Source organism: Nesoenas mayeri (genome assembly GCF_963082525.1).
Source record: "Nesoenas mayeri genome assembly, chromosome: 1".
Lineage (NCBI taxonomy): Eukaryota > Metazoa > Chordata > Aves > Columbiformes > Columbidae > Nesoenas > Nesoenas mayeri.
Genome location: NC_137541.1, coordinates 185,822,330 through 186,110,687, shown reverse-complemented (window position 1 = coordinate 186,110,687; position 288,358 = coordinate 185,822,330). Strand labels below are relative to the sequence as shown.

The window sequence follows — 288,358 nt, the reverse complement described above, 5'->3', positions numbered from 1 at the left end:
TTGCAAGGAATGTACACCAGAGAACACTCCATTTTAACCACCCAGGAGCATCCAGGTCAAGTGTTTTGAGGAGAGGAGGCAATCATGCTGACTATTTTTAAGCACCCAATTTAGGAGCTTAAATTGAAGGGTTGCTTTCCCTCAACAGCCAAAGGAGAGAGGTTCTTCCAGCTATCCAAAGTGGATGTCTAATTAAGGTACTATAGATCATCCTCTGAAATAATTATTTCTACCCACTTCCTATAGGAAAAACATAGGGTGATGTGTAAAATAGGCCAGATGAGTCCTAGAATTTTGTTTCTCTTCTTGACTGTCCAGGGAGCTGTGGGGAGATGAATCCAATCTAGGCTTCTGAGATAGGATCCTGTATCTATAACTCCTCTTCTTCACCTGGATATCCCTGCTCTGAGGACCTGTTTATATCCTATTGACTAGGTACAGTAATAGGATGCCAGTCATAAAGAAAGCTTGAGGAGAGCTTGGCAGCAAAGGGATTGATTGGTCACTGCTACACCTATTATTCACAGTACTCAAAATATAGGTTCCATAGAAACTCTTTTAAGATCACTCTTGGAAACAGTACCAAACAAGAAGCCCTTTTCTCTGCTCCCTACCCCAAATATTGTCACAAGAGTACATAGTGGGCTCACTTGTAGTGTAATGCTAAAGGATCCATGCATTGTCATTCTGCCTGCTCACAGCAATCCCTGTCTCAAGGAGAAGGCAGAACACTAATGCTTAATGCAAATTATGAAAACTATAAACTCTTAATATGCTTACAAATAGGAGACATTCAATTCTTTAAATATTCTTATATGTTGTTAACTATAGTTTTTCTTCTCTGTCTTTTTAGTCTATATTTGGGCACAAACAGAGATGAACAAATGGAAATGACCAGTGAATCAAATGGTAAAACACAGAGTAGGTCAAAACAGTAGCATTTATTGCCATAATTTCTCAGAGAATATATGAGACATTAAAATTCTGATACTGTACCGTATTCTAGTCACAATGATTGTAATGAGCACAAGTAATGGCATCAAATGAATCTCATCTAATGACTCTAGCAATAATAAGAACAAGAAAAGGTGCAAACACAACCTCCTTGAATATGATCCTAAAGAGGTGTTTTATAATCCATCTCAGTGAGGGCTGTGGCAATGTATTAAGGAATGCACAACATAGCCAAGTTGATTAGTCATTAGCTACTGCACAACAGCTACTGTTGATTGCTCCTACTAGGTATCTGATATATTACTGTCCTAGGCCATGCTTTTTTTTTTTCCCCACCATGGTCATGAAATTTCTGTTGACAGATAGTTAAGGCTGCCATAGATAATAAAGGGAAGCTAAGTGTAAATCTCAACTACAAATCCACAGTGACTTCAGGAGAACCGAATAAAGAATGCAGCTGATGGGGCTCATATCTATCAGCTCTTCTTTAATTATTTCATGATTTCATGTAGTATGTGGCTGCAGCTCAGAAACATGCTGGGACCAGGGGTCTCATCTGCCTGCAAGTAACAAATCAAGGATGGGATAAATGTTTTTAATTTTATAGAATCAGGAGGACCCTGGGTAGAGCAATTCCACACAGGACTGACTGGCAGAAGTCTGGAATTCCTCTTTGCAAGCTTCTTTCCCTAGAGCCTCTAGAAAACGTGACAGTGTTTAGTAAGGCAAAGGCTGGGATGTAGATTTAATTGCCTGTCTCTGGCAGAAGTGGTAATAATTGCAAAAGACCATAAAAATGTATTAAAGATTCCATCTCACTAAAACCGAACCAAGTTGCATTTTCAGCAGCAGCAACAATCAAACTGTAGTTTATTTTACTACAAAGCTTACTCTGACTTGGTTGGGCTGTTATTTGCCTTTCTGGATATATAACTGCTTGTGAAAACTATCTGAAAACAACCAAGGGTTTGCAAAACTTAATTTGCCTCTCTTAAATATCAGACCAAACTGTCACTTACAAACCCAGATGATTGAGTTTTAAATTGCAATATACAAAAGTTTAGCCCTAGCTGGAAAGATTTTAAATAGTCTCATTTGGTTTTCTGTTTGCTGTGATGGCAAGGACAACTGTGAAGTACAACTGCAGACAGACATTCCTTGGGGCAATAGGTTCTTGGAGGCAGGAAAAACCCATGGCCTTGTTGGCAACTTTGCCTACATCAGAGTGGGCTGAGTTCAGGTTTTGGGGTGGATGAGCACCTGAGCAGGTATGGCACGAGTGAGCTGCACATTGAGGGCAACATACCATGGGTTAATGTGCATCTTTTCTCTAGTCCTCCTCTTCTACTGAGTTTACATCTACACTGCATTATGTACCTACTTGAGGTGCTTTCTTCAGGCTTCAGAGCAGTACAGCTGCCACCGTGTGATGCCTCACCTGGGGAAACCTGCCCTCTACAGTACTTCACACTATGGCAGTGCTGTTGGGTTTTATTGAGTACAGCCACACAGTGTGTTCTGCTTTGGACTCCTTGTCTGCTTTAAAAACAAGTCCCCTGGCCAAACCTGGCCTGACAGAGTTTTCTTTTGTCGGGTTTTTCTAATCCACCACTGCATGATATTAGAGCCATTTTCATGCATGGTACTGACATTTTTCTATCATATTTAGCTTTATCGTGCTATGGACTTGCCTGATTTATTATATCCTCTCCACTCTGAGCTGTTTTCAGCATTATATTTTCCACTCAAAATGCCTTTATTGTATTAAACGATATATTTCCACAAGGTGAATCTCCATTTATGTTTCTAGTCATTATTGACTGCTTTGTGTGATAATGTAGCTAGGCACATCTCATTTATTTCACATTAGTACATCTGTCTCTTTTGTTCTCAGTTATTTCATGAAGACAACCTGCCACCTAGAAGCTCCTGAGTTATGAGCACCTTCTCTAGCTTGACAAGTTACTTAATATCCTTGCCTTGTACATATAGGAAATTTAAGACCATATATCAAGTGAGACTCAGCCAGTGTGGACTGAACCTGTGACCTTTGGGGTTTAATGGATGAGCTCTTATTAGTTGAGAAATTCAAGTTGGTTAGTCACAACTGAGGCAAATTTATCTTTTTTGGCCAAAGAAATACCAGAAGTGGGTGTGAATCAAGGGGAAAAGTTGTTATAATATCCTTTGAAAATTCAATGGGGAACTTATTGGGTTATTGTCTATAAATATATTTGAAAGTGCTATATGTGATAGCAGCCATTAAAAGTCAGTATTTACCTACAGTTGTGGAGTCTGAGATACCACACTACACCTCAATACTACAGGCTGACATTGATGATTTCATGGCCACCAGTAAAAAGCTAGTACTGCAGTGCTAAATGTTACCTTCAGTATTGATTCTCTTTATGTCAACCCGTGATGACAATGGTGTCATTGCTATTCCTTCTCCCTGGGAGTCAGTGAAATGCTGTTTGGTGAAGGAGCTGGGGCTGCCATAAGCACCTTCTGCTGCCAGGTGCTGCCACCTTACTGTTTCCAGGATAGACATGATGTTGCAGAGAGTGAATTGAACTGGCATTGTCCACAAACAGAGCTGCAGGCACAGGTGACATCTGTTTGTATGCTCACTTTTGGCAGGAAAAGCAATGATGACCACTATGGTTTATCACTGTATTCAGCATAAGAAGTGGTTAGTTTGCTTGTCCTATGGACTTCAGTGCTGCCCCTGGCACAGCCAAGTCCCCAGAAAAGCTGTGACTGGAAATGGGCAGAACTGTAGAAAACTGTTCTGTCTGCTGACACTGCTTGTATATTTTTTGCATGATGCCTGGCAGAACTGTAATCTCCATTTTAGCAGCAGGATAATGAATCCTGACAAAACAAAAGCTGAGTGCATTCAAGGCACCTTTGTGCATGGCTGTACTTGTGCTTGGTTCCTAACCACTGGCTGTTCTGATGTCAGTGGCAGTTCAGTGCCCAAACCACCGGTTCCCAAATGTCTCAAATAGTCTCAACCTTCTCTTTCACAAACCACCCATGAAGCCATTCATAAGTTTAAAACATTTTACTGTGTATTATCATTTCACAGCCCAGCTGATAATCCTTCAGCACAGACCACGTGTTGGGAATCTCTTGCCTAAGCTTTCTGGAGAACATGCTCTGTAGTGACATCCCAGTGTGGGAAAAAGAGCAAAATGAGAAGTTGGTGGGACAGCACTGAGCCCACACCTCTGAAGCAGTAGGCTACAGCTTTAGCTAGAGACAGGTCTTGATGCTGGACACACAAATCCTTCTCTCACTTAACCGGCATAGACTCACGGACATCAGTAAGACCACACCTGTAAGTGGGCCTTCACTCACCCTTCAGAGAAATTTTGTCAGAGCTTTCTATTACACACCAAAGACTGATCTGTGTTTAAAAAAATGCTCACGCTATGTGGTTATTCAGGCACTATCAGGATACAGATAATAATGAGAATAATAGTAACCTGCCAAAAGTAAGGTGGTGAGTTTAATGGGCACAGCCGCAATGTAGTTAATCTAATAGCATTCAAGCATTGGCCATTAAAACTCTCATTCCCTTGGGTTGCTTTATAATACACTGCAGGTGTAAAGAGAGCAGAAAGCCACTAAATCATCTTTTCTTTGGAGTAGCAAAATCTCCAGACACAAGAGATATCAGTTGTCATGAGACGAGCTTGTAGAACCTCATGATACAAGGCTGAAGAAATTATAAATGTGCCAGCTATATCAGTGTAGCAGAAGGCTCCAAGAGATCCTTCTGCCAATTTATGACAATCCTGAAAATGCTTCAGTTTAAGGTTCTCCTATAACTAGCCAGCCAGGGAATTTGAATGTCCACAAGCCCATTGTAGTTCTTCCCCCTGTCTACAACGGGACTCTATATTTTATGCCTTTGATTTAACTGCAGAAGAAGGTTTTGACTCAGGTGTATTTTGCTTTGTCTAGCCCGGGGAGTACAGATAGATTAAGGTTGGACAACATCTGATCCAAACTTCTGAGGCAATGAAAACTGTGTGTAAAAGTTTAAGACTCCATACAGCTCTGCCTTGTTCTTTCTAGTGGCTGTATTACATACATTTATTGAAATTCAATTTGTAGTTAGGGAACAAGAGGATTTTTTCAAGGCAGTTTATGGCTAAAGGTAATAGAAAAGGCATAAATCTGCTAATGCTGAAGTTTCTGGCCAGTGATACTCTAAGCAGTTGTTACTGGGCGCGTTTCTCCAACCATGGGAAATCTCAAACAAATGCCATAGAACTTCTTGTTTTGTGTGTACTCTGAGTCATGATTTTAAGAAAAAAGTTGAATCCCTATGTATTTTTTTTTTCTAATTTTGTCTTTCTCAACTCTTGGGAAAGTCACAAGAGCATATGTTAGCATAATTTAATACAAATAAATGAGGCTGGGAAGACATTTTTGAGACCTTTTACTCATGGTGGAAAATTCCTCAGCAGATATTTTCCTGCAAATACTCCAGCAGTAAGTAATAGAACTTCCCTTCTGTAAAAGCTGTCTCCAAATAGAGGATAACGGAGCAGCTGCTCTATGCAGCCGTAGTTCTTCACTGTTAGCAGACAAGAAACATAATATTGCATCCAAAGCAGCTGGCAGTGATTGTCCTTTACCCAGAGCGAGATAATGAAGGGTCAATCCTGGTAAACAGTGATGACACCTCTCACTGTTCTTTCCAGTGCATGAGATGATGGTCCCTGATGTGCATGATGCATGGTGGTGCCTGGTGGTGCAGGAGCACCACTGGTCCGAGGCTGCAGAAAGAAGAGTTCTCAGCCTTTCATGGCACTTGTGATGAGGAGCAGGCATGGTTTTCTATAAAGGAGTGAAGCGTGACCCCAATGGTGGGGAGCAACAAGTAGCAGTTTTGTACTCAAGAGGTGATACTTCAAAGGTCAATACAAGGAAAATGGACACAAATGGAGGGTTTCAGTTTTTGACCATTTGGATTAAAAGAGAGGCTGGTGTAAATGGGGAAACTGAGTCTCTCTTCCTCCTACCATGCAAAGTTGTGTAGAGAAATAGGAGTAAAAGTCTCCTACCACCTGGTGATGGGGCCACTGGACCACCTACCACAGACCAGCTGAGAGCTTGACACAGCCATGGTGACAGACTTCAGAGCCCTTCTGTCCATGATATCTGTATTTATAATGGAAGCAACAGACATGCCTGAGCAGGGAAGCAGGAGGCTGTGGCTAATAGATGACAATCCTGAACCTCCTGTGGCCTTAGACGTGTCACTGTTGCGCCTACAGGTTGTTACACTCCCTGATGGATTGGGTGCTTTAGAAATGTACTCATGTGCAAGAAGAAATGATGCAGTAACTCTGCTTAAACCATGTTTCTGCCTTTCTCCAGTTTGTGATCCCTTCAGTGTGGACTTGTTTCCTAGCAGTGGCTTCTATGCTCTTTGGTGTGCCTCCACCACACTTCTTGCATCAACTGAGAGCCCACCACCTGGCCCATCAGCTCCCTTTTCGGTCCCTCTGTACTCACTGATCATGGAGAAAGCGACTTCTGGGGGAGGCATCAGAGCCTGTGGCTTGTTTGTATACAAGTCAAAGGATAAGGTGCTTGTGAGATCCATGGTGAATCCTTCCAGCTGTGTTCCTCCTGTTCTCATCGTGGTCTCTCATCTTTTTCCCCCCTCTCCATCTTCTCATGTTCTTTGTCCACTTCTTGTATCTTGTCCCCAGTTAACTTGTCAGTTCTTTAAGATGAGAATAATCTTTCCTAAATATTGTACTTACTCAGCATGACAGAAGCTTGAGAACCTCTGGGCTCTCCTGTAATGAATGTAATATATAATAATAACAAGATGTCATTGAAAAATGAGCTTGGTACTGTGCAGAATAATTGAGAATAATGTTAGTTTTTAATAGGAACACATTTTTTTTTTTCTCAATAATATATACATTTTGTCAGAAATAGCAATTATCAAGATGTTCAGGTTTGCAATTTCCCCCTTTCATTTATTTAGTTGTTTATTTTCTCCTTAATTTAATTCTGTCTTTGTTAGATTTTTTTCCTGCTTTCTACTCTAGCCCATGAAAGGGGTAAAATTCAAATTTCAAGATAGATTTGGGGGTTTAGGCTTAATTAAAAAGAAGGAAAATACTGAAATTCCATTTTTCTAAACATTTATTTTAATATCATTTTTCGACCAAAGTACTTTAAGTGAAATATTTGCACCAGTTTTAACAAAATTTGTTAATACTTAGGGTGACTAAATAGATCTGGTTTTTTTCCTCTTTTCTAGTCCATAACCAGCAATCCATTTTCTCCCTCTCTCTTTTCCTATTTCTCTACATCTTGTTATCTCTCTTGCTTTCACCTGTACATGCAAACACTTGCTGACAGATATGTTTTGACTGGTGCCTGTGTATGCGCACAGCAGAAAGGCTAAACCTGAGCCTGGATTTTACATCTTTGTGTATTCTCCAAGCTCTTGTCCTGCGTTTGAGATTATCACAGCAACACAAAGACCTATGGGAATATAAACATTCTTTTAAATTTCTTTAGTATCTCCTCCAAAAACAACAAAATATCTTTTCTTTTTCCCTGCTTTTCCAGCAGTAACAAGGAAGCCATTGTCTTCATCTCTAGCTTGGCAAGCTTCAGAGGGAGAGAAAGATGGGGAAAATCCCTACCTACCAAAATAATAGTGTAAATTATTTTTATTATTACAACTTGTTATACTGAGTCAGTACCTAAGAGGCCTTCCTCAGGGCTGGGGGCCCCTTTGTGCTCTGGGATGGTACACAAAAGGACTCTGCTCCAAAGGGCTTCTTTCTTTCTTTTAAGGCATTTCTGGCACTGATTGGATACCGATGAAAAGCACTGGCTTGGCAGCAATAGAGAAGAAAGTCTCCCGTTCATCTGCAGAGAGTACAAGTCCTCTCTTCCCTCTGTCCCGCTGGCCTCAGATGGGGGCTGTGAGACCCCATCACACATTTCCAGGTTGTTGGGTGGCACGCATGCTTATCCATCTACTACCTTCTCAAAATATTTTTATAGGATTTTAAATGCTCTGAATACCGTGTGGTTTGTGGGTTTGTTAGTGTAACTCCAGTGAAGCCAGTGCACCCAAGCCAGTTTTCACTGGTGGAGAATTTGCTCCTTGATGTGGCTTTGAACCTCGAGATGCCAGAAGCCACCTGCCTGTGGGTGCAGAGGATGCAACAGAAGGGAGGCAGGAAAAGTCAGTGAGGGGTGGGAGAGGAGAAAACATTTCTCTATTGCCTTTGGATGTGTGGGGGCTTTGCAGGAAATCTGAAGTATTTCTTCATTCCTTTTCACCCTCCCATCTCAGGACTGACACTGGTATGTCACTGAGTGAAGCTGACTCTAACTCACTGTGGGACACAGAGCGACCAAAGCACTGTCGTTCAAAGGGACCATACCTTAACTTCAGCATCATGCCTTTAAAACTAGGGCAAAGCTTGCATTCTCAGGAAACAAATCTCTAGTAGAATTAAAATGTGAAATTGTATGAGTAATTTTTTTTTTGCATCAGACTTTATTACTGGTAATCTTTCAGTGCCCAACATTTCTTTTGTTTGCATTCCTCCTTTGCATATCCCTACCTATTTAGCTTCTGGTTATACTAAGTGGTTTTTAAGTGGAAAATTGGAGCTCAAATCCAGCAGCCATTCATTAATTTCAAAGAAATGTAATGTGGTTTTTAATATATGCTGTACTTTTAATAACTGATGCACTTTTAGGAATTGAAAGTGTTAAATAAATTAGATGTTCCAGTGAATCTTTTCCAACCCAGTGTGTTGCTGGGAATTTGGACCTGCTCCATTGCATTTCTTTGAAGCTCTTACTGCTTTTATATTTTGTTTTCTCTAGTAGGCTAGTTAATACAAAACACACTTCCTTCAGAGCCTCTAGTCAGCTCTGCATTTCACTTGGCTTCTATTTGATTTTTGGACTGTTTCTAATGGATTTTCATTAATAATGTGCAAACATAGGTTGAGTTGCTTTTTTTTTTTTGTCTGGTGCAAAAAGAAACAAGTAATATGAAACATAAGGTTTATTTGGATTCTATCCAAACAATTCACTCCTTTTAGTTTATTCCTAGTAGAGGTTCCTTCAGGGATGCGCCATCATTTCATCAGCAGTTTCTCTTCTATTTCTGTATTTCTTCAATTAAAACTCTGACTACAGAGTGAACTTTGTTGCCTTTTCATGTTAAAGAGTACCACACTTACTTTGATAACACTCCAAGGTTATATTATGAACAGAAATTATGCCACATTTTTCTTTCTGAGCACATTTTCTCCTTCCTGTAAGTCATATATGCATGTATTTATTTGTAACTTAGTTCATGCTAATTTCCAGATATTTGCATAACCACAGAATCTTAATTTTATTCTTGGTACCATATCATCCTTTTTTTCTTGACTGACTAGAGGGGGAAATTAGAAAGCAGACATGATCAAAAGTGTTGTTTCTCAGCAGAACTCAATTAGAGCAAATGATGAAACATGATGTTATAAAGAAATGATTGCAAACACGGTGTCCTGTTGCTTACTATAGATTTTAAGTTGCTGTGCACTTTCATGCTTTAAAGATTATCTTAGTAAATATTTCTGACCTAGCACCTTGAATTAGCACTTCCAACAGATAGATTTGCTGCAGTATTATTCCTGTTTTCCTCAAGGCCCACTAAAGAAGAATCAGGTTTATTTGGAGAAATACTTTTAGATAAAATCAATTTCCTTTTCCATGCATGAAAACCTATCTCTGAGTCTGGTGGTATTAGACTATGCCAGTCCCCTGGATTATTCCCATCTTAACCCCTGTATTACGTGAGACAGCTCTAGCATATGGAAGAAAAAGATATTTCCATCAGCAAACAAAATGTTTTCCTAGCTGAGTGTGGATATTTGAACATGTTCTCACTGCAGTGGTGAGACTCCCCAGTCCAGTTTCAGCAGGCAGTTCCCACACCACACCTCAGACAGGGAAAGAGACAGCAGGTCTCACTGGAAGGTGAATGTGGAAATGACTGCAGACAAATGGACAAAGCTCCTTCCCCCACTGTGTAGTGCAGAGTCAATCTCCCAGGATCAGCATCTTCTTTTAGGAGCCCTCTGGATCAGTGTCTGTGAGCACCTCCAACAACCACCCCAGCCAGCCCCTCCAGTCTCACTCTGCAGTCCCTGCTCTCCTGAAAGAGCCGTGATGCCACAGGCTCTGCTCCAGGCAAACAACACCACCACCTTCTCTGACCCCAGGGAAGGGATTTGTTGCTCGTCTGTGCTTGTGGAGGAAGATCATTTGGCAGCAGCACAGCACCACCAAAAGCTCACTTGTCAGTGTCCTCTGTGCCTTGCCTGGGAACAGCAGGAGGAGGGAGCGAAACAGATTTCACTCACGCTGGCACAGCACATCCAACCTGGCTGCTTGCTCTTCACTGACCTACTACATCAACAACAGGTGCTTGTATTCATGAAGCCTGGGCGCTATAACTCTTTGCTAGCCTAGCAGAAATGTTTGCTTACTAGTGCATGGTGGTTTTAAGCTCAGAAATAATGCGAGCATCAGGCATTCACTTTCCTGGCTATGCCCTTGGGGACCATCCTGGCTGACACATGAGACATGGACAGCAGTCACACTGTGACCCATCATTTGTTGGAGGAGATCAGTACCCATGCCAGCCACATTGAGGCTGCAACATGCCTTCTCTCAACATGCGTTGGGACACAGCCTTTCCCTCTCTCTAGCATCACCTGCTACTTGCCTTCTAGCCATCAAAAAACCTTCTGCATGGCATTTGTGTTCTCTGCTGAGGTCCTCCATTTGGCAAATATTAATACTGTGTGTCAGTGGGGGTCTTCCTGATTTTAAAGCTGGACAACAAGCTTCTCACTTCTTCCGTCGTTTATCTTCTCAAGTATTTTTGGTTTTGTTGTTTGTTTAAATGCTGCTGGTAATTTTGTTGTTTATTATGTTTTTATAGCCTTTGTGATGTATCATTTTGCCATGACCTCACAGAAAGGCTGTGTGTGTTTTCCCCCAGTGTGAGTAATTGTTTTAATAGAGGCAAGAGAAAGAAAATGTGGAATTTGTGGATAGTAGTCTGCCTTGCATAGTGTAGGGAATAATTTCACTGTGGTTCATTAACATTCACTGTAGCATAACTCAGTAATAATGTGGGAATAAAGGCATGTGTCTGTGGGTTGCATGAAGTGAAACCACAAGCCATGTCCAAACCTCTGAGTCACCTATACTGCCTCTCAATGCAGCCAAGTGAGTCTCAGGCAGGAAGCGCTGACCGAGGAAACACAGTGCTTAAAACCATCTATTCCAGATCTCTCACTGGATGCTCCTTGAGAAACTGTCCATTAGCATTTTAGAAGGGTAGATTTAATGAGTGGGCTGAGAAAGGCACATATTTCCCCACGAGCCAACACTTCTCAACACTGTGTAGACACTTGATACAGTATGGCTAGGGAGGAATTTCTTGCTAACCCCTGTTGTGTATGTGTCTAGCCCTGGCTTGTTACTGTCCTCACTAATGGAGTCATTTCCAGACAGAAACTTCACCTCTGTCTTTGTCACCTCCTGGCTTGAGGGCTGCAATAATCCATAGTTTCAGAATAGCTTTTGACTACCCTCACATCACCTTCAAGGACTGACTATATTAAATTTTACTATTCTGGTGGTGGCTATAGCCAAGACTGAGGGATGCTTGTCTGCGTGACACTCCTGAAACGCTGTGCTGTGGAGGCACTTACAAAGGCCCAAGTTCAGCTCTGGGTTACTGGTACTTACACTGACAGAATATTCATGGAAGCGTGTGGGTAGAAAAATATCTGAATGCAGAAATGATGTATGGATCAAGTAAATAATTATATCAGTCTAGAAAATGACCTGTTCATTAGTAATTTGCTGTAAAATATAATGCTGGAAAATCAATGCTCTAGGGTTCCCATCCTTCATCTGCAAAGTGTTACCTAAAAGAAACAGAACTTTTCTAGAATAAAAATTTGGCATTGCTTTGGCAAGGAAATTAAGATTTAATTTAAAATAAAAGGACAACAGAGCCACCAGATTTGACTCACAGTGTTATTGAAGAATTTATTACTGTCACCTCTATTCCTTATCTACAAAGTCTGCATGTTTGATATCTGGCCAAACTACAGAGCTTTTCAACAATTTGGACCCCAGCAACCACTTTTTTTGGCTACTTATGTCCTATCACTAGCCAAGCTGATGATCTCCATGCATGGGTACAAATTATCTCATCATTATTTCCATATGTAGCAGGTCTGATTATTTGCCATTATAAGCAAACCCATTCTTTCAATTCTGTTTAATGGACAAGTGTGAGCACCTGATAAATGAGAGGGGAAAAAGAGATTTCGTTGCATGCTACAGTACACTAGAAGAATTTTAAAACTTCAGTGTTGTTGTTGTTAAAAGTCTGCAAGGGTTCAAAACACTGGCTGAACTACTACATGGAAGCAGAAAATACTGGAGTAACTACCTACAAAGTCACTGATTGCGGTGACTTTGTCACCAAAGAAAGTTTCTCAGCCACAGTTATGCTCATGTATGCTGATGAAGTGGATCGTTCTCATTTATCCTGGGCCACTGCTGCCAGTAGCTGTGGGAGGCCAGATGTTATGCCAGGTGAACTCACTGGCTGACAAAGCAGGGTTGTTCTTATGTTGCTATGATGCATTCAGGGACCTATGAAACATCTGGTACAACTCGGGGTTCAAAATAAAAATGGAAGGAAAGGATGGACAGGGACAGCTTAGTCTGTGATAGGAAGGGAGCTCCAACATGTTGTCAGAAAGCCCAGCCCAAGGGCAGCCACTAGACACCAAAGAGATAATAGCTTCTGTTTTCGGCCCAGGTTTTATACAGCAGTGGCGCTAAGTCCAGAGGAGATCTAATTTTAGATCAGTGAAGGCAAGAGTGAATGCCTGAACATAAACTTCCTCTCACCAAACAGTATCTCTGCTGAATATTGCCATGCTGGGTATGAAATTCAGCTGCTGTACCCATACCAGATATGTTAAATTCCTAGAAATTATTCATCTGTGATAACTAATGAGGAAAATAAGATAATTAATTTCAGTATTTTCTTGCAACAGGGAAGCTGTCTGGCAAAACATGCCAGACAAAACTTCCATACGGAACCATGTCAGTAACTTATGCATTTAGTTCATTCACATTCTTAACCATGAATAAAAGAGAGAAATTAAATTACAATCTTTAATTGTCTGTGTAATTATTCTTAATGAGTACATTCTAGAGTACCATAATGATGGTGTAGTTCTTGAAATAGATCTACCCTTAATAAGAAAGAAGGAAACAAATACTGTAATATTGGTTAATTATTGGATACCCTTTCGCTGTGAATTGAAGACCTATGCAAACTCCAACTTGGGCAAGCAAAGAGATATAATACTTAAAAGTACATATTTTATCGGGAAACCGAGAGGGTTAGAGGGAAAAGGACAGGAAGTAAAGCAAAAATAAACATGGTGAAAAATAACAGTGATAATTGTGGTAGCAGTAGATCATGCAAGAATTATAAAGGTAATGGGACTGCTCACCTGCTTAAAAATAAACATGCTTTGCTGGGTCAGAGCAGAGTGGTTAGGCCTGGCAGAGTCAAACCCGTGGTCAATGGAGGTGGGAGAACCCAAGTCAGTGAGACTTCTCAACTTCATATAAAAATAAAGATGAGAATAACTGAGCTTAGAAGCTGAAAGCTATAATGTTTTGAGATCTCAACAGCAGTTTTTACTCTGGTTTGTACAGTGGGTGGGCAATTGCCTTGCCAAAGCTCTTCAGCCACTGCTTAAGTTTAGACATCAACTTCAAGCTTAACTATCAGCATCTTTGTTTTCTCACCTATGCCTGCTTCCACGAAATGAAAGGCCACGTGTTTTCGTGCTGCCTCTCATCTGATAAGGATTTCTCCCTACATATCTGCAGACTTCCCCTTATTACCTCCTTTAGACTGTGCACTGCAGTGTCTCAGACAGACTGTGAAGGTGGATGAGGACACTGCTCGTTGGATTCATCTGTGGGGTTCATTGCTTTTACACTGAGATCCAAGCTCTCAGGGAAAGGACTGCTAGAGAGCAATACCCAGAGACTGGTAGACCTCTTTGAGGCTCAAATGCAAGAAAAGCAATGGATTGAGTGCCTTGTTAAGCTTGAGCCTAGGTGACTCTATGAAGTGAATCAGTGAAGAATCATGGTCAATTTGTTCCTGGACCTGTTTAAGATGATGCTTTAAACTTAGACAAATATTTAAGTGCTTTCTTAAAAACAAATCAGGAGTCAGCAGGATAGCTGAGATGCATGGCTTCCTAGGGAAGGGAGGAGGAAGAATTTCTGCTATCCTTGTCTTAGATATATGCATACTTCTCACAGAAATATATCTTGGATATCAACCCTGAGATGCTACCTCAGTGGTCTGCACACACCCACTTTCACTTGGCTTTTAATGGCAAAACCAACAGATTAATTGTGAAGGGGCTTCAGCATAGCCATCACCCTCATGGGATCTTGGCCACCTCTGGGTGTGGCTTGTCTCTAGTCTGATCTGTGCGGCCCGATTTACATGCCAGTGTCACCAGTGCTCATTGAATTACAGTCACAGAATGACAGATCCAACCCTGTGACACCTTGTCTTGCTGGACTATTCCAACACACCTTTCACTGAAATACCTTTCACAGGTGTTGGAAAGCAGTAGGATGTTTTCATCTAAAAGGGAGGAGAATGGAGCAAGGAAATTGGATTTCACAACAACTGGAAAGAATTTTGCAAAACTTCTTTTTTCATTACCACTCCCCACTGCTTCTGTGTTTCAAAGCAGGCTGTAGGCAAAACTGTGGCCTCCCTGAAGTCCGTGGAAGATTTGCCATTGTCTTGACCAGGACCAGAACATCCCCCAGTGTATTTCCTTTGTTGCCAACATTTTGAATAAGACTGGGGAAGTAATGTGAGGAAGTAAAAAGAAAAATGAAGAAGCGTTCAAACCCTGTTCCTACAGCCTGGGAGAAATCATCACTCTACGTGGCATTTTCTATGTGTTTTTTGTGAATTTTCAATAATAAAATAATATGTGCAGCCTGACTCAAACTTTCATGCATTCAACAAATATGGATGACACGGCACCCCCACAAGAGAAAGGCATTAGGGTTGAGTGTTTTACCCATACACAATACATCTCCTCGTTTTTGCCTCTTCATCATTGCTGGATTATTACTCCTTAGGGCTGATGTTGATGTAGGAAGCAGGCTTGTGTGCTGGAGCAGCCATGTAGACAGGGGTTTGTGGGGTCCTTGGGAAGGCACCCTGAAGGTCAACGTGCTATTTAAAGATTTTATGGCAGCGCTGTGATGACTCTAAATCTCACAGCTGGCTTCAAGCTCTGGCACTGAGCCTGGTTGAAGAAACAACTTCTAATTCAGTCTCTTCTTCCAAGCAGTGCAGGGTCGTACTCTTGCTTGAGGCTTTGCTTGTCAAGCCACCCTTGAACAGATCAAGGCTACTACTGACAGGTATAATTTGTATAATTTAGAAATCTGCACCATTAGTCAGATAAAAGTTTTGGAACACTACTTTAAAAAAAAAAAAGTATTTTCTTTATTGTTGCCCTACTGGCTCAGAATTGCTTCCAGAAGGGCAGAGTGTTCTTCTGCTTGCTTAACTGAAGCAGCAATGTATTTTGTTGAGGTCTGAGCTGACTCCCTACTGTTTTGAACCATTACTGAATTAGAGCAAATAAAGCACATGCCCTCTTTTCTCGGCCTTCAAGTCATATGCTAGTGTGGCTCAGTAGGACATCCAAGTAATCCCTGATTAAATTAGATTTCTCTGAGCAGAACATTCAGGATGTAGCTGATGACACAAACCCACTCGCTGAACAGTCAAATGCTGCTTCCAAGCCAAACTGCAGGCAGTAAACAAAGGACTGTCATAGGCATTTGAGAGGTGAAAATCACTATTATAAATTTTTACCTACAAATGGTCCACCCACTCTAGTAACTAGGAGGAATGGCTATTTGAAGGAAAGTAATGCAATTTAATTAGTGTATTGCGAACACACATCCACAAGACGTGCTTTTTGACCAGCCTCCTCATGTGTCCCATATCACAACAGCACCTGGCCTGCTTGCTGAAGCTTGCTAATGCTCAAATAAAGCAGTTGCTAGTGTTTATGTTCCACATTCTTCCATTGCTCAATATCCAAATATTTCACAATGTAGCTCCAGTTTCAAAAGTTCATTTAAGAGACAATTCTTGTTCCAAGCTGAGTTTCCTGTTACAGCCTGAATCCCAGAGCAGGTCACGTGCAGCGGTTGGCTCATGACACTCTGGAGATGCTGCACCACTGATTTTATAAACAATATATAGTAGGAAATGGATAAATATGTTTCTTATTTGAATAAATTAAATCTGGCAAATGTAATTCACTCCAACAAGAATACCCGTTGCTCATGGTTTCCAGAGCATGCTGTGCAGCTCTCCCCAAGAGAACCCGGGGACAACTCTGTCTCTACATCAGCAAAACTCCCTTGCACGTCTGTAAGGGTAACACTGAACAGAGGCAGGCATTTGATCCTGGAGTCTGATTCCCCACAGACTAGAGACCGAACTCTGACCTGAATAATAGAAAGCAGCCTCTGCTTTCAGCAGCCGTGCTGCATGTGAGGAACCTCTGGTGTGGTAAAGATATAAAACTTCAGCCTTGACAAGAGCTGCTGCCTGGCTTGTCTGGTGTGCAAGAGGGAGGTCAGTATGGCCGTGCTTATGACACTTCAGGGGAAGTTCATGTCCTGGCTCCTCATGTGAAGACCAAGTTAATTCCAGCCAGGGACTCCCCCCTGGCAGCACCAGGAGGAGCACATAAGGAGTCTTAGTCAGAGTGTGGGGTTGTGTCTGTATGTACATCTCCAAACAGGCTTTGCTGGATCTGGGCCTCTGCCCAGTATTGCACTCAAATGATACTCCAGTCAATGAGGACAGTCTTAGGGCTCAGTGGGGTAAATCCTCTTGTTGGCCGAAGCAACAAGTAAAGCCTAGTTCGAAGATCTGCATTAAAAAGACCTTTTTGGGACATGAGCACATAGGTCTATAAAGACTAGGTCACACTGCCATTTCTCCATTGCCTGGTGTTGGTTGTGGCACCACACACATTCAACAGGAGTCATTTGATACCCACATTTCCGAAGAGCATGGTCACTCTCTGCTTTTGCAAGATTCTACTGTGTGCTTAAAGTGAAGCAGAATGGAGAGGTTTCGGTCATTATCTGGTCAAAAGAAAAATGTATTTATTGTCCTACATTGTAGGGCCCAGTGCTCCAGTTCTGCTCCTGCTTGGACTCCCTTTGCCCCCTCTGCTCTGATCCCAGAAGATGAGCAGCTCGCTCCCCATCAGTGTGCCTGGTTGTCTGCAGGCCTGAACGTTTTCCTCACATCAATGTGCTTCATTGCCTTCAGGTCTGAATGTTTTCCTTACCTGTGAAAGTCGGGAAATCTCCGCAGTCTGTGAACAGCCCGAGACCCAAACCTCCCACATCTGCAGTGAGTGCGCAAGCAGTGAAAATGTGGGTGGCACCACAGTGTCATGTGAATGGAGATGCCTTGGGACCTCTGCCCACTTATTTGATTTTATTTTAATTTCCTGGCTCTAGATTGCTTCACCTTCAATATGTGAGTGCATGGCATTGTGTTTAAAGAGGTATTTGACTCCTTATGTAGTCAGTGGGGGGATGTATGCTTCTCACCAGCTTCTTTATTATGGTTTATGAGTATTTTCAGGGGCACATATGGAGTGAGTCTGTGATATTTCTAAGTTTGAATTTAACATTGAAAATGGTGGCTAATATTAAAAAATGCTCATCTGAAACTTGCGCACAGGTGTCCTGTGCTTAACCCAGCCTGGCTTTGCTGGGAAGCTTGGATGAATGTCAGTGCTGGGGGAGTTTCTCCTGAGATAAACAGGTGTACAGGGTGTCAAAATGAGGGTGATATCCTACAGCAGCCTTGCGTTAAACAAAGACCTTCCTGCTGCCAACAGTCCCAGTCCTGCCTTTCTCTTGCAGCTTTCCCAAGGCTGGTTGCACACTCGTGGTTCTTCTGTGGTCACTGCAACCTTGTGATGAGCTTCCAGTGAGCTGCTGCAGCTCCCAGCACCAGGGAGGCTGAGCAGAAACCTGTAGCCAGCAGCTGGGGAGAGTGGGGGGCCACTCCTTTCAACAGCAGACTGCTTCAAAGCAGCTTAAATTTTCCATAGGATGACACAGAACTCTCAACAGCTCCTGCAACTTTCTTCTTGTCAATTTTCTGTTTTAAAATCAAGGATACAACATTTTGTGTGAGTACCTGTCGAGAGGGGGTGGTGTGTGTTTGGAGGAGGGGGCTTCTAGCTGTATTGTTTGTGAATGCACAAACATACACACACACCCCCCTGACCCTAATTATGCCTCAGGATGCATCCATTCAGCCCCGTGAGCCCAGCTTATCTCTCACTCCCGTGAATACGCATCCAAAGCAATTCCACTCATATATTGTGGCTTCAAATAAGCTGCAGAAAGTTGAACAGGGTAAAACCAGACCCAGCGGCTGTTTGTTTTTTGAAGATTGTCTGAAATAGAATAACTCTTTAATCTTTTAACAACCCAGATTTTGGCCTTTGAGCACTGCAGCCTGTGCAAATGCACCACCTCCACTGGGAAATTTAACTTGCATCACTTTTGCATTGTTTTGCAATATTATTTGTTCAGTACTTTAGTGCTATAGACTTAAGGACTGGAGAAAAAAAAAAGCATAGTATCTCAGTTAGCACAGCCTGTTGCCTTCTCAATCTAAAGAAAGCTGTTGCCTACAGAGAGTGGTGGCTTGCAGCCAGTGTTAACATGACCTTTTGACTCACAAGCCTATGGAAAGCTTCTTCTGTCTTTCCCAGGAGGTGCCACTATAAAGCATCACTTTACTGCCATACAGTTCACAGGCATCCAAGGCCTGGCTTATGGATGAAACTGGCTGCCAGCGATCTGGCATGTAATTTTTCTCCAGCTTTCTTTATGATTCTTAAAGAACCAGGGCAAGGCTGAGAGATGAAAAGCCCTGAATAGTTATTTTGCATCTTGGCTTACAGGCCTTTGTAGTTCAGCTAGGTTTCTCAGGTCCAACAGCCACTGTAAGCTACAGAAGACCTTTGATCATTTAGAGCAAGGAGAGGACTGCTCGGTGCCTGAGACAGCACCAAAATACCCACAAGCAGTGAGGCAAGCACAATTCCATTCTACACCTGCTTGACTGGAAACTTGCGATCTCTTTCTTGTTCTTCCTACTAACACATTGCACGCTGCCTCTTTGCTTCCCTATTGCCCTCGTTTCTCTTGAAACCTGGCATACCCCAAACTTTTTCTCACCACATACCAGTGAACAGCAAAACAGGGCCATGACTGTGGTTGAGATACCAACTAGTCCAAGTGGTTGCTATCAATGAAGCCTTTAGGTCTGCATCTGCAACACTTACGAGCAGCATCACTCAGAAAAAGGCATCTTCCTCCAAGCAGATCCAGGTTCCCTTTCCAGTGCTGAGCAAGGGACCTACTTTCCTGCACACAAAAGAACAAAGATTTGACTCTGCTTCTTTTTTGCTTCCTGTAAGCCTACTGCGGGAAACTTCTGTTTTATTTGAATACACCATTGTTTATTTATAATTTTGTTCTAGATGTGTGACAGATTCAGCATGTGTCACCCAGCAGGGAAACAGTAGTAGGCTGGAGAGTTAACAAATGCACTGCAGTGAAGCCAGATGGCCTGTTTTCACAAGGAGCCTCTGAAAGATGCTCTGTTGCATAGATCTTTTTTTCCTTTGAGTGCTCAAGATTCACAAAAGCATTGTGACTGCATATTAACTCACCTGCCAAAGCACCGTGGGTCTGCACTCCACTCTGTATTTCATCTAACAGCCTCTGCGATCAGAAAAACATACCAACTGACATGCTGAATCAGCCCACCATCCTTTGTCCAGAAATGAAGTCAATAAATAAAGGGCTCCCCAGCACTCTCTCAGTCTCAGTGTATGCGGGGTGCTGAGGTGAGGATCTCAGGGTGCTCGTGTCCACCGTGTGGCCCATAGTCTGGTTTGGGACCCCTTGCACAACCAGCTCCCGCTCTCCGCAGCCAGTGGTTGGGGAGCGCAGCCCTGGCTGCCCGGAGGGTCCAGACTGAGTTCCCCTGGGAGCGCCCACGCCTGTCAAAACATCCCCACACATCAAGGGGGCTCAGCTCAGGGCTTAGATCCTGGGAAGCAGCTGACTTGAAAGCAATCGCAGAGAATGTAATAATAAAGAAGATGATTGCTGGAAGAGTAATAGCTGTGCTTACGTTTTTCCCAAAGGACTGTACCCCTGAGGAGACAGAATGTTTCCTTTTTTTTTTTTTTTTTTCAGGATATCATTAAAGAGTGTTTCATCTTCTCCCTTATTTTCTCATCTCTTCCTCTTTCCAGTTCCCCACTGGGATGTTTCCCAGTTTCAGAGCTGCATGCAGTTTCCTTTGGAAGCCATTAGCACTGATTTCAAGTCCTAGCCTTGACTTGAAAGAGATGGGAAAGAGTCTCTCTTTCATGAACAATTTCAGGCTCATGAAAAATGAGACCAGATCTGAGCTGATTAGGCATTTGCAGCAGCAATACACCAGAAGGCTAGGTAATCAAAAAAGAGATGGGCAGATTGATTGCTATTATACATTATATGGCAGGGTTTATTATGATCAGCAAGGAAAATGTTTACATTGTTGAACAGGAATGATAGTAGAGATGGCTTTGTTTCTCTGCTCAGCTCTGAATTGCCTGTCTGAATGCAAAGAGTTAAATAAAAGGAGGCTATAAGTGGATTTTTAAAGAACTAAACAGCTAAGGACAAGTGATTTATTATGTAGATAAGGCAGCATTAATTGCATAGTTTTGAAGAAGCTTTTTCATTGTTTTCCCATCTCTTCATCACAGGAGAAGCTATCCACCCGCCCAGCCTCAGTCACCCTAGAAGGCATTATTCGTCCCCAGGCTAGATATAGCCAGCTAAAATTGAAATTACCCTGACAAGGGAGACTTTTGAGGTGGGTCAGGAGGGACAATCCAGGGTAGATGTTGGAGAGCCTGAAACACAGGACAGCAAGAGGTTGGAGGTGGCTTCAGTGTGATGCAGAGATACCAGAATTAACTTTAAAGGGCTTAGTGGACACTTAAGACAGGCGGTCTAGAAATGAAAATAGCTATCTGTATCAAAGATAACTAGTGTGGTGTCAGCTCAGGGCCTTGCAGGGCATCGCAGTCTGCAGAGCACAGACACTACAGGCTCTATGAGCCACTTCCACTTGTCAGAGGTGAGCCTAGAGAGGCCTGGAGCAGCGCACGTGTAAGCAAACCCCACTATTGATTTAAACTTCACTTTAAATGCTTTGAGCAAAAAATAAACAACGTGGGTTTTTTTTCACAAACAGACTGCCGCAAGTTCATGAAGGAAAAGTCATTAAAGGAAAGGACTGCGTAAATTAGTGAGTCCTTGTATTTATTTATTTGTTTGTTTATGGAGTTTGACAGCTAAACAAAAAAACAAAAAGAGAGTATGTGTTTGTATACAAAACTCAATACTGAAATACTAGGCCAAACCAATTTGGGGGGATAAATTTGAAAACTATAAATACTTATTGGAAATTGGCTTTTATTCATTTTTAACTTTCAAAAATAAAAGCAAAGGACTAAATTCAAAAGGAAGAAGAAATCCTAGCAGCATCCTGCAGCCTGCATTCCTTTTTCCTCATCTTTGTGTGGTGTTTCCTTCCCTGCATGACACGGGTGGCCTGTGTTCAAAGCCTTCTATAAACTTAAAGACAGCACCTATAGCACAACTTCAAACAGCAAATGCTTAAGCTTTGAAAAAGTAAATGTTTAGATGGGCTTTGAAGCAGATGCTTCCCTTCAAGTGCATTTGTTTGTGTTGATCTGATTCATGCAATCGTCAAAGTATTTTGGAAATATATCTTGAGGACATTTGCCAAAGTACGATCAGTTCAGGTGGAAGTAGGAGAAGATATAGTCCCTAAGTGTTTCAACAATCTCACCTCTGTTTCTGTCTCTGGCTGAGAGGTAGAGGTGCAATAAAATGTGCATAAATGAGAGAAATTAAAATAGACTTTTTTTTTCTTTTTTTTCTTTTTTTTTCCTTTTTTTTCTTTTTTCCTTTCTTTTTTCTTTTTTCTTTTTTCTTTTTTCTTTTTTCTTTTTTCTTTTTTCTTTTTTCTTTTTTCTTTCTTTTTTCTTTTTCACAGGTATGTGAGCTTGGGTACACATTCAAGGACATATGAATTTCCCATGGTGTCAGATCCAGCTGATTCTTTTCTAATCTGTCTCAAAAATAATCAGCTGCTAAATTATAATGAAGGAATTTTTTTTTTAAGATGATTTTTTCTTTTTATGTTCCGTTACATATACTTATATATTTCTGTTTATATACACGTATATACCCACATATGTATTAATGGAAGTGACCTGGAAAGTGCATTAGTACATGTAATAGCAACAGCAGTTATTTGGTTTAACACACAATTCTACAGAAACTTTATCCAGCCTCATAATCAGCAATAAGTCAAAAAGTAAATGTATGGCAGGTGTACTGATGTGGCAGATCATAAGGGTATTGTAGGAACTGCTGTAGTGTTTCAGAATAGTGTTTCAGGCATGAAATAACCTTGGCCTAATTTATCCATATGCTTCCAAGCATAACTGATTACAGCAGCTCTGAAAAACTGCATTTCTTAGAACCAAATATCTTCCTGGGAAATGTGAAATATTGTTCAGACCGCTGATCAGATTTACAGTTACGTGACTTCTATGGGTTGTTCCACAACAGCAGTCACAAAATTATCTGCAGAAAGACAGAAAGACAGAAGTCTTTGGACAATTCATATTTATCTATTTTATCTATTGATATCTGTTCCTGGGGAAAAAAAATGTTTGTGGTCACTTTTGTTCTGCATTAACTATGCTATTGCTTTGCCTCCTTGGAATACCAGGACACTGGAGTAAAACAGTGGCAGCCAGTTATAGCTGCTGTCTAGTTTCTCCTTGTTTCTTGTGTGTATTTTTTTAAAAAGCAGAAAGTCACAGTTTTACTCAACATGATGCAGTACACACAGTCAAGTGACTTTTAATGATCCACTGTATTACATACCCAGCTGGCATCTAAAGATAGAACATGGCTAAGACAGGCCACTTTAATGCATAGAGGCGATCTTATACATACCACTACTCCTGCAAATGAATTGAGAAAGAAGGACTCAAGTTGGCTTCCTTCCTTCTCATGTCTAATTATTCGAAGGAGAGATTCTGCATAGAGTTTGGCTGCATCTAGTACTACATTTGCAGTGCAAGTAAAGCCGTAGAAAGAAACCGAAGTTTGACTGATAAGTTAAAAAACACTTCTGTTATTTAAGGTGGCATATATATATATGTATATATATATATGTGTAGTAGGTGATTAAACATAGCTTCGACTGATACTAAAATGCATATCAGAGAAGATGCATCTTTTTCTCTGTCTTGAAAAACCCCTGGGAAATGAAAGGTTGAGACAGACCATGACAACCGATCTCCCTAATACCACTGCTGTATACTGGTTTCTCTGCTTCTACAGGCAGCCTGGTGTCTGTAGCCAAGCCTGGTTCTCCTTTGGTTTTTTTTTTTGCATGAACTTACTAGGCTGTGCTGTTTTTTCCTGCCTTATTGTCTGAAAAGACTGTTTTCTTAAAATAATTAGGAAAGAGGGAATTGGAGGGGAGTTGATTGCTTCCCACTTTTAGCTTGTATAGTCATTCCTGGGTCAGGTCCAAAGGAAATGTCTAATTGCTATGGGACCTTACTAGTCTCTGGTTAAGTTGCTCGTGACTGTGGACCACACTACTGCCCTTTACCCCTCCACAGGACACCAGAAGGTGTGTACATACTGTACTAACAAATAGTCTCGTTTATAATTGGTCAGAGGCTGATACCAAATTGCTGCTCACTGCAGGGAGGACAATTACCAATGTGGGAATTTCCAGCCTGGAAATTCTTTAGTCTTGAATGCCTATCTTTGCTTCATTACTCCCTACTTCCACTCTGGGCCTGGGAAGTATATTATATGTAGTAAAACTTGCATTCCAAGTCTAAATGGCATTTGGTACCATATGGATATGTAGTACTAGCATATAACAGTTTGTTTAATTTCATTTACTGCCTGTAGGTAGCACAGAATTATCATGCAGAACCAGCCTACATCTCCAGCAGGACTCAGGGTGGTATATGGTGTTTGCATGTGATGTTTCAGCAGATTGTGCAAGAAATCTTCATAGGAGATAACTGAAGAATAACATATCCAGGCAGTTCGGTCGACACATTCTTCAGTCAGTTTGTGTACTTACACAGAGATTTCAACTAAAAAGCAGAATCTCGAGGTGAAGGTGTAGCTCAATCTGAAGGCAAAGGTATCATTTAAAGAGGGAACTCTGTCATTAAGGAAGAGCTTCCTGCTGTCTCATCATTTTCCTGTTCTTATATTTAAGCCAGTCTCTTTCTACCTACCATGAAATCCATAATAAACGCTATACCAAGCCAGTACATATACTCTGTCTACTAGAATCTGGTAGCAATCCTTGTTTTCATAAACTCATCATTTTATGAGAAATGTCCTTTTTGGATGATATTTTTTCTTAAACACAGAACTTTGGGCATACCGTTTGAAATGCTATAAGGATAGGCAGAAATTACTCAGTAAAATAGTCCCTTTCCAGAAATAGCCATTCATCTCTGATGTTCATTTCATTCTCTACCTGGAGTAGTTCCACTTTCTGTAAATAACGAAATAAGTAATATTAACTAGGTTAGAAAGCAGCTGTCTCTAGATCCTGGAAGTTGGGGCACACATATGTGTTGAAGGAAATGTCCCTATGTCAGTGAATATTTAATTGGTTATGCAAAGTGAAATAAGTCCAAAACACATTAGGAGTCCCTCTGCAGGATGGGAAAAAATCCAAAACAGGAAAATATTAATGAGGTATGAAATCTGCTTTCTACAATCCTTGCAATATGGCTGTTCTCTAATGGCTTTGGAAGCTCATAGATGCTTATAAAAATAGCAGCTTTCTAAACTTAGAACCTGAAAAGATCTTATTTCAGGTATAATGGATGCTTTAGAAGCAGTAAGTTATGCACATGCAAAAAAAAAGATGTACTTCACAGCATGTTTTCTATTTCCATCTCCTAACATTGTGAGCTGAATAAAAGGTAAACATGGCCACTTGAACAGTTTGAAATACTGCATCTTGCTTCAGGCCTCTCCACTCTACCAGAGTTTTCATATTTATTATCTCCACTTGAATGCAATCACTAGATAGTGCACTGAAGCCATCTTATGTTCACCTTAAATGTATGAATTGCAATATGTAGTGCCAAGGGAGCAATGCACAATCTGAGATTGCAAGTCCAAAGCTTGCAGGAAGACTGCAGGACTGCACTGCCGAAATGCTGTCTTGAGAATGGGAGGACAAAGCTACCAATGAATTTTTCTGCCTTGCAAAAATATGTGCTATCTTGATGGCACTTGGTGATGGAGGTTTTACTCTCAATGGGAAGAAATGACACATTGTGCTTCCCAACAAAACTATGCCCTCTCAGACTATCCTACCTACAAAAAGGTAGGATAAATGATGTTGTTGAGGACTGTGACAGTCTGGAGTCATGGTATCTCTGGCTGCCAGGTTCAGTTTAGGCACATAATGTTACTATGAGATTTTTCAAACAGTTAGCCCTGTAACGCAGCATGAAGGCTACCATCAGGCTGGATTTGTTCCCACTTGTACCTAATTACCCATAGCAGAGGCTCTACAGAGAGCTCTTCGGCGTGTCTGACACACCAGTTGTGTCTGGTAGCAGGGTAAAGTCAAAGAACAAAACACAGAGCTAAACTCTGGGTGGCACTTGTGTCTTCAGTTGTCAGCCAAAGAAGTTTTCATCCGTATAGTTTGGCAAATGGCACAGTGACCTGGTTGCCATATAAATCAAGATGCCTAAGACAGAAAATATATCATGTTGGGTGCCTAGATGAGAAATTTTCTGTGTTATCGAGGGGGAGAGATGGGTTTCTCCAGAGGGCAGCATCACCTAGAGAATTTCGGTCTAGCCTTCTAGGCGTTATAGTAAGGTACTTAGAGTTAGGTGGTGTGGAAGCATTTTCCCCACTGGAAATTGAACACCGCACCCTGTAAGTATGAATATGAATATGTAAGCACTACATAAGCAGACTTATCCTGTCCCTGAAAAGTGTCTCCAAGTGGAGACACTGGGTGCCCAGCCCTCTAAAAATGCCTGTTTCTCCACACTGCATGTAGAAAACAGACAGGTCACTACCACAGATCAGATACACAACTTTTCCATGACTGAAGTGAGATTAATCCTGCTAAAAGACATCTCTGTTATGCAATTCAAATTGGATTGGTAGCCAGCTCAATATTCAGGATAAGATTATGTTCCATTCAGATCTTGAAAGGCACATTTTCCATATGGGAATTCCTATCTTCTTACAAATCACTGCTGAAGTGTGGATATCATGGATATTTATTGAGGACATCTGCTATGCCTTGGACTTAACATGATGCAAACATTAGTGCGAGAGGAGCACTGTTTCTTATGAAGATAAGTTACACAAAAGGTGTTCCTTTTTACCTGGGAAGCTGAAGACAATTTGTGTCTTTGTGGACACGCCAGGGTCCTGCAAGAAGGGAACAGGGGTAAGCTTAAGTTTAGGTGTTGGGAGAGGAATGGTAAACGTGGGAATGGAGCAAAGGCATGGGCTGCTTGGGTTTTCTTGCAAAGGTGGCCTTCATCATAGCTGCACAAACAAGAGGTGCAAGCTGTATCTCCAAAGGACTGTCTCCTGGAAAGCAGAGACTCCGAAGAAGAATTGGGGTCATAGATGGTAAACATCACCAATCTCCAAAACTAAGGGAAAACAAAATGAATGAAAAATTTCAATGCATAACTTCAGGACTGGCTAGTAAGCACAAGAAGACAATTTTATGTGTATATAGTCACCTTAAGCTATGGCTTCATATTTAACTCCATGCTCCTTCTAACCCCAAAGTTTTCCACATCACTGTGCTTAAACAAACCTTATACTCAACATTCAAGAGCTGTCATGGGGCGTGGGAGTTCCCCTCATCCATGTTATGGAGAACTGCTTGGCAAGTAATCTCTAAGTATCACTAAATTCCTGATAAGCTGCCACACTTAGCCCAAGGACAAGAAACTGTACAGACATTTGCATATCAATTTTCTACTGCTGGCTTTTAAACAGGAGCTGGGGTTGGGCAGCCATAGCATTCGTTTATAAAGCTTACAGCTGTGTTCAGTGATAAGATAAGAGAGGTTTTTTTGTAGAGACCACAGCAAAAGCTTCATCAGTGACTGAAATGACACTTCTATCTCATCATGAAAGATGCCCCTTCCAGTGGAAGTCTAGCTGGCATGATGTTATCTTTGAATTGTTTTTTTTTCATGGAAATGAAAGGGGAGAATCTTGATGATTTATGAAGTAGTCTATCCTTTTTTTATTATTATTTCTAATATTAAAAGAAAGTTAACTGCAGGAGAAAGATTTTATATCTCTCTATAAACTTGGTTATCAGCATTCCAATATTATCCAATAAATAAATAAAACAAATACCTCCAAAGCTGGAAACAGAATATTTAACATTATGGTACCACAGCGGAGATGCTCTGGTTATAGCTGAGCAAAAACTTGCATTATAAAGCTATTTATGATCATTTTGATGCTTGTAATTTTCTGAAGCAGAATTTTCCCAGTCTTTCTCTAAACTCACAGGCACTTTTTTGAGTGTTAATGTGTTAAAAGTCTATGAGCTGTTTCTCAGTTGCTTGATGCCAAAAAGAAGGACTGAGAAGTCACTCCATAACTATAAAATCATCCATTAAGGAAGGACTTTATGGTTTTGATATGCCATAGAACTTTATTCTCACCTAGTTGCAGGTTGTGCATCTAGTTTAAGTTCATCACGTAACTCTATCACTAGTGACTGATAGAAACCCTAAGAGGACAACTTTTTTCACCCATGCTAACACCTATTTTCCATCCACTTTTGAAATCTCAGTGTCAAGCTTAGATGAGCTGTTGAGTTAATAGATAGTTTGAATTAAATGAGATTAATTCCACCCAGAATTCAAAAAATGACTTTGGTTTAAACTTGTAGGGGAAAGGTCCAGGACTTCTGTCTACATAGTCTATTGAAGAGAAGGCAAACACTGATTTAATCATGGTTTATATGGGCTCTTAGGGGATGTAACTTTTGATTATGTTTGCTTCAGCCTTTCAGGCAAGCATCTAATGGCTGGAGGTGAACCCGAGGTACGGGTTTTGATTGTGAGTAACTAAGGAATTGAATGACTTATCAAGATGAGTGATCAGTTCTTTACTGCTGGCAATTTTGAGTCCTAGTTGGTTTTTTGTTTGTGTGTTTGGTTGTTTGGTTTGTGTTGCACATCTGTTTTCTTTTAAACTGAAACAAGAGTTAATTTCAAGAAGCACTTCAGTCTGTTATTTTATTCTTTGTTGTAGGTTATATGAATCCACCATACCCCACCTTTGAATTAACAGTCAGGTTTATTCTCATTCATCTTTTTAAATCTCATTTAGCAGCTTAAGGGTTGGGCAATCTATGTTATCTGTAGTCAATGGAGAGAAATAGGTCCTTCCAGATATACATTTTTAATATAAATTTTTTATATAAAGGACGACCGCTGATGCAAGTCACCAGACTGATCGGCATGGATCTCTGTGGAAAAAATAATCCGCATGCATAAGCTTTGTAACAACAGGGACCCCAAGGAAAATGTAAAAGCTTATGGCCATGGAAAGTGCTGAGAGCCACCCCCAAAGCACCTTCATGTACTGGCAGATCAGCTGCACCCCTCCTCTGTGCTGCTTTCCAAAGTCATGTTCCCTTCATATGTTTATACAATTCCATATATGATAAAAGAAACAAAACTTGCCTGTGATACTGCAAGGCAAGCAATGACAAACTTAATTAAATACTATTAGTGCAATTCAGGCAAAATTTCTGTTGAAATCCACATGAGAAATGTGGATTCTCCTGATACACAAATCATAGATTTGGAATTTCTTATCCGTTTTAATTCAAATTCCTTACATAAAGAGAACACCTGAAGCCCCTAGTCAGGTATAAAAACAGAGGTGATAAGAATTGTGCAAGTCTTATTTTCTTTTAAATTACTTAAAGGTATTATTAATCTCTAGATTATTAAACATACTTTCCCTGAGTAAAATTTAATATTCCAGGGTATGGAGCTAACTATTATATAATACAAATGACAAGTAACAGTGTGCCTCATTATTACACTCTTCCATTCAGTAACAGGATAATTTACCAGCTGTGCTCTTCTGCTGTGGTTCTCACACTGTAATTAAACTATACATTAGAGATCAGACCAGACCTCTTGCCCTTTAATTTCAAAATCTCTGACTTCTGTTCAGGTAACTAATAGCTCAGTGGGCCAACTACTGAAATTTCATACATAGGTGTATAGAACGAATAAAATCCATCATTGCAGCCTATCCAACAGCACAGGTCTGAAGGGCACAGATTTGGCCTCCTTTACTCTGGCAGTAGAGAGAATTATTCTTCTCAAAAAAGACAAGGTGAATATTATTGAGCTCTAGAGTTCACACTTCAGATAAAGACTCTTTTTCAGAAAGCCATCTATATGAAATTTCAATACTTTCTCCACTCCCTGGGTGAGTATGCTGCCTTATGTATGAAACAACTGCAGCCCAGCATAGCGTATCAGTGAGATTTTGTGTTATATTTTTATCTGTTCTCACATGGTGAAAATCGTACAGCACTTGCTGCAGCAAAATTCCCCCACATAGGTGTGCAAATTTCCCTAGGACAAGGACAATGAGAATGGCGAGCAATGGCACTGCACAGCAGACATTGAACTAGAGCTTGAACAAAAATCAGAATCCCTTTTCCGCCAGTTCTGAGAATTGTTTCCCCTTTAAATCAGGTCTAAAAGCTGAAAGAGCACAACAATCTCCGAAAACAGATCTGAAAGCTCTCTGAGGTATTTTTTTGATACATAGAAATGAAAGGTTCCGCTGCCCCAAATTGAAAGGTTTTATTTAAAATGAAGGTGACATTGAAGTGTCTCTGCCCAAAGAGCCATGGTACACATTACAATTGCAATTGCAACCACCGAGATCCTCATTCTCTCTTTGGTTGGGGCTACTTAGTAGGTTATGAGAGCCCTAGGTACTAAGAGGAGACACAGAACTCACTTAAAAAGATGATTTAGGCTGTGTTTTAACCTCAGACTGCTCACATCAAAACATTTCAGTGGATCACAATGTTTTATTTTTGAGCAAAATCAATTTTGGCAAAACCCAATGTATCTGGGAGATATAGATATAGATATAGATATAGATAGATGTAGATGTAGATAGATATAGATGATATAGATATAGATATAGATATAGATATAGATATAGATATAGATATAGATATAGATATAGATATAGATATAGATATAGATATAGATATAGATATAGATAGATATTTTATTTTTTTATTTTTTTTCCAGAAGAAAATTAGGAAGGTAGAAGCATGTAGCAAGGAAAGCCAGACTTCATCAGGAAATTATTTATTTTGCTGAAACAGAACTATCTCTAGAAAAAGAATTTTGGTGGAAAAATCACAGTATTCAGAATGAGGTAGAATTTTTTTATGCTCCCTTTCCACAAAGAGATGAGATACTAATTCATTCCGAAGAGAACTGGCAGGATTTGTTGTTTCGTTTTAAAGGAAGCATATATATTCAGTCTCATTGGAATTGAAATAACATCTCAGACCTGAATAAAGATGCATTCCAAAAGATGTCAAGAGGAAAGCTTTTGCAGAGCCAGCCTCTTCAAGAGCTTGTTACAGCCAGTGCTTTCAACCAATAACTTTAATAAGAGCGGAATTTATACACAAACATTTAGAAAGCATATAAATAAGTGGAGGGGAGAAGAGAACTTGTCAGCATTTGGTGTAATATTACGAGCACAACATTAGAGAAAAGCATGCATCTGGTTTATAGTTGGTTTATATTCTCTTGTGTGTGCATTTTATGCACATAAAAATTAACAACCTTTGACTATCCATTTGTATTTATAACATCTGCAGTACCAAAGGGTGCAGTTCTTGTTTCTCTATCCCAGGATTACTAAACATCCTAATTTGGAAAGAAAATGCCAGATAACTCTCCAGGGGAACATTCACTATGTCAACGTCTCTTGATTCCTAGACAACCTAATGTCACCAATGGGAAGTTTATAATGAAGGAAATCCCGCTGGCACTGAAGCAGATAGAAATGCCGGTCTTTGCTTTTCCTCTTTGCACCAGTCAAGATATAAATAACTGCAATCTGAGATTGGAGTGGTCTTTCTGCTTAGGGATAAAGAACATATTTTGACCATGTAAATGATAAAGATCATTGAAAGAGACAAGCTCAGAAAACTGTATTCACACTATGATTGCTCCCCGATGGTCCTAATAAGAGCTGGGTGGGCTTCCCCAGAGCCCCGTTGTTTGTGAGTACCTGGATAGTCAGGTCTCTCCATCCCAGTTTCTTCTCTGTGGACACTGGAGTTTAGCACTGCCTTACTGTAAAAAGAAACAAAAAAAACAAACACCAAAAAAAAATCCTCGAACCAAACAAACAAACATAAAAACACACTAAAATTAAAAAAATAAGGCCTCCAGAGTATTGGTACAAATTCCTGAATTCAGCTAGTGGAACCATTATTGCGATATTTTTAAGAAAGTTATAAAAAGACAATTTTCTCCTCTGCTACAATTTACTTCAGTGAAAACGTTCCAGGTGGTGTGCAGCTGCTTCAATTCAACTATTTCCACTTGCAGATAGATTCTCTAGCTGTGAGGAAGTTGCTAGCTGTTTTACTGATAAATTCAAGATTTCTTTTGAGCCTGTTGTGCTGTGGGGGAGCTGGGGAGTATCTTCAGTGGAAAAATTAAGTTTCTGATGAGCTGCATCCAGCAACACAGTGAAACTGCCTCTGCCAGGAATTTCCAGTGAGTACTTGTGATGTTAGCCCTTCTTCACCAGGTACAGACAGAAGTAAGACACTGGGTTATGATGGAAACATGTTTTTAGAGAAGCACTGGTGAGGAAAAGGCCACGTCACAAACTTCAGGTAAACACCGAGTCAGCTGTGCTAGGAAATCCTCTTCCCGATCTGTAGGGAAAGGCCCTTTATACTCCAAAAGCACATCATACAGACCAGAACATTTGATAAGGGTGTCTTTGAGACTGCTGTCGAGACCAGCTGTGCCCAAGCCTTGTGTCCGTACCCAGGCACAGGGGAGGACACCGGGGCTGTCTGTGGAGCACAGCATGTCTCAGAGCTCTCTCAGGGAAAAGCCAACCTGGAGGCAGACCTTGTGAGCAATGAGGAGATAGTCAAGATATCCATATTACAGAGAAATGTGAATTTGGGAAGAATTTCCTTCACTTTAGCCCTTCTTGTCAGCCATGAAAACCCTGCAGGTCTACTTAGTTGTTACAGAAACTCTCCTTCACAACACTGCTCCTTTGCATATTTTACATTAGAGAAATAAGAACTATATTTCAGCTTGAAAATGTGTTTTGCCAAGCAGGGGTTTCTGTTTATTTGTTTGTTTCAGCAAGATAAAGAACACTCAAAAAAAAAATCTATAAGCTTCGTATATTTATTTTGTTCATGTTCACTGCAGTGTGGGGTGAGTTTACCTTGGCTAACATGCTCGCAGGAAATGAAATAAAAACTGCAAGGAGAGGAATATCTCCAAAATGAGAAAAGCAATAGAGATTGTTCTTAGCAATCAATACTGGTTGTGTGCAACAGTGGAAAGGAAGTAGAGCTCAGTGTTACTGCATTGCTTCTTGTCTTGGTCTGACTTACTAATAAGTTACAGGAAAAAAAATGTTGAAGGAAAAAGGAAAAGAAAAAGCATTTCTCTCAGGAAAAATGGGAATGGCGTTTTCTGTAGAGGTTAAATCTCCCATATTATTTAGAAGCAAAGAGAAATGGCTGCCAAAGAGACAGACACGGCAGGTGATGTAAATTGTCAATAGCTGAAATCAGAGCCCATATTTGCTTTCCAACGGTGCTGTCACTAAAAGCTGCAGTCTCATCTCACCTGCAAAGCCCCTCATTCTCCTCCCTGCAGTTCCCTGTACCAAATTAAACTCACTTTCCTTCCTTTCCTTTTTGTGATGTTAGTTTTAAGTTGAAGCAGGTCCTTCCACCCCTCTCAGACCCAGGCTGTTCAGAGGTGGAGGAGCTGCAGGGCTGGGAGTGAGCAGCCAAGCTCCTTTGGGCTGGACCTGTCTACTCTGGCTTAAAGTGTTTGTCAAGCACAGCCTTACTTCGAAAGTCTTGCAGATTTGGACTCTGACTCTTAATTAGCTCATGTTCCCTTCAGACACTTCTGGTAGTACAGAGCTCCTTTGCAGAGTCAAAAAGTTATCAAGGGCAGTTTGTCTAATGACAGAGACATAGAAATACTTTTTTCCCCAGTATTGGAGAAATCAGGTTTTTCATTATAACAGGGTTCTTCAGATAACATCAGTGCAGAGATTGTTGTGTATAGGAACATGAGTTTCTGACTAGGCCTCAGAGAACACTAAATGTGTTACTAATCTTCAGGAAGTAGGAAACTTTTGCTAAGACAGTATTCCATATTTTATTACGAGCTTAGCACCTAGCAAAATGTGTACATTTATAAAATTATGCATTAGTTATCAAAAAGAGCAATTATCAGAAAGAATCTTCTCTGCTTCACAAAAGACATCTTTGTATGGTGCAATATAAATGAGAAATTCCACGCTCATTTTTCTTTTCAAGTAAATGACGTCAGACTGTACCTGGTATGATTTGTATTGCAGAATTCTGTAAGTCCCATTGAGAAAACTTTTCCAACTCTACTGAAGCCTTGCACACAATTACACAGCATAACAACTATGCTTTTGCACTTACTGCATTTCTGAAACTGACTGTTGTAGAAGTACAAAGCTGCATTAACTAACCAGCAAGTTTGGTCACATACATGTAGCTACTTCACTGTAATTCTCATCTGTTGTCTTCAAGATGTTTTCTTTATATTGTAAGATGTTGTATTCCAGTTGCGAGTCCATCCAGACAGCCAAAGTCTGCTTTCAGTCTGAAATTTGAAATTACTTTTTTTTTTAGCCCTTTGGTATCAGTTTTAGCTTTTTGACAACAAATTTGAAAAGACTTAAAGAAGTTGCTCCCTTTTAGAGGACTATCTAGCTTTTTAAAACTAACTTTGCATGCTAAGCCACGCTATGGGAGCTGTAGTCAGCAAAACATAGTAGCACCTGCAGGGGGATCCGCTGCTACTAAAACTTGTCTCTTTACTTGAGGGTATTTTGGAAATTACTTGCCACTCATATACAACTGAATATGAAAAACCAATAGCTCTGTACTGCTCTTTCATAACCTAATATTCTGACTTCCTTTCACTTACAAATGCTTCAGTAGACTGATATGAATATTGAAAGTGAAGAACAGAGTTCCTGGAGGCAGAATCCAGGATGTTGTTGAAAAGAGTTACCACTAAACAAGCTTCAGAAATTCATTTTTGGAAAACAAGGACTTCTCCTAGACTTTCCTATGTATAGCTCCACGGTTTTGAAAATTGATGCTGTCAGACTTTCTCACTCTGATGAAAGTTTGGTTAACTTTGCCAGGCTGGAGTTGGCAACTCCAGCAATTTTCTCCATCCAGAGAAGCCAGGAAGTGTCAAAGCTGGGGAATTGTTTCCCCGTAAAGTATGTTTTCAACAATTCACATATGTGGTGCTCAAGATACAAGCAGAAGTCTGCTTTGCTTAGCTGAATATCAGAACTGGGCCTCCTGCCACCATCCCATCCTCATAAACAGGTTTCACTCAAGTTTTAGCTCTGCTAAAATGGAGGATAACAAACCTACTTTTTATGACATGTGAATCAATCCTTGACCCTGTGTCTTCCCTGCACTGCCCTAGGCTGCAACCTGTTTTAAGTATAGAGAAAAACCTTTAAAAAAACTTTAATTCCTTGATGGTAATTCTACTATGGCATATTCTTCTTCATTTGACTGAGCACAGAAAGTCCTGTGAATGTCTTGAAAAGCAAGGTTTTGACAGTTCTACAACATGCTTCTCACATTTCCAGTGGCTGTACCATAGAAGTGTCAGAAATAATCACAAGGAATGTGAGTACCTCAGCCACCACAAGACAAGTTTTCAAGTGGGTCTACAGTAGCTTTTGGAACAGAACCATGCTCAGAGCTGTGTGCCAGCTAGCAAAAATCAGTCCACTCCTCTTGCGAACAGCAGTTTTAATTACACCACACTGTACTAGATTCAGCTGAAGTCTTTGAGAAGACATAATTGTCATGCTTTAAATATCAGAGGCTCAGCCCAGAGTTTGAAACCTTACTGGAAATGAGATCTTGATTCCATGCAATTTGGAATAAATGTTTTACATGATATTTCAAAGGTCTCCTTTGTTCAGGCAGCATGTCAGAGAAGAGAGTCTATTAAAATGAGTGTGCAGTTCTGTGCTCAATCTGCAAAGTAGAGCAACTGTAGAGGTTTTTTTGGTATACAGAAAAAGGATTTAAAACAGTCATTAAAAATGTATTGAATTCAACTCCTTGCAGTACTACATTCCAGTCCAGGGAAGGTTCTTCCAAGGAAACTATCTTTTTCCACAAGAATGAAAAATAAACAAACAGAGACTTTTTAAGCAGGAGAAAAAAAAAAACAAAATAAAACAGGGCTATCATGACAAGGTGGGATGTGGCACAGGTGGGTATCTCAGCCCTAAGGGCTGCTCTTACACTTGCCAGCAGATCCAAGCCTCTCCCATGCTTCCCCCACAACAGGCCCAAGTAAACTCATCTTTCCTGAACATGATCCCATCTGTGCCTTCAGCCCCAACACCTGAGATACGTAAGTAGTTTCCCTATCCTAAGAATAATCATAATTTTGAATTAAATTCAGGTGTGGACATGTACTACCTTTCCATCTGCCTTCCAGGCCCCACTCAACTTCGGAGCTCCTGGGGTCGTAGTTGTTTCTTTGAAACAGCCATATTGTTGTCAATTCAGCTTCAGCTTCAGCTTCATTTCTCTAGGACTTTCAGATCCCTTTGCAAGGGCAGCTGCCTGATGTTCCTTTTCTAAGATTTGCACCTTTTATTGCTTGCATGAAGCTTGTCCTTATTGCAATCCATTCATTTTATTTATTTTATCTCTTTGAACCCATTTGTCAAGATTCTTTGAATGTTAATCTTCTCTTCCAAAAAATTTGCAGCCCTTCTCAGCTCATCTACAAAATGTCACACTCCTGTTTTATAGTCCATTATGCAGGTCACCAATGAAACCTTTGAACAGATCCTGAGACGGTTCACTGCAGAGCCCTGATCATCCTTCTTGATGCAAACTATTAAAATACCATCTGCAGTTCATCGTATGGTTTTGCTCCCGACATGTAGGATGACCTTCTAGGACATATTTATCAGCTTTTTTTTTTTTTAGGGTTGATAACAGAGTTCTGCTATCCCAGTCCCATGTTTTCTCACAACCTCATGGCCATGATAAAGCCTATGTTTGTCTCACCCATTGTAGGTAATGCTGTCTCCTCATGTGCCTCGCAGTTGTGCTGCAGGGCATTGTCATCTGAATGTAAGGGGCTTTGAAGACAAGAACTTCAGCACTAAGTGCTTGAAATCAATATGGGTCCTAGTGATTCTATAGAGATCCTATACAGAACATGATTCATCTCTCATCTCCTATGAAAGCTGAACTGTTTAATTTCATTACTTCAGGGAATGCCAGCAAGAAAACAAACCTTAAAGAAATTCTTAAATCAAGGTAATATTCATCCCCTCCCTACCAGCCACAACTCGGTTCATTTGCTGAATTTGCAGAAACTCTAAATGCTTTCCTTTGCCTCAAACCACCACTTCTTTATCAATTTTATTTCTCAGGACTTTGAGAAACTCCCCCTCAGTGCACTTGCGAACACCTCACACTGGACTCCTCTGCTACCCTGTTTCTCTGATTTAGAGCATAATTTTGTGAATGACAAGCAATGACCTCTCTCTTGCTTCCTGTGTGGGCTGTTCTCAGATGGTTTGTTCAGCACAGTTCTGGTCTTTATTACATAGTGCTTCATCTTTATAGCTGTTATCAGACATTTATATCACCTTTCCTGTATGCTGGGTATTATTGGCAGAGGGTACATTGTACAATGCATCAAACATATACTGGAAAATTGCTTTTGGCAATGATTCTGGATTTTTGGGGGGGTAGGTCAGCAACCAGGCACACATGATTTGTACTTGTTGCTTTACATGGGCTTGGGACTCAAAATGCAGAAAGACGATGCTTTTCAAAACAGAAGTCTAGAATTACTCCTCAGTGCTCCAGTCTTAGACTGGTATGACTCAGAATGGGATCACATGTGTCATATAAACCTCTGATACACCCCAAAATATCTGCTGTATATCACAGTTTTCATACACATAGAGAAACATTCTTTAAGTATAGGTTCTCACCTTCTTGTAAATCAAGAATAAAAACACTGAAATTATACCCACTTCTATAGCACAGCTATCGCCCACACAGAAGAACTTGCCATCCTGTTCCTTCCTACTCCCTTTGCCCCACTGAGGAGGAAGAGGACATGTTGTACATAACATCACCCTGAATACCATGGGCACTTGAGAATACTTTCAGTACAGATTGGACTCCTTTCTCTCAAACTCAGCTCTTCAATGTGGCAGAAAACCTTACCAGAGCATTGGATGTAAGGTTGGAGGGAACCTAGTAGATGATGTAGTTAGACCTTCTGAATAAGGCATGTATTGTCTCCAGCTTCCCCAACCATATGAAGTCCCCCACATAGTCTTACTGATGCTTGCTTTAGACCAAAACACCCTTGGCGAATTCAAAGGCAGATGTTCCCATGTTATTTTGTTCCAGGAAATAATCATCTTCGCTACTGAAAATTCATGTTTTACTCCTAACTTGAATTTGATTGGTATTAACTGCCTTACATTGGTTTTAATCATGTCTTTCTCTGACAGATTAAGAAAAATAATAACTTGAATATTTTCTTGTCATATTAGAATGTAGGTTTCCTCTTGGTGTTGTATACAACAAGCAAAGGGATGTGCTTGCATCTCTCATTATAAGGCATTTCTCTATTCCTCAAAAGCTGTTGTCACTGTTGTCTGCATTGTTTCCAAGTTTTCTCAGTTTATACAGCTATTTGGTTTTGAGTAGCATTGATTGCAACTCCAGCAAGATTTCACATTCACCGTCTTCGTCTCCATCCTCATTGTTGGCAATTGAAGATAACACTAACTATTAAGGAGTATGTCATAAATTTAAGTAGTTTGGAGACTGTGCACTTTATGGATGGCCCAGAAGCATTAGGAGGGACAAGGATGTCCTTCCATAGGTATCCATCATCTTCCTATTCCAGCAGGTCAGTCACATAAGAAGAAATGAGTCAGTGACACATTGCCCCCTATTCTGCCCTTTCCTCACGAGCAAAAGCCGATTGGATCCTGCCCTACCTGGGAAGGAGATTATGTGCCATTCCTAAAGGGCAGAGAGTCATAAACCACCATCAGGAATGACCAGTACCCATCTAGATCAAGAAATCACAGACAATAATGGCTGTTTTCCAGGCACTGTGCTCTACAAAAGGCAGGTTGTATCAGCACAATTTGGCTTCATACATTACATCACAAAAAGTGAATAAAAGCAATACATTTAAAATATTCTACTATAGTGGTGTCTCAAGCTGCTCACTGTTCTTTTTCCCTGTCTTTCCCCTGCTCCCTTCCATTACTTTACATACTCTAAATTCTGGTTGTAAAGTCTTTGGGAGAGATGCTTTTTATGTCTTCGTAGAGTAGCTGGCACGGTAGATCTGTCTGATCTAAACAAGGCCTTTGAGTGATACTGCAAGGCTCATGAATAGTGATTATTGCTTCCTACCACTAGAGAACTCAGCAGCTTTTTCAGAGAAGTTGACCTACTTAAATAGTATATCCAGGTAGTGCTTGCAGCATTTTATTTAATTGCTCTAACAAACAGTCAGAGAGAGAAATGTGGAGGATACTCAGCTATCCTGCAGGTCAAGATGGGCACCAAGAAATGAGATCCTGCAATTACAGCAGAGGATTTGTACTGAGACACATTACTGAGAGCTCGAGACTATCATTATGGGAGCTGAGGGATCAAATGTGAAGTACTAACACTGGATCTTGTGCCCAAGACAGTGATTAGTTTCATGGACTAAAAGAGCTGGGAAATTAACTATTCAGAGCATGTCTATCTTGTCAAGCATTGTTAATATGACCCAGATCTAGCATAGACCCACATAGTTTGACAAGGATTTGGCTTCAACTCAGTATTTCTCTGACCCTGTGTCATTCAATCCAAGGATTTCAGACTCTCAGTTTATCTTCAAGGCCCTGAAAGGAGCTTCTGAGATTTTGGGGAAAATGATACAGTGGTCCAGATCTAGGGCTTTAAAATACTGATAGACAGTAAATCTACTTAGGTCTTTCAATCTACTTTTCCATTCCTGAATTATATCAGAAGACAAGGGAAAAAAAGGATAAATACTAACCAATAAAAACTGAGATGTGAAAGAACTTCCTTTTATTAATGAGAAAATTTTCAGAAAGCTAGAGTTAAAGAACAAATAAGAAGAAGAATAGTCAAACACTTGCTTTCCCTTGAAACACAGAATATAGATCAATCATTCTTGTGCACGTTATCTAAACTCAGTGGAAGAAAGAAATGAGTCAGATGTCATACTGAAAAATAAACCACTTATCAAAAGTGACAATACTCCTACAGAAAAATATTGTTTCTCTGCCGCAACAGACATTAGACAGTGTTCCATAAGCAAAAATAATTGTCATGATATTTAATGTCAACAATTTAACACCTCCCACAGAGATGTCAGCAAATATATACCTAATCCAAAACACTTTACATATGAAAACAAAAAGCCAAGTTAGGAAGAGAAGTATTTAACCAGATGAACAGTAATCGATAAAATAGTATGTTAGACAAGAGCTGTGGTTGAACCAAACAGCTTTATTTGTAGTTTTAGGATGAGACACGTGGGTTATATCTATGTTAGGAAACAATATAGGGCAGGAAGATGTGGTCATGGGGACAAAGAGGATGACACCCTTAGTATTCTTATGACTACAATCTCTTCCTCTCCTAAACCAGAAAGTCTTGTCCACCCCACTTGTCAGAAAAAGTCCTTGATCTGTGCTGGTTCCTGAGATACGTCTCAACACTGCCTGGGACAGTATGAGCTGATAGGGCCAAAGACAGGCCAAGGAGTGTGTTATCCATTAATAGCACAGATGTCAAATGCAAGTGTTCCTGACCTGTTAATATTGAAGCCATAATCAAGGCCAGAATTGGTCACCAATGTCTGCACTGCTACCCAGTAAAAACTGTAGGTGCAAAAGACAAAGATGGGTAAAAGGGAAGAGAAAGTCTCATATGAGAGCTGTCTTATCAGATTGCAGAGGTATAATGCAGATGTCTATCTCTGTGCTGGTCCTGCAGCATTCCCTCCAAAGAAGAACATGCGGAGGCCAGGTGGCCAGATGAATTATGGTCTTGATGGAGCTATTTCTCTCTATAGATTACACAGGGACTCCAGACAACTAGTCAGATGTGCATGTCTGTACCTGAAGGTAGGTGATATGACTCCAACCCTCAGAGATCAAAAATTTAAAAACGAGAAAGGGGTATTTCTCATAGCTTGTTCCCAAAATATGGAAAAATCAGGATTATGGAAAATTGTCTCTTCAGAGCTTAAGCCCATAGTAAGTGTTATTCTATATTTCACCAAAGCAAGAAACCACGCACAATGTTAAGCAAATTTATTTTAAAATGACCTAGCCACCCAAAGATACTGAACCTCCTGCCTGACAAAAAGAGAACCATGGCAAGCCATGAAGAGTTTGAGAGTAAATTTAACACAGGGTGATAACAATTTCCTAATCTGCATATGGAGTACAAGTTTGTGTGGGTCACACTTCTATCCATGGACCATCTGCAGATAGCTGTCCGTTTAGGGTCTGGTGGTAACTGGAACTACTGGTAAAGTCTACAGGGTCCTATGTGCTCAGATGCAAATCTGAGTGTGTGATGTGAATAAAAAAGGGTAAAAGCAGGCCTGCAGGAAATCAGGACAGATAACTGCATTAATGATTTTGGCTCCCTCACTTCTTTAGTGTCCAATGTTTGATTTTACAGGAGTGAGAATTTTAAAGAGGTTTTGCTCATTAGCAAAAACCTGAGAGACAAAACATGGAAAAATAGTTGTTTCTTTCTGAAAATCTTCAGAGCTGTAAGTGGAATGCCTTTCTTATGTATAACAGGGCTCCCATGTTTCCATGATGTGACAAAATGTCAGACCTATCTTTCCATTTACAATAATTTGGCTGTATTAAATATGTGGTGATATATTTGAGTGTTCTTTTGTCTCTTTTTTGTTACGGAAAAATGGAAAACCATAATCAACAGCAAAACATTTAAAATATTAATGTCAGCAAGAGTACAAGCTGAGCAGAAGGGGAATTTTCTACCTTCTAAATACACAGCTAATGTATTTATCACAAAGCTATGTGGCCTTTGGTCAGGATCCAAGGATGGAAGATGTATTACTTCAGTCAATAGGGAACTCTCCACCTCCCCTGGCCATGAATGCTACAGAAAGATGCTGAGGATCATTCTAAGAATATTAAAAGCAGCATGGCTATGATAGATTTAACATATAAACCTGAACATCCATAGCACACTCATCAAGTCTTTACAGTAAATGTTACAGTTTAGTTTCAAAAAGTGATTAAAGTATTTAATTATGTGTAGAGCATTCTTACAAAACAAAAAAAAATATTAACTGCCGGGAACACAGTGATTGATTTTGCACACAGACAACAGAAGATAGGGAAAATTTCCAATAACTCTATGGCTCTCATTGGAGTTTGAATTTGCTTTGATTGCAAACAGTTTCAACACTGGTGCTGGAAAGCCAGGCTCCACTCTTATTCTGATGAAATCTATCAGAATAAATGGAATTTCTTTGGATTTGCCCCAGATTCAGTTAAAGCATTATCTTGTCCATGAGGTTCAATATGGTCATTTACACAAGTTTAAAATGAAGCTCTAGGAAGATCTCTGCATTTTCTTCTATTTTATTATAAAATTATATCAGATTGAAAAAAAATGTATAGTTATGTTTTCAGATTTTAAGAGAAATGCTGTTCATTTGTGTGTTTTAGAATCCCATGTTCAACTCTAATCAATTTTAATTTAATAGTAATTGCTTTTTACATTTCATTAAGCAACAGAGTAGAACCAACAATGGTCTAAAAGCTCTCCAGACTTATCCTTCTACTCAGGTCAATATCCATTTTCCTCCAGAGACAACAAGGACAGTGGGAGAAAGCCAGACCTGTGTCTCTGCAGCCCCAGAATTTCTCAGCTTTAGCTTCTCATTAAAATCCTCCAGGTCCACTCTTAGGTCTTGTTTGAAGGAGCTGAAGGATGCAAAGCTGCTTATTGCCAGCCAATGACTTCCCTAAGCTCTTCCTTCTGTTTCTGCCCAAGGAAAGGCTTCGAGGGGCCCTGGCTTCCTTTGGAGAAGACTTTCTCCTGTTTAGAAAACCGGGCACTTACAAGATACACTCAGATTGTGCGGGATGGTGGATGGAAGAGGGGAAGACTTTCCTTCTCAGAATCAGACACTAGCCTCTCTTATTCTACTCATTTGTGATGTCTGCCACCCAAACCTGGAGGGAAGGATTGTGGATGGGTTTTGATAGATTAAGACCTGTTGCTGAATTAGTCAGGCTCAAAGGTATCTCAAGGCCACTTCGAGAACAGAGTCTGCTGTGAGAAAGAGGGGCATTCCTCAATCACCGGGGTCCTGGCGTGGCATGAATCATCAGACGTATCATCAGTGAGACTCCAGAGCACGGACAGCCCATGATACTCATTTAACGAATCCATGCTTGGAGCGTGGACGCGTGATTAGAATATAGTTACGTATATAAGGAGACTTGTTTCTGCAATAAATGGCTTAGTGTGATTCACATTGAATCGACTTGTTTTGCTTGGTCCTTATCTCGCTCTACAAAGGATCTCACCGAGCCCTTGGCCAGTTGCTTCAGCTGAGGATATTTGTTATGCATATCCTGTTAACTGTGGCATCTCTCCTAGGAACTGCCTACTGGAGCGTTACAGAAAATTTAGTCAAACATTTTAAATATATTGATCAGATTTGGCTCTAAAACTCTTTTGAAATGGATCTGGATGGCAATGTGATGTGATACCATCTGGGTTTTTCCTCCTGTTTGGACACAGAGTGGGTGGATGATTTGGCATTGACAAAATAAGAATGTTATCGGAGCAGTCCATGTTGACGCTTCCCCAGTGAAGCCAATGCCAAATCTCTCTGGGTGAAAACCTAGCCCTCCTGACATCAATAGGAATTTTGCCATCAACTTCAGGATGGCACACATTTTCCTTCTATCTTGAGTCAGCATAAGCTCAAGCCTCATATCTGGAATAATCTCACAGGACAGAACCTACAAGGAATGGATTGTAACACAGATAAGAGAGCAAGGAGCACTATTCTTTAAAAACATACAGGTGTAAACCTCTTAGTTGAAATAAACGTATTGTATAGTCTTTCTGCCAAGCAGTTCATTGTATGCACTAGCTTGAGAACAACTGGAAAGAGCCATCACTAGCTGAAATATAAATGTTTGGGTTAAAGTCTTTCACAATATCAGGACTGATAAACCACCACCACCACTACAAACAACAAACAAACAAGCAAGCAAAACAAAACAAAACAAAAACCACACAAAAAAAAACAAGCACTCACTTGGCATGACTGCTGACAGAGTAATCTTCAATATAATAAAATTCTCCAGTTACATTTTCTATTTACTTCGGCTGTAGTCTCTTAGCACTGATGAACTTGTGACAGAGAAACAGTGATGACTAATGGATTCTATGGCAGGTGGTATACATTTGAACTTCTCAGACATCAGGCAATAATCGCTCACATAAAGCTGTGGAAAATATGATAAAAAATGAAAATCTGGAAGGTGCAAAGGTCTTATATTAGGGGAAAAAAAAAAAAAAAACAAAAACACTAAACAAAACCCAAGCACACACACACACCAAAAAATGAAGATTCATGTGGCTTTCATTCTGGTAATAAAGCTGCAGATGTGAACTCTGAATACGTCAACAGCTAATTAGCTACATCATGGCAGCACAAATCATGTGCTGCAAAGTAATAAATGAGAAAGCTTTTGCTGTATCATGGGAGTTGTTAAAAGTGTATATAGTTTCAGAAGGCAATGCCAGATTTCTGTTCCTTAGTGACTCCTGTTGTCATTAAGAACACACCATTAACCCAAGCACAAAAGCAAAGAAAAAAACACTTTAAAATGTTAAGAGGAGCATATTCATGTAACATCAAACCATAGACAGATTATTTAATTGAAATCTTTACATACCACAGTTCATTTTGTACAGCACTTTCCACCTTGGAGGAGGCAAAGTGCTTTCCACATGAGAGTTATAGCTGCAACACATGCCCAACAAAAATCCTTGAAAATGTGCATATTTAATCCAAATGAAGTCCAGGAAATTGCAGGCTGGTGCAAACCAAAACCACACTAAGGATCCTGCTGACAAAGGATATAGGCAGTCACGCGTCAACCCATGGAGACATGGCCTGGCCCAGGTTTTTCTGTGTGTGCAGATGGAGGGGCTGTGACCAGCTACAGAGTTAATCTGATAAATGCAATCAATCTTTTTTAGAAATATGTGCTCCCAAGGAGCATATATCAGGGATCATTTCATCTCAGCCTAAGGTAAGGTCCTAAATTAGGGTTAAGCCCTTGAAAAGGCTAGTTCTCTCCACTTGCACAAAAGAAAGTTAGCTCAGGAGTAAACATCTATAGCTCAGAGACTTACTGTTAAGTGATGTAAATCTTACTATGAAGCACCTGAATCTGACTGTATGAATCAAGAGCTTGTGTTTTCCAGAATTGTCTCTAGTGTTGATACTGCCTCTCACTATGCATTGCTTCCTCAATTTGTTTACCTGTAGCTGTAGTTAGGAAGGATAACCTCCTTCTGCAGAGTTAAACCATAATAAAGATTAGTTAGTGCGTGTGGCTAACAATAGTTTCAAAGAGTAAAGGGGTTATTGATCAAGTCTGATATTTAAACCATGTCTCTCAATTGTGTTTTAACTATAGGAAAGCACACATCAAGGAACAAAAGGTAGGAGGGCTGCAGACATCTCATCAGCAGCTACCAGTACACATTTGCTCTACATGCCATGGCAACCGTGTTATTGTGGCTGCCTCTACCCCTAATATGTGCGCTTGTTTTAGAGGTTTACATTGTCACCAGTGTTGGATTGCCAAGCTTCAGGCTCCTGCCTCTAAGTGAAGGCATCCACTGTTTTTAACCTGACCTCCCCCATCCAAGAACCTGTTGCCTCTTTGTAATGAACCCATCCATCTTTGCTTGGTGACAACTCTAACATGTCAGTTCTTTGAATGTGAGGAAAGATGTTTAAAACATTTAGGAGTGATTTCAAAGCATTAGCTGAGCTAATAAATACCCATCTAATTTTACAAAAGAACCAGAGGAAAAGGAAATGTACATAGGCAGTCCAATTGTGTACATCTTTGGGCGGAAATGGTACTTTTAATTCTTATTTTAGTCCAATTAAGAATAATTCTAAAACATCTCTGGAAACTGGAAGTGAATAATTCTTGAGAGAAATTTATGGAATACTTATGTTCAGGGAGAGGCAGGAAAGCATCCTTGAGTGCCTCTTTCCACACTTGCCCATAAGCATGAAAAAGGTGATAACAGTTGGGAGGAGTGGCAGAGGCTTTGCATTTTTCAAGCCTTCTGAAAGGTCTGGTTGCTTGGATTTAGAGGGCGTTTGTTCATGACTATTCGCAGAATGCTGCCGCTTGTCCCATGAGGGTTTGTCTGCCTTTTCAGAAAGCAGAGAAGAAATGGTCCTGATTTAAACAGAATGAAATTTTTTGAAAGGCTTCACTGATGAAAAGCAGAAGACAGACAGATAGCTGCTGGTTCAGAAGCGATATGGGAAGAATGCTTTGCACATTAAATAATTCGTAATTTTTTAGCAGCACTGGCTAAAGAAGTTGGATAAAGAAGATTTGGTGCTTTTCTTCGAGCATGGATCACTTAGGCACAACTGTCCAGGAGATTCAGCTTGTCCAGAAAAAGGAGTCCTAACTATAGTCACCACAATATGGATACGTACTTCCATAGGTTGCTTACATTTCCAGCGAAACTTCTGTGCCAAGAATTTCCTCCTAAGAGACCCCTAATAGATTGCATTATTAAAAATAACTGTTTCGCTCTGCAGAATGAAGTGTTAATGTACAGAATCTTCAACAAAATGAAAAACACAAATCTAACTACCTCTTTTCATATAAGAGCAATCTGATGGTTCAGAAGAAAATGTGATTTTTCTGGGTCTTAAATTGTCGTAGGACTCTGTAAACCTCACTTATATTTCTGAAGCCATAAAGACTAAAGACAATATTATATTAAATAATTTGCAGGATAAAAATACCTTTTTATTATCAAGTACTTGAACAGAGGAGGAACCTTAATGGAAATATTCTTTTATCAATTCATTATTATTATTGCTGTTGTTTTTATTGCTGTTACTGCTGTATTGTTATTCCTGTGTCTATTTTAAGCCACAGTCAAGACTGAGGTTTCACTGTAATTTGTACAAGTGATCTGTAAAATCTACACAATAGATTACTGTTACTGCAATACATTAGAGTTTGCATGAAGGGAAAGGCTTTTTGCAGTAAATGTTTTCTCAAAGTATAATGGAAGAAGTCCCAGGAATGAAGTGTAAGCAAGCCTCCTACTCCCAGGATTTTGCACCTGGGACACGGCAGCCCTGGCTGTACATACAGACTGGGGGATGAGATGGTGGAAAGCAGCTCTGCAGAGAGGCATCTGGGGGTTCTGATCGATGGCAAGTTGAACATGAGCCAACAGTGTCCCTGGCAGACAACCATGTCCTGGGTGCATCCAGCACAGCATTGCCAGCCGGGCAGGGAGGTGATTGTCCCGCTCTGCTCTGCACTGGTGCGGCCTCACCTGGAGCACTGTGTGCAGGTCTGGGTGACACAGGATAAAAAGGATATAAAGCTACTGGAGAGTCCAAAAGAGGGCCACAAATTTGGTGAAGAGTTTGCAGGGGAAGCTGTATGAGGAGTGGCTAAAGTGACTGGGTTTGTTCAGCCTGGAGAAGAGGAGACTGAGGGGAGACCCCATGGCAGCTACACCTTTCTCACAAAGGGAGGAGAAAGGGTAGGTACCAAACTCTTGTCTTTAGTGACCAATGACAGAACCTGAGAGAATGACTGGAAGATGTGCCAGGTGAGGTTCAGGTTGGACATTAGGAAAAGGCTCTTCACCTAGACGGTGGTGGAGCACTGGAACAGTGTGAATTTTGGGGTTGTCCTGTGTAGAGACAGCACTTGGACTCAATGATCCTTGTGGGTCCCTTCCAACTCAGGACATTCTGTGATTCTATTAATATGATTCTACGATTCCCATTGCACAGCTCTGTGGCTGCACAGTGGCCATGTGGGACATCTTGTCAGGCTACACTTTCTTCCCAAGTATTTCAGCTCTTAAAAAGGCTGTGTTTAGTGTACTTTTGTACTAAGGTGGAAAAATAGAAACGTTCTTTGCCTGTCTGAAGACATGCCAGGACATTATTGCCTGGGATTTCAGTGAAACCAGAGTCTTCTCAAGTGTTTAACTCTTCTCTGCGCTGGCCACGAAATCCCCTTTAATCAAGATATGTCTTTTATCATGGGCTGCTGCCCCAGGCACCTGAGTCCTGCTGTCTCAGTCCAGGCTGGCATCTGCTCAGTGTGTGCTGTGGCTCTCATCTGAAGTGCATGTGTGAGTTCATTTGCTGTGGTAGTTAAAATGTGTTGGAGCAGAGAAAAGGGAGGAACTCCAATATGGGTTCAAGACACAGCTTGGACAGCTACATGGAAGGGATGGCACTCCCAGATACCACAGTGTAGGGTGCCACTTCACTGCTAGTTATTCAGCAAAACCATTGAGATAGAGAACTTCTTCCACAAATCCATTTTTCTCTAGACCAAAACAAAACTAATCACACCAAACAAAAGGAAACCACTTGACTCTTATATTGCTGCCAAAGATTTGGTGCCCTTGCATTGAGCACGTTACATTCTCCAGTGGGAGGCTAAAGAACAACCAAACTCCTTTCACTCAGTGGGAGGCCAGGGCCATGGCAGTGTTACATCCCCTCAGTCTCCACTGCAAAAAAAACAAGGAGTGGAAAAAAACAACTTGGTTCCAAAACATCATGGCTCTGATGCCGATATTTCAAATGGGAGCATATAGTAAGTGCACTTTATTTCATGTATTCTTAAGCTGTAGGTCATATAAAACCCCTTACACCTAGGTCATATAAAAGGTCCAAATCCCTGTTAATCCTCATGAACACTTCTCTGAGACAGGTGAATAATATTTCTAGGTTCTCAGTGGAAAAGCTATAGGATGAAAATTCACCTCTAACTCCACTGACTGAGTGAGGAAAGATTACAGCTGCAGGGACTTGGCCAGCCCACCTTTCTCTTGGAAGTCCAGAATCCCTGGGCTACCTACTGCCAAAAATGCAAATGTTTGCGATGTTGGTTTAGTTCCCATTGACCACCTAAGAGTGACAAATGAATCTCCACTTCCTGCATGATGTTTCTGAATGAGGTGCTATGTCCATTTTATCTCCAACCCAGCACAGAGACCTCCATGGCACTTTTTATAGTTACCTGCTTCACCCAGATTTCCCTCCCCTTTGTGTGCCTCAAAAGGCTGACGGAAAACCCTGAGATGAACAGAAAGACCATTGTTGACTTACCAAGGCTGGCGATAAACATGCTTTGGAGGTGAATCCCACCTGTGGCTGCAGAGCTGTGCACAGAGGAGGACATGACCTGCCATGGCCACGTGAACCATGTTTTGACTTCAAAACATGATGGAGAGCACATGGTCCTCTTGAGCACAAACCTGTGCATCATCACAAGATGAGCTGTTGCTGCTTTCTTGGGTGACCAGGGACAGAAAGAAAACAAAACAACAAAAAGGATAAATGAGAAGAATTCTTCATAAGAGGTTTTTAACAACATGTTCCTCACCAGCTTCAGCTAATCCATGTTGAAGACAGGGGCACGGATATGCTTCCTGACAAATGCAGAGAAAATATTTAGAGCACAGTCCAGTGTCCAGCTGGTATATTGGAACTGTTTGACAGTCGTCACTATCACAAACTTCTGGTTTAATTGTGAGGCCTTGGCAATGCTACCATTGTCTGAAATACTGCCTGTGTCCTCAAAAAAAAAAAAAAAAAAGCCCTGAAGAATAATGGTGCCTATTCAAGCCATGCCTGAAGGCATTTCATTTTTCAGTCTCTTGGACACCATGCCCAGGGCAGACTCTAAAAGCTCTCTGTTCTTAGCTACATCCCCACAGTCTTTCCAGGTGCTCAGCTCATCTCTCTGTTCCCTTCTCCTCACCAGTCCCCCTCCAGTATCTTTCCCTCTGGGATGTCCAGACAGTTTCTGACTAGGAAGAAACACCAGCAGAACCAGCCTGATGACAGAGCTCTTCTAACCTGGGAGCACTCACCTCAACCTGCGGCACAGAAAACATTCAGTAAAATACCCACTAATCCATTGCTGGCAACCTGGGTCACGCTGCAGGCATAGCATTCGCTCTTCACAAAGATGGTATGTTGGCTCTGATCCTTACAGGACCCAGAGGCAAAGAAACATGATCAACAATGATGAAACTGAGTTAATTAAACATATCAACTGAGGGTTGATCTGAAGGTCTTTTCTTCACTTGGGAGCCTGTCACCAGGAGACAGAACTCCATGAACCTGTCTCTTACTCTCCCTTTTTCTCCCATATGAAGAAAAACAAGACTATAAGATTGAGCAATAAAGTTTTGCTCTGTTTGAAACCTGACTAGACCAGACATGGGAAATAATTGCCAGTGAAACTTGAATTGCAGTGAATTCTGAGAAAAACATGATCCAAAAAAGAGCTGAGAGTGGATGGAGGGAAGGGCGAAGACTCCCAAACCTTGTATTTTCTGGCAGCTGAAGAGGCAGCAGACGTCTTCATAAAACAGCTTTCCCCCTCCTGGGTTGACACGGTGCTGTTGGATCCAAAGGGCACAAATGCCAACTGCGCTGCCTGACATGCTCCAGCAGGGAGAAACGTTGCAGCCTGTGTTTGGCAGGGTGATATGCTGTCAGAGAATTTCATAGCCTTGGGGTGCAATTACCAAAAGCTCTGGCGCCTGCCGCGTTCAATCTGTGTTTAGATACAGTTGATAGGCAGGGTACCCGAGGGGTACCCAGCGAGAGGCAGGAGGGCAGGATGGTGAGAGCACTTGGCGACCATCCCGCCTCACACAGGGGGAGCCAAATCAGTGCTGTGATATGGACATGGTGCAGGGGCTGTGGAGGAGGCAGGAGAAGTGGTGGCTCAGGTTTGGCCCAGGTGGCTGCTAAGCCCCAACAGCTGCATGCAGGGCTGCGAGAGAGGGTCTGAACAATGATCATATGCAAAAAGGCCAGCCTGAAGGTAAAAGAGGAATGGGAGAGCAGAATGGGAGCTGGTGACCTTCCAAGGGAAGGGGTTTTGATCTGCAGCTTTTGTTTTATTCAAAGGGCTTTGATCCTCTGGTGGGAAACGGTTAAGGGGATTGCAAGTTTTCCCCATGGGTGCTGTGCATGTGGAAGAGGTTGTCAGCCCATCTAGCCCAGCTGCTGGGCCTGGCAGGCTTGGTCCCTGCTGCCCACCAAAGGAGCAAAGAGCCTTTGAAGTGAGAGCTGGAGTTATGCTTGTCCTAAACTGGGATATCACTGGGTTGTAACCATGACAGGGGGCTTCTCAAAATGTCTCATTTTTTAGCTAGCAAGATATAGCTGATCTGCTAAGGTCCTGTCAGCTACCTTGACCTTTTACACGTGTAAGGAGTCCCAGGAAAACAAGAAGACAATGCAGATTATTTTGCTGTAAAGCTACAATGAGGCTTGGCGCTAAGGGCGCCTCAAGATAAAGCTAATCCCACCCCGTCCTGTGTTCAAGTTTTCAGTTCCACCGTGCACAATCCTAGCCTCACTTAAAAGAACTCACCCAATAACATATCAGAATATGTGTCAGATATTTTTTGATCTGAGAGTCTGGAAAATTTATGCAAAATCAAAATGAAAAAAAAAAAAACAAACCATAGTTCAGTTCACTTGCTTATGAAACCTCAGTAGAATATTTTTCTCTCCAGTCTATGCAGAGGAAAAAGCATGGGAACAGCTGATGATCTTTTTTTTAGACTTCCTTTACTGAAAAAAACCCTGCAATGATGAGTGATGTTACTAAATATAAAAGCAGATCTCTACAGTGGCCACATTAACAGATTGCTGAGTATTGTGAGGCAAAAGTGTCTGTGCAGAGCTGCAAAGAGCAGAAGATAATGAAAACTTCGGAATCAGATAGAGGTGACCAGCAGGACCATGAGTCAGTAGTCACAGTACATGGAGTCAGAGCCAGTACAATCTGGAGGAACCAAAACAAACACTGCAGTATTTTTGGAAGGGGAAGGCTGGCAAGCATAGCTTTACCTGGGCAAGATGAAATGCAGCAGATGGGAAGATCCTGAGGGGGAGAGAAACTCAAAGGTGGGAAATTAAGCCTTATGGTCTTTGGCAGTCAACCAGGAAGTTGAGAAAACTCAATTGAAACTGTACAACAACAGCAGCAGCAGCTTCCCCCACACATGCAGGCACAGAAGTTGTGCCCTGAGCCCGTGCAGCCACATGGGCTGCACAGAGACACAAGGGACCAGCCTTAGTGAACCAGTAGCTGCATGTTGCTCACAGATCGTGCTGGTAGCCATCCCTCTCCTCCTTGGCACTGCAAAGCTTCTTCCTGCAAGGTGTTCTGTTCACTGTGATACAATGGGGATTTCAGAGTCCAAAAATAAGAGAGTCATGGGAGCAACTTTTGTTTTTCCAAGACTTGGTCCATCCACCCAACTTGCCAGCAGTTAGGCAGAATGACTCCTTCACAGCTGCGTCTGGTTGCTTGCAGAGCAAAGCCGTTGGTTTAGAGGGGCCAGTTTTGCTTCATGGCTTCTGGAAGGGGTAGATGTAAACGGCTATTTCTGCTACTGGCCATTGTCTCAGTTGGCTTACTCAGTAAGGACAGGCTGAGATCTATCCTGAAAGATAACTTCTGTTAAGAATTAGTTGGGGAGAACTAGAGAGGTGGAGGAGTCAGGAGAGTTCAGGAATAAGCAAAACTTAAGTGATTAGAGAGGGTGTTTGAATGAGATACCCAAAACCAGGGACCTGGGAAGGGAAGATGAGCAGAGCAGCGTCGATTGCACTGGGTTGGCATCCAGAGCATCCAAGGAGGTAGTCAGCTTTGCCCAGTGTGGCTTTGCCCAGAGACATGGCAAGGGTAATGAAAGCAAAGAGTCTCCAGAGATCCAGGATGGACTCCCTGCTCTGCTGCACCCACTTTGCACCAGTTTCTTTCATTTGTTGTGAGCTGAGGGTGAAAAATTCAGTCAAAATTACTGTGAAGAGCAAATCAAGAAGAGGGTAGAACAAACTGATGGAGGGAAGGAAAGTTATTAACATGTAAATCAATGTAGATAAGTCGGGGAGCAAGGGGAATCTGAGTTTTGTTCATTTAACAGAGTGGAGATGTGAGGACGAGATCTGACAAGAATTTTAACAGAGAGATAATGCCTGTGTGAGTGTTATGTCTGTTTGTGTGCTTCAACTGGGGACAGTGAAAGAATATATAAGCCAGTAGGATACAACATTTGCTAAACTGACTTTTCTCGACACTTCTAAGTGCTCACTCCTGTATATGCATGCACTCTCCTAGCTGATCCAGCACCCCTGTTCACATCATCAGAAAATTACCCAACAGACTTTTTAGCAAGAAAGTCTATTGTAACTACTTCCAGTTAAGAGCGCTTAAGCTACAGTTATTTGCCAAATCGTGCTTACTTCCTGATTTTTAGGTGAAAAAGTTTTAATTTCAAAAGCAAGCCACATAAGTAGATTCCCCAGTCTCTCTGCAGCCGAAGCAATACAACACTCCAAATCTGCCATAGTTGAGATAGGGATATTTTTTCTGAAAACCTGTTGTTAAAATATTGGCAGCACAAAACTGCTTTAGCGTCACTGATTCCAAACAAAGGGAGACAAAGATATTAGAAGATTATAAGACTAAAGGCAGAAGCATAATTTGATTTCCCAGAGAATACGAGAGATGCAAGAGTTCTGTTTGTGGAGGACTGGCAGGACAAGGATTCACTGAACTGGGAGCAGCTGTCATAGCAACCACATCCAGGCAAAGAACTGGTGTCAAGTCAGATATCACCTGAAACGAAATTTCCCCATTCAGAGAAACACAGTTGTAGAAGGAAAACTTTGGAAGCTGTTGGCTAAGGTGCCTTCATAAAACTAGGAAGATGCAGGTGATGAAGTCCCTACCAGAAGGCAGTGATACTTCATGGGAAGAGTAATGATTTGAGAAGGAAACCTGACACACAGGCCTGGTTCTGCCAGCTTTCAGCAAGACCATATGAACGTCCAGCTCCTTTTCCTTGTTTCTCAAATGCAGAGAAGCATTTACTGCCTTTTTAAAGTTCATTGAGACTTGCCAATGGAAAAATACTGTATATGCTGATATGAGCACCAGGAATGATGTTCAAGCTTCATTTATGATTTCTGGTTTTCTAAAATATTTATGCACAGACATACATTCAGCAGGTTCCTTTGCCTCCCTTGTGGGGTGGCTTTTGCACAGTCCCATAGTGTAGTGATGCTAAGAGCTTCTCAGCAGTGACTGCAACTAGGTTGCCTTGCTGCACATCCTCTGTTCTCAGGAGCTGGGTGGCTCTGATGACACACACTGTAGTGAAGCTTTCCTCAAGGCATGAGAGGCTGGAACTGTGCTCACCAGGCATGGGACAGCACCCACAGGGCACACCTGCCTACCCTGGGAACAAAACCTGCCTGCCCCTCTAGCTCCAGCCATGCCAGATCTCACATATGTGCTCGCTGCCCTGGCTGTGCCTGCAGTGGTGTGTAGATCCTGACACCACTGTGGGTTGTATCAGCCCATGCTCACAGATTCCCTTTCAGTTCACATTCTCTGATCCTCTTGCAATGCCAAGTAAGAAATACATATCTGAATGGTGCTTTGTCCAGGATAGTTTATCTCACTTCTCAGACTGCACATGCCCAAGGCCATGAGTCACTGGCCAGAGATGTCTTGGTATTGCTCATTTAGTGGCTTTAATTTAGCATAGCTGAGTGTATAAGATATATTCTTGTGAGAAATCTGGTTGCTTCCCTTTAAGTTCAGCCATTTCACACTGAGAACAAAAATGTCATTGTGCTGAACTGTAGGATGCTAAGAATAAGTGGGTACTTTGTCACCAGCAGTAACACTGCGGAAGGCAGTCCAATTTTCATCTTGCCTCCCTCAGGTTGCTCCTCCATTGTTAAAGCTCCCCTTCATCATGTTCTGCTATTTTTAGATGCCACTTCTCCACAGGCAGTTGATCCACAAATCAAACAAAGCTATGGAGTCTCCCAGTATTATGGAGATTGTTGGAGGTTTAGCCCTGAACTGAGATCAGACAACAGTTGAGAATTCCTTGACTTTTTTTTATTAGGCATGGCTCACAAGAGGGAGTCCATGATGTGCCTGTGATCCAAACCCTCCTTAAGAAACCTCAAGTTCTGTCAGGTCCCAGAAAATAAACAGACTTGAGAAACAATGATGCAGTGGGGCCCGTCATACTAAAAACAGCTCTCATACTCTGTGTAAAAAGCATAGGTTTCTACCCAATTCTAGTTTTAATGTTGGTAAAGTCAACAGCCACATCCTTGAAATGCAATAGAACGTTTAACATGTTTGTGGCAATTTTCTGTTCCCCTTGTATTAATTTTTGATACAGCAGTGTAACTAATAGAAGCCAAGAGATACAATTAAATGCTGACAATGTGGGAAAGTCATTACAATATCCTTCAGCCACTTGAGGTGACATTGTTTTCCTACACAACATATTGCTTATCACAGACTCCATTACTCAGGAGACAGTAAACAGTTTCCACAATGCGTGGCTCTTAGGTACTAAAAGAATCTTCAGGACATTTTTCATCCTCACTTCATTATTTTGGGGAATATTTTTTACACAAATGAGTCTAACTTCATGGAATATACTGAACAACATAGATGTGTTTCTTTTTATTTTTTTTAACCCGCTAAGAAAACATGAGTGGCTGTAGATACTGGTGTGGATTCAGATATTTGAATTAGTAAGGAGATTGGCGAGGAATAAGTAGGTGCAAAGATAAGTAGACTGGAAAAAAAGCAGTGCTAATATGCAAAACTTTACCTCCTTATTTGGAGGATGTCCTCTTTTTGCTGTGTCCTGGAGATCAGTTGCTACTCGGGGCAGTTCCGGTGGCAGCCATGGTCCAAGTCTTTTGCCTTAGCAGCTTAGCTGCTGTCACTATCATAAATGCTGCCCAAGATTTGCAGAAAAGTTCCCAATCACCTCTTTTTATTTGTTCATCTCCTGCATGCCATGGCTCAATGGTCTTCAGTCATCAGATGCCAGGGACTTGGCCCCTCTTCAAGTCCACAATACAAAGAAGAAAAGGATATCTAATTCACCACTAGTCCTGAGATCTCTCTCCATCCACAGTATTGCAGCTGGTTAAAGCATCATTACAAGGTCAGCATGAGGGAGCAACACCTGTACTACCTAAAATACCAGACAGCTTAAAACCACCTGCCTCAGAAGCTGGGTTGTGAATTGCTATATCTTGAGAAATGCATTTAAGGACTGTCAGTGCCTTCACTCTGCATCGCTTTGAAAGGAAATAAATGCTCAGATTGAGTGAAATGGCTTCAAGCAGCTCAGAACATTTTATAATTGTGCTGAAGGCAGCTCTGAATGGTCCTGCTGTCTCAGTAGCAATGAAAAAGGAACAGCGTGCTTTGCTGCTAAGTGTATTTACTTCTTGACTGTTGAAATCATCTGTTCAAATGAGGCTCAGGCAGCAATGTTTCCTAATTATGAAGGCCAGTGAAGTACCCTGAACTGAGTACTGCATTCATGGGAGCTTTACTGTGGCTCCCAAAGGAAACTGCAGATGAACTAGACGGCTGAGTCTTCTGTAAAAAGCACTAGCCTATTTAAAAAATACAGCACTGAAATGGCCACATATGGAGTAAGAATATTTTCACCAGTGAATACAGTGGCTCCCACCAGGAAGAGCAATGTCTTGTAGGAGGAGAATTAAGAAAGAAGAAGAGAAGAAAGAAGAGGTGTGAGGCTTAATAAAAATTTAATTAGACCTCAATATTGCTAATAAGCTCTAGATAAAAACAACTACATTGCCTGGAATAGAAGTTAAAGAAAACCATATCCTGGGCTGTATCAAAAGAAGCATGGCCAGCAGGTAAAGGAGGTGATTCTGCCCCGCTACTCCACACTGATGAGACCCGACTTGGAGTGCTGTGTCCAGATCTGGGGCCCCTAACACCAGAAGGACATGAAATGTTTGAGGGTGCAGAGGAGGGCCATAAAAATGATCAGAAGGGTAGAACAATTCTCCTATAAAGACAGGCTGAGAGAGTTGCGGTTGTTCAATCTGAAGAAGAGAAGGCTCTGGGGAGAGCTTATTGTGGCCTTTCAGTACTTATACAGATCTTACAAGTAAGATGGGGATAGACTTTAATAGGGCCAGTTGGGATGGGACAAGGGCAAATGTTTTTAAACTAAAAGAGTGTAGATTTAGAATAGATATAAGGAGATATTTTTTACAATGAGGGTGGTAAAACACTGGCACAAGTTGCCCAGAGAGGTGGTAGATGCCCCATCCCTGGTGAGATTCAAGGCCAGGCTGGACGGGGCTCTGAGCAACCTGATCTAGTTGAAGATGTCCCTGCTCATTGCGGGTGGGTCAGACTAAATGACTTTTAAAGGTGTCTTCCAATTCAAACTATTCTATGATTCTATGAAAAAATAAGCAGCAGCCATCTTATGCTTATGAACATGAGTCTTCTGATGTAGTGTTGGGAATTTCATTACCAATTATTTTCATTCAGGTGTGTAATCAATAATGATTCAAGAAAAGTTTTCAGTTTATTTTATTCACAGACCCCTATTAGTTTTTCAGCAGTTCCTGTTTAGTCATCTGTTTGGTCTCTCTGATTACTCATTTGACAGCTTAGAGTTAAGCGTAGCTACACTGCAGGCTGCAGGTCACACAAAATCAGCTCCTGAGAAGGTATGCTTCAGTAATCTGACACTATTAGCTAAAATCTCTTCCAGATTTCCCTTGAGAGACAGACTGGCCCAGACAGTTGCCCTATAATTCACATTACTTGATGCTGACAGTATGCACAGGCATAACAACCTACAGACTGAGGAGCCGTGAAACTGCTCATCAGTACGTGACACAACCAGACTAACTCTTCAGAACAAGTTGAATAGCACTTTTACACATTGGCAACAAATGAAGACTGCTTAATATTTTGTTATAGATCTAAACATTTAATGTGCTTCCTCTTCGAAATGTCACTGCACATCTGGGCATGTCTGACTTTATTTTCTACGTGCTGCTGCCTTCTAAAAAGGTAACTTCTTCCCTCTTGCAAAAGGCAGGTCTGTCACCTGTGATGAGACTTCTCCTGGTATTGTTGCCACAGGACATAAATATATATATATATATTAGTGATGAGTACTACTACCTTAATGTCATTGAAAGGTCTGCCAGAAAGTTGGATGATACAACTTTGATAATGAAACATTTAATTTACTGTGGTGCACTGTGGCATCTTTTGCTAATGGATTATCCTCAAACAAGGTACTTTGATTAGTTAGTGAGAAACAGCTTGAAACCTCCCAGAAGTGACTGCCATGGTCTGCAGCAGCAAGTTGTCGCAAAAGGCTGGAAAGTGTGACACGGAGTGACAGCAGATAATCCCGCTCACAGCAGCTTTTGAGCAGATGCAGCGTCAGGCACTTCCCGGGGTGGCTGTAAGTGCTCAGACCTGCTGAAGACAACATCCAGGAGCAAGGTCACAGAGTTTCTGTGAACAAGGAGTTCTGATTGTAGCCAGAGAGAGAGGTAGATGTAGTAATGTACTCAGTCTTTTTAATTCCTGTGTGCGCCATAATTAGGTATTAATCCCAGAAGTGTAGAAAACAAATGATATGTTGACAGCTACTTGAAAACAAATATCTCACACTGTGATTCTTAATATGGTCACTGAGATTCAGGCCAAAAGTATTTTAAAATCTCAAATGTATTGTCCTAATAATAGCTTGCCTTTTAACTGAGATTTCCTTTCTTTATTTCCCTACCAAAAGATACTACCATTCAATAAAAGGTAAGTTCTTTACTAACCCTTACTCTTGCTGTGGAGTAGGAGTTACTTTAGCATAGGACCCAGGAGTCTTACTGATAGATTGGGAAATATCTGTCCTAGGTGCTATACAAACAGAAATCTTACTGATACTTTTGGAAGTGTAACATGCAGGAGAATAACTCAAATGCTTCATATGGAGAGGTGCTGAGCCACAGGGAGTGACAGGGGCAGAGCATCTACTGCCACCCTGCAGTGGGATCCTCATTAAACCCCCCAGTATATGGCCACATTTTTACTTTCTGTTCTTTGTCCTTTCCATTTGGCAGTAGAAAGAGTCCCTTTGGACCTACTCAGCCTGGTAATATCAGTTAGGAACCACAGCCTTACATCACATAACAGATTCTACTTTATGTCCTTTGAAACATTCATTATGTTAGTTAATCCACTTTTCATTTTCTTCCTCTGGAACAGGCAAGATAAGGACACACAGCTGGCTTGCTTCACAAAAAAGGTGCTCGATTATCCAAATCTGGCTGCTTGTTTGTCTGCAAAATCAATACAAAACATTATTTCTTTTAAAGTTTCTTGTCTTTGAAGACATAATCCCTAAATAAATACTATAAATAAATAAATAAATACTAATTGCCAGTATCACATGCCACATAGATTTTACGTTTGTGGGATCTTGTTTTACTTAATTCTCAGATGACAAGGAATATTTAGATAAGTACAAAACTAAGGAAGATATAAGGATTTTTTTGTTTATAAAATGTGCCTATGTGTATTTTTTCCACAGGAAAAAAAAAAAAAAAAGATGGACCATTTACCAGAACATAATACAAAGCCAGATATAGAATATGGCATTTTGCCTATTGAATCTGTGTCTGATTTAAGCCAGTGGACTTTTTGCCATTGGCTCCTTTAGTTTTTGGATCGGTGTCATGGAGTTTGGTCCAAGCCCATTGAAGTGACTGGAATCCTTAACAGAAAACAAAGTATTCACATAAACTACTTGTTTTCCTTTCAGCAGCTACCACATTCTCCAAAGGCCAAGGTTTGGAAAAGTGGTCACATTTGGCAGATGTTTAGAGAACAGGATAAAATTATTGGGCTGGGGGGCAGAGGAATTTTTAGAAAACCACTCACTCAGGATTCCTGTGTAGGAAGATGCTGTCTGTTACTTGATGAAACACTCAGTTCTTTGGTGACAAGCTGGAGCAAAAGTGTGTTGCGGTATGAATCTGTCTACAGACCCCAACAACATTTATTTACTAAGCGTACATAAATATTGGTTTTGTTGGTTGGTGTAAATAGTCAAAGTTACCTATGGCCCCTGGAGAATGAAAAGAGGATGAAGACACTAACAAATGCAGAGCAGGGCTGTGTGCAGTTTTTCAGGAGCACATGGAACACAGGGAGTACCTTGGCTGCTCCTGTTGTCTTTACCCTCTGGCCCTGGAGCTGGAGCTTGGCGCAGGGTCTCACACACCAGGGATGCTGCAGGAGCTGTGCACGAGCATTGCCCTCTGCTGCGGGTGGGACTGACTCTGAACGGGAGAAGCAGGATGGGAGCACTCTGTGTCTCTAATATGTTCTCTTGGGAACTCAAGCAGTGGCTCCCATACGTGTCCTATAAGAAACATGTCTGGAAAATTACCTGAGTGATTATAGACTCACAGACTCACTCTTTGGGCCATTACTTTTAATGATGCTCAGTATGGCACACAGTGCTCATTGAGGAGAAATTTGAGGGCCACAAGATATCCCTGCATGATGGAGGATGCTTAAAGCAGAGTGACATATAGTTTATCTGCTTTTAGGCAGCCAAGAAAGCAGGCAACAATGTGCTGGACCCTGATGATGTAGATATGTATAATGAAATTGTGCCGTATGTTCCTTTCAGATTACCATTTTCCTTGTGATGGCTTAATTTAGTATGCTTGGCATAACACAGAATATCTCTAACACACCGATATTCTTAATAGATACTCCTAGCAGACTAAAAGGTCATAAAATCATCTGTGAAAGGAGTCAGGCTGTCTTTGCTCAGCTAAAATATCCATGTAAATCTCAACAAACATTCTGTTGCTTGTGAGGAACATGAAAAAACACCACAATGTTTAACCTAATAACCATCCCTCCTGCCACGAAGAGAATGGAACTGTTCAAATTTTTCCTCATTTTCTCTGATCCATCATTATTTGAATAATAATAAAAACACTCAATACTTACTAGAAAGCATATATTTAAAATTCTATCTGGTTAAGGGATTACACTAAAATGTCACTTCTAAAAAAAGACATATCTAATTTCACCATTGTCTCTCTGAAAGGTTAAGTATGTAGAGTAGAATTAATGCTTGTGTTGATGTACAGATTATCTGTCTTGTCATTCAATTTGATATTTTTTGTAGACTATTTCAAGCTCTAGAATGACAGACAAATTGTAGTTGCAACTAATTTCTGAATTTTCTATCAAGAAAAGGGGTTAAACCACCTCAGAAGCTATGTAACTCTCAATTCAAAACATTTTTAAAGGGTTTTTTTTTTTTCCAAAGACTTGTATTTTGGGGAGGGAGCAAACTCTACAGCATGTAGTGAAAATTTGAGTCATCTGTTAAAATATAAGTCTTGAATGTAAGTCTTTTTTTACAGAAAGAGCATAGTGCCCTCTCAAACTCCAGACAGGGCCTTCATATGCCTCATATTTATGCAGAGAAGCTTCTCCCTGAAGCTTCTCCCTGACTTAATGCTTGAATGACAGAATTTACATTTACCCCCTCAGGAAATACTGCGTTAATGCTCAGGAGAAGAGTCTTGGTGCTGCACACCATGCTGAATGGATGAAGAAAGTCCCCAGCTCTCTTGGGTTTGGGTGGGAGAATTTCCTACTCAAAATGTGTTCTTCTGAAGTCATTCCCAAAGATCAAACTTATGTAAATAAATAATTGTACCATGTTCTTCCACCTGCACTTGCTCCTACTCAAACTTATATATAAAGTAAATTCCCAACTTCAGAGCTCAGTTTTTTTTACCCTTCATATTTCTAGATTTGTTGATGACTGTTTTTTCTCTTATTTAGCCATGCAAAACAAAAGCTGAGCACACAAAGGCAACAGGATGCCAACACTTTATTTCTGCTGGTAGCCCCATATGACCTCATTTCAGTGACTGGGAGCAGTCTGCAGGAATTTATCCAGAATGAACTGTGCCTGGCCCACCCAGTGGCCGTCCATGGTCAAAGAAGTGATTTGTGATTGAGAGAACAGTGGTTGTCATTTGCATTGACTTTAGCAAAGCTTTTGTCACAGACTTACAGTTTTTTTTGTATCCAGGCTGGGACATTATGGTCTGGATGGGTAGGCAACCAGATGGGTAGAAGTCTAGCTGGATGAAGAGGCTGAGAGGGTCATGGATCCTGGTCAGACCCTGCCTAGGTTGCTTGTAGGGAAAGCAGGTCCATCCTGGTACCTGTCCTGGTTAATGGCTTTATTAGTGATCGGGAAGAGGTGGAGGAGTGTGCTCTTATCAAGTTTATAGATGAAACCAAGTTGGGGGAACCAGTCAATATACTGAGGGGTAGGGCTGCCACTCAGAGAGAAAGAGACCAGCTGGAGGAATGGGACTGCAGGAACCTTATGAAATTCAACACAGACAAATGCCAAGTCCTACACCTGTGAAAGAAGAAGCTCCCACATTGACATAGGCCACAGGTTGCCTGGTCGGGGAGCAGCTCTACAGGAAGGACCTGGAGGCCAGGGGACAGTGAGGGACACAGAAGCCAGCAGTTTGACCTGGCAGTAATGATGGACAACAGCTTCCTGGACTGCACTGACAGGATATGGAAACAAGTGATTGTCCTCCTCTAATCAGCACTTGTTAGAACACACGTCGATACTACATCCAGTTTCAGGACCCTTGGTCCAAGAAACACATCAATAAATGGCAGCTGGTCTAGCTGAAGTCACAAAGTTGTTCAAGGGCTGGAGCACTTGTCCTTGTGAAGGGAAGCCAAGGATTGGGGCTTATTCAGCCTGGTGGAAATATGGCTTGTAAAGGGGAACAAGAATCAAATAGCAGGCACACAGTACCCATGGGGAGGTTACAGAAGGTGGAGATGAGCTCTTCTCAGTGATTCTTGGTGGGAGGATGAGAGAAAATGGTCATTATCTGAAAACTGATCAGTTGTTAGGAAAGTTGTTTCCCCATGAGGACAGTCAGGCAGTGGCAGAGGCTGCCCAGAGACATTGTGCATCTCCATCTTTGGAGGTTTTCAAGGCCAGATGAGATAAAACCCTGAGCAACCTGTTATGACCTCATGACTGACCCTGCCTTGGACAGGAGGCTGGACTGCAGACCTTCTGAGGTTCCTTCCCACCTGAATTATCCTGCGGTCCTCAAATAGCTTCTTATAATGAACAGTAGTGTGTGACTATATGATTTGTTTCTATATATTAATAGCTCTCATATTAGTTAGGAGTGATGGATGAAACTTGCTCCCAGAGTGTTTGTTGGAAGTGAACTGTGACCCCAACATCTGTGTTGACAGAGATCTCCTGAATACAACGTGATCTGGACTTAAGAAGTATCTAATCACCCAAAGAGTTTCCAATGTAGTTATAGGGGGAAAATTGCTTAATTAGTTTTAAAATAGAGGTTAATAAATTTATGAACAGGATTACGTGATATGATTGCCAGCAGTGGCAGGGACAGAATTCAGTGATCTAGGAACCTGTGCAAGTTTACGTCTTTTGTTTTGACAAATGTAAAGCCAAACTTTTCATCTTCAAGAATAAATAAATGGAAAACTAAACATAGCAAATATTGTAAATATTTCATTGACACTTCAGACTGTGAAATTGAGAGCAGTATTTTGCCCAGTTCAAAGTTAATAGAGTTTGTAGCTGTGAGGCTTGACAACCATGATAATAAATGGTATTTGTATTCTAGTGCAAAATGGATATCAGAACCAAAATGCACAAATATGGACAAACCTAATTAAGCTGTGATTGGTTTATTCATATCACAGCAGCTGAAGGCTATATGATAAACAGCTACAAAGCAGGTTCAGCATATATCATTGACTTGATCATTAAGAAATGACATTTTATTCAATTCCAAATTTTAAAAAGGAGATTGTATACAAATTCAGAGAAAGTCGGTCATGCTGTAATTGTATTGCATTGTAACAAAAAAATAATTTTCTTCATGAAGTAATTGTGCAGTTCCAGTTTGTCATGATAAATCAAGTCAGAAGTTGAGAAGAGGAAGATCTAAAAAAACTCAAAATGTTCTTCATGATGCATGGGCCAGGATATCATCTAGAGTGGGTCAAATTTAGAATAACAACAATTATCTTTGTATAGCCAAGTAACTGAAACTCTGTGCAGCAAACTGCAGTTTCAGTGGAAAAAAAGGCATGTTTCCACAGTAGCATACTATAGAAAGGCAGCCTTTTTCTACTGAGATACCTGCCAAAGATCTTACTGGATCCAGGGGAACCACAGTGTAAGTTAAGTTAATGTCTCCTTCGGTTTTAGTAAAGCAGCAATCCACAACCCTCACAGGCATATTCCTGACCATGAGGCATGCCACTGACCTCCCGCAGCAGCTTTGTGTATGGTCCTCAGCACTCACGAGAAGGGATGAGTCCTGAAACCTGGAAGCAGGAGGGAAGAGCTCCATGTACTGCTGCTGCTGGTAGCACTGGAAGAGCGTGCGATGAGGAAAATCCCCACATCACGGGTGGTGTGAGTCTGCAGAATTGCAGTTAGGTGCGATAGGGCTATTATGGGCTAATCTGGGAAGGGTAAACTACAGTTTTGTTTTCACTGCACACCACCATAAAGTGATTAAATAGTGCTTAGCCTATAATGAAATACAATAAATGTCAGTTCATTGATATCAGGACTGATCCCTCCAAATTGACATTGCTATTTCCACGCACCTCCAAAAAGCTGCCTGATGTAATGTACAAAGCAACTGCACAATTTCAGAATTGCAACATCTATATGTGTTATTAATGAGCAGAACTGCAACTAGAACATAGACAGTAACTTAGAAATACATGACAGAAATATACTGGGAAAACAAGAGCAGAAAAACAAATTTGAAAGAGAATAACATTGGTTAATGTAATGACTGAAAACTCCTTACAAGATCCCATGTTCTAAGTTCTCATTGTTTTTTTCAAAGAAAAGATTGTTTTTGAGTTTTGTGTGTCCAGTGGCAGTGCCTTGTGCAGCATATACTGCCTGGTGGGCATTTGATCATTGTCGATGCTATTAAGGAAGTAAGGGCTTATTTCTGTCACCTAAACAGGGATGTGCAGCGTTGTGTGAGATGCTGAGTCCACAGCAGCCAGACCAGAATGGGGAAGGTCTCCCTGAAGTTTTGCAGGACACCTGACAGCATCAGGCAAAAATGTGGGATATACTAGAATGCCTCAAATGGCAAGAGATGTCTGTCCTCAGACAATGTAACTGAACCCTAAATGTATGTCTTTTATAGGGAAAAAGGATACAGCACGGTTATAAAAGTCATTATTATTTCTGAGGATTTTTCCAACGGGGATCTGCGAAAGGAACTTTTTCATCCAGTGCCACAACCAGGCATTGAAAGTATTGATCAAGGAAAAATTTATTTACAGAGATTTTTCAAATACAAACATAAAATAGCACATATTATATATATTTTTTACAAAAATGAATATTGAAATAATAAACATGGTACAGCACAATACAACATCAATGAGCTAAACATAACAGCAACAGAAATCTATGTCTGGAAGAAGTTTCCTGTTAGTTGTACATAACCAACAGAGCTCTACAGTACTGTGAGTGGAATTTCCAATGGACAGAAAAATGCCCATTTACTGCACTTCATAAAAGTACTATAGGGAAAGGCTACATATGCCAAGTAATTATGTTGCATTTTTGTAATAACGCTGAAAACACAGAGGCTTAATAAAAGTTATATAGGGCTGAATAAGCAGTGGCTAAATGTTTGGGGAAGAAAAATGTGTAGAGAACATACAAAATACTGATAAAGTGGCTTATTGGTCCTTTTATTAAGTTTAATGTATAGATTAAAAAGTGTTGCAACACTGAATTTTAAACCACCAGAGAGAAGTAAAAAAAAAAAAAAAAAAAAGGAAAAGAAAGAAGAATTGCATGAAATAAGTTTCCTCTCTACTAGTTTTGTGCCATGGTCAACATCTGTGTGTGCGTGTGTGCTTTTGGGAGTGCTGCACCAAGGGGACACTGGGTGCCACCCCAGCCCCCCAGCACTGCCGTCGCCTCACCAACCTCCCAATTAGTTGGTGCATGTAAAATTCCACCACTTGCCAAAGGTGGGATTTCCTTGCTTATATTTTGTGGAGCAGACCATGGGCAGGCTTGAGTGAGAAAGCCTGTCCTTGTCCAGCCGGGCCTGGCTGCCCTCCCTGGGGCCACCCGCTGTCCCTCCCCATGTCCACTCCAGAGACGAAGCACTTGAAAATATCTTGTCCATCGTTGTTATCCAGAAGATGTCGGCAAGCCCCTGGGGTGTCTGGCAGCACCCACACCCCGGGGCCAGCTCAGTAGGGGTACTGCTTCTGCTTCTTGCCCGAGAAGCAGGCCAGCCAGGTGCACACCAGCATGGCCGCCGCCGCGCCGCCGCCCGTGCAGTAGTACGCCCAGCCGATGTGGCAGGTCCCTGCAAGGGAAACAGAGCGATAAGACACAGCGTCAGCAGGGGAAGGAAGCACTGTTGACACCCTCCTTTCTGCCCACCAAGGAAAAAGAACTTCTCTAGGTTTTTGTGCACATGTACATCCACTTCAGACAGGGAACACGAGGTGTAATTCCAGCAATTAGAGAAGTCAAGCTGTTTAAATGGCTCCCTTTAATTTTCTATAGCGATTCAGCAGACAGGCCTCCGAGCTCACTTGCTTGGCTGGTTGCTGGTTTTCAAACAGGGAAACAGCACGTGGGAGCTGAAGCAGAGGCTGCTGGCACCATGAGCAAGCCAGCCATGGGGCAGGCGACCCTCCACCTGCCCGACCCAGGGAGCACCCATGGAACACTCCACACAGCGACTGCCATCATAAAAGGGGTTTCCCCACCCTTCTCTTTCTTCTCCTCCTCCAGGCAGTGTCTGAGGACATATTGATAATTTTTGACTGAGACTTTGGGGCTCTGCACATAACATGGGCCAGGGCCTGCTCCCTTCAGAAGGAGCTGGGTGGCTCCATCTCTGCCATCTCGGTGACAAGGCTCGAAACCAGACCTGGCTGCAAGCTACTGGGTAACTATAACCCAGGACACGGCTGCAGGGAACTCGTTCGTGTTCCTCACACAGACATCAATCCTGACCAGGAGGATCCCGGTGGCAAAGAATCATGGTGTCAGGGGTTCACCTGCATGGAGGCTGATGTCATTCACAAATACAAAACCAGAGAAATTTCCTTATCCCTACTCTAAGTCACAACTGAGTGCTTAAAGCTTCACTGATGTTTTGTCTAATATAGTGTCACAATATGGCCTTGAACACATTTAATGGCCTGTGTATCTTTATACAGGCAAAGTCATCACCAGCAAATGGTGCTGGGGAATCCCATTGCAGACTCTGAAGTGATTTTCGCCTTCAAGGCACTACTGAGCCTGCAGTAGCAGAGGAGATCAGGAAAACAGCAGCTGCAGCAGGGAGAGAGCAAGGAGATGGCTGCTGTTACTACTCAGAGTTTTAGCCCATCTCAGAAGTAATCTTCACTTGGGCTGTATCATCTTGGTTATTTTGATCTTGAAAATTTGGGACTCATTACAACTGAGGTTCTCCTTGTGTCCCCATTTGGGCAGTATTGCCCTGCTTTTCACAGTGAGTTCTTCCAGTAAGGCACAAGCAGCAACACAACACTTCCTTCCCACCCTCTGGAAAATGCAGCAGAAACCATACTCCCCTCCAGAAGACAGAATGTAACAACCGTGTTGCTGTCTAGAAAGACAGAACTGAAAAAGGTGGCATGTCCATACTCTGTCCCAATGGCACCCTTGAGGGCCAGGTTGCCTGTTCAGACACCTGTCAACCCGCCTAATCCTGCTGGGACAAGACAAAAGATGTCTGTACATCTCAACATGTCCAAAGCATTAGCATACATCAAGGCAGACAGCACATCTACGGACTGTCTGCAGGATATTGTCAAGCCAGCTTTGTAAGGATACGTTAGTGGGAGGCAACACTTATGCTCTTGGCCACTCTGAGGATCTCAGGTGGACCTCACAGCAGGGAGCACAGTACTTGTTTCGTTTTGTCTTCAAAACCCTCAAAAACTTCTATTTAAAACATGCCCAGTGAAACAAAGATCCTGACTCGACCAGAGGACTTGAGGAGCTTGAGCTCATTAGCATCTCTCCTTAATGTGCTGGAGCAGACAGACAGATTTACTTGGGTTTCTAATCTGATTATGCTCTATAGATCAACATCGTTCTTGGATTCCTTACAGAGGGCCACACAGAGAGTCTCACTTCCTGAAGAGAAGACCATCAGTGGAGAGCCACCAAGTGCCTGGCAGTGTCACTGATGCTGATCCTTGACCAGTTGCACAGCAGTCCCTGGAGAGACCTGTCTCTGGACCATCTGTTGCTTTGCCTGTGTACACACACTGTCTGTAGCTTCTGCTGGGAATTTCTAAACCAGAGTTAAGCATACATGAGACATCTAAATCCATTATATTTCTTTGAAAATCGTCACATTCATATCAGGATAGGGTGTGCTGAAGTATTTTTTGTGATAAGATGGACTCCATCTAATAGGTCTTTTAAAATTGCTAAGTGTGTACACATACGTAGGCACATTGCAAGAGCAAGAGGCCACAAATGCATTTGCAAAGTGCAAGTTTTATTTTAGTTAGCTCTCTACTGGGGGATCTCTGAAGTCGCACCTAAGCTCCCAGGCAGAGGTGACACAGGCGGGGATGCAGGCGCTGGTAAGTTCAGCCCTGTTGGAAGATCACCGGGCCTGCTGAGCTCACTGTATTTCAAGGCTTCAGGCAGACGCAGCCTCCCGCTCTTTCTCACAACAAAGCAGGAATCTCAGACATAGTGATAAGGTGTCTAGAGTTGCTCACAGGTCCATGTTATCTAACACAGAGGTTCTACTCATCAAGCACACAAGTTCAGTAAAACAATTAGTGTGACGTATGTGCTTTTTCTACAGACAGGTGCAAGTCACTTAAGCATATTTACATTTAACTAGCCTCCTCGCTAATCTTGCACTACATTCCCATACACGAAGTATTCCTAAAACTACTACAGAACTGTAGCTGCAGCTTGCAAAAGTAAATATTTCTCATCATGATGTTTCCAAGTAGAGAAAATGAATGTCGAAATGCTACTCTAAAAAGGTTTTAAAGGTTCACCTGGTAGCACTTCCCAAAGCTGTGACCCAAGTGGGACAGAATTAGCTAAATTTGAACTTTTGCATGGTCTGATTTCAACTTTTGTGCCTTGGCAATGAGAAAGGGGAGAGTGTACCTGATATTTATTAAGATCTGTTAAATCAGTGTCAGAGATGTGCTTAATGGATACAACACACACATTCAGTCTTGGCTGAAGAGAATAACATTTATTTCTCCATGGCATGCTCCATTTGCCCTAAGGACCACAGGCCTACTTAATGCTCTGAGGCATGGCAGGCAGCCTCTTGATCTAACAAATGCAATGTAGTTCACAAGTGTGAGCTGGGTCAAGATGAACAAATGAAAGAATGAGAGAGTGAAGTAGAACAGATGAAAGAGCCAGGAGCCTGACCTTGGGGCAATAATAACACAGCAATAAACCTGGCCATTATTTCCAGTTTGTGTCAGGAGCAACGGGAGGTCTCGGAAAAAATAGCTTGATTTGTACTTGGATGATGCTGAAGCAGAACAGCGTTTCAAGTTATTGTGCTGAAGAAGAGCCTGCAGCAGGGAAGGTGTCTGAGGGTATAGGACTGAGCTATACTTCTCATTGTAAGTGAAGGTAAGTCTTAGGTCCATAGCTAAGTATAGCTATAAGGCCGGAGATACTCCATCTCAAAGGTACCTGATGCAATGAATGATATATGCATAGCCATGTGTCAAAATGAAGCAATGCTTGTATTGCACAAGGAAAAAAAATACTTTGGAGTTAATGTTCCTGCTCTGGAGTTCTCACTTTACTACATGTATGAACTGTTTTGATCCACTGCATCCTAAAGAAAGATTGTTGGTTGTCAGGAATTGGGTGATTTAGTTGCAGTTTAAACTGTAAGATGACTTCTACTGCATTTTGATGTTAAACACTCATTTTAAAAGGAAGATTTAGAAAAAGCATGGTTGATAAGTGATTAAATGTAGGACCAAACGAAAAGAAATATACCTATAGAAATGTCACATATTATAGAAGATAGACTTTACTTTCTAGATTAGTATTTTTGTAATACTATAATGGATACCATGGAAGGACTCTTTCTCATGTTCAAATTTTATTGCACTGACATCAGTGGGACTAATTCCGTATTCAGACGTAAGCAAAAGGTTAAGGGCTTTGTGAAACCGGGACTCGAATTCGACCATCAAATAGATCAGTTTGCCTTCATGGAGCCCATCATATTAAACGTTAGAAATGCTGCATTGAAGTTTCCCTTTTTTTTTTTTTTAACATCAAAACTCTAAAACAAAAAGTTAGACTATCTAATAACTTGATAGAATTAAAACAATTAGTGAAACCACATTTATTTTCACACACAGACACAAAAGCTGTTGATTTCCTTGAGGATTCACAGGAATGCATACATACAGGTAGAAGTATCCCAGTCCATCAGGGATGTGGAGATGTGTGCAAGAATGTGCACGTTCTTGCTCATAAGATGAGCTGGATCTGGTTTCATGCCAAAGTAAATTCCCCACCAGCTGAAGTGCTAGCTGATATGGATGACATGCATCACACCAGCTTCCTTCTCTCTGCAGAACTGGTGCTGCTTTTAACAAATCAGTCTTTTCCTGACAGGTCAGTACAGAAGGAGAAGCTGTGGCTTCATCATTTTGTTACTTTTGGATTTTATTTCTTTTTTTTGTAAAAGAGAGCATAAATAATTGGAGCTCTTGAGCTCTTGGTAGCTCAGTGAAGCAGGATTGTCCAAGTCAGCTCAGGTAAATTTGTAGCCAGCCATTAAGAACTTTGTTTTCACTTTTTTTTTTTTTCTATTGGGATTGGCAGCAATACAGTGTCAGGATCAGCTGTGAAGTCACAGAATAACAGACCTTGTAGCTATAGACCTAGATGGCCATTTTCCAAGAAAATAAAAGAAGGAAACAGTGGAAACATTACACTCCTTTATTTTGTAAAAGGATTGAAAGAAATTGCAGTCCCCGAGGATAAAGGACAAAAGCAAGGTAAGTGAGGACACTATCGAAGATTCTGCAGAAAATAGTCCCATAGAATATAATATTTGCTAAATTGAAAGAAACAAAAGAATGTGGAAGTGTAGTTTTGCAGTAATGGGCAGGCTTATTAAAACAAAACAAGAGAAAGCAAACACTTCCATGCCTTCTCCTGATTTTGAATGTGATCTTCAAGGTCATATGTGTCCCCTAGCTCCCCACATCCTTTTTGACTTATAAGGCAAATAAAGATTAAAACCAATTTGGGAATGATTGAAATTTGGCAACAGAAAATCTTCAGACACTTGATCTATCATGGAGCTGTGGCAGGATCCTGCATGGATCAACAAGGAGCTCCTGGACAAACTCAAATACAAAAAGGAAGCCTATGGAGAGTGGAAGCAAGGACAGGTAGCCTGGAAGGAATACAGAGAAATTGTCTGAGTAGACAGGGATCAGGTTAGGAAAGCTAAAGCCCTGATAGAATTAAATCTGGACAGAGATGTCCAGGGCAGCAAGAAAAACTTCTATAGGTACATTGGTGATGAAAGGAAGACTAGGGAAAATGTGGGCCCTCTCAGGAAGGAAACCAGAGACCTGGTTACCCAGAATATGGAGAAGCTTGAGGTACTCATTGACTTTTTTTGCCTCGGTCTTCACCTGCAAGTGCTCTAGCCGCACCACGCAAGTTGCAGGAGGCAAAGGCAGGGACAGGGAGAATGAAGCACTGCCCACTGTAGAAGATCAGGTTAGAGACCATCTAAAGAACCTGAAGGTACACAAGTCCATGGGACCTGATGAGATTCATCTGCGGGTCCTGAGGGAGCTGGCAGATGAAGTTGCAAAGCCACTATATTTGAGAACTCATGGCAGTCTGGTGAAGTTCCCACTGACTGGAAAAGGGGAAACATAATCCCCATTTTTTAAAGGGAAAAAAAGGAAAACCTGGGAACTACAAGCCAGTCAGTCTCACCTCTGTGTCTAGCAAGTTCATGGAGCAGATTCTCCTGGAAATTATCCTAAGACACATGGAAAATAAGAAGGTGATTGGTAACAGCAAACATGGCTTCACTAAAGGCAAATCGTGCCTGGCAAACCTGGTGACCTTCTATGACAGGTTACTACGTTTGTGGATAACAGAAGAACAACTGAGGTCGTCTACCTAGACTTGTCCAAAGCATTTGGTACTGTCCCACATGACATGGTTGTCTCTAAATTAGAGACACTGATGTGAAGGATGGAACATTCAGTGGATAAGAAATTGGCTGGATGGTTGCACTCAAAGAGTTGCAAATAACAGTTCGATGTCCAAGTGGAGACCAGTGATGAGTGTCATTCTTCAGGGGTCGATATTGCGACCAGCGCTGCTTGACATAGAATCATAGAACGTGGACAGTGGGACTGAGATCACCCTCAGCAAGTTTGCTGATGACAGTGAGCTGTGTAGTGCGATCAACACACTGAAAGGAAGGGCTGCCATCCAGAGGGACCTGGACAGGCTTGAGAAGTGGGCCCATGTGAATCTCATGAAGTTAAACAAATACAAAGTCCTGCACATGGGCGGGGGCAACTCCAAGTACAAATACAGGCTGGGTGGAGAACGGATACAGAGCAGCTCTGAGGAGGACTTCAGGGTGTTGGTTGATGACAAGCTCAACATCACCTGGCAACATGAGCTTGCAGCCCAGAAAGCAAACCATATCCTGGGCTGTATGAAAAGAATTATGACCAGCAGGTTGAGGGCAGTGATTCTCCCCCTCTAATCTACTCTGGTGAGACCCCACCTGGAGCAATGCATTCAGCTCTGGGGCCCCCAACATAAGGACATGGACCTGTTGGAGAGCACTGGAGCACCTCTCATATGAAGACAGGCTGAGAGAATTGGGGTTGTTCAGCCTGGAGAAGAGAAGGCTCCAGGAAGACCTTATAGCAGCCTTCCAGTACCTAAAGGGGACCTACAAGAAAGCTGAAGAGGGACTTTTTACAAGGGCATGTAGTGATTGGACAAGGGGTAATGGCTTTAAACCGAAAGAGGGTAGATTTAGATTTACATGTAAGGATAGAAATTCTTCATTAAGAGGGTGGTGAGGCACTAGAACAGGTTGCCCAGATCAGCTGTGGATGCCCCATCCTTGGGAGTGCTCAAGGCTACGCTGGATGAGGTTTTGAGCAACCTAGTCTGGTGGAAGGTGTCCCTGCCCATGGCAGGCAGGGTTGGATTTAGAGGTCTTTAAGGTCCCTTCAAACACAAACCATTCTATCATTCTGTGAATCTATGATCCAGTTGCTGAAACAGAATTTTACCAGGATTTTTACTCAAGATGTCTTATAAATAATTATCACACACAGTTATCAAGGTCCTGGAAATAACATATGATTTTCATCTTAAAACTCCAATAACTGACACTTATGAAAAAATATCCAGAATATGGAAGTGTCTTGGATGCAAATGTGTTAATTACAAGACTTAGTATCTTAAATATTTGCATCTTCTTTGTTGTTAATGTTAAGACTATCCTGGGCTTGCAGCCTGGAGTATTTGGCAAAATCTAATTGTTGAACCATAAATATGACCTGTTTTCCAAGATGAAGGAAAAAAGGTTTCAGTATTAGATGGGCTGAAGAATATAAATTATATACCTTCAAAAAGAAAATCTACAATTCCTACTTGCAAAAACACATGCAGGAACTCTAATTAACAGCTTCACATGAGAGTCCAGTACTACAGGGAACGTGCATTCATGTAGTCAATCAGGGTGTTGGAAAAGTAATCAGAGAAAAAAGTAAGGAGTGTGGTGTTAAGGGATATACAGGGATTTGGATATACAAAAGCCACAAATGAATGTAAAAGATAATCAGCTAATTAATAAGAAGGCACAATTATTTTGGAACAAAGCCAAGATAAATTAAATAGCTGAAGATTTTTTTCCTTGGCATAGTTACAATGAAAAACTGTCATGTGGAATCAGCTACAAAAGCAGGAAAATAAGTTAAAACTTGGAATGCATCCAGAAAGGATTAAAGTAGTTATGTTAAACAAAGAAAGAACACTATATAAGGTAAAACTGCTGCCAAATACCTTAATACAAAATAATGAAATAGGTGAAGCTGGTTTCTTTGTCTGTTGCACTGATATGGCTTTCTAAATGCATTTTTCTTTTTAAGAAACATATGATCTCCTGTGCATGCACAGATCAAGCTATTTTGGTTACTTATAACTGCTCAAAGAAATTGTATGGGCATTTTGGTCTGTAATTAAATGCATAAAATCTCAAAAATTTCAGAAGTGTAAAAAAGTGGAAAAAGAAGCTCGAAATTCTTTATTTCTGCTGTATGCAGACACTCATATGACAAAATCCTTCTTTCTTTGGAGGATCACATCATTTTGTTCCATAGGTATGCATTTATCACGGAACAATGAAGGATAAAGCAATACCTTGTGTCAATTATAATGCTGAAATTCCCAAGAGCTGATAGCTTACATCCTGCTAATGAAGAGCTTTCCCAGCCTCCTGGAAGAAGTCTGCAGAAAGCTCACCTGTTGAAGGAAGTGAAATTAATTTCACCTCTCTTTGGACATCCAGAGTGCAGAGATCCACACTGGACTAGTCTCCTCTCTGGAGACAACAAGGAGAAAAACTCACTTATAAAAGTGTGGTGCATTTCATCTTAAGATAGACACTTAAAGGACAGTAGGTGAACCCTGCTCTAGTAGCACCTAGTTTTCTTCCTTTAACTATGATGGGATTCCAAATAACCAGTTTAGATGCTCTTTTCAAGTAAGAAAGAGCGACAGGTACTTGCTCCCGGGTGGTTTAAGTCCCTTTCTGGATGCTCCTACTTATCTCCATTGACTGCAGAGGGTCCTTGCATGACCATGTTCTAATTCTGGGAACAAAAGTAAGTGCCTTATATTAGATAAAATATATGTGGACACTGATATATTCACCAGAGGCTTACCAACATTTAAGAATGGAAGTTATTCGGACAGCACTAGAGAGGAAATGTTTCTTTATGAAACACTTCCTTTACTAGCACATAGGCTGGCTCATACATTTATGTGAGAACTCAGCAGCTGCAGCTCAGGTACGCTTGTAAAAACTGTGCTCAGCTCCAGTAAAAAAAACCCAAACTGGTAAGATCTCTGAGCTGTTTGCAGGGGATCTGCGAACAAAAAAATGGTTTTGTCAGATAGATTGCTCAGCTTTGAAATCCTCGCCTTTAATAGGATTCTAATAAATTGTCCTACCCTCTAAATCCTTTTCTTGATCGTTTTGGCACTATATGTCAACACTCAGACAGATGCTGAAACGATGCCACCTAAGGCCAATTGACTAGATGACAAAGCTCTTTCTGTATTCACTGCTTTCTGTGGGGTTTTTATGTTGTTGTTTTAGTAACTGCACTGTTTGCTTTTAAAGTGCTTTAAAGATCATTTACTCTAATATTTCTACAGTAAAAGCAATTATCAAGTCAACAGTTCTCTTTAAGGTGTTTCAAGCCCTCTAAAAGCGGCAAAAGGGACCTTAATAATAATCATCTTTGGAAACAAATATCCCTCGGCAGCGAAGTTTCTGAGAGCTTTTGAGGGCCATTCAGCTTCTTGTTTAGTTCAGGATGGGAGTCTGCCTTTTAAGTTGCTCTCCAGACAGCCACTTTTGCCAGGAAAGCCCATCCACAGCAGTTCACAGATGGATGAGCCACCACAGAGGGTTAAGCAAGGGTGTGCATTTGGAGCCATCTGCTTTGGTTGCTGCTGCAGCCTGGCCCCCAGATCTAGGATGTCTCTGTGTGTGACAGTAGTGATGGAGTGTGACAGCCAGAGAACACGAAACAACTGGAGAAGATCTAGAGAGACTTGCAGAAGAAACAGCACAAGAGGCTGTTCCCAGCCTCCTAAGGATGGCATGGACTCAAACAAGCACGGAATGCATTTTGGGCAGGCTGCGGCAGCAGCTGCGAGGTGGGCAGTCGGGGCACAGTGTGCCAATGGCCACACCTGACCCATGCAAGCCCTTGCTGCCAGACCTGTGATTTTCACTGCTTTTAACAGCAAAGAAAAGCATCATGAAACTCAAAGATGAGCCCTGAAGATAGGTGCATATAGCAAAAACCAAGCCATGTTTGTAGGATGCTTCTTAGCACAAATGATCACCCAGCAGACTAAAAAAGTAGGTCCTAGGCAGGAAATGTATGACATAAAAAGTAATCTCTCACAGAAAGGGGTAGGACATTAAAACTTGTGGAACATTGATCATGCAGACTGAGCCCTGACTGCCCAAACACAGCGTATTTCCTCAAAGGAAGACACAAAATTTTTCCCAAGTATTTCAACTTAAAAATTTGAGTTTATATTAAATGTAGCGTCTTCATTCTTTCAGGTTAATCAGGTAAGTACATAACATATTTTCATATGTCTGGTGGCAGGGAAGTGGCAGCTGGAGGCCAGATGAAATATCCTCGGGCACCTACAATGGCATGAGTCATCTACATTTAGATAAATTAATTTTCCTCTAGATAAATATTTTGCTGTTTGGACTCTTAGGTATTGGTCTTGTGATGGTGTTTCACCAAATGCCAACTGAGGCTTGATTTTGTCAGAGTTGTTTGCCTCTCCTTTCCAGGACCTGCTGTGGGATTCAGCTGCCTCTGCACCCATCACAACAGAAAAGGGCATGCAATGAGTGAGAAGCCTCTGCATGCAAACCTAGGGAAAGTAATAGCCTAAAATGAAGTCCCATATTGATTTTAGACATTCAAAACCAATCCTAATGTATTCACATGTATACACTCACATTGCCCTTTAAAAAGGGTATGCAAGTTCAGAAGATTTCTTCACAAAATTTAAGTTTTACAAAATGTGGAAGTTTTTGCAAATGTCTGATGCAGTCTTCACTTTAATGCATACCCTCACTTTAATAAATTTCCTGCTAAAATGCTAATTTTTCAGCTATTATTCTTGTGTAGTACATTTAGAAATGGAAACAAAACAGTATTAGTGCCTCTAGCTCAGCACAACTGAATGTCTGCTATACAATATGCCACAAAGATGCTTGCTTTGGGGAGATTGCCTGCTAATTCCTTTTGCAGGCCACAGGATTCTGTAGGTCTGACTCACTTTAACACCCTTCAATCAGCTGCTCTGTGCTGCTGTGCCACATCAGTGCCATTCTGAGTGGTCCCACAGGCAATTCCAGAATGCAAATAAAGCAGTATAACAATAACAGCTTGCATGGTGACAAGAGATTAAGATGATTTGGGTCCATGTTCAGACATTTGGTAAAAGGGAAAGGCAGTTATTTCTGGTACCACTAGTTTAAACACCAGTCTCCACCTCAGGCATTAGCCTGTGATCAAGTTAAACTAAGGACTTTGACTCAGTCACTGAGCAAACAACTGTGCTGGTTTAAAACAGAAATGCTTCTTTTAGCTTTCTCTCATTTATTTATATTATTTATTTATTATTTATTTATATATCCTATTTCTAGGAGTCAGCACCCTAAAAACAGTGGTAGAAGACTTCTCCAGTTCATAGCCTAGTGTTTTGGTGGCAACTCTGCTCCACCCATGATCTGATACCCCAATACGGAGCAAGGTCCCCATACAGGTCCTGCTGAGTACTAGAGTGCTGAGAACCACAAATGGAGGAACACAACAGAGACCTGCCATGATCTTAATCGGCCAACAAGATTTGCCAGAGATCATTTGTCAAAGCCCTAATCTATCACTGTGTTTTTTCTCATGATGGCAAAAACAGATTGGCAGAGAAGAGCAGACAGCAGGCCCCACTACAGGTCTACCAGTCTATCTGTCAGCTTATTTATGGAGGTTACTTCTCATCCTCATTAGCAAAACAGCTAATCTATTGAATGCATTTTAATCAACAAATGGGGTTGTCCTTGGCAGGGTATCTTCAGTTGCAGAATGACTCCTCTTTGTAGAGATCGACCCGTACAAACACATTCACTTGATTGAAAAAATTAGCCCAATTAAATACATAAATGTTTAAGTAAATCCTTTGGACATAGTTCACCCTATAAAAACCAAATAAATATCCAATTTAAAAGAGAGAAGCAAGCTGTTGGGCATTTCACAATATTGGTACAGGTTTTCTAGAAAAGAATACCCAAATCCACTTATACATAAAGTCATGGTTATTTTTGCTGCAGCCTCTTAAAATAGTGCTTTGGAACGTACACAGAAACGTGTGTGTTTGACGGGGGCAGAGGGAAGGAGTGCCTCTTCACAATATGGGCTATCTCAGCACTATTTGGAGTGCCTATTAGTCCAATGCCTCTTCAGAGTGCCTGAAGACATGAAGAAGCACTTCTTATCTAGCACACCCACTAAGGAGTAGGCTTTTTTATGGGTTCTTAATGTTGCTTTTTATTTATTCCATCTAGTTACGAGCATGTTATGGAGGGTGGGGGTTTGTCTTGTTTTGGTAAAGCAAAATTTTTCATTTAATTGCTAATTCTGTAATATCTCTGGTTAACATTACATTTCACGGTGCACAATCCAGCCGCTTCTCAAGCGAGTTCTTGTAGTCCCTCCTCTGCACCTGCGTCTTCTCCTTCTCATCCTCCTACCATGCAGATTGCAGCTGCTGGCTTATCTTTTCTACCTCCAACCTCAAACGTTTTTTCACTTCATCTTTTGCAGCTCCAGAACAAATCTCCTTCAGAGCTGAACTTCCACCTTTGCTGGCTCTGTGATCAAACCTGGTGTGCTTTGACCCTCCTTTCCTAACTGCATGGACATGTTCCCTGTGGCCTAAGCTGCACCAGCTGCTCTGCCATCCTCAAAGAGAAGGCTGAACGTTGCCTGCTGATCAGCATCTCTTTAAACACCCTCTCCTTCGTCAGTAACCACACTCATTAAATTAGGCTTTCAGTGTCACCCTTGCCAGCATCTACAGCAGCAGGAGGTGCAGGACCAGAACTTCCACCACCATTTCCCCCATCAGCAAACTAGTGCAGGGTTCGTGGCAGCTCAGTTTTTCTGAGGGCAGATTTTGAATGCAGCATGTATATGTGTCATTTTTGAGATAACTCCTTTCACAGATTCAGGAATAGAAAGCATATCACCACGGCTTAATCAAATTAAATATTCAAATGAAAGCAATAATTACTTAAATTTGTCTTGAGACTTAGTGAGATTAAGTATTTGAAACATCATTTTTGGCCTGTAGGCTATAATGAGTAAGCTAGTCTCTAATGATTCAGAAAAGACTAGAGGGTTTAGATTATCAACAACCAAAAGTATTTATGAAAGATGATGAGCGGTGTAGTTATTAAACAGCCCTCGGACAATACCTTTTCTTTAAAGATTACTTTGCTAACACAGCATCAACCAGGCACTGACATTAAGTAAAAAAATCCTAGCCAAGCATTTAAATTCACTGCCAATGTATGTGGAAAAGAGATGTTTAGTGGCAGAGCTGCCTGGTGGAAATCACTACAGCAAATTTCAGCTCTCATTATAATCTGTTAATTAATGTGTTAACATATGATTGCAGCAGATCGGCAAGACCAGCACTCCCGTCAAGTCTAGGCATGCTCTGCATGCTGCAGGTCCAGAAAATACAGTAGGACTACACACCTTCACAGTTCATGTAATATATCTCATGGTCCTTTTGTGCACCTGGAAGTAAAGTTGTCAGCTGAAGTCTTTCACATGGGTTTCTTCACTGACTTTAATGGCACAGTGATTCCATTTAAGCAAATATCTGACTCATGAGACAAAACCAGAGATGGTGAAGGTGGTCTCAGAGACTCTGCTGATTGTGGGCATGACTGTGCTTAAGGTCACAGTTTGTAATTGCCTACGTGCTGTCTGCAAGGAGCTCAGATGGGCACGGTAACATGTTTTTGTGCTCTGGGGAGAGCAACAACCGAAGCCTGGGAATGAGCAGGTTGTCAGGAGACACAAGCAGGAATCATGGAGCAGAGCTGCTCACACGCTTGGTGTGAAAGAGCAGGCACAAGCATGCACCAGAGCGGGTGTCAATAGCACAAAAGGATATTAGAATTCAGGATACGAAGATAAAGCTTCTAGAGCCTGTTACACATCCCCTGAGCAACACCATTAGTGGCTGCTGATAACAACATCAGTGGCAGCGGTAGAGATGGGTGCTGATATTGGTAATATGAATTTCTGGTCCCATGCCAGATCAAACACACTCCAAAACACCACAGATGTAAGAGAGGGTGACCTAGAGCATCTCTCCCAATGCCATGTTTTTTTCTTTTCAACCTCACTTCATTTGTGTATCTTCACAAGAGATGTCTCTGAGATGGAAACAAAATTCCTTACTCCTGAAGGCTGACAGAATTATCAGTGTAAAATTAAAAGATAATGCAACAGGTTTGTGTTTAACCCTAGAAGATAATTTTAATCCATTGTTCCTTGCACTGGGATTACTGCCAGGCTACCATAAGCCCTATACACACAGCTATGGAAAGGGTTTCTAAAACTAACCATCAAGTTTAGCTTGCAGGGACTGGAAATGGGGAGCTGTGTGTGCCCATGCTTGGGAGTGGGAGCTCCCAAGCCTGTGGATGTTTGGAGTGCTCAGTCTCCTCTGCTCCTTCAGAAGGACTGCAGATCTCTCTCTTCCTCAAGTGACACAGGATCAGACAGCACTTACAAAGTAGAATAGCAGCAGCTGCATCAGTCTTTCTGGCTGAACAAGGACCTGGATATGCTCGGAAAGAGCAGATCCTGATTATCCACACTGCTTAATCCTTAGATCCCTCCTGGGCTCCTGTTTTCTATCAGCCCAAACAGCTCTCTAGAGGTGTCTCACCCCTACCATGTAGGTGTGAGTCCAGCTTGGCCATATCCCTGGCTTTGGTTCAGCACTCAGTGCAGATATCACCAGTAAGACCAATGGCTTCTTTGGGAAAAGGCTGACATAGGGGATAAGTGTTATTTACCAGCTTCCCAAGGATGTGAATAACCAAAACCATACCCTTTAGGCTTGGGTTAGGAGGCCATAAACATGCCAGACTTCAAAGATGGCTAATTGCACTCATAGTGAATTACCCTCACCTGTGCTGTGATCTGATGCCTCTGCCTACCCTGTAAAGATCTGCAGGAGTGTTGTCTCCATTTTGCAAGACTATTAAATCTGATGTCTTAAATATATACATATGTACATACATGCATTCCTTAATTTTCTTTTATAATGTTCTTCTGTAAAACATTTCCAATAAATCTGTCTGAAATCCTTTCGCTTAGAACCATATCAGAATGACTCAATATGGACACTCAACCACACACAACTGGGTTGCTTCTCCAAGCCTGTGCTCATGTCCTTGTTCGCTTTTATGGACAACACATAGCAGAGTTTAATGTGGCAGAGACACTCTAATAATGACTCACCCAACTCAAATTGGTTGGAAAGGTTACCACAGGTTTGTCTGACTTCTTCACTGTCCCAGCCAAGAGGATAGAGGGCACAACCAGAGCCAATCAACAAACCTAAGGAGAGAAAAGAAAATAGAAGTTTATACAAGCAATTGCCATTTGCTTAAAAACACGGGGTGCCACTTGGGAATCACAGTGTCAAACTGCCATTTGGGAAGCTCAGAAATAAAAAAAAAATCTCTTATTTTCCTAAAGCCAGCAGAAAATCATTCGGACTTCCACCGCTGCATTCTGCCATGCTGTTTTACAGCTGGGCTGTGGGCTAGAGGCAGCTTTGGCGGTTCAGCACCAGAAGTCACTCTCAGCTTCTGGAGCTGCTACCTGTCAGCTTTTCAACTCCTCTTCTGCTCTGCATAACTGCTGTATATATTGTTTGGAAAACTCAACACGGGGTTAAAAAGAAGCTGTGTTAATTACAGCATTTACAAGCTGATTGCTTAAAACAACAATCAACCAGGGCCTATCAAGGTTCTAGCAGGAAAGGTAAACTGACAGTTGTGCTAATCTGTTGTCATTTTCCTTTGTTTTTCACCCTTTCAAAAGCCAAGGAAGAATCTTTTCATGTCACCTGATCAATTCATACCACAGGTACACACTCCACAAAGCTTTTTCAAATCACTTCAGCTGAAACAGCAGAGCTCTTGAGCCATTTATTTATTATCCTGCTTGGCTTAGTATTCACAACATGCTTTGCTGTCTCCAGCCCTCATGCTGCCCCAAACAGACGTGTTTTGGCTAAGTTTTTCCCTTCACAAGATCTTGCTGGAGGTCACCCAATAGGCCATGATTATTTTGCAGAAGTGGCATTTTTATCATATTGCATTCTCAGCTGTCGCTGCAGCAGCTGCCAAAAAGCGGGTGTAGCTGGCAAAGCTTCTCACTCGGACAGCCTAGAAAGAACATTTCAATGTATGCTACAGCATTTAAATGTTACCTCCTTTGTGTCAGATCTTATTTACAAGACTGGAAACAAATCACTATGGAGATAAAAGGCTGGGGACGCCTGACACTTCACAGGCTGCAAAGGCAAGCAAGTCCCCCAAAAGTTTGCAGTGTGGGTTTGCGGTGGTGCCTTTTATCTGTTAGGTAGAGCACAGGACTGGGACAAGGCTTCAAGCCCTACAGTTGTCACTGGCTGACTTTGGGCAAGTCTCCTGACCTCATTCCACCTCACGTTTCCTCTCTTGACAATAAGAACAACGTGCTCTTTGGCAAAGCAATTCTGCTGTCGTGCTTCTAGTGCAGCAAAGCCCTGGGAGTGGTGACAGAGGCGCTGTGGAGGTCACAGCAGACTAACAGGAGTGCTGAGAATGATTCTGACTTGGGGCCTGGAGCTAGCTGTGCATTTCTGCTGCCTCTATCCTCAAGATACTTCAGCTTCTCATATTTGTGATGCTCTTGTAAGACATAGAAACCTTATTATGTTCCTGACTTGCTCAAAGACACACCTGAGCAAGGCACTCAAGTCCAGAAGTGATATCCCACCTTTTTCTTAGTATCTTAGCTGTTAGCAAAGTAGGGCAGCAACTACTTTGCTGCTCCTCCAAGCACATCTGCTCCTGTTTAGGGCCCAATATTAGCTCCTAAGATCTTCCTCTATTAAATTCAAATTTCTTCTTGCTACTCAAGTTTACTTCTTTTCCTTGTTGAGCCATCAATTCCTGGTCCTCTCTCCATATCTACATCACATAACAGAAAAGAAATCCCTGAGGCAGCCCCTCTCAGATGGTGCATTCACCCAGCAGCTGTAATGGGAGAAAAGCAATTAAGGACACATGAATGCTAGGTATTTTCAGAACTCTTCCTGACCTGGATATGGTTGCTTCTCATGTCCTTACTAATGGCTTTCACAGTATCATCTGATTTTTTCCCCCCAGGGCTGCAGAGATGATGGCAGCTGGTAGAATCCATGTAAATGAGGGTCGCTTCTAATTAAATTCTCAGAAAATATGTTTCTCAGACAAGAGAACTTATGCCAAAACTGGGTCTACTTTTGTCAAAAACACCTTAAGACTTTCTGAAAAAAAAAAAAAGAAAAAAGAAAAAAAAAAGACTGATTCTCACTTGAATTGTTAGAGCAAGAAGGGCACTGTGAAGCACCGACAGCATGGCTGATGTGCTAGAAATGGGCAGAACCCAAGGGGATAAGGAAGACCATCACCACTGATAATGAGAATGGCTGGGGAGAGGAAGAAGAGCACCCAGATGTCAGAGATAGCCTCACAGACTGGTGGACTGTGGCTGCCCTGGCCAGTCCTGCTGTGGTTCTGACCCCTTCCCATACCAGCCGTGATGCCACGACCTCTCTGGTGCCAGCCCAAGCACACCACAGCTCAGAAGCTGCCCTGGCCAAGAGTGAACCACCCTGGCTGGACTGGTTTCAATCAATGTGTGTCTTTGAACAGACTCTTGAGGAAACCTCACAAATGCTGAATAGGCTCCGTTCAAGGGGCAAGAGGCAAGGCAGCCCTTCCTTCCAAACAGGTCCTGGGAAAGCCTCCTGCCCAGTTCTTCCAGGAGAGCACAACAGCAGCAGTGCAGGCAAGTGCAAGGACCATTAGCATAACAATGCTGCCCCTCCAAACCCAGAACAAGCTCTTACTTGGCACTTACCAATTACTCGCCTCAGGTGGCAAGTGGCAAGTGTCTAGTGCCCATTGCATTCACAGAGGGCTGTTTGTTTTCAGCTCCCTTTAGGTTTTGTTGCAGTAACAGGTTGTTGTTTGGGTTTTTTTTCCGTGAATACTGCTCACAGCACTTTCAACTGCCACCCTTCAAACACAACTCATTGTCTTCCAAACAGCGTGTACCTGTTCACTCTTTCTGTATCCGATGGTACACCAGACACCTTCAGTGTAAGACTTCCACAAGGACTTAGAGCCTGCTACTCAGGAAGAAAAAAAATTCACAAGTTTTGCTTTATGGCCTGAGGTACATACATACGCATGAGTGTGTTTGTGAAATGGTGCTGGATCTGTCCCATTGCTTTCAGCAGGATTTTGTCTGATTTCAACAGGGCTGATACTGCCTTAGTCTCCACAGGCAGTGAAGCTGGGAACTGGTATTTCAGTTCCTCTATTTTACACACTAAAAGTGTCCAGTGTGCCTCAAAGCCCATATTAATAGAACTTGGACAAAAGCCCCTCAGCCACTTCTTTCCCTTCTAATCAATCCACCTCTGTTTGTAAGCAACTAATGTGTGTGCGTCAGACCCCACAAAAGCAAAAAGACTGCATACTATTACCTCTAATAATTCATACATACAGCCAATCTGTTTAATCACAGAGAATGTAGATCCTGTTGAACTGCTAAAACCTCCATTTAAAGATACAAATTAAATCCCAGGGGTGCAAGCCCAACAGAAATCCTTAAGCTAATTTTGGAGCTTCAGTAGAGACCAGTTACTAGTTTAGCTCAAGAGTCACATCCTGGCCTGCCCTATAGCTATTGTTTTTAGCCAGCTATGCTACCCATGACACCACACCCATCTTTACAGCTGCTTAAAATGTTTAGCATGCCTAGAACATTTCTTAAGAAAGTAAAAAAAAAAGAAAAAAAGCTGTAATTACCATCATCTGTCATCTTCCATTATCCACTACAGTCATTAAAAGATATAGAAAGAGGCATGAAATGTGTGGGTCCACAAACAGCAGCTTCACGAAAGAGGCTGCAGCTCTGAGCTGCGAGGCAGTGGGTCTGTGGGATGGGGCCAGCCGGCAGCTCAGGCACTTGTGGCACTTGGCTGCTGTCTTGGCACTGTCAGAGACCAGCTTTTCTGGAGCAGTTTGGCACTCAGGAATGAAATTAAATGGGCTCCTTGCCCTGATCTGTGAAATGCTGCTGTTGCAAGTGCCACGGCTGGCTCAATGCGCTAGAGAGGCCCACGGGAGAGAGCTGCGGGACTGAATTAATGCAGCCAGCTTCGGCAGTGCGAGGCTGGAATTTTTTGGCTTCAATGTTTAACAGGGTCCCACTTGGCCACTAGGGTCTTTGCATAGTCCATGAAGAGGGCTGGATACCTTCAAAAAGTGACCTAAAACCAGCTATGTGCTAAGCAAGGAGCTGCCCAGACCTACATACAGGTGGCAAAACTGCAAACTACTCAGAGTAATCCTTGTCCATCCCAGACTGCCTTCCCTGTCACTCGTGCTGTGGGTACAATGTGTGATCATATTCTAGTAACACTTAGCACTTGAAAGATGAACTTGTCTGTCTGGTGTGGAGCCTGTGATTAAAAATAATTTCATATAACAGGTTCTGCATATGGTGGATGCTGCTGAGCAGCGGGGCGGCAGGGAAGGGACAGTAATTACATTAGTGGCTTGGCACAGATCTAGGTTTCATCTTTGAAGTGATAAAGAAATGATTTGTGGCAGGCAGCAATCACTCCAAAAGGTAAAATATTAATCACTATTGATGTCTCCATGAAAAGCGTGGATATAGACCAGTCTCAAACAATAAATACAGAAGCATTAATAAACTGAGAGACATTACCCAGATTTTGCAACAAGCAGAACGACTGCACTCAGAAAGACCAAGACCAACAGCAAAAGTCAATGCACAAAAAAAGGAAGCTTGTAGATCCCTGTGGTGGGCAGGTCCTCAGACCACTGCTGTGGCTTTAATGGGAGCCTCCACCCAAAGATCTGATGTGCCTCAAATAACCCAGGTAGACATCACACCATAAATTAATTGTCTTTAACTGTCCTGACAGTTGTTAGTGAGCAAGTCTTGCTTTACAGACTCAGCTCTTCCTCTCACTAGCTGAGGTCACAGCGTGCCCCTGATTGCTATATGGCTCATTCTTGGTTTGTTGTCAGCCCATTTGATTATTGCATCTTCAAAAGCCTGTTAAATAAAGCCAAACCTTCTCCAGTGTCCTTCCTTCTTCCTTGAATAGGCTAAACCTAAGCACATGATTTAGATAAATCCGATGGGAAAAAACATCAGTTTGATCAATAAGGAGAGGTAGTGATGGCAGTAAATGAGGCACTTAGCCTCAGAGTCTTGCTGCTAGAAAATGCATTTTCAGATGGGAACTAAATCAGTGGTGGCTTTCCTTGATTGTGGGCTTTTAAAAAGCCTTCTACACGGGCACTGGAAATTGTGTTCCTTTTTTGTATATCCTCAGCTCCAGTCACAGTTACACCGTATGAATCCAGTGAAAGAGACTGCCTGGGCACCAGAAAGGGCCTCCTTGGCCAGCAGTTAGAGGGATCTGCACTGCTGTAGCAGGGGATTTGGGAAGCCTCTCAAGCAGGAAGGAGCTCAGTATCATTGTGAAAACCCAATTTGTATTTCCACCTAGAAAAGTAAAAGGAGTGGGTCAAGCTTGATATATGCACTGCAGACAGAAAATAAATCTAGAACTGAATGCTGCCTTTTGTACAGTCACTCTTGGTGAGAAAAATCTTCTTCAAAATACCTTCTTCCTTTCTTTCCCACCATCTTCTATTTTCCCCCCTTTCATTTTCAAACCTGACCAAAAAGGAACCTTGCCATTCTTTTTTGCTAGGCATTTCTAATTAGTGTTGCTCATCTGACAGATATTCAGGCCATCTGGAGAAGCTGACAGACAATAATTTGGAAGTCAACCCTTTCAAGACCATTTTAATGATGATTTTTCCGTTCACATTTTTTCTCTATTAGCCCATCTGAATCTTCAAGGATGATAGAAAGTTTTCACATTTCCATCTGTCACTTGAAGGTACAGTAATCTCTACAAGCAAAACAAAACCAATTTTTAGATGCAGCACAGACTTTGACTCCCCAGTTCTTGTGATTTAAAACCTCTTTTCCCTGTAATGGTTTTAAAGCATTTACCTGCTGTAAAAGTGAGCTTGCAGTGTGAAAGTAAAATTGAGCTGGCACATGAAGATTGTCTGCTGCTTTCAGACATACCTTAGCCGACGAACAATGGGGTTAAAGAAGAACTGGTTAAAAAACGTGCTGTGAAATACTTCAGCAGACACAGATTCTGAAGTCCCTGTTCAAGAAACTCTTCAGAAGCTGCAACCAAGCAGCAACTGCAGAGTGAAAGAGGTGAATCAGGGCAGGTTCAGACAAACTCCAGAGCCTGGGCTCTCAGCTCTTCACTCAGAAGCTTCCCCTCTTTGAGGTCACCTTCCTACTGCTTCTTTTGACATCATTGCTCTGTCCTTTGGTTTCTCTGTTGTTCTTCTGTTACTGTTGCCATATCGGTCCCTTCTGTTACTGTTATTACCTGTCCCTCAGGAAACACAGGCATGCACCTGACCTGGGCTTTTATTAGGCTTAAAAATGAGATCTACGCTTTGGGTAGCAGTTCTCTGTCAAGTTAGTAGTCGCTGAACATGGGGAATTTGACTGGTTCCTTACTGACCCTGCACTGAAAGTGCATTGTTTGAGAAAGGGTATGATCGCCTCCAATGTGAATGAAGGCAATAAGGGACTCCTTTGTCCGCGTGTCCAGGCAAGGGTCCCCAGGGACACACAGATAGAAACTACATTTATGCTGTGCCAAATTTCCTCCCACTACTCCTCACGAGGGTCATGGCATGGGAGACAGCGAGTCAGTTCAGGGCTCCACTCAAGGTCAAGGTGTTTCTGCCACAGACTTTCCTATAGCTGAGTGTTAAAGGGACTCTAGACACAGAACAAAATGGAACATAAGAACAACAAAACCAGAGAGAACAAAATGCTACAACCTTAAGCTTTGCAGATTCTGCCTCCACTAACACTGCTTCCATCTTAAGCAATATGGAAATAGCACTTGTGGGTTTTCAGACAAGGGCAAAGCCTCACCGCCCTTTCCCTTCTGGTTCTGAGTGATAGGTTTTAATTCCATGAATTTGGCTTTGCTTAATTCCCCTCCTTCTGACTGTGAAGCCACAGCCCACAAATAAGACTTTTTCTGGTATTTTGGTTTGCTCCAAACCATGAGCACTCACTGCTGGCAGCTGCTTGGCTCCAAACCTCCGCGAGCAGCCACAGCGAAGAGCGGCCACCCGCCTGCTGCTGCTTTCCAGAGCTCTCGGAACACAGGGACGGCGGAGGAGGGAGCCTAAAAAATGTGTTACAAATGCCTGCCAGCATCCAGCATGGCAAGGTGCTGTGTCGTGGGAGAGTCACAGCCCGCACCTTCCCCCTGACTGTGGGCATGGGGCAGGGGAGGGTGCAGTTTTCTGAGAGATGATGCATCACTTCACTTTGATGTTCATTTGATCAAAGGTGGTGTGCTCATAACTAAACACGTGCTTCAGAAGGTGCACCCTCCTCAGAGGTGCTATATTGCTACCCAAAAGCTAATGGTTTTGCCTGATCTATTTGGCCCTGGGAGTTATTTAAGGAAACATTGAAGGCTTCAGAAAATGTGGATGGTGACTGGGAGAAACCCAAAAGGAACAGTGAAGTGGGACGAGTGGAGAAACCAAACACAGAGCTGCCACTAAATGAAAGTGAGTTAATAAGAGCCATTTGATAAAAGGACAAGTGACAGGGCTGTGGCAGATGCTGCCGTGGAAGGGAAAGATACAGCATCAATTTTGAAGCCTACAAAATAGGTGCTGGTGAGGAGGATTCCAGAAGGTTGCAGGTCTCAACAGTTCCAGTCCTTGAAAATCACCCCTAGAAATACTTCTTGTAATGAGATTTTATAAAGCAGCAGTAAACAGGCTCCACAGTCTGTGCAGGTTGGCACTAGACATTAAGAAATCCAAGAGTTTAATCTTATTTTATGTATGCAGTAGGACGAGTGACACAATATTTGAAAACTAGTTGAATTACAGTGCGCAGTTGGATATTTCATTGAAAACTATTACCATTTATTATAAAGCACCATTCACATGCAGGGGGATTTAGATAGATTCAAGGAAACAGGTATGTGCCTATTTAATTTATATTGGTTAAAATTAAGTGAGGCCAAGGCTGGTGACAAAGTCAAGGTGGAGGATTTCTGGAGGACATACCAATTGATTAAAGAATAAATATTCACTGAATCAGCCTCCAGGCTGATTCCCTCGCCATCAGATCACATAGACCCTCTTAAATTTTCATTTTCTCAGCCAATTATGATACAAGTATTTGGTACCAAGTAGGACATCCTTCAGATAGAAGCTACATAGATCCCAGGGGATGAGGGACCAAGGTTCAAATCAGGGAGAAAAGAAAAAGAAAGAAAAAAAAAAAAAGAAGGCTTTCACTATGGCTGTTTCTCCCAGCCACAAGTGCTGGGTGCAGACAATGGGATCTGAAAGATTCCAGCATCACCACGTTTTCTTCTCTTGGCTTCCTGCAATATGTACTGGTTATGTGTCCATGGATGAGGTAAGTGGAGGAGTATCGAGATTGTGAATCCTCCAGTGTTTAGACACAAGGCACAGCACTGAGCATCCTGGATAAACCCAGACGTGGCTGCTTATGTTTGTCTAAATGAGTACCTGGAGCCATGAAAATAATTATCATAGTCATGATTTGTGGTTTGTCCTGCTTTAAGCAGAAGGTCGGTGTATATGACCTCTCGACATCCCTTCCAACATGAAAGACTAGGAATCTGTTTTTCCATCATTCAGGCACCTCATCTTAAGGCAGCTGGGGCTTAAGTCAGGTGTATACACATAGGACTACTTGCAGTTCAGCTGGGTGGCCCACTTGGAGACCAGATCCTGCTGCAGAACAGTATGGATCTTCCTTTCCAGACACCTCAAATAGCATAGGGCATATCAAACCTGCAGCGATGCCTCTGCAGTGGCAATTAAATTGAGACCCTTGTCAGTACAATCAACGAAGTCTAGAATGTATTTTTCTCATCTTAAAGAATACATAGACATAGGTCTATGACTAAGACACATGTAAGTTCACCTAAATCTAAGACAGCAAAGACATTCACATGGGACTCGTAGATATGACACAGCCATTAGGGAAAGCGAGACGCTCCCACACGAGCAGCTGGAGGTGGGAGAGCCAAGGGCATCTTGAACTTGTAGCTCAATGACTGATTTGTGCTCCACTGGCAGGATTGACTCAAAGTGGGATTCAGCCACCCAAATACCCCACCTTCTGTGCTGTTCACTGCCTTGCTTGGCCTCCAGCTGCCTCTCCAGAGCTGCACAAGTTACCCCTAAGTCCTCTGCCCTACCTGCCAGCCCACGGAGAGGTCTTGCAAACCCCAGGGTATCCCTAACAGCGTAAAGCATCTAGTTTTAGGCTAATGAGTTTCAGCCTAGGTATCTATTGATCTTAATGTGAGCTTAAAAACCTACCTCAAGGGAAAATATCTGTATGGTAAACACTTTAAAAAAAGTGTATGAATCTGTAATTGAATCTGGCCCAAAGTCACCTACACTTTATTTTATCCCATATTTTCTATCCTTCTGCCATCATTCTGCTCTTAAGGTGAAAATGCATCAATTCCTGTCATGAATTCTGCCTTCCTTTATGGTAAAATGACCCGAATGTTAGGGAAGAAGAGAAGATTAAAGGAAAAATTATCATGATCCTGAGAGTGAACCTGTATGCTCTACCCTAAAAGGAATTTATTTCTATTGAAAGAAGTTGCTGCTTCAAAATGGCCTTGCTCTGCCTCAATTGCTACCACAGAGTCACTCAGGGTTAGCTTTGGTGGGTGTCTCTGTCATTCCTCCTAGAGTTTGTCACACAACAAACTGATTGACACCAAAAAAGATGCAAAGGATGTGACATGGTCCAGTTAAAGGCAGAGTGAATCTGCAGAGTGGAACTGAAATGCTTGAAGAACTCCAGAAAATACTCTGGAGTTTGACTGTCAGCTCATTTTAGTTTGGCAAGCCATAAGCATTGCTTGCACATTATAAGCTTTATGGGGGAACAAAAAAAAAAAGCCTGAGCATTATCACATGCCATCAGACTTCTTCATGTGACAACCCATCTGTGTGCTTGACCCATCGTTTTGTGGCTCAGAATCAAATGCTTGACAGTTCAAAGAGTCTAGAGTGGCATATGGCATATGACAAAGTGTATTTAAATAGAAATCACTCCATTAGAAATACAAGGGTGCCTACTGTAATTAACAAAAAGTATTTTAATAACTATTTTCCCAAAATACATAATTCTCCATGTAGTCATAGTAGATAAGGCATATTCCTTTTCATTAATATGAATTTCAATAGCAACCAGACAAAACTAGCCCAAGCCTTCACAGAAGCTCCACTCTCAAAGGATTTCCCAGTACATGAGCTGATCTCTTGAAGGACCATGAGGAGGGAATGAAGGAAATACATCTTGTGTCAGTGAAGATGCCTAGGCAGACAAAGGGATTAATGGACAGGCATTGCCATATCTTTTCAATACAAACTGCACAGACTAAGGTTGTTATAAGCATTAAGGAAAACTCTGCAGCAGCCTGACTGCTGAGCAGTGATTTTGCCTCTGGATTGTCCCAGCCTTTGGAAATATTCAGATAAGGCTTACATACCAAAGAATTGCTTTTCCATGTATACTAGTTCACTGATCTGTGAAAAATAATGGTTTGTAGATACTGGATTAAGCAACAAACATGTCTAGCCACTTCCTTCACTTTGGGGGCACGTCCCCAAAATGACCAGGGAACTGGAAGTGATGCAAAGCTTGCATTCAGTGGGGAAACACTGCCTACTTAGCTTTTGCCTGTTTGGTTTTGGTTTTGTTTTGTTGTTTTTTGGGTTTGTGTTTGTTTGTTTTTTGTTTGTGTTTTTGTTGTTGTTTTATTTTTTAAAATTTATTTTAATTTTAGCTTGTTTTATTTTAGTTGAGCTGTCCAAGGATCACTGCACGTTTTAGTAAAACTTCAGCAAGACCACAAGTAGCATTTTCAGTACATGGTCTGCAGACCCTCTTCAAAACCAATAAATACTTACAAAGCAAGTTTGTGCATACTATTAGGTAATCTATACTCAGAAGAAAGATTGAATAGGTCCACATTTCTACTGGAGAGCCTGTAAGACCCCTCAAATCAAACGAGTTTGGAAACCACATCTCTAGATAGGAGATACAGTAAGAGAAATCAATATAATGTTGTAAAAGTCAGTGGTTGTCACCAAATAAAACTGAGAATCACTTTTCCCTTTCACAGGTTTCAGTCTCCTCTAACTCGGCAAAAATGTACAGACCAGCTTAATTGATACACGGGCCAGCAGCCATCAAACACGTCTCTCTGTGTTATCTCTGATGGATAGGTCATAGACAGCTAAATGCTGTGAAATAAACAGAAACCGGTAAAGGAGATGTCTGTTTAATTTATTGTTTGCTGCCATAGATGCAACATTTTTTAGCAGCTTTTTAAATAGCCCCTGACTCCACAAGGCTACTTGCAGAGCAGGCAGCTAAGCACATTAATTAATCTATGCATGAGCAAAGGTGTACTCAATGCAGCTTGTGTTTGTGCTGAACTACAGTGTAAAATCAAAAGAAATTGAGTCATATCTAAGAAATAAAAGATTCCATGTGAAACTGATCACTCACATGGCTTCGTTGATTAAACTAAAACCAGCTATTACCCCATTCTCAGCTACTTTGTTTTCAGTAAGAGAGATGGTAAGGTTCAGCACAGCTCCAATTAGAACTATGTGACACTCAAAATACTATTTCCATACCATCAGACTGTCTGTGTTTCATTTTGCAAGATTTTTACATGCTCTAAAGTTTGCTTCATGTGACGTACCCAAGATTTTTTAAAAATTATTTATTAAAAAAAAGGGCGGGGAACTTTCTGTGTTTTCTGTCTGTGTTCAAACTCCATAACTGACCCAATGTGCTGGGGGAAAAATACTCTACCAAGTCCATTTCCCTCAAATAGGTCCCACTTTTCAGTTAGCCACAAAGTGTGATAAATCATAATTTTGGATAGGAGCTGCAGTTTGTTACAAATATATCGCACATCTGCAGCTCAGAAAAATTTGGCACTGCTGCTTATCCTCTCCAGAGACAATCCATATGGACAACTTTACCAACATCTCAAACATATTTAACTCTTTCTGATAATGAAGACGAGTGCGTGAGAGGGAAGAACTGAGTAGAGGGGTGTGCTTTTCCACTGACAAGCTCATGAGCCCACCTTTGATCTCACTTTGAAGTCCTCTTCTTCCCACTCACCTGTGAGTTATTCCAACGCATTAGAGTAATGCCTCTGCTCTTTATGTTGAGAATCTTTTGCCTCCCATCTTCCTCCTGTATTATTTAATAAGTTCTTTTATGTATAGAACATACTTAAAACAAAAAAAAGTCTTGGAAACTTGGGTTGGAAGGGTTATCAACAACTCATCTAATCCATCCTTCAGCCTCAAAGTCAGGATAAGCTCTATTTGTATGTTCCAAGAGAAATATTTGTTTAATCTGTTCTTAAAAAGCGTCTCACAATGGAGATCTCATCACCATCTCAGACAATCTGTTCCTGTGGCTCTGTGTCTGTAACAGAAGCTTTTCATGTTGTCTAACCTATATGTTCCTTGTGGCAATTAAATTCACTCCTTAAACCATGGACTTTGCTGAACTCCTGCTGGAGCTCTGAGAGAGCAGTTTATTTTCTTCCCTCTTTGGCAGCACCTTTCTGTCCAATGAGAGAGAGCAGTCCCAATTTATTCAGTTTTTCGTGCTAGAATTGGCATTCCATACAGCCTCCTCTATCCAGAGGATTTCTGTGGCTGTTGGCTTCAACAATATGTTGGAATTTTTCCTTCAAAAACCAAAAAACAATGCCAGAATACTATCACAGCAGCTGAATAATGAATCAAACTTGTTGCTTTCAACTCAGAGAAACCAAAAGGAGAGTTAAATCAAGTTAAATTAAGACCTTGAAGGTGATGGCAATACTAACCAGAAAAACCCTAAAATGAACTGTGCGACTCTTGGAGCTCATTCCTGTTCTGTCCTGCTAAAAACTTTTCAGAAATGATGCTTTATGAGCAGCGGAAGACTCTTCAAGTGCATTTTTACTATAAAGGCTGTCCTTGATAAAAACCTATCAGTGCCTCGATGCCATCCCTAGCATTTACTATTTCTACTCCAGTTTACAAGATTATTGGCTTAAAGGATTAATACTTGGTGACTGGAGCATACAATTGCTAGATACAAGAATGCATTCTTTTTCAGACCTAGGAGTAGTGAGTGCTAAGGAGCAACAGCAGTATTGGCTGGACCTCCCACAAGGACTGAGAGGGAATATAAGAAAAAAGTGGAAACAAACAGAAAATGAACGAGCTATCAGAAGAATGTTAGATGCCTACAGATGCAACTAATGATGGCACTTAGACTACTTATAAAGTCTTCAAGGAGGAGAAGTCTCTCATTTTCAAATTGTCTTGTATCCTAACCATTACTTGCATTCTTTGTTCAGAGTCATCTGACTCCTGTGACACATCCAGCTTCCCCCCGGCCACTTGTTCCACTGATCCTTGCTTGAATATTCTCAACTTATACTTCAAATATGAAACAAGTGACCTGGTTTTGCTCTGATGCAAATAAAACCACCTGCAAGCGTTCCCAAGACAAAGTTGTTCTATGGAGTTTTGCATTCAGCAAATTGCCCAAGATTGGAGCAGGGGTGAGGTTTCTGGTGTGCAAGCTGCCCCGAGCTACTTACAGAGTAAGTACAATCCTTCCACTGCTCTTGGTCCCTGCACTTGGCTCCTGCTTTCTGTAGTTTTCACTCTATCCATACAAAAATGCTGTTTTACTAATGTACTCCAAAGCATAAGCTCACTTCACGTCTCAGACAGGGACTGGGACAGCTATGGCTCCAGAAGGGCTATGTGACATATTTTTGGACTTCTGGAAGTGTTACCATTTAACATACAAAAACACATGCAACCTTGCAGACCCAGTGTTGTAACCTTACCAATTCAAGGAGATTTATTCAGGACAACTGGACCTGACGATTTCAATCAGTTTTGCCGCTGATTTCAGTGAAGCCAGAACTCTGTTCTCAGTCTTCAGCTCACTATTTCTACAGGTGATTTCCACTGCTTGAAATTGTTCAAAACCAAGCATATTGTACCATGAAAGAAACTCTGTCCTTCCATGGCTTTCTGTTGTAAAACTAGAATAATACCCGGTAACTGCTTTAAGGGAAGGGATATTCCCTCCCTCCTGGATCTGACAAGACTTTTCCTTGTCTAACTCATGTACTCCAGGGGCATCTCCACTGTAGCACAAATTATTTCCAGAAACACCAGAGGAGCCCTGTAACTAAGTCAGAAATGTGGAGATCTCTTTCGTCCTGGCTTTTCTGAAATGTAAATGTTCATTTTAAAATTATACCACCACAGCTTCCAGGACCAGCTGTTCAGCCTTTTTTTTCTTTGTATTTTACTGCCACTGAATCCTTGTTCTGAATTATCGGAACAATAATTAGATTCAGGAAGGGGGGGGGCAGGCATTCATATCCCCTTGAGAAGAAGAGATAAAAGTTTCATTTCTGAAAGCTGATGTGCCAAGGGTGTATAGTGGGGAACTGGGATCACTTCTTAACTGCATGGGAGAGTTCAGTAAAGTTTATTAATAAAACAATTTAGATAAACTTCATTTACGCATTATTTGTACAAGTATCTTGGCAACTGCTTCTTTAGCATCTTGAACATATCAGGAATTTTAAAGAGGATCGAAATCTTGCCTTAAACTGTAAAAGCTTTGACAGAAGTGGGTCTGGGAAGTAATGAGGATTTTTTATTTTTCTGCTTCTCCTTCTTTTTCTTCCTCCAACTAAAAAACAATTTTCTAATATCCCTAGCATAACTACTATAATGAAGCATAATTTATTTGATCCTTACACAGCCCCCTTAGGATTACTTCTTGCAGATAGCCAATTATAAACTCTTACATACTTTATAGCCCTCATTATGTGTGACAGAGGCACACTAATAAATAATGCAAAACCCCTTTTATACCCAGTCTACCTTGTGAGAATACAGGGGTCTGGTATGGAGGGAAAAAGCACATTGTAATGCATTCTTATTTCCAAATGGACTGAAAAACTTCCTAGCTTCAGCTTGCTTCCTTGGGACTTTATCTTTTTTTTACCAGACTGGACTCCTGTGGCTTGATTCATTACTAGATAAAAATCAAGTTCAAACAGAAGTGGACCATGACACACAAACTGTCATTGCCATGTCACTTCCTCGTGACATCCCTTCAGCTGCAGACAAGAAAGGAGGTCTGGAAGCAGAACGGCCAGGTTGAATACAAATGAATTGGTATTCAATTGTGGGTTTTTCACGGTAATGAAGCAGAAAGGGCCAAGGCCCAAAGAGCACATTTCACCCTGCTCGCTCTGTCTTCCTGGTGCAACTTCCAGACACCACTAGTGCTCGGGTCAAGGCTCTGGAGGAACGCAAACAGCTCTGACTGTGCCTCAGCCAGGAGAATTCAAAGCGCAGTGTGAACAACTCAAGAAAGACAAGGGGTTGAATACACACATGTAATGTCCTGGTAGACTGCTTTTAAAAGGAATTTCATTTTTGTTTTTAATTGACATGATGCTCCTTTTGGAAGCAAAAAAGCTGCAACTACAATGACTGAGAAATGTCACCAAGATCACTACAGAGACCTGGGGAGTAACGAAGTCTACAGCCTACTCCTGTCCCCACCAGGGAATTCTGTGCAACCATTACATTACTCATATAGTCCCTTGAAGCCTTATTTTCCCTACATGACAAAGAGGTGCTAATATTTCCACCAGGCATAGGGATTTCTTGCCCCTATACAACAGCTATGTGCTGCTTGGAGACCTTGGGAGACAAAGGGTAGGAGGAGGGAAGGTGCTCATATAAAGTTTGAACTATTGCAACATGGAACAAAAAGCAGAACAACCAACAGGTTGAATAATGTAATTTTATTAGTGGACTTAGGCTGGACTCAAACTCATTTCAACTCTTTTTTTTTTTTTTCCTTCTATCATTCTGCTTAACAGGGAAGGAGAACACTTGAAATCATGAAACCAAAAAAGCCCAACTTTTCCAAGCACAGAGCCCTTGCTCCAGGAGGAGTGGGCTCAGCTGCCTTCACAGCCTGCGATATGGTCTGCAGAAGCCTGAAGGTACAACTCCTGGCACAAAAACTAAGTATTATTCACCAAATGACACATCTCTCCAGCTAGTGTCTAGATGGCCAGAGCTAATGATACAGTCTGAGATTCCAGCAAACATCTGCATCTATAGCATCTTTTAATATCTCCATGTGGCTTATGGAGATATGGAATGAGTGCATAGAAAGAAGAAGGCAGAAGGAAGAGTGGCAGTATAACACAAATACCTTAGATATGGTTAACTTAAAGTCCTATCATCGAGTCCTGCTATATTATGCAATTAAATCAGCAGCCCTTCATAGCAGACTGTGGGGATGGCAATGAACCAATGAAACAGAGACATTTGCTTTTGTGTTTAGCGACAAAGAAATTATCTGCCCCTTTAACTACAGCGTTTGACTAATATACACTGAAGCATTCACCTTCAATTAGCTATTTAACCTAGCAGATCAAGCTGTGTGATCTGAAGAGGCTGAGATATGGGTACGTGTTCCTCTTGCAGAAGCAACAGGAACTGTCCAGAGGATGTGATAAAATAGGTATAATTCAACAGGCTGACAAATCCTACATTTCCAGGAATGAACAAAATCTACAGTATCTTTTCCATTCTGTATAGTCCTTCACTTATATCTCAGGGGGTACTACCCCAACTGGGAGCAACACATCCCTGGGAAACAATGCGAAAGTGTCAGTTAAAGATATGATACTCTACCTCAGTGTTTGTGAATGCATCTTTTGTTTGCTTTCAAATAAGTGAAATACGCATAAATTAAATATAAGATACTTTTCTGCAGTTTGCAGGCAGCAACAACAAAACTTGATAGTGTAAACAGCACTATTTTTTGTTAAAATGTCCGTGGAAATCAGCTTTTACATAAAAACTGATCAAGACAAAGTTTTTGGTGTTTACAGTCTGGGTCTGAATCTGCCCCCAAAAACCATGTTAGCAGTATCAGGGAAACGTCAACACAGTCAGCAACAGGAACCAGGACAAGGCTACCTTCCTACCTGGCTGCCACGGAGGGATGGTTTGAATGGCTTCCTTCTCCCTGTCTGCAACCCTTCTGCTCACAACTCTCCCATCATCACTTCTTCCTCCACTACTCCAGCAGGACATTGCCACAAGCATTTACGTGGCTGCTTGGAAACTCATACAGTAGAAAATAAGCTTTTTTTTTTCCTCCTGAGGACAAGTGGCAACACAGAGTCAGGAATCAGAGGCTGGCAAGTGATAAATACTTGAACCAGCTTAAGCTGTCAAAAAATAAATTAAAATTAAAAAAATGTGCCACTTTACCCTGCAGCAGATCACAGTGTTCCACATCTCACAGTCTAACAGATCCAGAAGAGCTGCAGAAATTGGAGATGGATCCCGTACCGTCCCTATGAGGGGCAGTTTGTTCCCTGAGGTATTCTGTTTTACTTTGCTCCCCGAAACACATTGCTTCCATCTGAGCTGAACACCATGGTGTGTCCAGTCCAATTTCATAGAGTCATAGAATCACAGAATGTGCTGAGTTGGAAGGGACCCACAAGGATCATCGAGTCCAACTCCTGTCCCTGCACAGGGCAACCCCACAGTTCACACCATGTGTCTGAGGGCATTGTCCTGTCTCTTCTTGAACACTGTCAGGTTTGGGGCTGTGACACCTCCCTGGGGAGCCTGTTCCAGTGCTCCACAACCCTCTGGGAGAAGAACCTTTTCCTAATGTCCAACCTGAACCTCCCCTGGCACATCTTCCCGCCATTCCCTTGGGTTCTGTTGTTGGTCACTAAAGAGAAGGCCCCCAATTTCAAAGGTCCCCAAACAATGAAGATTGGCTTTCCTGGGGCAACTGTTCCACAGCCATAGGGATCACCCTGGTCTGACTTTAAGGGGGGCATTTAAATGGAGGCTTATATCTATGTCTCACCAGGAAAACATGTCTGCACTTAAGAGGTCTCCTAGAAATACTTTAAATATACATATATATATATATATATGTGTGAAGACAATGTTGCTTCTCAGTGCTGCATGACAATCTTCTGTCCCATCCCATTAACCTTTCATTCCCATTGAGATATCAAAGACCACCTTGCCCCCATCCTCACGTTCACCAAACACCAGGCTGTGAGGACCAGCAGCACAATGGCATCCCCAGGCACAGCAGCCTCCTCTGGAGCACAACACCTCACCAGTGCCTTGGGGAAATGTCCACTGTCACTTGCCAAAGTCATGTGGAGAGCTGAGCAATAGGGCTTCTCTTTCCCTTGGGTTGATTTCCAGATGTTTCAGCTCACCATGCACAGTGCATGATCAGCTGCACTGACAGGCAGAGGTGGCAATATGAGGGGTGTCCAACAGGACCGCTCCTCCCCAAAGCAGTCTGCTCTTATGCTGGTTAATGCACCACAAAATATGACTTTGGGGTGAGTTTCATGTCACAGCCAAGCAGATCTAATGATGTACCATCACTTAGAGGAACATATGGACACTCTATACATTACATTACTAGCTATGCCTTCTTGCCCGCTTCTTGCTCCTTTCCTCATGCAATTTCAGACTAACATGAATCAGTTCAGGGAGCTACACTGGCAAAAAAAATCACTGCTTTATATAGAGTTATTATTCTGCTGGCATTAGCTCTCCAAAGTGGTGTTACTGACGGGTAACCAAAGTGCCATGCCAAGGGCAAAGAGCCACGTCCTCCCAAGTAGCCAGTAAATCAGCTTGGGCTAATGATCAAACCTTGGTCCAGGTCAGTTAGTTTTGAGTCCACCATGCAACAACCTAAACAGGCCAGGAGTCCAGTCTAGATACATCAAGGGAACACAGGACATCCAAACAGTGGTCTGGCACCCAACCAAGTCCTGGAGAAGGGGGCCAGGCCAAAGAGACCTGCAGTGTTGCCCATGGCTGAGAGCAGCTGTGGAACAATGCAGTAAGTGGGTCTAAGGAAAAGGCCGTGGAGACAACTGCACAGAAATCAGACAAAAAAGGGAACCAAGCACTGCAAATGTGACCTTGAGGGATATTCAGACACACAAAACAGGAGCAGGATGAAAGCTGAAAGATGAAGGAGCACTAACTTTCAAGAAGATGGGAATAGTTTCTATATTAAAGGCAGTTAAAAGGCCAAGGAGGAAAAGGTTGTGATAGGAGCCATAAACTCAGATTACTTGCATCAACAAGGGAAAATAAACTGTTGTGCAATATGAAGAGGCCCTGCAGCCAAAAGGCAATTGGTGTTGGAAAGAGGTTTCTTAAGAGATAATCCCTTCTCTGTTCTCTGATATACAGCTTTGCTACCATACTTCTTGCATTTGTTGATTACGATGATCTCCCTAACCAGCTAACAAGCATCATTCCATCTGTCATCAGAAAAGGAGTTCATGACTGCCACAAAAAATTTGGGTGCAATTAATCAATCCAAAACCACGGCTCTAATTTATTCATTCATTTAGTTTTCAGCGGTGCAATGACTCTGGCCAACAATAGTATTACATGAGGCCAGTTTAAGTATCCAGGAGAGCTCAGGGAGCGGAAAATTCAATTCCCATTGCCATGGTGAGCGATGTATACCACCAAAGAGAGCTTAACTCCCAGGGCAAGAAGGGTGGTCTCCCTGTAATATTCCTTTTGAGCACAGGCACTGTATTCACAAAGAGCATTATCAAAACTCAGAACTCACTACTTTGACTGGGGGTGACAATCCCTCCAAATCTCATTTGGGTGGACGCTCCTCCCAGCGAGTGGCAGTACCAAAAATATGTTGCTGACTATCACCAAATAGATTTACTGTATCATGCATTTAAGAATTCCACTGCAAAGCTGTACAAGGGCATCATTTTGTAATCCCTTACGAACCATCACAAGACAGGCCTTCTGAGGACTCCCCTGTCATTACCCTGCCACTCAGCTGACACTAATTCAGCTGATTTGGGACATTTCCCAAAGGCAGAATGGTGTAGAAACATAAACAACTTACTTTATTGACTCTTCCCACCATAAAAAGGAGTTGGGTGGACAGTTTGCAAAATACCCTGTGGTAAGTACAGCTTGTCTTTCCTCTGCAGAGCCATGGTAGAAGATGTCTTTGACATCCACCTTCTGGTGCTGACCATGATGTGGTGCCTCAAAGCAGGGCTGCGGGAAGCACCACAGGATGCTGGTACTCGCTGCATGCCCAGAGTCTGTGGTGAGGTGAATTAGGGGGAAGCTGCTCTGGACCCAGGTTTACATAGCTCCTGACAGGTCTATGAGCACAAGTCAAGACAATGTTTTTCATATAATTGTAAAAATAACAGTGGCTTGCAAATGTTTACATGTTCAATTATATATAAGCCTTCCCTAGTGAGTACATCTGTCTTTTTTTGCTTTTCTCTGTCAGTCAAAATGCCTCTTGAATGTAGAAAGCGAATGCTGAAAATGAATGATGAAGATGAATGTCAGTAAAATTCTCCTGTCAGCAGGGCCGATGAAAAGTGAGGACAGAGAAACTGGGATTTGTATTCCCTTCTGAAGGGTTGTCCAGGCTGGAATTGCCTCGATTTGCAGCTTGCCCTTTTGCTTTGGTGAATGCTATGCAATGTTTGTTTTTTTTTCTCCAGCATTTTAAATCAGGGACACCCTATGACCTGTTTTCACTACCTAAAGTAAATCCCTCAGCCAGACCTCTTCCTTCAGACAGATGATGCTTTTGCAGAGCGAGCCGTAATAGTGATGCTTTTTGATGTGAGTGGAAAGAAAGGTGGCACGGTATTTTAATAAAATACCCGTTTGAATCAGAATGTAGGAGTGAGCTGCCTGCAGGAACAGTCTGCTTCATACCAATGGGAGAGACAATGATGGAAGGTCAAGGTGAGTCAAATTGTTTTGCATTTGTGGCAGGTGAAGTGCTCACTATGGGGCTACCACAGCTAAGCTGACATGGGGCAATTAAAACCTTGCATATTTAACCATCAATGTGATTCCTGTGTTCGATGGGTCTTTTCAGCGAGTCCATCCTGCAGCCTCTGGGGTCACTAGAGGGGGGCTGACAAGAGCAATTTCTATCTCCCCTTGTACCTGGCTCAGTGTTTACTCATCTGCCACAGATATTAGAGGGGAGATGAGAAATTGGATGATCTATTTAACAGCATTTTCCAGATGAAATTCCAAGGTGGAGGTGTCCACAAACAGGCTGACTCAGTCCTTGCATAGGGGGGGGTCGTATGGGGAACTGGAGGCTGCTACTCATCAGCACGAAATTAAATGCTTAAGACATTTGCTTAGCAAAGAGTCATGTAAAGCTCCAATTTTGCCAAGATTAGAAGAAAAAGAAAGTCATCAAAAGGTTTCTTGCCTTAACCTGTCATTTTTATTTTAATAAGACTAGTTTTTCCTGAGTTTCAATGCAGGAAGATCTTAGCTGACACATTTCAGGTCAGTGAGACTGATTTAATACAGATGGAAGAAGATAGGGATGAAGAGTAGAAAAAGTAAGAAAGACATTAATTTACAGTGAATCTTATTTCAGTTCCTGGGAAGAATGTTGCCTTCTCCAGGGAGTAAATCAAATGCTTATGTCAGAAAAAGAAAAAAAAAATCTAAAGGGATTATTTGTGGGTCTCCTTTCTCATCTCACCAGCAAAGAAAGCGTTAATGCTGCTGCTCGACATCAACTTTATAGTCAAGGAGATTATTGTGATCCTCTTATGGATGTGGAGCACAGCAGCACCTTTCCTAAAAGGCAGCAGTCTGCAGGCAGTGCCAAGGATGGGACAGGCACGGTGAGCTGCTCTCTGCCCTGGGAAACTGTGGGCAGCCATTTGATGGACAGAAATAAATTAGGTCAAATCATGGCATCAAAGCCAGGCAAGAAAAAACACTGTAGATGAGGAGCAATAATTGTGAGACCAATTTTAGGGGATGTTGTGACGTGTGTGGAGTTGGGTTAGATGTTTGCCTAAACTCTTGGGAGAAATGCATTATTTATTGGCATTATTTTGGAAATTATTTTAATGCAATGTTTATTACTGCATTACACAATAAGCTTGAGATCTTTGTAATGGAAGAGGAATATTTTGCGTTGGTCTCAAGCAGAACACCCAAGCACAGCCAGGTCCCACTTGTCCTCCCCCAGAAGTTCGTTAGTAAATTAATTGCTCACAATCTCTCTTTCTTCCCTGCCCTCCCCCTTTCCTGCCTTGAACTTCTAGCAGAGAATCAAGTCTTTGTTGTCAACTCAGGACATCGAGTCTTTGTTATCACTCAGGACAGTTGGCGAACTATAACCCCCTTGAGCAGCCCCCCATATCCCTGTGGACCACACTGCTGGCTGGCAGTGGGTGAAAACATCCCACATCCATCCCGCCAGCAGGATCAGAACCCAGGGCTGGCCTGTGCCTATGTCTGGATATCATTTACGGCTCTTCAGTACAGAAACTGGGGATTTGCAACCACTGAGATGGTTATCATGAGAGGATTTAAAGCATTACTAGAAGGAAGAATGGATGTTACTTCATTTCTAGGGTCTCTTTCCATCATAGGTGGCCCAGTCTAGGTGATACATTGGCAATGAAAAATGTGGGAAGAAGCAGAGGTCTTGGTTTTGTGACACTGAAGTATGTCATTAATTGAGTTTATTTTTTGCTTCTGATCTTCTTAAGGACAATAAAAATTTGCACCAGATCCTAATTTCCTTTTCTAGATGTGAAAAATGCTGTGAGGGGCACCTGCTATGAAACCCAGTTACACTACTAATGCATCTGGGAGGTCTAATTTACAGGCACATTTTCAGATACAAGTCAGAAGGATCAAAATGCAGTTTATTAAAGCTGTAGGGGGTTCATAATGTGGGCCTGTTTTTTATGCTGGAGTAGCTTAAAGGGTTCAGTAGCAATGAGCTGGACTAAAAGGATGGAAAAGCTTTTGTCAAATTTCAATGTGCTTTGGAACATGCCTGTATTAAGAAAGAGATCACAATGGTTCTCATCAATGGTTGTGAAAACCAGATGCCACTGTTTGGTTATTGAGGTTTTATTTCCAGGAAGCATGTAAATCCTCTACTTTACCAACACATCTCCTTTCTATAACATGAGTGACAGATGGACTAAGTGGAAATTGCATAATAAAGTGAGCAGAAGCTGATATCACTTTGAATTTGTTCAGACATGATGATTATCTCGTGCTTTGAATAACAGATATCTGCATGCCTCTCATTAAAACAGGAGTCTTCAAGCCACTGTGTCTCAGCCATGAGTGTTCCTAAGTTTTCCCAATAAAATAAACTGGTTTAACCACCCAAACGTCGGTGCTGTGGTATCTCAATAAAATTAAACAGCCTTGACTTTTCAGGACTCACTGGCTCCTTTGCATTAACATCAAAGTCCCACAAAGGCAAAACCCACTGTGGGATTTATAGGATGTAAACAGTCAAATTAATCTGGAGCTCAGTGAGAGATTAACACAAAGGAGCAGAAAGGTGCAAAGCACTGTTTAATTAGATCATCATATTCCACAATGACCAGCACATGGATTATGAAGATTCAGCTTTATTAAAGCCCTGGACTCTGCTTAGTTTGGTAGAGAGATGATATTCCCATGTAATATCAACTTCACTGAGTAATGATAATAATGCCCCAGACCCAGTGTGATCACCTTATGCAGGGCCGCACCCACTATTTAGATTTCCAGCACTCAAAAGCATGGAGTAGAAATAATTTAGCCAAAACAAGAACTAGTGTATTGAGACAGTGGAGAGAGAGAAACACACCTGAACACCACCAGAGTGTGATCTGGTCCGAAATCAGATCTGCTTACAGTGGATCTGGGCCCTAATTACCATTATCCATGAAGTCCAGCTGAGGCTATGATCACTGACTGATAGGCAATGTGCCTAATCTTGCTTTCTGGAGAACTAGAGCACCTGTCTATGAAGACAGGCTCACAGAGTTGGGGTTGGCAAAGAGAAGGTTCCAGGGAGACTTTAAAGCAGCCTTCCAGTACCTAAAGGTGGCCTAAGAGAAAGCTGCAGAGGGACTTTTTACAAGGGCATATAGTGATAGGACAAGGGATAATAGCTTTAAACCGAAAGAGGGTAGACTTAGATTAGATATAAGGAAGAAATTCTTCACTAAGAGGGTGCTGAGGTGCTGAAACAGGTTGCCCAGAGAAGCTGTGGATGCCCAATCCCTGGCCAGGCTGGATGGGGTTTTGAGCAACCTGGTCTGGTGGAAGGTGTCCCTGCCCATCGCAGGAGGTTGGAACTAGATGATTTTTAAGGTCAAATCCCACCCAAGCCATTCTGTGATTCTATGATGATTCTGTAATTCTCTGTCTCTTGAGGGTTGCAGGCTGCTAGAGATGATCAGTCAGGCCGGCCCACGAGATAGGTTGGCTTGCTGGACAGTTTTAAGAAGAAAGCTGTTCTTCAGAACAGCCTTAACCAAATGTATCAAAGTCAGAAAAAACAGACACAGCTTGAGAATGAATGATGGGCATAAAAGCCAAAGGGATGGCTGAAAATAGGAATGCTTGTAAAGTAGCAAAAGCAGCTTTTGTGAGCTGAATATCAGTGAGATGTGAGAAAACTAGCATGAGCTAGTGAGGACATGGAATTATGGGGAGGAGAGTTTGTATGGGAACTTGAAGTGGGTACGTGGGAACAAGAGATGAGGACAAACAAAGTGTCTATTCAGTAAATAAATGAAGAGTCAAGAAAGTAAAAAGCAGGGGTTTTTTTTGCTCAGAGGGATAAGTAAAATGCAGTTGTCTCATAGGAGTATTCACAGACTTACCTGTGATGCTGAGATGCTGGGGCACTGCCTGGTGAGTGTCTGTACCACCCACCACTCTGAAGATTTAAACCTTTCCACCTGGGCCACGTTGCTCCCCTCAGCACTAACTCTGCATGGTCCTGTTGAAAACCACCCATCCAGAAGCCTGACCAACAACTTCTCACAACTCTGCTGGTTTAGGAGTACTTCTAACTGACCATAGAGGCCATTTATGCCTAACTCACTGCTTCTTAACTCCATCAAAATGAAGGCAAATACTTCTAACACATATAAAATTCAGGTTCTGAGCTTCTTCAAAGACCCCAACAGCTTAGTTACTATCAATCACTCTGAGTCATTATGAAATCTGTAAGGCTGCTTTTTGTTTATCTAAGAACAATCAAAACCTTCATCACAGGACTCCCTTTGTGTAAGACCAGTTGGTGTATTACCAGGCAGAAAAAATACCTATCATTCACAAATGTCAGTTCTGAAAAATATTTCTAAGGCACAATAAATCATACAATAAAAATGCTCTGAAAAAGCCCCTTACTGCTTCATTCATGCCCTGGAGCTTGCTGATCATTACGTATAAAACACATGCTTATTCTAATAAAACGCATTAAGATTTTATGGCATAGTGTCTTGAAATCACTCAGAAACAACCTAGAAATGTCATTAGAGGGTGACTATGCCATGTGAATTATAGCTTTTGCCCAGTATATTATTTCATACTCTGAGAAATTTGATCTGCTCAAATCATAATTATTTTCATTTTCATCTGAACATTAACCCTGCTCTGCCTATGGGTGAGTGACTAACCCGGCTCCAAGTTCACTCCCCTCAGAGAGCAGAACACATGCCAGCACATAAGAAAACAAAGAGCCAGTCTCTGTTTCATGTTAGCCTGAAAACATCTGGTAAAATAGATCTTGTTATATTTGGTACACCCTGAATGCCTACTTCAAGATACCAGGGCAAGCACCATTATTTCAGAGGAAAAAGGGTAATGATGTGTTATTTTCTTACTTGGCAAAGAAGATGCTAAATAAATCATGTGAATTATTCAGTGCTGAGGGACACGTATTTTCCATTTCTGCTCTCCGCCGGGCCTGACATGACTTAAGTACATGCAGGGATGAGGAAAAAAAGGCCTTTCTTAATCTCTGAAATATGGCTTGCTCAATATTGATTGTAAATTGGGTTTTTCTACGTGAATGGTCAGAATCTGGGGCAGCTGAAGTGACTGTGAGGAATGAAAACACCAGGTTAAATCAACATCTCTGTCATCCTAAGGCTTTCTCTTCAGCTGGGCAGGTCTTCCCCATTTTCCTCCTTTTCCCTCCTGCATCTTTCCGAACAGCGTGCTGAGCCAACGCTTGTGTTGGCAAATCTCTCTGCATCCTTATGTCACCCCAGAAGTCCCAGGGGGGAGGATTATCACAGCTGCTGCACTTATATGCAGCCAAATCCCACTGGAGGGGGTCGGTGTGTGGTGCAAACAGCCTTCCCCTGGATATTTATGCCTCCCTGCTCAGAGCTCAGGTCTGAAAAAGTTATGATACCTGAAAGTACTCTATCAGAATAGCAATAAACATTCACTAATGCATCAGAGTGCCTGACTTTCATGAAACCTTTCTTCACAGGCACTTTAAACAGAGGATTACAGTCCCCTTGACGTAGCATAAATCCTTGGTGATATGTTGGATGCCATGAATCAAATCCACACTCCAAGAGCTGCCACCAGACAGCGGCTGGCTCCCGAAGGCATGGGGAGAGGAGCGCAGGAGGAACGCCCCTTCCCTGCCTCACCATGCTCGTTCAGCCCGAGACCTACGAGGCCATCGAGCTAATGAGCATCACGAAAACATGATTTCAATGTCTCTAACAAGTGACGGCAATCTTTGCTAATTTGTCTCCACTTTCTTCTTCAGTCTTTCACACTGTGAGAGATACTAGAGCAGCGCTCAGTGTCTCGGGTAAATCAAACCCACTGGGACGTCTGCCTTTGTCCTGGGACACGTGTTCATCACCAGCAGAATCAGCCCAGTGACTCCATTCACATCTGTCTGCAGATTCACACTTTGACCACTGGATTGCAAGGACCTTCCAGCTTTACCCTCCTCTGCATGTGACTTTTGTTGTGCCCTGACAATATGCTGGGACAAAGATGGGTATGAACATTCCCTGGCTTAACCTAGGGACACAAGAGGAAAGGGAGAGCTATGAAACCAGGACTCCACAATGCATTGGAAACATGACAGTTCTCCTCGTCCCAGAGGCTAATCTCAAAGAACAGAGGGACACTGGTGGAGGGCAAAGAAGGGAAGATGTTTATTTTCTTGCTTGCCTTTACTATTTTCTCAAAGTTACCCAACCACAGCCACAAACACATACAAGCTTGCATTTGACGGAGGAGAGACTCAATCCTCTTATCAAAGGTAAGCATTTTGTCTTACATGCAGTCTGTGCTTCAAAATAGATGCTGTTTTGAATCACAAAGTCAGACCAGATGTAAACTTGGAAAAGGGATTGCAACTTCAACTGAGAAACACATGCTTTTCTTTTCCTTTTTCACTACTCCTGATTCGGCTCGCTGAACACTGCTTCTTCAGCAATGACTGCAAAGACAGTTCTGCAAAGGGAGTTTTTGTAATAGTTGAATGGGAATAATTCTGTATTACACAAATAGAAATCAATCAAGTACAAATAGATCAAATGTAAACAGATGTAACAATTACAGCAGACTGCATTTTGAGAAAGACTGATTGTCTTTCTAAGAGGTTGGTTACAGTATCAGCTGGATTAATATTTCCTCATTTAAATTTGATTGTCAAAGAATTGAACAATGGCTCAAAATAATGGAAAGATGCAGCCAACTTATGTCATATTTCTTTCTTTAGAATAATGTAAGTAACTCCTCCCCCAAAAAATATCTATAAGGAAAAGTAGTACTTAAATATTATCATCTCAGGGTGAAAAATAAATAAGGAAAAGGTTGAAGTGATGGGGAAGGATTGAGAAGGTGCTAGAAGAACAGACTGAGTTCAGTTCAACAATATCAGAAGAATCATGTTGATCTGGAAATAAGAAATCCATCATCCAGTCCTTCTGTGGTGATGGTACTCTTGCTGCTACAATAACCTTAGAGCAACCAAGACATTGAATTCAATTATAGGTGATGGAATAAAATAGATGGAATGAAAAGGTTTTATACTGGAATGTGTCATTTGTCAAAAAAGAAACTTTTTTCTCCTTTCATTGTAAATGTTTCTTACACTGAAGATGGAATTACTGCCCTAAAGTGAGGGTGAAGGGCCTTCCTCTAGATGGTCATGCCCAATGGTAAATTTACAGGGCCTATGAACTCCAGGATCTCATAAGACAAGTTAAATTTTCTTCCTCAGGGATAAATCTCCTACCAGTCAGATGAGGGACCCTTACCTGTCTGATTCCTCTTAATTCAAAGTATGATAAATATTTTGATTTCTCAGAAATGGAAATGAGGAAACCATGTTGCAAAACAGGAAGCTTTTTTCCCTAAACTCTTCCACAAAGCAACACGTAAGAGTAAGTCCCAACAGACTGAAATCAATTTAAACATCTTTCACATTTTTATCTGATACTTATTTTTGGGCTTTCTAAATAAGATATTGCTTAATGTGCCTGTTTTTTTCCTTCCAGGCTGACACAGGGCCTAATGTGCCAAAATTTTTGTGGATTCCTCGCTATTAGGTAGAAAAGGCTCATTCTTCTCTTTATTGAATTAGCTACATGAAAGGCAGAAGATCTTTTACACTTAACAATCTACAGTCAAATGCAGTGAGGTATTTGCAGTTTTATAGAGCATCCTTCACTAAACGAAATTCTAACAAATGGAAGTTCAGCACTTAGAAATACGCATCTGTTCAAACTGTCACGTAAAATCTTTTGCCTTTAACTTCTGTTAAATCAAAGTTTCCACTTATATCTAGAGCTACAAAGTCAGATCGATTGCCAGTGTTAGAAATGGACGAGTCTTTTAAAAGCTTTCTGCTTTAATATCATTTTATGCAGTCTTCAAAGCAATAACATCAGAGATATTAACAGCGCCAGAGGCTTTATTTTAAACGCTACATAGAAAAAAGGAAATATTTTAATATTAAAAAGTCTTTTACATAACCCTCCCCAGTCAGGGAGTGGGAGAAGAACCTCTGCTAAACTTTTCAGAATATGTGACCCAGCTTTTGCTGCAGATCCTGGAGTGTCTCAGGCTGGGTGTTAAATTGTATTAGCTCCCCTTCCATTTGTCCATCCACAAGGAGGGAAGCTGAGGGTGTTACTGCTGATGGTGTAGGGACTGTTAAAACATCAGTATGGGAAGGGGGACCTTGTTAAGTGTAGCAATCAATATGCAAAATATAAATCAATTACATTTCTTTGTAGCTTTAATAGCTGTCGCCTGCCAGACTGAAGCTGTTCTGACTTGATTATTCATTCCCGACAGTGCTTGGATGATGTAGGAGGACTTGCTTTCAATAGGCATTTCCTATCTTCTGTCAAATCTTTCTTAACCTGCCTGTGAAACTATTCACACAGCTTCACTCCCAGCAGCCACGAGCCTTTGTGAGGAAGCACACTACCTTGTTACAGGCTAACATCCAGCAACAAACACTTCTATATGATGAAACAGTTATCTAGTACCCACTGTAATGTCAACAACTGAGAATAATGAAAGATTCCCAGGATGCTCCTTAGAACTCTCTCAGGACTGATGACTCACTGTTGGGTGATGCTTGCGTTTTTTTTTTAAGTTTGAGCATTGCAAACAGTCAAAGGCCTCAGATCCTGAATTCGAGCTAAGCTTTAACTCAGCCACATTTTCCTTGATGGCAGGGTGGGAGTTGTGATGAGTTGGAAGTTGCTTCAGCATTCAAGTGTTTTCAGGAAAAAGATAGTGAAGAATCAAAGCCAACAGTAATTTCCACCATTGGCCTGAGAAAATTAAAAGGTTAGGCTGATTGCCAAACCAAATCCTACTGATTTTTACTTTTTAGTACACGGACAGTTCTAAAATACCCTCAGCAAGCTTTCTGTCTAATAACAATAGATGTTATTATGTACAAGTGAGAATGAAGTATGAGATACAACAAAACGGACTTTTAACTCTTTTTCCTCCAAAAGCCATGGTAGAGTTCATCACGTTGCTAAGAAAACATCTCTCTGACGTAGTAGATCTCAACTCATGCACATTGATCTCCGTCTGTGTCCTTATCTGACACAGATATCTATCTCCAGTAAAAATGAGGACAGAGCTATGCAGAGACCCCTTCAGCACCCACATCAAAGGGCCTCCTCCCATGCTGAGCAATTACATGGAAACCAGCTCACTGCCCTAATCTCATCCAAGGTCTCACCAAGCCACAGCAATTGAACAGGATGGCATTGGTCTGCTTTACTCCATTTAATTAATGCTTCATTAATGCTCCATTACATCCATCCTGCTCTTCCTGAGTGAAGCCAGCCATGCACAGATTTATTTTTCCTGCCTTTATTTACGGTTGGTTCACTTTCATTGAAAAATGGCTGCTTCCCTTCTTTGAAAGGTGCCTAGTGTTTTCTAATATCATCTAATGGAAGTTCTTATCAACTGCTGTAATATATTGGGCATCCTCAAAAAGCAGCATACCTTGCTGGACCACAAGAGGAAATTACAAGCCTGTAAATATCCTGGTCTTTTTGTCACTCTACTCTCCGAGGACACATCTGAGAGGGAGAGAGGTAGCATGATGCCTGCCGAGGTCTGGACCTCTGCTGGTTGGTGGGACAACGAGTGCGTAAACCCCATTGTACTACCTCAGAAATCTTCTCATTGGAGCTGTCCTACAAGGAATCCCCAATGTCAAGTGCACACTCAAAGAGACACATGTGAACACTTAGTTGTGTTCCTTAAGCAAGCCATGTGTTACGTGGGTTGGCTTTGATCTGGAAGAGAAAAACAGGATGCTAGGCATCTGGGACACTCCCACTGATGTAGTAATACATCACCTGGATCTTTCCCAGATCCTTTTTATTTTAATTCTACTGCAAAATCTGAAAGAAAAGTTCTGGTGTATTTCTGACAATCCAACTGCATCAAAAGAGCTCTCCACTCTACCACCTTCAGATAATTCAAAACTAAGCTTCTTTCCTTTTGTGTCTCCTTTCAAAGGCTTTATTCATGCCAGAGAATTGTCACAAAGCACCTGCAAACCATACACGGCAAATAAATCTGTACAAATGCTCACATAAAAGTTCTTCCCTAGCAGGTTACCATGTTACTTGATGAAGAAAGAAGGAAAGCATCTCCCCCACTCCATCCCACCCACTGTTTAATAGATGTGTAGCCCATGTGCTGGGAGCAGATGCCACAAAAATGGTAGGAGCTGTGGCCAGAGTGAGTAAAACGCTTTGTCATGGAAGTTCCCGAAGGAGACGGAAAATATGGTTCACAAATAGCTGACAGGCAACCTGCAGGCCTTCCCAGCCTCTTAAACTTTGTTCCAGATGCAAATAGTACTCTAAAAAATCATACTCTAAAAAGAAGGACTTGAAATAGCAAGCTTCGATGAACAGCTTTAAACTTAGGATCTACATTTATGACACTTTAAATACAACAGATGGATCCACATAATTAGCATCTTATCTGCATATATCTGTAGATAAGAAAAAAATACTCTTAATGAGAAAGCAGGGAGCCTGTATTTTCCTAATACTCTGCAGTCTTTGGGTCACAGCTCTATCATTGCACCACATATAAAATTTCGACTGGTATCATGAGGAGCAGAGCAGGTGGAAGATGACTTATTCCTTTGAAAGTGAAGAAGGACTTAGGTGTCCTGCCCCTCCTGCCTCCTCACCTCCACAATTTTTATAATTCAAAACATGAAGGGAAGAGCAAGAACAACATTAGGAAAGAGCCAACCTTACCTCAAAGATCGTCAGACCATCTAGACTTAATTTTTTAAAACCCCCACTGGTTATATGGAGCCTGATGGAGCTCCTCCTATGAAACTGACATACTCCTTTCTATCATAGCCAGTAGTTTTCAGAAAAGACAAACCACTTTTGCTTATGTGTCATGATCAATGCTCCAGGCACAAGAAATACCAATAACAGATCATCTTATTTCTTCTTTCAGAGATCAAAATTAATCTCATCAAAAAAAGAAGTCAAGAGATTATTTGGGCTTATAAAAAATGTATAAAGGAGAACTTATCCTTGATTTTTGAACATTCAACTTTTGTGCTTTAAACTGACCAGAGTTTGGGCTCCAATATTAATAGCATCCATACACTGACAAAAATTACTCTATATTTCATGGACTTTCATTTATCCTGCCTTGAACTATTTAAGTGACTGAACCAAAACTCATACATCAATAAACAATAAGTCAGTGGAGAGGTAAGAAAATAGTTAGAACGTGTCTTACTCCTACTCAGATAGGAAGAATGTTCACCTGAATGTTTTTTTAGGTCACTTGCTGAATAACCTCCTCATAAACACTGTGAAAGGAAAAAATACGGAGGACACACTGGAGGAGACAAGAGCTCTGGACTGGCCTGCAACTTCCATGGGTGAAGGATGTCAAGGAAACAAGCCTGATAGTTGGGAAAAGATGTGGGAATAAACAAGTGGAACCAATCAAAAAATAAGACCTATCACTTTGCAAATCCTTTTGAGGTTTTTGGCTTTTTTCTGTATTGGCCCTGTATACAGAAAAAAAAAAAAAGTCTGAAAACTCTTCATATTTTGACTTGGAAACTAGATTGGTATTCTAAACTGACATTTTAGTAAAAATGGATTTATTCTTGAAATTGTGAATTCGATAGTTTCTGACAAATCTTAGAAGGAAAGTCAGATGTAAAGTTCAGATTTGAATAATGCAAGTACTGAGCACCAGGGGCAAGCAGTTACAGACATAATGTGTTGAAGATGACTGAAGTCACAAAGAAGTGGCTATGGCTTCAGCATGGCAATTCTGCCATTTTTTTTAATTTGAAGAATATTCAAGTAAGCACCATATGCCAGCAAAAGGAACCACACTAGATCTATGGCTAAAACACATTAAAAAAAAATCTTTTTTCTTCTTCCTTCCTTGCTTCCTTCTTTCCCTTCCTTTCTTCCTTTCTCTTCTTCCCTCCCTTGCTCTCTCTCTGCTTCTCTCTTTCTCTCCCTGTCTTTCTCAAAAATCCCTTTTGCTAAGAAATTGTGCAAAAGGAGCAACTGAATAAAAGGAACTACCAAGCCAAAACCATATCAATAACAAGATCAATAGTTTTTGTTATTGATTCAGCAGAATTTGAATCTATTCAAAATCTCTGAATTTCAATGTATACAAATTGTATAGGATTAAAAAATCTGAAATTTTTTATTGTTTTTATGCCAGTATTTTTCATCCCTCCCTGATTTTGTTTCAAGGAAACAAGTAAGAATTATTACCTTTTGCATACTGAATGATTTACTTTTATAGGAGGGCTAAACACATTGACAGTTCCCCCCAGAACAGAAGAAACTATGGCTAATCCACCACAAGAAATCACTACTGAGCTAACAGGGGCATGAGCTAACACATGACTGCGCAGAAAGCACTGCTTTTACTGAAATAAAACTAAGGCATTGTGCTGGTTTGACTGAAAATGAGTGAATTTTCTTCATGCAGTTAGAAACCTTTCTTTTCATAGCTAGCATGCTCAATATTTTGATTTAGTTTGAGAATAAGAGATAACACCCCAGCACAGAGCTAATGTTTTTAATTGCTCTGGTCTGAGAGCCAAGGACATTCTGAGCGCTATTCCCACAGGTGTGAGGCATCGAGGACGTGGGACATGGATGGGGCAGAGCTTGACTGACATCCATACTAATGAGTATTCCATCCCATTAGCGTCATGCTTCGTATTTAAGGAGAGTTGGTACTTTCCAGGTTTCTCTCTCTTTGGGCCGTTCTCACTCTTGCTCGCTCTGGGGTGCTTTATCTCTTGTGCTGGGGGAGTTCAGTGCAGGACGTTTAGTTTGGCTTTTCGAACAAGAACTTTGACAAAGCCATGCATGTGCAGCTCAGATCTATGCCATGCTCGGCGCAGGGCAGGCTCAGCCGGGTAATGCCAGCGGAGGAACCCACGGGCAGCTCCTACTCAGCACCAGCGACTGCACAGCTGCGTGGCCTTGCCTTATCAAACAGTGCAGCAACACGTTCTCGTGTGAACATCCTCTCTGCTTGACAGTAGAAATGAGGAATAGAGCTGTTTTCTTGTAATAAAATCCTAAAAGAGCTGGAATGGCCAAAATGGGGTAACCGCTGCAGAGCCAGGGTCTCGGCTGAGTGCAGTGCCCAGACTGGGCACCACTCTGTCCCACACAACTCAACATCCCCAGCACCTCACAGCACACAAGTTTATTTATGATGTTGCTTATTTATACTACTGGATCCAGCAAACGCACATGGAGTGCTACTTTGCAGAGCCTCAGTGTCTTTCTTACCAGGGTCATAAGAAAACAGCACATCCAGGTACAACACAGGTGCCCATGTCTATGCCACCAAACCAATGCTGTTCTCCTAATAATTTGTTTTCCATGAGGCTATAGTGGGTCAGTGTCAAAGCGTGGAGAGGAAAAAACCATTCAGTGGTCTTCTATACACATGGACACTATTGATGTTAAAAACCGTATTTCACAGTGACTTGCAGCTAGTAAAAAGATCAAATTCACCATTTCACTCTCTGCTCTAAATTCCTATCAGCTTTCCTTTTTCACAGAAAAAAAGCCCCAAAACCAAAAACAACAATAAAAAAAATATGATGGCAACTAATATAAAGAAAATAAAGAGAAAAATGTCCCTTTTCACAAAAAAAAATTGCAGAGATCAAGCTGCTCGAGAAAAATATCTGCTGCTGGGTTTCATTTTGACATTTCTCCCCACAGGAAAAGTTAAAGTCTTTCCGCCAGGACTCGGTGAGACACAAATAACGGTTAGAGGAAAGTGGAGAGCCGCTGTGTTATTTCATTTGGCAGTAAGAGTTGTGTTACCCTCCCCAGTGACAGTCAGACACCTGGAGGGAAGTTTGCAGCAGAAGAATGTCCTGGGCTGAGCCGTCCTGCAGCCACCTGCGTGGCTCTTTAGGGCTCCAGAGGGGGTGGATTTGGTGGTAATTCCTCAGGATTGGGTTACAGCCTCTGCAGCTCCACTCACCTCAAGGGATCTCAGATCAACAGAACTCCATGGTATAAGTGGAGAGAGTTACCAGCTGACCCTCCCGGCTGATTTCACTGCAGGCTTGCCAGGGTGGGTAAAAAAAACATTACAAAACCTTATAACCTGGCTCGTTCTGTTGGCGGATGTTCAAGCAGGACTCCAGAGCAGACACCTGAGCCCACAGCATGTGTTGCTGCCCCACAGTTGCCACCTCTAAGTTTTGGATCTCCTTTTTCTCCCCCAGATATCCCTACCCTCTTAGGCATGGACAAGAAATAGCTCAGAAGGTAAAATAACATCTTGTAAACTTCCCAGCTGATGGCTGGCTGCTTAAACCAGGTCTCCCTGTGACTCTGTGTAGCTCTAGGCTTTCTGGTACACTGCCATGTGAAAGTGAACTGATTATTTGGGGGCAGTTTGAGAAGAGCCCGGTCCCAGGAAGCTGCTGAACGCCGGTGAGGATATTCTGATCTTCATGAGGGCTACTAGAACCTTCAGACATTGCCGAGTCCATTAAAGAAGCAACACAATTAACCAGGCTTAAATTCACCTATAATTAGAGTTCATCTAAAACCTTCCGTTTACTTTGCTGACAACTCTCTGCACTAATAGTGACTGGCACTACAGCATTCACACAAAATCTCCGTCATTCATGAAAAATCCAGTTGAGACAAGTTTGACATTAAAACAGGAAAGAGGTTAGAATCACCTGATATTTCATCTATGACGCAGATGTTTTTAAAAATGAATTGCAGCTATGAAGGGGAGCTCAAATGAGAAACAATAAGCAGTTTCCAGAGTTTCTATTTTTCATTCCATTTTCCAGCTGGTCTAAGTCAAGTTCAAGAGGAACAAATGACTTGTCAAAAGGGATCAGACATGAGGGAAATAAGTAACCCAGGCAAGGCTGAGAACCAGTTACTGGAGAATCTGAGTATTTTACTCAGGTTAGTAAAGAACTGGCTAGTGAAATATTGATGTGTGATTCATGAAAAAGAGGAGTTGCTATGTGAAATACAAATAATAAAGATTTTCCAGGCTATAAAGAGTATTGTCCAGAATACTTAGCATGTGTAAACTCCCCCAAAAGCCAGAGATGCTGACAATGATGTTTGAATGAGTACAGAGAGAGTTTTAGCACTCTCTTGCTGACTGATGTATTTTCCTTTCAGCATTCAGTTTCAACACAGGCTGGAGAGTCATTAAACGTCAGGAGAGATCCTGTTTTGGAAATGAAGATGTCTGTGTGGGCGTAAGATTAAATGTTCCTCCATCTTTCAAATGACTCAATGTCTGAAGGACCCAAATGTAATATTTTGGTTGAAACACTGCTTAATCTAAGCCTAGCCATAACTTTAACTGTTCATAAAGATCTGCAAAAGGGCAAAGCATGCTATCTGTCATTATACTGAATTAGGAGATTTTACATCCCTTCTGTTCAGTGTTTGGTTCTCTTGGCTATGTTGTCAGGATTAAGCAAAACAGCACAGACAGCAGGATTTTATAATATCCTTGACACGGCTACTACCACCTCTAGTTATTACTGGAAAGCTATTTGTCTGAAGCTACAATCTGTTTAGCAAATGACTAAAACACAAAGTTGGGAGAGAGGAGAGCAGGAGGGAATTTGCAACAAAGAGCATAAATTGTGGTTATAGGGGCCAATGTGTATATGCAGAATTTGAAGTATTCTGTGGGATTAAATGTGGGCACAGGTCCACAAGACTCTGTATCCAGTTTGAGGGTGCCTTGTACCAGAGCAAAAGTACTGAACAGGTAAAAACTCACCACAATTATTCAAACTTCATAAAAATATTGAAAGCGTTACTTTTTCCTTCATGACTTTGTTTCAAAGGACCTAAAGTACTCTAACTTCATGTCATCTGTCACCCAACAGTCAGCACGAAACCCAGTGTGCACCTTGGCAAATTCAACAGGAATACAACCATGGCTCGGTGCCTGTCCTGGATGCCTCTGGTACAGACAGGTGATTTTGCAGTGCAAAGATCCAGAATTAATGAACACAGAATGATGGCCTGATTTCTGTCCTGATAACTAATTGGTGATGAGCCGAGCTGTTCCTCCGGAGCGCGTCCGGAAGCACGCACTGCAGTGGGCATCACTAATGACATGAGGGGGCTTAACACGCTTCAGCTCCATCTATCCCCGGCATTAACCGCTCAGCCTCTGAAATTCAGCCTGCTGTAAGTAAGAAGATCCTATCAGCAGTGAGGCAACATAATCACTGGTTACTTTTGGAATTATTGACTATGGGTCATGCCCTCCAGATTTCAGAATAAAATACCTTTCACAGAATCACAGAATCACAGAATGGAAGGGGTTGGAGATCATCTAGTCCAACCCACCTGCTAAAGCAGGTTCACCTACAGTAGATTGCACAGGAATGTGTCCAGGTGGGTCTTGAACGTCTCCGGAGAAGGAGGCTTCATAACCTCTCTGGGCAGCCTGTTCCAGTGCTCTGGCACCCTCAAAGTAAAGAAGTTTCTCCTTGTATTCAGATGGAACCTTGTGTGCTTCAGCCTGGCCCATTGCCCCTCATCCTATTGTTGGGCATCACTGAAAAGAGTGTGGTCCCATCCTCCTGACATCCACCCTTGAAGATATTTGTAAACATTGATGAGATCCCCTCTCATCCTTCTCTTCTCCAGGCTGAACAGACCCAGCTCTCTCAGTCAATTGAGAGAGCTCTCAGTCAACTTTCACCCTTGACTGTGATTTGTGGTGAGAATCCTTCACCAAAACCACTGCAGGCCATGAAGGTTAAAACAGCATGCCTCAGAAACTTAGAAATTCGCCCTCAAGTTATTTGATGGATAAAGTGTATTCTTGAAACTACAGTATGATGTTAAGTCATATCCACCAAACTCCGGCAGCTACTAATACTCAGAGTAGCAGAGAAGGAATTAGGGAGGTGGGGAGAGACTTTCCCCAGTCTGGAGGAAACCCATGAATATGACAACCCAAACCCTTGACATTCACAGCTCTGTGTGAACAGCCGCAGGAATCTGAGGCAGTGTTGGTGCCCTGAGGAGAGAGACCCAGGAGAAGGAGCTCAGTCCCACGGACTCTGAAGCTCAAAAGTTATCAGGCAGATGCATTATGGAAATAAATACAGTTTCTTTTCCCCAGGGAACAAGGCTCTCATATATTGTATTACCTTTCTTCTAGCAAACCCCATGGTATTTATTTTCTGTTACACAGTATATACATTATCTGCATGAATCATTAGTGATAAACAGCGTTACAAAATGAGAAAGCAGATGATAGTGTTGTTTAACAGCATTAAGTTATGAAATGAAGGCTGCTTGTCAAGTGAGCAAAAACACCAGAGTTGAAGCTGAAACAGTTCAGCAATGAAAAACACAGAGAAAAGTAATTATTGAGTAATCCCCTATATTATTTCTAGCAGGGTTATGTCATAATTGGCCCCTGCATCTAAAATGAAAACAACATTGTCTTGGGACAAAAAAATAATAAATCAGATAGAGCAAAAAAAAAAGTTTCATTTTTTTTTAGTATTTGTCAATGAAACAAAAATCTCAAACAGATTCATTTCTGTGTCAGTATTTTGAACAACAGCAAAGGCCATGAAAAGCTCATTTTTGGCACATTTGCAACTAGGGCAGTGCTAACAGCCCATCGGTTCACACATCCACCCAGGGCACCTCAGCAGCAGATTTTGTTCCCTCTTGGCCTCCCCTGCCCCCCATGAGGATCACTCCAGCCAAGTCTCAGGGCTTGGACATGCTCCCCTTTGCATGGAAGAAATAACTGTTCGGTGAGACAAAGAGTGAAAGAGCCTGTAGTCTGCTTGGGAAGGGGAACTCCTACTTTTCCATCCGAATGCAATGACTATTTAAGTATCTTATTTAACAAAACAGCTTCCACAAGTAGGACTGAAACCAACCCCTGGGGATCAGTTTGGCTCCGCAGGGGCAGGGGCTTGCACCCTCTCCAGCAACAAGGGCAAAACCTGGCTCAAGCTCTCAAGTCCTTTCAGAGACCTCCTGCTCCTCACCATCCCCCTTGGCGACCCTCATCCTGAAAACATCCTCAGCAATTTCAGGGCAAGCTCCCAAATACTTTCAGGATGACTAAGAGCCATGCTTTTCAACACAGCAACTACTCAGCACAGGGAAAGGGGCAGGAGGAACGCTGCCTGGTGCAGAGGCTTGCACGGACCAGACCGAGCACTTGATGAGCCTGGTTTTGTCGTCTGGTTCACTGACTGCTGGGGTTTCATTAATCAACAGGAAACACCGTCCTCGGCTAATCTGGAAAAATTAATCTGTTATGAGCTTTCACTTGCTAGAAATGATCCTGGATGAAGAGATCATCATGGCTAGAGTTTTAAAAACAGGCTTTCAGCAGTAACCTGAATTGTCAGGTATGAGGCAGTAGAGGAGTCCCCTGATAATGCATTTTAAATCCTCTCCCCACACTGCCCTCACTGTAATATCTATCTATATCACAGTTATTGTTTTCCTGATAATTCCTCTAGCTATCCAAAAACAGAATTTAAACGTCCTGCTGTTCCTCTGAGAGCTTGTCCTTTGAAGCCCATTAAATCTTACTCAGATATGTATACCTTACAGAAAATAAACTGCTATGCCATGATTAATCATCTTGGATCCAGATATATTTGCAAGGTGGAGATACACTGAGAGTGACTGAAGATGCTAAAGGCTATTAGAGCAAATTGAAAAAGAAAGAGAAAAATGAAAGCCCCATGCACTAACTAAAAGGGGAGGAGAGAGAGGAAAGAAATAGCCAAAAAACAGGATTAAGAAAAAAAAGCAGAACCATAACCCAAACAGAACCTCTTCCCACTACTTACAAAATGACATCACTGAACATCCCACTGCTTTCAGGGAGAGGTTGAAAAAGAAAAAACATGACAATGGTAGTCACATGGAGGAAGACACTTCAATACTACAGTGATGGATACTGTGTTGGGAAGGGAAAATGACCCATAAAGGAAATCAGAGTTTCTATGCAAAAAAGGAAAGAAGAAAACGATATTATAAAATTCTGGTACTTAAAATGAAGAGGGAATAATAGCTATAAAGATAAGATTTGCCTCCTTTTAAAAGAAGATCTTGGTTTAATTGTCCTTGTCTTTTAAATATCCTGGGTCCAAACCACTATCATCCTAATTGACTTTGAAATTGCATTTTCCAAGCAAAAACCACTGTTGCAACAGCTGCTTCTGGAAAATTTATGTGCCTGGAATAGCATATACCTGCTATGCTGTTCCAGAAACAGCAATCTAGCAGAAAAGCCACCATGGAGTGAGACCAGATGTAAGACAGATATAGGAAGTTTCTGGAGGTTTTTTTAATGAAGAACAACTGGGGAAAAAGCAGAGAAAACTAAGAAAAGACAAAGTACAGAGGAAAAAAAATATAAAAAGAAAAGGACTGCAAAGCCTGGTGGAGAATGAAAGGCTACGAAACCTGAAATCAATGTAAGACAACTGCTCCTGATGTGAACAATTAAAACATTGCCTAAAGATTACACGGACATCAAAGGCATACTCTGCTTCTTGCAGTTTACATGTGTTTGTAAGCACAGGTTTCTTCATTCAGTGGCTGTTCTGCTGTTTTACTCTTTAGGTGACATCCTATGGCTTTAGTACTGGATATCTGAGATGAGAAACCACTAAACCTTGCCTTTTACTTGAAAGATTCCTCTCACCCTGCTTTCCTTGTTAGACAGTTTTCACACACAAGTCTCACTCCTACAAGGGGTGCTGCTGCCAAATCACTTCAAAAGTTTCCTATACTACCAAGGCCTAAATATACTGTCTCATGCACAGTAGCAGTGCTATGGTGTTGCCCCAGGAAGAGATGAAGTCCATGTCCAACCAAAAAGCCAAGAAGGAGTTCAAAAGTCAAATACAAACTTCCTCTGAGGTACTGTGACCTTAACTTGTTAAGTCTTGTTGGTTTGCCTCCTCTTGAGGCAGAGACTGCCACAGGCTCTGGTTTTTATAGTCACTTTTTAAGCAGTGTCTAGCAGCCCCAGGGAATTCAGACTCCAACAAAACCATGCTGTCACTGTCCCCAGTGTGGATTACAGCAGCGAGGACCACTGACGGCTGCTGACCACGCAGTTTATCTGGCACATCACCAGCACCATTTGCCTTGTTTTGTTAATTCCACAAAGGGCCTGGGTACCTCTTGGCTGCAGAGTCACATCAGAAAATAAGATCAGATTAAAAGGCCCAGGGCTGGTGCCAAAGTGACATTCAAACTGTTCTGAATACCTGCAAACAGCTTAAATATTATAAACCAGCAAGCTGCATCCTAATCTCCATCCCCACTCCCACTTCATTTATTTTACATTAAGCAATAAATTCCTTAAGTTACTACTGAAATCCTTTCTCTGAGCACCATAACTAATTAATCCCTCTGCAAATGGATAGTGTTGTTCCAGAGGAACTGAAAGTATGGTGCTTGTCAGTTCATTTCGTAACGTTCGATATATATGGGAAAGCCTCCACTTCATGATCAAAGTTGCATCGACACTTATCCAAATGAAAGCCCTCTTAGAACGACAAGGGAAATATGTCCAAGGCTGTAAGAAAGCATATGAAAATTCCTCTGGTTTTATTGATTCTCCGAGCTGGCACTCGGTCCCATGTCTTTCACAGATACGCTGCCACTGCACATTACAAAGATGCCTCTCTGGTTTCACCTTCGCCTCAACAACAGCCTTCTTGGCAGTAAACAGAGGATGTAAAACATGAATCCTATCACACAGTGAATGCACATCAGGAAAAAGGCATTGTCCCCACTGGCCGTCATGTCACAACTTGCAAGAAGTCCCAGGAACAACAGCATTATGAGGCCAAGAATTGCTAAATGATTAAAACTCAACCAGATGCACTGTGCAGCAGTAGCAGCCTCTGTGGAAAATTCACGAAGGTTATCCTTTGAAAATGCTAATCAAAAGAAAAATGATTCGCTTTGGTACCAGCCACTCTTTAAAATAACAAAGAGTGTGCTCATTTGGATTGCAAGACTATTTGTGTAAAGACAGGAAGAACATCGGTTTAGCATAATGATGAGGTCGTGTTGTCAGAAGCCAGCCCAGGCAAACGCATCCTCAAGGGCCACCAGTTTAAGGCAACAGAAAGAATCACCATGCTGGACTGCAGGGAGTATTTTTTACTCTGCAAACAGCATGCTTCATTCTGCATTAATGAAAACTAAGGTACAGAGCACCTTTTTACAATTCAACAGCATGTGGGCTTTGGCACTGCAGAGTCCATACCCTTTTCGAAAGACCAATGAATAATAGATATTGATAGGCATTACAAGAAGCACATGTACACTCTTTCAACAAAGTGTGTTTAGTTTTGAGATTCAGCTGAGAACACATCCCAAAGAGAGAAGACATTATCTTTGTTTTCAAGTAGTTCACCAAGAAACTCCCAACTTTCTCCATGCTTGTCATACTTGAAGCTCCTGCCAATGACTGGAAGAGAAAGAAAACCATACTCACAGATCAGAGCATGACTAATATTTGGAAATTATTTTTAATACAGAGCTGCTATAGAGAGTATGGGTTGGTAATCCGTTAGGTTGTGCCTACACAGGCACAAGACAGCCAAAGCCTGACTTCACTGATTGTCCAAGGGGGCAAAGCAGGTTTAAGTGCAAAGTTATTAAAATATGTTACTGTACGAAGAAGTATTGCTGGGAGAGTGCAGTCCTAATAAATACATCTCTCAAGAGATGAAACATTGTCAACTCGATATGTGGGTTGCCCAGACAGACTGTGGGATCTCCATTCTTGGAAGTAATCAAAACTCGCCTGGACACAGCCTGAACAACTTGCTGGATCTGCTTTCAGCAGGGCCTTGGACTAGAGACCTCCAGAGGTCCCCTCCCATCCACATGAGCCTGTGACTCTCTTAAGCCAGCTTGGAGCACAGGCAGAACTGGCTGCAAAAACCTGTACTTGTGCAGATACATCTGATGCGCAGGGAAAAAGAAAGAGAGAAGAAGGTGCTGTTTCAAACAGGAAAACACTCAGCACTTGACCTTTCGGATTCCACTCGAGCAAGGTGGGTATTAGCTGCACTTTACAGTTGAGGGAACCGAGGCACAGAGGGCTGAACTAATGTAACAAACACACACAGTAAATCAATGGACAGTCCTGGGTCTCAGGGCATTTCAGTCAGTGACCTTGCCCTTAATCCTTTCTTCCATGCTATTTCTCAGAAGAATCGCAGATTACCAGAATACACCAGTTAAAGAGAAAACGGTTCATATTTTGACCTCATTCAAAAGAGTTCTTTGAAGTGATTAATTTGTTTGCGCATTGTAATTTCATTTACACACAGTTCAAAGGTGGAACGTTCTCCTTTTTTATGGAAGCAATTAGAGCCTGTGCTTTTTTCCCAATTAAGTGACCCCCTGTCTTCTTCCAAGGGGTTGTAAACCAGAATTAAGGTGATTCAAGGGAGAAAAAAAATCTATAATAGTAATTCATGCTAGTTGGCCCCAGATGAGGTACTGAATTCAGATGACGAAGTGAATTCCTCTATCAAAGGGTCTTATTCAACTGAGGTGTGGGAATACCCTCCTGTGATAAAAGCACATATTAGTCAAGAAATAGCTTTCAAGGATGGCTGCTGCCAACCAGCATAAATCAAGGACTGCAATTGATTAACTAATTTAAACACTAAAGACAGCTTTGGTTGCTATGGCAATAAAATAAAGGTCGAAACCCTCATGACCTTGGAGGCTCATGATCCTCTGGAGATTTCAGAAACTAAAGCCTGGAAATATATTAAAAGATATAATGCTAGCCAGATTGCCTTGTAATGGCCTGGCTGTTTTTTCAGCTGGAAGACAGACTTCGCAGCATGTTTCGCACCAGTCTCCTGTGTGCAGCTGGCTCTCACTAAATGATATCTTTTCAGCATCAAAAATCAGCTGGGACATCTGAGAGCCTCAAACATTTCCTTTGACCTCCATTGTTGGGCTGTTACTCTCAAATATCAGTTCTCTTTCTCATCGAGCACTTTATTAGCAAGTTCTTACTGCTAAGTTAGCTTCCTGGGTAGCTGCTCCTAAATTCTTTGTATTTTTCATCCTACGTACTCCTCAGAGCTTTGATTCAGAGCTTTTTGATGCATAAAAAGCCACTTCAGAAAGTGGCAGAAAAGCAGTTGCTGGACGTCCCAGGACAAACCAACCCAGCCCACGGAGCTCAGTGGAGCCCTGCCGATTTGCAGCACCTGAGGATGAAATACCTGGCCAAATGTGACACCCAACTGTGGTTTGATCTCAACTGTCTTCAGTAGAACTTCATTAGGTTCCTCCTGCTTTTACCCACCCAGCCCTGAGAGCAGCAGGGAACTTAAAAACTCCGCCTGTCTCAGGTCCGAATTCAGCTGTTGCATTTTACTAACAGGCATCTGTGAGAGGCAAGCAAAGATAAGAGGACTGTGTGATCACAATAGCCTTATTGTGTAAAGCATTTGCCAAAAACGCCTCAAATTTCAATAATTGTATAGGCCAGCCTATTAGCCTTTTTTGGAAAACACGGTCTTCATTTTGAGACATACAAAATAGTCCTATGTCTTGTGTTTGAGTACAAACACTGATTTCTTTTGTCAACATGGCAGGCAGTTGTTCTGAAAACAGGACCACTTCTGTGCAGAAGGGCTTTGCTGTTTCAAAACAAATGCTGTTTCCAAGGAAAAAGCCTCAGAACATAAAGATTATCTGTTATTCCCTATTGCATTCATAAAGATTCAGATTACGTTCCAATCTTACTTTCTAGAAAATATCTAAGCATGCTTTCCTCAGCTTTTAATTAAGATGTTTATCTATAATTGGCATTACATTAGTATTGTATTGTACGTTAACCAGGGCAGCTTCCACACTTGTTCCACCTAAAACCACAGCCACCAAAACTACCACTGCAGCTGCAAACTGGCAAAAACACTGAAATAAATGCATTCTTGAGCACTTTGTTTGTCTTTAGATTAGACTCTTAAGCTTATTGGGCTGTTCACTGGTTTTAAAATATTTTAAAAGCAGATCAATAAATTGGAGGTGTGTGCTTCTTACCCACCAGGGAATTTAACAGACATTTTTGCCTGGGCATCAGAGAGGAAAGCAGGACGAGAAGGAATCAGTTGGTTCATTGGCTTAAGGAAGGTGATAAGAGTCATGGTTGTCTGAGGACAAAGCTTGAAGCTTTGTGTTACAGTGACACTTAGGCGGTGCTCGATTCACCTCCAGCATGGCAGGTGTAGGGCACCAGAGAGCATCAGTTTAGCTGCTGTGGCCCCTTACTTTGCTGAAGAGAAAGCATCCAGTTGGCTGGCTTTACTTTTCCTGACAAGAAGGTCAGTCATTTCCACAGGACATCAGGTTAATTTGAATATTAAATATTTTAATTGCCACATGTCTTTATCCTTTCTTTTTTCTGTCCTGGACCCATGAAAGCTTTTGTGACAGCTGCATGCTGTTTATTTATGTGAGAGCAGATTATGGCCTACTTGGGAGTTTTAGTCTTGATGCACAGAGCTCCCTCTGCATTGCTCCTGCAAGAGCAGGACTCATCCTTCCACTATAAAACTAGTGGGTACTGGAGAGGGTTTTACCTGTAAACTTCACAGCTATCAGTGTATCTACAACCTTCAGCCTTACTGCATAGTACCTATAAGCTATAAACCTCCACCTCCAACCACAGAAGAGCTGCTGCCACCAAAGGAATTAAGTTTTCTCTGATTTCCACCCAGGTATCCACCTCTTTTCCCTCCTGGAGAAGATGGTTTCTGAAGAGGCACGGTAGACAGTTCCTTGATCCAACTCTGCGTGGCACAGCCACCCAAACTCAGCCTCACTTCACTGCTGAGCTGTGGCTATAACCAGGCTTTTCACCGCGAGAGCTGAAATTTTCACAAGAAGTGAAAAATTAGAAAGTTCCAGGGTGCTGAGTCCCTAAATGTCCCATCCTCTTCCAAGTTCCACACCCCGGTTCCTTTTCCTTATAACACTTCACAATCTCCAGCTTAAATAAATAAATAAATAAATAAACCAAAACAACACCACAAAATAGCCTCTGAGTCTTTTGAGAATCTTTACAAGATGTCAAAATCTTGGCTTTTGTCTCCCATTGAAATGAAGACAGAGCAGAGACAGGGCATTGGCTTTGCAGGCGGGGAGCCACTGCTGTCCTCGTCCCTGTGCCTCCCTAAGTGCTCTGCAGTTCCTGCCCGACATGGAGCTTTTCAAATGCCTTTGGTCTTTCCCAATGAAGCTTTCCTCAGGCTGCAGCGCCAGGACGTGGGGTAGTGTATCATCCTCATGAGTGACTCTATCCACAACCGGGGGGATACAATGACAGAAAGCCCGCACAAACCAGCAGTGAACTGCCTCTCCCCAACATTCCCTCTCCCCTGCTTTTCCCCTCCATCAGATTTCCTACTGTTGCCTTTGCTCTCCTCCGCTACCAGCAGCTGATGATGTCCCTGCCACCACACACTGCTATCCCATCATGGAAATAACGCCTGGGTTTCCCCTCTCCCCACTCCCGACCCACCCCCAACTACGTGGAGCTTGCCCAAGGTTTATTATGGAGGAATGTTAACAGGAAAACCTGATTGAACCAGGCAGACACTTAGCAGATTTTCCACTCTGTGCTGCTGGCAGGGCTGAATGTGGAGCCATCAGAGCGTGGGCCGTCAACTGGGGCTCATCGACTGCCGGGCAGCCTACACATGGTGTTTTATCTTCTTGCCTCAGTGCACCGTGGCAGGGAGCAAACGCTGCCGCCCGACCGCTGCCCGCAGGTGCTGCATGTGCACCCCAGGACTTCGCTACCAGCCCATTATTGTGCACTCTGCATCCCGCGGCCATGAAAAGTGCTATAACAAGTTTAAACAGCAGTGTTTTACAAAGTAAAACCTGAGCTTGCATACCTTTTTGTTGCCTTACTGATTTTCTTCAGTCTTTTTCTTAAAACACATTCAGTCATCTAACTGTTAACCTCCACATGACTGAGTTTCATAAAGAGCCTTCAGTTGTCATTTAATTCATTTCAGTTAATTTCAGATTCCAGAGGCCTTCCCTCAGCAAAAGTCTGCACCCAGTTCAATGAGCTTAAGCCCACCTGCAATCCCAGCTGGCTCAGTGTCTCTTCTGTGTTGGCCTCAGTGAAGATAGGCATTCAAACCCAACACAGGTACTTAAGGAAATGGGGAAGAAAGTCCAGCTCATGTCTCACACACCTTTCTCTGACTCATCCCTATGAAGGCCAGATGGGTTGAGAGCCATCCCACTGTGACTCTACCCTTCTCCTGAGCTTGGGCCAAACAAGATGTTTTCCACAGAGCCCAAGAGGAAACACTGGGAAACGAATGGGAGCCACTTCTTATGATGAACTGGGAGACAAGAAAAATGTTAAGGTGTTGGGGGATGAGGGAAGTTTGTATCTTTGGCCTGGGCTCTACCTTTAATGTGGCAACCAATTTTTTTCGAAACATTTTATTTTTCTTCCCCTCTGTTTCTTTTGTATCCTGTATGGAAAAGTCAAAAATACTATTTATTACCATGGATCATCTGATCACTTTTATGTGGCAAATGTTGCCTTCTCAAGAAGTCAGTCCCAGGAAGGAGTGATAGTCCACTGTTCCCAAGCATTTAAAGAGCTTCTGGTTTGATCAAAGAAATAACCACAAGCCTGCTTTTGTCTAGCACACTGCCTCAATCCCACTAGCAAAACTGGCTCATGCATATTATCCTTCAATCCATAATTCCCTGACATGATTCAGTAACCCTAAGCAAGGGCAACATGTTATAATCCATTACTAGCCCTCTTCCCATCAATGCCAAATTGTTATAATTTATCACTCACCCCAGGCAGTCCACGTTTATTTCGTTTCATATGCACACTGACATTCGCAGTCCTGGAACATGTGATGGTTTTTGTTTGATTTTCCCATTTTCACAATATGTTTGGGCTATATATTCAGCTGACAAATACTGTAATAATATTAAGACAAAAGTCATCTTATGCAGTTTGGGAACAGGCCAGTTTATACAGCAGAATCTGATGTGTCTAAACATTGATTGATGCTCACCACACAAATCACCCTAGTAATTAAACTGAAGTAATAACTCCCAGCCATGCTTAGGAGACCACCCTCATGCCCTCCCCAACTACAGACTCATCATTTAAAGTCAAATGCTTTAGTGGCTGCTCCTGCCAGGCTGGGGAGCAAAACAGCATCAACATATCTGAGAGTGGAGAGGGAAGGTGAGGAGGAGGGAAATCACACATCAATGGGTTCTCAGTTGATGTTTTGTTTTTGGAAGGATGCATTGTCCTGTCCATTTTGCTGATGTGTATTAGGGAAGTGGATGCAGGATGCAAAGGGTGAGTGGATGATGAGTAGGATGAGGGAATTCCAAGTGACAGAGACAAAGGAGCTCTGGAAATCTCTAGGCCGATGTTCAATTTGCCTGCAGCAGTCTAGCAGGCTTGATTCTCCATTATGCTAGGAATTTCATCCTACTCTGACAAACTGAAGTGAGCTTAGCTCACCAGCAATAGGCTGCATTTTCATAAATAGGAAAATCCAAGAAGAAAGAAAAATCCCAAAGGTGTTTAAAACCATGAGAAAAAAATCCTCCTGCTACCTATGTGGGACTCCTCTCCCTTCCTCCCCCTGTCCCTTGTGCTGTGCCTCCTCAAGGAGCAGGCAGAAGGAGAAGACAGAATAAAGGCTGTCATGCTTATGGTCCTCAGGATAAGGAGTGTATCAAGGGCATAATTGGAGTGTGCTGCTCTCCTGTTACTTGTTTCCCGAAGCCTGTAGAAAGATAAGCATAAATTAGAGCAGCTCTGAAGTAGCTATCTTCATATCAGGAGCTGGCAGGCCTTGCAATACACCCTAGAAAACACTGGATCCAAGAATTCCCCACTGTAGCTTATGCTATCTTTCCCTTTCCATGTCTTTCCCTAGCACAGATACAGACAAGCCCAGTGCCCTCAGCTCATCAGTGTACAGCTGTGTTTTTATGATTGGGAACAAAAATAAATAAATAAATAAATAAACAAACAAACGTGTTTTAAAAAGCACTCCTAGCACACTTTAAAGGAATAAGCACAAGATTTTGTTCCTTTCTGCACGCCAGTCTCCCAGGCTGTAGCAACAGTGGCATGCAGCTGTACGGTTAAACCAGCAAGCAGCAATGTGGATGTGGAAGAACAAGAAAATCCTCCAAAATAGTTCAAACTGGCCTTCCTACAGACGGTTCTTTGAAACAGATGCAGAGGGACAGAAACTCTTCCTGAACATTAAGACCACAATTACAGATTTACTGGGCCAGATCAAAGATCCTTCTGGTTCCCTATCTGGCCATCTGAAGAAGAACAGAAAAAGCATGTACAGACACTTCTCCAGATCATGTTTTCATGCTTGCAGACTTTGCAGCTCAAGGACTTTACCAGCCAGGGGCAATGTCCTTACACTCAATAGCCCTTGAGGAACTTTTCTGCCACATATTACTCTTACAAAAGAGGCAGTTCAGCATTTTCAGCAATTTCTATGGACGTTGCTCACCACCTGTGTGAAGAAACACTTCCTTTCATTTGTTTTGAACTCGCTGCTTGCTAATATTCTTTGAGATGCCTTTTAGTTTTTACAATGAATACGAGAGTCTGCTATTTACTTTTCCTTATAACTCACTATTTTATAAATTGTTCACATAACCTCTGCAGTAACCTCTTTTCCAGGCTGAATAGTCCTACCTACTTAGCCCTTATGTAGAAGCTATTCTTAACTTTTACTAAATGTCACTATTTTTATTAAAGTCTATTTTTTCCTCCTTCTTTTACATCTTTTTAGGGAAGGATAGGAAAGAGAACCAGTATTTCCACAACCTGTGGAAATCACAGTGAAAGTGAGGGTCTGGTACGCCCTGGAGCCTTGCTCCTAGGAAAAATCTGGACAGGGCCACTCCAGCCACTGCATTGTAACTGGTCCTAGGACCTCAACAGTTCTTAATAAAAAATATTACACTCAGCTCTTGCAGAGGTTTAATTCACCTCCCTCTTGGCTCCAAACAACTTACTGGTACCCTATTTCCCACAGGCCTTTTGTTCTTCCACTGGTTGTGGTCTCCTTCCCAGCAAAGCCCTGAACGGACCTCTGGGAAGCCTCAATACTTCTCCAGGCTCCATGTCACAGTTAAACACCTGCTGGGTTACCTCTATGGTGCAGTCAAGCTGTCGCTCCTCCAGACAGCAACCACCCAGCCCATGTCCCCTCCCTACATGTCTACCATCCAGGCACATTTGCAATGCTTAAGGGGTGAAGAGCATGAAAGAAGGAGCCATGACTTTTGACTTCCAGGTCAATTTATCAGTGAGCATGAAAAGGAAGATGAAATTCCTGATAAATATAGAATTAAAAGTAAAAAGGGAAGATCATTCCCTAAGAGCATCTCCTATCTCTTCCCATCAGAATGTAACACCACAGCTGTCCTGAGTACACCACTTCTCATAAACATCACCTGGTGAAGCTGCTGGAGCGTGGCCAGTGCAGAAGTCACCCAGAGCCTCTGAGCAGAGAAACACAGCTGGCACTGCAGAGTGTCTGTGGACTGACCTATAGGACCTGTGGCCCCTCATTTTGCAAACACTTAAAAATGTAATCACTATGTATTATATAATATACTATACTAATTGCATTTCAGGATGTTTCATAACCAAGCAACAACATGATAGCTTCTATGAAACCTTTCCTTCCTCTGCCCAAAAAATCTACTCAGCTGTAAAGAGATTCCCATTGCTGCCCACACATCATCCTTGTCTCACCTTCAATCCATACAGGTGGAAGCGCTGAGGCAACCTGCCTTAGTAATGTGCGAATGTCTGCTGAAGCTGTTCCACAGCATTATGGAGAATCAGGGATTAATGAAAGCAGCAAGTACAATGAAACAGTATAGACAGCATATGAAAATGGAATATTGATTATGGAGCTGAAGTTAAAACATTTATAAACTACGTTCTTTCTGTGCTTGGAATTGCCCATCACCTAATTTTGAACAAAGATTCTGTTGATAGCTTAGTTCAACTTCCTTTTTGCTGTTTGTGGTTATCTATTCATGCTTGTGTCTGCCTTAGTGCTGGCTTTTGACAACAGAGAAAAAATCCAGTCAGAGAATTAAGTGTTATTAGTTATCATTGTGGCTATATAAAGAGATATGTGAGCCCTGAGTTTGTTAGAGTTTTTACATTTAATTGTGTTCACCTTGAGAAGGAGACTTATGCAACCACTCCATTTCCATGCAGCTGGGGCTTCCTGTGTGCAGGAATTACCTCTTTTGAGGACTGCATTTACATAAAGGCTAATGAAAGCAAAATTATTTTATCAGAAAATTGACATTCTAATGAAAGCACATTCGGGTGTTATAAGCAACGTGGATTCCACCTTGATAAATCACCCACCTCCTTTCTCGTTGATTTAGCACTGTAATAAAAGACAATGGGCTAATTTTATTTTTTTTTTCTCCCACTGGGTTGTAATGATTTACAACTGCTTTTTTATTTCCTTTCACACAGTGCCCTGGAGCTGCCTTCAACCTTTTCCCCATAAGCACTAAGAATCCTGATCCTTTGTTCCAGGGGAATAAATGTAATATTCATCGTCAGATGCCATGCTAACTGGCGGGAGGCCAGCCAGACGCGAGGCGGCCGCTGCTTCCCCTCCTCACTTTGGAGACACGTTTCCTGGGCTGTGTCACCAGCAGTTTGCACTGTGGGAATAAAATTGTCCCTGACTCAAAGGGAATACTCTCTCCTCTTTCAGAGAGAAACCAGGAGGCACTGGGAAGTGCCGTGGGAGCACTAATAAGTTGCTGTCCTGTTATTAATTCATTTGCAGTAGCAGGGATGGGCACAGGCATCTAGGAGATATAAGCCCTCTTCTTTGCAGCAGCTGAGGAAAGGTACTTTGCTCTCCAGGTGCCTCTTTGGAGATCTGAGCCTAAAAATGACCTCCTGATGCTGTGGATTCACAGCGGCATGGCTGGTAAGGAAACATGGATCAAACCTACCAATGTCTTTGGAGCCTGACTTCTGGAGGAGCTCCAGCTGGAAGTTAGGTGCCAAGTTCTGAACCAGATGCCTAAAGATGGTAGTGAAGCTCCTCTCCCTCCTTTTCTTCGCATGCACCTGTCCATGCCCCCTTTTAAGAAGTCTCCATGGAATCTCTTTAAGCACTAAGCAAAGCAAGGCCTCCACCATGGCACCATACCAGACTGGGAAGAATAAATGATCATCTTCACTTGAGCCAATCAGTCCTTCATCCCGTCTCTCCATTCCTTCACTGAAGTCAACAAACCTATCATCATTAGAAGCCAAAGGGTTAACAACACTATGCATTTAAGTCCATATTTGACACCCAAATGAAGAGACTTGGCTTTGCAGTAGGTGCAAGAATCAGAGGGGGTTAAGCAGACTCTATAGCTCTAAATATCAAATGGTTTTGATTTGGGGTTTGAGACAATGACAGATTTTGGATTAAAGGTGCCCAAGTCCATAAAGTCTCACTGGCAAACAAAACAGATCCAATGGAAGAGAGCAAAGAGAACATGTGTCCACTTTCCTTTCTCTGTATTTAAAGCCTGATACACCATTCCAGTAGTAAATAATAACTGTAAAATCTCAACAGCATACTGCTCAAGATAGGAAAACTCTACACTTCTACAGGAGGGAAAACCATATTCAGCTCTCAAATGACTGAGTATGGAATTGTTCCGTAACATCAAATTTGCAATGTTGACAACAAGTTAATCTCACAAACAAAAGACAAGGCTACAGGAAAGCAACTCATCCCTGTGCTGTTACTAATGATAAATGTGTGTGCTCTCAGCCTTGGCAATACAATGCACTCTCCCCAGATGAGTAATAACCAGCCCTGGAGACAGAAAATGGGACAATTTATTTCATCTTTATTTAATGGTCAGTGAACAACACATTATAATTAAAGCAGGTCCCATCTTCCATGGCATGCCCAAGGATTTTAATCACATGGACTTTCCATGGATACACTGTAAAGCGGGAAGGAAATTTCTGAGAGAGTTCATTAGTAAAAATGATCTTTTACAAATGAATTAAAATGTATGCACACAGGCTGAGACTACAGCTTGAACCACACACTCTTGCAAGGGAATAAGAAACTCCTTCACTCTTTATTTCCCTCCTGTGGCTTACGTAGGGACAGAATAAAAGATATTCCCTCCCCTTACAGGGCAGCCAAGACTGGGAACAGGTGAAGCCTTCAAGCCTACTGTCCAGTAACGAGATGCTTTACTGCTAGTTCAGGGCAGCAGCAAATTGCTTCCCAGGATGTACAAGTAGAATAATTTCTCTTTCTGGGGAAAACTGCTGGAAGCCATGGATGCATGGATGGTGTCCTGACCAAGGGTAGCAGAGAGAACAGAGTGCAATGCCATGAGACCCCCTCAGCACTGTCTTTTAGGGTCTATAGCCTCCCTTGCATATTGTTCCTTTATTTCATGGCGTAGCCACTGGAAAAGTATTAATAACTTCTCTCAAGGATAATGTGAGATATTTTATCCCTTTTTCTTTTCCAACCACTAGAACAAAAAACAGGAGTGTGTTATCAGTTAACCTGTGCTGCATCAGTTCCACATTTGTTTCTTGGACTTTGCTCCCCAACACTCATTAGGAGAGATATGTGATAAGCCCTCATGTACATGGCTTCAAACTAGGTGAAAAAGGCTCAGAGAGGAGGTCTATATATGTAGTCTTTGCGTGTATACACTGACAAAAGATCTTCACACACTTAACTGAAGTTAACCGTAACTGTCTAAAGTTGAACTTTTAGAGCAATTCAGGTGGCCAAACACACATAGCTACTGCCATTTTAGACATTTTTGCAGACTAGAAATATTTGCACAGGCCTGGCAGCTACGACACCAAATTTTTACCCTTTGGAGCAAGAGACCAAGAATACCCTAATGCACACCATGGGTAGTAGGCATCTGTGTTTTGGCACCTGAATGGCTTCCTTCATTTAAGTTAGTTGCTTAGTCTATGCATGGTCAACAGATAGAGACAGGCACCTCTAGATGGTGATTTATCATCCCATGCTGCAAGACTCAGGTCTTTAACATCACTTTACAGTTTCGGCACAGGCAACATCACAGTATTCTCATCTCCTCTGTTTTCTCCCCACACTTCTCTGCTCCTCAGATGTGTCGGCCCAGCTTTTTGAGATGACATTCTGTGAACCAGCTGACAGAACTAGTCCAGATGAAAAACAAGGTGGGGTGGTGAAGGAGAAGGTCGTTCTGTGCGGTCATTTCCCCCTCCTTGGTTTAGGTTAATGCATTTCAATGCATAGCCATGTGAACACAGTATTGACCCATCAAAAGGAAAAACATGGGAGCAGGAATCAGTAGCCACAGCAGGAACTGCTTTAAAGCAGCACTGGTGATAAGAAAAATACTCAAGGAACCACAGTTTTCGAGTAGCTGTTTCACCTTCAGGGAGCTGAATTCACCTAAGACAAACCCCATCCCTCTTACCAGGGAGCTTCACTCATCCAGGCACTTTGGATCGTATCACTATTGCTTTGCCACTCACAGTGAGAACTTTCATGTTAAAGAAAAAGGCATGTACAAAGTACAGCTTTTCCTGGGGCAGCAGGGGAGCTGAGGCTTTCCAAGCCATTTGGATGATTATTCTGGAGAGCTGGGTTTCTAGTGTTATCACCTGAGCACTGACCTGCAGCACTTGGGTTATGCTGCTATTAATCAGTGAAAATATGAGCTTCCCTTCAGTGACTCCTCAGAAACCCCAGTTCCTTCAGCTCCAAAGAGGCTGATGCAGGCTGACCAGCTCACCTTGGAGTCTACCTACTTTGCTGCCTAGCAATACACATTAGTCTTCCCACCCCATAAGAGGTCACTGAAAATATCCATAAACAGGGTGTCCGGGACCTCACATTTTATCGTAAATTAATGAAATTACATCAGCGGGTCCTGACAGGCTTGGAACCCTTTTGAGAACACTTCATTAGTCTTTGATAAAATGCAAATTATTTTATTAACCTGCTATACAACAGTCCATGGTGCTGACGGGTTATTTTCCTACACAAGCTAATGATGGGAGAGGAAAATTGGATTTCTCACAATAGCATTTTTCATAGAAAGTTTATACATAGCAAAACTATAGGCACAATATTACCATCACGGATGTAGATGAAACCTCGATGCCATTCATCGAAATGGGAGCACTGCCGTTGACTTCAGCAGCAAAAAAGTGATAGGAAAATTCCACTAAACAACTCATTTCTGCAGGATTTGCTGATTCATCTTTTTAAAAATGTTTCATATAGGCGAAGCTTCAGAAAGGTCCAAGGAACTCTACACAGGTGTCTGAGACTAAGGGGTTTCTTGGTCACCAGCTCCTCCCTGTCTGCCATGGGAAAAGTCAAGAGATAAGGGCCTCTGGGCTTCCAGCATCAACAGTAAAAATACATGGAGAGTATTATTTTGTTTGTTATGGCTGGCAGAAGGCAGAAATCTTTGCCTGAAAATATCCAGGTTTTGTGAAAGCACAGAAGACCAGTATTCAAAGAAACACAATACTTATTTGATTTTATTTTTTTCTGCCAGTGGAAACCTGATACTTTCTGTGGTTGGTTGATTGTTTTTGATATCGCTATATATATTAAGACAAACTGCAACATTTCCTGTACTGGTTCAGAAAGGCTGGTCCTTCAAAATCCCACAGAAACTAAAAATGTACCCTGAGTTTATCTCCTCTGATTTCAGTTTTACTCAGATACCAGTGCTGCATAACAATGAAGACTGTCTGCACAAAATAGATATAGTGATATTTACAGCAGGAAAGAACCCAGGAGCAAAGTTCAAATCTCCTCTAAAGATGAAGCATAGGACTTTAGCACTGGGCCATGACTAATTTACATCTCAAGTAGACCACATCACACTAATGACGGTTTTCATTTAATTCTGTTACACAATACTCAACAGAGAAATAACATTTTTTAAAAAGTGTTTGATATCACAAACACATTTCTCAGCCCAGCAGACTAGATTCCTGCATTTCTGATGTCTCCATCTCTCCAAGCCAGTCAGATATAATCTGGAAGCTCTTATTAGTCTGGCATGGTGCTTGTACAGGGACACAGCAGTTTTGCAATTTCCAAGTATAGACAGAGAATCTTCGCTTGGCTTAAGGCTGTACCTACTAACCTTTCTGCACATTGGTAAGATACTTAGAAAAACTGGAAAGTGTTGCAACATATACAAATAGCAGAGAGGAATATGAGTCTGAATGGCTCCACATTGTGCAGAAACTTAAAAGCAAATATCTCACCTGGCAAGGGGGTTGCATTTTTTAGTGAAATGCTCATAGGAACAACAGACTGGACCTATTTTCCAGGAGTCTAAAGAACAGGCCAGGAGTTTTATATTTGTCTTGGTGCTTTTAAACCAGTAAAGTCTCCTTCTTGATGTTCTTCCTCAGCCACACACTGATTTTCTCATTTCCTGAAAGCAAGCTGAATTCAAGTTTTTATTACATTTGCTGGGTTGCACAGTCTGATTCCTATGAAAGAGGTCGACTTTTCCCACACTCACAAAAGGGAAGACTACACACACTTATGGGTGCTGTGGATGGTATCCACTAAGAGAGGACTCGTCTTCCCTCTGTTTGGATGTCCTCATCTCATGTGCTCACCTAGTCTTCCTTTATAGGCAGTTGAAAGCGAAGTTTCTGCACCAAATAAAGATTATCAAAATCAACTAGAAGTGCCCGCTTCTTCCTCTTGAGTATAAAGGGCATCTAGTCAACTCTTTCAGACTGTAAGCATTCAAAGCTGGAATGATGAGTCCCAACTCTAATATTTCAGCCCTATATTTTTGTAACTTATTTACACTGTTTCTATGGCCATTGGTTATCAGTTTGAATCTATCTCATAGATACACAAACATTCCACCTCTCTCTGATATTAGATACACTGAGTGTAAGAGATCAAACTTGTAAATCATTGGGCAGCAACGCATGGGTCAAATTCTAATGTCTCTGGTTTTGCGAGAAGGCAAGAAAAAAATGTGACTGAGGCTTGTACACATAGAGAAGGGAAGGGTACCTCTTCTTGGATCCCTCCTTTATTCATCACATTTGCAGCCTCTCTGAGGAGATTCTGCTTGTTAGAAATACCCTGAACATCAGAAAATCATGAAGGAGGTGCAGAGAAACCAGGCTCTAGCTCCTGTTCTCTCCTAGACGTTGATCTAGGAATACAGTTCATCCCTAAAGACAACATGAAAGGTAGATTATGTAGAAGGTAGGTTAGCTACCTTCTTACTTTCCTCATTCACAAAGTATATACAACATCTGGGCATCTGAGAATGTAGAGGAATTTATGTGACTTTTTGGTGCCATCTTAAAATAGCCATTCATGCAACTTAGAGAAATCTTCCAAAGCAATTCTTTCAAAGCTTTGAAACTTTTCCTTTTGAAAGACCTTTGAAACAATCTTTAGAAAGTGTCATCCACAGACTTTAATTTCTCAATCACAAGATATGTCTGTTTGCAACAGCATCTACCACAGTGCTTTCTTAAGTGCTATCAATAAATAATGGATGACCCACCCATTTCCTTCAATTTTTTAAAATAACGGAAGAGGCTTTGAGCATACTAAATTACCACACTACCAACTCCATCACTCCTAATGGAGTCCCCAGTTAAATTAGTTGGAGACAGGAAATCCTGAAAGTGCAATGATCAGCTGAGGTTTCCAAACATAACATTAACATCAAGAAAACAGGCCCAGGAGCGAAATTATTTTACCATATTATGAAAGGCTTTCCCTGAGCCCTCTGAGGCTACACTAGCCAACTCTTCACAACTGCTGCACTCTGGGCCTCAAGTAGCACTGATACGTAACACTCGTCTTGTTGAAATTTAGTCATTTGAAAGTTAGCTATTTAATCTAAGACTCCCTGACAATCAGTGAAGAAAAAATAGGTGCCTGGAGTGAACAAAATTACTCCAAACTATATAAAGGTTGTTTAACAAGATGTTGACTGCAGTAGCAAAAATGGCTTATAAAATTTCCATTCCTTACCACCCTCAGTCAAGTTCTCATGCTCTGCAGTCTAGTTTGCTGTTTCTCGAATGTGCTGTTACAGCTGTTTATGGGACCAGGCTTTAAAGCCTACTACTGATCTGACAACCATAAAAAGAGCCTTTGTGAGGGACAGTGCCTAATAATGAAATAACAATTGAGGTTGGAATAGACCTCTTGAGATCATTTATTTCAAATGTTCAGTTCAATCAGGATCAGCTAGAGCAGGTTGCCTGGTCAGGTTTTGAATATCTGGACACTGTCCCAGACAACCTGCTTTAAAGTATGACATAATCTAACCTCTGGCCCAGTGACTGTGTATTGCCTGATTTCATTAATCATTTTGCATCTGTGGAAATATGTAGTATGACCAAGTGGTCTGGCCTAACCTCCTCCTCACTTCACTCTCTTCACCCATCAAAAGTGATACCATTCCGGTAGGTGCAACAACAGGAAAACCAAGGAGATGACATAGCTAAAAAAAATGTTATGCTTGGTAGAGCTATTTTTCTGTTTGATGATTTCCCTGACAAGTTCATCATGCAAGCACAGGAGCATCATGCTGACATGACAGAGAGAAGATGGAAGCACATGTCTGAGCATATAAGAGAGGACTAGACCATCCTGTCAGAGAGAAGGGAACATGACCCAGACCTTCACCTTTCAGTGTTCATTAGACACTAAGTCAGCCCAGCTGCCTGTCAAACCTTATCCTTAATTTCATAAGAGTCTCCTGTCAGGTTAAAAATAAGCCAAATCTACTGAGTCTCCCTCTTCTAGCACCGTCCTAGCAACAGTTGTATCAGCATATCCAAAAGGAGGTGAATTGCAAGTTCAGGAGCTACTTAAACCAGCTTTGCCATTCAAGTTGGCATCTCAGTAAATGAAACCTCTAAACACACCTTTGTAGGATGAAATTAATTGCTCTTTGGAGGTACTTCTTTCTCTCTACAGTGACTAAAGATATAGCCTAGATAACTAACTTGGATTAGACAGCTGGTGTGTAGACAGCTGAAATTAATCCCTTTCCTGTGGTCATATCTTACTGGTAAGAAAGCTTGGCCTTCAAATACTCTTGCATTTCACACATTTCACATGGAGAGCTGAAATACCCTGTCCCTTAGCAACTACCAGAGGCCATTTATTAAAATGTGCAAAGGCTTTTGACCAAGTCCCTCACTAGAGACTGTTATGAAAAACGAGTAGTCATGGGATGAGAGGTAACATTTCGTCATGCATTGGGAAGTGGTTAAGAGACTGAGATCAAAGAACAAAAAGCAAGTCATCTTGCTTTTACTGTGACAAAAGATTAACAGCAGGATGCCCACAAATTCCACGCTAGACCTGTTCATTGCATTTATTAATGATATAGAGGGAAGAGCAACAGTTTGCATTGACAAAATTATTTATGCTTAACCTTTCAGCAGCAACCAAGCTATGGTTGCTTCCAAGCTTCCTATGGGAAGGAAAAGCATAAGTGATACCTTTTTCGAACTGATACAGTCTTGAAAGGGACCATCCCATTAGCATCAATATGGAGTATCCAGAACTATTTTCAGATGTACTGAGTATTACTAGTGAGAGGATAACAGATTAAATTCAGTAACAGCAGGAGAACATACAGCTGTTTGCTCCTGTATAATGCTGAAGTGGGCCACTAGACCAAGATAGAAGACTTTGTCATTGGGAAGATACCGAGAAACACCCTACAGGCTCTCATTCCAGTATTTATCGTCTAATGGAGTACCATTAAATTAGGTAATGTTGTGAAGTCTCATGTGAAAGCCAAACCACTTTGCCTTCTGCTGGTTTGCGATCTAATCTAGGTGACTGTCATCCAAATCTTCCACTACAGCCAGCATCTTCTTTTCCTTTTAGTGTCTCATAAGGTTTATGGGTCTCTTTAGTTTGGAGGAGACTGAGGAGTGAACTTATTAATGCTTACAAATATATAAAGGGTGAGTGTCACAAGGATGGAGCCAGGCTCTTCTCGGTGACAACCAATGGTAGGACAGGGGTAATGGGTTTAAACTGGAACACAAGAGGTTCCACTTAAATTTGAGAAGAAATTTCTTCACAGTGAGGGTGACAGAGCACTGGAACAGGCTGCCCAGGGGGGTTGTGGAGTCTCCTTCTCTGGAGACATTCAAAACCCGCCTGGACACCTTCCTGTGTAACCTCATCTGGGTGTTCCTGCTCCGGCGGGGGCATTGGACTAGATGATCTTTTGAGGTCCCTTCCAATCCCTAACATTCTGTGATTCTGTGAATCTATGATTCTGTGAAGGTTTATCTGCTCTGTGGGAAATAATTAAGTGTGGCATGTGCTGGTGTTCATTGACTGGATTAGTCTTTAAAGTTCATAATATGCATGGGACCCCAGAAATGCATTTTTTACAGATGAAATAGTCCATCGCAAGGAAAAATTCACATGTAATTCCTGAAGCTGCAAAACCATCACTACATAGTAATGGCTAGTCTATTGCTGAAAAATGGCAAAGTAATTATGTAGAGAATGTGTTCCCTCCTTAATGTGGCTGGACACCTCTAAAGCATTTCTTTCAGAGGCAAAGACAAAAGCCTCAAAGTTGCCCATGGGGTACAATTAGTCCTACATCATATTAAAGCACAGGTGTAACAAAGTTGTCCCAGAACAAAAAATTGCCAGGCTTTTTAAAATACAGTCTGCAGGTGGCTACATGAAACCTTTGCACTAAAATGATAGGGCTTTGCCATCTGAAATGCATAAGCCTATACAAAATCTAACTACCTGCTGTAAATTGAAGCACTATAAAAATAAAATTGAACAATTACCTTTTGTGGGCAGTGTAGATTGAGCTATATATCAGCTTTAACGTGACTCCAAAGCAGTAAAGTCCCACCAAATGCAGCTGAAATGGCTTCAGCCAATGCCCTATTTAAACTTCAGGCTAGGGGTACAGATGGAGTTCAGGACACAGAATTATCAGAGGGATCATGGCACTGGCAGGGGGCAGGGAAAGCCATTGTGTCATCACATCCATTCAAAAGCTTGAAATGACTGGAGGAGTTCAAAATGAAAAGGAAAAAATGACAGAGAAGCCACAAATTATGAGACCCAATTCTACTGCCAGATGCATGCGCAAGACTCCTACAGATTTCAGTGTTCTGGATGAAGGGAGATGAAGGTGCTCATGCTTATAATGGCTCTTCTTTTTTCACACCTTCCTTTGATCTCTCCTTAAGCAAAACTGTGACTGAACAGAATCATTCTTCTGGGAACAATGACGGGACTTAAGAGATAGTTCTCTATTGTTACCAGCTCTCCACTAATTGAAAAGGTACCTCAGTTTGTTCTTTATCTTGGTTTGTAAATTGTACTGATGATCCTGCTTAGGTAGAGGCAGTCGTGGTGGGGAGTGGTGGAGTTTTAGGGGGGACAGGATTTCTTCTTTTGGGCTCTGGCAGATTCTCCGCAGGATCTCACATAGCTGAGTAAGCGCATTTTGTCACTACAGGAAGGTGCATCTTCCAAGGCAATGATATTAGCTGCAGTCTTGTCCAATCTTGCAACAGAGATATTTAGTACGTATCTAACAGACAGGTAGGCATACCCCTGAGCCCCACTACTTGTGTGATGAGCTGCGCAGATGACTATCTGCTCTGACCTGCAATCCCTTACAGCCACAACTGAAATAGAGTGCTTAAGCTCAATGTTCTTGCAGGCCTTTGAGTTAATATGCTATGAAACAGGGCATGTTAAACTCAAACACTACCCGGCACTCGAGCAGCTTTACAGATACTGAAGCCACCCGAAGCAGAGTGAAGGCACAAGATCTCACCTCAGCCTGCTCTCACATGAAAATGTTCTTCCTATCCACTCAAGTTCAATGAGAGACAATTAGCCGAATAAAACCTTACTCGCAGGAGTATAGCTTGGCAGAAATAGGCCTTGTGAAGCTGAGATGGCATCATCTCTATCGTGTGCCAGTGTGGAATAATTTCCACCTCGGCCCTGACAGTTTACCTCCAGTTGGAAAGCCCTTGATCTCCAAAGGACTTTATCTAAGACAACCACCACAAAATAAATAGAAGGTACCTCCCATAGTCAGCTGCAGGCAACGTCAGCTTCTGCCCACATTCATGGAAATATTTCCATGCCAAAGCACGCAGTAGAGTTTTTTGTTTTATGTCTAGGCCAAAGAACATTAAAAGGGGAGAAAATAAAATCAATGTGTGTGTGCGTGTTACCACTTATGATCACTTACATCCCTCACGGCACCCAGAATTCCTAAACCTCCTCCCCAGGTTCTTAGCTGTTCAGTATTAGCCTGATCTATAAACATGTTTTCATATCCTCAAAAATTCCTGGGATTTCAAAAATGCTTCCTGTTCTCCTTTAGAATTACCACAATATAATTTCCTGATAAATCATCAAACGCCAACATCAAACCCCAAAACACTCTTTCCCCCCAGTAGGCAGCAGGCAGGTTGGTTAGTGCTTCTGTCTTGGTCAGAAGGTTGCAGCTGATGTCCCCAAACCAACTGATTCAGATCAACGACCTGAGTCAAAGCTTCTCAAGACTGATTCTGATAAAATGAATGTGTGTTTCCTCAGAAAGCCCCCAGCCACCTCTGCTTACTATGCCTTTCACATCACGATGGAGGCAGGCAAGTGTTTTTACATATGCTTTGTAAGTGAATCAGCCAAGATGGAAGATTCAAGACTTAATTTCTCTAGGGTCATATTGGCAGATAATGGCAAAGAGTCTTCTCAGCTAAAAAGATGCTAAAACACGACTTTGTGACCCTTTTAGAGACAATTGCTGCTGGTGAGCATTGTGTGACAGTGACCTCCAGCTGACCTGCCATCAAGTACAGTTTGACTAGGTGTCCGTGACTGCAGGAGCTCTATTGAAGGCCATTTTAGCGAGCCCAGATTTGGGAATTTATGTTCTGACATGGCCAATGAAAACTGTGGCATCATTGAAGGGCTTCACCCCGAGGCTGGGGTTAGACAACCTGTAGCAATGTCATTTAAGCCAATGGGCATCTCCTCTTCTCCACTTCCAGCAGCTTGTGTTTGCCACCCAGAGAGAAAACGCAAGGAATCCAATGATCTTCATTTTTCCTCTCCTCCCCTCTTACTTTTTTCAGCCAGAGAAGTTCCCTGGCTCAGTTCACTGTGCAGTTTCACAAACATCGGCACCAGCACAAGGCTGGGGCCACCAGGAGCTGTGGAAGGGAACCACTTGATGTCAGTGAAGAAGACTTATGTCAAACAGTTTGGGCTGGAGAGCACTTAGCACAAGAAGGGGATGGATGTTCAAGTCCGACAGGAAAAACTTTCCAGGACATATATTTTCAAATGTGTTTGAGGCACTTAGAAATAAAAGAGTGATTATTTCTGAATAGCATGGTAGACTCTACAATGCCATAGACTCTGGCATCATGTTCGGCTTTGGGAGTTAACTTGGAGTTTTTTATTAGTATAATTCCATAAAAGCCATTAAAACAATGTTGTGGTTTAGCCCCAGTCGGCAACTAAACACCATGTAGCTGCTTGCTCACTGTTGCCTGCTGGGATAGGGCAGAGATTAAGAAGAGTAAAAGTGAAAAAACTCACAGGTTCAGATAAAAGCAGTTTAATAACTAATGAAAAAGCTGTGCACACAAGCAAAGCAAAAAAGCAAAACTAGGTATTCATACTCTACTTTCCATGGGCAGGCAAGTGTTCAGCCATGTCCAGGACAGCAGGGCTCCATCATGCACAACAGTTACTTGGGAATACAAAATTCCTTAGCTCCAAATGTCCTCCACTTCCTTCTTCTTCCCCCAGCTTTATATACAGAGCATGATGTCATATGTTATGGAATATCCCTATGGTCAGTTGGGTCAGTTGTCCCAGCTGTGTCCTGTCCCAATTTCTTGTGCACCCCCAGCCCGCTCACTGGTGGGGTGGAGAGAGAAGCAGAAAAGGTCTTGACTCAGTGAAAGCGCTGCTCGTCATTAACAAAATCATCCCCGTGACATCAACACTGTTCTCAGCACAAATACAAAACAGAGCACCATACTAGCTACTAGGAAGAAAATTAACTCTATCCCAGCCAAAACCAGTACAATCTAGTAAATGGTGGTAGAGGCTATGACATGCCCCTCAAAGAATGGAGTACTTAATAAAGGTTGTTAGAGGTGCTATCTTGCTTGTTATGGGTTTAGGTAGCAATTCAGAGACCTATAATAAATACATTCCAGTGATTGCACCCTATCACAGTTTCCTTTGAAGATACTCTTACAAGAATTAGTAGGTTTCAATATTATCATGACTATTTAAGATTGTGTTTAAATGCCTCAAGGTCAGGTCTGAACTTTTTCTCCCATGTAGGAATGCAAGACCTCAATCACGCCCCAGTGAGAGAATGTACTTTTTTTCCGTACTTAAAAATCCATAATATCATTAAAAATGAATACATCGTTGTTAAATAAATGTATGAAGCTCAGATTAAAACTATTTGTATTTCCTGCCCTCTGTCAATTATTAATATTGCCCATAACAGAGAGATTAATACCTACACAGTGGAGAATAAACATCCAGAAAACAATATAAGCTTTCTCTTTGGAAAGAGAGTTATTTGCTCAAGTTTCACACCCAACAGGAAGCAATTCTGAAGCAAGGAGCCTGCTTTTGCACTGGTCGGCACATGACAGAGCAGAATGAGTTGTGGCTCAAAGTCTGGTCAGAGACAACTGGCAAGGGCATGGCCCATCAGTGCATAAAACCTATGTGTTTGCAGCCACAAAGTCAATATATGGGAGGAGAAATGTATTTCTGAGGACAAGAACTGGAGTCAGAAGCTACGCAATTAACATTGCTTTCATGCCCCTCTGTAATTAACACAGATCAAAGAGGACCTGAAACCATCGATTTCACCAGAAACAGGAGACAGCAAAGTAAGCACCAACACTAGCAACTCCACAGCAGGAACAAAAGCAGCTATCACAGGCACGGGACTGTAACACTAACACAAAGCACTCAGAAAAAAACGTTTGGAATGAAAGAACAGAATTTTAACGCACTGAGGTCCGTCAACATATGGACAGTGTAACAGAAATGCTGTTGTTTTACAAACAAAGCTAGCAAGTAGGGTTTATGCTAATACGAATCATATTTATTATTCAAGTATGTGATGAGGGAGAAAACATGAGATGATCATTGTACAGGCAAAGGCATTAAATACAAAACATAGAAATTCATAGAGAGAAGGAACAAGAAAAGGAAAACATATCAGAGTTCTTTCGATTGCATGTTTACAAGCTGATTTTCTTTATTTGCATGCCTCAGCTGCATTGGTAGCAGGATTTTGTTTCTGCAAAGTGCATGATATTTAAATTCAGGAGTGAGAAGTTGTGTGCTTGGCACCACCAGGCGAATGTGTTTTGGCTCTCCATTTGTTTGCCCATGAGAAACCAACAAACACAGGGTGATTTGCAATTAAGAAGCAAAAAATGACCTGGAAAACAAATCAGAAGGCATTGCGTAGAACACAACTAAGAAGCAAAAAAGACTAACTAAAAACCCTGACAGCAACATGCAGCAGCCATGCTTCTTCAAAGATGAGAGTAAGAAGAAAGTACTTTTCCCTTCATTCTTCCATTTCCACAATTGTGTTTGCTTGAAAAGTGATGCCTGTGTGAGACACGCTCATGGATGATGTTATGGGTAATAAAAGTGCCACAACTACAAATCAGCAAATCAATATAGTATGCATGACACAAAGAACAGGAGGGAATTATAAAGCAGGAAAAAAATCACACCAGGAGATAAAGGACAACAAAGCAGTAACTGCTTTTGCCCATATCTGGTGTTCTTCTGTTGATACTGTTTCCTGGTGTCACTGTATCTTTCTGCCCTTTTTGATCTGCAAGGTGATATTCTCATCTGCTTCATGATATTTTTCCACTAACTCCAGAGAATCACAAAACACTGGATTGGAAGGGACCAATGATACGATCCAGACCTTGTGCTGAGGCAGGATCAAACATACTTTACAACTTGTGCTAATTCCAGGAACCTTTGGATTGGCAAGTAACTTCCAAGCTGAATATTGATTTTGTCCTTTTACGTACAGAAGGTTCAATATGTTCTTTTTGTTTAAATATAAGAATCATAATGGATGTCAGTCCTTATCGGGATCATTCCATTTCAAGGATTATTATTAGGGTCTGCTATTATGGAGTTGCATCAGCTGCTGTATACTTCATGTTGGATCACGCAATGGGTTTGTAGGCTTATACTGTTTCAAGAAGATCAGCCCATTGGCTGTACACACCAGGAGACTAATAATGGGGTTTATATTCAGTAAATAATACGTTGTTTGGCACATCCATGGACTTCCGTGTCCAATAAATAAACATCATAGCAGTAAATGATAAATCAGTCAGATTAATCCTGTGCTTTCCTCAAGCATTTTGCCACAGATAATGCTAATAAACAAGATAAGAAATAAAAAGGTGTTTAAAGCCTTTTAAAAATAATTCCCATTCACTGAGCTTTACAAAGGACTGTGATCAGTTAAAAACTGAATCTTTTATATTTATACGCCAACAGCAGTTTCCTTTTGATCAGTCTGCCTACAAATTCAGACTCACTGAGAGGCTTTAGTGGTAAAGCTCCTGAAATTTCCATTAAATGCTGCTACTGAATGTTCGCATGTATCTGATCAAAAATTACCATGAAATATTTCTGATGAGTGTTTATTAAAAGCTGGAGCATGGTAAATTGCTAAGTGTACTCGCTTAAAGCAGTTTAAGCAGAATATGGCTTCTTGTCACAGTGAGATATTCAGGCAGCTATTCCAGATGAAGAGACCTGTATAATCAGAGAGCCCCAGACTCAGAGAACAACCAGTCGTGTCACATAACCTCTGTGTCCCTGTCTGCCGCCTGGGCTAAAGACAAATGCACAGCATTCAGCGTGCGCCTGCCTGTGCCAATGGCTGGCACTTCAACCATCAAGTGCTCAGCCACTATTTTTCCCATTAAACTGCATTTCTCTTTGACTCAGAACAATGCCGCCGACTTTTATGAAAAGCTTGAAAGGGGTTTCATCAAATAAAGCATAGTGAAAGTGCAGCTGGTTCATTCTTGTCTCTTGTGAAGGCTAGCAGAAGTGGCAATTTTAAGGCTGCAGTAAAGAGTCACTTTAACCTGGCTCAAATCCAAGCCACTCAGAAGAGGTCTTCCGGCACTCCTCTGGCTCTTCTTGCCAGCTGCATCAGAGTTCTAGCTCCAGTGTTCATATAGTTGCATGGTGGGGCTCATCTCAGCAAATCGGACAATATAATTATTTTTCTTTTCCTGGCCAAGTTAGCTTCCAGCTGCATCACTTACTTAGTATGTCTACCAGTGCAAGTGTATGAAAGCTTATACTGCTCAAGGGAGGTGTCAAGAATGAGCCACCTGAGGCAGAGAAGGTGGGCCGGCCACTCTTGATGGCAGCACTGGTAACTCTGGGATGAGCAAGCTTGTATAACCACAGCTTAATGTTCAAAAAGGCAAAATCCCATAATGAATGTAGCATTCTCAGTGCTGTACTTTCCTAATTTAAGGAGGCAATCGACTACCTCAAAAGAAAATATCTACTTTTTAGGTAAGGGTGCTGCATGATGTGATCATCTGCAGTAAGAGAAGATTAAACTCAGTGACACAGGCGTTTCCATTTTGCAATACTGTAATTGCCTATTAATAATACACCATGACTGACTTGAGGATCAGAGCTTCATTCTAGTAATGACTGTACAGCCATAGAAAGACCAAACACAATTGTGGTCCACGAAACAAAAGAGGGGTAAGGGCTAAGCTTAAGCTCTGGACCACTGTTTGTCCCCTTCATAACTAAAGTTAACACACCTCCCAGCTCTGTTTTTGCTAGCTCAAAACAGCTTTCTCCAAAATAAGCCTGCTCTAGGATACACAGATGCAGCCACTCAACACCATTTGAGCTAAAGGCCAGGGATTTAGCAGAGAGCCGGAAAATCCCCGCCTGAAAAAATGACGGTCTGGGCTACTTGTTACCTCAGAGCCATGCCAGTGGGTGCAGGGAGCATCTCTGAAGTCCTGGGGCCCTGTGTGGGGTTTGGACCAAAACTGGGAACTAGGAACTCAGGACAGGATGGAAAACAAAGAGCATATAACTTTCTGGGGATCAACAGGATTGTTCACAGGGAAGATTCGAAGGAAAAAGGAATTAAGAAGTACAGAAGAGAAAGAAAGAGGGGAAAGTGCCACAAAGCTAAAAATGAAGAGGAAAGAAGATAAGGTGTAAGATACAGGAATGAAAAAGAAAAGGCTTAAGGAGAATAAAAAGAAGGCTTTGGGCCAAAACGTTTGTCAAGCACTCTGAGGAGAAGCAAGACTTGACAGTAGTTTGTAAGAGCATAATGCAGCAATGTGGCAGGGTGGATCTGAGAGCAGGAATGAGATCCCAAAGAGGGTGAGCATCTGTCAGAGTCGGTCTCTGTCCAATTTCACGCTCCAGAGAGAGTGGGGAAGCTCAGGCCACCTCATTTTCCACCCAACCAAGTCAGGCTGACACCCTGCGGCATGAAACTTCCCATGCTGTAGGCATTTATTCTTTGAGCTTGTCACCCCATAATGAACAAGGACCACAGCTAGTCATCTTATTCAAGGGAGTGCTGGGATCCTGACAGCCTGTTAAGCAAGCGGCAAAGCTAGGGAGGAGTGGTGAAGGTGTGGAAAGAAATGTGAGAGATCTCACAGATAATGTGGAGCGGAGGCAGCAAAGTAATTATAACCCTAGTTTTATTTTCACTCGATGGCACAAAAAAAGGAAGGTGAGGATAAGCTTTTAAATGAAACATGACATTCCCATATTAAAGTCTGATTTAGACTTCAGCAGTCTTGCTGCTTTGTATACGTTCCAGTGCTCCCACACCACAGGTAGCTAAACAGTAGAAGTTTAATAAAATAAAATAAATTTAAATGGTAATTTCATGAACAATGAGGTCTTGTTTTCTGAGCAAACAGTCCTTTTGGTGTTGCTATCAAAGATGACAGACCCAGCCATATTGTAAATATGAGGAGGAGAGATATGGTCTCATTTATAGATTTAAAGTCCTGTTATGCATCCTTGTTTCCTGAGCAAACAAATCTCTTGTGGGGACTGCATGGAAAAATCTCATTATCCAGTAAGGTGTGGGCTGCCCTCATTGGAAACTACTGCATTGCCGCCTGTTTGTCAAAAGCATCATTGTCCAGCATGGCTCGCTGTGGCCCTGCCAAGGTCCCAGCATCCATCATTGCAGTCTGATCTAAGCTGCTTCCACTCATGTCAAAGTGGAGCACAGTCAGCAGTCCCTGCCACATATTGGGGTGACCTTAGGTGGCAAATCTGCTGCATTTCTGACCCGTAAACCTGAGAGTCTCAGGGTTTGTTTGGGTCCACAGACAACTGTAAGTACTCTCTTTCAATCATTTACAGTAATCTTATGCACTATGAAGAACAACCCAAGCAGAGTATTTGTATTAAATAGGACATATGGCAAGCTGCCTTACATTTTAGAAAACAAAACAAACAAAAAAACCACCACCAACAACAAAACAAACAAGCAAACAAACAAAACAATAAACTAGAAAATAACTGAACAACCCTCAGGAACATTATTAATAACACAGATGAGGATGTGTGGGTTTCTCTATATCATCAGCCTGCCACTGCAGCCACGGTTTGCCATAATAGGATTCGAAGCTCCTCCCGAGATCATTGTATCTGCCCTCAAGGGTAAATAAAGTCAGGGCTGGAACTTTCTGATACAACTTTGTCACCGATTTATTAATACTGGCAGTCAGTGACCAGAGAACAGGCAACACTGGCAGCATAGCAATTTTAGGGAAACATTTCCTGTAATGAAAGTAGCAGCAGCAGCGGCCAACAATTGTACAAATGCTGTTGGGAGGCTTTTCCTCATTTTTCTGCAAAGCCCACTTTTTTCAGTAATGCACAGTGGGAGAGTGCTTTGCTGTTGCTGTTGTTCAATGGAAACTGCAAAGTTGCCACATGATTTGATATTATATGCATTTAGGGCCTGATCAAAAGCCAGCTGACATCAATAGCATGACTGCTATTATAACTAGCAAGGACTATGGTTTGGGCTCTCCTGGAGAGGTGTTCCCAAGAATAAAGACTTACAGAAGATTATCAGCTAATTAACAAAAGCACTGGAAGGACGCTGTTTAGAAGGCAACATTAAGCTTTCAAAATTGCTCACTTTAAAAACCAGGGTTTGGTTCAGGTTTGCAAGTTGGCCTCTACCTAAGGAGCTATAAGCATTCTTTAATCCTTATAATCCCTTCCAACTCACACACATTTGTAAGGATGCTATTCTGGTCTCTCCTCAGGGAGATTTTTGGGCCACATCCCAAAACTGCAACGTAGTAAGCGCACTGCTTTGAAAAAACTCTCAGGGGTCATGAGTTTATGCTTAAGTATTTTTAAATGCTTTGTTATTCAGTGCTACAGTAAAAAAGGCCTGATGGTTGCCAAACTGAGAACACAGCTCAGGTTTTATAATGGTTACCTGGGGTGTGGATTAAAGAACAAGCTACTGTAGGTCCCAAGTGGCTTCTCCTGCTGTAGCTGGCTCTGCAGATTCTCTTCCTTATGGCAGTGCCCTGAGGTGCATCAGAGAACAAACCAAGGTACCTCAATGTCACAGTCAGGTACAGAAGTAAACACAAGTCTGCCAGCACAAGTCTGGGACTGGGACCAGCTCTTCTTTCTGGCTGACCAAGCATGGATATGAGAAGGCAGGAGGGTAACATTGCAAAAGCAATTCTGCAAGTGTCCCCGGCTCCTGCTCAGAAGAGTTTGATCTTGCAAAGCTAACAGCCCTTTCAGATACGCAGTTCTCTTCACAACTGCAGAACAAGACGTACACTGTGAGAGAAAATACTAATTCATCCTGATATCATCCAAAAGCTCATCAAAGCACTTTTAATTGTAGGTACCCTTTGCTTCTTAATTCAGGAAAAAGAAAGTCCCTTCATCCAGTGGGATTAGATCACAATGTCTTCCACCCACTCCACTGGAACAACAGAAAAAAAACCTTTTCAGAGCAAATGCTTTACTAATCAGGAAAGTAAAGAATTTGGTATGCTGAGATATGGCAGCTTTTGTACAAGTATGCTGATAAGAAAATGATTTAATATAGATACACAGTTGCACCCTTTGAATTCCCATATGCTCCAAAGCAATTCATGTTATGCAGCAGGCCAGCTTGAAGCCTAAAGGAACTAAAGACCTTGAATGGTTCTTACCTGATGCCTACTGGGGTCTTGGCCACCTGTTTGGAATTAAATGTTAGGTGCATGTGTGGGACTTTGAGGATACACAGGTTCTGTGCTGGCTTGAATGCTGAATTAGTCTCAGTGAGGAACTCTTCTTGAGTGCCTAAATATCAACATTTAGCATGGTTGCTTTTGAAAGAAACTAAACATCTCCTAGAAGATTTTTTTGCTAATGTGGATGCCTTCAGTGTATAATGGGGTCATTAAAAGGGTTTTATTTTGTGACCTTTGTCACAAAATCCTCTGTGCTACGCAGTTCACAAAGGGTTATACAGGCACATCAAAGGAGATTGAACCAGTCATGTAGCGCTGGTTTGCTTTGAAAAGCACATCTCAGACTCCATCAAGCTCTCTAGAAGCTCCAGCATTTCTTTTTGCCACCATACGTGCAAGATTTGGTGGCCGCAAAGTCAAAGCCCTTTCCTGGAAAACTTTGCATGACAGTTTGCCAAGATATCAACGGCAGAGCTGCAGACACGAGATTTACTGCAAACTCTGCTGCAGATTCAGGTGCCCAGCAGTCCCACAAGCTGCATCCTCCTGTGATACCTGAACAGCTGTATTCTTTACTGAAGAGACCAGGAGGTTTCTGGTTCCCCAGAGATAGAGAGGAAGGAGCTATATGCTTTGCACTGAATGACCTAATGTAATTTGGAGACAAAGCAGCTATTAATCACTTTTATTGATAAACAGTAGCTTTATTAATAGAAAAACGGCTAGCAGTGTGCATATTCTATACAAAGAATGGAAAACAGACTTTCCCCTTCTAACAGCACTGTAACTGATAGAATAACTTCAGAAAGGACGCAGGTTTTAATAGTGTTAAAATATTGTTTTACATCAATCTCATTCCCTAATTCATCTCTGCCAGGCAGCAAGGCAGGCTCATCTGAATGCTGTGATTAACTAGCTTACTGATTATCTGTGAATTAACATCAGATCTGTGATAGTTTCCTATTGCTATGCTACATACAGAAGCAAAGAAAAAAATGAGTTGATTACAGGTTAGTAAGGGCAAAATTCAGTAAGGGATTACATATCTGATGGCAACAGCAAGCTCTTTCCTCACAGCCCCCTTGCACATAAATTGCAGCAGTTGGTGTGATTCAGCAGTTTAAACCTTTTTCTTGCAGCAGCTGTGAGAAGTCAGCATGCTCCAGGGCTCTGCCCCGGACTCCTTCACTACCTGGAGTGGGCTGAAGCACCGGGTGCATCGGAGTCAGCAGTCGTCCTGCCCCAGCAAGCCCTCTGCACCTGGGTCCTTCTCCCTCCTGTGCCATGCTAAGGAACCAATATTGCCAATGAATGCTACAGGGATGTTAAGAGAACAGTTCTCCTGGTGCCAGTGTCACCACACTGTGCGGCTGCTTGTGATACTGGAGAGCTGGATGTGATGATCCAGGTCCCCTTCTGTTTTCATATAATAGAGGAATGTCATTTAGGTATGGAAGAGGTTCAAGAGCAAAGCACTCTCCTCGAATGTTGAGTGCTGTCACTGACTGAGAAGCCCATCTCACCTGGTTAAAGCCTTGGTTTCAAAATACATAAATAAATCTAAGAAGTTCCACAATGCAGAGGTTCCTGAGGAACTAATTACAAGCTCTTCTTTGTTCACCGTAGGTATTTTTCCATTAAAGTCACACCAGGTTTTCTCTGTGTTAACTTACATGCCCCAAAAGCTCAAATTCTGTGGAGGCTTAATTACAGTTTCACGCTGCCAAACCCCTTTGGTGCATCTTCTTGTAAGTCGCACTTAACATATGTTATCAGCAAACTTAAGGCCCTGCAGCAACGACAACAACAACAACATGGACCCAGAACAGCTATTCTGTACATCTAGAAGCCTCCAGGAAAAGAATACAAAGTCTTTCCAGCCAGCTTTCATACCATTCAAGTGATGTAATTTATTTACAAGACACCTTGCATTCCGCTTTGCCTGCCAGAGACATTGGGCTGCAGGAAGGAGGTATCAGCCTAACAATTCATGCAAGGACTCCACCTCACTAGCACGAGGCTATGCATCCCTTGGCTATACATCTGCCATTTTATGAGCCACGTGACTCGTCAATGTCTCTCACCCATGGATAAAACAAAGCACAAAGCTACAGCATGTTGAGACAGAGTTTTTCTCCAGGTGACCCTGACTTCTCAGCACAGAGAGCAGCTCAGGTGCACTTTCACAGACGGCAGCATCCATAGTGCCCCTACGCTGACTGGGACCAGAGATCTCACCAAAGCTGACACATTAGGTCCTTGTTGTGTTCTTGGCAAAGTCATCTGACCTCCTGAAAGCTTAGTACACCACGCCATAAAATGAGTTGAAAGTCCTTTATAAAAAAAAAAAAAGACATGATTTCTAATTTAATCCAAACAAGCTTTCCTGCATAACTTAACAATTATTTTGACAGGAGGCACAGAAAAACATAGCTGGGTGGAAAAATACCTACACTAAACAGAGAACATCTTTTTGAGCTTCAGAAGAGACATGAAGGATCAAAATGGTGCTAGACCACCCTTCATTTCTGTTATCAAGTTGAAGAGGAAAAAAATTTGATGGTTACACAGATAATCAATTGAAAAGTTCTTTTGTAGCAGCTGAAGGTGGATCCTGACCAGCTGGAGCACTAGTCTCATCACATATGACCATACTGACATCCTCATTTGATTTTTTACTAATGTTGTTAACATGAATACCTGTCTTAAGTTTTACACAGCATCCATCACAGGGATATCAAAGCAGTATAGCTCAAGGGAAGTGAGTAATTCTGAAACCTCAACATGCAGTTAGAGGTAAGTTTCCTCCTCAGAAAGTTAATTTCAGAAATCCTACAGTGAGGTTAACAGGATTAGTTCTCCAGTTGCCACTGACTTTGCAAGAATAATACCAGATGAAGACTGGAGGGAGAGAAGGAGGGGGTAAAGGGAACTGTGACTCTTCAAAATGCTGGTTAATTGCTAAGAATCTGCTACTGCTTAAGATGTGACTTGCTGACAGGGAGAAAAATATATCAAAGCACAGAGGAGATACATCAAAATGTAAAAATTCAGCTGAATAAATCTCAAGGGATGACAGAGGATCCATTGCTTAGAACTCATCTAGAAGGATTTCTCATCCTGTTTGCATTAAGCAGTCTTTTTTTTGGCACAGTCAAGTCCTATTGCAACAAAGTGTGAACCGGTTTTTTCAAGACCCATCAGAAACTATTCCATACAGGACAGGAGCTGGGTCTTGAAGGTAACAGTTGGTACAGATAAAATGTCCATGAAAATAAGGTTAGTGAGCTGCATATCCAGTAGGGATGGGAGGTGGCTGATTGCCTGCTCTTGGAAGTGCACTACATTATCCATGGTAGATAATACTCCAAAGGCAGATGAACTTCAGCAGTCCAAAAGTAGCTGCTTTTAAAGTATGAATATGTCATGGTGTTTCATTTGCTGATGTGAGGGCTGATCCCTTCCCATGAATTCCCCACCCTAGGCTAGGGTGAGGCATCAGTCTCATGAAAACCTGCTTTGGAGACCAAGGAAAAGAGAGTTAGAAGTTTTCCTTGGAGAACTGCCTTTGCCAAAGAAGCACACAGCTAAATGCTAGCTAAGAAATTTTCACCAGCCCAAGTGGCACTTTCAATAGCCTGAATCAGCTCAGTTTCTCCATGCAGAGTTACAGTTCAACCTACTCATCAGCAATCAGCAGAAATCAATACTCTGCGTCGGCAACTGACATAATCTATCTGAAGGACAAACTGTCACCACTGTGGTGGCTCAGTGGCATCTGAGGTGACAGCGATGAAAAACATGATGGCATAAAGGAAAACTTGTTCATCTACAATTGCCACAAAAAAAGTGTCTTCTTAAATAAAGGCAGTAGAGTGCTAGGCTTGGGCTTGCTGTAGAAGGGCACCTGCTGTATGTCCCCACTTCACTTACCCCCATGCCCAGGTAAGAATCTGCACGAAAGCCATCTTGCTCTCAGGAGGAAGCAACAGAGAAAAATCCAGCAGAAAAAAGAAATTTCTGGCACTGTGGTTTATCAGACTGGCTGGCTTATACCCCAACAGCCTCATTTACTTCCTGGAGGACAGCAAACCCTGTGTCCCCTAGAGCCGCCATCTGTAAATCACTCTGAGGGCTTCCACATATTCTGTATCTGTGTGGTCCTTCTCCCTCTAAATTCCTCTGACGGAGAACAACTGGGAATGATAGTTTGCCACTGTCACCGTAGGCTTCCAGCAGTCAGAATTCAGGTGACAATTCAGAGACACAGCAGCACATTCACATACACACTCAAAGACCCAGAGTGACCCATCTGGTGCGATTAATAAAAAATGATGGAACAAGCATAGGCCATTTGGTTCATCAAAGTTCACTTAGCTTTTCTATTTAACGCTCTATTTCCTCCAAGGAGGCAGTTTATGATTTACTGAATAACACCAGTGTCTTTCGACCTCAATGGCTTTTGCTTGGAAAGCTGACTGAAAATATGTATCGCTCTGTTTGCACAAACATAAATACTTAGTTTTGTGGTGAAAATACCCAGTATGTACCATCTCTTCTTCCATTCTTTACCTGTTTCTGTCCCTATTGGGGACTATCACCAATTTAGGTGATAAAGATTCTTACTTTTACCACCCTTGCCACGCTCTGGCCCAACACTACAACCCAACCCAGAAATCCTTTGGCATCGGACTAAATGAGGTGAACATGCAGGTGCATTCCCTGCTCAGCCTCCTCAGTACTGCCGAAACTTGGCATGCAGTATCCCACCCACTTGGAAGAAGTGTCCTGAGGTTACTCTTGAATTTAAACACCATGGTCAGGAAATAAGAAGAAAGTTCACAATTTTCCATTTAAAACTAATTTCCCTGGTTTTCCATTCCTACTTTTCTCTGTCAAATCTCAAGGAGTCTCCTGATCTGCACTGCCTACTCATATCAGAGTGTGCAGGCAGCATCCCTGACTCTCCCACAGTGTACCAGGGAAATCTACTGCTTGAGATCTGCCCTGGTTCCTCCTCCCGGTCCCCTGGAGTAGCCAACAGCTTTGAACAAGGAGCTCTTTGTTTGATCAAGCACTATACTGGTTATTACCAGAACTTTCAAAACAGATGCTTTAAAATTTCCCGCAGACTTTGTAATGGGGTTTTTCCCAAGGCATCCCAGGGCTCTTTACTCTTGCCCTAATGGACACAAGCTCCTGCAGCTCTCCCCAGAAGAAGGACTAAATTCAGTTTTCCTCACACCTTCAGAAGACCAGATGAAAATGAGGAAATCCAAGGAAATCGGAGCAGGCGCCACATCCTGCTTCTCTGCTCCCTGACCATAGCCCATTTGATGAAAACAATGCTCCTGAGCCAAAAAGCCCACTTCTGTGGTCAGATATCTTAGCAGTTTCTCAGGTTTTTATTTATTTCCTGGAAACTGATTTCTCAAATGTTCAGTTCTTTTAGTAAACCAGGCAACTGCTATTCCAAAGGATTTCTTTGTGAGCTGTTCTCATTAGCTTCATTTATTTCATGTTTTTACCTACCATTTTCTTTATATTTTCACATTAAATTCCATTTGCTGTGCAGTGACCTAGTTTCACAGTACATCTGACATCCCTTTGATTTCTTTTTACTGCCTGCTCTGCACTTACAGGTAAGAGCAAACATAAGAAGTCTGCAGCTGGTTTCTTTGTGCAGGTCATTTAGATGGATTAGAAACACTGAAGGAAGCACTAACTCCTCTTCTGGCTTCAATCAATACTTCCTCCGAGTTTGACACAAGTCCTCTCTATTTTTAAGCAATCCTTTGCTATGTGATACACTGACTGCCTGATCCCTTCAGGTTGAATAGCAACCTGGCAAGTGGCACTTCAGTAGGTTGCTGCAGAACCCAAATAACATGTCATGCCAAGTCCCATCATTACCCAGCCTTCTTTTTTATATATGTGTGTATGGTCTTGTTACGACAGAGGCACTAGAAGAGAGAATAAAGCTAACAGAAGGCAGAGGATGTGTCAACCTCAACCGCACTTTCCCTGACTGTAACAACTGAACAGCTTCCAGCAAAAATACTTAGTTATGTTCATTGTGAGCAGGCTTCTGCACCTTGCCATCTCCACACTTTTGCTAAAGTCACCCCAGTAAGTGGATGCATCTGCATGTTTATTCATTTCAGCTGAAATGTTCAGGAGTCTCAAGCAATACTGATAACCCTAAGGATGCAAAAGCCACCTCCTTCATTCCCTTTCTGCTGCCTGGGAGAGGTAGGAGCCTCGGAGGCAGCAGCAGCAGCGACCCCTCAAATCAGCCCCGTGGCAAGGGAAATCAGAGGCTCAGCCACTTCGGGGCAAAGCTGCAGCTGCTCCAAAGTGACCGTTGCTGCCAACAGAAGGAGACATGTGGAGATACCTTTATTGTCACCAGTCTGGTAACCTCCTTGCTCTGCTTCCTCCCATATAGGAGTCCCAGCTTGGAGGTCACCATGCTCGTCCACCACGTGGCTGCAGCTCTGTCACCCCCTGGGGCTGTCCCAGGTGGACGGGCTGCCCACCATGGCTGACACAGGCTGCCCACCACGTCTACCACTCCAAGTTCTCTCCACGTCCAGCTCTACACCCTGGCATGTGCAGCACACACACAGAGGACCCAGGGAACCTGTTGCCTTGGGTGTCCCTCTTCTTCCTCCTTCTTGCTTACTCTCAGAGCAAAGCCATGTTGAAAAGAGTGCTTTGAATTCTCCCCCACTCCCATATGTATCCAAACACTCCCTGCGAGTTGTCCCTCTCTTCAGGTCCTTTGTGATCCACTGGGTTTCTGCAGCAACTCCCCCTGTGATTTGCACATCAGCACTAGCCAGGACGGGGATCCTACAGCCAGGATAACACCACGCTGCAGCAGAAGACAGCTCTGCCCTTCCAAGCATTTCTTCCAGGGCTTTCCTCTTCCTGCTTTCAAGATCTCTCATTTCCTAAAAACCCAGGAGCTTTTTTCACTCCGAGTTCTACACTCTCCCTACTTTTAATGTAAATGTGAGTCAAATTCTGCACTTTGTCACTCCCATCTCTAGACCCAGAGTCACAGAAGAGATCAACAAAGTTACACTGGATTTACACCAGGCCAATGAGAGCAAAAAATTGGCACTGTCTTTGTAGTTTAACTTCTTCCCTTCACATTTTTTATTTGTGGCAGTGTTATTGTGAGATTTACTTTGATGTGCCTGTTTGAAATTCATTAATCTACAGCACACTCTAGGAAAGCTCTTTGTATTTGCTCTCTACTTAGAATATAAAATTACTTTGCTTTACAAAGTATAATATCCTAAATTTATGACATTACTATTATCTGAGGAATCTCCAGTTATTCATGCATATTCCTCCTTTGTTTCAGGCCTTTCAAAGTTAGTACAGCTAATTCTACATTTTCTTCTCTTGGCATCAATTGCACATTATACTAAATGCTGTTAAATCACAGATCCTCACTGCTTTCCTGGAAACTCTCTGGTTGGTAGAGGAAGATTAGATCTGGATATTATATGCAAGGTTTTTCTAACAGCTTATGTTTAAGATGCAGGGAGTATATGAACCTTCTGTGTGATGGTGTCCTTAAAAGTATTTAAAAATTAAGCTAAATGATGTAACTTCTAATCAGAATTGTTATCCTTTTCTTTACTGATCAGTGCAGCCTGCACAGATGTACTAAATATCTCGGCTAGTTCCAATATCTTCACCTCATGGCATCCTGAGTCAGCATTTCTGGCAGCAAGCACCACCATGAAGTGACATTCGTAATGTAAATTAGCATTCAGCACTGGGACTGAGGAGGTCATTAGCAAATGTTTCCAAATGACCTGTCACAATCCCACCTCCTCACCAGGCCTGCTTTAGGAAAAAATCTTAATTATTGCTGGAGGCAAGGGGGAAGAGCTTCCTGGTGTTCAGCGGGACAGCTGGGCAGAAGCAATGGCAGCAGCCGTGCCGCGCTGTGCCATGCTGTGCAAGGGGTGCCCACACCAGCACATCCCGCTGAGGGCTATGGGTCCATGTCTCCATGCCCAGTGGTCCCTGCAACAGCAAACCAGGCAGTCCCAGGGCCGTGATGGAGGGAACCCCTCACACCTGCATCCTTCAGAGAAGCAGGGGATGATGCTTCCCACCCATTCCCCAACAGAAAAAAGCCAGACGACCCTGTGCATCCTTTGTTCTTTTCCTAATTCAGCAATGACACAATACTCTTATTATAAATTATAACGCATCTTGTAGCAATTCAGCTATACAAGTGTGACCTAGAGCATTTGTTAATTATTGGACTTCTGAGCATTTTCTCACTAATTTCATGCGTGCATGCCTGCGTTTGCCCATGTCAAAGCTCTTTGATAAAAGCAATAAAAACCCATCTACAAATTTTCAGCCTACAAATTCATTCTCTCAGAATTTCCTATGTAAAGTGCATGTAGTTGCTTTCACGGTTTTGTTTCCTTTGGAAGAAAACATATTTTTTATATCTAATTATATACAAGTATAATGATATAATTTTGTAAAAACACCTTTTGAAATATTTAATGTCAGAAGTGAGCTCATTAACTATTATTTGCCCTGCTGGGAAATGCCAGGTGAAAAGCAAATTGTTATTTCTTGCTAAGCCAGGATGGAAAGTGAAGGTTCCTCTAGCCTAGGACTCCATCAGATGGGTGAAAGGAGGATGTTGACAGGATACTATAACTTAAGACAAAACATATAGACTTATTTGGGCAGAAAATATATCCTTATCCTGTAACAAGAGTTTGCAGCTCAGGGATTTCCTGAATCAGAGAGCATGTTAACCTGAAGGTTTATGATTACGTTTTGTAACATGGCCTTTCCCCCACACCTCGCTGTGGCCTCTGGGCAGCCCCATGCTGTCGGTAGCTGCCCAGAGGAGCAGGTGCCAGGTAAGATCAGACCCTGCTTGGCGGAGCAGGCAAGAAGGAAGATAAATGTGATTTCTCCCAGGACAAACCAAGGCAGATCAGGGCTCCCTGGGCCCTGTCAAGCTGATGACAGCTTGGCCTCTGTGGTGGTGTCAGGTGCTGGGGGAGATTCTCCCAAGTGATCTAAAATAAAAATACTCTGTCTGCCAGTGGCTATTTCTCCATAGTGCCCCCACCAAAGAGGCGGCCCAGGAGCACCAAGTTCCCAAAGGCAGCGGCCATGGTGAGGAAAGATGGCTGCCAGCTGGCCTGAGAACCTGCACACCCCACTGCCGCCATGAGCACACGAGCTGCTCTCACCAGGGCCTCTCGTTCACAAGGGTGGGGATGAACACAGATTTAATTCTGGAGGCTTCACCCATGGCCCTTGTTTGAAGCCCGTGCCAGCCGCGGGGGTGGAAGCCGTGCAAGAGACAGGCAGTAATTAAGGCTAGATTTTGAACCAGAGGGATTCCCCCTCCTCCTCTCACCCTCCCTTCCAGCCTAAGCCCCAGGACCATGTTCTCAGAGCAGAGATAAAAGGGCCGGTTCCCTTCCCTGAGTTTATTAAACAAAGTGCAAAGGCAGTAGGACAGGACTGGTTGTATGGCTGAGCTGCCAGGTTGCACAGGCTTCAAAACTCGCACATGTGCTGCCCGTCCATGCTTCTCCACAAGCAGGACCACATCTCCCACACGTGCATGGTGGACCTGGAGCCTCCCTCCCACCCAAGAGACATCAGGATGACTTGCCACCTGGCTATCCACAGGGCAGCCAGGAGGCTGCATACCCTCCCACATTACCTGCTACCCCACAGCCAGGACACGGGATCCAAAAGATTGTCAGAGTCCTAGTTAAATACAGAAATCGTATGGAAAGATGCAAAATGCGTCTGTGGCTTTGAAAGACTATGACAATTTCAGGCAGATGGCAAAATAGGAATTAGCACTTCTTGCAGCATCCAGCCAGAACAGATGCAATACATAATGAGGGTCAGACAGCAATGCACAGCGTAATTCTCTTTGCTCTCCCCGCAAACATAGAAACACTAAGTCACTGTGTCACTACAGATTTGGTTGCTGGAAACACGACGAGTGTCAATTGTCAAGGTAAATTAGTGATGCTGCATAAGCAGAAGCTGGAGGTAGAAAGGGAGCCATGAAAGAGGCAGCTCTAGCAACACAAAGCTTCTTACAGCAGTTTCTTTAAACTCTTTCTTCTCCCATATGTATATTGCTGTTCGTGAGGGGTCCACAAAGTCAGTTACTCCCTCTGAAAAAGTTGTTTGTTTTGAACTGCTGATAGGAAATATATTAAGTTAATTAAAAATTGTTACAAGGGCAGTGATTCATGAGGCATCCAACTACAGAAGAATAATGCACCTTGCTGGCTACCTCTCTCGTTGGTCCATTTCTTTATGAATTACAGTATCTTAGCTCATTAAATAGTAAAACATCACAGCAAAGCCATGGAAAGTTACTCTGTGTTTAACTGTCCAATAATTATATTCTGAAAGAAAAAAGTGTAGGCATAATTTGTCAGCAGGTATAAAAATAGATCTTTTTGAGGCACTACCTGAACTTGGGAAAAATGTTTAATTGGCTGCCTGGGGCCCTCCAGTATTTTCATTTTTCTAAATGAATTATAGCATATTCATTATACAATAGGTGGCTACAAGTATGGAAGTGTTTCTGTGCATTCATTCAGCTGTTCATTCACAATTTGAAAAACAAAGCCAACCAGGTGTAATGAGGAATCCCTTTCTAGGTGGTTGTTTTTCTTCTTTGTTCTACTTTTTCGCTGGCAGTATTCAAAACCCAAATTTGCATGAGTGAAAATCTTGCTTGGGAAAGCTAACACACACTCTGGGGTTCTGCTGCCATGCCAAATAATTCAAGCTGCTTAAATGGATTTGCAAGGTGGATGCTCAGGCGCAGATTAAAATGTGAATCCACTTCCCAGAAAATCATCTAATTTATAAACGAGGAATCTTCAGACCTTGAGGTAGCCAAAGTGACTTGGCTTTTAAAGGAGATTACTTACAAAAGGCTCTGGCTACCGATCTGCCTGAGACCGGCTGTGCGACTCTTAAAATGCCAGAACAAAAGATCAAAGACTGCCTCAGTCAAGCAAAATATTCCACTGCTGGGTAAATAACTTCTGTTCTGCAAATAGCATTTTCCCAAATGCCATATCGCGATTCAGATCTTCTGGCAGGTGCAAACACAGGCTGAAAAACTGTGAGAAAATGTGTCTCATGACCTACTGACTTGTGAGAAAGAATCAGTAACCTGAGCACACTCAACACCTTTGGAAACTGGGGTACTGGGGTACTGGGGCCATGATGCTCACGAGGCAGTGTTAGTTAATAGCAGCACTTTTAAGGCCTTCAAGATGAAGCTTTCAACTGTCCAGCCATCACTCAACCCTAAAGCAGAAGCTCAGGAGACCTGCTCCCCAACTGTGCCCCTAAAAACTGCATGACCGAGTCCCACCGAGTCGCACACTGCTACACAGCAGGTTGTGTCCCCAGAGGGAGGGGGCAGGTGAGGAGAGGCAGGCCTAGGAAATGCTTGTCCAAGAGACCTCTCCGGTGGACATGGTCAATGGCAGGGTCAACCTCACCCCCTGAAAGATGCAACAAGTACCCAAAGGTCTCACTATCTGCAAAGGTTGTTGCAGGGGCTTTGTACCTTCCTGCAGCACCCCATGAGCACACAGACCTCAGGCGCCAGATTCCCACCATGCTGTCTGCAGTGTGGTCAATTTTTGCTGTGTAAAATTGAGTGTCCAGAGGGCTTAGAATACAAGTGAGGTTGTAAATAGCCCAGCAAAGCAACATCGTGCCACTCATCTTCTTCTGTCTCTATCGAGTGCCAAATGTAATTATGAGGACATGTAGTAGACAGAAGTAATGAGGAAGACAGATCTCTTGAAAACTGAACATGGAACCATAGCACCTTCATGCTTCAGAGACCCAGGTTCTCCAGTAAAAAAGAACCACATTCAAGAGGCTTTGAATCTGTCTCTTGTGACATGTGCTATCAGCTTCATGCGGAGCAGCAGCCCTCAACATGGAAAACAATTATTATCCAGTAATCACTACCAAATTATTGTGGAAGAAAACCAGAGAATTTTGACCAAAGAACATTAACTAGAGAGCAAAATCATAAACCCTGCCGTGTTGACACAGTCTTCTTGCAACCGCCAAAAAGCATATTTTGCATTCCAGCTGACTCAGAGCACATTCTGGGTGGTGGATAAGAGCACTCAGCGTGTCATGGAGTAGCCTGATTTTGAAAGAGCAAGTTCCGATACTCACTGGAGAACTAACACGTCTGCAGAAGAATGAGCACAATGGGGCATTTCTGCACTGCATTGCTTTTTGCCTCCTGTCTGCCAGTACTTACAGCACTGATGGAGACAAAACAAAACAAAACAAAACAAAACAAAAAACAACCAAAGAAACAACCAACCAACCAAATAAACAAACAAAAAACAACCAACCAAAAAAAATCACCACAAAACAAAACCAAAAACCAAATAGGAAGAAGAAATTGTTGAAATAACTTGCAGTCAGCCCTTCAACATCAAGATTCTGTACAATCCTCACATCTTACCACAAACATGAGATACGGCCCAAAGAAAAGCCGTTTGGCCCACTGTACCTGCTGGCTGTTGGCTTGCTCTGTATCCTTAGAGAGAAAAGAGAGAGCAAGAACACCTCAAAGCGCCATGGCTTATAGCCAGGCACAGAGGAACGAGTTAAATCATAGTGCAAGATAGTGCAGTGGTTGCAAATTTTACAATGATTTTTCATGTTTTTCTGCTGTCATTCGCAATGCCTTCCCTAGGGAAATTATTTCATCCCCTCTGTGATCTTGGGATGAATGAAGACTGACCCCTGCCTAGGAAGCCAGATTTATTCATTTTAGGTGACTGCATCCATAAAATAAAAGACACCTTTTGCCATGATTCCTGCATGTCACTTTTATTCCCTCTTATTACTTATATATTTTTCTCTGTCACAACCCTAGCAAATTAATCTGTATTTTGCCTTTTATTTTATTAGAGGTTTTTACATAAATATGGTTTTAATTTTCAGGCTGTATCTTCTATATCTCTGTAGATGCCAAAATTTTTTCTCTATAAGAAGCAACCTTTGGACATTATAGGCCAAAAATCTCTTTTCAGTTACTCCCACACAAATCTAAAATAATCCAACAAGCAAAATGCAGCCCCTAGACTAGACATGTCTGAAAATGCTTTGGTTTGAAACAGCTTTCTTAGATGCAGTGTAGAAGTAACTACCTTGTCCAGAAGGTGAAATTCATTTCTCCTACACCTTCCTAGTAAAAAGTTTTGCCTTTTCAGCTTCCCTATGTAGGTGTGTAGCATCACAGGACGATTATCTCCTCTCTCCTATCATGGAGGTACCCATTTCTCCTCGTTGGCTGTCCAGGGAGTCTATACCAGTCAGCTTAAGTAAGATATGTACTTTTATATGTGCAATACATCCCACCAGTAAAGAGACCCTGTGGAGAGTTATAACAGAGTAGAGACAGCACTGTAAATTTGTGCCTGAGCCTTATCTTACCTTGGCAGACAAAAGCTTTTATTATAGGTTCCATTCCACTGGTAAGTCTTGCCTTTAAATGTTAGTCATGTGGCATGGAAGAATCAATTTTTATGATGCTGACAAACTAAAGCACAAAATTGAGCATTTATGTGCAGGTTGCCTTTGGGCCATTTGATGATTCACCAATTAGTCTTGACCCTCCTGGATGTAACTTTAAATATTTCACTTCAACTGTTTCTACTGTTTCAAGTACCCTTTAACACAGCTGGAATTTTATCTGCCTACAACTAGGAAATTATTTAACATTGCCTCTGAGTACAGAAAAAGAGATGTTTTCAAGAACAGATTCTTTTGGATCCTGTATTCAGGGGAGAAAGATTGGGTTTATTTAGTTTCACGTTGTAGGCCAGATTTCCTCACTGGTATTCAGACTGAGTAGTCCTTTATTTTCCAGGTAGCTCAGTTAAAATCAAAGTAGGGTTGTTTGTCTTTTCTACGGCTTAAACAGAAGCATGCTGCATAAAGTGAATTGTTTTGTTTTCACACACAGCTGTTCCTTCAAATGGCATAACCTGTTTTTTCCTATTGTACTAAACCACTTCACTTAGACCAGTTGACGTTATACTGGAGTTCAAGATATATCGTCTTAAGTGATACACTCTTTGCTGGAAACAAGATATGTCACCCTGACTTAGTTTTAGGATGTTCTGAGTGGATCTTTGGCAGGTATGAAGCCTCTTTGAAAAGAGCAGAAGCTTCTATGGGTTTCACAGTTTGGCAAGAAACAGCCACAGATAGGATATTTGTCTTTCTTCTAGTGGGATGTGATCTCTTTCTCTTTCCTTCACAAAGCTGGGCAAGTGCAAAGAGGTTTCTAATGCACCCTTGGGAAGAAAATATTATCAAGGAATATTTTGTTTGGATTTTTCACTAACAGCTTTGTTTTCAAGGATAAAGGCATTTAGTATATGCCTGAAAGCTTCTTCCTGCTCGCTCTTGTTAGGTATGATAATGTTCAACCTTTGGTTCATGAGTTCATTCCGTAATCAGGGCTGCAGCACATGTCAAGCTGTTCACTTTGAATGAAAAGCTTTCCCAGACTGAAAACTCAATTTACCCCTGCTAGTGACATTAAGATAAGCAGTCCCTGAAGGGGTCCCAGTCCTTATCTGATACACCGTGTTCTGCGCAGGCTCTGGCAGAAGTTAAGTGGAGTTTCATGTACACAGATTGGGGACATGTGTACCCTATTGAACAGGACCTTTCATTTGCACATCAAATGAAGCTTTCCAGTAGCTCAGTAGAGCCCCATTCACTTGCTGAATACCACCCCTGTTACAAGAGCCTAGGATAATGGCATGCCTATATATCATAAAGACAAAAGATTACTGCATCGTAGGAGCTGGCTATCAATCCATTCCCTAGCATCCTGTGTAATGAGTTCCCTATAACAAAGTCATACTTTTTATATCTTTTTTTTGACAAATGAGTTATCCCCCAGGAAAGCCTCATTAGATGTCCTTCATAGCCTTCCATCACAATGCTGAGATCAATTATTTATGTTAATAGCACCTAGGAATTCGAAGGGGGGTGCTGTGCAAACCCAGAACATGCATGCATGCACACTATGCACATGTTGCTGTATACTTTACTGCTGTGTGCCTCCTACAAGTTCCTTTCTCTTCAGTTTAACCTGATCCAGTTCTTCTTTTACCTTCACACTTCACCTTCACACAGGCTTTAGGTGGAATCAAGTGCAGGCAATTCCATATGAAGGCAAGATTTCTACTCACAGGAAGCAATTAAGAACATTAATACAAGTATCTGAAACTGATAATTGAAATTGAAGTCATTAAACTAAATTAAACATATATGTAGGAGCTGCCCTTTAGGCTGAAAATGGCCTTCTTTCCACTTAAAGTAGAATTAGCTGTGAAAGGTATTTACCACCAACATGCCAAGGGTACGGAGAGCCCAGAGAACATCACACTTAGAAAAGTTTTAAAGGACTAAACAGGGGATTTGCACTTAGGAAAAAAATCCACTGGGGACCTGGACTAATGAAACCTATGCAGTGTTGCACCAACTCACCTCCTAAACTTATTACCAGAAACATCTAGAAAATGTAATAGAAAACAACTACACTTTCCTGGGGATTTTTCAATAATCTCCCTGCACTGAGATGGATGTAACTTTCATGGCAAGATGCAAAATGGTTCAAATTTATTTTTAAAAGGGTATTTCCATTACCTAAGATAGTCTGCCAATTTTAGAATAATTTTTGTTGAACCCTATTAGACAGCCTGTGAGTGTTAGCTTCATCCCTACAGAAAGCTGTACACATCTCCATAAGAAGGCAAGGTCAAATGTTATGTGGAAACTGAATTTGGTTCTACATTAATATAGTGAGTATTCTTGACGGTGGTGAGGGTCAGTTCCTTTTTGATAGAATAACTGATTGCTCTAGGACTAGATAATTTGCATTCACTTGGCCATGGGAAATCTTGGGCTCACTCCCTAGGTGATTTGTCACCTGGAGCTCAGGATGTGCACTATAGATCATGACAGCTCTTGTTGGAAGAATTTCTGAGTAATGGCAGGAACACAAGAGGTTTCTTAGGTAATCAGGAGGAGACAGAAGTAGTAAAGGATTGAACCACAGTAGAAGCAACAGAGAAAATGAAATTCTTATTCAAGATGGGCAAGGACTTTGCTAGATCAAGTTTTATGACAACTGCAATGTGGATCAGTAACAATCATATCTCAGAGAATCTCAGTGTTTTTCTTCTGGTTTTACTTACAGTCAGATGCTGTGATTCATTTCTCAGAATAACAGAATGCAGTATTTTCTTGCTAGGGGAGAAGATCACACATCCACAGCACTGCCCTGAAGCTGGGAAAGTACCTACAGGATCTACTTCTTCCACAAAATATCCCAGTATAGTTAACACATTGCCTCTTCAGGTTATGAGAGATTACAAGTCCTCCCTAAACTCAACTGATCACAGAGTCTTTTCCATAACCTGTCAAATGTCCTGAGAAGGGATGGCAGTGTCATGACTCCCAGCTATGGAAAAGGAAGCTGAGGTACAGAGCTGTGAAAATATTTTTATCAGGAATATCCAGGAGTTGATTAGAAAAGCACGAAATCCTGATTTCCAGGCAATTCTTTATCCAACCCTTGGATTTGTATCCCAAGCACCCAGCAATATAGAAGATAGAGAAAGGAAAGGAAAGGAAAGAAAAGGCAAGGCAAGGAAGTCTACAGTAGGTGTTTGAAAATCTCACTTGAGCCTGTGTTCTGGCCCTCCTCTGAGCTCACATCTAATTCAGTGAGACCATCCAAGAGATGCCCAAAGTGCTATTAGCTAAATGGTGATGGAAGTTCCTCTCTGCAAGAAATAAAGGCTATATTTAGACTACCTATTACAAACTTCAGATTTCCCTCATCTCAGTGTGCCTATCCCGAACCTGGCAGTCCAGTTTATTAAAGCTTGAGTCAGTTGCCTAAACATAAGCATTTGATGCTGAGATACCCTAGGGTATCTCTGATGTCTGCATAGGCCTGGCACGTATGCCATAAGATCTATGGGAAACCCATGCAATTCTGGAGTGGCAGCTGGAGGCCAGTTAAGATTCCTTTGGGCATCTCAAATGATGCTAAATACCTGAGTTAAGGCAACTGAATGGAGATTTTTTAGGCTGGGGCTAGGCAGACTTACCTGCAGATACTGATTCAGCACATTTTAGATGAGACTTTCCCATTGCAGGTGGCCTGTTCCTCATCACTGACTACAGAGGACACCTATGGGAACCACATGCAAAAGTTCTGTTTCATAGGTGCCTAAAGCTGGGAGAGACAAGGCTGGGCCATAGTCCCTAGTTCTCCATTGCTTTATCACTTCTGCACTTCTCACTCCACTGCCAGTTGCCTGGAAAATGCTGCCATTGGGATGTGGAAACACTTTATATCCAGTTTGCAGGAGTATAAATAATTATGAAAGGCAGTGGGAAAATCAGGCCTGTTTTCTCCCCACCTCAAAGAGCTGTGAGAAATACACCGTGAAGAGTAAAACAGTTGAGCTGGATTAAATTTACCATGTCCGCAAAATTTTCTTTTAAAAGGTTACCTTTGATATAATGATTCAGCCTGCAGACTTTTGCTTCCCAGCCATTAAATTCTGTTGTAATAAACTTTTACAATATGCATCATTATAGGAAACTTAAATAGGCTCAGCTCTTGAGTGAGGCTCACAGAGACAGTACAATAGAGAGAAGAAATGCAAGGTGTCTGGCTTCTTGAATATTTAAGAAAAGGTTATTCTTTATTAAATAATGCATATGAGGAGAGGGATTTTGAATTCTAAATTTTCAAGGTCAGAGTGGAAGGAGGTCTGCCTCCAGAGGCATGAATTCCTCATCTCAGCTCCTGCCTCTGCCTCTGCCTTTGCCATATGACCTTGTGCAAATCAGAGGACTACCCAACCACCAAGCCCCTTAGTTCCAGCTGGGATTGAGCCCCTGGGGCTGTCATGGCCCCTCAAAGAGGAGTCATGACAATTGCTCTTTTTATTTTTCACAGTATTGTTCTCATGTCTATATGGAAAGGCTTAGAAAATATAAATGGCTCGGCACTATAGCAAAACAGTTGCTGATGGTTTAAAAGTAAAATTCAGGGTCGCTCTTCTGCTTATAATGAGCATTGCAATGCAGAACGGGCAGCTGCAGAGAGCCCAACTGGGACACAGGAAGGATCACTCTCCTTGTTATTACAATGGTTTATGGAGACATTTGGCCTCAGGTATATTCTCCTTCCTATTCTGCTGGTAATTCATTTGTTTGAAGAGTAATATAATTGTCCACAGAGATCTTGCTACACTTCTTTCTAAAGCTCTAAGCATGTTGGCTGTTTAACAGACCTTCTGTCACACATTGGTGAAATGAAAATTCCTTTCCTATAGAAGAGTTACACTACTTTGTACATTTGTTTATGAAGAAGGGGGAGATTTATATCCTATTTTGTTCTTCATGTACTCTTGGAATAACAGCTATCAGCCTTAGGATGGCCAGGGAGCATACATCAGCTAATATTGCATTTCATGGCCTGGTACAAACACAGAGAATGATAGCTGATCCTCACCATGTATAATGTGGAGTTAGACAGAGCCTGAATTTTGTCCATGCTCTTAAAATAACAAATCCTTCATCCTGTCTACACAAGGACTGGAGCAGAGGCACTGCACCACCTCCAAAGTCTTCTGAGAGGCAGAAGGAGGGCAATATTAAGACAGAACAAAACACCCCGATACACTCATTTTCCAATTATTATTCTGCTTCCCCCTCAACTCCAGACTACAGAGGGTTGCCTTAAGAAGCAATGCCCTACTCTCATCAAGCATTAGATTCCTTGGGATTTTCTCTGGTTTTGTTGTTCAGTGGATTTCAGCTATTCAGGAGTCTGTGGGTAAGCCTCTGCCTTGGCTGTTTGGGCCCCTGTGCATCTCTGGGGGACCTGATTCCTTCTCTTGATTAAGTGAGCACAGAGAGAACCCTGGAGTAGCGCAAGGTGAACAGAATAGCCTGAAACATCAGCTCATGATTTTCATTGCAGTGTCATTTGCAATCAACAAGAGACTCCAGTGCCCTCCATTTAAGATGCTGGCTCTCTTCCCACTAGACTCAATAATACACTTAATTCTTACAAACACCCTGACACTTCATTTTATTTCTGGCAGTGCTTATTCTAAAGGTCAAAGGCCTGGCTGGCTTTCTCAATTGGCAATACTATTTATTTAATTGTTTTTAACTGTGGAAGGCACACCTCTCATCTGTCCCAAGGTATTTTTGCAGACACAAAGGAACTACAGTCCACAGGGCAATCTCTGTTAATTAATCCCAACACAGATTCCTCAAACTAGTCCTTCAGAAAAAGCAATAGTAAAGGAACAGACCTGCTCGTTTAGAAACTCAGACTCTGACTCAGACGCAGGAATGACTGTCAGAGCAAAGAGTTCTGCATGTTCCCATCCAGGAGGCAAAAATATATAGATTTTTAGTGTGGGTGATATTTATTGGGTTTGGACTTGATTAAGGGGGGGGAAAAAAAAAAAACAAAAAAAAAAACACAAACAAACAAAAAAAAACCCCCCAAGAATAAATTTAATTACGGTTTTGTTCATCTGGCTTTGCAGCTTCACTTTAAATTCAAAACACTGCTTGTCAACAGCCAGGGAAGGAAACTCACTGAAAGGTGGACCACGCTCTGTCTTTAGACGCATGTCAAGTGCTGCCACTGAGGTCAACAGAGGCCAGAATCCAGCCTTATAAATCTTGGCAGATTATAAAGTTACGTATGATTCATTGTGAAAGGAAAACTGTATTTTCCCTTCAGCTTTGGAAAAGGAATAAGGGCTGGTGGCCATTGCAGATCCTTTTGCCCCTAATAGTGAGATCCAGCAGAATTTGCTTCATACTTATCATTGCCTACACTTATTATAGACCTCAATTTTGATGTCTTCTGACATTGATTCACCCAAGAAAGATGATAACCATTCAAAGAGTATGTACATTGTAATAAAAGGTAAGCCAGTGAAAAATCTAATTTACCCAGACAGACAAATAAGAAAGCTTTGGCTTAGTGTAACGTGTCACTTCTTGCAGCATTTCCCCTGTTGCAGCTAACAGAACATTACCCAGAGTGATGGTCTAAAGAGTGAGGCCAGGGATGAAATACCCCTCAGTGCCATGTAAACTATAAGGCCCCCTGTACAGGCAAGTAAGGTTTCCCCCTCAAGTCACTTTATGCCCCCAGGTCCACCTTGCTTGGCACCTTTTCCAGGATTTTTGCTTCGAAGTAGAGTATATTGGAGCTTTATCCATTTGGAAGTGCTATCCCCAGCAAAGGGTAAGCTGTTTTTTTAAACACATGGGGAAAAATAGTTCCTCGTACTCAGCCAGGTCTGCAAACCAGTTCAGTGTTTACCTTTGGCAAGGGAGGAAGGCAAGAGTGTTTGCAAACCTCTGTTTTAGCGCATTTGCTTTCCTCGCTGCTGGGAAGTGCAGACTTTGTTCTGACTGTGGGCTGGGCAGCACAGCACAGGTTTGAAGAATGCCTTTCTTCTTGGCCAAATTTGTTGTCTGAAAGCTGGCGGCGGCTGCTGCTGCTATTATAATTGCTGAGCTGATTGCTGCCCGAAGCAAATGAATGAGTAGGAGGAAAAGTAGGAGGAACAGAAAGTGCCATTAATCTGCTCTTTGCTGAGTTTGTGGGAAAAAAAAAAAAAAAGACAAGCATAACTCCTGTAGGCCCTCAGTATGGTGATAAGCAGTAAAAGCACTCAGATATTATATACTATTATATTAGTAAAATGAAGAAGGCAAAGGAGGTCTCATGTCCTCACAGCCCAGTCTCTCACCAGGATGTTCTGTACCGGGGCTCTCACTCAGGGCTGCACTGACTCCACATCACCTTGCAGATCCTGTGTCAGCACCTGGTCCCACACTCACTCCATCATCAAGGCAGGATGTGTTCCTGCTTCCCTGCTAAGTTAGAGCTCCCTTCTGCAAAGCACAGACCATCAGGTCTAAAATATGTATGTTAAATAAAAGCAAGAAGTATGTAGGCATTGCCTTATCTGCAATCATCTTTGCTCCCGGACACATGCTCAGAAAATATGAGGTATATTGTGATCTCAAATTATTTTGTTAGAAAGGACAACCTATCAGCATTCTGTACAAGAAGAAAATTGCAAAATGTAGAAATCTATCTTTTACCGTAAAGGCCACTGAAAATTATTTTTCAAATGAAGCAAAGTTCATAAAAATAGGAACTCATTTTAAAATCAAAATAGTTTATGGAAGTGTTTTTTAATACACCATTGATAGCCTTCCTGCTGCACTGGCCATTTCTCAACATAGTTCTGCTACAGCAGAGCCCATTGAAGGATATCAGAAAGGCAAAGTATGCAGGAAGAAAACACATTTTTTACTAAACCAACTGGGAAAACAGGAAAGCTTTTGAGTATCCCAGCTTTTCTTCAAGACATTTCCAGAGGGAAACAAAGTGTTTAGCCCAGCAGTAGAAATGCCGCATGACAAAAAGCTGATTAATTTGAGAGTGAAAAATTGCATTGATTAATATGGAAGGAAGCCCACAAGTCCACTGTAAAGTCATCCAGGGACTGGAATGACAAAAGACTAGGCAGAGAGGAAAGGGAAAGCCAGGGGTAAGTTTTTGCTTCAAGGGAAGCAAATGATAGGTAGAACTCCCTAATACAGCAGGTTTCAGACTCCTATCTCTGTGTAACTTGTAATTACATGATTTATTAAGGAGTTTTTTCTTGTTTAAGTTGACAGAAGGAGATAAGCCAGGTCATTGAAACTCCACAGCCACTTCATGCTCCAGGAGCATTTTGGGCATTGTGGCACAGGAGTCCAGGCAGAGAGGAAGGAGAGCTATTTGTTTATGTTGTTGGTGATTCAATCTGCTGCTGGGATCACCATTTAAAATTTGAAGTGTATTTTAAGTGGAATGGACTCAACTAAAACATTCAGCAAATCCCCAGAGATACAGATGCAGAACAACAGTGGCAGACATCCAACCTGCCATAGCAAGCGTTCAAAATCCTCTGGAAATAAATGACTTCAAGGCTTTAAAAGGATAAGAAAGGACAGCCAAACCAGACAGATCTCAGGGCCTGTTCCTAAAGGCTCCAGACATGCATAACTTCAGCTAATTTCCAATTGCATCTTCTTTCTAGGACCAGCACTAAGAGACGGCTGCCCTTGTGCAGGGATGAACACAATTGCTGCCTTCTCCCCCAGCACTGTGATTTGCATGAGGATGTATGAGTGGACATTTTGGTTCGAACAAAGGATCCACCTAGCCCAGTACCAGCCTCCAGCAGTTGCCATAAGCCCATGCCAAGTAAAAAATAATAAATGGGCAAATGTTTATAGTATTTCCCCTGCATACTATCTCAGTCTCTGACTATTTCAACTGAGTGGATTTTCTAAGCCTCACATGCTTTGTCTCTTTAATAAACCTTAGAAAGTCTCTCTTCCAAGTTCTTGCCCAGTCTCTCCTTGAACTTTCACATTCACAACATCCTTCGACAGGGAGTCCCATGGGCTCATGCCTGTTACACAGAGAACCATATTCTTCTGTTGCTTTTGAACCTGTCTCCCAAGTATCTCCATCTGATGAATGTTCATCCTTGCCTGGGATGAAACAGTGAATGTGTAGCCCTTATCAACCATCTCCATATTGAGGATTTTGTAGTTCTTTAGTGTACCCTACCTATGTTGACTTTTCCAACATAAAGAATCCTAGTCTAACAGCTTCTCTCCTGTTCCTCAGCCCTACACTTATTTTGCCCTGGCATCTGCCAGGTAGGTATAGGTGGTACAGGTGAGCTTAAAGATGGAAAGAGGCCTCAACACTGGGCTACTGCAAGGAAGAAGTGATCAAGCCCAGTCCCAGGCTCAGAGAGGCCGTGCTAGATGGCCATGACCCAGCTCTTGGTGATCTCTGGTCAAAGGACACAGAACCACACATCTCCTGTCTCGTGATGGAGGAGGCAAAGGCTGTGTCACTGCAGTATGACCCAGTGTGGTCCTTCTCCATGTGAGGGAAGATCTTTCAGTGACTGAGCACTAGGCAGCAGCAACCTCTAACAGAGCTGGGAGTGCTCTGAGATGGTGAATGGTGGGATGGTGCCTTGTCCCAAAGACTGCACAGTATAAAGTGACAATGATGGGTTGTAGCTTACAACTGAGTGAACAATGTTGGCTATATTTCACCTTACATGATTTATTTGATTTATGTGTTTCGTGTATTTCATGGACACATTTTGCATTCCAGACCTGTTCTAAATACCTCTGCCTTAGCATAATAATCTGTGTTCATCTCATCCTATGTTTTCATAATTCTCAAGAAAATTAAATAGAACACTATTGAACAAATCAGCTTTTCACATTTAAAAAGAAAGCATGTGTTTTCTGTAATACAAGTTTCCAGAATCATTCTGTCTGTCGCTTGTGAAATGACTTTACTTTCATTAAACAAGACAAATTATCTAGAGCTCCAGGAAAAATTAATTTCATGGGGATGTGGAAGATTGAAGACCTATTGGTAGAGTACAATATATTCTTGGCAGATGTCTCTTGCCTAAGGCATGAAATGGCCTGACTCTTATCTTGCCTATGGTTCAAAAGTAATTGTACATATTGCACACAGAGCAACACACGCTGACAGACCAAACACCTAGTGATGATGGACATCACTACTGATACAGTTTGCACCTAAAAACTGTAAGGGCTGGAAAAAGTATTGTAAATTTTAAAAGGTAGTGCGAATTCATTAACTGCAAAGAACACACACAGTTGCATTCAGGGAGTAGAGCTGTGACAGTAATTACTGAATTGAATATTTTTAAAAAGCCCTTTTGTTCTTATTGGCATCAAAGCTATTGTTGAACCATGCTGTACTGTCAGCAACATGAATATTAGGGGTTTAGATCCATGCATGCGAAAGATCAAAAGCAGTGATGAAGGATTCTGTAATTATTAGTAATTGCTTCCCAAGTGACCATTTTTTTATAAAGATTCTTTATAACAAAGTGTTCACTTAAGACTACGGGTTGAACTCGTATTTTCATAGCAAGAACATAAGCCCATGGAAATTGTTTCACACATTATCATCATAGCTTGAAACTACCACTAATAAGAAATACAAATGCTACATAAAATCTGGATATCATTATTGCTATTATTACTTGTAATTTTAATGCAGATCATAATGTTATTTTTTCAATTAGAAGAATTTAAAGACTCAAAAAAAAAAGTCAGTTAAACTAGTTTCAGGTTGAGCAAAATCTTCTTCCTCTAATTCTGTGTTCAGAATTGCTCATTCAAGTAAAATATAAATGGTGCATCAGCTGTGAACAACCCTTGACTTGTAAAAGGTACTTTCTAGGCTTAAATCTCTGTCAAATCAAAATGATGTAAAACCTTACATGGCCATATAACTACAAGCACAGACACCAAGAGAATTATAATAAAGCCAAAAAAGGGTGCAAAATCCAAATCATGCCCTCTTCTCACATAACAGTATCCATCTCCTTGCCAAATGAGATCACATGTGTATCTTTAGAGCCTTACTTCATATTGGATCCTAAGGTTTGCCTTGGAGCTGCTCTTGTTTATTCCAGAACTGAATTTGTCCTGAATAAATAAAAATCAAAACCATGGCACTATTAAAAATAACTCACAAAAGACAGTAATAGCCCACTATGTCTCCCTGGAAAATATCCAAAATATTTATGAAATTGTGGTGTTCTGCTGTCCAGATGTAGCATGAGATGGCTTTCTCCTGTCCTTTGCTGAGGATGGAGATCACCTGTACATGACCTACACAACAGCTGCATCTCAGTCAAGATAAGCACCAGGAGGGAACAGCTCCACGAACTTCTAACTCCTGCATATTCCCCAGTGGGATGTTTTGAGGGCACAACTGCAGCTGTGCAGCTCCAGCACTTCTTCCTTCCTACAAAGGGTCAACAGACCAAAAAGTACACAAGACATTGATGGGGGAAGGAAGGAGATTGGGCTTTGTGTGGGAGATGTCACAGCTTTGCAGGAGTGGTCCCTACCTCTCCTCTAGATCTGGTCCTAGAAGCAACATGTATTTAATTTTAAGTGCCTGAAATGTCCTGTTAAATCACTGCTAGGATTAATTACACTCTTATGCTCCTCAGGAAAAAAAACCTTACTGTGTCTGTCTGCAAAGTGCCTGTTTGGATGCTGTACAAATTAATAAAGAATAATAACAGTGGTGCCTGCATAAAAAGCCAGCTGTTACGAATTGGTCTCATTCTACTGAAACCAATGGGACAACTTAAAGCCTTCTATTACATGCAAAAAGCAATATTCAGTATGTGGCTTGTTTATGGCCTCTGAAGAAAAACACATAGAAAACCCCTTCAAGATATCCTTTAATGTGGCCTGTTTTTTAGTTGTTGTTTCAGTTAAGTAGCTTTGTTCAATATGTTAAAGCACCTTACTGAAGTCATCATGTGGCACTGCTATTTCTTATATTAAAATCTGTTATCCCTCACAATATTAGCCTCCTTTACCAGGCCAAGTGGCTTAATTTCCTTGCAGTATCCTTTCTGTCATGGTTCAGTCTCCCATCTCACTCATAAGATGCATTGATACCATAATATATATATCTGCTCCAGGATAAATACTGATTTGTCATACAGGGGAAGTGTGAGTTCTGTCCTGACATACACAAGGCTGTAACAGGAGGCTTTAAACAGCCAGCCCAATAGCTTCATTATTCCCCAACAACTCCCTCAATATCATTTCTCAAAATAAAGCCAATTTTTCTTTCCTTTCATCAGTGCGAATCAGGAGTAACACCATTGAACTCAATGCTTCCCCTCTGGTAAGGAACAGTCAGGGCTGGCATTTCCTGTTCATGAGGTAAGTGGGGAAACAAATCATGTCAGTGTTTTATTTATGTTTCATCTAATTATTCAAGGCACAGCTCGCATTCATCCTCCTTAGTGACTGTCTATATTCTGTGTCTCCCCACTGTAGTTTACCCATTCTTCAGTATGGATTTTGATATCTGTTTAATGTACTGTGACTTTTGCTGCATTTCTCTGCAAGTTGAATATTCTGTGCCAGGGGCTGGGGGCAGGGGAAACCCCAAGGAGGAACACCAAGAAAGCCCCTCAGGATGACATATTAGATGACAAGAAACATGGAGGCCCATTCTCCTTTCAACACAAGGGAGATTTACACACACAGTTCCCATTACTATTAATGGCAGATGTGCATATAATTTGCCCCATACGTTGAGAGGAAAACAAACTTGAGAGAGGAGAAATAAAGGTTATTCAAGGGGAAAATATTTCATATGTAAAGCTTATGGCTGCCAGTTAGTAATGAATGTGGCAGGCCTAATAACAGTAATAATAGGAAAAGACACCTATATATCTGAGTTAGGGTTCTTGTAATATGGCATCCATACAGAGAATGAAACCATCAAGGAAACCACTAAATATCATTTTGAGGAGACAGCAAGAAAACATGCTCAAGACTAAAGAGATAATAAAAAGGAGAGCAAAAGCAGGACTTGGAATAGCAAAGACAGCAGAGAAATCAGGGGTGTTTTCACCTAAGGAAACACCAGCTATTACATCTGTGAGAGCACCAGGAGGGCTGGGGAAAAGGCAGAAACCGAAGGGATGCCAGCAGCGTGAAGCAGAAGGTACAAAGGTATTTCCATCCATCACAAGACAAAAGCAAATATGTTCAGAAGAGACTGGAATAAATTAGTTTACAGGATGATAAGTGGTTCAGACTGTTCAATAGAGGAGTGTTTATGTAATGAGATTATGGACTCAAAAAATATCACAGAGGCTAAAGCTTGCATTCAGTATTAAAGAGGGACTCTTCAAGTGGTGGATCCTAGTGATTAGGATACTCTGCTGGCTCATACAGTATGAAACACAGACAGACATGCTGGGGTAGCACTGATGCTGCAGACAGACAGAGATCATACATTAAATCATATGTCACAGTATACCACCTTCCACTTCTTCCTGGTGCCAAACTCACTGGCATTTACTGCTCACTGTCCCTTTCCATAGGAAGAGGCATACAGATGAGCAATATAGATATAGGAGTACTACAGCTGCAGTTGCATCTTCTCTGTAAGAATTACCACAACATGAATATAATTGACTTACACAAATAATCCATTTTAAAATCGTTCTAAGGCTTGAGAAGTGTTTGTCAGTGGTGAATTGCCACCAAAGTATTGTGATTTTCAGGCAAGTCTCTGACATTCATGCAGGAGAACCATGCAGCAGGAGCACCCTGTATTGGAGCACAGACAAATGATCAAGCCTCCATCAATGTAGGACAACCCTTTTAAGGCAGAATTAACAACCTCTGATTGAATAAATTCTCTCTCCTTTGACTGTAGGCAGAGACCAGGTGAGCAGCTGAAGGCAGCTATCTTGTCTGCAGGTGGATAAATCCCACCCTGAGTGACTGGGTCAGGGTCACAAAGGAAATTTCTGCTCTGAGCTGTGGTCTCAGGCACCTGTACAGCTGCCTTGTTCTGTCTCTGAACTGTTACAAGCCTCTTTCATACAAATTGGGCTATGTGAATTTTAAGTAGGAACTTGGCCTGTTGTATGCAAAACAGACAGAACATAAGTCAGGGATAATTATTCTAGCAAAAAATTAAGACTCCATTTAAAATACTGATGAATCTTGGTTCTGTAGAAGAAATATTACTGAGTCTAAAGCCTCTAGCTGAAGAAAAACAAAGTAAATCTAGGTTTTGGGAAGTATAAATTATGAGGAAACACTGATCAGATGTTGCTTCTATAAATAATAACAGCTCATTAATTCTCACTTTGCTAATCCACACATATTTAAAGAACTCACCAACCCCTTTACCCCCAAGGGGACTCATCCTACTTCTCAGAAGAGCTTTAATTTATGTTACTAGCAAGATCTCATATTTCTAGTAATTCATTTCTTTTAAAAAACCTGTTACAGTATGTTTATCAGCAGGCTAGAAGATATTGTCATAAATAATTGAAACTCAACTACAGTTGTTCAAGGCATTAACAAACTACATTGGCAAGGCATCACACTTTGACTATTTTATTATTTTATTCAAGCACATCCTTTTGTTCCTGGCACAATTTCACACCTATGGGGTGGGTCCCGAAAAAGGTCTACTGAATCCAGAACAGGGGCTTACATGCTGCACAGTGTTCTGAGTAGTCTGCTGTGCAGACACAAGTTTCACATTTAATTTCCAAGCTTAATTAGTGAACAAAGGATGCTGTCACTATCCCTGCGAGCAGAGTCTCACATCATTTAAATATACAGACACGGGGTCATCCAGTGAAGAACTGGAAACCAAAGTAAGAAAATTAATAATGATGTGGCCCTGATGTTAAGTAAGGCATAGCCTGTAGTACCAATGTTAGCATTAATCAGGCAGAGTTTTCTTATGCAGGCATGATCTGAAGTGTGAAACGCAGCCAGATAATCAACCAGGAAAAAGGGCCTTCCTCATGGATGGCAGGCAAGCACTTCCTTCCAAACTTGTCCTATGGGATGTGCTCACTACAGTGGAGTAAAACAGATGATAAAGGATAATGTCATGGTGTCATTGAACTGATTCTAAAAAAGATTGTGAGGTGTTTTCATGCCCTGCAACACCAGCTTGAAGGAGGAGAACCACATCAATATGCAGCATAGGCATACTGATAGATCCTCCCCTAGTCTTACAAGAGGCTGACAGCTACCAAATAAGATTGTTCAGAGGAGGCAGGATTCATCTCACCAAATTTTAGTCACCAAACAGTTAAGCATCTTATATGAGCTAATTGTCCAGGCTCTCTCCACACTGACCACAGGCACCTCCAGCAGACTATTTATTCTCTCTTAATGTAGGTGACATCTAACACAGGTGGGATAAAGCTCCCACTGGAGGTGTTATCTCCCTTCACTGAACACAGAGAACCCCGACAGCTGGCTGAAACCACATACCTGAAAAACTGAGGCCTGCCAAAATTAAAACAGGAGCAACTTGTGCAAATTCGTGACAAGGACTAACAAGGTGAGATAGACAATTGCAAACTGTCTTACAAGAGGAGGCTAAACAATTCAGGATATTAAAAAGAACAACAACACACAACAGAAAGTTAAGTTTTAGATAAGATAGCTGTCTGTATAAATACACTAGAGCAACTTACAGCAGAGGAAAAAAAACCCAGCTATTTAAGCTAAGGGTTAATACTGGCCCAAGAACAAATAAGTACATACAAACAATATATAAATTCATTCTGGAGATTAGAAGATGACTTCTAACCATCAAAGGACTGAGAGTCTGAAACAGCCTTTCAGAATAGTGAGATTTCCTGGTTTCAGAATGTAATTGCCTATAGAGAAGCTGCTCTTCTATGTTTATGGCAACACTTTAAGACATTATCATGAAGGATTTAAAACTGCTTTGTGTAACCCTTGTTGAAGTACAGGATACATAAATATAAGATAACCATTCTGAACCAAGAAATGACCCACTCCAATGTGAAAGACCATGCACGTGTCAAAAGCAACTCTACATTTCATCCTAAGTGTTAGGATAATTTAGCATGGAGGTTAAAAACTGGACTCTTTTTGTTTGGCTGCCAAGTTTCAACCCCAGCTTCCCTGCATGTTAGGATCTAACTCAGCATTGTTGTCACTGTCACAGAGATCACGAGTTTCCTCTCGTGCCCCACTGGTTCCATAGAAAAAGCAAGTGATCATGGGCACCGGTTTCACAATGGGCAGCCATGTGGTTAGAAGCTAACTTCAGTGGCCCATTGCAAATTAGAGATGGGAGGAGAAGGCTAAAATAGAGCATGCCAAACTTCAGCTATAATTTTGGTATTGTGGTTTTGATATTTATGTTCATCTTAAAATTACATAGTGACTTGGCACTGCCAGACATCAGGCAAGTGAATATACAGCGAACCAAAGGAAGAGATGTGTAAAGAAGTAACATTGCAATGTGCTTTAAAGGAGAGATTTGAAATCCACTGGGTCTACGGAAGGGGTCTCCCATTTGCAGACACTCGGAGAACATTGGTCCTAATTGGTGGTCCTTAGTAATATACACTGCATGGATTCAGTTCACTCTGGGATACCAATGCAATTGCCTGAAGCTTGGTAAGATTTCTGGAGCCTCTGACACCTTCTGCTCCATTATTTGGAAACAAAAAAGCTTCCAGAGGATCAAAGTTCCTCTGCCATTGTCCCTTCTGTAAACAAAAAATCTTCAATATTGCAATCCTCAGTAAACTTGTTCTGTGTGAGTTTTACTAGCCAGAAAGAGAAGATAGTTACATGTGGAGGACCATGTCTTAAGTCTAAAATGCAAGAAAATTAATGCAAGGCAGATTTAGTAGTGAAGCTACTAACGTGATATGATGGATCATTTTGGTGTAGCATGTAAGGAGGATGCTAACAGCTTCATAAAGCAACCAAGCATAATAACAAAAACTCTTCAGCTGACACAGCTCTGAAAAACGCCTTTTTTATGAGTGTACACTTCGAAGGGAAAAAGCCTCAAATTTTCACAACCTGGTTGCAGGCATTAAGTAACAATCAGCTCTCAGAGAAAAGTGCTGTGATGTATTATGGTTTTAGGCCCTGCTGAGGAAGACATGATTACATGCAAAATTAAACCTGAAAAACTGCATTAGAAATATCTATGACTTTGAATTTCAGATCTATTTTCTTCCCTCCAGAAAGTACTGTTTAAATGTGAGGTACAGGAATCCCACTGACAAGCACTTATGAGTACAAGCTTCATACTATCCTGGAAAGAAACAATACAATTGTTTCACTTGGGCTCATTAAATATACAGTGCATAAACTCTGGCTTTGGAAATCTCATCAGCAGGAGGCTTCTTTCTTCTTTCTTTTTTTTGCCCCACCCCCTGAGGATTACCGAAATCTCTGCATTATCCATTGAATAATGACAATGTTCTGCAACCTCAAGCTCTGACTAAGGATTTGGTCATAGATGCTACAAGGTAGGGAACCTAGAAGCTGCCATTGCAAAAATGCATTATAATAGAAGTTATTTCCTTTCTAAACAATTAAGCACCCAAGCTTGTTTATCGCATGTACTTCTCACTTGCAGTGTGCACTTACAAAAATCTGGCTATGAGAGACAACCTGCCACTGCTTCTCAGACTGTTCTGACTGCTTTACATGAAAATGCTCACTTTCCACATTCATCATCACCTGTACTTATATTACTGTCACTCTTAAATATCAGTCCTTTTAGAACTCCACAGATATTCACTGAGTTCAGTGGCAGGGTCAGGCCTTAAGGCTGAGAGTACATACGCCTTTTTTTGGTGATGCATACAGTTCCTGGCTTCCTCTTCTCCGTACCGGTGACTGCTCATTCCCACTCCCACAGAATCCTTTCAGTTGTGCCAACACAAACATTCGTGCAGCCATGCTGGGGATCAGATAGGGGAACTGATCCAGCTAAAAATAACTCTTTTTTTTCCAAGTCAGTTTTCAGGCAGAGTAGTCCTCAATGTGGCAGGCTAGTGGAAACCTGGTGGGCAGCAGGAGATGGGGCTGGGAGAGCAGGATGCCTTCCTGGTGCCCCAACATCTGGTTATGCTGGTTTAAGGTACAAGTTTTCAGGACTGTCACTGCTGTTAGAACACCAGTAGGGTTCTCAAGCCTGATCTCCAGGGGCACTTTAGTGCCTTTCTTCAGCCAAACACAGTTATTAACCACACTGGCAGAACACACACACACAGCAAACTGGGAGAACTCCTCAGGCCTGATACAGGCATCTCAAATGCCTCACAGAACAAAGCTACACCCAGCACCAAGTCTTATGAAGGGAGCAGAGGGGCTCAGTGGCAAGGTATCATGTAAGATGAGACCCTCCTGCAGATTTCCCTGGAGCATGGACCTTGCTACATAGTACAATGTCCCATCATGACGTGGCCATACCTATGGTTTCCCTCCCTTGCCAGGAACATAGGCATCCTCACACCACCACTCCTTGCAAGCCTAAATTATTATGCTTGCTATTTAATGCACTGGTCCTTTAAGCAATAAATGGCTTGAATTAAAAACAAACAAACAAACAAAACAAACAAACAAACAATATAACATTAGGAGAACTACTAAATGCCCACAATCATTTTCTGAAGCATTATGAAGTACTAAGTGGTCTCTCACCCTGTCCTATGATCCCAAGTGCAAATAGTACAGAAATAGAAACCTGAAGAGACAGATGAGTATTAAAGGAAGTACCTCAGGGTTGGTCTTGGGCAGTGAAGAAAAGCTGAGATCCTCAGATACCAATGGATCTGCAGCATGCCAGGGATACTACAGACACTTCAGTAACAGAGCACAACTTTCTCCATTATGAGTCTTGGGGCTTATTCTTACCATCAGCTGCTAAGTGATGTTCAAAGATGGCCAAAAATCTGTCAACATCGTCTGAATTTTTGTCATTAGGAGAAGGATGTTATAGTGCTGTGAGGTGGCTCGAGGAGGGGTAGGTATCTGGGTGAAAAAGCTGTCTGTAGTGTATAAATGTGAAACAAACTTGATAGCAGAAGTACTCCAAACCAAAGGAGCAAGAGAAAAACTTCAGCATAGGTGCTTCAACAGGACTGGGATCATTCCCAGAACAATGCTTTGCCTCACACGGAAAGGAGTATCAAAATATCATTTCACAAACCCTTTCATTACTTGTACACTTCCTTGGTTTCATCTAATTTTTCACACTACTCCTCCTGGAATTATTACTCCTCGCAACCAAAATTAAGCTTTTCACTTTTGGAGATGGGTAATTAAGCCCCTGAGCATGTCTGGAATATAAAATAACCCAAAGGGAAAACAAGTTCTTTTCCCTTCTCTCAAAACATGGACAGAAGTGATCAGCATCAGACATGTGGTTGTCTTTCCCCTGCAGACCCAAAGAGCCTGCTGGCCAACACGGCCACTCTGCAGTCTGTCATTGGGGTATCCAGGCTTCATTTACCTTCCAACAGTTCCCTTCATCTCCTTTCTTATTAGGAACGTGCAGCCCACAAAAGCAGCAAAAAAACAGCCAGCTTGCAAAAAAATCTGCCAAAGGACTCCATACCTTCACCAAGCAGCTTGCACAAGGTCCTTGGGCAGCAAGCACTGTGTATGGCTGCCCGTGAATCTGGGCTGAAATACTGTTATTACTGGGGTGAGTGAGGCAGCACTGGTTTGTTAATAAAAGAACCAGAAGAATGTGACCGAGGAGATTTAATGTTCAAAAAAACCCCTATAATTTCTTATAAGCTATTAAAAAAAAAAGTTTTGAAAGCAATTTTTGCTGTCTTTCCCACTGGGTAACTGAGTGGTATGATAAGGATGAAGGCAGAGCAGATTCAAGTCATATTAGAAACCACTGAGAAATAAGGCTGGTTCATAATTGTTTTAAGGTAAGTTTAAGGAGTTTTTCCAATGTTTTGATCAAAATGAACAGATTAGCCTATTGTTAAATTAATGAAAACCTTTGCTTCTTTAAATGACAAACTAAACATGTTTTTGGAAATGGTTAGTGGTTCAAAGTCATGTCCCCGATTTAAAGTATACTGCTCACAAGAAAAAGGATAATAATTAAAATTAAAAAAAAAAAACTTGTTACCTTTGTGGACACATAGTACAGATATTTTCAGTGATAGAACTGTCAATAAGCTCTTAACTGAATATTATATTTTATTTCCATTGAGCTTAGTGACCCCAGATCCAAGTCATGTCCATGAAGAGTTAGGATACACACAAGTCTGAGAAAAAAACTCCACATGGGTCAAATTCTTTTCCTTGTAAAGGGAATTGGGGTTGTGCCTGTGCACCTCAGAAAGCAGGCAGGTGCATATCTGGATTTTAGTTACAGGAGGAGTGAACCTGGAGAAATCCCACAGGAATCAATGACATTGTCCCAGCAGTAAACAGGTGTATAAGAGTCTAAATTTAGCTGACAGGCGTACACAGACTCCAATCACTCCACCACTGTTTACGGCATGAAAAAAGATGTATCAAATACAGTAGTATGATAAGGAATACTTTTATTAGGTAGAAAACCTTGCTTTAGAGAGGAATTTGAAGGCACTCTTGGATTTTAAGCAGCAGTAACTTCAGCAGGAGGTTCTCTCTGGCAACAGCTGAAAAGGCTGAAGAAGACATTCATACAAAAATGAATCAAATCCCTAAAACTTGACAAGACTGGGTTATGAAGCTGAACAGCATTGTATAAAGCAGCTGGCAACTCTATAATTTATTTCACCTGTCCCTTTCATACTGCCAGGGAGAGTCTGCCACGCATGTGAGAACCAAGCTACATCACTGCATGCTTGATGTCATGCCAGCCCTTGTGAATATCGACAAAAAAGTCTATTCCATTTAATTGCTAGGTGTCAAACTCATTACAGTGCATGGAAGGTGCTCTGTGCCACTGATCAACCTGAAGAGATTTGACTTTGTAGCTGCTGTCTATACAGTCATAACTAAATAAAAGCAGATGGAGGAGACGCTGAATAATTATGACTGTGAGATAAATAAAATGCTGGGTGAGTAACTTCAGAAGTATAATTTAAGCAACTTACACAAATAGAGAGTATCAGCATCTTCTGTGATATGTGTTCACGCTGAGGTAATTAAGAAAATTAAAATAATCAAGAAAACAATAAAGTGAAGTATTAAACTAAAAATATCAAATACAAATGACATACCCATAATAAGCACAGGTACTAAGTCATTCTGACTCACTCTTCCCACTAGCAAATGCAAATTCTGTGTCCTCTGTAACTGCATGTGTCAATTAAACTTGCAATCATATTATCACAAAACTCTGTTTGGCACTTTTCCTGATTTCACAGCACATAAAGGAGCTGCCACAGTTCCTGTCCACAGACACCCCATCACTGGGGCATGTCAGAGGGTCACTTCAGCTGTGCTAAATCTTGCCAGACAGGCTCAGCTATACAGGATTTCCTGCCATTTTTGCAGTGAGGTGTATCAGCGCATCGTTCTTCTTCGGGTATCAGACATAGACCCAAGTCACCATGCCACACAGTGTATTGAGGTCCCACCCCTACAAGTGGTAAAGTTTCTATCAACATCCAAGTGCTGCTGTTCCCCACCAGCAGAGCCAGGTGCAGACACTAGGCCATGGCAATCCATCGTGCTGCCGTTCTCCTCACACAGGCAACTCTTGGGTGATGCAGGGGCTGTCAGCCTGGCTGTGGGGACCTGCGCTTTCCTGCTGCCCCCCAAAATGCTGTGAGGGAGAAAACTTGATTCTTTTTGCACTGGCACGGAGACATGGGGACATATTCAAATGAGATTGTTCACCCTCCGCTGAGGTACCCAGCTGAGCATCCCTTCTGAAATTGGAAGATATGAAAGAAAAACTTCTCAGATTCTTGAAGCTTGAAGGTTAAAATGCAGGAAGACAATGGGGAGCTGAGGAGGGAGCTTTTGTGCAATGTTTTATACTTACGTTCCCCTAACACAGGTGTATCTCAAGAGTAGTTAATAACACATAGCATTTGAAGTAGGTGCAGTGCCAACCCAAAAAGCATGTCCAGTCCACCACTGGTCTAATATGCCTCCTTTCTTGTAAATACGTTGTTGTGGAGCCTGCTTCAAAGTACTGTTTGTTCAGTGCCATGTAGTCTGCAGAGCTATTAATTGCTCATGTGAAAGATGCAGTTAGAAAGTGTGGCGAAACACCCTAATAACCCTTTTGAAACAATATATAATCCACATTTCATTAATCTGCTAAATACATATTTGCACAATAGATCAAAAGTGAAGGAATTATGTATTTTACATATGCAAGAGATGACCACATAATGGCTCCATGAGATCTTTGATCTAAAATCCCCTTTCTGATCTGTGTGGCAGATCTACTCCTTGCTTTTTTTGTTTGTTTGCTTGCTTTTCTGGCCAGAAACATACAGGATTATTGCTCTTTGAATGCAGGGAGAAAAGAATGTTCTTAACAAAACTCATCGAACACAACAAAGAAGCTCTAGCCTACAAATGTATCAACATTTTTTACAGTGGTCTTTCAGTGGGTTTTGGCCTGTAACCCAAGACCATAGGAGGTGTCATGGACCTTTGTGAGGGGTCCACAAAAGGTAAGTAAGCACAGCAAGCTCAGCCATGCCTTTCAGCAGTCTAGGGAGTCAACCAGCCAGTAAAGGTTGAAAACCAGTCATCTAAACAAGTGTATATAATCTTTGTACATAAAAGAAGCTATGACCTCTTTTGAACCATTTATTATTACAAGAAGAGCTTCACAAAAGAAAGAAAATTATCTGCGTCTTTCACTTAGGACATGCCTTCTGCACAACTAGACTAAAAAAAACCCACTTAATTATGGCAGCAAGGAGCTCAACAGGATAAATTGCCTTGAGAAACAGTGTGTGTTAGGTTGTAACCAGCACTGTTTGCACAGTCACACATCAGCTCAGGCTGCACACAGAGTAAATATCTGTCTGCCTCAAAAATGCCAGGCAGATAATCCTGCAGTCATAGCTTAGTGTAAGGAAGAGGCATGTTATTACATCTGTATATTTTAGTAGTGTTTCCATATGATAGCTGGTTCAGTGGCTGCTCATGATCCTAAGACCTGGGAGGCCTCTACTCAATATTTCTTTAAATATAAGTTTTATATGCAACCTTCAATAGGTTTCGAGCCTCCTATCTGTAAAATGGAAACAATATTCCTTGAATCTGTGGGAAGAGACACTGTGAAGAAAAAGATTTTATGGAAAGGTACATTTATAACTTCGAATATTGAATTCTGTCAATCAGCCTTGCTAGAGATCACATCAAACTGTGTATCCAAATAGTGAAGGAAAAAAAATAAAAACAAGACAATTATGCTGGTTTAAGTTTCCTCAAATATTCTTTTTTCAGCATCCTGGTTTGCCCTCATTATCCATCTCAACAACTGATTGGCTTTGTTAAAGATGCATCTGCCTTCTTAGTTTTACTTGTGAGTATTTGGAGACATGCTAGAATAAAAAATCTGATTGTAACTTGTGAATTCGCATCTAAACGTGTTGAGACTGTAGGCATGTGTCAACACTGGCTTTCCATTCTCGTTTATGTACTGTTCAAGATCACTGAAAACCACACCACCTCTCCCTTTGGTTTACAGCAGTCCCACTCTGTTTTCAAAGTGAACTTGTATTCCCAATCTGGAAGCAGCAGCACCTCTCACCATCTGTTTGCAAGACAGAAGATTCTCCACTGTCTTTGTATCTTTAGAGATTAAGGCAAATCTGTGATATTTTAAGGAAAATCTGAATTAAAATCTGTATTTAAGGAAAATCTGTATTAAAATGGGAGCCACTACCACAATGACTAAGGAATGCTTGCTGGATATCACATAAAGTAGTTCAAAGAGCATCCTGGGAGGAAAGTGGAAAGATGTGAAAAGGAAGCAAAGAGATTTCACGAGAGAGACATGAATGGTTTCCAGACGTAAGATCAAATCCAGGTCACTGTGTCAATGGATCAGCACATAGGTCGCTATGTACCAAATTCAGAGGTAAATGGATGTAGCCGGAGCTGTTACATGTTTGTCAAAGTCTAAATTAAGACAGTTTTCACAATGAGTAAGCAGAAAAATATAAAAAGTTAGGGAAAAGAAACTAATACAGTCCAATCCCTCTCCCACCCAAAACTCCTTCCCCTCTTAGGTCTTCTCTGGCTATCTTGGCTTCAGTGTTTGGAGAGGCAGCCGGTTCCATGCAGAACCTCTTCATTTACTTTTGCCCTATTCACTGGCTAGTTTCTTCCAGACTATGGCAAATTATTTGCAGTTTCACAACTGATTTCACAATTAGCTTATGCTCCCTCTCCCCCTCAAAATGCTGACCAGCCTCCCCCCATCCAGAAAGGTTACACTGCCCTTCTGTTGGGAAACACAGAGACTCACCTACAGACACACAGTCCATCATCCATCTACAGAAACTGGATGTTATTAAAACAAAACTACTGCTTATCCCTCATTTAGAGTTTTATTTTACAGAACAAATAAAAAGCATGATTTCTTAAAAGGCACACTGTATTTGATCTGATGCTTTTCAAATGGGATCCTAGCAGCTCTTGTCGGGGCTGAATTAACAGTTTTGAAATGTGTAAAGAATATTGCTGACCTATTTTAAACAAACAAACAACAAAAAGAAAACCTCTCCATGACAAATTTATTCCTCTTTCTTACTTTTACTACAAAGGCAGACAGCGATACAGCCTAAAATCACAACCAAGTATAAATTTTGACTATTCTCATGAGGGCTATTGAAAGCATTTGCTTGCTGAGTTTCATTGACTGAAAAACATTTTGACTGGGTACATTCAAAAATGCTTCTTATCTGAGCTGTTTCAAAAGATTAGTTTGCATTTTTCATATGTTAATGTTTCACAAGTAAGGAGGTTTCCAAGTGATTTATTACAGGACATACAACTCAGCAGAGCTCTGAGTCATTCAAGCTGGTACCTTGGTCAGTAAATGCCAGTTACACCATTGCACACCACCTCAGAGTCTGCCCGTGGCAGTAAGCCAGTTTTGCAGATCCTCTTCCAAAATCCAGGTTAGATTCTGCCTTTCAGCACGCTGTTTCTCAGTGGTTTGTATTTTCACTGTCACCAGCATGTCAGTAAGATTGCATATCTTTTGAGCTCTGATTAATTTTGCCTTGATGTTATTGAAATGCCAAGTATAAACTTTAACTCAGGTTGAGAAATGTTAATAAGTTTTGAAATATCCATTCGCTACATATATATCAAGGCTCGCAAATACTCAGAGATGCCTGTCAGGATCCACATGGCATTAGCGATCTTGTTTCTTTCTAGCCGAAGGCCCACCAAGTCAGGTGCTCATGGGCACTGATAATGACATACACCATCTTGAAACAAAAGGACGTAGTCTTGTATTAAAGAATTCTAAGATATAAAATATGACTATATAATTCTTCCAGGATTTACATTTACTTGCATTCTCTAATAATCTTTTATTCTTTAATCTTTCAGAGCTGCCACTCACCACATTGGTAAAACATTTCTGTAAATATTGGTGTCTAAAATAAACCTGTATATTGGATATCTGTGTAATTAGATTATAATCATAATATGATTGCTGTAGTTTAAACCTCTCCCATTACGATAGGTATAAAATTTATAGGACTCTCAAGACTTCAGGATATAGTCTAATCATTAATCATGTGAAAAAGGAAGAAACTTTCCCCAGAGCAATTTTATTGCTGAACAGTCTGTTATACTAGGTCTGCTACTTAAACTGGAGCATTTTGTGCTGGAAACACTGAGTACAGATCCTGAACATCATGCCCTCATACTAACTCAAAGAATAATCTGTATTCTTAGAGTCAGCTTAGTAGGAAAAAAAGCTCAGAGAAACTATTAGTTATGCCTTCATCCGTAAACCAATGTACTCAGCCAACGTGGAAAAAACAAGAAGATTTCAGGCCATAGCCAGAGGTCCATGCATTGAAACTGTGCTCTGGAAAGACACTTTCCATTCCCAGAAGAAAGAGTGAGGCCATCTTTTCCAGCCAGATCTGAGCCAGGGCTGATTTCAGTGTCACCGTGCCCATCTGCACTGGCTGGGAACCCGCTCACTGTTTGGAAATGTCACCTGGAGCTCACAGCGCTCACAGCAGCCACCACCCTCCGGGACATTGGGAGACACTGCTGCAAGACACCTTTGCTTTCTTGGCACAACTGAGCTTCCTCCTTTCCAGTAAACTCAAGTCGCTGCCTGAGATGTAAACTACAGTCAGCCTAGCCACCAAAAAGATGTTATGTATGTGTATGCACCAGGCTGACTGGTCCCATCCCATGGAAGGCCTCCAAGGAAGAGGAGCTGCTTGAGGAAAATCCTCAGTGGATCTTATCCCACTAGGAGCTACGGAGCACAGAGGTCCCTCCTGGGAAGGAGGTGAGGAGCTGCTCATAACCTCAAGCTTTCTTGAAGTGTTTAGGGCCCTGCTCAAGACTATGTGCATTTGGAAATATTTTGTCTACAAAGGGACTACAGAGACCTTAGGGTAGAGGAAAGCAAGATGCTCCATTAGTTAAAATGCAAGGACTTGAACTAATACCTTCTAAAGCGCATAAGGAGAAGTTTCATCAATCAGAAGTCTCAATTCTGAAAATGATTTATGGTCTCCCAAGCCTGGCTGCCCTTGGTTTGCAGTGAAACACAGGTCTGTCAGTCTCTGAGTTACCCCCAAATGCAGAGCTCACTTTTAAGAACTTTTAAGCTTCACTTTGAATTAATTTTTAATTAGGTGCTTTTTAAAATTTTACTGAGAAACCATAACATATTATTTTTGGATGTTCAGTTTGGCAGACTGAAAAAGGGTGAGCATTTCAGAGTGGTTGGCGCTCTGCAAATAAAGGCCTTTTAGAGTACACCTCAAAACCACTTATTCTTACACAAAACCACTTACACTTGCACAAACCTGCCCAGCATCTGCCTTAGACACAGACCTGAGAAAATGCTGCTCGGCGCTAGGGAGGAGGTAGTAGTGATATGAAGAAGAGATGCCAGGTCCATGCTGGGGTGCTCATGTTCCCTCTCCCCCGCCTACCAGGGGCTGAGTATCAGATACTAAAAGGAAAACAACCACATTTTCTGTCTGCATTTCTGCACTCACATGTACACACACACTTTCCTAACAAACCAGCTTCCTCGTCTGTTTTTGTAAAGAAAACTCACATAGACTTGGTAAGCAGCCCGGATTGCAGAACACTTGCCTCACAACCTTGGGTTGTCAATCCAGCTGTAGTCCACTAGCTCTGCTTTTAAAATAAAGCTGTGATTAGTCTGAAGAAAATAAAATTTGCTTCTCACAGCAAGCTTTTTAACTGCACTTTTGACAGTCTTCAATGGTACCACCAGAAAAAGAGGGTAGCAGCTCTTTCTTCTTGTCATCACAAGTGAAAAACACTTGCAAGCTGACCTGGCTTCCCATATATTAGTTTTCTACAGCGATTTGCAACGGTGTCTGAACTGTCTTCCCCCACCTGCTCTGCCAAATTATTATGGTACAAGCACTTCGCAAAAGAAAAGCACAATTGCTTGAAATCACACTAGAGTCAAATGTTGATAAAAAGGTGTCACAGAGGGAATGAAAACTAACTGCTGTGAAATTTAATGAAACCCACTGTGTGCCAAGGGCACAGGCAGCCAAATTGAATTTAAAAAGGTGCCAAGCAGGGAAGCTTGTAATCAGACTAGCCACTATGTCAGATGAGATAAGCAGAATGACTTTTCTCTATCACAAGATCAAAATAGACTGCAATTCTTATGCATGAGATGAAAAGTTACAGTATTTATCTACCCAGCTTGCTGTGTTCTTAGCACCGGATCTCCAGCTTAGTGGTCTGAAATGGAATTTGCCATCTCCAGCATAAGGCTTGTCCTAGCCCTCACAGGTCACCAAGCTCTTTCCTGACACAGTTTTTACTGCAAATTGTTATGGAAAAGAGGAACAAGCCAAACAGAGTCCTGAATGGCTCAGGATAAACTATCTTCAGCCATGGTGTCACCTTCCACAGCCTGGGGAATGAATTGAAGTCAATGGAGAACAGGAAATAAAAGAAAGCGCTAATGTAGGAGAAGAAGGAAGTGACAGACTCTATTCAGAGAGCTCAATGCTTACAAGGCAACAATTTCCAAAGCATCTCTCCATTGTAGCCAGTTAAGAAATCATTTTGCTGCTTAACTATTATAACAGCATTATTTTGAAACAGAAAAGTGTGATCTTGCAGACAGAACCATGCTTACATTCATTTATGGGAGCAGCCCCTCAAATTCTGGTAGTGCAAGGGACAATAAAGCTGTACAGCCCATCTTCTTCCTTGGAAATAGCTCTGGCTATAATCATTATTTCAGTGGCTTGGGGAGTCATCAGTAATTTGAGGGACAGATGGGAGGGGCACATCGGTATTTGCCTTGGCCCCAGGCCACACAGAGAAGCTTGGGATCTACATCTTTGACTCACTGATGGGTTTCATCATTGCAACCTGCAACTTGCAGCATGGACCAAACAGCTGGATTCTGCTCTTGCTGGTCTGCCTGTGACCCTGGAATACTTTCCAGAGAGAAAGTTTCTAGTTAGAGAGATTTCCAATACTGAATAAAGCTCTCCAAAGCTGGCCATTTGGTTTCTTGTAAAATGACTTGTAAAAACGTCCCAACTTTTGTAACAATCTCTTGATTTTGCAGAATGTGCCTGTAATGGTTTGGGGGCTTGTCTTGGCTGTAAAGAGCTTTATATCAGTATTTAGTGCCATTTGTCACATTTTTACTGCTGTAGCAGAAAAAAAAAAGGACTTGAAAACTAACATAATTCCTTGAAAGCTAAACTACACTACAGCACAGAAGTCTTAAGTTTTGTATTTTCCTGCCTGTAACCCATACGATATCTGAAAGATCCTCTGTGAGCCAGCAGAAGCAGAGGATACATATGTCTGCAGGTACGGCAAAAAGAGCTGTAAAAAGAGGTGAAGCTCCTCTCCCCTTGCAGCCCCCTCCTGTCACCCTCTGCCTGCTTCCTTCCCCATGCAGCGCCTTGCTCTCCTCGGCCAGCTTTGCCGGCCCTAACCCTGGCCACCCGCTGCTCCTACCACCGCTTGTACTTTCCTGAGGATGCAGCTGAAGTAAAAGAGCTTTTGGGTGGGTGCAGGGTACCTGAAGCAGAAACTCTACCCATGTAAGTAATACGTTTGTCATTTGTTACTAAGCCAACATTTAGCGGTCTCCTTTTACCTATTCCTCTGCAAGGCACATAAGAAATTAGTCAGCATCAGTATTTAGCATATCAAAAATGCAGTAAACTCAAAGCACCCCCAATTTCCTGATCTGACTTTGTTTCAGTTAGGACTTCTCTGCAGAAGTAACTGTCTCTGTCTCTTCCTCCAGCAATTTGCAGGATGGATTTCCAGAATTTATTATGTTATAACAACAACCATAACAGAAGCAACAGTGTACAACCGAGGATGTTTGTACGAATTTGCCAGGCAGATGTACTAATCTCCAAATGATATTTAAAGCTCATAGTCATGCAGAAGCACCTGGGCTGAGTCAGAGCAGTACAAAGAAATTTCTTCTCACATATACACTCACAAAGATCCCTCAACATCACTCTAGTCCAGTTTCTATGGATTCCCAAAACTAAGTACTTTTTAGTATCTCCGGGTAACCCTTCCCAGTAACTGGCATTTGGCTGCATTGTGCCTGACCTGAATTTCTTGTGATGCTCTGAATTTCAAGTTCATTCTCATTTACAAGAAAAGAAAAAAAAAAAAAAAAAAAGGGAAGAAGAAAGAAAATATTCAAAACTAGGCTTTCAGTTGGCTGCAGACCCAGACAAAAGCCTGAACTTGTGAAGAAGTCAGGCAGCACAGCGCACTCCTCACAAGCCAAAAGGCTGTATTTCTTAGACTCCACTATGTTAGCAGGTTTCACATCCTTTCACAGGGCGCTGTGTTTCAGAAGCAGCTTTTGTTATTCCAGATTGATCATTCATGGCTTTATCTTGAATCCTTTCTCCTCAATGCAAGGGACAAACTCTGTATCCCTTCACATTTATCAGAAAACCATTCTTCTCAAATCAACAGTGCTTTATATTAGAAAGGCATCTTTATTTGGAGACAATGCAAAACAACTGAACTGTCAGATTGCAAAGGAAAGGGTCAAATCTTTACATTGCTACAGAAAAGATAGGGTGTTTATCAGAACTCTGCATTTTTGCTTCATTCTCTCTGGAGCCTTTTGGATCATGTTGCAAGATAAAAATAACAATGATTTGTCATAGGCATTTGTTTAGGTTTTCTTTCATTAACATTTTCTTTATATTCCTACAAACTACTGCCAAGCTTACTTAAAAGTCTTTTAGGCCAGTACAGAATTTTACCTGCAAATCAATTAAAAAATAGTCAGTTCTCGTGAAAGACTGGGGTTTATGAGGCTCACGCAGGAAGAGGCGGACTCAGCTCATGGTACATCAACCCTCTCAAGGAAGAGCTTTGTTGTAAGGCATTAGTCCTGCTGCAATTAATATTCCATACCTGGGGAATTAGGTAGGATCTGGCATTCCATGAAGGTGTCTGCAGTGGTACATGGCAGCAACCTCCTCCAACCCCACTGGCCTCAATGAGTGGCAATGACACTGAGCACCAGATCCTGCCCTCTCCTGGGCTGCACGGAGGAATATGGCTGTTGATTTCAGCAGGTCAGGCTCTAAGGAAAAGCCAGTCTGAAGGGAAAAATATTCCGCCTCTGTTCTCAAATGTACCTGTGACATCAGGGGACTGACAGTGGAACAAACAATGTAAATGAGATCTAATCAAGCCTAGTGAATCAGCCTTATCACCAGAATTGTCAGTGTGCACTGACCATGCCCAGTTTTTCATGCCTGAGAAGATACAGGACAGTTAGTAGAAGGGATCTGTCAAATGCAATATTGCCCCTCTGACCTGTGATGTCTTGTGGTAGCAGAGTCATCCTAAGATGAAGGACAGGATGTCCTTCTTGGTCCTCTGTGACTTAAGACCATCGCGATATGGTCTGAATGCTACTTAGCACCTTGCACTTGGGCAACATAAAAAGCTTAACATTGCTGAGGTCAAAAAAGGTATTGCAGAGAGTCGAAGGAAACCCTTGAGCAGCCAAGACGATGACCACTGCAAGACATGAGGCTGTGGGTGGAGTCTGGGTTGCACAATACATCCCATGTTTCTTAATTACACCATGCTTCTTCCTAACTGCTTACTGCATGGCAACAATACATTGGTTGCCCTCAAGACCTACACCTTACTTCACTGAAATGATGAAGAAGATTTACAACTGTCGTCTTGTACTTCATAAAGACAAAGTTGAAGAGCTTGGAAGATAAAAACATGTATTGGGGAAGTGAAACAATGTGAGCAAGGAAAGGGAAACGTGAAAAAATTCCAACTGGAATGCCAAGTAACCTGAGTTTCCTGAGGGAAAGAGAGAAAAAAAAAATACATAGACATTTAATTCCAGACTGGATAAAATCCTGGAAAATACACCATTGAGAACAATCCTGTCCTGTCTGTAGGGCAAATGACCTCATCCATACTGGAAAATCTTGAAACATTTTGATGCCTAAATGAAGTTCCCAGCAATATTCAAGTATCTCATGGAGCTCAGGAAGCAAAACAAGTCAGATATTTCAATGCAGACACAAAATTGGTAACTCCAACTCAGATTCTGCTCTAAACAATACAAATGCAGAGGATCTTAAGTGATGTAACTCTGCATTTACTTTGACTCTACACCAACAAAATAGATTATTTGCTCCCCTGCCTCATGTTTTCTGAAGTTTCATTAGGTTATGCAAGCAAAGCCTTTAGAAATGAAAAGCACTACAAAAGTGCTGATCATCATTGTTCCTTTCTAAGAAAAGAGGGTGAAAAAAGGCAAGAAGTCTGAACTTCATGCTACAGCTAAATAAAACAGCGCTCTAGGACTTCCTTAGATCAAAAATTCTGTTAATGCAAAATTCTGCTTAAACCCCACACAGCAGCAGCAATATTCAAAACATCACTTTTATATTCAACATTGATAGGAAAACAAAGAGAAGTAAAAAGATTCTTCCCATATTTTAGCATATTTTTTCTAATACATCAGCATTTCCATCTTAAAAGTGCTTTCAAAGCACCTAAAATCTAACTTGCAGAATTTGCTCCAGGCAGAAACTCTGCATGGATTTTTTCTCGCTCGCTGTATTTAGTCAAAAATTATAAGTAAATATAATTGGAAAAACAAAACAACACAGACAACAAACAACTGAATGTGTGTTTCAAAGCACAATTCAGTACAAACATGCTAATTCACTGGGGTAGCTCTTCAAGAAACTCAGCCTCAGAACCACACCCATTTTAGGCTGATGTCACAATCAAATAATCTTAACTCTAGGGCAGAAATATTGATGTCAATTGTACTAAGTGTCACTGACCTCAAAGGATACACAAAAATTTGCAGCCCATAAGGGCTCCAGATTTTCAGTAAGATTTTGAAACACCAAAAGAATCAAGACAAAAAGAAAAAAACAAAGACAGCTACGTATGAAGGCTCCTCTCAGCATCATTTGTCTTCTCCAAGTTGCATCTCCACTGTTCCAACAGTGTTACAACTCTCTGCTTGCTCTGCATCGTTCGTGACCTTGCTGGCAAGGGTGGCCTCCTCAGAGCTACTGATTCTGCATGGCATGACCAGTAACATTTATTAATGATTCTTCCTCACTGACCTGCTTTGTTAAAATGGTTGGTGTTAGCTTAAATAGTAAATCTTTGCTAACTCAGGTCTCCTTCAGCGGGACTCCTTAGGGAACAATCGCAAAAACAGCTGTGCTGTTTTTTACGAGGTGGCAAAATACTGGCCCAGGTTGCCCAGAGCGGTGGTAGATGCCCCATCCCTGGAGACTTTCAAGGCCAGGCTGGACGGGGCTCTGAGCAACCTGAGCTAGTTGAAGATGTCCCTGCTCACTGCAGGGGGAGTGGACTAGATGAGCTTTGAAGGTCCCTTCACACCCAAACTGCTCTATGATTCTATGATATCTGTCAGGGCAGCTGCCTTTAGCAGGGCTGGAGTTGGAACTTCTGTGAGCAAGATGAAGGCAACCATGGGAAATGAGATCCTATATTAAGAATATAGAAAATCTAAGTCTGCACCTTTTTTTACATATTTCAGGTAAGTACCTGCAAACTTTTATTCCACTCCAGTCTGACTTGGTGGTCCTTGCATAGAGGTAAGATTCAAGCAATATAAGTTACATTTTATTAAGAGAATAGGAATCTATATAATGTCATTTATAAACTGAGAGCAACAGAGGACAAATATTGCATTGGTTTGGCTTCAAGTCCTGAATTTGTCTTATATTTTAACTCCTATCTGAATATAGCAGAGAGAGAGATGGCTGATCTTCAATAAAACGTATGCTACAAAATCTGTTAAGATAACATCACTGTCTAAATTACCTTGTTTTAAATGACTTCACAAAAAATAACCCTTCCCTGTCTTACTCATCCAGACTCCAAACTCAAATCCAAGCACTTTGTGCTGTACCACAGTAAGAGAAGTCACCTCATAATGCTGGGAAGCAGATAGTGGACATCACTAGCAGTCATAGGATCTAGTTCAGCACGTCAAAGTCAGGCCAAAAAGGGATGAAGATGCAAAACTATATGCCACACTTAATATTTTGGTGGATGCCTATAGAAAAGTGGAGAGATATAACTGGTGTGAAGCATAGCAGCTATGAAGCTGCTTCTATACAGGTTGTTCTGGTAAAGAAACCACAACACAGCACAGCTGAAATGGACTAAAAGTGAGCTGTTGGATCTTAAAAAAAATCCTCAAGAAAATGTAATTTTGCAGCGATATATTCTTGGTGCTACACTTTTTAATATTTGCATTAATGATCTGGAAGAAAAGCAGTCAGAGTAATTCACCACTGGAATAACTTATGAAGACCCTGCTTTTCTGGAAGTAATTAAATTCAGATTGAAAGCTAGTTTGTTTTTTGGGTTGTTTTGTTTTGTTTTTCTCAGAGATATACTCTCATTTAAACCAAAATGATATGGAGGCTGTCCTATGACCCATGCTACAGCAAACTTCAGACTAAATAGTCAGTGTTCTCTGCTGACCTTATTATTGCTTATTCTGAGCCTGCGACATAGCATGTAATCACTCGCTAGCAACATTTAACACTGCCATGTTCCCTCTTTGCTGTTCCTCTGTTACCTCATGGTGAGGCATCTGTTCCACTCATGCCCCTTATATCTGCCTGTATACATTGGATTAATACCTAGCACACAGCTTGTCTCTGTTTGAGGATTGACCTGTCACATATCCACATAAGCACAGCAAAGTCACTGAAGCTTTACATCTGGTAAGAGGAAACAGAATGGAAGATGTAGCAAAACATCCCTGAGCAGCTAAGTTGCCAGTGAAGAAGAGAGCTTGGTGTTGGACAGAAGCAGATGCCCCTCCCTAGACTCTCCCCAAAAGTACACTTCTGAAAAATATTTTAGCTAAAGAGCATGAGAGAACTAAAAGGTTATTTTTGAATGTTTTTCTGCCTGGGTTTTTTCAGGTGTAAATTTCAGGAGGAGGAGGGAAGAATATGTATAGATGGCGGAAACAGACAACATAGGCTCAGGAGAGCTGCCAGACAGTCTGGGGTAAATATCTCCTCCCTGGAAGTCTCTGGAGCATCTCAGATCTTCCCTGTCCCCTGTAGCTCTTCTCAGCTACATTTTCCTCTCTATAGGCAGAAAATGATCCTGACCTTAGTCTTCCAGGCAGAAAGCAGAGAGTCTCACTTCAGCTGTCAGACAAAATAACATTTATTGGTCACTATCTGCAGTTCTTTTCCTCCAGCTCCACACAAACCTTTCCCAAGAGTTTCAAGTCCCAGTAGTCAACTGGAACTATCCTCACCAAAGCCCCTAATGACTTCTTCTCAGCCAGTCTCAGAACTGTGCCTTCATACTCCTTGACCCATGGGTTGCCTTTGACTGCCAGCCATGTGTCCTGAACCATGACTGTCCCTTAGGTTCAGTGACTACAGCTCTTCCAAGAGCTCCTCTTACTTCTTTAGCTGTTTCCCCAAGCATTTGCTTTGAAGGACAGCTCTGCATGGTCCCACAGTGCTATGACTTTAGTGCTTTTTCCTTCTCTGTCACCTCCAATTTAGGCATTGATCGTCTTACCTCAAAAGTCAGCATCAGCCATTAACATGCTAGCAACTTGCAGATCTCCTTTGCACCTGTCCCCTTATGCATCTCCAACCCAAAATCTCAAAGGCTTCTCTAAGATTTCCTCACAGGCAACACAGAGCCATCATCCTACACTCAATGTTCTCCTCATCTTGATGGAACACTCGTCATACTTCTGACCTGCACACCCAACAAACACTTGTCCTGACCAGTCTACAGGTGACAAAAAATATTATGGCCACTATTGGCACAGGACACATGGCAAAGGATTCTGCGGCAATTTTGTATGGTGCTGAGACCTTTTTTCCAGAAGGACAATTTTTTGTTTTGCTTTGCTTTGTTTTTTTCTGAGACAAAATCAGAAGTTGTTAGGATCTGAGATTTTTTTAACAAATAATCAAATGCTCCCTTCATCACACACACACGCCTCCCCCCAGTTCAAGAGCTCTCCAGATTTTCTAACCAGCCATTCAAGGACCATAATTTCAGGAGTTTTAGCATTCCCATGAGACAGAAGGAAAACAAGACAGAGAAATAAGGAGAGAAGAGAAAGAGAGAAAGAGAGAAAGAGAGAAAGAGAGAAAGAGAGAAAGAGAGAAAGAGAGAAAGAGAAAGAGAAAGAGAAAGAGAAAGAGAAAGAGAAGGCATTGCTGAAAATTTTGCTCCTTTACTAAAGGGAGCAGCAATATTGTGCATTTATTGAGTACAATCAATGCACGATCAGAACTAAAGATGGCAGCACAAACCACATGGCTACCCCATAACCATGGAGAGGGTTGACTTCTCACAAAGCACTTTGAATCAGGACCAAAGCATCAAGATTCAGAGATATGTCTAAGTCAGCAGGCTGCTTCATGCTGTGTTCTCTTGGACTCATACCCCTCTGAGCTTGGCTTAGCGGTCCTACCCAGCCAAAGGGAGCTCTGAGTTAGTGCAGATTTCATCTATAATTCCTGTTCACTGCCCATTTTAATGAAAACCTTCACCTTGCCAGCATAACACTCTTTAAATTGACCATCTTTGCAATACTTGTGTCTTTTGATCTGCTGCCTCTCGTAAAACTGGCTAACCTTTAAGTTCATTATGTTCTCAAAATTATTGCTATGTTCTTAAAATCATTGTTCTGCATTCACAGAATGAAACTATTCACTAAATTAGTATGTCATATCTGAGCTGCCTATCTGCAAATTTCTAGTCTCCCCATTTAAGTGGAATTGACTTGCCATGGCACAATGGATAGAAGATCAATAATTACAGACCCAAATTCACCATAGATTTGTTAAACTTCACTTCCTGCTGTCATGCCCTCAATCGTTACAGTCAAAGATAAATCCTGGCAATCTGTTCTAGCTACATTATATATACTTCAGTCTTCCAAACATTCAAAGAAAACCAGCTGGAAACACTACCCTTACTGTTATCAGTGAAGGCTGTATCCATCTACATAACTGTGCCCTCAAGAGGTTACAGACAGCATAACTTTCACCTCAGTTGTCAGTTCTTCCAAGCCATCCGACAGAAAAATCCATGAAGCATGTTCTGAGACACTGCAGCAGCCGTTTGCTGGCCATGGACTGCAGACCACTGACAGACACTGCAGAAATGGCTGGCCTTGGGCTGTTGGCTACTTCTTGTCACCCACTACCAAATTGCCTTAGAAAAGGCTAAAAATAGCATTGTTTTTCATGTAAGCTATTGCTAAAAAGGCTACAGAGCCACCACATGATCATGCATGGCAAAGGTAGCAGTTCCCAAAACTGTAAATGGGAGGAAAAGTCTATGTTGCAATCTTCCCTCTAGTAACAGAAACTCAATATGTATCATCTCAGAGTCATCTTAAAATGCATGTATGCTCTGTAGCCAGAATTATCTAAAACAGCAAATATAGACTAAGTACATAAGATCAAACCATATGTAAAGAGCCCTCCTGACACTGCGTGGATCTGCAGTTTTTTGCAGGTTCTGCCATTCAATTTTTATGAGAAGAGATGATTTATGGTATAAGCACTCATGAATAATTCACTCCTGAGTTGCCACATACAACTTGGGGAAATCCCAGCTGTAAAACCTTGGCACCGTTCAGGTAGTGCAAGCTGCGCTACTTTTATACAGGTGTTATTCCACTGACCTACTTGGAGTTACTCCTCCTTTGCACTGCTAGAAGAAGAGGATCAGGCTGTTTGCTTACCACCTCTAGTAAGCAAATCTCTCTGCCACCTCTTCACAGCAGTAAAAAAACTTCCAGTGTTTCAGTAAGTTAGTTTTAGCAGCCTTAGTGCTTTGGCTCACCACAGCTTCAGGGGCTTGTACGTCTCACCCACTCTTGAGCCTCCCATAATACTCCATTGTCAATTGGCTCAGTTCCTCATCAAGTCCATATTTTTAAATCATGTTGACCAAATTACTTGCATCCTAGACCAATGGAACACCACTAAAGCCATAAACTAGCTACACTGACCATGTCTTTATGCTTGTTTCTAACTTCAAGAGAAATATGGTTTATTCCAACAACTAATTCTCCACAACTGGAGTAGGTGCCACAGAAGGGTGTTAGTGCACATGGCTCAGACAAAAAGACAGTGAAATGACCTAGCCAGCTCCTTACCCTAACATGGAGAATTAATTAATAGCATCACTCAATGGGCTCTTTCTTCATGTAAAGATAGAAAGGGGTTCTTTACCCAATAATATTAATAATTAAAAAATAAATAAATAAAAACCCACTGACTTTTGAGGGTTTTATTTGGTTAGATCTCCAAGTGGAGGCCAATTAAAATGGCAATCACTGAACTACCACTGAGTCATATTCAAATCACGCATTGTGGCATGTAACAAAACGTACAACTGTAATACAGGGAACAAAGAGCTGGCATTCCCAGTTAGTAAATAAAGTGAACAGCTTGTGGCTATCTTGACATAAAACAACCTAATAATTATAGTGCGTGAGTTAGACATCTGAATAACTGTAGCCATGTCATTTAAACAATTAAACTGTATTGATTTATAGCAGTGAAGGATCTGATTAAGGACATAAGGATCTGATCTTTACCCTAATATGTCCCTTCAGTTCATTCAAATTATTGGCTTTTACCACCTTGTCTCTCCCTCATGTCCCTATGGTTGGGTTTTAAGTAGGTTAAGAAACGGTGGGTTTTCACTTTGTTAATTTCTTACACACTTCCAGTAGCACTGAGTGAAATGAGAGACAACCACAAAAGCCAGTAGAGGGGAAAATCAGACATGCTGTGTAACTAATTTCTGAACTGTAAGCAAAGTTGTTGGCAATTTTCGTTTCATATCACAAGTTCACATTTCTTTGAATTGTCACCTACCGAGGACAAGCACTACCTGCTCTCATCCCTTCAGGTGGGATGGGATGCTGCCTGGTCAGCTGGGACAAGCTCCAGGGGTGGTCTCAAGGGACCTCTCGCCCCCTCGCACAGGAGCCACCATCCTGCCTCGGAGAAGGGTGCACACCTCGAGCCCACACCAGTGTCACGGGGAAGTGGGGTTCCTCCTGCGTCCCCCAGCCAGCTTGCCACTGCTGGAGCGGCTGTGTTTGCTGGGGTGGCTGTAAGCAGACACAGGCATAGGCAGCCCCGCTCCAAAGGCAGGCAGGGGAGCACAGCCACGAGAAAGGGGCCAAATGCAAATTAAAACCAGATGAGCAGAGCCAGCAGTTGGGAAGAGCGGGCTGGTTAAAGCACAAGCCTGTGATGGGTCTAAGTGAAAATAACCAGACCGAGCAGGCTTGCAGAGTGTCACCGAACCAAAAATCCCCTTCAGCTCCTGGCTGCCGGGCAGGAACTGTGTAACGGAGCAGCCTTCAAGAAGCAGCAGCTCCCAACAGAGTTAACTCTCCAGCAGCTGCTGCACTTTCAAATTGTCAGCCAGATTAAACACAGGAATGAATGCCTGTGGGTCACAAAGCCGAGGGAAGGGTGAAACAACAGGGTTGGTTTGCTGTGAAGTGCAGAAACTATTCAAAAAGCTGGAGCCAGGGCTCTCTGTGGCCAGGAGGGAGCTACACCAGCATCGCCTGGCTGGGGGCTTGGCACAGGGCCCTTTCCTTGCCTCAGTTGTCCACCTCAAGCTGGACAGCATTTGAGTTTTTGTCTTGTGCTTCCTTAGGGCTGCAGACTTGGGATGTATCTGGACTGTCCTTGTGAGGCAAGTTTCTGTTTGAAGGGGAGAGAGTTGGGGGTCCCACTGCAGCCTGCTCCTCTGCGGCATGAGCCGGGGTGCCTGGCTGGGACCAGACACTGCAGGGGACCTCAGACGCTGGTGTCTGTGCTGCCCCAGCACCCAAAGCCCAGGGAAATATGTCCCCTTACAGGCCCAAGCATGTGCAGGCAGTGCAGCGCTTGCACCAGGCGAAAGTGAGTGCCACTGAGCCACATGTCACCGATGACAAGAGAGTGATGATTTACTGGGAAAACTGCTCTATAAAAAACACGCTTGAGGATCCTGTTTATTGTCTCACACCCTTCAAATACTCCACAGTTACAAATACTCCATACAATTACAAGCTAAAAAAAGGATGGGAGGTAATTAGCCCACACGCTGTCTAGCCCATAGACTCAACAAACCCACGGCACCATCAGCGGACAGCATGGGTCAGACAGCGCAGCGGGGCTTCCCCTGGGAGACTGTGGGCCACCTCCACCAGGGATAAACAACCCTCACTTCAAACTTGGGCCATGGACTTGTTGCCAGATCCACACAGCTGCAGAGAGCAGAGGTGGAGGGAACTGTGCTGGTGATGGGAGTAGGAAGGAGAAAGAAGAGATGTTGTTCCTGCATAACACAGCCTCTCCTCTGCAAAACCACAGTGCTCCATGGGGTTCTGCAGCCCCCATGCTTCTCCACGTATCTCCATCCCAGCTGAGCTCCACTGGAAACTACAGCCCACAAAACTGGTGCAAAGATGCTGGCTCACAGATGTCAGCTTTGAATGCAGCTCCCAAAGGCTGCACAGCAATCGATCAGGGACTAAATGCAAGAGTGATCACAGGTGGGCCACATCTTTGGGCCACATTAAGACATCCAGAAAACCAGCTCAATCATCAAGAAAGCCAAGTGATCTCCCTCGCTAGCAGAAAGTTTGACATACCCCTTCCACTTCTCAAAGTACCAGGAGAGTCTCCACACATGTAAACCTACAGCCTGAAGATTCCCCCATCCCCTCCCCACACAAGCACTTACCCCCCAGGAACTGGATGCCTCCTGCCACCCTGCCCACAGTCCTGGAGATGAGCTCAGACACGCAGCAGCCCATGAGTGCCGTCAGGGCCACCAAGAGGAGCAGCCCACAGCCCAGGCCCGTCACCACCGTGCAGATCCTCCACTCAGCACTTGGGATGGCCTGGAAGGAGGCATAGCGGCCACACTGCTCCACCATCACGGTCATCTGGCGACTCTCATCCCGCACCGGGTAGGAACACCTCCGGAAAGTGCCGAAGGAAACCGACTTCTCCAGCTGAGACCCCAAAAGCCAGTAGGGCATGAAGAAGCCCACGCAGGAGGCAGCAGCACAGAGGAAGGAGAGGAAGGCCCAGACCACGCCAGCACAGGTGAGGCTGGAGGCCATTTTTGTATCTGCTCCAAGACCCCTCGCGATGAGGAGATAGAAAAGCAGCTGTGTATTTTAGAGGAGGTTTATGGATAATCCGGAGTCTCTCAGCCTTGACAAATCCTCACACTGGGAGAAGCTCGAATCCTAACAGCCAGCGGAATGTTTCCTCCCATCATGAAGACAAAGGTCCCTAATTAAATAAGAACACATAAAAAAAGGAGAAGATAAGTTCAGTAATAGTGATATTAGAAAAAAATGTTTATCTGCCAGAGCATTTTTCCTTTCTACCACAGTTTTTGTGAGGACATCTCACTTTTCTGTCCCATCCTTGCAAGCAGCCGCTAGAACCGCTGTCAGTGATACCGGCTGGGTGATGGGAGGCAGCTTGGCCAGCACAGGCTGCTGTGCACATCCAGGAACACTCTGCAGCCACCTTCAGGGGTTCTCTGTGTACTTGCCTACGCACTTTTCTCCACCGTACATTTTGATCTTTCCCGTACTGATAGAGAAAAAAAGGCAAGGTCTCATTTATCCTTATCTAGTCAGGTCTTCCTCCTGCTACACCTGGGGAATTCACTTCATGTTATAAATGGCCCCGTAGTTTCAATGTAAAAGTGCCTGCAATGCCTCCGGCTTCTCAAGATCAGACCCCTGGGCTAGAAGTAAGCCTCATTAACACACCCCCAAGAGAAATGTTACAAGATGTCATTTTTTCCAGCACTCCCTTAAGTTGTTGGCATCCCTTTGTACAAGGAGCCCTTTATCACGATGTCCAGAATCACCAGCAATCCCAGCTCCAGGTGAGCTCCTGGTAGGTGAAGACATTGCCACATCTTTCAGATTCACCCCCAACTGACCGAAAGCAGCACATTATTAAAACATAGGGGTCTCTCTTAATATCCTTGCTCGCACTCAGCTCAGCTCCTTTCTGTCTTTGCCTCTTCCCTGTTCAAATGCAGGAGCCTTAACCCCTCTGCATCCTTCTCAGACAACTCCCAGCCTCTAAGCTCAGTACAAGCACAACTAAGTGCTTTTGAGTGTCACAGAAACCTGCCTGCTGTTTTCCAGAGGTTGGGGGGTATATTTCTTGTTAAATCCATGCTGGATCATTACTCCAATTGCATTTGTAAATTTATTATCATTTCTCACAGTTGCTGCCAAATTAATTCTGATAGCTATTTACAGGGGCTTTTTTTTTTTTTCCTAAGCATGATTAGACACTAATCAGTGAATTCAATTTATGTACAGGCAGTAAAATTAATACTACTTCAGTACAAGGAGGAGTGTTGAGAAAGAGTCTGTAAGTGAAATTAAGCATGTGCACTACACAAAAGTTTGTTTACTTTTAAAACACTAAGAAAAATAAGTGTCTTCCACAATGTTAAAAAAGGCCCATGCTGCTTCTCAAGAAGTATATACCTATCTACTCGTAGCCTATCCAAGAAATGCTTTTCAACCTGCAAAACACCAAACCCCTGGGGACAAAAACTTGGGAGAGGGGCATAGGGTGCCCGCATCCCTCCAGAGGCATCTTCTGGAGAAGCATCTTGCCTGTGTCTTGGCTTGGCACCAAACGTCTAAGGCAAAGTGGGTCACAGCACTTGTGGAAGATCATTACCAGATTCGGGGGAGGAGGTACGGCTGGAAATAGAGAACAACATGGAGGTTCCCAGGGGCAAGACCCTGCAAATCCGCCGACTCTGGCGGGGCAGCAGCTTTGCCTCCCCGAAGACTGCCAGCCCACAGACGGGGAGGCAAACTCGCCCTCCGGCCCCGAAACCCCGCTCCCCGCCCTCCGGGGGTAGGAGGGGGCGGCAGAGAGATCCGGACACCCCGGAGGGAAGGCGGCGGCCAGGAACCAAAACTCGCCGGGGTGATGCGAGGGGAAGGCTGCGGGGCGAGAGGGCGCCGCGCCCGCGGGGCCGGGAGACGGGGAGGGGGACCGGGGAGGGGCGGGCTGGGGTGCAGGGGGTCCGGGAGAGGCAGCGGTTGGGAGGACAGGGGGTCCGGGAGGAGCAGGCTGAGAGGGGTAGGGAGTCCGAGAGAGAAAGGGAGATGCGGGCGGGGAAGAACTGGAAAAGCAGAGGCCGGGAGGGCAGGGGATCCGGAGGGCCAGGAGGACGGAGAGCCGGGAGGACAAGGAGACCGGTAAAGAAGAGCGGTCCGTGGTGATAGAGAGATTCGGGAGGGAAAGGATGCGGGAAGGCAAGGGGATAAGAAGGCTGGGGATCCGCGAGGGGAAGGGAGTCTGGAGGGTCCAGTGGAACGGACAAGGGACGCGAACGGGCAGGGTGTCGAGGCGGGGAAGGGGATCCGGGAAGGGAAGAAGGTCCGAGGCAGGGTATGTGGCCGTGCAAGGTGGGTAAGGGTTTGGGAAGGGAAGTAGGTTCTGAGGGCTGGGGGATCCGGAGTCGTGCAGGGGATGCACCGTACAGGGAGTGCCGGAGGGTAGGGGTCCCAGAGAGGAAGGGAGTGCAGGGGGTCCGGGAGGGTCAAGGGATACAGCTGCGCACGGAGTGCGGGAGGGCCGGGGCCCGGGGGGAGCAGGAGGGGCTCGAGGGTGCCGGGATGGGTGTGGGCAGAGTGCCGGGGAGGCGAAGGGCTACTTACGGATACGCCGGGCGCGAGATGTGCCCGCGGTGACTGCAGGGAGCACATGGGCGCAGAGCCGGCGGGTGGCGGACGCCCCAAGCGACTCTTCTCGCGGTCCCGGCGCGGAGGCGACGCGAGCCCTCCGAGGCGGGCGGGACCGGGACAGGGACCCTCCCCAGCCCGGCTCGTCCTTCCCTTCCTTCCTCCGCACGTTCCTCTCTCCCCCCGTTTGATTCCTCGGGAGGCAATGCACTCCGCCGCTTCTCCTCCCCCTTCCCCCGCCGCCGCCTCCCCGGGCGGGACTCGCCGCGGACGGCGCAGTTGCGGGGCCGCGGTCGGGGCCGGGGGGCCGGGAGGCGGCGGACGGGGGGAGGGGAGCGCCTCCCCGAGCCCTCCCGGGGCGGGGGTCCCGGTTCCAAGGGGTCGGAGCAGTGGGTGGGTCCTGGTTCCCCGAGCCCTCCCGGGGCTGGAGCAGTGGGTCTCGGTTCCCGTGGGCGGGAGCGGTGGGTGCCGGTTCCCTGAGCCCTGCCGCGGCCGGTCGGTCCGGGGGCGGTGGGGAGCCCTGCGGCTGCCCGCGGGGTGCGTGGAGCGCTGGAGCCGGAGAAGAAAGGGCAGGAAAGGAGATGAGAGGAAAGAAAAGGAGGAAAAAGCCGGCGGGGAAGGAGTGTTAGAAGAAGAGGGGGAAGGCTGGAGCCCTTACATGGGAAAATATGGGCTAATCTGATGTTGTGCGTGCCATAAGAAGTCTGTGTGTGCGTGTCTGTATGCGAGCTGCTGATCCAGCATTTTGATCGTAACAGTTCGGGAGCCGGTCTACAGCGAGAGTAAATGTGACCGGAGTACCAAGCAGCTCATCCCGGCTGGGTTAGGTCAAGAGGAGAGACAGGAGCTCCAGCCCTTTCCCAGAGTGTCTTAAGTGAGAAAGTTTTGGGGAGGGGTTGCCTTCTGGGGGCAAAGAGAGATGGTGCACACAGACCCTCTGGGAGAGAAATTTTCTATTCTGCGTTTTCCTCTCCACCCTGCAGCTTGAATAAATTCCTTCAGACAGAAGACGATTTTATGCCAGGTTTAAATTATGTCGGCACCAGACACGCAAAATCTCTTTGGTAGTGTTTCTTTTACAGTCCTGGAACATAGCATGTGATTTAAGTACTGATCATTAATATTATTAATGCTAAACGGAAGTGAGGTTTATTGCACTCAGCCCATGTTTACACCATTTAATAGTAACAACAGTCATGCTCAGAATTAAATTACAAAGCCATTTTATTGGATTTTTTTTTTTTAAATAAGACTTTTGGTTTTTTTCCACATAATGTAAAGTCTTAAAATCAGAACACTACTGAAAATGTGTGTTTTCTGAAGGAATAAAAATGGATTGGAAGAACAAGTTTTCCATCCTAACATTTCAAGTGTATTCTTTAAGGAAAGGTGTTTTAAATAAAAGAAGGCAGTTAAAGATAGGCTGAGTGCTAGAAGGTATGCAATACTGTGCTTCACAAGGCAAACAATGAAGGCATACCCCCAAAACAGCCTTGGCCCCCTGACTACCTCTGGGATACATCCAACTAGTATACATCTGTATTAGCAAGTAGTGTGGACCAATCTGATCTGATTAGTTGATGCTGAGCACCTGAATGACATTCATACATTTCCACAGGGGTTTTTTCAGCTTAATTCCAGCCTGGGTCTGTGGACTGAGGTCCTCATGAACACTCGGAACGCATCAGGTGCACTTCTGGCACCTGTCTTCTGCTTTCGTAGCACCTGCATTCACTTCGTGTCCTCACCACTGCTGGGTAAACCAAAATGTGGTAAGTGAGGATGATCTGGAAATTCAGTCCAAAGGCATGAGCTTGATCCACACCAGAACATGAACGTGGATGTGCTCAGGAGGTGGCTGATGGAACGGGAGCTGGTGTGACTTTCCCAAGGCTGAGAGCTGGAGCCTGCCCCGCAGCATGCCATCCCAGCACCCTCCTCTCAAACCAGCTTCCTGCTGGTGCCAAGCCTCTGCCTGCAGAGTGCACCTGGGAGTGCACCAGCTCTCCAGTCTCCACATCTGCAAGTGCTATGCACTTCTCGATGAGTGTAGACACGCTTCTTTTACCGCTCTCCTGACTTCACTTGGCTCAGTCAGGTGTTTTACCTCCTGCTGTTCGTTTTACCAACACCTGAAATGACAGAGATACTGAGCTAACGTTGTGACATTTGAACTGTGTTCTCAGTGTAAAGAGAGAGAATAATTGAGTGTTGTTCCTAAATCCACAATTGTCTAAAGACCCAGTCTAATGTTCTTTCCTTAGCCAGGGGCCTCAGTTTTAATGAAACAGTAATAAAGGTGTCAAAATTAGGCAAGCACTGGGATTAAAAATGGGTAGAAAGTTCTTGGCATTAAAATGACTGTGGAAAAACTTCTGTTTCACACATGTAAACAGTCCCTCAGTTAAAACTGGCTTTGTAAACCTAGGAAGAAGAAAACAAGGATGCATTTATTCATGTAATTTATATCTTCCACGGTATATGCCAAGGTCCCCAAGTCAGTGTTTGCCTTACTAATGGCATCTCTACAGCAGTTCATTTACTTCCCTTATATGGCCTTTACATTCACTCCCTGAGCTGCTGCCATTCTGCATTCCCTCATGGAAACTGTGTGCTGAATTCTGCATCTCTCCTGAAGCATCTTATCTTGCCAACTGTCTCTGAATACCCCCACAAGCTGGTTGCATGACTTGTAGGGAAATCAGCTTTGTTTCACAATCCATTTTCTGTCCGAGAAGGAGTTTCGTTTTGATTAGAGACAAATTAAACACATTGTGTGTATAAGTTAACATCTAAATTCTTATTCTATTTTTCCCTAATGTTTACAACTCAACATGCTTCAACTGTATCAACATTTGCTGCCCCTTTCAGGGAACATTGTGCTTACAGAATTTTTACTGGAAAAGCTAGCTCAGACATTTCAGTCCATGTCTAACTTGTCTGAAAGAAAATGGGAGTTATTATATGGTGCTTCAGGATCCACAGTCTCTCTTGTAACCACCAAAGCAGAGAGACCTCCTCAGAGAAGAGCGATAACAAAAGCCCTGGTCCCCAGGGCCTTGTCTATACTGAAATAGCAGCTGGTTTTAAAATTGGTTCTGGTGTTTTGAAATGTAAGAGAATTCACTTTTGAGAAAGCTTCAGAGTTGGTTGAGGGAACCTGAGCTGTGGATTCCCCACTGCTGGAACCACTGGAAGTCAGACTGGATCAAACGCCCACAAATACACTGTCAGAAAACCACCTTAGCAGGGAGATGGGAAAATATGCTTATAGATTTTACCGTTTCTCTTCTCCCTGATCCATTAACTAAGTTGCTGTTACAGCTGGGGCCCTACAGACTTGATGGAGCTAATCAGCACAGCAGAATAAAGAGAGAAGATCCTGTCACTGTACCTAAATCAGTTCTGGCTGATATACACATCACAGGCTCAGCCACAGATTCTTCCATTACAGCACATCCTGTGAAACAAACCACTGTCATAGAAGATGCCATAGGGGAGCACATATGTTCCTGAACCCTGAGGAAAATGAAGTGGCCAGTGAACCTCCATCTCATTCTTCAGCCTTTGACAAGAAAAAGAAACAAGATGTTTTTATCTTGCAGGCCACCATCTGGTTTTCTTTTGTGTGGTCTGCAGGAGAGTGATCACGTCAACATGGTTCCGAGCATCTTACAAAACTGGATCTTCAAGTCATGTCTGTACTTGATTTTAAATGAAAAAGAGAGGTGTAGGCACAACAATAGACTTGAGGCTATGTACTGGGAGCAACAGAAAGTCAACCCAATTATTCAAATACAGTCGCTAAAAACCAAACAGACAAGTAGTGTTAGGGAAATCGTCTGATAATTAATAGATTTGCCTGAAAGTGTGTGCAATCCAAAGCAGCGAGGAAAAAAAATCAACTGAACAAGCATAAAAAAGAGAACCTCAAGTCTAACACCTGCAGATTCCTCAGAGGAAGGTAAGAAAGCAAATTCAAGTCACTAGAACCTAATATATCCGTATGGTGTCTCTTCCAAGTAAAACACATTGTACATTTTCAAATGTGGGTGGAACTAGACTCTGCAGATTTTGGACTATCATATTTGAACCAAATCCTGGCCTAAAAACTTAGCTCTAAACAAAACAATTTCTCTCCAGTCCCATTCTGATATTGTATTATGATTAGTATTTATTTTTATGGTGGTTCTCATGGTGGCAGATTTTACACATACTATTACTCATTTTTCATGAACAGAACTTAACGCATTTTTGAAGGATTCTGGATATAATGCTGTTGTTGCTAACATCTGTCTTTTAATCTCTGGGCACATACAAAAAACATGTCAACGAAAAATAAAAAAGGAAGCATCCTTTATTATTTACCATAAACCCTCCTTATGTTGTTTCATCTTTATAAAGTTATTACTTATAATCTATTATATAAAAGCCACCAGGTGGTCTGCATTTTGCAAGGCTCTAAAATAGTAGCTACAGCAAATCAAGCTACTGGTTATCTCTTCTGTGTCCTGTTGCTGACAAGCCTGGTGGCTGTGGGAGAGGCCAGAGAGGTTTGTTCTGCACCAGCCATGCGGCTGGACGGAGGAATGAATGCCTGCTCTGCCCTCGCAAACACCACCAAGGTGACAGAGCTCTGGGATGACAGGTCCCAGACCCATTGTCCTCCTTCGACAGGGAATTAATTGGCTTAATCCCGCACAAGTTTAGGAAAAACATGTAGATTATTTCAATCCTAAATTTCCATGGTTCCAAAGCAGACTTAGAAAAACAAGGAATGCCTGGATGATGAGGGAGCAATATGCCAGTAAGAAATGCTCAGCTCCCGGCAGTTTGTTTTCTGTCCATATAGACTCAATACAAATAATTTAATCGTAGCTCCTTATTTACCAGGGGAACTTCTTTCCGTCATTCTTAGATCCTGGTAAAGATGCGGGGAATGTACAAAGCACAGGTCTTGCCACAGTGTTCTCCTGCACTTTGTGACATGCGTGTTTGGAGATGTTTAACGCCGCATGCAACACTAGGAAGATTTTTCTTTTCCATGTAAAGCCGCAGTTCGGCATCTGCTTTCAGCTGCGAGTCCCATTGCAACGGCCGGGCCAGGACGGCGCTGGTGCCCGGGCAGCCCCGGCGGCGGAGCCTGCGCTGCGCTGCTCGACAGTGACACTCGCTGGGCGACCGGGAGCGGGGACAGGCCGGGCTGCGAACACAGGAAGGCTTCACACCGCCCAGGGTCCTGTGGAGACGGCCCTGGTTTAGTCCTTGCCCCCCCGAAGGGTTTCATGAGGGCTGTGGATGGAGAACAGCGTGGGATGCTGCAGACAGAGAAGGGCGTGTGCGTGGAAAGTGGGGGCAGAGACCATAGTGCCTTTCACAGAATCACAGAATGTCAGGGATTGGAAGGGACCTTGAAAGATCATCTAGTCCAATCCCCCTGCCGGAGCTGGAACACCCAGATAGGCTACACAGGAATGTTTCCTGGTGGGTTTTGAATGTTTCCAGAGAAGGAGACTCCACAGCCTCCCTGGGCAGCCTGTTCCAGTGTTCTGTTACCCTCACCGAGAAGAAGTTTCTTCTCATATTTAAGTGGAACCTCCAGTGTTCCAGTTGGTACCCATTACCCCTTGTCTTACCATTGGTTGTCACCGAGAAGAGCCTGGATCCATCCTCATCACACTCACCTTTTACATATTTATAAGCATTAATGAGGTCACCCCTCAGTCTCCTCTAAACTAAAGAGACCCAGCTCCCTCAGCCTTTCCTCATATCAGAGATGTTCCACTCCCTTGATCATCTTTGTTGCCCCGTGCTGGACTCTCTCCAGCAGTTCCCTGTCCTTCTGGAACTGAGGGGCCCAGAACTGGACACAATATTCCAGATGTGGTCTCACGAGGGCAGAGTAGAGGAGAAGGAGAACCTCTCTCGACTTACTAACCAGGATGCCATTGGCCTTCTTGGCCACAAGGGCACAGTGCTGGCTCATGGTCATCCTGCGTTTCTGTTCTCCACAAAATCTGTGTGACTTCTAACCACGCTGTGCCACTATCTTCAGGTTCATGTGAAGAACACGCAACAGTGACTTCAGTGGCACAGGTTGCATAAAATGTGTGCAAGGCACTGTTATCTTCCTCCCCCCAGGCCTTTTGCTGCAGAACTGGAGCTGAGCTGCCTCTCCTCCTGAGCTCTAGTGATCATTTGCATCTAGGTCACCATATTAGATCACATTCCGGAGGATGAGGCTAATGATTTCTCAGGGTTTTAGAAAGGAAAGCTGAAAATCCTCTTCTTGGGGACAAAGGCCAATTCATTTTACAAGTGGAAGTTCATTTTCTCCCCATCATACCCTGAGGTTCATACAGATCTCAGGCACTCTGGGAAGCTGGAACCTCTGAAATCTCACATGGCTATGTTCACAGAAAAAAATATATCACCAAATCTGTGAGCCAAAAAATACCCTCTTTTCAGTGTGTCAGCTTCTGAAACATGGGGGATGTTCTCAGCAGAGGAAGAACCAAGCTCATTTTTGTAAAGCTTTCTAAAAGACTTTTGAATAGAAAATCTGCCACATACATAGCATTCATGTACCTATATGTGTATGCATTTATGTGTTATACATATATACCTATACCTCCACGTATTAAAAGTACTGCACAAGGAGCACCTGAGATCCAGATTCATTCTGCATCACTGCAGAGCGCAGGTTACCTGCCTGGCACTGGGCATGGGGAGGGATGACAGGCACCTATTCAGCCACAGCAGGTTCATCATGTTCTGGCTATGCCTTGTGCTCACAGGGAAGCTGCAGCAAGCTGAAGAGAGGTCTATCTTGGTCTCTGTTTCTACGTTAATCTTTGGCTTTGGCCTGTGTTATCCTTCCAAATTACAGGTTGTTCTTCCTATGACATTCAAATGCATCGTCTTGTTCCCACCAAAAGGTGTAAGAAGAGGTCTTAACTGCATGTAAAAGGGTTCTCTGTATATATTGTATTGTAGCAAAATAACCTAGTTATAGATCATTCTTCTGCGATATAACTGCATATTTCAATATCCCTTTCCTGATGAAAAAGCTAATTAGCAAGGTCGTTACAGTTGCCACTTATAAGGGGGAAGATAGTAATTCCATTAATGTGATCACGGGAACTTCATTTATATTACCTCTTAACCTTTACAAGGATATTATCATTTCAATAATTAATTGCTTTTTGCCATTTAATTTGCAGTTTACCATTTTCCAGGGAAATTACCCATTAAACTCAGGACTCTTTTTTTCTAAAAATAAAATAAAATAAAATCCTTCACTCAAATATACACCACAAGCTGTCCTTAGAGAGGGCAGATATTTGCTAAGCCACTTCCACATGTATCTAAGTAGAGAGGACTCTGTGGTGAATATTAAAGAATTGCCCATCACTTGGGCCTTTAACCATCTGGAGGAAAATAAGGCCGAATGGGGCTGAGGCAGTGATGAGGAAGGAATAAATTCTTACTCTCTTTCTCCAAATTCAGGAAGGCAACACTTCCTTCCTCTCTGATTGGTGCAGTAAGAGTTGTCTTTACTCTTTCTTTGCAACCACCTTGTTTCTTCAGCTGAAGTTAATTTACAGTGCAATACCCATCCATGAATGCTGCTTCTGTTAACTTCAGTGACTGAAAAAAAGAAAGGAACTTTGGCTCAGCCTTATAAAACACAGAAACTCTGGCCAAGCACTTAAGCACATCTTCAGACCAGTGCCTGGTGCTTTGGAGAATGGAGCTCAACACACATATTCCTGCTCACATTCAAGTCTCTAGTAAAACAACTATTCATTTAAATGAATCAGACAGAAGCAGATATCCCCATGGTGGTGTGCTGGCATAATATCTCTGCTACTGATAATAGAAATTGTGTCCAAATCTCATCATACTGAAAGAAAATTGGATTAATATTGATATCTGAGAAGTTGAGTAATGCATCCCGAGTAGGCATATCTCTCATAGAGTGAAACACATACCTCTGAGAGATGGATTTGCATGGGAAAATGGAGATGAGGTGACAGAATGAATAAAGAAAGGAGGCACAGGAGAAGACAGAACAGAAGAAGCGGGTATGAACTAGACTGCACCATTGATTTATGAATGAAAATATAAAAGTTTTTTTCTGTTTCAGGTGCAAAAATTGAACTAGCCCTTGGGCAGTTCTGCCTTTGCAACTGGCAAGTCCATGATAAGTCACCCAAAATGAAATGCCTCTGGATGATATGTCACATGCCTACAGGCACCAAGTGGATCATTTTACTGTGAAAATAAGACATTTTATGTATTTAATTGTAAAGCCAAACATCCTGGGGGGTTTTACCCTCTTCCTCACAAGTATAAGGAGAGCCTGGGCTTATACCAACATTCAGACAGAGTATTTCATTTCTGCAGCACTGAAGGTGGTGCGTTCTCTTAGTATTATTTGCAGAGAAGTCAAAAGCCACAGTCAGACAAACAGGGGTAAAAATATTTGTCTAGTCAAAGGTCCATCGTATAAGTGTTCTATGCAGCCAGTGGAGAAGACTGGGTAGGAATCTTAACAGGAATTGCCTTATGAAAGTGCCTTTCTTTCACTCCTGATATTATAGGATGGTTATCTATGGACTTCACCTCTGACTTAGGGATGGTAGAAGGCTGGTGAGATGTATCCCACCATAAGTATTTAATTTTGTCTTCAGGTCTTCAGGCATCCAAATTGAAGCGAGTGAGAAGAGATTCGGGCCACTTAATATTCAGCATTCCTTAAATCAGCAGTGGATCAGCAATCACATCACCAGTAAAGCAACAAAACAATCTGCTTTTTGACGAGTAAAAGGAAACCCTAGCTCCATCCCAGCATGGACATTTCTTGCCATAAGCTTTCCTCAGTGAGGCACAAATATTGCTTGAAGACAATCTGCTAATTTCTGCCAGTTGGTACTGCAATCTGCAATCGGATTAAGGAACCTGATGCTTCTCTTTAAAGTGTTACTGTGCCTATATTATTAGGACTCTGGACTTTATCACATAAAAGGCCATGTATGGGACAGAAGTTGAAAGAAGCCACTAATTATCAAAATTAAAATGTCCTTTCAAAACCTCCAGATTGGCAGTTCACTCAGCATGATGTTTCCTTTTTGAAAGAAATGTGCTGTGCATGCACAGCAATGTTTTAAGGCGTCATTGTTTAAGGGAAGTTGACAGTGATGGGTGATGTATAAACAGGTTGATGATATTCTGAAGAGAGGTCTACCTGCAGGGACAAGACAGTCGTTGCTAGTTTGCATGCAAAAGGAAGCTTGGGGCCTGTTCTGGGGAACCTGATAGTCTCTTGTAATTAATACTGTAATTGGAGGTTGCTGGAAGTGCTCCTTGAGTTCCCGCCAGGGAATGTGAGTGCTTAACAAAGCTGTTGATGCCTTGCTGTACACCAGCCCAACCAACCTACTCGGCTGCAGTAGATGCTGACACAGAACTCCTGTGTTGGCAAAACCCTCATCTGAGCAGCAAAATGCACAACACTTTTTTCCTTCCAGTGTAATCACAGAGTGACATCGGTACCATCCAGCCATCTGACAGTCGCATCACCCAGGGTGGCAAGGCTGAGCTGTTTTGTCTCTGTATTTCAAAGCACACAGCCCATCACCAAGCTCCTGCCTACTGTCTTGCAGCCGCCCAGTGGGGATGGGGACAGGGTAAGTCACACCACTCTGCCCATTCTTGGCAGGGCAGCCCAGAGTCACTCCAGCCTCACTATTTCAGATTGCCATGAGATAAATATGCACCAGGGACACTGAAGTTTAGAAACAACGTTGCTTCTTACAATCTTTGCCATCCCCCAGTGTGTACACATACACAGGCACTTTGCAACAAGAGCTAGAGGCCACAAATGCATTGCAAAGAGCAAGTTTTATTTTAGTTAGCTCTCTACTGGGGGATCTCTGAAGTCGCACCTAAGCTCCCAGTCAGAGGTGACACAGGCGGGGACGCAGGCATTGGTCAGTTCAGCCCTGTTGGAAGATCACTGGGCCTGCTGAGCTCACTGTATTTCAAGGCTTCAGGCAGTCACAGCCTCCCACTCTTTCTCACAACAAAGCAGGAATCTCAGACACAGTGATAAGGTGCCTAGAGTTGCTCACAGGCCTATGTTATCTAACACAGAGGTTCTACTCATCAAGCACACAAGTTCAGTAAAACAATTAGTGTGATGTATGTGCTTTTTCTCCAGACAGGTGCAAGACACTTGAGCGTATTTACGTTTAACTAACCTCCTTGCCACATCTTCCACTATATTCCCATACACCCAGGGACACAGTTGTTTGCACCCAGTGCATCAGTCATGGGGATGCCAGCTGTGTAAGAATGCCAGGAAGGCAGAAATGACCACCAGAAAGAGATGGCAGAGAATTTTCATAGAATCATAGGATCATCATAGGATAGTTCGGGTGGGAAGGAACCTTCGAAGCTCACCTAGTCCAGCCCCTTGCAATGAGCAGTGACAGCTTCCATGACATCAGGTTGCTCAGAGCCCTGTACAGCCTGGCCGTGAATGTCTCCAGGGATGAGACACCCACCACCTCTGTGGGCAACCAGTGCCAGTGTTTCACTACCCTCATTGTAAAAAGTTTCTTCCTCATGTCTAGCCCGAATCTCCCCTCTTGTAGTTTAAAACCATTATTCGTTGTCCTACCGCAACAGGCCCTACTGAAAAGTCTGTCCCCATAATTTTAGCAAGAAACTGTAGGCTTAATCATTTTTCTAATGGAGGTGAGCAGATCTCTGCAGAGAAATTGGTTGCAGCTCATCTGTGGTGACCACGACCAGTGTCATCTGTTAAGTAATAAGTTATTTTTATCCACTGCAGCTCTCCAGCATCTCTGAGGGTGATGGCATCCTGCCAAGGCTTTGGAAGGGCTGAATAAGCTGACACACAAAGATGAATGGTTGAGGCAAGCCCGGAGGACATTTCTGAGTCAACTTTATGGAGGGAATCAAATCCAAATATACCAGGTAGCTCCATACTGAAGTTGCTGAGAAGTTATTTTTTTCCCTCCTGACAGAAGTCAGAGAGTGTAACTTCTCCTGGCATGCTGGAAACTTTTGTTTTTCCTGTTATAGCAATAAAGTTCCACGAAATCCACCCTAACAAAAACATTGTGAGCACTAAGAAAACTTGTTTACGGCACCCTTACCTGTAAAATTAGGTTGATGGTGTAATGCTGCTATGAAAATTGCTATGTTTATCAATATTTGTATGTAACTTGCAGTAGTGCTACCCTTAAGGTGCAATTTCACAAGATGATGGCTTTTGTGGTGAAGTTGCCTAACTTTTGCCCCCATGCCACACCACTGCTTGTTCCCTCAAGGGTTCCTTGTTCCCTCATGGTTCTAGATTTACTTTTGCCTGAAAAAAATTGTTAGCCATTATTTAAAAAGGAAGTCCCACCTTGTAGGTGTCCCTGCCCATATCCTCTCGCCCTTGGTCATATACTATTGTCCCTCCTGTGCCAATACGAACATTTGTTCGGGATTTCCTGGGTTAGCAAGGTGAGAAATCTATCATCTTATGCAACTGCATCCCAAGGAACAGCTACCAGATCCAGGATAGCAGTTACTAACACTAAGGACTGTACTTCGAATAGTGACTATGGTAAAGAAATGGGCTGGAGCTCAGAGAAGTCAATCATACTACTCTGCCACAGTTCATCACTAGCTGTGGAGGCCTGAGGTTGTGATCTGGATTTCCATCAAGGGATTGCAATGAACAGTTTGTTCACAGGGAACAGAGCAGAAAAGTCAAGGGAAGAAAAAACTAAGAGGTTCAACTGAGATCTGTAAGACTTGGATATTTCACCCATAAGTCTAGACTAAAATACAGCAGTTGGAGGAGGTGCTGAAAAAGGGAACTTGGCCAAGTTTGCAGCAGTTATGGTCTGTGTTAAAACTTGTGCTGCTGATCTACTTACTCAAAAGGCATTTTTTCTAATGCCATCATTCCCATGATTTTTCAGACGTACCTTTGGCTTTTAATGATCCATGTCATGGCCGTGTCACGGTCCCATAGACTGCCTTGTGGTGATCAGTGGATGTGAAGGCAATGCCCAGTAATTTAGGTATCATTCTCTAGATTTTCTTTGATAAAGAGTGATCTCAGCTGAGATCAGGACATGGTGAAGGGTACAGTTTCTTTGCCTGATGGCAAATAGTTGTAATTTTTGTTCAGTTGTCCAGGTTACTTTTATTTCATCTGTAAAACAGAGCACATTTCAGAGATTTCTTGCCAGCAGGACTTAGGTTGTCATTGCTTGAAGAGGAAGGATAGCAGGTCTGGCATAGACTGTTAGCATGATATCATGTGTTACTCATGTCCTACTTCTACTTTTGGCAAAAATATTCCCCTCTGTTGCTATATTGTTATCATGCTAACAATAATCTCCCATATTACAGATGTCATTGCATTCCAGCTGGCATATGCAAAGGAAGATAAGCCTTATACCTCAGCCACAGAGACACAGGCTTACTAAGGTGATGCAGCTACTCAGACACAAGCAGATACTAGTTCTCCTGGCTCCACCACCTAAGCCACATGTTTCTTCTTTTCTAGGTGAAATTTGGGCCCTCACAGAAGTGAGTGGCAGCACCATGACTGATGCTATTGACCTTGCTGGGGATGTGACCATGTAGTTTAGATGACCACTTCTTTAGAGGAGTCCTGTATTCTGTAGAATTCTAGAGCCAAACATATTAATACCAAATCCTATTAGTTTTGCTGACACAGTTGCTTGAATCAATGGTTGCTTTATGGTTGCTTTTTTTTTTTTTTTAGCAGGAGATGAACAGGAAGATTTCATGGGTTTGGTATGCACCGAGGTGCATGCTGTACTGTTAGTGTTATCTTTTCAGTGAGTTATAACAAACAGGGGTTTTACAGCCCCTCAAACAGATGGCTGATTCAGCATCACATATATTATACCCACTACTGCTGACTGTGAGGCATGACAATAAATCCTTCGGTGAGCCAGCAGGAGCTAAGCGAAAACTTTGGAACTGTACATTCTTCTGGAGCTTCAAGGGACACAGATGGATTTCACTACATGACTACAGGTTGCTGTCAGGGTGACTTTGGACAAATCACTCGTGGAGTCATACCTTAATTTGCAGAAGGGGGTCAGCTCTGAGCTTTCAAAAAATTGTTGGCTCAAGGAATGGGCTGATTTGGTCTGGTGAAAAGTATCTACAATATTAACCTATTGGAAAAGCAGCCATCAAAAAAACCCCAGGTCTAACTGACTTGAAAACACAGAACATTTTCCTGTGCTCCTGCTTACCAGATGGATTTTCTAGCCCAAGCACAGCACAAAATGACATTAAAATGCTGGAGAAAGCTGATTAATAATTTGATGGCAAAGAACACCGGTAGTGATTGATTTCTGGTGTGTGCAGGAGCCTGGTAGAGCTAAGTTCCAGTCATTTGAACTTCTACAGGGGCTGCAATAAAAAGGTCCATTCTCGCTTTCACAGGGATGGGGTAGCTGAGCAGCAAGATACTGTAGCCAGCTTCCTGCAGATGCTCTTCTTCACTGCATTGGAAAGCATCGAGGCCTACAAACTGTGTGCAACAGCAGCATTGTCAACTTCTTTTAACCTATTACACTATAAGAAATACAACTAATTTGGGGCATTTGTTATATGATCTTTCACCTCCCTGACTTCATAATCTTTCTTGTTTCTGTGTCCTCTGGGCATCAAACTGAAGTAAGCCCTGCGTTACTCCTTCCTACCTTCCTCCATTCCTCCCTCTCCTTCTATTATTCTGTTTTTCAATATATTTTTATATTTTCTTCTTCCCCATCACAAAAATATTCCTTTTCTCACCCTCATTTGCCTGTGATGACACCCATAGCAAGGGCTATTCCATTTTTCTCTGTATTTAAGAAGGCATTCCCTTTATGTTCTGCTCTATCACTCCTCGTTTGTCACAGAGAAGGGAAATACTAGCTCCAGTCATTTCTTTGACCCCAGTCAACTTATTAATCCACTCGAGTTTTGTCCCTACCTAGCCTTTTGAGGAACAGATTCACGTGACTACTGGAAATCTTCTTGTCTTTGCCTTCAAAAAGAACATGTACCTCCAAGCATTTGAAAGTACAATATCATTATTAGCTCAGACTTTGTAGACAGCAGGTGGCATTCCATAGACCACACTCCTTGCTCTGCAGGCTAAACTGTAGTCCTGTCTGTAGTGCACCAAGTGAGTGTTTTGGGAACATTTTCACCAGCTGCACGGTGATAAGAGTTGTTTTGCTGTCTATTTCTGCAGAAAAAAATAAAACAAACCCCAACATAATAAGGAACTGAGGTAAGAAAATCAACAGCATACACCATGTACCAGACATTTCTTTGCTTACACCTGCAGTTTGGTCCCCTATCTAGCTTTGGTAAGGCAACTTATGCTTGGGTAAATTACACACACTACACAAACTGTCCTCCATTGATACACAGAAACTGATATCTGAAATCGAAGTCTCTTCTGGCAGTTACAGATCACGAACTCCCAGTTGTGCTATCCCACGATGTACATCCAGTTGACTTAACAGGACATTTGCTGGCGGACAAGCAAGCTGGTAAGAATGTCATATCAAACCCACCTTTGTGACACACACAAGCCGTGGCACAGCAGCTGAGTGATGGTGACCTCATTACATGATCACATTTGCATTTTTGTTTAAAAAAAAATCTGTTCTGAGAAAAAATCTGGCCTGCAAATATTATCCACATTGGAAAAAGAGAGGATTTTTTATTGTAGCTACATTTAATATTCATAAAAGAACAAAAGGTAAGCCCTCATGCCCTCACACAAATCTTCCAGTTGTGGGAGATAAAAAAGTGCCCCCTTGATTAATTCTTTGCATCTTCTCAGGAGAACACATGCACAGATAAAAATCCTATCATTTCCTGCCAGCCCAATATGTTTTGTTAGCTAGAAGCATTCTGGCTCATGAAACACATTCTTGAAAAAATGCACACCCAGCAAGGAGCATCTGAAAGGCAGAACAGGATCCTTCAAAACAAAATGCATGTACCAACTGACAGAGGAAAATCTTTGTGGCTCCTTGTATGTTTGTGGTATAACTTGCTGGATGACACTTGGCAATGATCTTGACTTACCTGACATGCGTGCTTGAGATGTTCAAGTCTTTCTGACTTCAGGGTGTGTCTTCACTCTTTCAACTCACCCAACAGGTTACCAGCATTTGAAACATTGTTCAAACTGCTAACAACATATGACTATAGTTGGGAGGGGATCTTTCCAATAATAGGATTTTCTTGACATGCTTAGATACTAATTGCTCACACCTGTGATGACTGCATGCTGTTTTATCTCTTCTGACATGGAGAAGGGAGATACTGGCTCCTGGAAGCTTAATCAGAAGTAAAGGGCATTTAGGAGATAACATCAGTGAAACAGAGTGGAGGAACAGAAACTAAGATGGGAAGCAAGGTATCTGAAAATAAATTAATGTATTTAAGCATTTAAGCTTAAAATGAATTGTATTTAAGCATTAAGCATAAATACATTTGTTTAATGTATTTATGAAAATAATTGGCTCGCTGATTAGCCAAGAGTAGAAACAAGGCCTTACACAGGCTGTTCAGATACAGTCCTAAAATTACATTTACACAGTCCTAAAATTACATTCAGCCCTTTGAAGGCAACTGAGAGGCTGATGTGGCCCCCAGTGAAAATGAGTTTCATGCCCTCGATCTAGAAAATCCATGTGAGGAAGCGAACAAAACTAAAATTAAATAGAAAAACATGCTATCACTGTCCTTATCATGCTATAATTTCAAGAGGAAGACTCTGATTATATAATTTTTTCTTGAGATAAATGACTCAAACTAAAAGAAAAAAGTGGATGAAAAGATTCAGAAGTTCATTGCTCCACCTTGGCCATAAAGGCAAAGGCTACTCAATTCGCTTGCAGTTCTTTTCAGGAAAAGCAATGCGAATTCCTCAGACCCCTGAGGAGTTATGGTACCACTGGAATCTTTGCTTTTTGATCTATGCACCATCAGATGAATGGAAGCAGACAGTTGCATACACAAGGCACTGCTGTTTTCAGAGCTAACACCATGGCAGGACCCTTCTTAAATAACAGCTGTGTGTTGTATATAGTGATAAGAGGAACAAAAATATTTTAGAAAACCCTAGGCCTAATGTAGCAAGACCAGGCATAATGTAACAGAAACCTAATAGAGAAACAATAGCTCTATAGAGACTGGACATGAGGCAAAGCGGGATGTTCTTGGCTTGCAAGCTGGGAAAGCAGAATGTTTCACTAAATGAAGAAAGAGCCACGTGACTTTTGCTGAGCAGTAGCACAAAATAACAATATGCATGCTCAAGAAATTTGGTCAAGAAGCTGGCACCAGGCGGGGCACCAGGCTGCGAAGACCATCAGGGACCACTAGAGACCCCTGATGAAGATTCTCAAATACCAAAGATGGAATTTCAGCAACAGGCTGGGTTATGTAAATAATTTATGTTTAATGTATTAACTAAGTGGCAGAAACAAATAAATATGCAATAGGTATATGTAATAAATACCAAGAAGTGCGAATCACGTGCACACTCGATTAAAGGAATGATCCTCTGAGCATGCAGTGTGATGAATAAAAGTGCCTGCTTTTTAACACTTTCAAAACAGTGTTAAGGAGTCTTTTTGCTGACTTTTTGGTATCGTAGTCTTTTTCTTTCCATGGCATCTTACCTTCACCTGTGTACCTGCCTTTCATCCTCTGGAAAAGCTCACAGAAATCCCTCTATGGCACCTTAGCACTTGACACGGGATGTGTCAGGGCTGCAGCATGAGAGTGGGGCACACAGCCAGGCACCTGAAGATGTCTAACCCGATCCCTCCAAAGTGACACCACCGCAGGCCCCTGTCCAGGCCAGCCAGGCTGTCCAGGGGAGCGAAGGTCACCGCTCCTGCAGTGGGGACACGGGTTCCACCATGGCCCAGCCCACAGGCTGCATCTCCATGGCCCAGTGGCAGAGGCAGCTCTGCTGCTCTGGGAGACCTCGGAGGTAAAACCTCCATATCAGTCAATCTGCAGCCAGAACAAGAGACCCTCTGCATTTCGACACAGTTTTACAGATACTTACTTACATCGGTAAGTGAATCAGACTGCCTATATCTTCTGCCTCTGATCTAAAGAAAGGGAAACAAAACCCATGTTTCTTTGCCTCGGTCACACTATGCTGACAGGAAAGGACAATCTGTATGGCAGCAGGACTCCTGATGGTGCAACTAACACCAGGCTCAGACTGACAGGTTCTGGAGGGACAGCTGCTATTGGATGCCACTAAGATGCCACTACATGTGTCCTCCTGCCCAGTGCCACCTCCAGAGGCCACTGCTCTCAGCAGAGATGGCACTGCCGGTGTGCACGGCCAGGGACCGTGTAAGGCCTGAACTCACATACCGCCAGCTCCCACTGGAATCTAACTGAAAATACCGCTGTGCCGGAACCTACTAATGCAAAATTATGAGTGGATACATCTTTGCCATTTAGTTTATGCAATGAAGAATCCATTTATTTTTCCTTTTTCGTTATGCTCAGAACCAAAGCATTTATTTCGCGAATTAAACACAGCTATCCGGCTCGAGGATACCCAGCTATGCGTGTTTCTCACCATCAACCCCAAATCTTTCTTTTCAAACACCCCCCTGAGTGCCACCCCCAGCAGTAACCAACCAGGTCTGCACCGCGGGCCAGGCCGGAACCAAAGCCTCAGGATGACGTTTCCGCTGGGGCCGGTCCGCCACCGCCACTCCGGGAGCGGGAGGCCGGGCAGGGCCGCAGTCATGGCCGATACCGCCGCGCCGCCGGCCGCTGCCCCGGCTCCGGGGCTCCCGGCTGCCCCCGGCAGCAACCCGCTGTCCCGCAAGCTCAACAAGATCCTGGAGACTCGCCTGGACAACGACAAGGTGGGGCGGGCGGCGGCCGAGGGGGGAGGCGGTGGCGGGCCGGGGCTCGGTGCCGGGGCCTGCCTGGCGGGGAGCTGCCTGCGGCGGCGGGGCCGGATGAGCCGTCAGGGGCTGCGAGCCCCGATAGGCTCCGGGGCCGGGCAGCGAGCCCAGGCGCAGCCTCAGTTCCGCTGCGGAGCCGCAAGCTGACCGTTGCGGCGTTTATTAGCGATAAAACTCGGGTTTGCCTCGGCGGGGACATGCCGCGCACCTGTGCTATCCCTTCACATCGCAGGGAGGTTTGTATTGCTCAGCTCGGAGGGCGCTTCTCAAACTTTTCCCGATTTAAATGTTTTATAGCTGTGGATGTGTCATGCTTTAACCAAATGTAATCCTACTGATTAAAGCTATTCTAAAATAGTACACAAAGTTGTGTGTTATATGAGAAGAAGAAAGACTCAGTAATTATTTATTTGCCAACTGATTTGGAGTGTATTTAGGTAGTTTTTTCTCTAAAGCCATCTGCTAGGTTGTTTTATAAGACTATGAACTTGGGATGGTTACAGACTGTGTGACCTGCGTCTTTGCAACTGTGTGGAAAGTCAAGGTCTTTTTTATTTTCTAGGAGATGCTGGAAGCACTCAAGGCTCTCTCGACCTTTTTTGTCGAAAACAGTTTGCGCACCCGAAGAAATTTGCGTGGAGACATAGAACGACGAAGCTTAGCCATAAATGAGGAATTTGTCCACATATTCAAGCAAGTTAAAGAGGTAGTATTTTTACAGCGCAACTAGCTATCTTGCAAGAGTACTGCTATATAATTTGAAGTTTAAATGAAGAAAAAAGGATTAAGAGAGATTTTGACTTTCCAGGACAAATGTACTTTTACAGTGAAGTTGTTTCATTGTTTGTTTCATTTGGTGAAAATCCTGCGCAGAGAGAGGTGATGTTTCAAACAAAAAAATCCCAGGTGAATGTTGACCTTTAGAGGTGCATTCTCTCCATTGATAAACAGGTAGCCTGGAGCAACTGTGTTCCTTCTAACTTGGGCATCTCATTTTGGTGGGATGAAGCTGGGCCTAGGCATAGTGTTTCTGATTTAAAACGCAATTACTGTTATTTGAACTTATTTAGGAGCTTGAGAGTATAAACGAAGATGTGCAAGCGATGAGCAGCTGCTGTGAAGATATGTCCAGTCGTTTGAAGGTAATATATAAATAAATATGCTTTTTATATTTTTCCTTTTGGGGTGCAACTACTTTCTTTTAAAAGGATAAATAAATACTTTGGAGGATTAACAGAGGGACCAAGATGTTTCCATAGTATGTGTATTATTTTACTTTAAGGTATTAATATATTTATTTATTTAGAAAATGCATTGGGGAACTAATTTTAATTTCTTCCAAGTTGCAGTTTAGAATGCAGTAATATACTTATTTTGAGAATAGCAATGTGATTTCTGTTTGTATGTGAGTGGAGAGAAAATATTTTATTGGATTAGATGTGTGTGAAATTAAAGGGTTAATTGCATTTATATAAAAAAAATGTTGTGTTTTATAATGTGTTATGACATCTGGCTTGGTTTTAGTGGAGGAGTTCAGTATTCAGTACACTGATGAGTTTAAAAGGTTTATGGATGCTGAAGTGTAGATGTCTTGCCAGGCTAAATCTGTTCTGAAGATAACATATAAGTTATAGTATGTGAATGAGAATCTCTCACTAAAAAAGTCCGTTGAAAACAGTTGCTTTTTACCCTCCTAAGGTTTGTATGGGGACGTTAGATGTCCCCCTGCTTAGCTGAAGAGGTTTCATTGTCGTTGTATGTAATTCCCATCAGAATGCTTGTAGTTTGATGAACGTGTTCCAAAAAGTGTGAGAGTACAGTGCAGCCCACTGCAGTACTTAATTTTCAGTTTTGGAAGGCAATGGAATGTACCTCAGAGGTCTCAGATCTCTTTGAACACTGATAATGTGGATGTATTCCCTAGTCAGTTCAGGAACTGTTTGATTAAACTCTTAGATGTGGAAATGAGTCAAGCGTCCATGCAGATTTTTTGTTCTTCCTGTCTTGAGATTATGAAGTGTAACTATCATCTGTCTTTTTTTTTTTTTTTACTTTGGTTCAGAGTAGAGCCACCCTACAGTGATTTCTTTTACTATTAAAATCAGGAGGTGGTTTTGTTCTGACTACCACAGGACGTTTCCTCTGGAGTACTGTAGGACTCATAACTTGTATCAGTTCAACTCATGTTTTCTTTGTCTGTACGAATGTAAAGTAAGTTAATAAGCCCATGAACGAGCACTCAGTTTTCAAATACTGTGGTATTTTATCTGTAAAAGGACATGGAAATGTGCAAGAATGTGCTCAAGCTGAATACAAAGACAAAAATGAACTAAGTAGAGCAAACAGATATCAAGAGGAGGATCTGTAGCATATAAGGCAGAAAAGTGTGCTAAGAGAACAGTACATTAAGAGAGTGGAACAAACACAAGATATGAAAGGGACTATATATCTATATATTGATAAGCCAAAAAGCATTTTTACTTTTTCTTTTTTTTTTTTTTTTTTTGGTAAGTTTAAAATATTTTCCAATCCAAATAATCAGATACTGTCAGGTCTGATTTCAGGACAGTGACTTGATAAATGAAATTACTGGAATGGAAGGCAAGTGCTGGAATGGAATAAAGTGAGCTTGAAGGATAATGAAAGTTTTAATTAGTATATTGAGGTGGGGAGGAAGAGAAAAATGTTTCTATTTTTGATCTGCAGGAAACATCAGTTGATAAACTTTGTGATTTTTCTGACATGTCTGATTCTTTTCTGCCAGTTACCATGTTTTGCTTAGATGTGAACTCTTACGTGACATACATACAATAATAACAGTATCTGACATGTATTTATATGCATGTAAATAAAAACTGGCTTCTTGATGTATCTACCTAGATCCAGAAAAACTGCTTTTCGTTCCTTTCTGCTGTCCTGCTGTCAGCATTCTTCTTGGAAATTAATACCTCTGTCCAGAAAGTACTGGAAAGGAAGAAAATTTCTTCTTCTGTCTTTTTGGTTTATTAAAATCTGCAATTCTGAAGAAAGGGAGGGGAAAAAAATAGTAGATTTCCATACTGAATTCTTCAGGTCTAGTCTTTTGTTGTAATAGTCTTTTTTTGTCAGACTGAAACATTGAAAATCAATATTATAAAAAAGAAGCTTAAAATGCAAATACATAACAAAATCTAAATAGTATTATTTATATAAGATACAAAGAGCATAAAGATATTTTACATTATTTTGGAATTACAAGATGTTCAGTAAATTCTGTAGAGTTTTTATTAAATTTGCATGCTAGTCTATAATAGTTACCTTTATAAAATTCAGCATTTGGCACCTCAGTGGTGCCAGCTGTCTATATTTGTGGAACAGCTCTGACTCTCTCTGTTGACTGTAGTACCTGAGCAGTTGCAGTCCTTCTTTCACCTCTGGACTTGTTCCTGTCCCTTGGCTGCTTTTCCATTGTGACCAGTGTAGTGTGGCAGGTGGAAAGGCTGACGTGAGTCAGTGTGTGCATGTACTTGCATTAAACCTCTCACAGATTTCAAGACTGGCATCTTCAGTTTGGCAAACACCACAGTTAAGACCTATTAGAATCTTGGTATTATTCATGCAGAATATCTTTATAGTTGTTTCCACCTCTTCACTTGCAATATTATTCCATACTGAATGCATTTTGATTTCGGGATTTTTTGTTCTTGTTGCTAAATCTTCTTTTTCTGCACTGGTGGTGTCCAGTGGGAAATGGGAAACCAACAGTTACGGATGTCTTATATCTTCTTGCTGAGTGAAAGTTTCAGAACCCTTTAATTTCAGTTGCAGCAATCCCTTAAGTCACGCAGCTGCTCTCTGTAGCAGAGTTGTTTCTGCATGGGTTCCTTTGTGTTGTCATCACTGAACATTTAGGGCTGTGATGAACTTCTTAAGTGCATTGAGCTTGGTCCTTAACAACCCTCTGAGCTGCTTGGACTGTAGAGCTGAACTTGCCAAGGCCAGCTCAGCTGTGTTTGTGTTGTCTGAAATGGTTCAATGAACACTTGTACTGGGCAGTTCAGCATCCAAAGGAACTTGTTTCATTTATCATTTTATACCAGTAAACAGTTTACAGTTGGTGGACAAACAAAATGATCAGAACTATTTCTAATATTTGCAAAAATGCTTTTGTATTAAATATAAGTTGTGTGTGAATATAAACGCATGTAAAGGTGAAAATATATGTCGATAAGGATATTTTTTCATGCCTGAAAACAACGAGGGTTAGTGAATCCTTATTTCAAGAAGGTCTTTTGTTACAAAGAGTACACTCTTTAAACTGCTTGTAGTCAGACAGCTTCAAAAGTATTACATATTTTAAAGATTGTGTAATACATTTGATGTGTTTGTGTTTTTCATGTGCCTAACAATTCTCCTTGTATTCTAGGCAGCAAAGGAACAAACTCAGGACTTGATAGTAAAAACCACAAAACTCCAGGCAGAAAAGTATGTATACCACCTTGTTTATTTCTTGAAGACATGACAGCACTGATGGAATTTTCTTTTAGATCTGATTCTGCTACTCTTAGTTTTGAGTAATGACTTTTAGGTTTTTTAATACTACTTTGTTTTTAACACTATCTGTGTTTGTAGCTTAATTGGAATAAAAATCCTGAACTCTTAGTTTATTACTAGAGGATACAAAAAGGATAAAAACTTCTAGGTTTTTTATTACTGCTTTGTTTTTAACAGTATCCATCTTTGTAGCTTAATTGAAATAAAAATCCTGAACTCTTAGTTTATTACTAGAGGATACAAAAAGGTAAGAACATGTGTTAGCGCTTGTTGTCATAAAAATTGAGCCTTTAGGGAAGAAAGTCAGTTACAGTTGTACAGCATGCTGAGTATGGATGTGCTTTACCGAATGTCAGTTGATAATGTAAGTTACATTGTTTTGTAACAGATACGGAATACTCAGTGTCTCATTAGTTTCACAAGCTACTTGTTAATGCTTCATATTCAGTGGAAATTGCTGTCTTGTTCAGGGGCTATATGTAGGAACAGAAAGTTGGCCTATAACTGCTCTGCCATATTTAAAGCTGTGAAATACATCAGTGCTGTTTAATAAGCCTAACACAGACCACTTTTTCCCTTGGTTCTCCAACCTCTTGTGGAAGAAAAGATTTGTATTTTGCTCTTTTCAGTATTTTTATTCATGGAAAGAGGATAATAGCCTATGACAGATTCAAGTAATCTTTATCATTTTTATGTCTAGGGCATCTGGTTTTACAGCTTTAGCCTTTGTCAATGTAGAAGAATGAATCTCCTTGCTTTATGAGCATTCTTCTGAAAATTATATACAGTTCACTGGAGATTAGAAATAATGATTTCCAGTGATAAGTTTCTAGTAGAAATTATGACTTTGGATAGCTCTGGGTGCTCTTTCAAAATCAGTAGGTTCATGTTGTAGACTTAAGTAGGAAGTGGATTACATCCTCTGAGAGCCTGAAGGTTAGAGTGTAATCTGTACATATTTTAAAAGTTGAATGTAGAATAACTTCATAAAATACAATATGGGTTGATATAAAATGAAGGATTTGGCAAAGTCACAGTTTGCATAAGTGAGCAGAAGTCAAGTCTTACAAAATTTGTTACTTCAAATATGAGTACATGCAGCAGTAAGACAGAGAAGTGGTCATCTGTTTTGTATTCTTGAGAAAAGGAAAGCTGATTTGATTCCTTGTTCTGAAGCAGAATGGAACATACCAAAACCAATCCCAAATGTTGTCGTGTCTAGCTGGCCTTAAATTCCATTAAAGGAGATAGTGCAGATTGCACATCAGTACTTCTACAATATAGTTTTTACTCGCACAATAGTTTATTTTTGCTAATTCCTTTAAGAAATGGAACATCCCCCTGTTGTAAGGAGGAAAATGGGGTTAGGAAGTAACCTGTACTTACAAGGGTCTGTGTGACCTCAGAGTGCACACCTAGGCAAAAGTTTTCTTTTGAAAGGGTATTTTGTAAGTATATGTGAAGTACCTGCTGACAGAAGTCACACATTATTTGTGATCTTACAATATGATGCTTTGAAGATCTGATTGTCTCTGTTGGCCCTTTTTACCCACTCTTGAGGTCAGTTCAGATCTTCCTATAACTTCCAGATGCAAATCCATCAGGATCTGACCTAGTCATGTCTGAACATCCCTGACTGGAATCCAAAATCTCAGGATGGGTACAGACTCTCATCCAAGTTAATCCACACTGAAGACTTTTTAGGAGGACGAGTTGCAGCAGGATGAGGGGTAATAGTTTTAAACTAAAAGAAGAGAGATTCAGACTAGATACAAGAAAGACATTTTTTACAATGAGGGTGGTGAAACGCTGGCCTGGGTTGCCCAGAGTGGTGGTAGATGCCCCATCCCTGGAGACATTCAGGGCCAGGCTGGATGGGGCTCTGAGCAACCTGATCTAGTTGAAGATGTCCCTGCTCATTGCAGGGAGGTTGGACTAGATGATTTTTAAAGGCCCCTTCACACCCAAACTATTCTCCAAAGTTTCCTCCATCTCCCCCAGAAGGCTGATTCAGGGGAGCTGGTGGAGAGCTAGACCAGTAATGAGAGGTTTTGCTACTCTTTGAGCTTATGCAAAGCTGTGTGACAGCAGTGTCAGCATGCCCACTGCCCTCCAAGTGTCACAGGAAAGCCCTGGGAAAGTTGCATTTGGAAAACATCATCTGCCCAGGCATCCAGGGCACGGGGCTGTGTCCTGCTCGCCAGCACATGCTCCCCAGGTGGGATCCTGTCCTGGTGCTGAGGGAAACGGAGACCCTTCTCATTGCTCTGAAATAGGTTAATGATTGGACTCAATGATCTTGATAGTCTCTTCCAACAAAAATGATTCTATGGTTCTATACTTATGAAAGAATCATAGTGCCGTTATGAAAAGTTTAAGCTAAGGATTTTTAGGTTTTTTCTTTGTGGGATGTTGGAGTCACCTTTTGACTCATTAAATGACTATTTCTTCTGACACATCATTTTGGTTTATATCAGGTACATGAAGAGGCCCCTGCTACTGAATGTTAGGGTTTTCTTGAAAAGCTAAAATCTTGCCAGCATTCAGACAAAACACAGGTCTTAAATTGCTGATTTTTTTCAATATAATAGGTGGCATTTCTTATCTAGGAAGGGAGGGAATGGTGAAACTGGGAGGACATGGCCTATCTGTCTTATGACTGTTGTCCTAAAACACTGATTGAAATGAAGAGATAAAAGCTGGACTCATTCAAAGAGAAGGCAATTGAAACAATGACTGTGAAGCAAGACCAGTCAGTCTAGAACAAGGCAGTAATTGCTGAATGTAATCAATTTTTTAGAGTTCTTCCTATAAAAAGGTGTCTCTTTTCTTATTATGAAAGACAGAAGCCATCTTCAGTTTTCATCAGTCCCAGATTTCTATTTCTACTCTCTGTGGTCCTACCAGCTGTTTATTTTATGACAGGCTTTTCACAAGAAAACATGAGTTAGGTAGGAGTTTCCTGAAGTGTAGGAAAATAGGAATAACACAATATAGTAGAATTTTCTGTGTAATTTAACATCAAAATATTAAGAAAAAAATTGTTTTACGTACCACGGTATTTGTGAGTTAAGTTCTTAAATCAGTGCGGAGCAGTAGTACATTTTTAAATGTTACCCTGAAAAATAAAATCAGTTACGTACTTCCTTTTCACATTAATTACAGTATTCTTTTTTCACAAGGATAGTTTTTGAACATTTTGTAATAGCAGAGATAGTACCTTCTGTCATTTTGCTGTACAGTTGTTTACACTGTCCTTAAGGGAAGTTATTTTGACTCTGCCCGTCTCACTGAGTGCTACATTAAGTCCTGTTCTCATGGTTTTTTAGCCACTTAAAAAAAAATAGCCTCAGAAATGATTTTGATTTGCAGTAATGATTTACCGTACTAGGTATTGGTCCAAAAAAAGACTCTTCTATTATTCTTAGCATTTATATGACTTTCTTTAGCTGACCGTTTTCTTGCAGGAGGAAAATGTTACAATTTTATTCAGTGTTCTAAAACTGAAGAGAGACAGTAAACTTTCAGATGCATTTCATGCATTTATGATAATTAGGGATTTACATTTAAAAATACCTAATTTTTGTATTTAACTAAAATTTTAGGGGAAATGGGCTGCTGGCTTCACTTGGATAACATGATACAGATAGAAAGTTACTTAGGCAAATATCTGAGTTAGTATTTCACAGCTTTTTATTTACTTCCCTTCATTTTCTAAGAATACATGTTAGCTTTGGCTTTGATGGAAGCTGTATAATTGTCTTTCTGTAACAGTCTTAAGGCTGTTTTCAGTAAATGACAGGTGGAACCTTTGGCTTGGGTAAACCCTCTTCATACTTGGTCAGTTCTTGTGGAAAGTGAATTTTATTGAAAGACGTCATAATTAGTATCAAGCTTAAAGCAAACTGCAATTAAAAGAACAGAATGTTCATTTCAAAACCAGAGAAGTCAGTAGCCAAAGTCTTTTAAATTGGATTTTTAATTTTATTCCTCTAGCTATACAAGCACAAGGAAGATTTAAATACTAAGTGAACTATTTTCTTAGATTGCAGCATTTTTTTGACCTTGCAAATGTAAATATCTCTTCAGAAATTTTTCCCAGTGTGGCATTTGAACTTGTGTAGTGGATTTTTTTAAATAAAGAACTGCGGTGAAGAATAAAGTTTCCTAAAGATGCAGAGTGGCCATGGGAACTTGAGTGTGAGGGTGAACATTTTGAGTAAGAATGCTCGTTCGTGCTTTTGTCTTTGCATGTATTCTTCTCTTCTGTGGTACTTGCAAAGAGGTGGTTGTCTCAGTGGTTCTGTCTGGGTATTCGGTGTATTATACTGAATCATTTTTGCATTGTATTATCACCTAAATAATTAGATTGAAGATGATTTTCAGTTTCCCAGATTTCTTACCTGAGCTTCTTGTTGGTCATCCTAGCCTCTCAAGTTTGTGTTTTGAAGGTACAGTGGTGCATCTGCAGTATCCTGTAGGTAATGCTGATGAGCTATTTGGGACTTCCTATGTTGGTAAAATGTGCAATTTAAGACACTTAGTTAAATAGTTGGGGTAGAAAATAAGAAGTTAATCTCAGCTTTAACTTAAAGTTTATGCATCCTTTGGTTGTTGCTTTGCAACATTGTTTTTCTTCTTAGTTAATTTGTAAGCTTTAGACCCAGTTTGGAAGAATAGGGTATGTTACTTAGATAACAAATTGAAACAGCAACCTGCCATTAATATATTTGCATTTTTATATTTATGAATATGTCAGAGCTGGTGCATTTCTTCAGTCAGTTAGGTTGCTTGATCTGAATTTATTTTCCCTGTGACAACTAGGTAAAATAACTACTGCACATTAGAAGTAGGACAGTTTTCCTTCATGTTAAGTTACAGAATCTGCTTAACATAGGGACTAGGGTTTTCTTTTTCCCCTCTTCTCAAAATTGAGGCTTATCACAACTTAATGGAACCATGTAGTGTGAAGTAGTCCAAACCATTCAACCAGTCTCTCTACACTATTGAAGAAAAATAAATTAACCTTATATTATAAAGTCATGAATAGAATGTTTGTTTTAATGTATTTCATGACAAACTTCAGTAATAAAAAAACCTGAGATAGTTAATTTAAATTATTTATGTGAATTGTTAAAAATCCACTTCTACTTCAGTGTCTTTACTATATTTCTATACATTTACTTGAGCACAGTAATATTGTTTTCAGGTTGCGTTAGGCTTTTTATGTATAGTAATGAGGAAATTATTTTGTTTTCAAACAACATCTGTGGTGTTTTAAAAGATGTGGTTTTGTTTATTGCCATTGCTAATAGGCTGACAGAAAAACGATCTTGCTCTTTGAAGTGAGATTTTAATAAAAGCTTCCTGTGACTTGCTGGTTCTCTTGTTGTACCAAGGTTTAGTTCTTTATTTTGTGTGAAGCCAAAAAAGTACTTGCAGTGTTAAACTACTTTGCCTTACCTTGGGAACAAGCGTCCTGGAGTTCAGTACAGTTCCCAAACCAGATAAGTAACGTTTGAGTTCCTGAATCCTGTACGCAGAATGCCAGAAGCCTGGCTTCATAGGAGTTCTACCAGACACTTAATTGTAAAGTATTGTGCAAGATTGTTTTTGAGGTTAGCCACAAATGACAGTCGCGGATCTAACAACCGAAGAAAGACCAGAAGGTAATAGTTTCAATATTAATTCTTGTAAAATTAAATAAGAGCAATTATATGAGTGCATGTATATGTGCAGGGAGATCACAGAAAATAAGCCTGCAGAACTAGAAAACTGGTGAGTCAGAAGTAGTTTTCTGAAAGTAAAGACCTGAAAACTGTGTGAAAGAATGGGGATGGAAATTACTTGGACTGATATTTTTTGAGTCAGGCTAAAGTTTCAGAGCTTTAATTGAAATTACGCACTTGAACACCTTTACATATGATCCTCTTTTGCTAGCTTCTATTAATTGTGTTCTTAAACAAAGCAAAATGTGTGTTTTGATCTCAAAGTCTTTATCAGTTATGTTGATTCTGGAAAATTAATTCCTGTAGCACTAGGATTGTTTCACTTTTTAAAAATACAGTTAAATATGATTGCTAAACATATTTTGTAATGCAACAGTGGGTACTTCAATTTATTTTAATTACTTTCAGACTTGCTCTTTATTTAAATTTAGCAAACACAGTTCTTGGAGTTCAGTGAATGACCTGACTGTCACCTCTGTGTTCTGTGCAATCTTTCGTAGTGCACATCTGTTGCTTCAGTAGTGCTACCGTGCAGATCTCTCATGTTTGTCTCTTGGTGGTGCTTTTTTCATTTTCTTTTTTAAGAAATACCTTTTTCTTCATAGTCAATTTGGAAATGATGCAGGAAGTGCAGCAGTATTTGTAGCAGCTTAGAGAGTTTTGCTTTCATCAGCGTATGCTGAGAAAAGTGGTGATCTGGTGTTTTGCACTGATGAGATGTATTTCATGTCTCGACCTTTTGAAACTAGTAATTACATTTATTCCCATGAATATACTTCATGAGAAAGAGCAGTGATTGCCTAAACTGAATTATGATTCAGCATGAGGGAGAGTGAAGGCTTGAAATGCTGAGGCTGATTTTCTTTTGTAATTTGTACCAAACTACAGCACAGGTAAGAGGGCATAACACATGAATCAAAACAGCTAAAATGGATCTGGAGAAAAAAAACAACCAACCTAATTTGTCATATTCTAGCCATGATCAGTAGAGAAAGTGCAAAGCCTCATTTCCTGCCAGATTTTCTACCTGGTCACCATGTGCTGCGTTGAGGCATGAAGTACTCTTGTTCAATAAGGGAGACATGGTCTTAGAGGTTGAGAAATGTTCATGACAAGTGCAGAATCAGTTACGCGATGCCATTCCTGACTGATGTTTGTCTAATCTGCTCTTACAAGAAAAGCCCAGGAACTGAGAGCCCATGGCATTCCCTGGAAATTGGTTTTGGTTCTTTATTGTTTTCCTGCTATCTGATTTAGGTGTCCTTTGCTGTTGCTTAAGCTCATTTGTTGTGATATTTTTGCAGGTGGATGTAGAGAACAGTAGGTTATTTTTGTGCCTTTGGCAACTTTTTTGAATTGGATAGCAAATTTGAAGCTAGACTAAGCAGACCCCTTTCAAATGTCCTTATATCAGATTGTATAAAAGATATGCTGAAGATAGCAGTCTGTTTGGTACGACAGTATGAAATAGCTCACCCCTACAAGATGGAAAATAATCTATTTAGTGGAAATATGCTCCTTTTTAACTTAATATTTGATGCTTAAGAATGGCTTTCTAACACTCATATGTAGATGCTTTGTTATACAGTCTTTTACATTTACCTTCCTCAAAAACCATCCCAGAAAAATAATTTTTCCAACTGCTGCTGAAAAGCATTTATACATATCTGTTAAAGATGGTTATTTCATTATGAGTTAGAAATACTCCCATCTTTTTGAGGATTTAAAAATGTTTTGAATCCTCAGTACCACCAGTGAAAAATAATTTTGGAATGTGCTTTTGTGGTTTGTCCTATGTAAGGGAAGCTAGCAGATTTTTATGCTGTGCTTGTTGGCAAGATAAAATTAAACTGTTTCTCTTCCACCTCATTTTTTGAGCTGTCTAGGTGATAATCCTTACAAACAGTGCACATTTGTATTTAGTTCAAGGGAAAAGTGCATGAAGTGCATAGTTTTCCCAGCCTTTTGAGTTCTCTTGCAAAAGAATTCTGTCTCCCTGGTAACGACTAAAACTGGGGAAATTGCCCTTTGTTGGAGTCCAGTCCCCTGCCCAGGCTCCCTCCTCTACCAGCGCTTGGCACTTTCCCCTTTGCACTGGTGCCGTGTTCCCATGATCTGTTAGTTTTGTTCCTTTATGCAGTGATAACTTTGGTAAAAATAAAATTAAAAAAAGCTTTGGAATAACAGCACAATGTGGCCTTTCTTCTGCTGTATTGCACTTGCTTAGAACACAATTGAGAAATTATTATCTTTACAGAAAGGCCACTGGGTCTTGCAATGTCCCTAGTGTCTGTACAGGTACTGATCTGTGGGTTATATGCAAGATGACCTTACTCCAGGTTTTCTTGTTACCTGTGTTGTGTTTTGCATAGCACTTAGCGAAATAACTATAGCAAACTGGAGTGATATTTTAATCCATTTCTCTGCTTTTTTAAGATGGATTCAGTTCTATTTAAATATGTTACCTTATGTCTGAGGAAAAAAAAATATTAAATACCTCTGTGAATGTGTTCCTCTTGTTAATACTGCATACTGCCGGGTAGAAGTCAAGGGTATGTAGCACTTACATGGCTTTTTTCCTAATCCATCATCTAGGTAGGATGTCTTTCTCATGCGGATTGATAACCAAGGCAACTGTCACAAACAGCATAAGCAGAGGTGGCCAAACTGGCTTGTTGAAATCTTGTGTCCTTTGTAAGGAGCCCAAAAGAAATAGCTCTATCAGAATTTAGATGCAAGCTTTTAGGTTTAACAGTTTTTCTCACCACTTTGGGATCACTAGCTTGAGAAAGGTATTAATAGATGTAACATTGCTGCCACCGTGTGGCTGTTAGTTTGTGTTTACATTGTGTAACTTTTAACTTGCCAGTACTAGAGTTTAATATATTGACTCTTTTTTTATAAGTTAATTATTGGGAGTGTGCAGAGTGGGTCAGTGAGCTGTGGCAGGTGTTAGCCAAAGATAAAGCCAGGGATGGCAATGGCTGTAAAGCACGATGTTTGAACCTTGTTCTCTGTAGCAGCAAAAAAGCGGTGGAGGGAGGACTGTGCAGAGTGAGGACTTGCAGGTGGAGGGAGGTTGACAAATGAGATCTTCTACCATTGCTCACTTTTACAGCCCCAGTACTGAAGGGGAACAGAATTTGAGTGCAGACTAACGAGTGTGCTGTTTGTACAGTTTGTGACTCTGTGGCTCGTTCCTTGAAAGTCTACAACCCTAATTCCAATAATCTCGCAAAGCAAACTGGAAAAAAACCTATTATGGCCAGTATATTGCACTTCTTAAAATCAGACTTCCACCTGCCCCTGGTTTGGTGAAAGTATACATTCAAAAAACTTGAAAAACCAGAAATAATAGTAAATGGAGTTTTTATAAGAGCACTTAAAAGTTTATGCACTCAGGAGATACACAGGTTCAAAGAACAGAAAAGTTTCTCAGCATCCCATCTACTCCTGTCTTTATGGGAGTTGAGACCAAACAATGTCTTGCATTTGCTTCTCTAGTCTCTTTCCTACCTTCTTTCTTCTCCCTAAAGGGAGGAATAATCCAGTTTAAGTCTTTTCAGCTTTGTTATTTTATATTAAGTTGAGATTTCTATCACAAGAGGAGAGACTCAGAGCAACTATTAAATAAAGTTAATTCACTAAATTACACTGTCATTTCAACTAAATCCAATGATGGTGACATTGATGGATTAAACTTCTCAACACAATGGTGTGGAACAGGAATGAGCTGTTGAAAGCACCATCATTTTGTGAAATTTTAAGTGTCTTGCCTGATCTTTCCTTTGAATAGCTATGGCATGTACCTCTGGGTTTATGAGGAGTTTGAAAGAAGAGAGCATTATTATTATTATCATTATTATTATTAACTGACTATTTAAATGAGCTCTTTTTATACCCTCGAAGAGTTCTGAAGTGTGGTTTTCATGAGTGATTTCATAGCAGCAGTGGACGAAGTAGTCATTACCCCCTTGCCTCTGGCAGCTCTCTATGCTAGCACAGCCCCTGGCACAGAGAGTGTGCCTGTACAGAACTTAGTACCCCACAGTCCCTTCGTACAGGACTATGGTAAACTGAATTAGAGAATACTTACACCCTCTGCCCCCAAAAATAAATAAAATAAATTTGTTTTTCTTTTTTTTTCCTGCCAGATGTGTTCCCTGGGCTGATTCACCAGATGACAATATAAAGAACAGCTCTGGCACAGTGGACAGGGCAGTAGAGGGAAAGGGTGAGCAGGGATGGCTGAGGCAGCCTCAGAGCATGGCTCAGGCATCACCGCAATGATGGAGTGTATTACTACACAGCAGACCTGATCTGTCTTCCAGCTGTGTTGTGAGAATGATGTAGTTATCATTAGAAAATCTCTCACAAGCCTAATATTTAATTTAAAATTACTATTTTGTTAGTATCCTGCTGTCTGTTAATTCTTGTGTGTTTTGTAGACAGCTTTTCTTGTTATTTTTCCCTCTGTCTCCAGCTGAAGTTATACCATGGCTGCTTCTCTTCTGATTTTATTGCCTAATCTTCCAGCTGAAAATTTACTGAATGTGTTCGAAATTGTATTCTTGCATTCTCCTTTGACTGTTTGAGGTCTGACCTGCATTCTGTGTCAGAAAAACATACCAGTGGTGTTGGAAAACAGTGTCAGCTCTATTTAGGTTTGAAAATACTCTTGTCTGTCCTCACCCCGATACACGAGATTTAGATAAAATTGTTCAAAGATAAGATGGAACAGAAACAACTCCAGTCCTTCAGACCCATCACCTCATGTCTCCCCTCTCTGTGTCTGAGTCTTTTGGTACTTTCCATCTTCTCCTAAACCTCTTCCTCCCTGTGTCCCATTCCTCGTGCTAGAAAACCTGAGTCCACCTACCTCCTGGCCAAACCATCATGATGCTTCTCAATCTCTTTCTCCTGTTCCAAATACCTTTCTCACCTTTTCTTCCTGTACCTGCATTTTCTCATTTCCAAGGTGCCTGTGCACTCTTGAGCCCTCCCTTTTTAGACTTCTCTGTTCTTCTTTACTTGCGGTAAGCTCCCACCAGGTTGCTTGCAAGGTGCTATAATTTTTCAGGGATGCATCTGCTGTCATTGCCTGTTTAGTTGGGCAGAATTGTCCTTCATCACTCTTGTTCCTTCCCTGAGGAAGATTCAGCTTCATGTAGACCCTGAATTAGCAGTTGTAGAGTTTACATAGAAAAGCTTAATTGGACAAACACATGGATTTTAAGCATTGCGGAGCTGTCAATATAAAGGCAAACCAGCCACATCTGCGTAGACCCCAGGGAAACCTAACATATCAGTTAAAGATGTGGTATTAAAGCATATGAGATTTTGGTTTTCCTTTTTCCTTAGGTGTCTTCTGTATAACTTACAAATACTGGCTTGCTTTACCCTTTGATTTTTCATAAATTTTATTGTTAAAACACTGTTGGATTTTATATTCCCTTCAGTTCTCACTGTTCATTATGCTAGAGCACTGACAATTGTGAAACATTTCATCCAATCTTCAGATCTCTCTCAGTTTGTGGAACTGCAGGGTGGGGAGGCCATCCATGTCTACAGAAGGGAAGCCAGTTTTCTGTGCTTCTTCAGCTGAATGCAGTCCAGACTGTACTTGGATAGTAGACAAGTGGTAAACAAGTAAAAGCTTAGTTTTCAAGCTTTGATCTTGCAAAGAAATTTAATTATTGCACTCAATATTATAAGTATACTTGCCTGTCTTAGCACCCTATAATAACAGTGTATTTATCTTGCAGTAATTACATTGGAAGCTGAAATGGTCTTAAAGCAATTGAACGTTGTTCTTCTACAAATAACTCATTAGTGTCTTCTCTGTCTGGAAAAAGTAGTTTTTAATTCCTAGAATGCTGTGTGCTCAAACCACAGTTTGGACAATTTTTCTGTTGCTGCAGGAATTGCAGTCCCTTCCTGTATTCGAGTCACTCTGTCATTATGTGTGAAAAATCGTGTGCAAAAAAAGATGCTGCCCAGGAGGTGGCGTTTGTGTATTATACCCTACTGTGCTTATTTCTGGAATTATAATCAACAAGATAATAGAACTAGCCATTACATTTTGATTGCTGGTGAGATTAGTGAATTTGTATCCCTACTGTATGTTGTTAAGAAGAAATTGATCTGTTCTACAGAAAAGTGAATTAATCTGATGATGATTTTCTCATTTTGGGTGCTACAGCTTTTTGTGTCTCTGAAAACGTGAGCTGAAACCCCGTTCTTTCCTTGATGAATTTGAAAGGAACTAACTGCATTGCAACTGTACAAGCACAAAGTATCTGGATTAGATAACTTGTGATACAAATGCTAAAGGACTGTTTTTAAAAATAGTTTACTAGTTTTCAAATATGCTAACTTTTGTGTTGCTTTCACTCAGTAATCTATGTAAGCTTAATAGAAAATTGTATGTGAAGATACAACTTAAGTGTTTGATGTCAAGAATGTAATACTAGAATTTAATAACACTGATTTCTAATGGTAATTGTATTTCCCGAAGTATGAATATGCAAAATAATGCATAAAATGGTAATGTCCTCTTCACTTTGTTTTATTACAGTCAGAGACTAGAAATGAAAGCACAAGTTGCAGACGCATTCATAGCAAAATTCCAGCTGACACCGGATGAAATGAACCTCCTTCGAGGCACGAAAGATGAGCCAATTACCGAGGTAGCGCAATGAACATTAAAAGCTTTGCCCTGAACTAAAATTTACAAGCATCCTAACTGAATTGTATTATATCCATGAGACCTTATTATCAGTTTGTAGTTTAATTTTTTATGGAGGAAGGTACCATTTAACAGAATGAATTTCTGTGAATTTCTGATGAGTTTGAAATGTGTGATGAAAGATTCAAGTAACAAGAAAGAAAATCAACATTAAATTCTACCTTGTGTAATGAGTTTAAGGAGCAAATGAGCTCTCATATGGTTCTACCCTTCAAAAAGACCTTCACGAAGCCTGAATTTTCAGTTAAGATGTTTTAAAGCTTCATTACAGTCAAATAAAGCAAATGAGAAATTTGCAGCACTTCAATAATATATAATATTACCCTTGCGTATGTGTGTGTGCATTTTGCAAATACCTGTATATCAATATTCAGTAACTTGAAACAATGTGAGACTTTCCCTGATTATTATTTGATTGATGAAGATATTAGGTACTTATTCACTTCTAGCCACCTTCCAAAACAAGTTTTTGAATATGTTTATGGTTTGACTAAGACAGCACATTGTTCTGCAGTAAAAGCAAACTGAATAATGAGAGAATTGAGTACACTTCATAGATTTTTATTGTTGTAGTTGCATGGAAACCTTCAATTAAATATGGACTACCTGCTGAGACATACTATCTCATTTCCACAGGCATCCTGTTTGCAGTGAAACCTTTATTAAAGACATGGAACAGATAACCATAAATAGTGCTAATGAAGGCATAAATGGAATGTGTTAAATGATTGTGCACTTGAGTAATTGCTGTTTGCTTTTGTACCAACTCTTACTGCGAAAGAACATTCAGGTTTCTAAAAAGCACATGTTGCAGGAAACAATGACAGCAATACTGTGCCATTTATTCAGCGCTTGGTTCATGGCAGAACAAGGATTAGTCCTTTTGATACTTTGATCTGTGTAAAGAAAGCACAAAAGTAACTGAGATATAATCATAGTTGTGCTACTGAGATGACAGACTTCAGTAAAACCATGTGTGTGCTTGTCCCCTATGACAGAATCAACCAAAGTGCTGAAAACATTTTTTAGTCAGGCTTCTGTTTTGACAATTTTTAAATGCTGCTTTTTCCTGAAGGAAGAGTGATTTGGGTTTGTATAAGCAGGATCTTCAACACAGTCCATGCAAGGCAGTAGGTTAAATCAGTGTGTCCTACTTCACTTAGAATATGCATATTTTTATGTGATTAGAGCCAGAATGAAACTTCTTTCCTGATGCAAACTGTTCAAGTCACAGACAGTTAAATCTGAATTTGCTAGTCTCCTCCGTGATGTTTGAAAGATGACTTCTTAATAAGGCAGGTATCTGAAAATGTTTGTGGATTTCCCTTTGCTGTTCAAAACAGTATCAGAATAAACTGTTTGGCCGTATGTCCACATCTTTCTTTTTTTTGTTTTTAATTCCTTCACTGCTGCCCTGGAGTTTCTCAGCGGGGAAGGGTTGTCTGGAAAACCCTGGAATAGTCTATTGCAAATGTTCAATTTTTCTTAGAAATTGTTGCCCCATTATATGAAAACAAAATATATCAACCCGTAATCATTGTACTTCTTAATGTTTCATTTTGCTCTTTAGTTGCTGATGTTAATAGGGAGATGATGCAATGCATAGTAATGTCCTCAGAATTTCCCCGAAGTGTTAACTGATTAATGTAAAGCACACACATGCTATGTAAAAGACAGGTTAAAACCACATCTTTGCTGCTATTAATTATTTTTTGTGGAAGAAGGGCATGATGCAATAAGGAAAAAAATCTTAAGGCCCTTAAGATGTGACAAAATGTGAGTGATGGTGGAGGAGATGTTGTATTTTAAAAGCAGTCCTTGGAACACAGACCTTCAAGGAACATAAATACGGAATTGAAATGGGGAGTATAGAGTGCTAGAGATGTGAATGAGAAGTTACTGCTTTTAAACTCTGCTTTGATTTTTTTATTTATTGATTTTTAATTGGTTTAGGACTTTTTCAAGGCTTTGGGAAGAGTAAAGCAAATTCATGATGATGTCAAGATCCTCCTCCGGACAAATCAGCAAAGGGCAGGGTGAGTGCTATGTAAATGAGTGCAATATAACCATTTACTTGTTAAAAGCAGAAGTTACAGCAAAGTCTTATTCTTTACTTCATGTGACTATACAGAGTATTTCACATAAAAACAAAGAAGAGGAACGTATTTCTACATTTTCATAATTTTAGTAATGGTATGATCTATTGAATTTGTACGTGGCTTTGCTAGTACTACCTAAAATAGCTGCAAATAAAATCTTTTTCTCTTGCAGCTTGGAAATTATGGAACAGATGGCTTTACTGCAGGAGACATCTTACGAACGACTTTACAGATGGACTCAAAGTAGGACTAAGAATGTTTTTATGTTTATGAATATTATGATGATGATTCCTTTAATTCCTTAGTGTGAATTAAACTCAGCAAAAAACCCTTTCTAAGATTCATTATCAAGGCTTTGGCTTTCCTTCTTTGTTAAAGGTTTATCTAAAAGCTCAGCTTTTGTGAACCAAATAGTTAAGTGGAGATTCTCTCCTTTTTTGCGCCTATTTTATCTCTGTTTTTAAGACTATTATTTATTTGTATTTTCAGATGTTTTTTCACAGAGAAGAAGTGCAGTTTGATAGTCTAAACAAATTAAGTGTATTGCATTTCATTTTCTTTCAGGTCACAGGGTTCTTGGATTTGACAATTTGGTATTGAGATCTGTTGGGTTTTTTTTTGAAGAGTGGCTTAGTACCTTTAAAAAGAAAAAAAAAAGCACCTTATTTTGTTGTAGTGCTCTTTTGAATGATAGCAGGTGATTATTTTTTCACATATGTACTCTGGATCCAAGTGTCAGTGTTCTGTGTAACATCTTGATAGTGTAAAATGTAGATGCTTTTGTATTCCTTCTCTCTTCTCCTAAGACATTGACAGGAAGATCTGTGGAAAAAATGCTGCTGCAATGTGATTTTATATTCATTACCTGTTCTTCAGTGGATGTAGAAGCTTCAGATAGTGGTTGCGGTTTCACCCTAGTGAAAAGTCACCATTTTTATGCTACTATTTGATTTAGTTTATATGATTTCCACGTCCTTGCATGGAATATACAAGATTATATAGTTAACTCGATTAAAGTTACAAAACAAAACAACCAAATAAAACCCCACCTAGAACAAACCCTCAGCTTGCTTAAATGCTTGCCCACTTTTTTCTTAGTGGTTTACCTGAAATGTGATAAATGGTTATAAAGTAGCCTGACAGTATTCTGATTTGAATGATTTAACATTTGTATGTGGGCGCAACCGGATACTAAGCTTCCTTTCCTTTTTTTGGTTGTTGAGATTTGTGATGGGCACCCATTTTACAGCAAATTAGTGCTCATGGGGGAAGTTAATTACAGTAACATGAGCTAGGTCAGGTAGCATATTCTGAAGGCTGCAATTCAAAATCAAATACATTTGAGTTTTTGACTGATTTTCTTGTTTGACAGGTTGTTACGAAAGGCATTAGAGTGTAAACAATGCACTTTTATCTGTGTTGATATTTTATAGATGAATGCAGGACTTTGACGCAAGAATCATGTGACATTTCTCCAGTTCTTGCTCAAGCTATGGAAGCATTACAAGATAGACCTGTCCTGTATAAGTAAGTGCATATTCGTGATTATCTTGAACAGAAATGAGTATTTCCAGCCCACAAGATGAAAAGATGGGCATGAATTGCAGTGCCAATGATGGTGGCAATTTAGTCTTGCATCAGATTTAAAAACCCCAAAAAAACCAACAACAAATACAAACAAAAAAACACAAACAAACTAAAACAGCAACCCAAACATATTTCAATTTCTTTAATTTTCAGAAGTATTTTTGACAGAATTGTGGTACAGTAAATGTAACTGGACTTTTTCCAACTTACTGATTTGTAATTTAAGTAAAATGTCAGGCTGTTTTTATTTTAATATAAATGATTCGTGGATTTCTGCTGCTCTTGGATGTTTTTTCTGAACAAAAAAATGCTGTCCAAAGCATGCAATTGTTTTTAATAGATTATTGTACAACTCATAATGAAAGACATTGTTACTCTCAGGAGCACTTAGTAAAAGCTAATTAGCCTTTATTAGTTTTTTACTTTGAGAATTTAAATGAGACATTTTAATACATTTTGTCATATAACACCTTACCAAATTGCACCCCATGAAATGTGGTGTACTTGCTGGGGCTTTGTGCTACAAATCTAAAGTGTAGAGGTACTTACATAAAATATACTACTGTTTCGTTCTTGTTCAGAATTTGTCGAAGGGACTGCTTAATGTAAATGAAAAGGTAAAGACAACTTGACCACGAGGTGGCACTGAAAGAACTGGTTTTATTGGGGTGGCCGTACCTGAAGAAGTTGTATTTCTACTTCTTTGCTTTTTAGGCTTTATTGAAATATGCATTCATTACATTTTGCAACTATGGCAAATTACTTTTAGCCACAGGCATCTAGGACAGCAGAGTACTAAGCAGCCTTCCAGAGGCCAGCCTTGTCTTTCAGAGCATCAAATATGCAAAGCTTGGGGTCTGTGACATTGTCAGTCTCCGTGGAGCAGTTCATAGGGAAGATGCATACTGCAAGTGGACCTTAAAAACCCTGTCAGTTTGAGGGAAAGCACGCACATCAACATGCTCAGTCAGTTCTGGTGGTTAATTTGAGGGAGAGATGGTGTCACTCACGCCCCCCAGCCATTGCATGTCGTGCCCTGCAAGACCTGGGGCCACAGCTGAGGGCTGCAGTCCGTGCTCTCACTCTCTTCTCCAGGCTCTCTTTTACAGCAGCGGAGGATCAGCCACAACTGTGTTCACAGCATTTTGTAGCATTCTTTATAGATACAGTATATTTTCTGCAATAGATATTTAGTTAAATTATGTTACTTTCTAATGTCATGAAACCGTTGTATTACTTCATTAACATTTGTAGAAAAAACATCCATCTTCTGTATAAGCCCACAGCTGATCAGTTTAAAATTAATCTGCAAGAGACTTTAATTTTCTTCTGACGTCTCTCTCGCAAACAGCAGTACTAGTATTACCAAAGGCAGAGCTTGATAGGTAGGACTTTTCTTCTGCCAAAAAGACAAAAGTAAACTTTACTGTAGAAGATGCAGCCATGTGTCTCTGATCGTAGATTATCATGCTTGCTACAGCAGCATTGATAAAATTACAGTACTGATGCTTTACTTTTTAAACCTTAAGAATTAGTTTATTCCCTTCCAAAAATTTTGGTAGACCTTTAGTACATAACAAACTGCTGAGTTCAAAATGTAAAAAGTACATCATAGGAGAAAGTAATTTTAAATTCTTGTTGGGTTTATGCATATAAGCACTACCATGTGAACTAAACACTTTTCCTCCAAATCAGTGCCGTTGCATCTGATAAAGATTGTGATCAGCTGAAAGTGAGTAAGATGGAGGAGGGCGGGAGTTTAGGAAAAAACCTACACATCTTCGTTTTCTTATATTGACTTATGTCTTGTTAACTTGAGGTGGCAGAAAGACTGTACCATGGGTGGACTTTTGGGAACTGCAGTCAATAGGGATCAGAAATAAACATTTCAGTTTGGTTTTCACTGCCTGGTTCTAACAGAAAAAGTGAAAACTGTTTTGTAGAAAGTACAAGGAGCGCATAGCTCAAAGTAGTGCTCCTCTTCCATCCTCCACTCGGATTTTCAAAGCTTTTTCTCTACCTCTTCCCTTTCACCCCAGTGATCTTTACTGGGTTTTTAAAAATTGAAGCTGGGTTGAAAAGAATCCAAATGCTATTTTCTTCCCCTAATGTGAGTACATGTAATAACATACTAGTAAATAGTGTGTTTTTAGTATAAATAATAGTTATTACTGCACTGTAAAGATGCAGGATTTTGCCGTAGTTATACCCTATTTTACTGAGAGCAAAAGGAAAACTAGTAGTTTTCTTTTTAAAACAAAATTATCATTATTAAATTCTGTTTTCTAAACTAATAACAAGATCACAAGATCTGTTTGCTGCTATGTTTTTAATGATCCATTCTATAGCTGTTTAGTATGGGGGGGGGGGAATCTTGGCTGATTTCTACAAACTCTTGAGATTTTTCAGTGCAATGCTGCTCTGCTGGACTGTAGGTGGTCAGCAGGTCCCAGATTTCTCCAACTTTTAAATGCATAATTTTTGTGAATAGTAATTTATTAAAGAGTTTTTTCATTAGTCTTTATTTTAGTTGCAGATATATAATCTCTGAGTTAACAAGTACTGTGTATAAAGAAAAAGATTGAAACAGAAATGTTAGGATTCTTCAGTGTGCTTTCTTCCTCCTCTCTCAAATAGTAATGTAGATAGAAAAGAGCAAACCAGAAGGATCCCCTGAATTTTTTGTAGCATAGTAGAAATACAATTGAACTCAACTTGGAATATATTTGAAACAGTATATTATTCTCTTTTGTATTTTGTTCTCCACATGTATTTTAATTGTGAGTGCAGTACTCATTTAACTTCAGTCAGTGAGTAACATGCTTTTTATTATTATTATTTTTATATCTGTTCAGCTGTTGGGTGTCACCAGTAAGTGACACCGTGACACTGTGCTTACTGTTTGGCATTTCAATTATATTGGAAAAATAAATGTCGTTCTTTGTTTTGTTTTCTTTCTCCTTTGTAGTTTATGTTTTCTTTAAAAAGCTTAAAACCAGTGTTTCAATAAAACAGATGTGTTCTGTGGCTTGCAGAAATCCTGTTTCCGAGGAGATGTAAGAGGAGTGTTAGCAGTGTTCCTTTCCCATTCGTCCCTTGCTGTCGTGTGTGAGCCCGACCGGGAGGGTGGCCTGCCACACAGATGTTTATGTTCTTGGTACCTCCTCTGCTGCCACCAAGCCCTGTGAAATGATGTGCCCTGGGCTGCTTCTGGCAGTCAACCGGACCACATGTGAACAGGAGCCCTAGACCTGTCAATACACGCTTAGATGTACAAAAATGAAAAAACTGATTTTCCTCCCTTCCCTCTGTCTCTTTCTCTCTCTCTCTCTCTCTTTTTTGGGTGAGAGAATGGGAGGGACAAGGAAAAGTTACCTTTAGTATCTGTGTAGAGGAGCTGAGAAAATCAGAAGGTTTTGAATGCCTCGTAGTAAAAGAACTGATGAAAGATTTATAGGACTATAAAAATTGGTTACTCGTATTAGCTGTAAATGTGAAGTAATAAATTGTGATGAGGCAAACCGTTTTGTTTTACCTATTTTCCTGTTTCTATAACAGGTACACTTTGGATGAGTTTGGAACAGCTAGGAGGAGTGCTGTAGTCCGAGGCTTTATAGATGCTCTAACCAGAGGAGGTCTGGGAGGTACCCCCCGCCCTATCGAAATGCACTCCCACGATCCTCTGAGGTACAGTACTAGCAAGAATGTGTATGAAATAATCCTTCTTTTGCCTGTTGGCACTTTGAATGCCTGACACCATAAACTGCTGATTTACACAGAATTTTCTGTCTTTATTTAGGTACGTAGGAGACATGCTGGCCTGGCTGCATCAAGCTACAGCTTCTGAAAAAGAACACCTAGAAGCCATGTTAAAGCTTGTAACTATTCAAGGTAGTATTAGATTTTAAAACATAAATTGAGAAGTCATAGAAAGTAAGTCTGTGATAAACCAGAAAGCATGATTAATTTCTTAGGCTGGGCTTCAGTTTTGAGAGTCTGAGCATAGATTTGTCTGGAAAGAGCTTCAGAATAGCTGGTGGTTGCACTTTGCCAGAAGAAAGCCCGTAATGAAGGAGAGTATTTCAAAATCCACTCTGTTCATTTTACTGTGCTTATAGTAGATTCACACTAAATTTACAAAGGAACATTTTAGACTGCAATTGAGAGTTCAAAAATTGTTTCTAATGTATATGAATACATACTTGTCTGAAAACATTGTCATAAAGTTGCTTATTGATGTGTTGGGGATTCCTGTTATGCTTATTCATTTGTTTCGTAAACTTTAAAAAATATAATTCACTCTTCCTATAATTCTCTTCCTTCTATGCTAGAAGTAAGATGGAATTTTTTTCTGTCATGTTGTATCATTATAGGTTTATGGAGGTTTATGTTCTTATAGGCACAGTGCTTATAGGCACATGAAGCTTTTTAATACCAAAGCTTTCCTTCATTAACAGAACTGCAAATTGTCATGCTAATTCTTTAGCCGCTTTGCTCTCTTTTAAGTACATTGGACCTACACTTGCAAGACCTTTGTCCTGTGGAAGCTGAAGTGTAATTTGCCTCCATAGCTTCAGCCAAATACTTCTTTAATAAATAAGCATGTGTACTCCGTTGTAACAAACTTGGTATAAGAACTGACATTTGATCTGTATCTGGTGAGCTCTTCAGGCTGTACATCTTAACTGAGTTCTGCTGTGGGATTTAAAGGTAATATACATTATTTTCCTTACTGTTGGAAGTATTAGCTTGGTTTCCTAATTAATGGTATATGAGAAAGAAGGCTGTTTAGGAGCTTTTGTAAAAGAACAACATTCTTTCAGTTTGATTTAAGTACAGCCGCAGTATACTATAGAAGCGAATTTAGTATTATTTACTGACAGTATCTCAGGGCAACAGGAAAGCAGGACTCATGAAGCTTGTGTGGTAGAGAAAAAGACATGGCAGTTCTCTGAAGATGACTGATGCTTCAGCTGTAATTGGAGCATCCTTCAGGAAAAGCTGGCCACATGGAGGATGTTACTGCTTTTGGTTCTGCCATTGATTGTGCTGCTGCTGCCCAGGCCTGCATTCTGGTCTGAAATTCTCCCACCTCTTCGTGAGATGCTTTATTTAACTGTTAGATCCCTTGGCCTTCTGGCAGGACATCAGACTGAGATGCTATGACTGCATAATTAAATATATTTAGAGCATTTCAGCCATAGTTGAAACTGTTTGAGACTACAGAGAATGTAAATGGTTTGAGGAAAAAAATTCCAAAAAAATCACCAGGCCAAAATATTTTTCCCAAGGGACTAGTATAAACAAGGAATTCAATATTTCTGTGTGAAGCAAAAATATGTTTTCCTAATCTCTCCAGGAATAGGTTTGCCATCATGTTTCTGCAGTTTTCAAGACATGTAAAGGAGGAGCAACAAGCCTGCACAAGGCTGTCCATTAACTATTCCTCTGCATCTTTGGCAAGTTTTTTTGATGACAAGGATGGTTAATGCAACGCGATCTGTAAGACAAAACAGTACTTATTGGGATACCACTTAGGTTTAACAAGTACCATTTATGGGAAGTGCAGCTTTATGAAGTAGCTTGAGACAATATGCTTTATATAAATGCAAGGCCTGAGGTGGTAGCAGCTAATCGGTGAGTACAGTGTCTGTGGTACTGAGAGGTTCAAGTTGAATTCCCTATAGTGTTGTACAGTCTTCAGGTGTCTCGTTGCACAGACTACAGCAGAGATTGACTGACTTTCACTGAGCCATTTAAAAAGCAGACATCTTGATTATTTCCAGTTATAGATAACAATCAAAATCTGCATCTGCAAAGAGCAAATCTTCCCAGCAAAAGTTAGATCTAATGTAGGCATTTTTGGAGACTTTATTCACAACTGTTTAGTGTTTTTTTTTCCTGCTCCCCATAGAGGGAGCCCAAGCAACTAGGCTAGATAAGACGCCTAACTGGGGGTCTCAAGTTAGCTGAGATGGATCTTTCTGGACAATAGGTCAGTCAAATTTTTTAACTTTGATTTCAACTTGAGTAGCTTTTTGCAGGTAGAATTTTTTGTATTATTTTAATTCAGGTGTCTGTTCTGAGTTCAGATTTCTGTTTAAATTCTCCTATAAGCTCTCTATAATTTCCAGACTATGCAGAATGTGGTAAATTGTAGCTACAGAAAAACTTTGCTTCTCTTCTGAAAAAAAAAAAAAGAAGAAAAGCCTTTGAAGAGAACAGACTCTGTTGCCTATAATCAAGTATTCAAGAATAAGTTTTAAAAAGTTATAAAATTTTAAGCTTGCAAATGTTAACTGTTTAAAATTTTTGTGACCAAAAAATGCTATTGAAATTTTAAGCACTAAAAATGCATTCAGAAAAGTTTAGCTATTTTGCTTTGTGCTGGCCAAGCATAAACCACCTGATTCTCTTCATTGGAGCTTAGATATTCTGCTAACAGGAGCCTTCCAGTCTTACAGACATCTTGCACTTGAAAGGAAGAGAGAATTGCAGGCATTCTGTTTTAAGAGAAGCAATAGAAAGCCATTCTTCATGAAGTTACAGGAACCCAGCTGGAGCGCAGAAACCAAATGAAGTCCAAGAAAGATCTTTCTCTTACAGAAGGATACACAGAGAAACATGATATGTGGTGTAGCAGGCAGCCAGAAGAGTGTCTTCAATAATGAACTGTTTCCTAAAAGTGATTTTGAGTCTCTAAGAATTGTTTATTCCATTATTCTTTTATGTCAGTGTGATGTACTAATCCTTGCAACAGTTGCATAACCCATTGTGCTGGGAGATTTCTTTTTACTGTTTGCTGAATCTAAATTATTCTAATTGGACATGAAAATATATGCGAAGGCACAAGCAAACAGCATGTTGAGATTTTGAGTCCGTGTCCTTTGCTATTGGAACCTGAATATTTTTGGAGCTAAAACTTTCATACCCAAGAACTTGTTGTTAACTCAATCTGGTCTGCATATACTATGGAAAATGTGCTAGGTGCTTGTTATATTGATGAACAGTAAAAGCGTGACTGTTCCTACTAAAAAAATGTGTAAATTGTTAGGGTGTATCTGGGAGCTAGCCGTTACATAACAGACCATACATCTTGTGGTTTGTAGTCTTGCTTTCTTCCTTGATATCAATACTCAAATATATAAACGTATTTGTATTACTTACCAATTTAGCATGCTGAAATTCTTACAGCTGCCACACTGAATTTCATTGTTGCTGCTTAGGTGGCTTTTCAAATATCTTGATGTAAAGAGGCATTGGAACAGATCTCTGATCTTTTGTAATTTTGACTCTTGGAGGAATCTCTTTTAGTCTGAAATCAGATCTGTAAAATATAGCTTTGGGTCACCTGTTCTCTATCACATGTCAGAGTCAGTTTGTTTACTGTTCATTGCATGGGTCCCATCTGAAGATGAACTCCTGTTGACAAGTTTTAAATTAGAATTAAAGTATTGCTGTCTCCATAAATCTATTCTGAGTTGTTACTGAAGTGAGAGTTTGAAGATCTGTTGCTTTCAGTTTGATTGATTCATGACAGTACCGGTTGCCATGCAACAATTCATTTGTGTTCCATGATAAGATAGGGGAATATTCTCTTTTGTATATAGTTCTGTGAAAGATGAGTTTCAATTGCTGCTGGGGAGGAAGCGTTTGCTAATGCTGCAGCACACAGCAGTGTGGAGGTACATATGTGATTTAATTTGTAACAATGCTGTGAGCACATCAGTGCCGACCACTGACAGACACGCATATTTACAGTTCAGGCCTTTCGAAATGGTACGTACTGTTGCTCCTTGAACATCTCACTGGGCTTTTTTTTGGTGTTTAGTTTCACAAAGTGCTAATATTGAGCCTTAGTGTGACAGTTTCTTGCTAGATCATTTATTCTTCCCCTTGCTCCTTCTCCCCCAAATCCCCAGGCGCTATGTTGCGCTGGGAAGCAGTTGCACAGCACAAGGTAATGACTCGCCAGGACTCTGTTTTGTTGTGCAGCTGTTTCTTAATGGCTAAATTGGATGTTCAGTGGAGGTGTAAAATAGTCTTGTGGAGAAAAGAACATGCACTTCATAATGCTTTTTATGGAGGAGTAGCTCCTACAGTTGTTTATTTGTTTTATAGTGTGAAGAAAAGAGAATTACATTTTTATAATCTTAGCTTGTGTTTGCATTACCTGTAGGTGTGGAAGAAAATATTCAAGAAGTAGTTGGGCATATCACAGAAGGTGTCTGCAGGCCTCTGAAGGTGAAGTACTTTGTTTTCCTTGGCATTCTGAATACAAACACTGTTCTATCATGTTTTTCCAAAACCTATGTTCTCATCTCTCCAATGTATTTTCATCACACTTGGTTCAGTATTGTATTGAATGAAAGAGACCATGAAAAATTGTTTCCTGCTTAACATCTTTATGCTATCCTGATTTACTGTATTTCTGTTGCATCCCTCCACAGTTCGGTCTTTTTTTATTTGTTTGGCTTTTGTTTGTTTGTTTGTTTGGGTTTTGTTTATTTGTTTGGTTTTTGACCCTTAGTCAGTTTAGGGAGCCCATTTGGTAGAAATCATAAATAATGATCCATGAAATTATTGACTGTCTCATGTATTCACATGAGCACAAAATAAAAAAATTATGTAATAAAGCTGATACCAATAATTACCTGACTGTGCAGTGTATAAATCCACATGTTTTTAAAGTAAAATCTAGTGTAGTGAATACTATTACAATAAACTTCTTTTAGGGTACTGTAGCTATAACAACTGTGTCATGTTCAAGTTGCCATACTTAGTCTCAAATATTAACAGGTAGGTTCGGAATACTACACATAAGTTCCTGATAAGAAAGAGGGAAGATCTGCAGAGAGATTAAAATCAATGAAGTGCCATTTACAATATTGCAAAATCACAGAAGGGTTGAGGTTGGCAGGGACTTCAGGAGGTCATTTGGTCCAAACCCCCTGCTCAAGCAGGGGTGCCTAGAGCCGGTTGCCCAGGACTGTGTCCAGGCGGCTTTTAACTTTCTCCAAGGATGGAGACTCCACAGCCTCTCTGGGCAACTTATGCCAGTGCTCAGTCACCGTCACAATAAAAAGGTGTTTTCTGATGTTCAGAGGGAACCTCCTGTGTTTGAGTTTGCGCGCTGCCATATAATTGTGATCGTACTTCATAGCCTTTAGTTTTTGACCTGTTGAAAAAGACCTGGCATGTTAGACAAACAAGCTATGATCACAGTTTTTTTAGAAGATCTTTTCCGAGCCTTCTGTGTTCTTCTCACATGCTTTACATCTGTTAAATGGTGATGTTTGAGTTGAGTGTTTCTGTGCATTCCAACAAACTAATTAGGGATAGAATCAAACCTTTAAGTAGGAGGGATTTTTGTCCTTGTTTTGAGTGCTGTTATTTGTACAGTTTGGTACAGAATGCTTTCCATTTTGATTGCCAAAGTCTTTACACTTACACATTTCTGCTGTCTATAGAAACATCCCCAAAATATTGTTGGTAGTTAGTTGCTGTACTAATAAAAATGAAAAAGAAAAAAAAGAACAATTAAAGACTTCCCATTGTATTCTCTGTTTTAATAGCATGCAACTTATGTTAATTCACTGCTAGTCCAGACTTCCCAATGTAAAATATACTTCTTGTTTTCCCTGGGGAAATCTTCCATAGCAAAAAAAAACGGCAGCAAGGGAAAAAAAACCAAAACCACACCAAAACCCCCAAGCAGAAAAGCCTTCATACAATGCAGTTAGATAATTGCAAGCTGTCGTGTTGAGAGTAACAACAAAAATAGACTCAGTTTGGAGGAGTCTTTTCTACACTACATTGTTCTCTCTGAAGATGGTCCACAATAAGAAAAATAACTGCATTAAGTTCAGGCAGAATGCTGTTGTAGTTCTATGGCACCACAGTATACTGCTCTTCTAGTGGATTTCTGATGATGTTTGCAAACCTGTCACTTTGAGTCGATGCAGAAGTATAAAATAACCTGATAAAAGCTAAGTCATAGGATTTCCATAAGCACTTTTAAGTACTTACACTATTATGTAGAATTTTCTTACTGGTTTATACCTTTCCATGTGAATGTACAATATAATACATTTTTATACTTTTGAAGAAGGATTATGTTTAAATACAGTATGAATTGTCTACATTTCTTACTGATGGTTGGTTTGAGTTTTAGGCATCCAAGTGAATCTTAAGTAATCACTAGTGGTAGATCTTACCACAGATCTCTCATTTCAGATGGTAGTAGGAGGACCCTAAAACATTTAAATTCATTTAAATTAGGGTCCTTAACTTTTCCATAGCACTTAAGATGAGGTCAAAACTAACAAAATGGTTTTGATCCCTTACTTAAACTTCAGATAGTCTTTATGGACAAGTGACTGCAGGACACATAGGATCAGGAAATGGTAAGAGTTGTAGGCCCAGACCTTCCCTGAACAGGTTGGGTTTAGTCCCTTGCAAGTTTTGGTTCTCCTGTGCAATGAAGACTTCTGTGTGGGAAGCATCAATGCTTCCTTTCCTGCTTTCCCTGCTTTGCATGCCTTTTTTTTTTGTCCTAGTGTTCAGTTCTCATTTTTGTTTCCTAACACTAAAATCTCCTTTGTATTTTGGTCTCTGACTTAGATGCAAAGGGAGAGGATGGAGGAAGCATAACTTTAGTTAAACCTCCCTGCAGCTGGCTCTGATGAGAAGGTGCTGCTGCACATGGTGCCCCATGGAACAGCAGGCAAATCCCTTGGGAGAGCTGGTGGTGGCTGGGGATTTGTGCAGAGCCCTGTCGCACACATGGGCATATGGGAGAACAGTGTAGTGATGTCACTGTCACTGCTTTTTGAGCACCGAAAGGTTGACCCTGGGGCAACCTTTTGGGAGTGGAGCGAGACTGTGTGTACTATGGAGTCAAGACATCAACTGTCCAAGTGTAAAGGCACTAAGCACTGGTTTGGTCTGTGTAGCCAGTGGCTCCAGGTTGAGATAAACAGTCAACATAGCTGGTTGTTAGTTATAAATATATCTAATTAAATACCCATAGGAGGTATATAATCTGTCATTTAAGTGAAGGAGAGACTAATCAAGGTGAAATTTTGTCGTTTGGGTAAAATACCTAATACTTTGGATGTTCTGAGTTGCTGCATGATGCTAATGATCAATGTTGTAGTTCAGGGATTTTGCAGCTTTGCAACTGGTCTTGCTGGTCAGTGCTGGGGAGAATTCAGTATGTACTGGTATTCAATTATCTCATTATTCTGAAGTTCTCAACAAGTTGCAACAAAAAAATCTATAGGGGAAAAAGGGATTTTTATTTTTTTTTTAATACATACGTCTGCTTGTTTCCTACCCAGAGGCTTGGTCGACCAAGAAGCACTTTGCTTCAAGCAGAATGTTGTAGTTAACTGGACATTCTCTTTTTAAAATGTATTTCTAGATAAATTTATTTTTCAAAAACCAGACATACATTGCATATAAAATCATAGAGCTTGGCTTTTGAAATATGACCTGAAGGATGCTTATATGGATGCTTATATTTCTGTCTTCTGCAGGTTAGAATTGAGCAGGTGATTGTTGCTGAGCCAGGAGCAGTTTTGCTGTACAAGATTTCTAATCTTCTCAAGTTCTACCACCATACAATCAGGTATGCAAAATTACAAACTACGTTAAAGATACCTTTTTTTCTAAATTGCGTATATAAAGATTAAAATAGTAAAAAGAGAGGCATAGTTTTTGCCCCATACTATTGAGTCAAGGAGAAATGTGCATTTGTCCGTTGTCATTCCTCAATTTTTATCAAATCCGTTTTGGAATATATTATCAATTTACCACAGAAACTGTTTCTTTTATTGTTCTGTGTAGCTACAAATGGTACACAAAAAACCGACATAAAACATTTAAAATTACAAAGTCAAGTTCCCTTGGAGAAAATGTTAGAATGAAATTATCTCTAGAACATTTTATTTATGTAATGTTTTCTATAAAAGAGTAGATTTAAAGAATACAGAACAAAAATCCAGTACGTTTTAGAATTTTACTAAAAAGTTTATGCAAAGCTTTAGATAGGCTGTACTTAATATCTGCTTAATTACTTAGTTGATAATGCTTATTCTCACAGTCATCTTATGAGTGAATCTCTCAGGTAATGTGGAGAACTGTTCCCTGCAATCATTTGTTGTAAATTTCCGACTTTGAAAACAATTTTATTTGAAATGCTGACTATCTGACCCTGCTGTGTCCCCCCTCCCTTTAGATTATTTAATTAATCTTAATTTTGTTTTCAGTGGTATTGTAGGAAACAGTGCAGCGACACTGTTGACAACGATTGAAGAAATGCATTTGTTGAGCAAGAAGATATTCTTTAATAGCCTGAGTCTTCATGCAAGTAAACTAATGGATAAGGTTCGTTTCAAGATCATATATCTTTCATTTTTCAAAATACGCTTTCATTTTCCTTTTGTCTAGTAAGGTTATTAGATGAATAGCTGGTTTATATGTCAACTTCTAAAACTGAAGTTTTGTATTTTCTATATTTTAGATATGGAACTACATTAAAAACTTCCTGTTTATGTTTTAATTCTTTTAATAGTTTTATTTTTGTGAAAATACGGCTAAAATACTGTTGTTAACAGAATTTGTTTACAGACTGGTTTACATGTTTTTAAAATATATGAGAAGCAAAAAAAAATAGGAAATTTCCCTAAGTGTAATACAGCAAAGTCAGCTGAGTGAGAGAACTAATTTGTATTAATGCATCATCAGAGCAATATTTTTTTACTCCCGTGCATAATTCCTTTCTTGGAGTAATGAAGTATATCCCAAGATGGTAAGCTAAGTAAAACAAAAATTTGGGCTTTTCTGCCTTTTATAAATATAGTTTTACCACATGAACATTGCTGCCATGGAAAGCAGAATATACATTTGTTAAACCAAACAACTGTTTCTGAGCCAGCATCACTTCCCTGGTATATTTTCCTTTGATGGATGGTCATTTCGAAATGCATGTCAGTGAACTTAAGTAGCTAATACACTTCTTTTTAATTTGTCCCTGCTGTATTTGTGTCATGTTGCTGTTGGTAGACCTGTCCATTAAATCTCACCTTTCCAAAATCTAAGAGAAGTCAGTTTGTTAGGCTACACGTTCCTTTTCGTCTCCTAGGGAATGGATCTTCATGCAGCATCCCAGTCTGTGATGACAAGAAGAAATTCCTTTTTTGTTCCTAGTTATTGCACAGCGTCGAGTTCAACAAAGCCCTCACATTACTGTTGTTTTACTAGTTAAAAGAAAGTTTGAAAGTGTTTCACAAATAGTGGAGTTTTATAAATATATTTCTAAAAAAAATGCAAAAAATATGTTGATTTGCAGAAACTATTTTTTGTCCAAAGTCTTGTAGTTCTCCAACCATTCAGTGGGATTTTCTGAGTTTGGTCAATGTTGTTCTGTAGTCTCAAAGCAGTTTTCTCATTCTGGACAGCTTGTGTCTGGTCCCAATTGCCTGTCTTTTTGCAAGGGCTGAGAAATGACTTTGTCAAAGGAACAGTTGTTCCTCCTCTTCTTCCCCTCTGTCTATCCCAGTGACTCCTTTCAGTGGTTTTATTCTTTCATGGAATTACTCCTTAGTTGCTACCACTCACAGTCCATACTATTGAAGGCCACGTAGTACATTGTTTTCTGAGGTTCTTTCCATTTGAATGCAGTGTCATTGGAATAGTAATTCCTCTGCTACTAATGCTTCTTCAAGGATCAGTTAAAGAATGGACAGGGACACTATGTTTACCAGAAAGAAAGAGAGAGCTTATGGCTTCCTGTGAGCGTTGGCTAACTGTATATGAATTCTTCAGAACATTTTTATTTCCTAATACTTAAGCTGAAAGAAAATATTTGTGTACTTCTTCGTTCTATGGAGAGAAATCAATATGGACCATAGCAAAAATATATGACTGCTCTTTACTTAGAATATGCAAACAAAGTAGTGTTTAAGGAAGGAAATTTTCTTGGCTTGGAACTGAAGGCTCTGTATTCAGCTCTGTTGTATTTAGCTGTGTTGTATTTATCCTGCTGGGTCTCAGATCTGTACTCAAACAGGATTCAACACGATTTTTCTGCTCACATAGCTAAAAATCTTCGTACTTTTGTTCTGAGTGAGATGCTGTTTTCAGTTTGGAGACCAGTAGAATTCAGGAGGAGGAGTGACAAAGGATTTGTGATCCTCCAGTTCATAGTGTGTGTTCTTTGCATGGTCACTAAGGGAAGGTTGTGCAATCCTCTTTGCCCTCTTAGTTCCCCTTCCCTCAGCCCCCAGCCTGGATATAACTGGCTCTAGATGCTGCTATTGTTTTGTAAAGGAGTCAAATTTGGGTTTACTGATGTTGAATGAAGGCAGTGGTCACACTGCTGCCTTCAATGGCACTTTATTAAGAATAATGAATGGCATCCCGAGGATGCCATGTAATGCAAAAACATTATAGTATTACTCTTTCTCATAAACACATTTTATAAATTAAATCTGAAACACTGGCAATTTTACATTGCATATGTACCCTATGAAGGTCTTTGCTCAGGGTATAGCTGAGGTCAAAAGCTTAAAGAGACTTGAAAGAGGATTAGATATATGAGTAACAAAGGCATTCACCATTATTTATTAATCTCTGTGCTTCAGGAGTTAACAATGAAGTAACTCTATGGGTGAGAAGCAATCTGTACTGATATGTAGTTCTTCTGACTGAGAATTTTAGAGAGTCCTTTGAAGCATCTTAAATTATTTCCCTCTATGAGTGGGCTATGGAATTGATAGAATGATGTCTTATCTCCTCATGACTGAAATTAGTTTTACTTCACAAAAAATACAAAATTAATAGGCTGAATTACACTCAGAGAAACATTAGTTTCCATGCGATAAAGACCCTATTTTATAATAAATTTATTTCTCCTGTTATTTAGTTTATTGTGTGTTAACAGATAACCACCTTTTATGCCTTCTTGTATGTCTTCATTAATTTAGTATTGAAAGTCACAATGCTTTTACATTTTGAAGAATCTCAAGGTTGCTTTTTATCATCCTTTTTATTCATGTATGTTCAGACCGAAACTGTGTATATGTATTAGTAGGATTCTCTTCATATCCAAGCCTTCTTGCCAGATTTTTGCTAACCATGTATGCACTGCAACTGTTTGCAGAATTTTTTTTTTATATTTTCAGATAAGATTAAAGCACTGCTAAACAGACCCTTTGTCCTTCCATATGTGATTCCAAAGACTCTTGCTACTCTTATTGTGCACAAAGAGAATACTCACTTGAAAGATTAGTAAATTACTTTTCCCTTGGACAGTATGGAAATCCTGGTTCCTTATTTTCACTTACATTTTGCATCTTAAGGCATTGATAACCCTGCTTCAAAGAATATCAGCTGTCCATTACTTTGAGTGAGGTATGATTCTTAAGGTGATTTGAATAACTTTAGAAACAGATAAAAATACAAATAGGGTGTTCTTAAATAAAAATATTTTTATTTCTAGAAACTTAAGTACCTCTTTTGCTTAGATCGTTAGAAAGTGATTAATGTACCCTGTGTGAGTTACACCATTTTAATGTCAATATTCCCCCAGTATCACCAGTTGTTACTGATAATCTGAAAAACGTACACAAGAAAATCTGGATGGAAATCAGTTCGACAATTTTTATTTCACTTAGAAGTGCTTTCTTAATTGCTGTTCGTAGCTACAAAATTCCAGAAGACTTAGTCGTAATTACCAGTCAACATGTAACTTAACAGATCTCTGTGCAAATTCTCTTGTGGGGAGAACTGTCTGGAAACCCTGCTGTGTTACTGTGTCTTGCTGTGGTGGTTTTTTTTAGTATATACAGTTTATCTAGTAGTTGGTTGACTGGAACAGTGTTTGAGCAAATCTTTCTCTGTAAGTATAGCTAGTGGGGAACTTTTTTTAGACGTAGCAGGTTTCATTAAATATTCTAACTCCTCAAGATCCCTTCCTTTGGATACAGAGGAATGACAGGAAGGCAGTTTGATGTCCTCATCACCACAGACAATTTAATTCCCTAGGTTGTTGATTATGCTGAGTTGAGCATTGCCTTCAGACTGCCTGGGATTTAATTTCTGAAGCACAATGGGAAACTGAGACTTCAGGCTCTTCTTTCTAGAACAAGCAAATAGCTTCCTCTTCACATCTATTTTTGAGAATAGTTCCATATTACATAAGGAGTGTCACAAGCACGAAGCTGTATGGAAACTTAAAGGTAGTCTTAGATCAGGATTCTTCTTGCTTGTCAAACCATCAGTGTAAATGATACAGGGAAATCCCTGATTACTTCACAGTACTTACTGGCTTGCTCAGAAGCACTTTCCTCTGAACATTTTTTTTCATTACATCAGAAAATCTCAAGCATCCTGGTTGTAATCTGAAAATCAGGCAGTCAGCAGTTCTCTCTTCAGCCTGAGAAACCCTTTTTATGGTGTTCTCATTCAGACTCAGGTAATTCTTTACCATATGAAATCAATGTAACAAAAATATTCAGCACACTCGCTTGCAAGTCCATTGTTATGAAAGGAAGGGAATACACAAGGGAGTCCCTTTGGCTCTGATGCTCCTTGAAACTTGTCGTGAAGCTCAGTAACAGACTCATTGCAAAGCCAATTTGTTTTGAGGGTTTAAAATGTCCTTCACCGGCCCTTTGCTCAATTCACTCTACTATGCCTGTATCTTTCCGTACTGTTGGCTTTCTAATGTTCAAGTAGGATAGTATATAATTTTTTATTGCTTGGCTATGCAGTATTTTTCAGTATCTCCAGGTGGATATATGAGCTTCTAACAGAGCTGCTCTCCTTAATATCTGCTCCAGTCTTTAACAGACTTAACGCTATTTAATAGGAAGAAAAATTCTGCCTATTTTTTTTTTCCATTTTACCTTCTTTGTAAATGAGAAAGGGAAACAATTAACATAGATGCACTGTCTTATGGGTTATTGATATTCTCCTTTCTTTTTCCTGTATTTTCCTTTGCTATTTGTTAAATCCTTCAAAATATCCTTTGAGTTACTCACTCTGATAGACAGGAAAGCCCACTCTGGACTGTATATGCAGAGGAAGATTACTGGCTTAGTAATTATTCCCTACTGATTGACATGCAGAACTTTAAATGAAGATACAACCTTTTCTGCTAAGTCTTATGTACAACTTCTAGTGTCCATTGTAATTTTAGGATAATTTGTTTCAGTTTTCTGTATTGGGTTTTAAAAAATGGGAATTTCTTCTTTTTTTCTTTGAAAGGCTGAACAGCTGGATGGCCTTGTTTCTGCATGACTGAACTACTCGTTATAACTAATTAGCTACTTAATATTGTGTTAGAGTATGTTTTGATGCTGTTGAACTAGTTGCTACAGAACTTCCAATTTTTTAGGTAACTCCTATCTGGCTTGCATATGAAGCAGGTACTTCACAAGTAGCATTAAGCATGCGTATCAAATCTATTTTTTCTGGAAATAGGATTGATTATAATAATCTTCTAGTGCATGTAAAACATTCAGATGTAATTTTTTTTATTAGGATAGCAATTTAGCTCTCACAAATTGGAGTCAATAGGTTCCTCTATAAACTAGATATGTCTACTTTTAAATTTTCCTTTTTAATTCTGAAAAAAAACCAGTCTACATTCATGTGCAAAAAGTTAGAATTTGCAAAATGAATATAACACTGCTTTAATTTTCCTTCCACTTAGTGATAATTCTGCCTCTTTTGCAGTAGTCAGGAATTTCAAACTAACCCCAAGAAAATCTAACGGTCTAAATCTTTTTTCCTTGCTATGTTTTCTTCTTCCTTGCTCCCATCTAGAAGACAGTGGGCTTTAAAAGAACACATTAAATGAAAGATGAAGCTAATTTAGAAGCTTCTGACCATCAGCTACTTCAGGAGACAAAAATTCTGTGCAAAGAAGCCTGAAATTTTCATTGCCATGATTTATGTGTATGTTGGAAGTGAAAACCCCATCAAACTCTAGTCTCAAATTAATGCCAAAATATCCCTGAACACGGTCCAGTTCAGATCTGAGAACAGTGTGTTCGGAGCACAATCAATACCCCTAATAGTGACAAGAAGAAACAAGAAGAAAGTCACTCAGTGCTGTACATTTCAGTAAACGTTACTGCTTATCAGCACTAAGTGCCTCTTACTGAATTACTTCATTGCTAGAATATTTGTTTTATGCTTTCAAGATTGCTTAGGCTTCTGAACCAATTAGATTTCATTTTTTTTACTTCCTCACATTCAGTATACTATCTCTTGAAAGTGAAACTAGAAGAATATTTTGTATTCAGAAGGATGCAAAAAAGGTTTTGTTTGATTTGTCTTGGTGACAGTGCGAGGATATGTATAGTATCTTCATTGTTTCAAAACAGGCAAAGTGTGAAAGCTCGGCCAGACAGAGAGAGTTGTTTTTTCTTTCTCCGGTGGCACGTTGATTAAGTACAGATTCATTTCCAGAAGGCTCTGCAATGCTCCACTCTGAAAATGCCTGTTGTGCTCTCCCTCTTTGTTTCTTTGGCCATCAGCCTCTGCCCCTTTGGTATTTTTTCATTCCTTGAAGACACAGACATAGATATTGTTATGCTATTGATCAGTAATTGTCATTTGGCAAGGTAGGGCACGTGCTGCCTGTGGCTTGGGTGTCCATCCAAAGCTGCCATCTTTTCTGGTTGAGCTGGGTCCTGAAGAGCATTGCAGAGGTGGACACTGCCTTGCTCTGCTCCACCCAGACACCTTGAGTGAGACACAGAGGCCATTCCCAGGGCAGCTCAAATTTAGTTCCCCATACATCCTTCTAGAAAGAGGTTATGTCTTGAAGTGTTCACTTATTCCATGTTGCTGGGGGTCTCGTTACTCCCACATGATCCAGCCAGTTCTGTGTTTGCCCTTGAGTAGGCAGGAGCCAGGGGAAGGAGGAAAGGAGGCCAGCAGCCCGGGTTGTGGTGAGGGTCTGGAGGCAGCAGGCAGTTTGAGGCAGCATTGAAGACAAGAAGATGCGACTGTGTTTGGTGTGGAGCCTGAAGAATATGGATTGGGAAGAAGAGATGTGCTAGGTTTTATGTTATGCAAGCATTTGATGAAACATTTGGTGGGTATTTCTGTGTCACAAAGAAGGGTTAAGGTATGTGAACCTGTGTTAATATAGTGTGGAATTTCAGTCCATTTCAGTGCTCCAACTTTTCATAACTTAACTCTGAAAGTGTGGGTTTTTTTCTACAAGATTTGCAAACTTTTATTCTTTCTGATTTTTAAACATCTGCAATTACTACTTTTCATCTTTTGAGGTAGGCCTGCACTCCAGTTCTGCAGTATCACTGCAGTTTATGTGGGTGTACCTGAGTTACCTTTTGCACAGTTCATTTGTATACCCGGAATTTTAGGTACAGACTTGCCAGGGATGAAGACTGCTGCATCTGTGACTGCAGCTCTCATTCTCAGCGTGATTTGGGCTGTGCAGCCTTATCAAGGTGCCATCATTCGAGTGTTGCAGTGTGTCCTTAATATCCCAGAGCTTTGCCTGCACTGAATTCTGACGTGTTTCGGGAGGTCCTGCTGTTCTTTGGCACCTAATCTAGCAAATGTAGGATTTGTTGGTTTATTTGTTTGTTTTTATTACCAAAACTGGTAGTGTTTGTATTTCTCTGGATTATAAAACAGATGTAGTCTGAATGAAAGGGGAAATTCAGTTTTGCTTGTTTGTCACTGAATGGAATAGTTATGCTGAAAGTTGAAGGCAATTGTTTTCTGAAATGTGCTAGATTTCTCCAGCATCGAATTAAAATTCTTCTCTGCGTGGCTATATGGAATTTTGTTATTAGCTGATTGCATTTGTGCTACCAGACTGGATGACATTTGCTGTAAATGAGATTTAAAACACCCCACAAACAGATAATCTTGTTCTTCAGGTTGAACTCCCACCTCCCGATCTTGGCCCAAGCTCTGCACTAAATCAGACACTTAACTTGCTGCGGGAGGTTCTGGCGTCTCACGACTCATCTGTTGTTCCACTGGATGCCCGTCAAGCTGACTTTGTGCAGGTATAAGAACATTTGACTGCTCTGAAGAGGAGGGGATAAAAAAAAGTATGTGTTAGTTAGTCTTGGTACACAAAAGACGGGTGAAACATTAATCTTTTTTTGTCTGGTCCCATTTTGGAGCTTTCTTCCAAACCCAAGTTTGCAATGTGAATAAGAGTGTGACTAACAAAGTGGATAATTACAGTACAGTGTGGAGTGCTCCTCTTAATGCAGTGTCTAAATTCTGTTATCCAATTACTACTCCATTAAGTAAATACACCCTCAAGATTGCACAATTACCAATTATCTAATCTGGGTTACTCTTCCGCCTGCTAGGTTGGATTCTGTTCTCAGGTTTTTATCCTTTTCCCATCACTATGGTAGCTGATCACCTGCTGACAAATCCAGTAGAAAACTGCTTTCACAGTTGGAAACTCCCATTTCTCTTTATTCTGCTTTGGGGAATAAATATGTGATAGAGACAGAATGAGCTTAGAAGCTTTGTGTGACATGATTTCCTTTCTCTTCACTCTTTTTTTGTGTGTGTTTGCTACTTCAGGTTCTGTCTTGTGTGCTAGATCCTTTGTTACAGATGTGTACTATGTCTGCTAGTAATTTGGGCACAGCTGATATGGCCACCTTCATGGTAAATTCGCTTTATATGATGAAGACTACTTTGGCTCTCTTTGAATTCACTGACAAACGTCTAGAAATGCTGCAGTTTCAGGTAAGCTTTCACAGCCCCAAAATAAAATGAACTTACTAGTGATTTTGCAGACTGTAAGTTGTGATGTGAACATATTTATCTTTGATAAAGTTGGCTTTGGGTCAATTCTAAATCAGAGAAATGGAATAGGATGGCTTCTTACAAGAGACCATAAGCAAATAGTTGGTATCAGAGCCCATGCTGCACAGCATCTTTCATTTTAAACAGACCAAAAAAAATATGATAAGGTTTGGTTTGGTTTAGTTGCAGATAAACCTGTATCAGTAAACATTTTCATTACCCTAATAGTTCTAATATTTATCTGCAAACTGTGTGAGAAGAAGCAAATGGAAGTTGAAAACTGAGATGGTCAAAAGGCTGACTATATTCTATTATGTAGTTAATACTTGATCATCATCTAGTTTATACTAGAATATTGTATTGCTGAGATTACTACTTCAGTCCTCCTTTCTACCCTTTTTCTCATTCTATTGATTTAACCTAACGTGCCAGGATAGTAGCACATATGTGGTACCATTTTGAAATGGGAATGTACTTTATTGACTTGGTAAGTCTTAGGCACTTATAGTTTTGCTACATTAGTATCTCTGCAATATATCTCAGGATAGTTTTTGGAGCTGAGGGCCTTGGAAAAAAAGTCACAACTTCTAATTTGAAGGCGTCAGTAAAGATTGGCTGTGAGCCATTTTTTGCTTTCTACTCCTAATTAGAATTTCTATCACCCTTTAGCTCTGAAACAAACAAACAGACAAGCCCACCAAACTGTCTGGGGCATTTCTAATTTCTATTATCAGAGTTTCTTTTTCACAGTAAATGTTGCAATTGATTTATTCTTCAAATAAGCAGTAAAACTGAATTTTATACATTATATACCATTTACTTTCTTCAAACATTTTACAAATACAGGAACAGGCTGAATAAATATCTTTAAGATTATACATAAGTAGGTTATTAAAGTGGAGTTAGAATGACATATTTAATACGAGAAACATTTTTCAAAGCAAAAAAGAACTCTCCAAGACTGTTAAAATCTCCAAATTGAAATATTAAGATTTCCCTCCTGATTTGAAAAGAAAACTGCATTTTTCTAAACAATTTTAGGAAGTAAAAAGGTGAGCTCTTCAAATATGAGACATGGAAGTCTTACATTTTACTAGAGTTTGGTATATTTTAAGTGTTTGCTTTTCTTTAGGATTGGAAGAAAAATAAATGGAATGTGGGGTAGTTATCATAAAAATGAAGTAATAATGTATGTGTACCCAAATATCTTTCCAAGACTACTCAAACTAAAAAATAATTGGTCCTGCTCTGACTGGATTTATTGGTTAAGTTTCTCTGCAAAGCAAATATTATACTAAGAATGTAAAATACACTTATGACTTTTTTTCATATGAAGATAATTAAAGCAAAATTGATAACTGTAATTTCACAATGTATTGTTCTTTCCGTTAACTTTTACAAATATGTGTTTATCATTATTAAATTTTAATCGTTACTGATTCTGATTTAATTTCAGTTTTATCTTCCTTTCAAATGACTCTCTTTTTCTTGTTCTTATCACATTTCCAAAAAACTGTAGGAAAATAAAATGATATAGCAATTTTTAAGATTAGAGCTTTGGTATTCTTAATTTTTGCTGCTGTTGAATTTACAAATACAAAAAAATAGGTTCTTCTGTTAGGCAGAAAAGAATTATCTATATTTTTACTGTTGGCTCCTGGTGATATGGAAGATGTAAATGGATAAAATAGTCATGCTCTGTGTATTTGTGGTTCTTACTTGTTTATTGGTCACTCTCCTTCTTAGTTGTATTCTTTCTTATTTGTGTTTCTAGACCTTTTAACCCCAGAGCTATTTCTCTTTAATATTCTCATGCACATTTTATGAACACCCTGTGCTTAAAATTTCAGATTGAAGCTCATTTAGATACACTTATAAATGAGCAAGCTTCCTACGTGTTAACAAGAGCTGGTCTAAGTTACATCTATAACTCTGTGCAGCAACACAAACCGGAACAGGTAAGCTTAAATAATGCACATGTTGTGGAAGTACTTGAGAACTAAGAATAACTATGGCACTAACATTTTTTGCAAATCAAACTTCTTCTGAAATCAAAACCTTTAGTAGTATCTGTTGTATTTTCACACGGGAGCAGGACTAGTGGACAAAGGCACCTTGCAGCTACAGATTTCCCCTACACTGTATATTCAGCAAGTCCTTCTGTGCAGCTTATCTGTGTAGCATCAACAGTCTCCATGCACCAGAACCTGTAGGTTCTCAGAATAACTGTGTAGGTAGTTTAATATGTTTCAGAAAGTGTCAATCTGACTTTAAAACGCAAATACTGATTATGTGTAGCACGTCTGTGGCAGCTAGAACATATTTGACCTACGTGCATGCAGCATTTGGGTTTCTTCCATTGCGTGCTGTAGCACCATACATGGAGTGGATCCATACCCTGCACCCATTAGACAATTACTGCTTTTTTCTTCTGTGAAAAAAATGGTGGATGAGTTCAGTAGTAATTTGAAATAATTTCTCCTTTTGTCCTCCTTCTAGCACCAAATTTTAAAAGTGACAACTTCAGATTTCTTAGAGTGAGCTGAAAACTGAAATTCAGAGCTTGTGCTCTTCCTTTCTTGTGAGACACAGTTGCTATGTGAGAGGTGTTAATACAGCTTCTCTTCCCTTCAGCTGGGCCTGTGTCCTTTTGTGATCTTTTGTAAAGGTGAAGAACAGTGTTTTCTGGAGAAAGTAAAACTCTGTTGGAGACTTTTGCATTGTTTCTTCAGCCAATAATTTTGCATAAAGTGCCTAAACTCAAGAGATTTTTATGTATAAAGATGAATAAATAAGTAATCTGATAAATAACTCAACTTGATTTCCTATTCATGAGCCTATTTCCTGTTCAAAACCAACTTCAAATCAACCAAGGCAGATTGTTTAATGGAATGTTGCAGTTTTTATTCATATCTGTCCAGCTTCCTGGCTGCAGAGGTGACATGACAGGATTTGCCAGGGCTCAGGCAGCACGTATACGTTGTAATGCCATACCAGCACAGAAGATTTACTGGGAAGCAAGCTCAAATTGTGCAGAGTCTCAGAACAGACACCAAGGGGATGTGGCCAATTTGCAGTTCATTTTTTATCTCAGACCTTTTGGAAAGCTTTTTTGGGTGTTTATCATGTAATGGTGAAGAAGGAAGAGAAGGACTTGAAGAGAAGTAATAAGAACTCAGTATTCTGAGTTTTTAATTTAAGAGCGCAGTAGAATACAAATGAACTGGTACAGCATTTCAGCATTGATATGGTGATTCAGTTTCCAAACATTTAAGATCCTGTAGCAGGACCAAATAGCAATTTAGAACTGAAACGTCTGTAGAATTTATGATTTCTTATGTTTATTTCATGTGCTAGCATGACCTTTTTTCTGTGTGTGTCCCCCGCCCCCCCCTTTGACTGCTGATTCTTAGGGTCCTCTTTCAAATTTGCCCAGTATGGACTCCGTATCTCTGAAGGTTGCAATGGTAAGCATTTTACAATTTCAAATTATGGTGGTGATGCTGTGACATGGGAAAGAATGCTATTAATTATGTAATACAGTAGATATTCATCTAACCAGTCATACTCTTTAAGAACAGGTAAATTACATCTCTGGGAATACTTTCTTCATTTGTAGTAATTTGACCACTTGAAGTAATAAATACATACATTATTTATGAACAGGCAGTAATAGAATATTAGTTTCTAAGCCTTGAGAAACAGAACTTTACTTACAAGAACGTTATCCCATGAGTCATCTTTAATTGCTAAAAGCAAATACTTAGCTCTAATTAGTTTTGATCACCAAAGTTTCTTTTCTGCCTGTGTGCTTTGAAATATAGATTCTGCTATCATTTATAATTTTAGTCCTAAGGCTTTGATTTTATGCAAATAGTTCAGCTAAACTCAGAAGTTAGGTGCTGGGTATATGTCACAGTTATATTTTTTAAGTTGAAAGCTACAATATATTTTAAAACAAATTATCAGCTGAGATTTTTTTCTTATAGTGTGTGAAGGCTATTTTGCATAGAGATAGCAATATCACAGTTCAGTACGCAGTAATATATGATCTGTCACTCTTCTTGCTTAGCCAAGTGTAGCTTTATTCTGGAAGTTTAACTGTAAATAAGGCCTGGTTATCCAGCAGTACAGATGTACCACCACGAAAAAAAAAGGGTCTTTTTAAAATACAATATTTTCTAAAAAAGGTTTTTTTAGAAAACTGTATGTTGAATCCCTCCTAATTGTGTCTGTGTAGCCTGTTTTCTTCCATTCAAGTTTTAAACTAGTGATCCCCAAGGTGGTTTGGTGAACAGAGCTCTGGCACAGAACACTCAACAGTATACTCAGATCAGCATGCATTCTTATCAATATTGATAGATTTTACATTTAAAATATCTTCTATTTATCATGGTCTTGTAGACCAATGACAGATTTAAAGACTGTGGCTTGAGGATCATCTCTTTAAATTATATGTATGTAACTCTGTTACCTATAGCAATCCATAATACTGTCACTTGAATAGTTAGAGAATAATCCAACTGTTTTATTTTCTTCATTACTTTGTTTAATGTCCGCTTGTGTGAACACACTTTAACCAGAATGGAACCTAGTATGCTGAAATCAAACCTACATCAATACCATCTATCAGCCTAATCTGTTGGCTTCCCAGGATTTAAAGCATGTGGAGGGAGCACTTGCAGGCAAATTCAGTGCCTCCCCACCTAACCTGAAAGTTTTTTAGGTCTCAGCCTTTTAAGTTGCTCATATGTCCTTTCAAATGCTGTTTAGTAACATCTGTACCTCCCTCTGAGTGAAAGCTCCCTTGCTTTCCAAACGAGGGCATGTAACTCCAAAAAGTTAATTCATGAGAACTGTGAATGACTTCGTTAGTCATTTTTGCCCATTTTTTGCACATTTAAATGATGGATGAATGTGGGTTTTAAGGTTTACTAGCTTGAGAAGATTCCCCCAATGTTCAGGAAGGTTGCCATCATTAGATAAAGATGGCTAGGGCTTTGCCCGAGCGAGTAATTCCAAGATGGAGATTATACAGCTTTTCTGCCTAACCTGTTTGGTGTTTGATTAAACTTTTCTGGGTAACCTGTTCAGTGTTGACACTTCTGGTGGGAATTTTTCCTCTTACTATCTAATCAGAATTTTCCTTAGTGCCATATGTATCCAATATTCCTCATATTTTCACCTGTGACAAAACCTGGCTCCATCTTCTCTATAGTTCCCCATTTGATCATAGAATCATAGAAAGGTTTGGGTTGGAAGTGGCCTTGAAAGATCATCTAGTTCCAACCCCCTGCCATGGGCAGGGACACCTTCCACCAGGCCACATTGCTCAAAGCCCCATCCAGCCTGGCCTTGAACACTCCCAGGGATGGGATGGGGCATCCACACCTTCTCTGATAAATAATTGAAGACAGCATTAATGGTCTTTCTTAGTGTTTTCCTCTCCAAACTACTAGAACCAAAGTACTGCCATTTTTTTCTCTGCTGTATTATCTGGTGGAGGAGAAGTAGGCCTAGAAGCAGTTCAGGGAGCCTGAACTAGTTTCCTTGCTCATGTTTTTTCCAGCATAAGTGCTCATTAGATTATTAAGCCAAAAAGTAAGAAGAAATGTGTAAAAAGAAACATGTGAAAAGAAACATGCAGCATTTCTAATTTGGACGGACTAGATTTCTGTCTGGAGGCTACTGTATTCCCTCTGCACTGAACATACTGGGTCTGACTTTCAGAGGTACAAGCATGCGTGTACCAGCTGCATAGGAAACTTAGATAGATAATTATGAAAGCTGGATTCTTATTATTTGCCCCTCCACCCTTTCTCCTCAGAGTCAGAAACTTAAAACTTTGGTGACAAAGGTGCTGAAGACATTTGGTTTGGATTACAAAGTTCTACCTTAAAAATGTGTGTATTATATTAGGCTCCATCCTAAATATATAAAAAGAGAAATGTATATCAAATAAGAAGGTACAATTTTAATGTAATCACTTTTCAGAGATCTGTGTTTTTACCTACTTTCATCTAACAACAGTTTTTTAATAGGTTGATCTCATATTCTCTTTTTTCCCCCACTCCTAGGCTCAGTTTGATCGCTATCTGTCTGCTCCAGATAGTCTGTTAATGTCCCAGCTGAATTTCCTTTTGAGTACCACTGTGAAGTAAGTACTTTACCTTCGAAGTTCTATAATGCCTGCATAATGATCAGAAAGATTAATTTGATTAGGTTCTAGTGGATTATGATGAGAATTCAAGTTATCAGCTGTGATCATATTTGCATTGACATTCAGGTCACAATTCAGTTTTGTTCTGACTCTCCTCTTTTTGAACAGGCCGTGAGGAATATGTAATTCTGTTACTTTCTGAAATAGTTACCCTTGATGTAATGGACAGCATCAAAATGAATTACAGCCATCTATTTTGAACATATTCTGCTGTGTTGGCAGTTTTTTGTCAACTTAAAATTGTTCTAGAACTCTGTTGTAAATTGTTTTAGAACTATTTTGTAAGCATTCCAAAGGCAGATGAAATATATAGTTCTCTACTCAAGATTTCTTTTATCCCCACTGCTCGGTCAGGTCTAGAATTTTCAACATTGTTGTTTTCTGGTGTAGAGCACTGGCATTCTGTCTCGTTGAATATTGTGCTGAGATTATTTCACTTGTCACCTGGTGTGTTGGTTTTTAGTGATTTCTTCTTTGAAGTATGGAAGCGAGAACTTTTATTATTTAACTCTTCTCTTGTTTTTTGAATGTAACTGAACCCTAGGGCTAGGGAAAGTGCCATGAATTTCTTTCCATTAAATGTGAACCACATGAAGATATTATATAGTACTTAAACTCAGAGAACTATATGCTGGACTGATCAAAAAACTTCTCTTGACATAGGTTACAGAATATACTGGAAGTTGGGCCTAGCACATCACAGTTTATGTAATGCAACAATATTTGGGGTCTCGTTATTAGTACCTGTCCTCAGAGGGGTTGTGTGACAACATTTTGCAATTAAAAAATCACTGATGTCAAGGGAAAAAATTTTATTGTTGGGAATTGAGAGTAGTTCAGTTGGAAGGGACCTATGATGGTTGTCTACTCCAGCTGCCACGTTCTCCTGCTGTGTTGTCCAGGTTCTCCTCATCCAAAGACTTCCAGTTTCATGCCGTATCCCTGGTGCGTGGCTTGGGGGATGTTGGTGCTGTTCAGTAGTTTTTTGGGTCTCTCTTCTGCAGTCACTGTTCCCGCAGCTCAGCCAGCAGCGCTGACCCTGCTGTGTGAGAGCTGCTCTGCTCCGTGGTCTAACAGATCTAACAGAGTAGCTTGAGCTGTAACCCCAGTGAAGCGTTGCAACTTCTCCTTCTAGGTGTCAAGCTATTAAACTTGTATTTTAGCTCTTGGTATTTTTTTTAATGTAGATCTATTTAAAAATCATAATGGCAGTGAACATATTTTGAAAGCCTCAATTTTTCACTGCTAACACAGAACCAATTTTTCAAAGATATGCTTTAGGCCACTGTAAAGGCTCAGGCACAGTGAAATTACATTGACTTAATAATTTCTTCTGTCAAACGAACCAGGATAAACTGGTCATGTATGCATTCTTAAGCCTTATCCCATTGACAAGCTTTTTAAACCTCTCAGCGCAGTTTAAGCTGAATTCATGTCATCTTGCAACAAGGCAGGTGAGAGGGGAGCCTGTGTGAGGTTGGTTGCTGTAGCTGCTCCAGCTCAGCTGGCATGCAGGAATTTATTAATCTGCTATAAATCAATGCTATAGGTCAGGTGCTGCTCTTAATTAAAAAAATAAATTCTGCTAGCCCCTTAGCCCTTTGGTTATGTACCTTTAAACACAGGCAATGCTTCTGAAGTTCAAATACCTATTTACAGAGGTTCATGCTTGTAGAATCAGGGTCTTAATAATATTTTTTGTAGCAAATAAACTTTCAAATTCAAAAGTTTCTCAAAATTCAAGGAAAACATTTAACTGGTACTAGAATTTTAATCTTTGGCCATAGTAGTTGAAATTTTCAAGTTAGTTTTGCAGATGTTTGCTGATTTTGAAGATGTCTTCCTTGAACTCACATAACTGTGATCCACTGGTGAGCTTGAACCCAAGAGTTCTTTGTTTCTCAAAACCAGACCACATGTTTTTGATAAGGGACCAGCGTATTAGAAAGTCATTGGAAATATTTAAGCTTTACAACTATGAAGAACATTCCTTCCAACATTTGCGAGTGCATGCTCTTGTCTTTCAAATTCCTTCGCTCATTTAAAAAGTTCTAAGCTATTTATTTATGTGGGTTTTGGTCTTGAAAAGCTCTTTTCATTTGTGTTGGATCACAGAAACTGAATGCTGGAATTACTGTTTGTAGAAAGTGCTGCCATTTGTGTTAGTGATAAAATGTATCATGTCGTTATGGCAACTGAAATCCTAATGTACTGATTAATGACACTGACATTATTTGATGGAAAGACTCATTTGATGCTGTTCAGTCCTCTGGAATATTTTAATGAACTTTTTCTTTCAATGTAGTATTATTTGGTGCAGTACAGTTAGTTTTTATACAAACTCTATATACAATGCTTTCTTAAAAGATTGTCCTGTTACGGTAGGTTGGTGGTCCCAGACTGTGATCAGAGACAGTTGTTGTACCTGAACGCCTTGGATGTATTTCCCTTATAACAGTGTTTCTAGGTTTACTATTATAAGGCCAGTCTTATTTTCAGGTATTCTAATAACTGTCAGCTGATCCCGTATATCAAAAAACTGGATACTTTGCATCAGAATATGATGCGGGTTTTGTCTCTTAAACTTGTTTCTTATAGCTTCTGTTTCTTAATATTTCCTGAAAAGACAAAGCCCTATGCACTTTGAGATTTCTTTAACTGGTCAATTCTCATCGGCTGGTGAATTCGGCCCCGATTTTAGTGGATGTGGTTTTGGTGACTTCATTCCTTTGCTGTGTATTACAGCACAGCTGAATCTGGATTCATGGTTACCTTGGTTTCCTCAGCTTTTCCTGGTGTTCCACTTGCAGGGGCTTGGCTGTAAAAATAGTTGTAATTGCTGTTTCTGATAGATAAAAATGCATTCACAACTCTAAACACATCACCATGGTGATTAAAGTAAACTGATTCAATGGGCAACATAAAATAAAAATAATAGTCTTCAAAAATTATTGAATCTGCGGTTAAATTTTACATCAGGTCTCTGTGCATTGTTACTCATTTAGATCTGGGAAAATAACAGGACGCAGACTTTGTACCATTCTCGGTAAAAGGCTGTAGCAGGTTTTAAATCTCTGACCACTATCACTTTCAGCTCTTCCTTTTTGACCAATTATGGAATCAGGTCCTGTTAGGATAAAGCAAATGGGATGTATTTGCTGGTAGATGAAAAAATGTGTGTATTTACAAAGCACAGCAAAAAAACACAGCAAGTAGAAGGTGAATCACTATTATCATCAGTCTTGAAAGATGCAGAGACGTGCAGGTGAAAAACCAATGTACACAAATTAAATCCTTCTGTTTTTTTCATGATTGCAGTAATAAAGAAGCTTATTTCTTGGTTATCAGGATCACGTATGTGAGTTTATCTATGTATGATGAAGCAGCTTTATTTTGTTTTAAAACATTAAGCTATTTTTAAGTAAAAGGGTTTTTTAATGTAACTGACACTGATTTTTAATGTGGGTTTGTAGTGTGTATCTTTAATTCCTTGTGTTTAGTACAGTTATATTCCCTATGATTTGCAAATAATGTTTTTGTTTTGTTTTTTAGAGAGCAGATAATAAAACAGTCAACAGAACTGGTCTGCAGAGCTTACAGTGAGTTGTATGCAGCTGTGATGGATCCTTCAAATGGATATAAGGATCCAGAAACCATACTGCACAGATCTCCTCATCAAGTTCAGGCACTCCTTTCATAGTCTTGCTTCCCCTAGATTTATCAGAATCCATTATTCTATATTTATTCAATATTTACATCGTTATTTTTCTGTTTTGAATTTTGATGTGTAGCTGTATAGGTAAAATATGTAGGAATGCAGTTTTGTTTAATCTGCTTGGTGGAAGTCTAGTCTTTCCTGTGTCTTTGAATACTGTCTATAGGCCAGAAAATAGAATATAGATTAGAAATTATTTTAATATATTCCTTTAATGGAAATTGACCTTTACAATATGCAATCTCTTTGAAAAAGAGTAAAGGAGAAAGAAGCTTTTTCCTTGCTGTACATAATCCTTTCAACTAGAGGTTGAGCCAGTGTCTCTTACAACCTCACCAATATTTTTATTTGTTCTTTTCCCTGTCCTTTCACTCTTTTTCTCAGCCTATCATCAGTAGTAAATGCTGATAACCATAATTTTAATACAACTGATATACTTTGATTTTCTCAAATCCATCACTTTTACAGCTCATAAATAATTTCAGAATATTTGATGTTGGTTTTGAAATCCTGTTGATTAAACCTTTGAAGCAAAATATGTTTACTTTTTTTTTTGAATCCATTATTGTTGCTAGTTCTGTTATTGTCTGTAAGAAAAGAAATATTTGAATTACATACATGTACATAATCTGGAACTTAATACTTTAAGTTATTTGTACGATTTGGTTTTACTGGGAGGGTTTTGTTGTAGTGCAATGATTCTGTAGGAATCCTGACATCAGTTGAAACTTGCAGATCCCTTGAGGCTGGGACCAATAACAGTGTAGGTTATGAAGATGGTTTTAATTAGTTACGTTCACCTGTGGCAGCCCCAGGTTGTTCTGGGAATTGTGCGGAAGCGCCGGGTGTGTGGTTGTTCCAGGCTGATGCACAGGAAGCCATGAGGGAAGCTTTTGTTTCTTTCCTCCTGCCATGCAAAGCTGAACCCGCTCTGTGTAGAAACCATAATTATATGCTTATGATTCAGGGGACCTTTGCTTCCAATAAAAAGAGGGAAATAGATAAGTAGGACAGTTGTTCTCTGTTGGGTCTTACAATTTTCCGCAAATTCCTTAACGTATTGTTTTTTCAGGAAAGCCTTGTTATAGAGAAACCTTCAGGAAATAAAGACTTAGTAAAAGGAATTTGGGGTGCTTTAGGGTTAGGATTTTTAGTTGTGTGTGTTCTTTTTATTTTTTAAGCATAATTTAAGATAGCTGTTTCACTGGAAGTATTTCACTTTTTTTTCCCCCTCTTTGGTATTTTATGGGTGCCACAATTATTACAGTTGCCTGAATTTACACTCGTATTAGATGTGGCTTATTTATATACATCAAGGGGGAGATGAGCAGTCATTCATATTGAATAACTTACATATTTTATTTTTATCAGTAATAATATTCCCCATATAAAAATATATATACTTAGCGGCAGCCAAGTCTGCAGTTTAGCATATGCTTGCGAAAGAGCCAGAAATAGAGAAGAGCAGCAGCAATGCATTTTAGTCTTTTGGAAAAATCATTGCACAAGATGTATCCAGTGCACTCAGAAATCAGTTTCCTTGGTAGTACCACAATAAAGCAATATCTCCTTTTCCAAATGGGCATAATTTGTTTGTATGATAGAGATTTGAAAGCGTAAGTGTCCCTGGAGTTATGGGATCAGTCAGAAATTCTTCTGTAAATGTGAATGTTAGATTTATTCTCTTTATAAACTCCAGGCCTGTTAGAAAATTCTAGAAGCTTCAAAAAGCTCTAATGGAAAATTATTCTCTTTTACTAGGTAAGGCACTTGAAATTACTCAGATTTTGCATTACCGTAGTATATACTCAGAAAGCTGTTCATTGTTGCTTAATAATGTTAATATTGCTTAATATGCCTATAATTATTATCTAATATGTGAAAATTACATTAGTTGTGAAAGGATTATAAATTAGCTTGTTATTAGATTAACATACTCATAAGAGTGAACTTTTTCCTGAATTTGCATTCAACCTCAGTCTCCAATAACCAGTCAGTAGTTTGCATGAGGATTAGTAAGAACTTGCTTCCTATCTTTGGGTCCATGTAGAGACTTATCCATGATTTTGTCTTAATAAAAATGCAAAACCTATAAAAGTTGTAACTTACAAAAGTTAAAGCCAATCACTAATTCTGGTCTGTGCAATTGAAGTAAATGACAAAGGGTCACAAATGAGAAAGAAAGTAAATAAAAGCATTTGACTTACTGAATTCTGTCTTCCATGTTGTTATTTCCTCTGCTTGCCTTCCTAAGAGGAGGAAGGAAAGCACGATTAGATTTTAACCTGCCTTTTCTAGTTTGGCATTTCTTACCCTTTCACTTTACAAATTCCCTGGATTTCCACACCAGGAACCGTGAAGCTGCAGCCCTCCAGTTGTTCAGTCAGATCACAGAATGTCCTGAGTTGGAAGAAACCCACAAGGATCATCGAGTCCAACTCTTGTCCCTGCACAGGACAACCCCACAGTTCACACCATGTGTCTGAGGGTGTTGTCCAGTCTCTTCTTGAACACTGTCAGGCTTAGGGCTGTGACACCTCCCTGGGGAGCCTGTTCCAGTGCTCCACTACCCTCTGCGTGAAGAACCTTTTCCTAATGTCCAACCTGAACCTCCCCTGGCACATGTTCCTGCCATTCCCTCGAGTTCTGTCACTGGTCACTAAAGAGAAGAGTTTGGTACCTGCGCCTCCTCCTCCCCTTGTGAGGAAGCTGTAGCCACCATGTGGTCTCCCCTCAGTCTCCTCCAGGCTGAACAAACCAAGTGACTTTAGCTGCTCCTCGCACGGCTTCCTCTCCAAACCCTTCACCAATTTCGTAGCCCTCTTCTGGACAGTCTCCAGTAGCTTCATACCTTTTTTATCCTGTGTTACCCAGAACTGCACACAGTGCTCCAGGTGAGGCCGCACCAGTGCAGAGCAGAGCGGGACAATCACCTCCCTGCCCAGCTGGCAATGCTGGGCTGGATGCACCCAGGACATGGTTGGCCCTCTTGGCTGCTGGGGACACTGTTGGCTCATGTTCAACTTGCTGTTGATGAATTACCCATCAGTGTTGTAGTAAATGGAATAATTCTGGGTATTGGTCCCAGGTCCATATTCAGACCAGTTACTGCAGGTTTGAGTTGAGTATCTCGGTGCATGAAGAGATGCTTACCTGGCTGGGCTGAGTTAGTCAATTCTGAGAACAGATGCCTAAAAAGCCCCTTTTTGTATTGTCTGATGCAAGGAGCACTTCCGTGGAAAGTTAGAGAGCTGGGTTCTGCGCCAAAGGAGTTTGGAATCAACATCTCTTGACTTCCTGGAGAGCAACCAAACTCCTGGCTATTGTGTAGCATGAGATGGGGCAGGTCTTGTTTCTCCTCTCTTGAATTTAGCAGCTGTGCATAAATCAATGCAAAATATGAGAGGCATGAGATAGAATAACCAAGGAGGAGTTTGGCCCTGGGATATGTATGTGAGGGCTCTCCTGAGGACTCCAAGATCCTCCAGTTGTTATGCAGGGGCCTTATCTTTGACATCCAATAGGTGAGTGTCTGAAACAGAATTAAAATCCCAGGACTTTATCACCCACAGAATATCCAGCAAACAGCAAGTGCAGAGTTTGGGTTGCACCCAAGGTGGTTCATCCGCACTGGTGACAGTACCTCTGTGTTCAGTTGTGCGTGTACAACTTTCTCCTCCCCTATGGAAATAAAATATAAAAGTTGCATTAATTCTAGCAAGCACACAGCAGCCCAGAAGAGCGATTTTTTGTTTTCTGTTACGGGGAAAGAGAAACTGGGGAAGGTTTGGAAAGGTGATAATACATTTGTTTTGCAGCATTTGCAGAGTGTTCCTCCCTATTCTCTGAGATTTATGACTCTAGCCCTGCATTTTGTCTGTTAATAGTCTCAGCTGTAATTATTTCTATTAAAGTTTTTGAAATATGTATTGGAGGAAAATACTTTCAGAACCACTAAATTTTCCATTCATTTAAAAAACTGTAGCTGTTCTTTGATCCTTTTGCTTGCCTTGCTGAGTCACTTTGCGGGCAACCCAGCAGCTGGGAAGCTTATAAAATTTTGAAAGTTAAACAAAGGGGTTAGACATATTTCCATGAGTAAAACACACCCTCCAGAAGCAGCACAGACATGGGCGTGGGTTTGTTTGAAATCCACTGCCACCTGCTTCGGAGGGCAAGCACAGAAAAAGAGCCATTGGCTTGTGCTGAGGGCAGCAATCCAAACCAGCCATGGTAGGGTTAGATGCCGTAAACAGATGTTAAATTCATGTTATGTTTGAATAGTTCAGAGAATTTATGAAATGTAGATTAGAAGAAACTATCAGTGGAAGTAAAAGGTATGGCATGTAAGTGAACCCCCTTGCATGATGGATTTACTTGTTAAAGCTTTACAGAACCTTTGCATCTTTTTACCACCACTCTTAAGCACTTTGCGATTTAAACTTCAAGAGGCAATTCTAATCCTTGGGTAATTCGGAGTAAAATGAGATGCTTTGAGTCACCCAGTAGCATACAAAGCAGTAGTTGAACTCAGAGCCAATTTGTTTCTTGGAAGAATTTCAAAACATGCGAAATGAATATAACTTGGATGTTTGTCCTGAAGGGTAGGAGAGGCAATGCCTTTCATATGGCAGGACCAGGCTTCTCCAGCCATCCACTGCGTGGTATAAAGCCAAACTCAGTTTTTGAGAATCAGACTACTTCTTCAAAAGTTTTTTAAAATGCATTTTAAAGGTGAGCATGTGCTCCTGCACTGTACTAAACCGGGCACTTGCTGCCCAACTGGGTTGCTGGGCTGGTGCTCCAGTGGGGGTGTTCACAGTAGAGGTGGCTACCAAACGCTCAAAAGGTGGGTGAACCTCTTGTCACACAAATGTCTTCTTCTGATACCCCAGCTATTTACCTCTCCAAGTAAAGAGCTTCTTTATGTAGAGGTGGTCTGAAGAGAAATGAGGTAAACCAAAGACATTGCTTCTGTCTGCGTCTTTGGCCAACTGTTCAACTCCTCAAAGATGATGCAGGTAAATCTTCAGTAATCTGTAGAACCTGCTGGTGCAAAGCTATGGAAAGACAAAGTGCAAAGAAGCCCTTCACACCTGAATTCGTACACTTACCCTTTTTCTTATGTATGTGAATGTACTTGTGTATGTTAAGGCCTAAATCAGGGTATTATCCCTTTGCTACAATTGTCTGACAGACTTTTCATACAATGAAAATAAGCTTTTCTCTTAAAAAAGAAAAAGTTCATTTTGGCTAGCTTGCTTAAGCAGTAAGGAAACCTTGATTGAGGAAGTTATGGCCAAAGAGTGTTTGATAGATCACTGCAGAGCAGCTGACAAAAAAGAAAAAAGACTGTTGCATGTTTCGTATTCAGACAATGAAGCTTTCATTTGCTGCTTCGTGCACAGATGTGGCATTGTCAAATTGCAGGAAAATGCCTGGCAGACTGTATCACTGACTATATTTAGGGAGAAAAAATATTCAGAACACACTATTTATAGAAGCCACACAAATAAGCACAGAGTTCTTATCAGCCAAAGATAACATTAGTTGTGATTTATCAAAGTAATCTTTATTTTATGGAAAATGGATAATAGGGTGTAATTTAATCCTTTGTGAATGTAATGTATATTTCAAAGGGTTCTTTTTTGTCGATAAAACCATTTGTTGTACTTGTTAAACTAATTAGTCTTGTTGCTGTTCCTTAGGACAGGATAAAAGATGCCCGTTAATGAAAATGGGGAGGAGAAGACGGGTTTGAAAGTTTGTGAAATATTTTGTACTCCTTGCAAGCCAGTTTTCTGATCAAAACGGGTTCTGCCTCCACCTCTGCGAGTCTGTGTTAACTGAGTTTGTGCAGACGTTTCCTTTTTTCAATTCCAAAACAGATTACCCCAAAAATTCCCCTCATCTCCGGGTGGTTCACCTGCTACAGGCATCAGGGGCTGCTCCAAGTTCCCTGGGTACCGATGCTGGCGTGAGCCGCTGTGCCTGCGGCCGAGCGCCGACGGGGAAGGCGATGGGGAAGGCGACGTTCCTGGCCGCTTCTCCCTGCCCTTTGCATTTTTTCCACCATGTGCAAACACATTCCCGGAGTCAAGGAGAAGGCGAAAATGGAGGAAAACAGAGCTGCCTGGGTGCGTCCTGCACGGGTCCCCGTCCAGCCACGCGTCTGTGTCTGGGTGAGGGCAGGTTTGCCGGGCAGAGCGCGGGGCTGAAGCCGTGCTGGGTCTGGGCTCTGTGAGAGGCTCTGGCAGGGGTGCCACGCTGCAGAGGCAGGACATGAGCTCGTGGTCTGCCTCTGTAGTTGACCTTGAAAGCGCAGAGTCAGAAGTGGGCAAGAGTCAGAAGAGGACACATATTATTCATATTATTATTTTTTTTCTTAGTGTTTTTGATGTCCTTGTTTGCAGTCTAGCAGCCTTATGAACTTTTAGTAGGAATTTATGAATGATTTTCAGAAGATTGCTCTTTAAAGACTGGCTAAGCTCTTAAAGGTCCTTTTCCCATCTCAGAAGACACCTCTCAGAAGGACCAAGTTATGGGGAAATCCTTAAAGAAAGGCCTTGCCCCTACTGTCTGTGCCAGTTGTGTGGTCATCCCAGTTCCTTTGTACCCCCTGTTGTAGAAACTGGCAAAATACAACACTTCTAATCCTAAGTTATTGCATCCAGAAGTTTCACAGGTCCTCAAAGCTCCTGTAGGTGAGGTGAGGTGAGAAGAATCCTTCGTCATGCTTCCAGCTCCCCTGGCCCCGTTGGAGAGATCACAGAGCAGATCTGCCTTTTCCAGCTCTCCCCACCTTGCTCTAAGGACACCTGCCTACTTTGTTAGGACACACTTGTCCCTGTTCATGAAGGATGTTTTTTTTGCTGCCTCTATTACCACAGTCCTGAGCACAGGGTAGAGCTGTCTGGTTCCTTCTTGGCTGGAAAGAAATAACAGGCAAATTACCAGAGAAGCTGCTTGGTTTGTTTAGATGAATTCCGGCCTTCGCTGTGGCAAACACCAAGTCAGGAATTTGAATGGCATGTCCAACCATTCTGCCTTTGCATTGGGCAGCCCTGCTGCTCCACACCTAAATACTGTGGGAATGACAAACATTTATCGCTGTGAGGATGCATCCCAGCCAGGGCTCAGAGAGAGAAGCCTGTGCCTCAGGTCTGGTGCTCCAGGCAACAGCAGCAGAAGGGACTGTGGCTGCTGACAGCAGCCCCGCTGACAGTGGCAGGAGCCGATGTGTCCTGGCGACCTCCAGGACAGAGACCCAAGCAAACACCGGAAGATCAGTTTGCCAGCACTTTGACTTGGAAAGGGCTTTGCATCTGCAGATGTAGCAACATTGTCCTCTCTTCAGTTTCAGTAATACTTTATATTTGAGCATACTCTTGTGCTGCTTGGTTTGTTTCGAAAATACACCAATTCTTTGAGATCCCCTTCCCCAGGCCCTCTTAGCAGCACACAGGAATATCACAGCAGTGATAAAAATGTGTCAGCTTTCTACTTAAATGAGATCAGTTTAGAGAGCCCTTTGATTTTTATACCCAGAATGACAAAAGGACTGAAAACTCTTTCACAAAGGGTGTACAAATTGGACTGCCATGTGAGAAGTGGCTTCCAGTTATTCAGTGTAAGAAAGAGATATCACACTATTTTCAAGCCACCAGCTTTGGGTATGCGGCCAGGTGTGGTAATGCCTGAACATAAAGCTGTGGCTCAGGGCAAAACAGAACACTTACAGAGTGGATCCTGACATCTTGTTGGGTCAGCAGAGAGAGCTGGGTGGCTCCTGCAGGCCTCTGGAGGGTGATGTTGTGGGTCTTCAAGACCACAAGTCTGCTTTTTGGGTGCCGTTATCATGTCAGAGCCACTGTGGCTGCACAATGAGAAACACCATACAAGTACAAGCTCCTGCTGCCGCTCCAAATTTTGTTCAAGACAAATCAGAGTGTTTTGGAGGGGTTATCTTGCTGTAGCAGATTTTGTACTGGATCAGGTTGTTCTCATGCCTCTAAGAGGTTTTCAGCTACTTATTATATGTCTTTTCCTCACCTGGACACAAAGCTCCTTGGAAAAGGAATCGTGCCTTTTCCGAAACTTCATAGTGTGTCACATTCCCAAGGTTTTCTGATATAGCCCAGAAAGTCCTATTGAGTGCTATGCTGAGACCACAGAGCAGCAGTGACAAAGCCGAGCTGTCTGGACGTGAGGCCACGGTGGGTGCAGCCAGAGCAGTGACTGCTCCAGGCACGGGGTGGTCGCTGCCCGAACCCCAAACCGCAGCTGCATGGTCAAGGTCAAGGAGACGGCAGCAGGACTCAGGTTTGGGATGCAGGCTCGTCGCTGCCATGGTGTTTTGCCTTTCCCTCTGATTCCCCTTCTCCTCACAAAGATCACACACTGCTGAAGCAAGCGGCTGTAACAAGGGTCGTCATTTCCCTTGTGTGTGAGTCCAGCTGCCTCCTCGATTACTGAGGCACAGCACAGGGAGGGAGGCGACCGCCACACATGTGAGCGCAGAACCCGCTCCAATAATCCCTACCGCGAGGAGGAAAACAGCGACATCCCTTTTTAGCTTTCATTTTTATTTAAACACTGAATGATGTGTGTTTTAGTTCAGGGAATTGATATGGACTGAGAAAATTGCAGAAAGGTGAGATGA

General features: G+C 41.3%; 2 protein-coding genes across 3 annotated transcripts; one reads left to right on the top strand and one right to left on the bottom strand.

The window, feature by feature from the left end:
* Positions 1-66,372: 66,372 nt before the first annotated feature.
* Positions 66,373-207,585, bottom strand: LHFPL6 (LHFPL tetraspan subfamily member 6; the record flags this gene model as incomplete). Its single annotated transcript, XM_080360762.1, has 3 exons — positions 66,373-66,491; positions 81,562-81,660; positions 207,201-207,585. 3 exons carry the CDS (start codon positions 207,583-207,585, stop codon positions 66,373-66,375), a joined length of 603 nt encoding a protein of 200 aa, XP_080216888.1.
* Positions 207,586-227,970: 20,385 nt separating this feature from the next.
* Positions 227,971-281,893, top strand: COG6 (component of oligomeric golgi complex 6). 2 transcript variants are annotated; one of them, XM_080351124.1, is made up of 19 exons: positions 227,971-228,194; positions 228,799-228,942; positions 229,307-229,378; positions 232,642-232,700; positions 245,076-245,187; positions 247,200-247,282; positions 247,518-247,588; positions 248,779-248,872; positions 252,491-252,619; positions 252,732-252,823; positions 257,112-257,176; positions 260,473-260,564; positions 261,205-261,322; positions 268,864-268,995; positions 269,534-269,701; positions 271,612-271,719; positions 273,175-273,228; positions 275,839-275,918; positions 279,534-281,893. In XM_080351124.1, the coding sequence occupies exons 1-19, from the start codon at positions 228,003-228,005 to the stop codon at positions 279,679-279,681; spliced, it is 2,013 nt and encodes a 670-aa protein (XP_080207250.1). In that variant the 5' UTR covers positions 227,971-228,002; the 3' UTR covers positions 279,682-281,893. The 2 variants fall into 2 exon arrangements, with proteins under 2 accessions (XP_080207250.1, XP_080207251.1); XM_080351125.1 differs by lacking the exon at positions 273,175-273,228.
* The last annotated feature ends 6,465 nt before the right edge of the window (positions 281,894-288,358 follow it).

Bases quoted from the DNA above. Each gene is read 5' to 3' on its own strand.
- COG6 (XM_080351124.1), top strand. From the start codon at position 228,003: ATGACGTTTCCGCTGGGGCCGGTCCGCCACCGCCACTCCGGGAGCGGG. The intron at 228,943-229,306 runs GTAGTATTTTTA...GAACTTATTTAG, and splicing joins TATTCAAGCAAGTTAAAGAG to GAGCTTGAGAGTATAAACGA. The intron at 260,565-261,204 runs GTATGCAAAATT...TTTTGTTTTCAG, and splicing joins TTCTACCACCATACAATCAG to TGGTATTGTAGGAAACAGTG.